Source organism: Podarcis muralis, chromosome 8 (genome assembly GCF_964188315.1).
Source record: "Podarcis muralis chromosome 8, rPodMur119.hap1.1, whole genome shotgun sequence".
Lineage (NCBI taxonomy): Eukaryota > Metazoa > Chordata > Lepidosauria > Squamata > Lacertidae > Podarcis > Podarcis muralis.
This window is the reverse complement of record NC_135662.1, coordinates 11,341,382-11,629,739: the sequence shown is the minus strand read 5'-3', so window position 1 is coordinate 11,629,739 and position 288,358 is coordinate 11,341,382. Positions and strand designations below refer to the sequence as shown.

The 288,358-nt window shown below is 46.2% G+C and overlaps 1 protein-coding gene across 2 annotated transcripts; it reads right to left on the bottom strand.

Moving 5' to 3' along the window:
• Nucleotides 1–60,316: 60,316 nt before the first annotated feature.
• Nucleotides 60,317–211,125, bottom strand: ADCY8 (adenylate cyclase 8). Of its 2 annotated transcripts, XM_028736142.2 has the most exons (18): nucleotides 208,077–211,125; nucleotides 157,808–157,957; nucleotides 153,620–153,750; nucleotides 152,126–152,237; nucleotides 144,129–144,256; nucleotides 140,834–140,992; nucleotides 127,201–127,471; nucleotides 117,433–117,630; nucleotides 101,793–101,893; nucleotides 99,410–99,611; nucleotides 96,373–96,462; nucleotides 94,561–94,733; nucleotides 89,877–89,958; nucleotides 82,906–83,064; nucleotides 78,646–78,792; nucleotides 69,373–69,465; nucleotides 63,431–63,545; nucleotides 60,317–60,903 (listed from the first exon to the last, which is right to left on the bottom strand). In XM_028736142.2, the coding sequence occupies exons 1-18, from the start codon at nucleotides 208,947–208,949 to the stop codon at nucleotides 60,416–60,418; spliced, it is 3,672 nt and encodes a 1,223-aa protein (XP_028591975.2). In that variant the 5' UTR covers nucleotides 208,950–211,125; the 3' UTR covers nucleotides 60,317–60,415. The 2 variants fall into 2 exon arrangements, with proteins under 2 accessions (XP_028591975.2, XP_028591976.2); XM_028736143.2 differs by lacking the exon at nucleotides 117,433–117,630 and having other exon boundaries at nucleotides 208,077–211,124.
• Nucleotides 211,126–288,358: the final 77,233 nt, after the last annotated feature.

Genomic DNA, 288,358 nt, shown 5'->3' with positions numbered 1-288,358 from the left:
GTATATTTTTTATTTAAAAAATGCTTCTGGCCGACATGAAGAAAAAAGATAAAACTGTAAGCTAGGAAAGAACGCTGTTCTTCCCTTCCTGCTAGATATTTCTAGATCTCCAGAAATACTTTTCTGAGGTTCAGACTTCAGCCACAGAGCTTGGCCACAGCGCACCAGGGGTTTGGAATGCACAAGCTGAAACAGCTCTTTAATTTTCAAAACAGAAATGTAGGCAATCGTTACATAAAGCAGCCTAGATTATTCCCCCCCCCCCCTTTCCTCCCCTTCAGGAGATTTGTCTTTCAGTGGAAAAAGGCTGAGTCATTTTTGCCTGAAAAATCACTTTGCTGGGCGAGATTATTCCTTTGCTGTTGCTGGCTTTGCTTATTTATTTTTAGTGCTAACGCTTGTTTAATTTATTTTTTTTAAAAGAGGGGGGAAAAACTGTGCATGCCACCAACTGAGGAAATGCAATTTTTCTTCAGAGGGTTGTGAGTTGCTCTGATGATTTTAGCAAGCAGCTGAAACGGTGACAACAGAAAGTCAGAATTCACAAAAGAAACCATTCATTGTTGTGGAGGAGAAGGGCTAGGCATCAGTTGTGGCCCACAAGCCCTCTCTGTCTGGCCCCCAGAACCCTTCCCAGTCAAACCCCTTCTCCCCTGGCAGCACACCTTGCTCTGTGCCTGAGATGGTCCATTGGCCTAATCCAGAAGGCTAATGTTCTTATAACTCCCAAGGGAAACTTTTACATCAGCATCTATGGTGGCATCAGTTTTGCAGTCCCAGTTACAGTTCCCATCATTTCCAGATAGAGCAAGGGAATTCAAGACAGAAGATGCCAAAATCTTCCACAAGACTGGACTGGTTACTCCAGAGGCTCAGTTTCTTGCTGCTATCAAATGAACCTCACCAACTTGGGGAGCAAATCCTGGAGGAGAAGAAGAGTTTGGATTTTATATCCCGCTTTATCACTACCTTAAGGAGTCTCAAAGCGGCTAACAATCTCCTTTCCCTTCCTCCCCCACAACAAACACTCTGTGAGGAGAGTGGGCCTGAGAGACTTCAGAGAAGTGTGACTGGCCCAAGGTCACCCAGCAGCTGCATGTGGAGGAGCGGGGAAGCGAACCCGGTTCACCAGATTACGAATCTACCACTCCTAACCACTACACCACACTGGCCGTTGCCACTACTGAGTGGCAGCTTTCCTCAACCTTGTGCCCTCCAGATGTTCTGAGCTACATCTCCCATCACCCCAGACAGAATGCCCAGTGGCCAGGGATTTGGGAAATTTAGTCTAACAGAATTTTGAGGGCACTACGTTGGGTGAGATAGATAAAGTGAGCTAGATGGATTGGCTAAGTATACCAGGGGAGCAGAATAAAAATCTCTTTTCTTTTTACTGCCAGCAAAAAACAAAAAGCAGAATATTAAAAACACGATAAAACATCAAACATAAAAAACTTCCCTAAACAGGGTTGCCTTCAGATGTCTTCTAAAAGTTAGGTAGTTGTTTATTTCCTTGACATATGATGGGACAGCATTCCACAGGGTGGGTGCACTACTGAGAATGCCCTCTGCCTGGTTCCCTGTAACCTCACTTCTCGCAGTGAGGGAACCACCAGAAGGCCCTCGGAGCTGGACCTCAGTGTCCGGGCTGAACGATGGGGGAGGAGACGCTCCTTCAGGCCTGCCATGGCAGGTAGGACTGCTATTTTTCTAGAAAAAGAGGTGTGGAACTCACCATGAATGAGGCCTCCCTTGTTCTCTTGTAATAGCAATGGTGCCAACCAGAGAGGTGCCATAACTGAGTTCTGGCAAATTCTGGCTAAAAAAAGACTTGTCTCCTTTTGCAACCCACAGCCTCCCTGAAACTGCTCCAGAGAGCTGGAGGAACCCCTAGAAAACATTTAAGGTTCAACTGCCACTCCAGTCTGTTTCTGTGCTTGGAATTAAGGGGGGGGCACCATCTCGTCCTTGGGTTGAAGCAGCAAAGTGCCCTACCTAAGAAAGCTGCTACCACTAGCCTGTGTTCTGGAAAGCAAAGCATTTTTCAAACCGTTTTCATCTCTCTTAAAGAAACCCTGATGGTCTGTTTCCAGCTTGGTTTAATCTATGCCTCAGGTTTTATTATAGTGGACTCGTTTCCTCCTTCATTAACTCCCCTCCCTGCCAGTCCTCTAGGTGTGCATATTCTGGCACTGAAGTGAGACTGAAAATAATCAGAATTTTTGCTGACTCGTTCATTCGAGTAGGTGCGTGATGTGATTTTGCACATCCGACGCTTTTATTCCGGCAGGTGTGCTTGGCTGTTGGATGACTGCTCTCCTCCTTGAACACGGTGATGGGGTCTTAGATCTCTCTGGCTTCAAAATCAGTCACTACAGCAAACCCCCCACCACCAACGATAACTGCAAGATTAGCAATTGCAGGAATTGCTCAACATTACATTATGGGCACGTGACATCATTATCCCGTTGGCTGCCAGCCATTCCCTCCTTGTGGAGCAATGCAGAGTTCTTACTTCTTTATTCGTATTGGCTGGCAAGGTCAGTAAAATCAATGGGAAAATATGCGACTTTCAGAGACAGCCGAACCTGAAAGCCAACTTCGGGTGCGCTTGCTATCGATGAGCTAATGTAACTTTGAGAGGCAGCCCCTTCATCCTTTTCACACTGCAGCTAATATCATCATCATCATCAAACCTTTTATTGGCATCACATACAAACATCCAAAACAAATCAATACAGAATTACCATTTCCCCAGTGGCACAAAACATTTGCTAAAAGGAGGCAGAGCAGTCTATCGTCACATCTCTAGGTCTCTAGGGAGATCAGACGTCTGCAGTGTATTTCGATGACAAAAAACAAAATAGAGATATTTAGCCACTAACGTGGTGAGCTCCTGATCATTCCCCAGTAATAGAAAATGTATGACCTCTGACTCTGGTTTCCATTTAGGGAAATTTAGAAATTGCTGGCGGAGATCGGCATATAGTTTACAATTCAGAATCATATGTGTAAGGGTTTCCACCAGGTGGTCTTCACATGGGCAAGTTCTTTCTCCTTCCACCCTGCCTGAGAACCTTCCCCAAAGGAGGTTTGATGAATTTGAATTAAAGCTGGCCAGCGAAAATGCCTTTCTTTCTTGAGGGTTAAGCAGAAATTCAAGGTAATTGTGGTTAGATTCATGTGCCCAAGAAAGTTGAAAATAAAGAGGGGAACATGTTTTCTCTGAGCATGTTATGTAGAGCAGCTAATATTGGTTGATATGCAAGCAACAGAGCCTTGAATCTACCTTTTCCCCAGGTTTGCATTTAGCAATGTTTGGAAAAAATAAAAATCAGTTTATGTTATTTATGTTGGAGAGGGAAACTACGTTCAAAGCTGTAAGCAACTACAAAGCAGGAAGGAGCAGGAGGAAGAGGAAATCGTGAGCTACAGATGATACACAGTAAACATAAAAGGTAAAGGTAAAGGTACCCCTGCCCGTACGGGCCAGTCTTGACAGACTCTAGGGTTGTGCGCCCATCTCACTCAAGAGGCCGGGGGCCAGCGCTGTCCGGAGACACTTCCGGGTCACGTGGCCAGCGTGACATCGCTGCTCTGGCGAGCCAGCGCAGCACACGGAAACGCCGTTTACCTTCCCGCTAGTAAGCGGTCCCTATTTATCTACTTGCACCCGGGAGTGCTTTCGAACTGCTAGGTTGGCAGGCGCTGGGACCGAACGACGGGAGCGCACCCCGCCGCGGGGATTCGAACCGCCGACCTTTCGATCGGCAAGCCCTAGGCGCTGAGGCTTTTACCCACAGCGCCACCCGCGTCCCATCACACAGTAAACATAAGAACATACAAAAAGCACTGCAGGATCAGACCCATGGTCCATCTTGCCAAATTCCCACGGTGGCTAACTTGATATGTCTGTAATGAGGTTGAGGGTACGTTTTATCATATGTGGTGGACTTGTAGAAGGGTATTGGGAAATAATTTATAATGAATTGAAAAAAGTGTTTAAAAGCTCCTTTCCAAAAAAACCAGAGTCCTTTTTGTTGGGGATAATTCAGGTGGAAATTCCCAGGTGTCAAAAAAGGTTATTTATGTATGCCAATTGTCAGGGAACCGCCATCGGCTCAGGGGCGAGAGGGGAAAAGCTGGATGGATTACAGAGAGCCCCCAAAGATCGTGGGAAGCAGACCTCCTCAGCGGAGGAAGGAAGCCACACCTCTAGTGGGGAGGAGCTTCAGGGCTCGGAGGAGGCGAGGCGGTGCCAGGACACCTTGCCTGGGCAAAGCAGGGAGGAGAGAGGTCCCCTGTTACCCACGCCCTCCTTGCGCAGTAAGCTTCCGCGCCGAGAGGGGAGGCGCAGACTGGGCATCAAGAAACTACTCTGCTGGGGAAGGTTTAAGGACCGCCCACTCACAGATTCTGCCAGTGAATGAGCAAGACACGGAATAGAGGCGCTCTGCATTCCAAAGGTTTTTATCACCAATAAGAAAGCTTTAAAACAGACTATTTGAAGCATATTGCCTTATTGCTCTCGAGCAACCAACCTATACCTCTAACACCAATACGGCAGTCTGTGTTTTGTTAGCCCAAAAATGGAAAACGAGCAAGGTTCCAACCAAAGAAGAATGGCAACTTAAACTGATGGAATATGTACAGCATGCAGATTTAAAATATAGAATAAGAGAACAAGAAGAACACACGTTTAAAGACGATTGGACAATGCTTATTGAATATATGGGTGAGAAGTGTGTGCATGTGAAAACACTGGTAGCATTAAGATAAATTCAACAGTGTAAATAAATTTGATGGATGTAAGACTGGACTACTGAATGGTCTGGATTATGTAAAATGTAAACTGGCATGCAAACTGAACCACGGAAGGAGAAGAAGGAAAGGCATCGATTTCAGATTGTTTAAATGAATATTTTAAAATGTAAATTAATAAATTAATAAAAATTATTATAAATAAATAAAGGCAGAATAAGTCACGGGGTGGGGGAAGGATGTGCCTGTTCCACATCAACGGTTGGAAGCAGTATGCCCCTGAAAACCAGTGGCTGAGATTCATCATCATCATTTTTAATTTGTATACCGCCTTTCTATCTTACCATACTCAAGGGGGGTTACAAGCTGAAACAAAAAATGTACATCTTATAACAGTCTAATGCAATACAAAAATGTGATAATAAAACATAACTTTAAAACAGGCAACCTCCATCGAAAAAGTAACATTCAGCAATCATTAGAATAGTATAAAATAATAATATCAATGTATAAAAGTTAAACAGAAATCCACTCAACAGTTACAATAATATCTAAACTATAATCAATAAAGCAATGGCAAGCCACAGTACATAAAACAATACAAAAAGGTAACAATACAATACAAAAGGGTAACTCTTCTGAAAAAAGAAAAGAACTGGGGTTAAGGTTTCTGTTGTTATCACAGAACACATCCAGATCCATCGTAGCAGCGAATGTAATCAATAGAGATGAGAGATGAATTAATAAATCAGCTGGTGTTCTCCTCCATACTTAAAGGAGTATTTTTTAAAAAACAAACAAACAAACCCACCACAGTATAAAGTATTCATTTGATCTGGATCCAACACAGAATATGTTATTATGGGCACTGTTGAAATGCTTGCAGGAAACTCTCCAGCTCTTAATGTCTGGAGTAGCTGAGTCTTGATTTTATATTGCCTTTATGGCAATGTTTGGCAGGCTTTCGATGTCTTAACTAGCTCCATTGTATACAGCATTCTTCCTCTGTGCTGTCATTCTCATGACAGATAAATGGGGATCTACTTAGAGAAACTCCCACAGTGGGACCAGGGATGTACAGAGGAATTAATCCCAGCCCGTCCCATTTCCATGTGCATTCTTTAAAGAAGAAATCTTTGAAAATCTGTAGGGAAATAGGAATCCAGATGAAAACCAGCATTTCGAAAAGCAAAAAAACAACCAAGAACAACAATGTGCAAAGCAGTCTGTGCTCCAAGAGGTTTGCAAAATGGCTCCTTTCCATTCTCGGCAGTGGCTGAGAAGCTGTTTTGCCTTCTTCTACACCCAAGTAGAAGGAGAAGGGGACGGCAGAGGACGAGATGGTTGGACAGTGTTCTCGGAGCTACAAACATGAGTCTGACCAAACTGCAGGAGGCAGTGGAAGACAGGAGTGCCTGGCGTGCTCTGGTCCATGGAGTCACGAAGAGTCGGACACGACTAAACGACTAAACAACAACAACAACAAAACACCCAAGTAGGGCTGGGAATGTCTCCAGCCTGATTCTCTGGTCCATCGGTGTGGACATTTATGAGCTAGATGGAGCTTCCCTGCCATCTAAGGTGTCCAGCGTGGGGAGTCCTCTCCTCCCCCTGGGAACTTCACAGACAAGAATTAATGAGAAGTTTACATTTTATTGTCCTTTTTATTCAGTCATCTGGTTGCAAGCAAAAATCCACATCTCTCCACAAGGAGAGCAGTTGGCTACTCTAAATCTTATGCCTTCCATCCCCCGCAACATCCTGGGCACCAATGGGAATTTCATCCTCCTCTCTGCATTCTTTGTTCTCTAATACGGACGGACCTCCTAGTTTGTGGGGAGGGAGGGTCCCCCACATTCTCTAATGAAATCTCTGCTATCTGTTCCCTCCCTTCTGTTTCTCTTGCCATTATCTCACAGCTAGGTAACTCCTGTCTAAGCTGCTGGAAGTTGAGCAGTTGAGGGAGTGGTGCAGGAAAAACAACTTACTCCTTAACTTAAAGAAAACAAAAGAGATTATTGTGGACTTTAGGAAATGTAAATCGAATATTCAGCCACTTATTATTGAGGGGAAGTGTGTGGAACAGGTTTCGGTGTTTCGATTTCTGGGAATGGAGTTGAGAGATGACCTAATTTGGGGAGGAAACAGTAAAGACCTGATGAAGAGAGCACAGCAGAGGTTATATTTTCTGAGAATCCTCTGTGTATGTGATTTGGAGCTGCATGGTCATGGAAAAAACAATGCTGTCCAAGGTTGTAAAGACTGCAGAGAGAATAATTGGGTGCATTCTTCCCACCTTGGATCAAATCTGGTGTTATGTACTGAGTTGAATAGGATCCAGAATGCAGCAGTCTGATTGGTCCGCAGGAGCTACTCAATCCAACTCCAGGTGGAAGTGAATCCGCAACCTGATTGGCCTACAGGAGAATCCCGGAATTTAGCCAATCACATGGGGCCCATTGTGTAAATAATGTATATAAAGCAGACATTTCGGGGGAACTTCCATTCCTCCTCACTACTATGAGCTGAATAAAGAGCATGAAATCCACACTTGACTCCGAGTATATTTCATCTATGCTTCCAAGTGCCATAAGAAAGCTGCAGGTAGTGCAGGATAGTGCGCACCCCGGAAATGATCTCTTTCAGTTTTGGAATCCACATCCAGCTGAATCCATCCCCATCGCTAACTAAAATGGGAGAGGATATTGTCCTTGTGATGTAGGAACAGGTCAAGGTTATTGAACATGTCTTCCTCCACTGCCCATTTTACGCAGCAACCCATGACAAATGGAGAGGTTAAATTGTTCTGACTCCTACAGGGTTTCCTTTTTATTGAATAGCTGTGGGCATGACAGAATGGAGAAAGTAGCAGAATACCTGAGGAACACCATGAAACTGTTGAAGATTACTGCTCCGTGATTGCAGTCATGGGATTGTTGTTTATCACATGACGGTGTATGTTTCGACTCCACAGAGTGGGAAGTGACGGAGACAGGATATTTGTGTTACTGTGTTCCGTGAAGTGGGACTATTGTCCTTTGTTCTTTTTCTCTTTGCTGCCTGATGCTAGAGAGAGAGGGAGCCATGTTGGAGGGCTCCATGTGGGTTTATAAGTAAATAAAGTAGATTAGCCAAAATGCTGAGTTGCTGAGGTCTGTCACGCAAGCTGCGAAGACTCTGTGTATCCCTAAGTGTGCCAGTGTCTGTTGGCATTGGTCGTTGTGATGTTCAGGCAGAAGAAAGCTTTTGAAGCTCCCGAACGATCGACCTGGAGGAAGGGTACATGCCAGTCGGGCATGTGTCTCTGCCAGGTTCCTAATCGAGTGTAGGACGAGCTCCTGACAGAAACTACATTGTCATAAGACTCGAGTACAACCTTTTAACCTTATTAGGTCTGTATAGTTTTATCTCAAAGCATCTCCTCCTGTGAACAGATGCCAATTCAATGCTTAGATTCATCTATTCCTGCCTTCTCTGTATGCCAGTAAAGGTTGACTGGTTGATTGATTGATTGATTGATTGAACTGAAAATTGCTTAAAAAGGGAATGGATATTTCAATGGAGGAAAATGCACTTTGTGCCAAAAACTTGCTCATGAGGTAGGTCGTTCTGTGGGTAGCCCTAATGAGCCCTAATCTGTGGCCAAGCGCAAGTTCTAAACTGACAGCTGGAGACTGTTCTTGCTGTCTTGCCCTTGATAAAGAGAACTCCCTCCTCGAAGCATCCTCACCCCCAAATCAGACCAGGAGCCGAGCATGGGACAACATCCAGGCCAGGTGTTCTGGTTTTTCAAGATGTGGCCTGGATGCTGCTGAAGAGCAAAGGCAATGAATTATCATTCTAAGGTGCACACAAATTTAAATACCCAAACTTATTCCCCCCCCATCTGAAATAACACCTTCTATTTTTAATTCAGTATGAACTGCCCAGATACTACTGACATGTCTGGGTGAGATATTCATCTTCCTTCCCGGAGCTTGCCTCGAGACAAATTCCCCTGCGCTGAGCAAACGTGACATAAATCTTCTTTATATCCAGTTTTGTGGGAACTCTTTGCCGTTTTACAGCTTTGCAGCTTGGGCAGTCCGCCCTTCAGTCATTTCACCTGCAAGGTGTGTGTGTATGTGTGTGTGTGAATGGATACATTATACCCCATGCATAGGTCTGGCAGAACACAGGGAGTTGCTCTAGACTGAATCAGACCATTGGTCCACCGAGCTCAATATTACTGTACTTGGTTTGCTGTAGCTCACAGGGGCTTCAGACAGAGATTTCTCCCAGCTGGAGATACCAGGAACTGAACCTGGGACCTTCTGTGTGCAATGTAGATGTTGTACTGAGTTATGGGTCTTCCCCATGGTGTAAGGGAAGAAGAGAAGAGAAGAGTTTGGATTTGATATCCCGCTTTATCACTACCCGAAGGAGTCTCAAAGCGGCTAACAATCTCCTTTCCCTTCCTCCCCCACAACAAACACTCTGTGAGGTGAGTGAGACTGAGAGACTTCAGAGAAGTGTGACTGGCCCAAGGTCACCCAGCAGCTGCATGTGGAGGAGCGGGGAAGCGAACCCGGTTCACCAGATTACGAGTCTACCGCTCTTAACCACTGCACCACACTGTATTTGAGGTTTTATGAGGGTCCCATGCTCATGGCACTACTGTTCGGCATCATTTGCTGAAGAGCATTCAGTTGACCTTCGTTTGTCTGAACACGCACCTGCATATGTATTTATTCAAAGAGGTGATTAACAGCTGAGCCGCCGTGTTTTTACCAGTTTCTGCTGTTAATGACTGTTTTCGTCCGTGGTTTCATATTGTTTCTTCTTGTTTCCATGCACTGTTGTTTCCTTTTTCTCCCAGCCTTTGTAAGCAGCTCTGCAGGCCCACTGAGCAGAAGAGCTTGGCAAATATTAACAACAACAACCGTGGCGTCAAACAATAGAGGCTGAGATTACCAATGTGTGCAGCTCTCCCTGTCCGCTCATCACATCATTAACCCTACTTTTTATGTTGGTTTCCTGGATAACTTATGCAACAAAGAAAAGGAAAAAAGGGTAATGGAGAATAATAGACTTTGTAGAGTTGGAAGGGGCCAGGAGGGTCATCTAGTCCAACCCCTGCAATGCAGTAATATTTTGCCCAAAGTGGAGTTTGAACCCATGACCTTGAAATTAAGAGTCTCATGCTCTTCCAACTGAGCTATCCCAGCTGTCAAGGAAAGCTATGTCTGGAGGGGAGAGCTGGAAATAATAATAATAATAATAATAATAATAATAATAATAATAATATTTCTACCCTGCCCATCTGGCTGGGTTTCTCCAGCCACTCTGGGAGGCTTCCAACAAAAGATAAAAATTATTATTACTATTACTATTATTAGAATTTATATACCGCCCTATACCCGGGGGTCTCAGGGCGGTTCACGGAATAAAATCAAGATATAAAACCATAAAATACCTAATAAAAATAAAAAAAAACAACCACCCAATTGCCCCCCCCAAAAAAAAAACATTTTAAAAGGGCATAGGATGTAAATCAGATTGACCAAACGCCTGGTTGAAAAGGAACGTTTTTGCCTGGTGCCTAAAGGTGTATAAGGAAGGCGCTAGGCAAACTTCCCTGGGGAGAGCATGCCACAGATGGGGGAGCCACTGCAGAGAAGGCCCTGTTCTTGTGTTGCCACTCTCTGGACTTCCCGAGGAGGAGGCACACGAAGGAGGGCCTCAGAAGATGATCTCGGGATCCAAGTAGGTTCATATGGAAAGAGGCGGTCCTTGAGGTATTGTGGTCCTGAGGTGTTTAAGGCTTTATAGGTCAAAATCAGCACAAAACCAGAGAAGGGCAACACCTGAGAGACTTCAGTTTTGTCTCCCCCCCCCCACCCTTTAGGTATTTAGCTAGGAGCTAAAGGGCTCTTGACCATCAGACGAGTCAGAAGAACATAAGACAAGGTCTGATGGATCAGTCCAAAGACCAGCATTGAGTCCAACACCCTGTTCTCACAGATGCTTGTGTGAAACCTGCAAACAGGTCCCAAGCACAATATCCTGTTCAAGTTAGCATCTATGATTACCACACATCCCTTGCTCAAAACATGGGAACGTTTTTCATGCTGTTATTAATGGAAGTCCCTGATGCTGGTATTGTCCATTTAACAGAGCCTTACGACCTTCAACCAGTGATGGTAATGATTGCTTATTGCGTGATGGAGGCTCCTCCATTCATAACCACAGACCTTCAGCAACAAAGAAATAGCCATTTCTCTGTGCTTATGTTGCATTCTGCAGTTTATCTCATAAGCATGACAGGTGCTTTGCGATAAAACTCAGCTACATACAGAATTGTCGCCATTTTCTATCCATTTATCATATGGGACAATATCTCGGAAAACATGTGCAAGGACTTTCCGCCTCGGGTTGACGGGCCGGAGGTAGGAAGAAGATATATGTCTGGAAGCCAACAGAAAGAAAGCTGATGCAATCAACATAAATTCTGGGGTTCTGGTTGCCTCAGCTCAAAAAGGATATTGTAGAGTAGGAAAAGGTTCAGAAAAGGGGCAACTTCCCTATGAAGAATGCTTACCACATGGTATGTGACCACTTTGGCAAGAATTCTCTATGCACAGAAATGGAAGGAGAACACCTTCAAAGGAAGATGGTTGATGAAAACCTTGGAATACAGTGGTACCTCTGGTTACATACTTAATTCGTTCCGGAGGTCCATTCTTAACTTGAAACTGTTCTTAACCTGAAGCACCACTTTAAGCTGCTGCTGTGCCACCGGAGCACAATTTCTGTTCTCATCCTGAGGTAAAGTTCTTAACCCGAGGTACTATTTCTGGGTTAGCGGAGTCTGTAACCTGAAGCGTCTGTAACCCGAGGTACCACTGTATGCAGAAATGTTGACATTGACAGCAGTGATCAGAGACACAAATTTAGAATCTTTTAAAGAAGACTGGAAACCCTTTTCCTGAAATCCACTCAACCTGGAGGGTAGGACTTGAAACCTCCAAGTTACAAGAAAGGCAATTCCAGCTAAGCAGACAGTAAGAGAAGTTTGACAGTGAAACAGACTCCCTCGGGAGGTGGTGGGTTCTCCTTCCTTGGAGGTTTATAAGGAGAGGTTGGATGGCCATCTTATCAGGGATGCTTTAGTTGAGATTCCTGCATAGCAGGGGGATGGAATAGATCAGGGGTTGGCAAGTTGCGGCCCATGGGCTGGATGCGGCCCACGAAGACCGTTTTACCGGCCCACAAGCCACCCCCAAACCGAGCAGCCCGCTCAGCAAGTCCCCCCGCGTGCTGCGCTAAACCAGCGCAGTGCAGCACGGGGACTCGCCGAGCAGCTCCCGAAATTGCGTCTGCGCACGTGCAGATACCGAAAATCGCATCTGCGCATGGCCAGGTGCGATTTCCAGCATCTGGGCATGCACAGAAGCGATTTTCGGCGCCACAGATATGCACAGATGCAATTTCCGGCGTGGCCCAAGGACGATCTCCACGGGAGTGGTCCAGCCCATGGCCGGTAAGCCTTGCTGACCCCTGGACTAGATGACCCTCGGGTCCCTTCCAAGATTTTATGATTCTATGAGCCACCTTGGATGGACATGAATACTTTTAAAATTCTGCATCTCATACGTACCAATCCTTTCCCCCTGGGTGAGTCCCACTCACTTTTCTGCCTAGACAAAGGAAGTTCCTCCACTGCATTTAATATTTCATTTCGTGTATTCATCGGAGCCTTTCTCTGACTGATGGCTTTAATATTCATCGTTCTCGCCTTTGCATATCTTTTGTCTTGGCTGGTTCACGTGGGACTTGTGTCAGGTGGCAGCAATTTCTCTCTTTGATACAGCTGTTGTTAAGTGACAGGACTTAATAAGATTTGATGAGTGGGTTTCATTTGTTTCAAAGAGCAACGGCGTGGTGATCGACTGCGCTCCCATTTCAACACCTCTGTTGGGTGGAGCGCATGTAAGATCTAATATTTAGGTTACTGGCAGGATGGAGGGCTCCGTCCCTCAGAAGGTATGAATTACTCCTTCTTCTCTTCTTAAAGCATTCTCCTTTTCATCCTATCCAAATACGGCTGATTTCTAAGAGATTAATCACTGGTTTTATTTGTACTTAATGGGAAGCAGAGTGAACGGCTATAGCAGGCTGTCAGGATCAAGTATCTCAGATGCCTTCTAGGGTCTCTGACGAAACATGGCCAGCTCCATGGGGACATTGCTTTCTGGGCGGGAGTTGATCACAGTGTGGATTTGCCAAGCGTGCCTTCCTCTTAGCACATTTCTCCCTTGTATTCTGAGTTCGAGTATCTTCGACGCCCATGACACCTTTGGCAAAGGCTGTTCTCCAACCGGAGCGCTTGCAGGCCAGTGTTTCCCAGTTGTCAGTGTTTATACTACATTTTTTAAAGATTTGCCTTGAGACACCTTTTGGATGTTGAGTGATAGCCCAAGCTTTTTGTAAGCTTCTGCAAAGATATTTAGGATGCTTTGGAAGAAGAAGAAGAAGAAGAAGAAGAAGAAGAAGAAGAAGAAGAAGAAGAAGAAGAAGAAGAAGAGGAGTTTGGATTTGATATCCCGCCTTTCACTCCCTTTAAGGAGTCTCAAAGCGGCTAACATTCTCCTTTCCCTTCCTCGCCCACATCAAACACTCTGTGAGGTGAGTGGGGCTGAGAGACTTCAAAGAAGTGTGACTGGCCCAAGGTCACCCAGCAGCTGCATGTGGAGGAGCGGGGAATCAAACCCGGTTCTCCAGATTACAAGACTACCACTCTTAACCACTACACCACACTGGCTCTACGTTGCCATCAGCATACTGAAGCTCTACAAGAAGCTCTACAAGAAAGAAGATTCCACCTAAACATTAGGAAGAACTTCCTGACAGTAAGAGCTGTTCGACAGTGGAATTTGCTGCCAAGGAGTGTGGTGGAGTCTCCTTCTTTGGAGGTCTTTAAGCAGAGGCTTGACAACCATATGTCAGGAGTGCTCTGATGGTGTTTCCTGCTTGGCAGGGGGTTGGACTCGATGGCCCCTGTGGTCTCTTCCAACTCTATGATTCTATGATTCTATGATTCTATGATTCTCTATGACGGAAGTTACGGTAACCTTACTCTTTGCTTTCAGCCTGCTCAGTCTCCTTCATTATACCTTTCCCAGCAATTCAAGGTCCTTTTTTGAGATCTCAGGCAGGCAGGGTCTCACAGGAAGGGATGTAGCTCAGTGGCAGAGCACCTCCGTTTCCATGCAGATCGAAGGTCCCAAATTCAATCCAGGTAAGGCTGAGAGAAAGGGACGTGGGTGGCGCTATGGGTTAAACCACAGAGCCTAGGACTTGCTGACCAGAAGGTTGGCGGTTTGAATCCCCATGACGGGGTGAGCTCCCGTTGCTCGGTCCCTGGTCCTGTCCACCTAGCAGTTCGAAAGCACATCAAAGTGCAAGTAGATAAATAGGTACTGCTCAGGCGGGAAGTTAAATGGCGTTTCCGTGCGCTGCTGTGGTTCGCCAGAAGCGGCTCAGTCATGCTGGCCACATGACCTGGAAGCTGTACACTGGCTCCCTCAGCCAATAAAGCAAGATGAGCGCCGCAACCCCAGAGTCGGTCACGACTGGACCTAATGGTCAGGGGTCCCTTTACCTTTTAAGGCTGACAGAGTCTCCTGCCCGAAATCCTGGAGAGCTGTTGCCAGCCAGTGTAGACAATAATGAGCTAGATGAACCATTGGTCCGATTTAGTATAAGGCAGCTTCCGATGTTGTTCAGTGTTCCAGGCAGCCCTCTCCTGATCCCTCTAACCCAGCACCTTCTGCATTCTACCTGGGATAGCTCAGCTGGTACAGCATGAGGCTGTTAATCTTAGGGTTATGGGTTCGAGTCCCCCATTGGGTGAAAGATTCCTGCATTGCAGGGGGTTGGACTAGATGATCCTCATGGTCCCTTCCAACTCTACAATTCTATGATTCTGTGTGATGACCTTCCCCTGGATCTCTCCACAACATCTATCTAGTTGGGTGGGTCTAGACTTGAAACAAAGAAATATAGCTTGCAGCGAAGTTTACGGTAGAACCTCTTGCCACCATCCACTGTGGGCATCTTGGCAGCTCCACAGAACATGGAATTCTTTGCCCCATACAGAATTTCACACCAACAAAGAACCACGAGATGAACCTTCCCCCTTCTTGAAGCTTTGGAGGTTTGTTTTAGATGTGAGACAAACACATAAACAGAAATACAATGGAATTGACTTTGGTCCGGCCAATAAAAGGATGTCCGTGGCCTAAAAATTGCACACTGACTGTTTTTGGCTGCTCTCCCAGGACTGCTCTTCACAGCACACCCACAGCATTAGCGATTCCTGTAGAGACTCCATTTTTATTTCCTTGCACATAGTTGCATAGACTTCAGCTCCACAAGCTCTGCCAGGGCACCTTCTGTATCCACAAGGGTGACCCACTCCTGTTCTGCACTCAGGTTCCATGAGGCATTTGCCTCGGGCAGCTGAAACTAAGTGTCCTGGAGCAGCAACAAATTGTCATGTACATTATTATTGCTGTGTATTTCCCTACTTTGCCAACAAAGGTCCGTATAGTTAAAGCCATGGTTTTCCCAGTAGTGATGTATGGAAGTGAGAGCTGGACCATAAAGAAGGCTGATCGCCAAAGAATTGATTCTTTTGAATTATGGTGCTGGAGAAGACTCTTGAGAGTCCCATGGACTGCAAGAAGATCAAACCTCTCCATTCTAAAGGAAATCAGCCCTGAGTGCTCACTGGAAGGACAGATCGTGAAGCTGAGGCTCCAGTACTTTGGCCACCTCATGAGAAGAGAAGACTCCCTGGAAAAGACCCTGATGTTGGGAAAGATGGAGGGCACAAGGAGAAGGGGACGACAGAGGACGAGATGGTTGGATAGTGTTTTCGAGGTTAGCAGCATGAGTTTGACCAAACTGCGGGAAGTAGTGGAGGACAGAGGTGCCTGGCGTGCTCTGGTCCAGGGGGGTCACGAAGAGTCGGACACGACTAAATGACTAAACAACAATTTCCCTACAAGACACGATGCTGAGACAAAGGAGGACAAAGTGGACAGCCGGGGCCACACCTTGCACTGATGTCAGGTGTTCATGGCTACTAATGAAAACACTTAGTGTGCTCCTGATTATGCATTGGCAAAGGAAAGCAAGCTTTGGCTCTCCTGCCCATCAGCTGATGCCCAGTCACTCCAAAGTCTCAGGTGCTTTAAAGCACCACACAGGGCAATTTGCAAACTGTGTGCTGCTTTGACGTCCCAACCTCAGGATGCCAAAGCATCCAATCACCTGGCATCGTTGAGATGTCAGGTGACTGACAGCTGGGTGGGTGGCAAATGATGGGCAGAGCTAACTAATTCCAGTGTTGTCACCATCCTCCTCTCTGCTGAGTCCTTCAAGTAGCAGAGCTAAGGAGGAGGAAGCTGACAAGCAGGACCCCTCCCTCGTGTGGTTGGGTAAGCAAGATGGCAGACAAGTGGGGGCTGGCTGGGACCAGACTTGGGTTGGTCAGGCAGTACCCCATTTTCACCAATGGGCCAGCTTCCACTGACGGTAACCTTGCTCAAATCACGGACCACTTATAAACGCCATCTCCAACTCCTCGAAAGATTCCATCAACGGTGTCTCCGAAAATTTTTACACATCACTTGGGAAGACAGGCAAACTAATATCAGTGTACTGGAAGAAGCAAAGATCACCAGTGTCGGAGCAATGATTCTTCAACATCAACTTTGTTGGACTGGTCATGTTGTGCGGATGCCTGATGATAGTCTTCCAAAGCAACTACTCTACTCCGAACTTAAAAACGGAAAGCGTAATGCTGGTGGTCATCAAAAGAGGTTTAAAGACTGCCTCAAGGCAAATCTTTAAAAATATAGTATAAACACTGACAGCTGGGAAACACTGGCCTGCGAGCGCTCCAGTTGGAGAACAGCCTTTACCAAAAGTGTCATGGGCTTTGAAGACACTCAAACTCAGGACGCAAGGGAGAAATGTGCTAAGAGGAAGGCACGCTTGGCAAATCTACACCGTGATCAACTCTCGCCTGGAAACCTATGTCCCCACTTTGGAAGGACGTGTGGATCCAGAATTGGCCTCCACAATCACTTACGGACTCATTGTTAAAACTGTGTTTATGGAAGACAATCTTACTTGGCTACGAGTGATCACCAAAGAAGAAGAATGAAGGAGAACCAAAATGATTGGGGAGTTGGGGTGGAGCAACTACAAGGAAAGGATAGGACATTTGGGGCTTTTTTAGTTTAGATGAAAGGTGAGTGGGGAGGGGACATAGGAGAGGTGTATGAAATATGCATGGTGTAGAAAAAAATGGGTCTCCCTCTCCCATAATATTAGAACCTGGAGTCATCTAATGAAGGCCGTTGCCCCCACACCTGGCTTGTGGCCTTCACAGAGGGATCTGGTGGGCCACTGTGAGAATTCTGGATGTATTAATATTGCACAGCATGAAGCAATTGGATGCATAAAAGTTGACTCCTTTTGGAATAAAAATTGCCCAGACCTGTAAGTATTCTTCAAAGCTTTACTAACCAAACCTTCAAAACAGGTACAAAAGCATCCATGATACATCCGGAAGTTTTATAAATCATATTCCTATTCAAACATATGTTCTTCTTCTTACATTGTGATCAGAGCAAAAATCCAAGCTCCATGTCTCCCATAGTCTGCATTAGCTTGCGTCTGGCCTAAGGCTGTGCAGCTCCTGTAGAGGCATCTTATTATATCCTTTTCTCACTGTGGCTCGGAACAAAAGACAAAGGCTACTCTCTTCACAATGGCAGATTTGCAATTTAACACCCTACTTACATGATCTAAGGTTAAACACTCACTTGAGGGCTAGCAGAGAATCACAACAGTTAATTATCAACGTAGCTAAATGCTCAGAGAGATTCCTTCTAGCTTAGTATACTCCAAAGGAGTTTCCCGATGTTAAATCCTTAGCAACATATATACAGGCATTCTCCGTTTCGGTGTGCAATTAAACAATTATATTTAACAAAATGGGCTATTAGTCTGATCCAGCAGAACTCTCCTCATGGAGTGATTTATTTATTTGTTGCATTTATATCGCACCTTCTCCAAGGAGCTTAATGTGGCATACATGGTTCTCCTGCTTCTCATTGAATCTCCACAACAACCCTGTGAGGTCGGTTAGACCGAGAGGCAGTGACTGGCTCAGGGTCACCCAGTGAGCTTCATGGTCCAGTGGGGATTTGAACCCTGGTCTCCCAGGTCCAAGTCCGACACTCTGACCACTACACCACACTGGTTCTCTTCTTTCCAGTACCAACTAAATCAGCCCATAGTTTCTACTGTGTTCGTCAAATGGAGAAATTTCAAAATATTGCTTAGCAAAACCAAAACTCATTCAGCCTGACTTCTGAGATTCCTCTTGCCAGCACTGTCAAGCAGCAATTGTCACAATGCATTGGGTTATTTTGGGGTGGTTGGGTTAAATCTTCAAGCCACAGCAGAGAATTTTCTTTGCAGCACAAAGAGTGCGCTGGGATTTGCATGTGTTTTTTGTGGCAAGTACACTAAATCCACCAAGCTACTTTTGGAAATGTTTTCTGTTGTTCTTGGGGAAGAAAGGAGAAGGAAAAGACTGGCTTTTCTATCAAAGTTGGAGAATAATGGAGCTAATCAGTCCAGGGAGCCAATTTTGAATTTGGTGTTACCTTTTTGCATCAGGGGGAAGGTGTTGAAAGATACACCGGAAAGTGGTCTTGTCAGCAGAACCAATGCATTAGCAATTTTCCACTGTTCTGTTATTTTATTTCTGGAACTAGTTGTGCATGGGTCCATTGATTCAACACAGCAGAAAAACAGGAACAGGATATGCTCATGCCCATGATTATATCAATAATAATAATAATAATAATAATTTGACATTATTAGTTAGAACTCAAAGCAACTTACAAAAAATAGCACATGCATGAAAACTAACTTAAAACTGAAACAGAGTGAAAGATGAAAACACGGCCGTATTCATAAACATGGCAGGACTAAGACATCCCACCCTTGGAGCAAGTAATTAAAGCCTAAACGCCTGGCAGAAAAGATACATAGTACTTAAATATAATGATGACACCCAGTTTGCCTCTCTGGGGAGAGCATTCTGCAAGTGTGGGGCCACCACTGAGAAGGCTTTTTCTTATGTTGACACCACCTGCGCAGCCCTCAGATGCTGAATGCAGGTTCCAGTTTCGTTTATCTAAGATATTATGAATGTGTACATTCAAAGTTGCACATTCATAGAAGCAGCACCATGCCTCCAACTCTCATGTTTGTAAGGGCAGTGAGCAAAATTACTAGATAACAATGAGCAAACCCTACTTGTCCCATAGGGAGGCAACCCCAAGACCCAATCCCCTCACAAACACACACACACACATACAGTGGTACGCTGCGTTACAAACGCTTCAGGTTACAGACTCCGCTAACCCAGAAATAGTATCTTGAGTTAAGAACTTTGCTTCAGGATGAGAACAGAAATCGTGCTCTGGTGGCGCAGCAGCAGCAGGAGGCCCCATTAGCTAAAGTGGTGCTTCAGGTTAAGAACAGTTTCAGGTTAATAATGGACCTCCGGAATGAATTAAGTACTTAACCCGAGGTACCACTGTATACACACACACACACACACACACACACACACAGCGAATGGGATGTACTATGACCTTCTACCCTTCACAACCTCCAAACAGATTGATATCCAGATAGCCTGAGAGATAAACTTGATCAATCTGTATAGAGTTCATCTATAGCAGGGGTCAGCAAACTTTTTCAGCAGGGGGCTGGTCCACTGTCCCTCAGACATAGTGGGGGCCGGAGTATATTTTGCAAAGAAAGAACGAATTCCTATGCCCCACAAATAACCCAGAGATGCATTTTAAATAAAAGGACACATTCTACTCATGTAAAAACACGCTGATTCCCAGACTGTCCGTGGGTCGGATTTAGAAGGCGATTGGACCAGATCCGGCCCCCGGGCCTTAGTTTGCCTGCCCATGATCTACAGCTTCTCCATCCATACTAGACAGTGGATACACCTTTAAGCTTATCTTTGAATAAACTCTGAGCAAAAGGTTTGTTCTCTTGGCTCTGTTTGACAATCAGATTTGGAACAGGCTTGGTGTAGTGCAGCTAGCTTCTAAATTCTGTGGTCTTCCCAAATTCACTTCCCAGCACAGCGAGTGCTACAGGAGGGGCGACCGCAGTCTATCTTTCCCCAGCCTAATATGGTAGGAACACTTGAAGAGGACTCATGCCAAGCTGGTGTTTTCCCTCGGTGATGGAGAGGATGAGCTCGCAATCTGTTGACCGAGGAGTCTTTTGCGGGGTACAAAATGGACCTGATAGGTATTCTAGGGGGTGAGATGCAAGCACAGAACATAATGGTGCAACTTGCGCATGTAGGTCCCCAAACCACCCCTCAAAATAATTCACACATCACACGTAATTTAAGTTTAAGGTTTTTGGGCACTATTTTGGCCACAACTTTATTCAAATACGAAATCTGTGAGTGGTTGCTAGACATTGGTTATGACTATCTGTCCCCCCACCTGGGACAGAACTGACATTCCAAACTCCATCGGAAGCCAGTGAAGGGAAAGACAATGTTGGGGACCAGTTGAGCTGAGTCACAGTCCCTCACCACTCACCCAACCAGCTCCCCAAGGCTTGCCGGCCCTGGTCCCATTTCAGGGATTGGACGTAATCATGGCAAGCCCCAGGATTCCTTTAACGGAATTCCCTTCCAGCGCCATTGGAGGGGCAGGCACAGCCTATCCTGACCCCTCCACCAACAGCTTTTTATAACCAATGCCTAACCGCAACCTCACAAGTTGTGATGAATTGCTAAGTAGTAGGCAATAATCAAGTGGCACCAGCCAATCAGCCAAATGGCAAAATTCCTACTAGGCCCCTGCCCCAACGGCAGATGACCCCATGACAGGCAGAGCAAGGTCAACCGGAACACAGGGCGGGCGGGCGGGTGATCCGATGCACTCTGCTAAAGAGAAACCAAAAGTCAGAGTGCCCCAATATTTAAAGACTATGGTCCCACCCACCCAAATTGCTACATGCAATTTGCCCCAGCAACCCGGTCAGCCAATAGTTGCATCAGGCAGTAGCCATTAACCTGCCTGGCAACAGAGGGCTGGCCTGTCAGCCCACACCGCAACCCATACTCTCATTTTAGGGAGAACACGCTTTGCTTTGGAACCAGAGTGTTGCCTGCAAACCAGAAAAAAGTCCTTTCAGATAATTAGCTTCTGGAGATGTTGTCACTGATGCAGATAAGCACGGTTTCTCCTTTGCCATGTAATTGAAGTTGAAAAGGTGGCAGCGTACTTCTTTCCTTACCTTCATTAGTCCTAGAGAATTACCTGCTCAAACAGCACCAGCCATATGTTTGCGGAGAATTCGGCAGCGGGTCATTGCAAAATACCCAAAGCCACTGCAGCAATGATGAGCTCATTCCAAACCACCCTGTGGAACCTGGCTCTGGCTGTAATTAATCGGATCTTTGCCATCAGCTCTAATAGCAGCAAACCTGACGGCTGAGTTTTCCCTGGACTCTGCGATGCACGAGACCTCAGAAAATTCATGCTGAGGGAATGAAGAGAAAGTCCTGCTCTCCTGGATATGGAAACTGCCTGTAGACATAATATAATTACCAAACTTTTAGAAGACATCTGAAGGCAGCCCTGTGTAGGAAAGCTTTTAATGTTTAATAGGTTATTGTATTTTAGTGCTTTGTTGGAAGCCGCCCAGAGTGGCTGGGGAAACCCAGCCAGATGGGCGGGGTATTAATAATAATAATAATAATAATAATAATAATAATAATAATAATAATAATTTACTCATCAGGTGTCTGGAACTTCCCAGACACAGGCGGGATTAGGTAGTCAGAAACTGTGTCTGGGCAGAAATCACAGAAATGCCCGGGAAAATCCAGACATACAGCAATAATAATAATAATAATAATAATAATAATAATAATAATTTATTTATACCCTGCCCACCCTGGGCGGCCTCCAACAGAATATTAAAATACAATAGTCTATTAACATTAAAAGCTTCCCTAAACAGGGCTGTCTTCTAACGGCAATGTTTTTGGGGTAGGCTTCTGGGCAAAGAGTATCTAGGTGGACCAAGGTGTGAAGCAACACACACTTCGCTTTTCTGTCAAATGCCCCAGAGACGGTCCACTACCCTTTCAAGGATTTTGTGCAAAGATCAGCCCTGACAGTAGCAGCTTTGCTTCATGCTGGTTAAAATTGTGCAGCGTTTTGGATGCTCCTGCTGCAGTGAAATCCAGAATGAGTGACCTCTTGTGGCAGAACACACACACAACAGGTGAGCCCAAAGTTCATCCAGAATCCATGACTATTTGTGCTCACAATGGTATTGGGGTGGTTATACGATTGCACATTCAATATTTGCGCCTGCAAAGGTTTTGAGCTGAACCTACTGCTTCGCTTCTGATCGGTGCATGTCTCATAAAGGTAAAGGGACCCCTGACCATTAGGTCCAGTCGTGGATGACTCTTGGGTTGTGGCGCTCATCTCGCTTTATTGGCCGAGGAAGCCGGCGTACAGCTTCCGGGTCATGTGGCCAGCATGACTAAGCCGCTTCTGGCAAACCAGAGCAGCACACAGAAACGCCGTTTACCTTCCCGCCGGAGCGGTACTTATTTATCTACTTGTACTTTGACGTGCTTTCAAACTGCTAGGTTGGCAGGAGCAGGGACCGAGCAACAGGAGCTCACCCCGGTGCGGGGATTCAAACCACCGACCTTCTGATCGGCAAGCCCTAGGCTCAGCACACCACAAATGTTCCCGTGGTGTGTGTGGCCCCACTTCTGTTGCTGTAGTGCAAAGAGTTCCCTTCCGAACAGCGGTAATGGAATAACAATGGGGAAGCATCTCAGAGAAACTGCTAAAAAAGAATGATATGTGGATGGTTCAGCATAAACTATGTGCTATTTTGTTGCATCAATGGTATGCATGCTGCAGAAGACACAATTCTGGAGGAACCCTAGCAGTGCTCTCCCTTCTTAAGGTTCTTTAAATTGGACCTGGACAAGGCATACCTTCAAATAGAGGACCGCCCACTGTAAAGGAGGCCACAAGGCCACTCTCTTTGTTCTTCCACCTTCCCTGCCTATTTGCCCATGCAGTTCTGGGCGTCTCCCCTGTCTGGCAGCAGTTCTCTTGTAACTTGGGCAGAGGGCCCTTCTCACTAGGTGCTCCCTGATCATCTCAGGTGGAGATGTCAGGAATAATAATAATAATAATAATAATAATAATAATAATAATTTATTTGTATCCCGCCCATTTGGCTGGGTTTCCCCAGCCACTCTGGGCAGCTTCCACAGAGACCAAAAATAGACTAAAATGTCACACATTAAAAACTTCCTGGACAGGGCTGCCTTAAGATTTCTTCTGAATGTCAGGTAGTTGTTTATCGCTTTGACATCTGGTGGGATGGCATTCCCCAGGGCGGGCGCCACCACTAAGAAGGCCCTCTGCCTAGTTCCCTGTAGCTTTGCTTCTCGCAGGGAGGGAACTGCCAGAAGGCCCTTGGTGCTGGACCTCTGTGCCTGGGCTGAAGGAGATGCTCTTTCAGGCATACTGGACCGAGGCCCTTTAGGGCTTTAAAGGTCAGCACCAACACTTTGAATTGTGCTCTGAAACGTACTGGGAGCCAATGCAGGTCTTTCAAGACCGGTGTTATATGGTCTCGGCAGCTGCTCCCAGTCACCAGTCTAGCTGCCGCATTCTGGATTAGTTGTAGTTTCTGGGTCACCTTCAAAGGTAGCCCCACATAGAGCGCATTGCAGTAGTCCAAGCGGGAGATAACTAGAGCATGCACCACTCTGGCAAGACAGTCCGCGGGCTGAACACGGGACCGTCTGCCTGCAAAGCAGAGACGGGGCTCTGCCTTTGAGCCATGCGGTCCATTTCCCGTGACGACGAGCTACCTAGACGCAACCAAGCAAAGGGTGCGATATCATTGGGATGCGTTGTTTTCCTTCTGTCAGATGATGCGCTTGGATGGGACACAGTTTTAATTTCGGCTGCAGGCGATTAGTCTGGACTGTGTGCATTAAGGGAGCCTAGTTAAGGGATCCTTATATAACCTTAGCAGCTTTGATGTGGCTATGGTTTATTTATATCAGCTTGCTCTTTGCGAATAATAATTGCTTCTCCAGAGAGCATTTTTGCAGCTTGCGGAACTTTCTCCTTCCTGTTCTTGTTTGCCCTTCGGAAACCGAGACAGTGGGGCAGTGGAGAGATGTATTGTTTGCTTGAGCTAGGCTTTGTTAAAAGGTTCCGGGAACAACTTCAGAGTGACAACAGCAGGTATCTCCCTCCTAGCTCGCTGGCTCACTGTCCATTGGCCAAGGCTCTGAACAATACAGCCAATCACTGGAGAAGCTCACAGCAGGCTGTTCCCTTCTGAGGATGCGTCACTGATGTCCAGAATGACCTTTTCTGTTCTCTTCTGTATATTTTTAGTGGCTCTTCCCAACGGCGCTTGGGATGCGTTTATAGATGAATTTCATAGAATAGTAGAACTGTCCAGGGAGAAGAGTCGGTGGAAGAAGATTGGAAGAAATTTAAAGACTATTTACAGAAACACTGCAAAATTAATGAATGTTAGAATGATGTTGGATTGAAGTTAAGCGGTTTTTAGTAGCAATGTTATAAAGGAATATGTAAAATGGTTTGTTAACAGGTGATAATATAAAGCTATAATATATTAAGATAAAAGATTAAGATAAAATCAAAGAGGGAAAGGATTTGCTGAATTGAATAATTGAATAAGTGAACTGGAATACAAAAAAGGGAGGTGTGAGGAGGTCAGGGAAACAAGCAAATGAAAGATAAGATTTGGAAAAAATGATTTGTTTTTAACTGTTTTTATTTTGTATTTTCTTTTTTTGTCCCCCCCTTGTTTTTGTAAAATGTTGAAACCTTAATAAATATCTTTTAAAAAAAATAGTAGAACTGTCAAGTTGGAAGGGACCCGCAAACGTCATCTAGTTCCTGCAACTCAGGAATCTCAGCCCTGACAGATGGCCACCCAACTTCTGCTGAAAAGCCTCCAATTTGATGACTCCCTGCTAGGTAAAACGATTGAAGGTAAAAGCAAGACCCAAGTTAGTTTTACCAAAAAAGGAGGTGTAAGGGGCAGAACATTTCTGAATGTCAGTAGGGGGAGAATGTCGGTGCAGGCGTCAGATGCTGAGGGTCTTGATGGTCTTCCCATCTTGGTTGGAGGGGCTTTGAGGGTGGAAACTTTATACATGTTGCTCTGCACTTTAAGCTCACATCCGCTCACCCAAATGCATGCACAGGGACCGGAGAATGTGAGTGTTCAGGGTAGATCAGAGGCACAACCCAGCAAACACAATACCATAGTCACAACCTCATTCCCTCCAACATTTCTCTGATGAAAATAGGGACGTCCTATTCCATAATAATCATAATAATACCCCGCCCATCTGAATGGGTTGCCCCAGCCACTCTGGGCAGCTTCCAACATATATAAAAACACAATAAAACATTAAATGTTTTTTAAAAACTTCCCTACACAGGGCTGCCTTCAGATGAATTCTAAAGGTTGTATATTTACTTATCTCCTTGGTTCAGGGGCCGTATAACTCCATACCCTCCAACATGAGTCCAGTGAAAATAGGGACGTCCTAAGGAAAAATGGGACATTCCGGGATCAAATCAGAAACTGCGACAGTTTCTGTAAATCGGGGACTGTCCGTGGAGGCTCTGCAACCTTTGACTTAGCTCTGTGGTTGCATTCCACTATCAAAAGTATTCACCGTACTATCCCTTCTTCAGCTTTGCTACAAAACATTTGTATCAGAATCTGATGTTATTGTCTTTGCTATAGGTCATGAGTAGGCAAACTAAGGCCCGGGGGCCGGATGCAGCCCAATCGCCTTCTAAATCCGGCCTGTGGACGGTCTGGGAATCAGCGTGTTTTTACATGAGTAGAATGTGCCCTTTTATTTAAAATGCATCTCTGGGTTATTTGTGGGGCATAGGAATTCGTTCACCCCCCCCCCAATATAGTCCGGCCCCCCACAAGGTCTGAGGGACAGTGGACCGGCCCCCTGCTGAAAAAGTTTGCTGACCCCTGCAGTATAGGTCTTGCTTTCTCCTACATAGGCAGGTAGAAATTTGATTCCGTTTCCATTGAAAGGTGAGCTCACACTTTGCAGAACAGTATATGAACAAAGATGCCGCCATTCTTCGAAATTCACCCTACTCTGAATTTTGCAGTGAAGCTCCCTGGGAAAGTAATTTGTACGGAAATGCATATACTTCAGCAAAGCATACATGCAAACCCATGCATTGTTGAAGAGGAGATTTAGCCTTAATGACAGGTAAACATGGAGGAACTTATCCAGGTCTGGTTGGCCTTGCTAAGTCACATAATGCACGGAAATGGCATGTCCCTAAGGGCAGAGATTGGCTTGGAAGCCTTGCTGGCGATGCTATTATTAGAACACCCGGAGTTACATAAACGTATGCTTGCAGTTCATTGTGTTCGGTGTTAGGTAATGTATAAGAATAGTGACAAAGGGACCTCACAGGACCAAGGTCTCTGCGTGAAATGCTATGAATTACCTGCACACTGAATCAGCACTCGCGTAACAAGAACCACACTTTCCTTGCCCTCTAATCCAACGCAGGATGAGTGGAATGAGCCCAAAGTTCTGTTATGAAACATGGTGAAGCAATGAACAAATCTATGGAAAAAAATCCCAGTGGATTGCAGTATCTGCCGTGAATTCTGCAATCCACTGTGGCTGTGGTACAAAGAGACCTAGTCTGGCCATTCTTAGAGGCCTCCATTGTTAGTCCAGGCTGATAATGATATTGTTAGACCCTTGGGACAGTGGACAACTTGCTCCTTCAGGATATGCCGTAGCTGGGCTTTTACCGTAGAAGGGCTCTGTTCCCTCACTTTTATGTGGAATTTGCATGTTGTCATAACCATTACCTCTGCCAATTAGTTTCTGGGCCCTGTTCAAAGTGCTGGTGCTGACCTATAAAGCCTTACACGGCTCAGGACCTCCATAACTTAAGGACCCCCTCTCCCCCTACAAACTGACCTGGACCCTGCGCTTGTCATCCGAGGTCCTTCTCCAAGCCCTCCCCCTACCCGAGAGGTTTGGAGGGTGGCAGCACAGAATGGGCCTTTTCTGTGGTGGCTCCCCATCTGTGGAACGCTCTCCCTAGAGAAACGTGCATGGTGCTATCATTACAGGTCTTTAGGTGCCAGGAAAAAACAACAGCATTCTTCTTTATCCAGGCCTTTAAATAATATGTGGCTTGCTAAAGGTCTGTGTGCGTATGGGGGTGTTATTACGATTATTTTTCTTATTATGCTGTTTATTACTTTGCTTTGTTTTATGTTTTCATTGTGATGCTCTGTAAAATACATTTCTAATATTGTATACTGCCCTGAGAGCTTTTGATAAAGGGTGGTTTATAAATTGAAATCTTCATCAGTATCAAATAATATACTCCCCAACCTCATTTAGCTTCTGCCCCCCCCCCCCCGTCCTTGAGCTCAGAAAATCCAACTCTTTATATATATAAAAAAACCATAATGAAACAACTGAGTTTATTCATTCATTTTTTAGATTTATATTCCGCTCTTCTTCATAAGATCTGAGAGCAGTTCATAGAATAAAATACAGGATAAAAACAAGTAATAACTAAAATGAAACAGCAACTGCTTCCCACAGAGACATTTAAAAGGCTGTAGAGTATTAGTGAGCCAAAGGCCTGGTTGAAGAGGAATGCTTTTGCCTGGTGCCTAAAGATATATAATGAAGGCGCCAGGCACGCCTCCTTGAAGAGAACATTCTGCAAATGGGGAACCACTGCAGAAAAGGCCCAATCTCATGTTGCCACCCTCCGGAACCTCTCCTGGAGGGGACACACAAAGAAGGGCCTCAGAGGTGTGGGATGTGATACATAAGAACCAGTCAAGTTCAACATTCTTTGTTTTCCTAGAGTGGACATGCCAGGGAATGTTTGGTCCAGCCAGTCGAAAGCTTCCTGTTTCCTCCTGGCTGGAGCATCCTTCCTTTGCATGTGACTGAATGTGGGCGTGACCTTACCTGTCCAGGTAACAAGAGGACAAGACACGCAGCACATTCGCTCTCTTTTTTATTTCCTCCATCGTTGGAGCAGCTTTTTAGCTAGAAATGCCCTGTTGGCTTCCAGCCAACAGAGGACACTGGGATTATCCCCCTATGGGAAAGATCCACATGTATATATCCTTCAGGGATCCCACTGTGAACTGATGTGAGTAAACCTTTTTATATACTTTAAACAAGATTGTGGCGTGTTTATTCTTTTAAGAGGGATATAAGGGAACTTACCGGAAACCTAATAGTGACAGGCTTACATAAGCCTGCAACCAGCTATCTGCTGTGCGTTTGAAAGGGGAATGTAAAACTCTGCTAAGTAAAAAAATAACTTGCTAGTGCAAGTTAGGAAGGATTATAATAAACAATATATCCTCTCCTGCCTCCCTGAACATTCCCACAAGAGGATGAACACAGAGCCTGGGGTGGTTTATATGGGGAGAGGCAGTCCTTGAGTTATTGAAGGATTTGCCCAGATGTAGATTACAGGTTGCGTGGTGTTGTTTAGTAGTTTTCTTGGCCAGGTATGGTGTGCATAGGTTGCTCTGGTCATTTCTGTGAGATCATCAAAGAGCCTTCAGGTGGAAGGCCTCTAATCCAACACTTTGCTTTCATAGTGGCCCACTAGATACCTATGGGACACCCACAAGCAACACCAGAGTGCAACCGCACATCTCCCCCTTGTGATTCCCTGTCAGTGGAACGTTTAGATTGGTTAGGAACTGGGGATCGTTTGGCGCCAACAGAGACGGGCTTCACCTGAAGGAATAAGATCGCGCTGGCTTTTAACACAGAAAAAGGTTGTCAAGTGGCTTTTAAGATGGGTTCTGAGGAAAGCCTTACAGGGGAGCAGCTAGTTCAGGATGACTCATCCCTTAGAGATGCTGGAATAAATGCTTCAGGTCAGCTAGGGTAGAACTTGAGGATGAGCAGGTAGAAACAAACGGTAGCAGATAAAGGAAGGAAATCACACAGAGGGAAGACATTAGGAGAGGGATGAAAGGGATGCAGCCTGCAGTTTATCCACCACGAGCTACAATTCCCAGCACCCTTAACAAACTACAGTTCCCAAGATTCTTTTGGGGGAAGTCACAGTGCTTTAAATGTGCACACAGCCCAGACGTGGATCAAACAGTCCTTCAAACAGAGGGTACCATCCAAAAGAAGACTGTTTTCTGATAGCCCTTCAAACAGAGGACTGTTCTCTGTAAAGTAGGATTCACGGCCACCCTGTAGTTTGGGATGAGGGGCACTGGAGTCCAACACATCTGGAGGGCCACAGGTTCCTCATCTCTGGTCTCCATCCTTCCATGATTTGGACACACACACACACACACACACACACACACACACACACAATGTCACGAGGGCAGTCAAAATCCAAGGTGTCTTTTGTTTGTAGAGAAAACCAAACAAGAACCCCCTATGTCCTATTTGGAGAGAGAATGAAGGCAGGGTCTTAGGGAAATGCCTGAGCTCTTTGGGTGCTGTCAGGGAACTGCCATCGGAAGGACAGGAGGTGCAAAGGCTCCCTCAGGTTGAAAGAGACGGAGCAGCTGAAGAGGGAACCAGTAGGGGGCGAGCAGGAACTTCCAGGGAAAGTGAGTCGGAGGGGTGGCTCAGAGACGTTTCCAGCGAAAACAGTGGAGAGGTCTCAGGACCTCCTATAGGGACACCCACGCCTCGCCGGAAACTGTCACGCAGAGAGTCCAGAAGACGTGTTTCCGTGAAAGAGCTTTTATGTTGGAAACGTTTCCGAAAGCAACCACTTTCGGATTCTACTAGCGATTGACGCAGCCATGCCGGAGGGGCTCCGTCACAGGCAGAGGTTTGAAAACCTGATCAAACTCTGAGGGACTTGCATTTTACGCACAAGCAGCTCATCATCCCACCACAGCAATCCGAAAGTGCCTGAAAGCCAGCTTGTGCAAGCAGCGGCATCATGAGCGACCCAGCCGGAACCGGAGGAGCAGGAGCAGCTGGAGGAGGTCCAAGCCTGGAAGAAAGGTACAGGGCGTTGGAGATCCAGCTGGCCATGCAAACGGCGAGGCTTGAGGAGAGGAGGGCTCAGGATGCAGAAAAGGGAAAGGAGAAAACCACCTCGATAGCCAGAAAGGTGCCAGGATTGGTGCAGAAATTCGGGGGAGATCCCAGAAACTATCATGCCTTTAGAACTGAGATGCAATACGCTCTCAACCTGCAGTATGATGACTTCCCCGACGAGGAATCGCGAGTGGCTTTTGTAATTGGCCATCTCGAAGGGGGGGCGAAGGATTGGGTTCGACCCCTGATGGCAGTGAATAATGAGATACTAAAGGACACGAGGAAGTTTTTTCGTGCCATGGACCTGATGTTTTCCAGTGACATTGAGCAGGGGGTGGTACGAAGGCAGTTAATGGCTTGCAAACAGGGGAGCCGATCTGTCCGTGAGTACTGGACTGAGTTTACTATGCTGATTCATAAATTGGGGTGGGACCTATCGGCGGAACCCATCCAAATGCTTTTTGAAGAGGGGCTTTCTTCGGCCGTTAAAGATGAACTTTCCCGGGGGCCAAGGGCGGAGTCTATGGATCAGCTGACCAAATCCGCGCTGGCCATAGGAGCGCGCCAGGAAGCGAGAGCTTTGGAAAGGCGGGAAGGGAAAGGAGAACGTTGGAGGGAACTGCGCATTCCGGACATTCCAGAGCCACCTTTCCCGCCGGCAGAGCCGATGGAAGTTGGAACAGCGCGGGCGCGCGCAGTTTCAAATCCCAGTGAAGGGCGGAAGAAGGAGGGAAAGAGCGCCAAGAAATGTTATCTCTGCCAACAGCCAGGGCACTTTGCCAGAGTCTGCCCACAAAGAAAGGAATGGCAAGGGATGGCAGGAGCTGTGGGGGAAAGGGAGGAGGAAAACAAGGAGCAAGTAAAAGCCAACGCCTGGCTGCCACCGTCGGGGCACAGCAGCCAGGCCAAAGAGCAGTGAAAGTGCCCACGCCAGAACCACCCAGACCTGCTTTAGTGATAGAAGTGTCACTAGAGCTGCCAAATGGACACCCCCTACAGGTCAAGGCGCTTTTGGATTCAGGCAGCTCCTGTAATTTTATGAGTAAGGAGTTTGCAGCTGAGCACCAGATACAGACCATCCCTTTAAGTAATCCCTTGCAGGTGACCACGATTGATGGCAGAGAGCTGTTGGGAGGAGAAGTTAGCCAACAGACTGTCCCGATGATAATGAGGGTGGCAAGGCACACCGAACGGATAGCGTTTAATGTGGCCACCTTGGGAGGAGCTCCCATCATTTTGGGGATGAGCTGGCTGGCGCTACACGATCCGCTAGTGGGCTGGCATCAGAGGGTGGTCTCCTTTGGGTCAGCGCATTGCCTAGAACACTGCAAGCAGGGGAAGGTTCAGGGCGGAGACAGAGTCACCCTAGCCGGGATGGAAGTAATGGGCAGAGGGAAGGTGCCCCCGCAATACGCAGATCTGAGCAACGTATTCAGCGAAAGGGAAGCAGACAAACTGCCGCCGCATAGACCCTTTGACTGTCAAATCAACCTACTCCCTGGGGCCCAACTCCCAGTGGGCAAGCTGTACGCCATGTCCGACAGGGAGATGCAGGAGCTGAGGGAGTTCATTGACAAAAACCTGAAGCGAGGTTTCATCAGAGAGTCCCGAGCGGTGGGGGGCAGCCCAGTGTTTTTTGTGGACAAAAAAAACACAGATAAGCCGAGACTTGTGTGTGACTTCAGGGCCTTGAATGCAGTGTCGGAACCCCTGGCTTTCCCTATGCCCCGTATTGATGACATTTTGACCAGGGTAAGGAAGGGAAAGATTTTTACAAAGCTGGACCTGCGGGGGGCGTACAATCTGATACGCATAAGGAAGGGAGATGAATGGAAGACCACCATGTTCACCCCTTTGGGAGCCTTTGAATACCTCGTTATGCCCTTCGGTCTACAAGGAGGCTCCGCGTGCTTTCAAGCGTTTATTAACCACGTTCTGGGGCCTTTGCTCTACAAGAACTGTGTGGCCTTTTTAGACGACGTGTTGGTGTATTCGGAGGATGAGGAGCAGCATGTGAGGGACGTTCGAGAAGTGTTGGGCAGGCTGCAAGCCAACCAGCTGTGGGTGAAACTGGAGAAGTGCCAGTTTCATACCAAGGAGGTGGAATTCCTGGGGTACCGCTTGTCAGACAAGGGATTGGCCATGGATCCAGGCAAGGTCCAAGCGGTACTGGAATGGAAGACACCGAAGACCAAGAAGGATGTGCAAAGATTCTTGGGGTTTGGGAACTTTTATCGGAAGTTCATCAAGAACTTTGCCCACTTGACGGCGCCCATCACCGACTGCCTCAGCAGCAAGAAGAAATTTGTTTGGACGGCGGAGGCGGAGCGAGCATTTGAAGAACTGAAAAGGGCTTTCGCCTCGGAAGAACAACTTCTGCATGTGGATTTACGAAAACCCATGAGAGTGGAAACCGATGCGTCCGACCGGGCGGTAGGGGCGGTACTTCTTCAACCGGGGAGGAGTATGTCAGAGTGGAGACCGTGTGCCTTCTTCTCGCGGAAGCTGAATAAATCCGAGAGGAACTACACGGTGTATGACAGGGAACTACTTGCCATTCACGAAGCGTTCCGGAGGTGGAGACATTTATTAATTGGGGCACAACACAAGGTGCAAGTGTGCACCGACCACAAGAATTTAGAGTATTGGAGAACAGCTCGAGTGCTCAACCAACGACAAGTGAGATGGGCACAGGAATTCTCTAAATTCAACTTTGAAATTTGTTATGTGCCAGGTCCAGAAAACGTCAGGGCGGACGCTCTCTCACGCAAACCAGAGTATTGGGAGGGGGAGGGGGCGATTGAAGAGAGACATGTCATCCCGGAGGACCGCTGGGTGTGTGGGGCGGCGCTGGTGGGGCAACGAGAACTGGTAGAGGAAACGGAAAATGATGAATATGCCCAGGATAAGCTCAGAGGACTCAGGGGGGAGGGCGAGAGCCCCGAAGGTTTTGAGGAAAGAAATGGGGCATTGTATTACAAAGGGGCACTGTATATACCCGAAGGTGAATTGAGGGGGAGAGTACTCAAGCAGTTGCACGATAGTCCCACGGCGGGACATTTTGGGCAACACAAGACCATGGGGTTGGTTACCAGGGAATTCTGGTGGCCCAAGGTGAGGGAAGATGTAAGGGAGTATGTAAGAGGGTGTGACCAATGTCAGCGAGCCAAAGGGGAAAGACGGGCGCCGGCAGGGTTATTAGAACCATTACCCACACCAGAACGGCCTTGGGAAGCGGTATCAATAGATTTTATGACGGATCTGCCGAAGTCCAAGGGGAAAACAGCCATCATGGTAGTAGTAGACCTGTTAACAAAGATGTGCCACTTTGTAGCATGCTCACATGCAGTCACAGCGGAAGAAACAGCGAAGTTGTTTGTAGAACACATCTTTAGGTTGCACGGGGCTCCCTTGAGGGTGATCTCGGACCGCGGCAAACAATTTACTTCCAGGTTCTGGAGGAAGCTCATGAGCTTGCTGCACGTGGAAGTCAATTTTTCAACGGCCCGGCACCCTGAAACCAACGGGCAGGCGGAAAGAGCAAATGGCATTCTTCAACAATATCTGAGGTGTTATGTCAATGACAGAGAGAACGATTGGGTCGAAAAGTTGGCGCTGGCAGAATTTGCCTACAATAATGCGGAGAATGTGTCCACAGGGATGAGCCCCTTTTTGGCTAATTACGGGTGTCACCCCAGGGCATTTCCAGGGGAGGGAGGGGAGAGATGGAGCGTTCCAGCGGCTGAACATTTTGTAGAAGAGATGGAAGCGATCCATCATCAGCTCCAGCTCAACTTAGAAAGGGCCAAGGCACAATATAAGAAGCAGGCAGACAAGAACAGAAGGGAAGGTGAAACCATAAGGGTGGGGGATCAAGTGTGGCTGTCAACCCAAGGGTTGCCGTTCAAAGGGGGTTGTAAGAAATTGAGGCCCAGAAGATTGGGACCCTTTGAGGTCATTCAGCAGGTCAACCCGGTGGCTTTCAAACTCCGGTTACCCAACCACATGAAATTGCACCCAGTGTTCCACAGGTCGTTACTGTCACCATACAGGGGGGGACGTGAAGGGGAGCACGTCAGGGGACCAGCCTTGGAAGAGAGGGAACGCAGCAACCATGTAGCGGAAATCCTCGATTCCAGGTGGAAGGGAAATCAGGTAGAGTATTTGGTGGCGTGGGAAGGGGAACCGGAGTCAGAAAACACCTGGGTGACTGCAGGGGAGGTCAATGACGAGGTTTTAACAGAAACGTTCCACCAAAGATTCCCTAGGAAACCACAGCCGGTAGAAAGGTTTAGGAGGGAGTACTTCGGCACCACCGACGAGGAACAGGAAATGGAAGGATTCACGGAGTCGGAGTTGGAAGAGGGAATAGACTCCGAAGACGAGGAGTATCGAGAGACGAGGGACAGTAGCAGGTGGAGGGAAGTGTTCGAAACTTCGGACGATGAGGAAGGTTCTTTCAGGGGTTTTACTTCCTCCCAGCCCGGAGGGGAGGAGACGGGAGGGGGGGAAGGGGGCCCTGGAGGGGAGGTGGATGTCAGGGAACTGCCATCGGAAGGACAGGAGGTGCAAAGGCTCCCTCAGGTTGAAAGAGACGGAGCAGCTGAAGAGGGAACCAGTAGGGGGCGAGCAGGAACTTCCAGGGAAAGTGAGTCGGAGGGGTGGCTCAGAGACGTTTCCAGCGAAAACAGTGGAGAGGTCTCAGGACCTCCTATAGGGACACCCACGCCTCGCCGGAAACTGTCACGCAGAGAGTCCAGAAGACGTGTTTCCGTGAAAGAGCTTTTATGTTGGAAACGTTTCCGAAAGCAACCACTTTCGGATTCTACTAGCGATTGACGCAGCCATGCCGGAGGGGCTCCGTCACAGGCAGAGGTTTGAAAACCTGATCAAACTCTGAGGGACTTGCATTTTACGCACAAGCAGCTCATCATCCCACCACAGGTGCATTCACTGCTGCGATACTTTCCCGAATTGGGAATTGCAAGCTAATTATGTGTCTTTGAAAGCCCGTGGGAAGGGGGAAATAGGCCAGGATGTAAGAAGACATGCCCCCTGCAGTTCTCTTTCTCCTTGGCTCCAAAGGGTGGCGAGTGAGAGTCTTCCGAAGCAGTGATTCAGGTGGCCTTAACCAACCAAGGCTTTGCTAAACGATGACATAACAGTGGCATGTTCATCTCTCTTGCAGTCCTCAGGATAATGGCCAGGACTGTCACAACGCATGTTCTAAAAATACTGGATCTGATCTCCCAGCTCCTTTGAGGAGACAGAAAAATTCCACTGCGGGAAGCAAGAGAAGAGAGTTGCATATCATCAGAAGAGGTTGGCTGAACGTTGCCCCTGTTCTCTGGCTCCCCACGTCGCTGGCAGATCATTTGCTGATTTTTGACGTGGATGCAAATCAAAAGGCAGGACGAACTAATTTGTCCTTCCTGAAGGTGGGTGTAGATGAAAGAAAGAAAACAAAACAAAAGGCTCCCAGATTCTGCTGCCTCCTCATTTATGCAAACTTTGATCTCCTATCTGCCTTCTGATGCCCAAAGGCACAATCAACCAAGTGCTATTCCTCTACCACTTAACTTCCATTTGCTCCAACGCTGCTGGAAAGTCTGCAGCCTGAAAATTGCATCCAAAGAGTTTCCTTCCCTGGTTGGAACACCTACACCTACACACACACACACACACACACACACACACACACACACACACACTTGTGTGCTTTTATAATCATCACCTGCTTTTCCTCCACGGAGCTCAGGGTGACATAGTAGTAGTAGTAGTAGTAGTAGTAGTAGTAGTAGTAGTAATAATAATTTATTATGTATACCCTGCCCATCTGGCTAGGTTTCTCCAGCCACTCTGGCATCTCCCAACAGAATATTAAAAAGATGATAAAAGATCAAACCTCCCTAAACAGGGCTGCCTTCAGATGTCTTCTATAAGTCAGATAGTCATTTATTTCCTTGACATTTGATGGGAGGGCGTTGCCACTACCTAGAAGGCCCTCTGCCTGGTTCCCTGTAACCTCACTTCTCTCAGTGAAGGAACCACCAGAAGGCCCTTGGAGCTGGACCTCCATGTCCGGGCTGGATGATGGGGGTGGAGATGCTCCTTCAGGTTTACTCGGCCGAGGCCATTTAGGGCTTTAAAGGTCAGCACCAACACTTGGAATTGTTCTCGGAAACGTACTGGGAGCCAATGCATGGTTGGGTGAGGACTTGAACCCTGGCCTCCCAGGTCCCAGTCCCAAACCCTCACCACTTCACATCTGCATACAGCTGGAAACAATTCCTTGTTTCCCAGCACGTATGGCTTAGTGGTTAAGAGACTTGGAACCAGGAAGTCCCTGGATCAAATTTCCCTCCACTACTGACTCAATGGAAGTCCTTTGCCAGGTAAGGAACTTCTTAGTCTTCTCCTCACCCCATCCATTAACACAGCTAGGGATGGGGGGAGAGATTTGGCTTGGTTTGCATTTTAACCTGAATTTACCTAATCTGCACTCCTTGAGACAATATGCAAACCAAAACACAGCTGTCATTCAACATATAGTATTCTGTGCATTTGGGGAAAGTTTTCTCCGCCCCCCCCACCACATCCCTGTATTTATTAGGGAAAAGTGTGTACAATAAAGCACATATTAGTGAAAACATAATACAAATTTGCATTGTGTTAGGACAGGTATATGCCTGTTGTCTTTGTCCATGGAGTTTTCTTGGCAGGGATACTGGAGTGGCTTGTCCGTTCCTGCTCCAGGTGGATCACGTTTGGTCAAAATATGGTCTGAAGCTCAACATCAAAAAACTAAGATCATGGCCACTGGTTCCCATCACCTCCTGGCAGACAGAAGGGGAAGAAATGGAGGCAGTGAGAGATTTTACTTTCTTGGGCTCCATGATCACTGCAGATGGTGACAGCAGCCACGAAATTAAAAGACACCTGCTTCTTGGGAGAAAAGCAATGACAAATCTAGACAGCATCTTAAAAAGCAGAGACATCACCTTGCCAACAAAGGTCCATATAGTTAAAGCTATGGTTTTCCCAGTAGTGATGTATGGAAGTGAGAGCTGGACCATAAAGAAGGCTGATCACCGAAGAATTGATGCTTTTGAATTATGGTGCTGGAGGAGACTCTTGAGAGTCCCATGGACTGCAAGAAGATCAAACGCATCCATTCTTAAGGAAATCAGCCCTGAGTGCTCACTGGAAGGACAGATCCTGAAGCTGAGGCTCCAATACTTTGGCCACCTCAGGAGAAGAGAAGACTCCCTGGAAAAGACCCTGATGTTGGGAAAGATGGAGGGCACAAGGAGAAGGGGACCACAGAGGATGAGATGGTTGGACAGTGTTCTCGAAGCTACCAGCATGAGTTTGACCAAACTGCAGGAGGCAGTGGAAGACAGGAGTGCCTGGCGTGCTCTGGTCCATGGGGTCACGAAGAGTAGGACACGACTAAATGACTAAACAACAACAACAGGGCAAGTATCACCTACCTTTTCAGACTCAGGACCCACGTTTAACCCAAAACATGCATTTGGGGACCCATTTCTTAATGTGGGTACTGTTTGTGCTGTGAATGAATTCAGGCTAGGGGGGAATGAGAAAAACCAAAAGTGACAGATCCATCCAACCCCACCAGCAGTATTATCCATATTCCTCCATCCAAACTTTCAGGTGAGGAGAACTTGGCAATAGTATCAACAAGCTTGCCTTCCTACAATGAATGATAGCTTTCCAAAAAGTATCCACGCTGAGGTTTTGGGATGCAAACGTATTTACATTGAGCCCGTTCATTATCAATTGACAAAAAGTTAATGATTGTGTGAGGACGAAGATGTAAACACTGGATGTAAATGATTAAATTTCCCTCTCCCTCACAGCAAGAGGCCAAGTTACAGGGAACCAGGCAGAGGACCTTCTCGGTAGTGGCGCCCGCCCTGTGGAACACCCTCCCATCAGATGTCAAAGAGAAGAACAACTACCAGATTTTTAGAAGACATCTGATGGCAGCCCTCTTTAGAGACATTCACAGCCTAGGACCCTCGTACCTACGGGACTGCCTCTCCCGGTATGCCCCACGGAGAGCCTCAAGGTCCATAAATAGCATCACCCTAGAGGTCCCGGGCCCTAAGGAAGTTAGATTAGCTTCAACCAGAGCCAGGGCCTTTTCAACACTGGCTCTGGCCTGGTGGAACGCTCTGTCTCATGAGACCAGGGCCCTGCAGGATCTGATTTCTTCCCGCAGGGCCTGTAAGACAGAGTTGTACCGCCTGGCCTTTGGCTTGGAGCCAATTTGATTCCCTCTCCCTCTTTCTTTTTTCCTTTCTCCTCCTGTGAAGAGGCTGCATTTTAATGTTGTATTTTTATCTTGTTTTTTAAGTTGTATTTTAATCAACTTGTTTTTATTATTGGTTGTTAGCTGCCCTGAGCCCGGTCTTGGCTGGGGAGGGCGGGGTATAAATAAATTTTATTATTATTATTATTATTATTATTATTATTATTATTATTATTATTATTGGAAGCTTTTAATGTTTAACAGACTACTGTATTTTAATGCTTTGTTGGAAGTCGCCCAGAGTGGCTGGGGAAACCCAGCCAGATGGGCGGGGTATAAATAATAAATTCTATTCTATTCTATTCTCCCCCCGAACCATGGTTGTAGAATAATAGAATTGCAGAGTTGGAAGGAATCTCAAGGGTCATCTAGTCCAATCCCCTGCAATGGTTCTGATTAGATTTGCCACCCATGGCTGCTATTTACTTATTTACTTTAACAGTGAGAGAACAGATTGCAATTCCAGTTTTGCCCTGTGTGCAGCTTTCCCCGGATCGAGATTCAGCAGTAAGGAAAGCTTTACCTGACCAACGTCTGCCTGTCAGATAGTCAGCAATAGCACAGGAGTCCGTCCATGGAAGAGAGAGAGAGAGGAAAAGGAGATGTCAACCCTAATCTGAAAGGGGAGGGCAAACGGAATGGAAAGTTCCACAACAGAACTCGTTTGCCATCTCTGAAAAATCACAGCGGCATTTAACATTCTGCAGCGACGGCAGATGTCAAGGTATTCTCTGAGAACAGGCGTGTTTTTGAAACATGCTTTTGAAAGCAGACTTTTGCGTCGGAACAATTTCTCCGCGTCCTTTAAACCCTGCAGAAACCATCGCAGACGGAAATAGCTGCAGATGTGCTTTTGCAAATGGCAGCTGGCTGACTCTCCCCCCCTAACCTTCTCTCGCTGTCCTAGGTACAATATCAATTATTGTCGTTGTTGCTATTTTATTGGAAGGATTTCATTTATATATTTTTTTAAAGAATGATAAAAGGGGGGACGGGGACCGTGATTTAAAAGAAAAACACTCAATTACATTTCCATACATCTATACAAATGTTGGGACGCGGGTGGTGCTGCGGGTTAAACCACAGAGCCTAGGACTTGCCAATCAGAAGGTTGGCAGTTCGAATCCCCACGACGGGGTGAGCTCCTGTTGCTCGGTCCCTGCTCCTGCCAGCCTAGCAGTTCGAAAGCACATCAAAGTGCAAGTAGATAAATAGATACCACTCTGGCAGGAAGGTAAACGGTGTTTCCGTGTACTGCTCTGGTTTGCCAGAAGCGGCTTAGTCATGCTGGCCACATGACCTGGAAGCTGTACCCCGGCTCCCTCGGCCAATAAAGCGAGATGAGCGCCGCAACCCCAGAGTCGGTCACAACTGGACCTAATGGTCAGGGGTCCCTTTACCTTCATACAAATGTTACAAATCAATACCTTTATCAATAACCTAATATATTCTCTTTAAAGTCACTCCAAATATAATTGTACTTATCCAAAGAAAATCTGCATCTATTAGCAGTAAGTTCATATGTTGCGAATATTATCATGTTGCCAAGCCATGGATTAAGGGAAATCATATCTATGTTCTTCCAATTCATCAGTTTCAGCTTCTTAGCCACCATTACGGCACGTAGAATCTATTTTTGCTATCCCGTTAAATCAGACCTGCCAACGCACAGCTAAAAAAACGTGTTGACACTTCTTTCAGGGGTGCCAACACCTTCAGTAGCTAAGGGTGGATAAGAGGCTCGCTTTCAGAATACATTTCCCCATGTTTTTCTAAAAATTCCCAGGCAGCTAAACTACCTAGCAATCTTAAGTCTCTTATTACAAACAAATGAAGCTCTTGGAGGGGACTTTTGCTTTTCGGTTTAAGAGGCACAACAGGTTTCGGGCATCCAAGTCTTTCCCTGGGCAGGTATGTGTAAATATGCAATAAAATGCCAGGGACGGGGGAAAGAACCCTCCTCTTCATAATTCCAGAGAAGATCTTAATTTGTCCCATATGAAGCAGAGGCAATGTAACTGAAGATTTCTTGACTGGATAGGAAGAAGGTTAATTGCTGTGGAGTCTTTTTGTGTGAATCGCTGACTTTGCAGATGGCTGGAGTGAGTGTCTGAACAATATAGTGGTACCTTGGTTCTCTTCCTTCTGTTGCGGAAGTCTGTTCCAAAACCAAAGCGTTCCAAAACCAAGGCATGCTTTCCCATAGAAAGTAATGCAAAATGGATAAATCCGTTCCAGACAACAACAACAACAATTTCTTATTTATACCCCGCCCAGCTGGCTGGGTTTCCCCAGCCACTCTGGGCAGCTTCCAACAGAATATTAAAATACAATAGTCTATTAAACATTAAAAGCTTCCCTAGACAGGGCTGCCTTAAGATGTCTTCCAAAAGTCTGGTAGTTGTTTTTCTCTTTGACATCTGGTGGGAGGGTGTTCCACAGGGCAGGCGCCACTACTGAGAAGGCCCTCTGCCTGGTTCCCTGTAACTTGGCTTCTCGCAGTGAGGGAACCACCGGAAGACCCTCAGCGCTGGACCTCAGTGTCTGGGCAGAACGATGGAGGTGGAGACGCTCCTTCAGGTATACTGGACCAAGGCAGTTTAGGGCTTTAAAGGTCAGCACCAACACTTTGAATTGTGCTCAGAAACGTACTGGGAGCCAGTGTAGGTCTTTCAAGATCAGTGTTATGTGGTCTTGGCGGCTGCTTCCAGTCACCAGTCTAGCCAATCTACAATTCTGGATTAGTTGTAGTTTCTGGGTCACCTTCAAACCCCCTAAACAGCAATTTAACAGGAATTTTACTACCTAACAAGACCATTGATGCATAAAATGAAATCAGTAATCAATGTACTGAACTATAATATAAATAAGACAGTACTGTAGATGATAAAAATTAAAATTATTATTATTTTCTTACATGCACTGATGATAGTCCTTCTTTGGATGGGGGGCTTTTATCCATTTCTGCAGTCACATAATCAATCAATCAGTAGCTGAACTGGGTTCCACACAGTCACAAAAACAAGTCACAAAAACGAAGTCACAAGCCACAGTCACAAGTCAGTTCCATAAAATGAAGAACAAGTCACAGTAAAAAAACAGCCACACGAAACACACACACACACACACACACACAGCAAAAACGAAAGCTCCAAATATCACCTCTGTGTTGCGTGGGTGCTCAGGACACAACAGCCGACAGACTCAACATGAAGCCTCTGTTTAGCAGCGGGGGACTCAATTTATGAACCGACAGAAAGCGGAACATGTTCAGCTTCCAAGGCAAAGTTCACAAACCGGAACACCTACTTCCAGGTTTGCAGCATTCTATTTCCAAGTTGTTCAAAAACTAAGCTGTTCTAAAACCAGGGTACCACTGTACTCTCTAGACAACTTACCTTTTTTGCAGCTTTCGAACCTTCGGAGAAGGAGAGAGGACTTTGTATCTTCTTAATTTTTGTAATGTAGTATGTTGAGGAGCACCAGCCCAGAGGTACAGTGGTACCTCAGGTTAAGTACTTAATTCATTCCGGAGGTCCGTTCTTAACCTGAAACTGTTCTTAACCTGAAGCACCACTTTAGCTAATGGGAGCCTCCTGCTGCCACTGCACCGCCGGAGCACGATTTCTGTTCTCACCCTGAATCAAAGTTCTTAACCCAAGGTACTATTTCTGGGTTAGTGGAGTCTGTAACCTGAAGCATCTGTAACCTGAAGCGTCTGTAACCCGAGGTACCACTGTATCTGATTTAGAGTTCGTACTGTAGGCATTTTGCCGGGGATGCCACAAGATGGCAGTCAAGGAAAACCTAAAGCGCACACAAATAGGGCATTCGAGGATATAGAGCTTCCCAACTGTGATTAAGAAGCTGAAAATAGTGATGTGTGAGAATCTGGCACACTTCCAAAAAGCCACCTGGCGAGAAAGGAATCCATATATATATAAAAGGGCATTCTCAAGCTGTCATGAGTTTATGGGCAGCTTAATATAATTGAACGTATGATGTTGCTTCATCCGAAGTTAGTCCTTGGCTCTGGATTAGCTCTACAAGGCAGAGACCTTCAGAATGAAGATGCTGGATCATAGAATCATAGAACTGTAGAGTTGGAAGAAACCCCGAGGGTCATCTAGTCCAACCCCGCCCAATGCAGGAATCTCAGCTAAAGCACCCATGAAAAGATGGCCACCCAACCTCTGGTGAACAACCTCCAAGGAAGGAAAGCCCACAACAGTGGCATGCGGTCCATGGACTAGTGGGACTAGCTTAGTCCCCTTAATGTTCCCAGCAGGACTTTTCTGTGTACCTGCTTAGTCAGTGTCTCCAGGCTCCTTGTATGTGTCTGTCTGTCTGTCTGTCTGTCTGTCTGTCTGTCTGTCTGTCTCTGTGTGATTACCTCCGTAAAGGCTGCAAAACTCCACAAGTCACATGAGTAGAAAGCAGCTGCTTGAGGCAAAACTGTGGTCCCTTCTCCATTTTTATTTTTAAGGAAGAGCTGTCGGAAAGCCTGAAGAGCCTATGGGTTGGGGGACAAGATCTCTGCAACCTTAATATCCTCCCTCCGTCCTCTCCTTCAGCCACTGTGTGTGTGTGTGTGTGTTTTGAAAGTGTTACAGAAATTACGGGGGGGGGGGGGGCGGCACATATTTAAAGTTGTGAAATGTTACAAATATTATGCATAAATGTATCCTTTCGACTTGACAGCTCAGGGAAGTTACCTAGCTTTAAAAATCGTATAAAATCAACTCCTTTGCCAGTTTCCTTCATTCCATCGCCAATTTGCTTCATTGGCCAAGGACTAGGAAAACCACTCGGTCCCTGCCATAATCCCTCAAGCGGGAGGTCAATCGCTGGGCAAAGGCACTCCTCTGGACTTGCCCAGGTGCCAGTCTATGCAAACCAAAGTTCTATTGTCCCTTTGTAGTAGGTGCTTAGAATCTACTTCCCAATACGTATCCTGTTGCCCCAACACATTCCTCCTATGTTAATCATGTATAACCCTCCCCTTTTCTGATGTAGCAATGATGTAGTGATGATGCTTAATGAACTGTATGCTGGGATAAGATAGAAACTTTTAAAAGTCCTTGTCACCCCATCCTTGGGGTTCAAAATTCCTCTTTGAACCTGTTGCGCAATAAACTTTGGTCTACAGCTGTTTGCTCCGGTTGGGGGCTGGACTCCTTCCTTTATTCTGCAGGGACCTGCCCAATGCTCTGGGCTCTGCCCAATGAGCTGGGTGACTGAGCAGCCTCGCACCTAGATTTTTCCGTAACAAAAGCATGGTGCTTTAATAAGATAAACCCCCAGCCAGAACCTGAAGGATCAGCAGCAATATGCAACAGCCCACAATAACACGACAAGGCCCGGATTTAGATTTGATGAGGCCCTAAGCTACTGAAGGTAATGGGGCCCTTTATATGTCCAGCTGTCCTTTGTCAACAACAAATTGTTGCTGTTTTTTGTGTTGAATAGATGCTATATGGTAATTTATGGACCTAATAGGTATCTAAAACACTGTTGCTGTATGTAGGTTTTATTTTTTCCAATCGTATATTTTGGAAATGTACATCCAGGTTTTTTTTGCCTTTAATTTTTTTTTGGGGGGGGGGGCCCAAAAACGTGGGGCCTAAGCTGTAGCTTGTTTAGCTTATACGTAAATCCGGCACTGAACACAATCATAGAAAGGGAGATGTTGAAGAAAGGTGTGTGTGTTAAAAATTGTTTTTTAATTGTGGGGGGTGGGTCCACCCTTCTACCTGGGCTTGTCTTTTTTTTTTTTAAAGCAAAGCCAAACTTTTCTTCTTTTTGCATGCTGCTAGGAACTGGTGGTGCTGTGGGTTAAACCACAGAGCCTAGGGCTTGCCGGTCAGAAGGATTGCGGTTCAAATCCCTGCGACGAGGTGAGCTCCCGTTGCACGGTCCCTGCTCCTGCCAACCTAGCTGTTCGAAAGCATGGCAATGTGCAAATAGATAAATAGGTACCACTCTGGTGGGAAGGTAAACGGCGTTTCCGTGCGCTGCTCTGGTTCGCCAGAAGCGGCTTTGTCATGCTGGCCACATGACCCAGAAGCTGTACGCCAGCTCCCTCGGCCAATAAAGCAAGATGAGCGCCGCAACCCCAGAGTCAGCCATGACTGGACCTAATGGTCAGGGGTCCCTTTACCTTTACCTTTATGAACTGGAAAATTGACCAGCTGGGGAATAGACTTCCTTGGGAGGTTGTGAAAACTCCTTCATTGAAGGTTTTTTTTTTAAAAAAATATATATATATATATATATAATTAATTTTCTTTTCTCATAACAAATATTATTTAACATCTATTTTCTAGTTTTCCTCCTCCCTGTTGACTCCCCCCAACTTCCATTTCTGGTTTGTTACACCAAATCTAACATTCTGCTGTTTATACATTTGTTGTTGTTGTTGTTGTTTAGTCGTTTAGTCGTGTCCGACTCTTCGTGACCCCATGGACCAGAGCACGCCAGGGACCTCTGTCCTCCACTACTTTCCGCAGTTTGGTCAAACTCATGCTGGTAACCTCGAAAACACTATCCAACCATCTCGTCCTCTGTCACCCCCTTCTCCTTGTGCCCTCCATCTTTCCCAGCATCAGTGTCTTCTCCAGGGAGTCTTCTCTTCTCATGAGGTGGCCAAAGTACTGGAGCCTCAGCTTCACGATCTGTCCTTCCAGTGAGCACTCAGGGCTGATTTCCTTAAGAATGGATGCGTTTGATCTTCTTGCAGTCCATGGGACTCTCAAGAGTCTTCTCCAGCACCATAATTCAAAGGCATCAATTCTTCGGCGATCAGCCTTCTTTATGGTCCAGCTCTCACTTCCATACATCACTACTGGGAAAACTATGGCTTTAACTATATGGACCTTTGTTGGCAACGTGACGTCTCTACTTCTCAAGATTCTGTCTAGGCCTGTCATTGCCCTTCTCCCAAGAAGCAGGCGTCTTTTAATTTCGTGGCTGCTGTCACCATCTGCAGTGATCATGGAGCCCAAGAAAGTAAAATCTCTCACTGCCTCCATTTCTTCCCCTTCTATTTGCCAGGAGGTGATGGGACCAGTGGCCATGATCTTCGTTTTTTTGATGTTGAGCTTCAGACCATATTTTGCGCTCTCCTCTTTCACCTTCATTAAAAGGTTCTTTAATTCCTCCTCACTTTCTGCCATCAAGGTTGTATCATCTGCATATCTGAGGTTGTTGATATTTCTTCCGGCAATCTTAATTCCAGCTTGGGATTCAACCAGACCAGCCTTTCGCATGATGTATTCTGCATATAAATTAAAAAAGCAGGGAGACAAAATACAGCCTTGTCATACTCCTTTCCCAATTTTGAACCAATCAGTTGTTCCATATCCAGTTCTAACTGTAGCTTCTTATCCCACATAGAGATTTCTCAGGAGACAGATGAGGTGATCAGGCACTCCCATTTCTTTAAGAACTTGCCATAGTTTGCTGTGGTCGACACAGTCAAAGGCTTTTGCATAGTCAATGAAGCAGAAGTAGATGTCTTTCTGGAACTCTCTAGCTTTCTCCGTAATCCAGCGCATGTTTGCAATTTGGTCTCTAGTTCCTCTGCCTCTTCTAAATCCAGCTTGCACTTCTGGGAGTTCTCGATCCACATACTGCTTGAGCCTTCCTTGTAGAATTTTAAGCATAACCTTGCTAGCATGTGAAATGAGTGCAATTGTTATTACTGCTATATTTCTTGTTCTCTGTAAATAAAGTTGTAATTGTTTATTTAAATCCTGCCAGCGAGCCCATGTTTTTTTGTTTTGTTTCTGCAAATAAGTCGTAAAAGGTTCCGATTCTTTTTCAAAACACTATTGTCCTTTTCACACAGTTTGTCCATTAACTTTGCCAACTCTGCATAGTTCATCAATTTTTCTTGCCATTGTTCTACTCCATTGAAGGTTTTTAGTTTCTTGCCTTGCAGGTGTTTAGACTAGATGACTCTTGGGGTCCCCAAAACTACATACAGTGGTACCTCGGGTTAAGTACTTAATTTGTTCTGGAGGTCCGTTCTTAACCTGAAATTGTTCTTAACCTGAAGCACCACTTTAGCTAATGAGGCCTCCTGCTGCTGCCGTGCCGCCGGAGCACGATTTCTGTTCTCATCCTGAAGCAAAGTTCTTAACCTGAGGTACTATTTCTGGGTTAGCGGAGTCTGTAACCTGAAGTGTATGTGTCAGGGGCTCAGGAGCAGAGGCACAGGGGAGAGAGGAAATGGAGAGCGAAGGGGAAGAATCTGAGGGCAGCGGAGGGGAGAATGACAGTGACCCAAGAGATTCCATGAGCCTCTCCAGTGAATCAGAAGATTCTCAGAAGGGGGTGCCGATGGTCAGGGCAAGGGGGGGTCCCAGGGGGGACGCACCAGAAGCAAGGGGCCAGCGGGGACTCCCAAAGCAGCAGCTGGAGATCAGGACCAGCTTCCCCACCAGAGCGTAGTGGGGGGGAAGAGTCCCATGTGTCAGGGCCAGCGTCTCCTCCAGCAGGGAGGGAAGAGGAGTCAGGGCTGACCACGCCTCTATCGGAGAGTGGGGGAACGGAGGGGAGGTCAGACCCAGATAGCCTCCCCGAAGGGGGAAGCAGTGACAGGAGCAGTGTAACGGTCAGGAGGAAGGTGGCCGGCTGGGCGCGCGCGCCAAGTTCAAATGTACAGGCGCGCGGGACAGCAGAAAGCCCGGATTGGGAACCAGGTCCTAAAGCACGCTGGAGGCAGGGGGAAGACTCAGGGGACTCAGTGTCAGAAGAGTCTAGGAAGGGCAAGACCCCAGCGGACAGGCGGACCCAGAGGAGGAAAGAGCAGAGGAAGAGGTGGAGCAAGGCTAGAGTCTTAAACTGGTGTCTGGGGGGAGGAGACTCAGACGGAGCTTCGGCGGTCTAGAGTTTGAGACGTAGAGCTGCGCGCCGCGGCTGTGAAAGAGAAACTGAACTTCAATAAAGACTTTTGTATATAACAATGAAGTGGCGTTGGTCCTTTGTGAGCTGGGACCTAGGGCAGCTCTGACAGTATGTAACCTGAAGCGTCTGTAACCCGAGGTACCACTGTGCAGCCCTAACTTTTCCCCTATGAAAAATTTCACCGCATGCCACTGGTCCACAGCCTCCTGAGGGAGCCCATTCCACTATTGAATAGCTCAGAAAGTTCTTCCTGACGTTTAGTCAGAATTTACTTTCTTCTAACTTGAATCCATTGGTTTGAGTCCTACCTTCTGAGGCAGGAGAAAACAAGCTTGCTCCATCTTCCTTGTGACAGTCCTTGAGATATTAGAAGATGAACTCCTTTTGCCGGTCCACAATAGAAAGTGTCCTTTCATATTGAATCACAGTGTGGTATGCTGGCTTGACAGCCACGGACAGAAAGTCTCTACAGAGGGTGGTGAATATAACACGTGATATCATGGGCTGTCCCTTGAGTCCGCTAGATGACATCGCAAGGGATCGTTGCCTTACGAGAGCGAGAAAAATTCTCAGGGATGACTCACATCCTAGCCATCACCTCTTTAATCTTCTACCCTTGGGCAGGAAATATAGAAGTATAATCAGCCGTACCAACAGGCTAAAAAATAGCTTCTATCCGTGGGCTGTTAGGCTGTTGAATGGAAAATAACATAGCGAAATTGACTTGCAAGGTGGTGTGTTTTTTGATAAGAGATTGAGTGTTTGGGTGCAGGGGGGAGGGAGGCTCGTTTAATTTCATTGTACACAGGTTGTATAATGACAATAAAGGTGTTATTATTATTAATATTATGAGATGACTATGACCATCTTGGTTGCTTTCCTCTGCACATGTTCCAGCTTGTCAACATCCCAGTGGCGTAGCGTGGGGGGTGCAGGGGGGGCCGGCCGCACCGGGCGCAACATCTGGGGTTAGGGCAAATCCATAGGTTAGGGGGCGCAAATCCATGGGTTAGGGGGCGCAAATCCACAGGTTAGGGGGCGCAAATTACTTGCCTTGCCCCGGGTGCTGACAACCCACGCTACGCCACTGCAACATCCTTCTTAAATTGTGGTGCCCAGAATTGGACACAGGACTCCAGGTGTGGTCTGACCAAGGCAGAATAAAGTAGGACTATTACCTTTCTTGGTCTGTTGATGCAGCCGAGAATAGCTTTAGGTTTTCTTGTTGCTGCCTCACACTGTTGGCTCATGTTATGCTTGTGGCCCACCAAGACCACTAGATCCCTTTTCACATGTACTGCTAGTAAGCCTTTGACTAATCAGGGCTTGTAGCCTTAGTGAGAACACAAAGCTCTGAACAATTGATAATTTCCCATCAGCTGCACACCAAAGTGGGATGGGGAGAAGGAGCCCCACATAATTGAAGTGTTCCTTGAGCAAGTCAAGTAGGCAGAAAAGGGAAAAGAAGGAAACAAATGCATAAACTGTTGCAACACACTTATAGTGAAGTGTTGCTGCAGTTCTCCTTCTACAAAGGTTTTGACAAGTAGGCCTTTAATGGTGAAGTGGGAGTTCTGTTGTCTAGGCAAACAGGCACTAAGTGCCGCTCTCAGTTATTCAAGGCTTGTGAGATAATGAAGGAATCAATCAGATCTATATAAGGGTGACACAACATAGATAAATAGCCTTGAAACTGTGGGGGCTCTTTTCATCTTCTGGGAATCTGGGAGGAAAATAGACTCTTGAAGACAGGAAACTCTCTTTACAAAGAGTTACAGTATCGCAAAACTGACAGGTGGAAATAATTAAGTGCATTTTACCCAAACAAAGCAGCATGCATGCATGAAAATAGGTAAACCCAGTGCTTCCCCCCCCCCAAATGTTTAGGGGTACACTCATTTTCCTACTCATATTGAAATACTCCCTCTCATTGAGGTCAAACTTAGATTCACAAAATGTTTAGGGGAATGCTTACCCCTGTGTCCCCCCCCAAAAAGCACTGGGTAAACCTGCAGCCTGAAAGAGTCCATGTCCAGCAAGGTATGGAATCAATGCAGCTGCAGATCGTATACTATCATGTTGTTGTTGTTTAGTCGTTTAGTCGTGTCCGACTTTTTGTGACCCTATGGACCAGAGCATGTCAGACACTCCTGTCTTCCACTGCCTCCCGCAGCTTTGTCAAACTATCATACCCTCCAACATTTATCCGATGAAAATAGGGATGTCCCATTCCATAATGAAAATTTTACTATTTATGCCCCACACAACTTATTGTGTTGCCTCAGCAACTCTGGGCAGCTTCCAATGTATATAAAAACAATGAAACATTAAACAAACCTCCCTATACAAGATTACCTTCAGACGGCTTGCGGGTCGGATAACTCCATACCCTCCAACATTTCTCCATACAGGGAATGTGTTCTGGAAGAGGAACAAACAAACTGTTTTGCATTCTAAAAATACATGGTCTTCAGGGGACAGGTGATGTCAAAGGATTGGGGGATGTGAAGTCCCCTCTCTCCTAAACGCAACCTGTCAGCTGACAGTGAAGGTGAGAGAAGGGGGAGAGAGATGCGTTAGTTTGGCAGCAGGAAAAGAGGACTCTACATTTTCACTGTTTGATGGTGAAAGATGAGAGGCCAGAAGCAGCCTCTGGGGCTCACTTGTTGATGCAAAAGTTATTATGGCTGTCACTCTGAAGCTCTGGCTTCCGAATGTGAAAAGTGCTTGGTGTTTGAATTTCTGGTTCCCTGTGCAAACATTTCACAGCTCTGTTGCTAAGGGGGAAAGTTAACTTTCGGGAACTTGAAATTACTGAATTCTGTGAGAGCTGCGCTATGAATGTTTTTTGGAAGCCCTGTCTTGTAGAGTCAGCGATGCTGACGATAAATATTATATGGTTATGTCATTATGTATTTTTCTATTTTACTTTTCTGGTAAATCTCTTAGGAGTGAGGTTTTGGTTCTGCAAAGCAATAAACACTTCTCATTTGAGAGGAGACTGAGAGGAGATATGATAGCCACCTTCAAAGATCTCAGTGGCTGCCACATGGAAGATGGAGCAAACTTGTTTTCTCCTGCTCTGGAAAGGAGGACTTAAACCTAAGAAAGGAGATTCTGGCTAAACACCAGGTAAAACTTTCTGACAGTAAGAGCTGCTAGACAGTCAAACACTCTCCTTCCTTGGAGGTTTTTAAGCAAAGGTTGGATAGTCATCTGTCATGGATGTTTTAGCTGAGAGTCCTGCAATGCAGAGGGTTGGAATAGATGACCCTTTGGGATCTATGATGCTGGGAAACTGTGTACGTGCAGCTACTCACACAGAGTCAATTAAGGTTTGGCAGACAGCCAGAAGGCAATCTGAAGGAATAAGTCTGCCTGGAGATAACAGAGACATGGAAACCGCTCCCTGATTGGTCAAGCTCTCTCAAGGGAGTGATAATTAATGGCCTACTAACTCGGAGTTTGTGAGTTCAGAGTTCTGTGTGTCAGTGTGGGAGTTGAGAGTCGTGTCAGAGAGAGCTAGCAAAAGATCCGTGTTCTGTTCCTGTAAATCCACTGTATATAATAATCCTGTTCCTCCACTGTATATAATAATCCTGTTCCTCCACTGTATATAATAAACACCTAACTACAAGTTCCTGGTTCCCGCTTCATCTATCCTGTCTGCAGCCCAGTTGCCAATTGCTTCCGTGGATTCTGCGTGTACTCTGCTAGGTCTGGCTAAGGTCCTGCAACTAGTCAGAAAGTTGCAAAACACCAATAGGTTTTGCCAATAGTAAGAGCTGCTAGACAGTCAAACACTCTCCTTCCTTGGAGGTTTTTAAGCAAAGGTTGGATAGTCATCTGTCATGGATGCTTTAGCTGAGAGTCCTGCAATGCAGAGGGTTGGAATAAATGACCCTTTGGGAACTATGATTCTATTATTCTAATTTACCTGCTTAATAATAATAGTGCTACAAGCCACCCCAATTTCTGCCGTGTGATAGCAAGATCCTAGGGATCTTGGCCCTTGACCAGGGTTTGTGTTCCTTTGAAGTGAGGCACTGCAGAGACTGCAGTGTCTTTAATAAATATGGTTTATTCACACATATTTACACTGCGGTTTTATGGAGTCAGAGTTCACAGCATTTACATCTGAAGAGGGGCTCTTCCTTTCCAGCAGCACAGTACTGGATTCAGAGGCATCCTAAGTGCCATCTCTATGTTTCTCTGTAACAGCATGCTTCTGCCAGCCAGCATTGCAGCTGCCCATCAAATCCTGCATGAAGTTCTGCCCCCTTCCTCCTCCTCCTTCCCAGAAGCCTTTGCAGAAAACAACTCTTCCCCTTCCACTTGCAACCTCCCCCCCCCCCGTCACCCTGGTAACCTCTGTTTCTCAGACCCATTGCAAAAGCATCTCCCCCCTGTCGCCCTGTTGCATACATCAGGCCAACTGTAGTCCTATACCAAAAGCTACTGGGCAGAGGGTCTTATACTTGGCCAAAGGCTTACCCTTATCAAACAACCAGGCCATTGTCAGGGAGCCTTTGCCAGGCTGGCCTCTTGAGGAAGCTAGCTGGCCTCCATTTTCCAGCCCTCACTAAATCCACGAGTTTATGTGTTTGCTCAAATTCTATCCCTTTGCTGAATGTAGAGATTATGGGGGGGGGGTCTGCCCCCCAACAATCTCATAACATCAATAATAATAAATTGCAATTATATAGTGCATTTTAAGCATCCAAAATACCTCACCTGCGTACCTAAATCAGCACTGTCAGACAGCCCTGCGTTATTCTTACCAGAGACTGCAATTACCTAGTCAACGGGGAAGAGAGTCAATTGAAATTTGGACCAAGGAACTCTTTCTTTAAGATTCATTCACTGATTGCTGGTTCGCACATGCACTTATATATCATTTGGTTTGATCGTTGCTCATGTAATGATTCGGATGAACGGCACTGAAAACCCCTGCCTCAGGGGTTAGATGTTCCATCTGGGGTGTGTTATCTAGCACAGGACCGTCTTAAGCATATCTGGCGCCATGGCGCAAAGCTCCCTCCAGCGCTGCCCCCCGTTTCCCAGAGGTTTTTTAGGGAGGATGGCACTGCCAGCGGGGCTGGAGGAGGCGGGCAGTGGCTGGAGGGCAGCTCCTCTGGTGGGGAAGAGGCGGAGGCTGGACGCAGCGCTTCCCAGCTCAGCTGGATGCTTTGTGCCACGGTGGCCACGGCAGACGGAGGCTCTGGGTGTGGCACTGCTTCAGCGTGGCATGACTGAGGCAGATGAGGGCGGTGAGCTGATGCCGGGAGGCCTCCAGACTCCACCTCTTCCCTGGCGCCCTCCAGAACTTGGCGCCCCGGCGCCCCGCACCACTAGCCTCTATGGGTAAGACGCCCCTGATCTAGGATGGACAGTTCACACACCCATGAGTCCTCACTTGATTTTGACTCCCTTCCTTTATTTACCACATCCCGCTTTTCCCCCAAGGAGCTCCAGGTGGCATTGGTGCCAACTCCCTGGGGCCCTGGGGCACCCACAAATTTCCCCATGAAGGGGCCAGGCACCCAAAAATATCAGTGCCAGACACTGCATGGCACCCATGGCCCTGGGCACTCATGGTTGTGGGGCCAAGTTGGCACTCCTGCCAGGTGGCATACATAGTTCTCCCCCTCCCCATTTTATCCCCACAACACAGTACTCTGTCAGGAGCTCAGCCTACACTCGAGTAGGACCCTGGCAGAGACACATGCCCGACTGGCATGTTCTCTCCCTCCTGGTCGATCGTTTAGGAGCTTCAAAAGCTTTCTTCAGCCCAAACATCACAGCGACCAATACCAACAGACATCGGCACACTTGGGGATCCGCAGAGTCTGTGCAGTTTGCATGACAGACCTTGGCTAATCTACTTTTATTTACATATAAATACACACAGAGCGCTGCAACATGGCTCCCTCTCTCCCTAGCACCAGACAGTAAAGAGAAAAAGAACAAAGGACAATAGTCCCACTTCACGGAACACAGTGACACAAACATCCTGTCTCCATCACATCCCACTCTGTGGAGTCAAAACATTACACCATCATGTGATAGACAAAAATCTCATGACTGCAATCATAGATCAGGAATTCTAACATACTCATGGGAACCCAGTGTGATTGAGCACTGGTCTCCCACATGCTAGCCTGATATTGGTCTGTCTTCCAGGCTTGAAGGCATCTCCAGACCCTCCAAATGTCCCTATTTTCCAGGGACAGTCCCGGATTTACAGAATTCAACTCGGTTTCTGATTTGATCCCAGGATGTCTCACTTTTCCTCAGGACGTCCCGATTTTCATCGGAGAAATGTTGAAAGGTATGGAGTTATGTGACCCCCGCCCCCCCCCCCAGCCAAGGAGATGAGCAAGTAGAGTACACAACCTTTAGAAGACATCTGAAGGCAGCCTTGTATAGGGAAGTGTTTTTTTTTTTTTAAACATTCAATGTTTTATTAGGTTTTTGTATATGTTGGAAGTCACCCAGAGTGGCTTGGGCAACCCAGTCAGATAGGCGGGGTATGAATAATAAAATGCTGCTGCTGCTGGAATAGGACGTCCCTATTTTCTGTTGTTGTTGTTGCTGCTGCTGTTGTTTTACAAATTTATTTATTTGGTTTTTCAAATTAAAATTTTATAGAGATATATCAAACATAAATAATAAATATAAGATTCCAAGGAATCTCCTGGACTTCCATCCTCCCCTTTGTGGGTCCTATTATTAAATATTTTCTCCGGCATCTTTTATGATACTCCAAATCCTTTACCTCTTCCATTATTTCCAGAATTCAACCTTAAACAACAAGTGATATTCCAATCCTACTAACGATTTTAATTGTTTACAATGGTCTTAAGATAAGTTATAAGCTTCCCCCATTCCTTATTAAAATTTTGGTCTTCTTGATTTTTTACTCTTCTGGCCATTTTAGCCATTTCAGCATAGTCCATTAACTTCATCTGCCATTCTTTGCTGGTAGGAACGTCATCTTCTTTCCATCTCTGGGCTAGTAACATCCATGCAGCTGTGGTCACATACATCAATAGTCTTTTCTGCTCCTTTGGGATTTCGGCAACTAGAATTCCTAAAAGGAAGGCTTCAGGCTTTTTAACAAAGGTTGTTTAAAACATTTTTTTCAATTCATCATATATCATATCCCAAAATCCTTTTACTACCTTACAATTCCACCACATATGATAATAGGTGCCTTCTTTTCCCTTACATTTCCAGCATGCATTAGAGCATGCTTTATACATTTTCCCTAATTTACTAGGAGTAAATTACTAGGATTCCCTATTTCCACCGGAGAAATGTTGGAGGGTGCGCATCTCCGGACCCAGCAAATGCAGCCTTATGTTCTCAGCGCATCTTAGGTTTAGCTGTTACAGGATTACTGTAATTAAGGCAATTAAGTGGGCATGGAGACTGACAGCACCACCTCTGCTGGAATTTCACTTCCTTCCTTCCTTCTTGAGGAAGGCAAGGCAAAACAAATGTGATTTATGTTGTGTGTTGAGATGATAACCTATTAATAATTCAAAGTAGTGGAGGCTTTTCGGCTGCTTCGCCCTGTTTCATCCATCAATAAAATATCCCGCCTCCATTGTTTGGCGGCTGCTGCTAAGCCAAGGGAAATATTAGGAGTTAGAAAAGGCAGCATCTGTGTTGAGACGGAAGCAGGCAGCCAATGCGGATCAGAAATTCGGAGGGGGAGATGAGGCCCCGAAGGGAAATAAATTCCCCTTTCCTCCTAATTAGTCTTCATCTAAAGCACAGGAAAGGCATTTTGACTTCTGCGCTGCTGTTGCATGATGCAGTTATTTCAGAACAGCCCGCCCGACATCTAAAAACAAATCTCTCTCAAATTCCAGAGTGTGGCTCTCAATTTGTGTCAAACCAAAAGCACTGGAACTATGTGCATGTGTGTAAAGGTAAAGGGACCCCTGTCCATTAGGTCCAGTCGTGGACGACTCTGGGGTTGCAGTACTTATCTTGCTCTATAGGTCAAGGGAGCCGGCGTTTGTCTGCAGACAGTTCTGGGTCATGTGGCCAGCATGACTAAGCCACTTCTGGCGAACCAGAGCAGCTCACGGAAATGCTGGTTACCTTCCCGCTGGAGTGGTACCTATTTATCTACTTGCACTTTGACGTGCTTTCAAACTGCTAGGTGGGCAGGAGCAGGGACCGAGCAACGGGAGCTCACCCAATCATGGGGATTCGAACCGCCGATCTTCTGATTGGCAAGCCCTAGGCTCTGTGGTTTAGACTACAGCACCACCCGTGTCCCCTGTGTGTGTGTGTGTAGCCCTGTGCAAACTTCCATTCTATGTAGAACTGAATATGCATATATTGTACAGTGGTAAAGGTAAAGGTAAAGGTACCCCTGCCCGTACGGGCCAGTCTTGACAGACTCTAGGGTTGTGCGCCCATCTCACTCAACAGGCCGAGGGCCAGCGCTGTCCGCAGACACTTCCGGGTCACGTGGCCAGCGTGACGAAGCTGCATCTGGTGAGCCAGCGCAGCACACAGAAACGCTGTTTACCTTCCCGCCAGTAAGCGGTCCCTATTTATCTACTTGCACCCGGGGGTGCTTTCGAACTGCTAGGTTGGCAGGTGCTGGGACCAAGCAACAGGAGCGCACCCTGCCGCGGGGATTCGAACCGCCGACCTTTCGATCGGCAAGCCCTAGGCGCTGAGGCTTTTACCCACAGCGCCACTCGCGTCCCATTGTACAGTGGTACCTCGGGTTAAATACTTAATTCGTTTTGGAGGTCTGTTCTTAACCTGAAACTATTCTTAACCTGAAGCACCACTTTAGCTAATGGGGCCTCCTGCTGCCACCACGCCGCCAGAGCACGATTTCTGTTCTCATCCTGAAACAAAGTTCTTAACCTGAGGTACTATTTCTAGGTTAGCGGAGTCTGTAACCTGAAGCGTCTGTAACCCGAGGTGCCACTGTACTACCAGCCTTATTGTATGCCAGTGAAATGTGGACCGCTTATAAACGCCATCTCCAACTCCTCAAAAGAGGCTTGCTTAGCATCCTCATTTTGCATCCTTAGGCACCAGGCGAAAACCAGACCTTTGGCCTTTTCAATGCGTTTGTGGGAGAGGGGTTATTGCTTTGTTTCTGTTTCATTGTGTATTTTGTGTTCTCATTTTTTGTTGCTATGTTGTGAACCACCCTACGATCTTCAGATGAAGGGTAGTATAAAATTTTAATAAGTAAGAATAAGAATAAATGACCTGAGACTCAACCAGATCTGAGCTAGCTAGCTGGACCGATTTAAGACAGCTCTGTAGAATCGCAGATAAATTTTCTCCCCGTGAAATCATCCCATGAAACAATTTTCAATTGCCTCTCTCCTTTCCCCAAGGAGAACTTCTCCTTTTTAAAAAAAGATTTCAGCAATATTCCCCCTCCAGCGCTTTCTCTCTCAAGGTGAAGTGGGGCTGAATCTCCTCTCCTTTAAGCTGAAGGAAGATCTGCTTAGAAGTTCTTCAAAGGCGCGATACGCTGTAAATCGGCACGTCTGCCAACCCGTCAACATTAGCATATTTATTAGGCAGCCCCGGCTACCTCCTGCAGGATGAGAGCTGCTTGCTCAGGAGGAGCAAGCGTGAGAAGCATTCTCAAGGCAAGCTCCCGCCATGCGGATTCAGAGTGGGCTGTTCCACACCATGGATTTGGATAAATGTAAGGTAAAAAATAGGGACGCGGGCGGCGCTGTGGTGTAAACCACTGAGCCCTGGGCTTGCCGATCAGAAGGTTGGTGGTTTGAATCTTCCCGATGGCGTGAGCTCCTGTTGTTCGGTCCCAACGGATCTAGGAGTCTTGGTTGACCACAAACTTGACATGAGCCAACAGTGTGACGCGGCAGCTAAAAAAGCCAATGCAATTCTGGGCTGCATCAATAGGAGTATAGCATCTAGATCAAGGGAAGTAATAGTGCCACTGTATTCTGCTCTGGTCAGACCTCACCTGGAGTACTGTGTCCAGTTCTGGGCACCACAGTTCAAGAAGGACACTGACAAACTGGAACGTGTCCAGAGGAGGGCAACCAAAATGGTCAAAGGCCTGGAAACGATGCCTTATGAGGAACGGCTAAGGGAGCTGGGCATGTTTAGCCTGGAGAAGAGGAGGTTAAGGGGTGATATGATAGCCATGTTCAAATATATAAAAGGATGTCATATAGAGGAGGGAGAAAGGCTTTTTTCTGCTGCTCCAGAGAAGCGGACACGGAGCAATGGATCCAAACTACAAGAAAGAAGATTCCGCCTAAACATTAGGAAAAACTTCCTGACAGTAAGAGCTGTTCGGCAGTGGAATTTGCTGCCAAGGAGTGTGGTGGAGTCTCCTTCTTTGGAGGTCTTTAAGCAGAGGCTTGACAACCATATGTCAGGAGTGCTCTGGTGGTGTTTCCTGCTTGGCAGGGGGTTGGACTCGATGGTCCTTGTGGTCTATTCCAACTCTATGATTCTGTGATTCAGTCCTGCCAACCTAGCAGTCCGAAAGCACGTCAAAGTGCAAGTAGATAAAGGGGACCACTCCAGCGGGAGGGTAAATGGTGTTTCCGTGCGCTGCTCTGGTTTCGCCTAAGCGGCTTAGTCATGCTGGCCACATGACCCAGAAAAACTGTCTGCGGCTCCCTCGGCTTGTAAAGCAATATGAGTGCTGCGACCCCAGAGTTGTTCGTGACTGGACTTAACTGTCAGGGGTCCTTTACCCTTTTTTTTAAGGTGAAAAATGGGTAAAGGACCCCTGGACGGTTAAGTCCAGTCAAAGGTGACTCTAGGGTTGCAGTGCTCATCTTGCTTTCAGGCCGAGGTAGCCGGCGTTTGTTCGCAGACAGCTTTCTGGGTCATGTGGCCAGCATGACTAAGCTGCTTCTGGTGCAACCAGACACTGTAACGGAAACCAGAGTGCATGGAAACATGGTTTACCTTCCCACCACAGCGGTACTTGTAGCTGTGGCTACTGCCCAGCAAGGACTGGTGTATTTGGGGGAAGGTTTTGTCGGGAGTTTTTGCTGTTGTTACTGATATTAACTGATATTAACTTTTTGTATCTTTTTTATTTTTATGTGGAAATTGTTTAGTTTGGTTATGTAGTTTTTAATGTGTTTTATTTATTTTTGGCTACTTTGCTATGTATGTAATCATGTAAATCTTTTCATATTGTAAGCCGCCTTGGGCATTGCTTTAACTGTGGAAAGTTGGCATGCAAATAAAAAATGATGATGATGGTACCTATTTATCTACTTGTACTGGTGTGCTTTTGAACTGCTAGGTTGGCAGAAGCTGGGACAAAGCAACGGGAGCTCACCCTGTTGCCGGGATTCAAACCACCAACCTTCTGATCGGCAAGCCCAAGAGGCTCAGTGGTTTAGACCACAGCACCACCCATATCCCTACACCCCATTAAGGATCACTGGAATACAAGAAGCTGCAGTAGTGGCTGGCAGGGCAGGCTGACAGCACTTCCTTGACCTCCTTGCAGTGGAGTCACAGATGCTTAGGTGGAGAATTAAGGACAAAGTGGTGGGGAGGTCAGCACAGGGCAAAGGAACTCTGCTGGTGCACTTGCATAGTGCTGATGCCATGGACTGGCTGGATGCAGAAGAATGGTGGGAGATGCCAGCTGGGGAGTCCCCAAGGGAAGAAGGCTCAGAGCCCAGGGATTGGTGGTGGGATGATGATGAGTGGTCAGAGGGAGAAAGAAGCCTGGGAGGAAGCTGAAGCAGTGACAGGGTTTAGTGAACAGGGAGAATCTGTGGCAGAGAGATGTCAAGAAGCAGAAGCAGGAGAGAAAGGAGGCCAAGAGGCGGAGATGAGTCAAGCTCAATCCAAGGTGCCTTCCCCTCCTGACATAACAAGCTCTCCTTCCCTCTGGTCTCCCAGAACCAAGAGAGGCATGAAGAAGGAAGAGCAAAGGCTGGTGTAGTCTCAGATTGCTTGGAAAGGACCTGGGGGAGAAGGAGATTTAGGCAGTTGTGAGAAGGTGGGGACCTTCAGCCTCCACAACATAGGGGCAAGACCCACCGAGGAGAGTTGCTGTGCTCATTGGTCTTGGCACACCTGAGCCGACTATGTTCTCTAATAAAGAGCTAACTTCCCTCAGTGTGATTTATTGCTGACCTGTTCCTCTCGGCTTACCTCCTACCAACTCGCCTTTCTTGGTAAGCAGCCCAAGAACATAAAAAGAGTCCCACTGGATCAGACCAGTCACTTATCTCGTTTAGCATCCTGGTCTCACAGCGGCCGACCAGATGTCTATGGGGAAACCTCAAAGAAGGACTTGACCACAAGAGCGCTCTCCTCACCTGTGTTTCCCGGCGACTGGCCTTCAGAGGCACTCTGCCTCCAACAGTGCAAGGTAGAACATTGCCACCTTGTAGCCGGTTTCACCTGCCTCATCTTTGCATGCAAACAGCATGCTGAAAGTGGAAGTGTTATGTACTGAGTTGAATAGGATCCACAATGCAGCAGTCTGATTGGTCCTAGAACAATAGGATCCAGAATGCAGCAGTCTGATTGGTCCTAGAACAATAGGATTCAGAATGCAGCAGCCTGATTGGTCCTAGAACAATAGGATCCAGAATGCAGCAGTCTGATTGGTTCTAGAACAATAGGATCCAGAATGCAGAAGCCTGATTGGTCCTAGATCAATAGGATTCAGAATGCAGCAGACTGATTGGTCCTAGAACAATAGGATCCAGAATGCAGCAGTCTGATTGGTCCGCAGGAGCCACCCAATCCAGCTCCAGGTGGAAGTGAATCCGCGACCTGATTGGCCTACAGGAGAATCCCGGAATTAGCCATCACGTGGGGCCCATTGTGTAAATAATGTATATAAAGCAGACATTCTGGGGGAACTTCCATTCCTCCTCACCACTATGAGCTGAATAAAGAGCATGAAATCCACTCTTGACTCCGAGTATATTTCAGGAAGGTTTGTGTGCGTCTCTGTGCACGCCTGTGTCTAAAAATAAGCAAACAAAGCAGCCCCAATCTTAAAAAAAATTAAACCATATTTTTATTTATATATTTATTTTTTTCATATAGAAAAAGAAATTAAAAAATGAAGAGGACGACGAAGAAAAGATGCAGGCTTATGGCAGTTCAGTCTTGTCGGCCCCCTCCGCTTGGGCCGCGGATTCCGATCCTCCGGAAGTGAGCAAAGTCCTCCGGTTGTAGTGTCCTTTGATGATCCCGGAATTGTTGTTCTCGTTCAAGATCTGCTTCTGCTTCTGCCTGTTGAGGGACTGCACCAGCCCCAACACGACAGCCGCCAAGGAATACTGCCCCGTCAGTTTTCTCGGTTGCAAGATCAAAGGGTTTGGCTGTACTCTTCCCAGAAGAAAATAGGTCTTGATCTTCCCTTCTTGCTCGCTGATGCCCTTGACGTAGATCTCCCCCCGGTAGTCGAAGGCAAACCCCCGGTCCTTGAGGATGAGATACGTTTCCTCGGGCACCTGCATTCGCCCGCTAATGCCGGTGCTGTCCATTCGGCTTGCTAAATTGACTGTTTTGCCCCAGATGTCGTACTGGGGTTTCTTAGCACCAATGACGCCCGCGACGACAGAGCCATGGCTGATCCCTAGGAAGGGGGGAAGAGAAAAGATCAGGCTAGAAGAATAGGCCTGTCTAACTCTGTGTTCCTTTTATCTATTGATGATTAATGTCTTATATGCAATCCTTGCAATGTATTTGTGTTAACCAATCAGCAACAAGCACATACGTGGCAATGCTGTAATATTCAATAAAAGGGACTCCCCGAGACATGCTCGAGAGATGCCTCCCACATGACACTTGCTACTTGTCTGTCGTTTATTTCAACCCAACAAGGAGGAATGGTGGAGACCACCTCCCCCTGAAGCTTCCAGAGAAGAGGAAGGCAGTATAGATTTACAACTGTGGTCTGCAGACAGTCACTGTCAGGTGTGCTTGCAGGAGCCAGGCCCTGTGACCAATAGGACTTTGCAGAACTGGGGCCTTCCTGAGTTTGTTCTGAGGAGGCAAGGCGCGGCCTCACAGGTGAGGCTGATTGGTAACTCACAGCACCTGGTTGCAAGAGCTGGGAAGGGATATAAGGTCAGCATTTCCCTTCGGCTCTTTGCCACAGCAACACGCTTCCTGCCTTGCTGCGTTTGACTTCTTGCTTCCTGATCCTTGAACTTTGGCTTCTTGACTCCTGGCTCTCTGACCCTAGGACTCTTGGCTCCTGACTCCTGGCTTCTGGACCCCTGCTTCCACCCCGCCATCTTGCCCCCGGTCCTGACGTCCCCTGCCGGGACTTTGATCGCCCATGAACTGGACCGTGACAGTCACGGCTCAGAGACAGAAGAGGGACAAAGCTGGGAAATAATGGGTGAAGAGGAGGGGGGAGAAGCAGAGGAGCTGGCCGACACATTATCACTAGAAAGCATTCCAAAACCCAGCAAAAGTAGGAGAGCAAAGAGCTAAGAGGCAAATGGCCTTAAGCAACCACTGTAAGGGTGGTGGTGCGGGGGACGACTGAGAAGGGAAGGAGGGGTGGAGATTACTTGGAGCAACGCCATTACTCCTAAGTCTCTCTCTGTGAATATTGAATAAAAGACTTGGTAAGAACTTTTCCTGTCTACTTATCCCTGGCAGCTTGCCGTGGGGAGGGGGATCAGATTCCCTGAAGCCTGACACAAGCAAGTGAAGAGGTAGTTGAGTTGAAACGATGTTTACAGGCACCAACGAGCCGGGCCTCCATCTACACAGTTATTTCAAATGGTGTGGACCAAAATGGGTCACCCGATGGCACTGGGAAAAAAAATCTAGGTCCATTGGGATGGTGTAGAAACAAAGTGTGGGCTTGCTGGCCAGATCCAATTTCTCCACCACAGATCTACAATTTTTAATGGCTCAGAAAGAATGCCTGCAGTAATGTAACCATGTTATAGGTGACCTTAATCACATGCGGCAGACCTGTAATCAAGCTGTTTATATACCAAGGAGAGACATCATTATACTGAATATCATTACAGTGATACCTCGGGTAACATACGCTTCAGGTTACATACGCTTCAGGTTACAGACTCCGCTAACCCAGAAATAGTACCTCGTGTTAAGAACTTTGCTTCAGGATGAGAACAGAAATCGTGCTCCAGCGGAGCAGCAGCAGCGGGAGGCCCCATTAGCTAAAGTGGTGCTTCAGGTTAAGAACAGTTTCAGGTTAAGAACGGACCTCTGGAACGAATTAAGTACTTAACCCGAGGTACCACTGTATATTGAATGGAAGATGGCAGGGTCTCCAACGTGCTCTATGGGCATTCCCATGTGCTCTGGCACTCGTCTGGTTGTGGCAGTAGCGATTTAGCCATGCTGGCCACACAACCTAGAAACCTTAAGAACTTAATTCATTCTGGAGGTCCATTCTTAACCTGAAACTGTTCTTAACCTGAGGTGCCACTTTAGCTAATGGGGCCTCCCGCTGCCGCCACATGATTTCTGTTCTCATCCCGAGGTAAAGTTCTTAACCTCAGGTACTATTTCTGGGTTAGTGGAGTCTGTAACCTGAAGCGTTTGTAACCCGAGGTAGCACTGTATATGGACAAATGGCATCTCCCTTGGCCTAAAAATCAAGATGAGCACCACACCCCATAGTCACCTTTGACTGGAGTCCAGGGGTCATTTACCTTTACCTCTACCTGGCTTTAGGCACCAGGCCCGTTGACAGACTAACTCTGTGCTACAAAGATGTCAGCAAACATGACCCTCCACTGGGAGGGATGCAGAGAGAAGTAATGCCATGGTGCATTTACACCAGCAGAACCGGACGCCTTCGTCTGCCCCCAGGCGCTGCAGCCTTCCAACAGTTTGACTTCACACCCAAAGGTGCACTCCTCCAATGTACCTGAGACAAATGGATGGAAGCTCCCAGCTCCCAGGATTATATTGCACATGGCTTCAGCGTAGAGATGCTTGCTAAGGCTTTCTCATTCACTCCAGGGAAGAATCGGCCTCATGCCTTCAAAGAGAAGCCCATGCAGTGCTACCTTTTCTACTGATGTGAAGCCTACTCACCTGAGAGCTTTAAATGCATCTGAAACTCTACATTCGGGTGACTAATGTTAAAGGGCTCAGCCCATACGTACCAATGCGGAGTTCAAAGTTGTTGAACGAATGCTTGTTGATCTCTTGGATGCTTTCGTTCAGCGCTATGGAGAAATCCGCTAGGGCACATAAGTGCCCCCATTTATCTTCGCATTGCTGGGGAGAGAATGAAAAGCAGAAAATCCATTGCACAAGTCAAGCATATAACACCGGTCCTGAGATAATCTGCATTGGCTCCCAGTACATTTCCAAGCACAATTCAAAGTATTGGTGCTGAGCTTTAAAGCCCTAAACAGCCTCGGTCCAGTATACCTGAAGGAGTGTCTCCACCCCCATCGCTCAGCCCGGACACTGAGGTCCAGCGCTGAGGGCCTTCTGGCGGTTCCCTCCCTGTGAGAAGCCAGGTTACAGGGAACCAGACAGAGGGCCTTCTCGGTAGTGGCACCTGCCCTGTAGAACGCCCTCCCATCAGATGTCGAGGAAATAATAAACAACTATCTGACTTTTAGAAGACATCTGAGGGCAGCCCTGTTTAGGGAAGTTTAAAACATTTGAAGTTTTATTGTGTTTTTAATATTCTCTTGGGAGCCGCCCAGAGTGGTTGGGAGGCCTGGCCAGATGGGTGAGGTATACATAATAAATTATTATTATTATTATTATTATTATTATTATTATTATTATTAGGCATAGGTCAGCTGCCCTCCACTCACATTTCATACAGTCGGGATCTTGCTCCCTGTCCCAATAGAGATTAATTTTATTTTTAATTTGTTTTATTTAACAAAATTTGTTTGCCACTTAATTGCAAATAAACACACAGAGAAAATGTTTCTATATCACCAGACCTTGGGGGTGATTAACATTCTAAAGCCTTTTACATGTAATTTGTGGGAGGGGTTTTTATTTTTAATGCATTTTGTGTGTGTGTGTGTGTGTGTGTGTGTGTGTGTGTGTTTGCACACATACACACACCAATATGGTTCAACCAGTATGTAGCCATGACAGGTGAGAACAAATGCCTGTTTTGTTCCAGGAAATGCCAAACTGCATATATTTAAAAGTGACTCCAATGTCCTGTCCTTTGTTGTTGTTTAGTCGTTTGGTCGTGTCTGACTCTTCGTGACCCCATGGACCAGAGCACGCCAGGCACTCCTGTCTTCCACTGCCTCTCGCAGTTTGGTCAGACTCATGTTTGTAGCTTCGAAGACACTATCCAACCATCTCGTCCTCTGTCGTCCCCTTCTCCTTGTGCCCTCCATCTTTCCCAACATCAGGGTCTTTTCCAGGGAGTCTTCTCTTCTCATGAGTTGGCCAAAGTACTGGAGCCTCAGCTTCACGATCTGTCCTTCCAGTCCTGTCCTTTGTTGTTGTTGTTGTTTAGTCGTTTAGTCGTGTCCGACTCTTCGTGACCCCATGGACCAGAGCACGCCAGGCACCTCTGTCCTCCACTACCTCCCGCCGTTTGGTCAAACTCATGCTGGTAACCTCGAAAACACTATCCAACCATCTCGTCCTCTGTCGCCCCCTTCTCCTTGTGCCCTCCATCTTTCCCAGCATCAGGGTCTTCTCCAGGGAGTCTTCTCTTCTCATGAGGTGGCCAAAGTACTGGAGCCTCAGCTTCACGATCTGTCCTTCCAGTGAGCACTCAGGGCTGATTTCCTTAAGAATGGATGCGTTTGATCTTCTTGCAGTCCATGGGACTCTCAAGAGTCTTCTCCAGCACCATAATTCAAAAGCATCAATTCTTCGGCGATCAGCCTTCTTTATGGTCCAGCTCTCACTTCCATACATCACTACTGGGAAAACCATGGCTTTAACTATACGGACCTTTGTTGGCAAGGTGATGTCTCTACTTCTCAAGATGCTGTCTAGGCCTGTCATTGCCCTTCTCCCAAGAAGCAGGCGTCTTTTAATTTCGTGGCTGCTGTCACCATCTGCAGTGATCCCAAGAAAGTAAAATCTCTCACTGCCTCCATTTCTTCCCCTTCTATTTGCCAGGAGGTGATGGGACCAGTGGCCATGATCTTCGTTTTTTTGATGTTGAGCTTCAGACCATATTTTGCGCTCTCCTCTTTCACCCTCATTAAAAGGTTCTTTAATTCCTCCTCACTTTCTGCCATCAAGGTTGTGTCATCTGCATATCTGAGGTTGTTGATATTTCTTCCGGCAATCTTAATTCCAGCTTGGGATTCATCCAGCCCAGCCTTTCGCATGATGTATTCTGCATACAAATTAAATAAGCAGGGAGACAAAATGCAGCCTTGTCGTACTCCTTTCCCAATTTTGAACCAATCAGTTGTTCCATATCCAGTTCTAACTGTAGCTTCTTGTCCCACATAGAGATTTCTCAGGAGACAGATGAGGTGATCAGGCACTCCCATTTCTTTAAGAACTTGCCATAGTTTGCTGTGGTCGACACAGTCAAAGGCTTTTGCATAGTCAATGAAGCAGAAGTAGATGTCTTTCTGGAACTCTCTAGCTTTCTCCATAATCCAGCGCATGTTTGCAATTTGGTCTCTGGTTCCTCTGCCTCTTCTAAATCCAGCTTGCACTTCTGGGAGTTCTCGATCCACATACTGCTTGAGCCTTCCTTGTAGAATTTTAAGCATAACCTTGCTAGCGTGTGAAATGAGTGCAATTGTGAGGTAGTTGGAGCATTCTTTGGCACTGCCTTTCTTTGGGATTGGGATGTAGACTGATCTTCTCCAATCTTCTGGCCACTGCTGAGTTTTCCAAATTTGCTGGCATATTGAGTGTAGCACCTTAACAGCATCATCTTTTAAAATTTTAAATAGTTCAGCTGGAATACCATCACTTCCACTGGCCTTGTTATTTGCAGTGCTTTCTAAGGCCCATTTGACTTCACTTTCCAGGATGTCTGGCTCAAGGTCAGCAACCACACTACCTGGGGTGTACGAGACATCCATATCCTTCTGGTATAATTCCTCTGTGTATTCTTGCCACCTCTTCTTGATGTCTTCTGCTTCTGTTAGGTCCTTACCACTTTTGTCCTTTATTATGGTAATCTTTGTACGAAATGTTCCTTTCATATCTCCAATTTTCTTGAACAGATCTCTGGTTCTTCCCATTCTGTTGTTTTCCTCTATTTGTTTGCATTGCTCGTTTAAAAAGGCCTTCTTGTCTCTCCTTGCTATTCTTTGGAAATCTGCATTCAATTTCCTGTATCTTTCACTATCTCCCTCACATTTTGCTTGCCTTCTCTCCTCCGCTATTTGTAAGGCCTCGTTGGACAGCCACTTTGCTTTCTTGCATTTCCTTTTCATTGGGATGGTTTTCGTTGCTGCCTCCTGTACAATGTTACGAGCCTCCATCCATAGTTCTTCAGGCACTCTGTCCACCAAATCTAAATCCTTAAACCTGTTCCTCACTTCCACTGTGTATTCATAAGGGATTTGACTTAGATTGTATAATAATAATAATAATAATAATAATAATAATAATAATAATAATAAATTTTATTTATATCCCGCCCTCCCCAGCCGAAGCCGGGCTCAGGGCGGCTAACAACACTAAAACAGTACAACATTATAAATACATTCTAAAAATTAATTAAAATACAAATTGATGGCAACCATAGACTAAAGCTTTGTAGAGATTGCCAAAGGAGGGAGTCAGGCTGCGCCCTGACCAAAGGCCTGGTGGAACAGCTCTGTCTTACAGGCCCTGCGAAAAGATGTCAAGTCCTGCAGGGCCCTTGTCTCTTGCGACAGGGCATTCCACCAGGTTGGAGCCGCAGTCGAAAAAGCTCTGGCTCTAGTTGAGGCCAGCCTAACCTCTCTGTGGCCTGGGACCTTCAAGATGTTTTTATTTGAAGACCGTAAGTTCCTCTGTGGGGCATACCAGGAGAGGCGGTCCCGTAGGTACGAGGGTCCTAGGCCGTATAGGGCTTTAAAGGTTAAAACCAGCACCTTAAACCTGATCCTGTACTCCACCGGGAGCCAGTGCAGCTGGTATAGCACCGGATGAATGTGATCTCGCAGCGAAGACCCCGTAAGGAGTCTCGCTGCGGCATTCTGCACCCGCTGGAATTTCTGGGTCAGTCTCAAGGGCAGCCCCACGTAGAGCGAGTTACAATAATCCAGTCTGGAGGTGACCGTCGCGTGGATCACAGTGGCTAGGTCAGGGCGAGAGAGGTAAGGAGCCAACTGCTTAGCTTGGCGGAGATGAAAAAATGCCGCCTTTGTTATAGCTGCAATCTGCGCCTCCATGGAGAGGGAGGTATCGAAGATTACACCCAAACTCTTAACGGACGGTGCTGGCACTAATTGCACCCCCGCAAGAGAAGGGAGTTGCCCCCTCAATCTCATATCGTCCCGTCCCAGCCAGAGGACCTCTGTCTTCGAAGGATTTAACTTCAACCGGCTCCCACGTAACCATCCAGCCACAGCTTCCAAGCATCTGATCAGTGTGTCTGGGGCCGAGTCAGGATGGCCATCCATCAACAGATAGAGTTGGGTGTCATCAGCATACTGATGGCAGCCCAGCCCAAAACTCCGGACAAGCTGGGCAAGGGGGCGCATAAAGATGTTAAAAAGCATCGGGGAGAGAATCGCACCCTGAGGCACTCCACACACCAAGGAGTGGCGGGATGACAATTCCCCCCCAAGCGCCACCCTCTGTCCCCGACCAGAGAGAAACGAGCGCAGCCATTGAAGGGCTGTGCCCTGGATCCCCACATCGGCAAGGCGGTGGTCCAGGAGTTCGTGATCGACCATGTCGAAGGCTGCTGACAGGTCTAGAAGAATCAGCAGCCCCGACCCGCCTCGATCCAGCTGCCTACGGAGATCATCTGTTAAGGCGACCAGAGCCGTCTCGGTCCCATGACCAGCGCGGAAGCCGGACTGGAATGGATCCAGAGCCGATGTTTCATCCAGAAACCTACCAAGCTGTTCCGCAACCGCTCTCTCAATCACCTTACCCAGGAATGGAAGATTCGAAACCGGGCGGTAATTGGATAGATCTAAGGGATCTAATGATGTTTTCTTTAAAAGCGGGCGCACCACTGCCTCCTTCAGTTCCCCTGGGAATGTCCCGGTGCCAAGGGACAAATTGATGATATCCCCCAGGGGGGCCCGCACCTCGTCTGGACACGCTCTAATCAGCCAGGACGGGCACGGGTCGAGAGGACAAGTGGTGGGCTTTCCAGCTCGGAGGAGTCTGTCCACATCGGCTGGAGATATCCGGTCAAAGTGGTCCAATACTGGACCCGAGGACAGTCGAGGGGCCTCCAGTTCCTTTATTGTATCGAAATTGTATCTTACTGGCCCAGTGGTTTTTCCTACTTTCTTCAGTTTAAGCTTGAATTTTGCTATAAGAAGCTGATGATCTGAGCCACAGTCAGCTCCAGGTCTTGTTTTTGCTGACTGTATAGAGCTTCTCCATCTTTGGCTGCAGAGAATATAATCAATCTGATTTCGATGCTGCCCATCTGGTGATGTCCATGTGTAGAGTCGTCTCTTGTGTTGTTGGAAAAGAGTGTTTGTGATGACCAGCTTGTTCTCTTGGCAGAACTCTATTAGCCTTTGCCCTGCTTCGTTTTGAACTCCAAGGCCAAACTTGCCAGTTCCTTTTATCTCTTGACTCCCTACTTTAGCATTCCAATCCCCTATAATGAGAAGAACATCCTTCTTTGGTGTCACTTCTATAAGGTCTTGTAAGTCTTCATAGAATTGGTCAATTTCAGTTTCTTCAGCGCCAGTAGTTGGTGCATAAACGTGGATTACTGTGATGTTAAAAGGTCTGCCTTGGATTTGTATCGAGATCATTCTATCATTTTTGAGATTGCATCCCAGTACAGCTTTCACCACTCTTTTGTTGACTATGAGGGCCACTCCATTTCTTTTACGGGTTTCTTGCCCACAGTAGTAGATGTGATGGTCATCCGATGGTCCTGTCCTTTAGACTATGACAAATGCATTGGAAAATACAAGCTCTCTTTGTTAGGCAACAGAAAACTCCTTACCTGTTTTTCAGGTGATAACCCGGACACGGCCATGTAGGTGCTGCCAATGGTTTTGATTTTTTCAATATCTTGAAACCTTTCTTCACCTAGCAACTAACAAAGAAGAGAGTTCATTGAATCACGTTTTATTGGATGTACAGCTCCCAAACGGTTTTTATTTTTTATTTTTCATCACTTGCGATTTGGAAGATGTCAATTCAGTAGCGCTTTGCAGAAGGGCTAATGACCTGTGGTTCTGTATTTTTAAAAAAGCATAACTGTTAGGAAACATTTAAGAATGTTTCATTCCATGGATGGAATAATATGCTGCAACTCAACACATTTGCACCAGTATGTGATTATCTAGATATGCATTTATGTGATTGTGGATGGGACAGAATGAAGATGTTGGCATTTTGTGTTAATGTTTGTACATTCGCACACAGCTGCACTACAGATGAAGCTGAACTGGCCTTCCTTCCCTAGTAGATTGCGGAGGTTGGAACTCTCTGCTATTTACACAGAACATTCGTATCCTGACCCTATAACCAGAGTTCTCTGGGCATCCAGCTATGAAATTGGCAGCATGCAATCCAAGCATAATAACACAAATACAGCATAAAACAAAATGACCAAAAAAAACCTGTTTAGGCCATAACATCATGTTGGAAGATTGGGAAAGGTTATGGAAAATTGATGTAAAATTCACAGATTGTTCTTTGTTGAAAGAAAACTATATGGAAATGATGTATAGATGGTATATAACACCAGTGCAGTTAGGAAGAATGTATAAAACAGGTTAAAATCTGTGCTGGAAATGTAAGGAAAAAGAAGGGACTTTTTATCATATGTGGTGTGATTGTAGTAAAATTAAAAATTGGGAAATGATATATAAAGAGTTGAAGAAAATGTTCCAATGCTTTCTTCTTAGGGATTGTGGGAAAAGACCTGCCAAGGAAATTAAAAAACATTTTCATGTATGCGACAACGGCGGCAAGAGTCTTAATAGTGCAAGGATGGAAGAATGAGGAAATCCTGACTAAAGAACTGTGGCAAGAGAAACTGATGGATTACGGGGAATTGGCAAAACTGACACATAAATTGTGACTTTAAAGAAGAATGGGAACATTTCACGAAGTACTTAAAGAAACAGCTAAATGAACTGGACTCCTTGGCAGGCTCTGAATAAACATTCACAAACTCTTTATTGGTAATATACCGATAGACAAATTGAGGATCTTTACAACTTTATAACATGCAGAGAATAATATGTGCTGAGAAACCAGAGAGAGGAGCTGAAGGAAGTCTGGGGGGGTGGGGTGGGAGGGGTGGGTTTGTCTTTTTAGGGGAGGGGGAGGGGGAAATGGGGGGGGGGGAGAAATGAGGAAGATGTATTTTTGATAAATTGTTATGTCAAAATTCCTAATAAAAAATACTGCCAGCCCCCAAATATTCCTTTCCCCACTGTAATGGAAAACCTCTCCCAGCGACCAGTTGTGCTAGCAGACGAGTTTCTATACATTTTATTGGTTGTTTTTTTTTACATATAATTTCCAACAGTCATATAACATAACTTTTCATCTTATACAATGTTTTAGACTTCCATCAACACCTCTGATGATTTTTCGTTATCACTTATTCTGCATTTCTTAATTTCACGATTACTCTTAATTGTCATTACCGGTGACTAATAATTCTCCTCATAGTCTTCCTTGCAATATTTCAAATAATCCTCCTTACAAAACTTCTTGCAGTCCTACTAGTGCAATCTGTTCAGTACAATTACTTTCCAAATAGTTTGTATATTTACTCCAATCTTCTAAGAATCTCTGATTCCGCAGGTTTCAAATCCTTCCAGTTAATTTATCAAGTTCTGCATAGTCCATCAATTTCATCCTCCAGTCTTCTTTCGTCAGTAATTCTTCTTGCTTCCATTTTTGTGCCAATAATATTCTTGCTGCCGTCATTGCATATAAAAACAACTTACAATCCTGTCTATTAATCTCATCACCTACATTGCCAAGTAAAAATGCTTCCGGTTTCTTGACAAATGTATATTTCAACATCTTTTTCATCTCATTATATATCATTTCCCTGGTCCTGTTTCATATTTTTAACTATCATTTTCGTTTTCTTTTTGTTCAATTTAAAACCTGCTACATGTCCGAATTGTTCTATCTCTTCTAATACTTCCTTGGCACTAATTAATGGTTCTTCTATTGTTAATACCAAGTCATCAGCAAAGGCTTTCACTTTGTGTTCCTATGGTAGCAGAGGGGTTTCTGGCTTGAGTTCTGTAGGGATTCAAGCTTCCCTGATGCCACCTCCCATGTTTGGGGAAAACGCAACACAACACTCTGATTTCGCATGAAGTGAAAGATTGCGTTCTTATGACTCTCTTGATCAGTTCGTCATCTCTGCACCCAACAGCAATTGATGACTAGAGGGTACACTGTTTGCCACACACTCTGTAAATCCAAACTGTGCTTCGAAATCTTCTGTTGGCAGGACACTGCAGTCCTGTCTATGCTCAAGGTCACTGCAGCCGTGTCCAGAATGCAGGATCCGGGCTTCTTAAAGCGTGCTTTGCAGAACGGCACAAATCTACAGACCGCTTGGAAACTTGACATGCCCTGCAAATGAGGCTTAATCCCCCCGTCATTATTATTATTATTATTATTAATAAATGTTGCAATGACCGTAATCTGCATTTTGCACCAGGATAATAGATGCCCTGTAAAGCAGTTTGATTTCACACTCCCTGCACACAAATCTTTGCAGGATCGAAAGGAGAGAGAAATGATCCCTGTAATGGGCGAAAAAACTTAAAGCATTTCATGACAATATCAATATTGGTATTACCTGCACTGCGGGAGAGAGGAGGAAATGGAGCAATTAAGATTAGATGGGATAAGCTCAACAGATAAATGAGAGCAGAACTAGTGATGACTGCGGTGTGAGTTTGAGAGAGAGGGTGTGAAGAAAGGGAGGGAGAGGAATCACACTGCTTGATTCTTAAGAAAGCCACTTCTGCCCTGTTACGGAGGGGGGGGGGCATGTCTTCTTCACCTTCTTCGCTACAATATACTGTCAAATCACTCTGCCAAACCTTTCCTCCGGGCAATGCCAGGTGACAGACTATGCATACATGGACCATTGTCTTCCCATCACCGGCACTCAGGAAGCGCTTATCTGCGCATATCTCCAGCTCTGCATATTCCCCCCCTCCCTCCTCCATATGTTAATCCGGTGTAACCCAACCTCTCCTTAATGTATTCATGATGTAATCTGTGTAACCCAACCTTTCCTTAATGTATTCATGATGTAACTGGGATGTATTTTGCACTGTATTCTGGGACATGGAGGGAGTTTTAAAAGTCCATGCCACCCCTTTCTCGCTGTTCAATCTCGTCTTGAACCTGTTGCGCAATAAACTTGGATCTTCTGCAGTTTGCTCCTGTCCGGCTGAGCTCATTTTCTTCCGCAGGGACCCGCGGACTTACTTAGTCCGACGAGCTGGGTGGCAGAGTAGCCCCGCACCCAGATTTAGCCGTAACAGCCCTAAAGAGGAGGTGGGGTTGCGGGCTTCACAGCCCCTCTATGTGCATGGTGGGTGGAGGCAAGCCCCCCACGTGATTGGGGGGATTCCTGGCCGTGTCACCCCTGGCCAGCCAATCGGCCGGCTCGGGGACGTGACCTGCCCTATAAAGGCAGGACACGGCTAAGGATCTCCCTCTTTTCCTGCCTACCAGCTGTTCGTGTTTCCCACCCTCCCGCCCTTTAAGGTTTTCATTCCTTGACCTTGCTATGGACCTTGTTTGGTCATCGTTAAGGGGCCTGGTCGGAATTTTTCCCCTTGGCAAATTGGCACCAGCCACTTGGTTTTCGCCTACCTCGTAGCAAATCATCACAACTTTTCGGTATTGGTGGTTAGGCATTGGTATAGTTCTGTAGATGGAAGAGGGGAGGAAGCGCCATCACCTGCTCCACAAATTGAAGGGTAGTCCGGTAAAGGATTCTGGGGGGGCGTGGCCCTGTACGAAGCCTAAGGAGGTGAGGGCCTAAGGCACGTCCCCTAGCGGTGACCCCGGGGGAGTTCCTAGTTGATGTGCATCAGCAGGACTCCCCCTATTGGTGGATAACCCTTCCCAGACTTCTAGCAGATGGGCTGAAGCCGGATATACAGTGGTACCTCAGGTTAAGAACTTAATTCGTTCTGGAGGTCTGTTCTTAAGCTGAAACTGTTCTTAACCTGAAGCACCACTTTAGCTAATGGGGCCTCCTGCTGCTGCCGTGCCATGCGATTTCTGTTCTCATCCTGAAGCAAAGTTCTTAACCCGAGGTAATATTTCTGGGTTAGCGGAGTCTGTAACCTGAAGCGTATGTAACCCGAGGTACCACTGTAGTCGGTTGGGACCAGTGCCTAAGCCAATACCGCTCATCACCTGTAACCAATAAAGTTGTAGCCTTTATTATTAACCTTAATAATTGTGTCATGTGCCATTATTTCGACCTGGGGGGGTTGGGGGTGGGAACTAGCTATGCAAACGTAAGCCCAGCTGGATCAGGCCAAAGTCCCATTTAGCTGAGCGTCCTTATCTCACAGTGGCCAGCCGGATATCTATGGGAAGTTCACAAGCAGGACCTGGGTGCAATAACCATCTCCCATTTTGGGGGGGAAGCAGCAAATGGTTCTGGATATAAGTTGCTGGAAACTGCAGGAGTGGAGGGTGGGCTTGTGCTTGGGTCCTATTTGCTGGTTCCCTGTTGGCATCAGGGGACACGGGTGGTGCTCTGGGTTAAACCACAGAGCCTAGGACTTGCTGATCAGAAGGTCGGCGGTTCGAATCCCCGTGACGGAGTGAGCTCCCATTGCTCGGTCCCTTCTCTTGCCAACCTAGCGGTTTGGAAGCACGTCAAAGTGCAAGTAGATAAATAGGTACCGCTCCGGCGGGAAGGTAAACGGTGATTCCGTGCACTGCTCTGGTTCGCCAGAAGCGGCCTAGTCATGCTAGCCACATGACCCGGAAGCTGTACGCCAGCTCCCTTGGCCAATAAAGTGAGATGAGCGCGCAACCCCAGAGTCGGCCACGACTGGACCTAATGGTCAGGGGTCCCTTTACCTTTACCTTGTTGGCATCAGGGCGGCCGCTGTGAGTAGAGGATACTGGCTTAGATGGACCACTGGCTTGAACCCCCATACTATCTTTATGTTCTTATTGGCTCAGGAACATAAGGCCAGACACTTCATTCGCTGTGCGAGGTCACAGCTGCGGCACTTAATGAACTGTCTCAGCTCCTTTCCTTCATTTAAGCCTGCTGAAAGAGGCTTCTGGTGGAAGTCAATCAACTGTGTCTCCAAATCAAAAACAGATTAACAACTGGCAAGGGACTACATCACCTCCTCTTGCTTCCCAAACTGATCGTTATATATACCTAACGATGTTGGGAGTCGCCCCTAATTGGATCCTTTGTAAATTAAGCGGTCAGTGCAAGAATAGAAGGTTAAGTTTCTCAATGAGGCTGATGCTTTCTGACTTTCTTGGCACCATGGGAAAATCCCAGCCAGTGTTGAGCTTATGTGGTGTTGCAGGAATTTATGTATAGGTTGGGGGGGTGGTGGTTTGCCCCTCCAGCAGGTATCATGCACATGCAGCCCACTACCAAAACCAGCACAATCGCTGTTGTGATTTTCCCCACAAAACACTTCATCACAGTTTATTCCTATCTATTCAAAGGGCCTTTGCTGCACGATACCAAATGTAACAATTCACTGATAAATGTATCTATGTACCGGCTCACAGGGAAAACTTCAGAAATTCATATAGACATGTGAGCTTAGCTACTCAGCAGCCCCTCTGCCTGAGAGATAATTCCTGGCATCCTGATACCTGAGTGCCAGACAGGTAGCCATTCCAGAAATACCGTATTTTTTGCTCTATAAGACTCACTTTTCCCCTCCTAAAAAGTAAGGGGAAATGTGTGTGCGTCTTATGGAGCAAATGCAGGCTGCGCAGCTATCCCAGAAGCCAGAACAGCAAGAGGGATTGCTGCTTTCACTGCGCAGCGATCCCTCTTGCTGTTCTGGCTTCTGAGATTCAGAATATTTGTTTTCTTGTTTTCCTCCTCCAAAAACTAGGTGCGTCTTGTGGTCTGGTGCGTCTTATAGAGCGAAAAATACGGTAACAAACCCAGATGAAGACAAAAGCATGCGATTAACTTGGCTGGGAAACAGGGAAATGTAAATGTCTTTTTTGTTACACTTGATGGGTGTTTGGTGGAGAGCAAGGAGAACCATGGGGCAGGGTCCAGGATGCTCAGATTACTGCCACCACACCTCCCCTCTTATGATGTAACCATGATGTATTAGTGATGTGGTTTGGGGGAGTGTAACATGGGGATTAGCAGCTAATAAAAGTTTGGGGGCTCTTTTGTTCGGGGCTTCCATCTTGTTCCATCTTGTGGCAGCTGGGAGTCCTGTCGCGACACTCTTCAATAAAGACCAAGCCTACTGGCTGCTGTTTTGCTCTGGTATTCCTGGCTGGTGTCCTTGTTTTTTTTGTCCAAGGGAGCCCTCAGATTTCTCCGTTAACAGTGCTCAAATGGAATAAGGGCCAGATCAGGACCAGGTAACTTGAGAAGTCACCCTACCCCTTAAATAGCCAGTAGGCAGCTGCATTCTGCAAGAGAGTTTCTCCTTGAAGTCCCCCCCAAATATCACAGTAACTCAGAGTAGGTTCCTTCAACGTGACTGACCCTATTCTGTGGAACAGCCTCCCCACTGAGATATGAGGGGAGGCCATCGCCTGTACCTCCTCCTGAAGCAATTGCAGTTGTTTTTGTCTTAGATTTAAAAACAATGCAAAATGAACATTATTTCCAGTTGTTCTTTGCACTATTTAAAAAAACTATTTTAGCTGTTTTTGTTATATGTTCACATTTCACCTTAAAGCCCATGAAAAAGGCATTTCATGATTATTTAATATAATTACTAATATTGTTGGATATGACGGGCCCTGTTTCATTTCTAAAGCATGCTGTTTTGCTCCAGCTGCAGCGCGAAAAACAAAGCCATTAATAAATACACCGATAGCTGGGTAGAAACTTGGGCATAAAATTGAGTTTTTATATCGATAGACACAGTGGGAGAGGATTGCCGGCAGTGTTTGAAAAGCTGAACACCTCTTTGAAATGTCTCTGAGCTGCATTACAACACAAGCTATTGAACGTTCCCGTCTTAAAGGCTACCTCTGTCATGCCCTCGGCTTGTCGATCTATACAGATTTGTACAATTGCTCAAAATGTCACCTTGAAATGAGGGGGAGAGAGAGAGTTTCAGGGAACATTATTTCCTTCAGCTTGAAATGGCAAGCTGGCAAGAATGCCCAGGTAGAGGCTCCAGAGTGTGAAGAGACAAGCTGGAACAACCATCCCATCTCTACTGTCTGAAGTGGCTCGCTGGCTTTCCAGAGGAATTGCACTTTCAAGTAGCTGACATGCTCGTCTCTTGATACATCATTTGATCTGCATTTCCTGACGTTTGTGCACATGTAACCAAGACACACAGCAGCCCAGGATCCATGAGGGGGAGCCCAATGAGAGAGAAACTCAAAAAATGCAACAAAAGTCGGTGAAATGCAACAACGGAGACCTAGCAGAGGTGTTATCTCAGGACTCCGAGGCACAAACTGTATTTTGAGAAGCACTGCCATATGACAGCGCTGGACACCCGTGTCGTTTCAAGCACAGGGAAGACATATTTGCAGAAATGAGGAGCCTGAGAAGCAAATGCGGCCCCTTAGGTCTCTCTAAGTCACATAAGCTCTCCCTGGGCCACATCGCTTCCTGCCCTGCTTCTGCCCTGGCTAGAATGCACCCTTGAGCTCTTCTGATTCTCAGAGCTGTCTTTCCCATATGGCTTAGTGGTTCGTTGCGCCAGGGCGCCAGCCTCCCAGGGGCGCCCCAGTGAGTGGGGGAGCTGTGCGGCTTTGCCGGTGGCCTCCCCTTTCCCTGCACACCCGCCAGCTGCTCCCCGTCAATCATATGGCTGGCGGGCATGCAGCTTCCCTCCCAAGCCTCTCCCGCAGCATCATGGGGGAGAGTTGCACACCCCCTCTCATGGCTGGCAGTGACCCCATTATCTTTAGCAGATGCGGCGCTGGGGTGCAAATAACCCCAGAAACCCAGAAGACAAAAGTCAGGGTTTTCCTGTTGTTATTCTGTCTCTCACAGCTACAATAAACCTACCATTAAAATTATGGACTGGTCATTTCTTCATCAGAGGGCAAACGGGCAAATTTAGCAGGGGATCAAATACTTCCCCCCTGACTATATATATATATATATATATATATATATATATATACACACACACATATATATATATATACAGTAGCACCTCAGCTTACGTTGCCCTCGGGTAACGTAAACTTCAGGTTGCGAAAGTGGCAAACCTGGAAGTGTTTTGCCGTGCGCGGATACACAGAAGCGCTCTACCACACCGCACGCATGCGCAGAAGCGGTCCCCCTGGTTGCGGAAACCTCGGGATTTGACCAGAGCTCTGGAACGGATCCTGTCCACAACTGGAGGTACCACTGTATATATTTACATCACTGGAGTCTGGCAGCCAAAGGTTAGGCTATGTGCCAGAGATTCTTTAGTTGTGATTTCTGTACTGCAGAAAGGTCTAGAGGACCTTTGGGGGATCCCATCTCTACAATTTGATTTCAAATTAATATTCAGAGTTCCTCCACTTTAGGTCTCCTGCTTGCACATTTTTTCTTCCAGTTCTGCCTCTCACATATCCTTCTCTTACGGCTTCTTTTCCAACCTTTGCTTCCCAAACATCCCAGCTTCCCATGCTGTTCTGCTTTCTTGGGCTGCTGCCTTCTTTCCAAAGCCCTCGACTTTTTCTTTCCTCTGCCCTTCTGTCTGTTCCGTAGGATGCATGCGACTGAGCCAATGGCAACGAGAGTCCTTTCGGAGGAGAGCAGCTGAGCCAATCGGAGTAAGGAAATCTTTGACCTGCCTTCTGTGCCACCAGGGCAGCTCAGCCAATCGTTGCCCGATAACTCATTATCAACCCCCGCCTCCCAAAACCCCCTCAGCACATTACCATATAGATTGAAATAAAAGCAGCCGAAATCACTGCATGGAGGTTAAACTAATGTAATGACTGAGCTGGTGCAAATGCCAGGCCTCCCGACCCTGACCGCCTGTTTTCTTAAATTTCATTCCACTGCACACACACACACACACATGCCCAAAAACACCACCAAGGGCTGCGAAATTACCTCATCGAAGTCTGCAATGATTTCGTTCAGCAGACGCAGACATTCCACTCCCTGGTTGTTCATTTCAGTCTGGGAATAGAAGTCGGCAAAGCCCGGGATGGAAGCAAACATGACGCCGACAGCGTCGTAGGACTGAGAATACAGTTCCTAGGGATAGACGAAGAGCAAAAGGACAGAGAGACGAAAAATGCACATCAGTGACATATTGTAGATAGCAGACTGAAGGGGGGCGGGCAGCGAGTTTCATTGCCCACAGTTAACACACCATAGAGTTTTGTGCATTTTGTGAGCAAGAAGAAGGACAGTGTTTGGTACTTGCTCATCAATTAACCCTAGAGGTATTATTATTATTATTATTATTATTATTATTATTATTATTATTAATACCCCGCTCATCTGGCTGGGTTTCCCCAGCCACTCTGGGTTGCTCCCAACAGAATATTAAAAACACAATAAAACAAACATTAAAAACTTCCCTAAACAGGGCTGCCTTCAGATGTCTTGTAAAAGTCAGATAGTTGTTTATTTCCTTGACATCTGGATGCTGTTTAGTTGGAATTCCTGCATTGCAGGGGGTTGGGCTCGATATCCCTTAGGGTCCCTTCCAACTCTACGGTTTTATGATTCTATGATATACAACGGTAGATGAAGGACTCAGCCACATTAGTCAAAATACAACATTATAAATGCGTCGTAACACTGTGACACCAGATGGCGCTGAAATCACAACAATATTTTCAATTGTGAGCTTTACAACTTTTTTTTTTTTTTTGCAGAGCGTATTCAGAACATTTCTTATAGCTGTTTAGATCTAGCCCTAGGATGCAGGGCTGGCCTCTGGCAACTGGCTTTGGCTGCCATGAAAGGGCTGCAAGGTTTAATGTATGTAAAAGGTAAAGGGACCCCTGACCATTAGGTCCAGTCGTGACCGACTCTGGGGTTGCGGCGCTCATCTCGCTTTATTGGCCAAGGGAGCCAGCATACAGCTTCCGGGTCATGTGGCCAGCATGACTAAGCCGCTTCTGGCGAACCAGAGAAGCACATGGAAACGCTGTTTACCTTCCCGCTGGTACCTATTTATCTACTTGCACTTTGACGTGCTTTCGAACTGCTAGGTTGGCAGGAGCAGGGACTGAGCAACAGGAGCTCACCCCGTTGAAGGGATTCGAACCACCGACCTTCTGATCGCCAAGTCCTAGGCTCTGTGGTTTAACCCACAGCGCCACCCGCGTCCCTTAATGTATGTAAGATGTGCTAAATTTATTTAGAAGTCACAAATACAGCAAGGGCACTTGATACAAGCAAGAGCCTGCATGTGTGAGCCACTTGCTCGCAGTGGCAGGGAAGCTATTTGATGTGCAAAATTGTTTGTGCCCATCACCTCCTTACGTGGCTGCAGGGGTCTCAACCACGCCGTCAGCACAGCGATGCTTATGGAACAATTCATACAACGGCCACAGATGGGCGGGGTATAAATAAAATAACAATTAATTAATAATAATAATAGCTTAGGGATTATGCATGGAAAAGTGTTCACTCTTCCATTCCCCTTTCCTGGAGAGCAGTGAAGCTCTCATTTTAGGTAGATGAGCATTTTCTGCATTAAAGCACAAACAAGCCAGTGAGCTGATTCACAAATCTTCAGCAGGCATGATAATGAAAGAGGCTGAGAGAGAGAGGAAAGGGATTATTATGCTGAGAGATCAGAGTCTGAAAATAACAGGCATAAGTGGCAAACTATGCGGAGAGTGCTCTCTGCACAGCGAGAACAGATGTAGCTTAGCATAACAATGGCCTGGTTCCCAAGTCGCATTAAACCATAGTTCAAAACAAACTATGGGTTGAATGTTCTTGGGTCACCTGGCTAACATTTTTGCCCTACGCATGCCCCTCAATTTGCAGGCGATGAAAATAAGGCAGGGGTCATTTTATTTTATTCCTTATTTAATATTCCATAGATACCCCATGTTTCCTCAAGGAAACGATGGCTATCCATCTCACCAGATGGTTCTCACAGCAGGCTGAGATACAGTGACTGGACCAAATTAGCTTCATGGCTGAGTGAGGATTTGAACCCCAGTCTCCCAGGTCATGGTCCGATACCCTAACCCAGGGGTAGGCAACCTAAGGCCCGTGGGCCGGATGTGACCCAATTACCTTCTCAATCCGGTCTGTGGACGGTCCAGGAATCAGCGTGTTTCTACATGAGTAGAATGTGTCCTTTTATTTAAAATGCATCTCTGGGTTATTTGTGGGGCATAGGAATTTGTTCATTCCCCCCCCCCCTTAAAAATATAGTCCGGCCCACCACATGGTCTGAGGGACGGTGGACCGGACCACGGCTGAAAAAGGTTGCTGACCCCTGCCCTAACCACTATACCACCCTGGTTCATTTCACTTATTTTAAGGGGAGAATCGTCCAAAATTCCAGCATTTGGGACCTCCTTTCATCTTGGTGTCAGGAGCAATCAGTGGCTGTTATTACAATAAAAATAAAAATAGTAATACTGCACCCCCCCCCAATCCATTGTTTGCAGTGGAGGTGTTTATTATGGTAGTTCATAACAAGGTCTAACAATTAAAAAAAATATATATGGGAGGCAATCCAGAGGGCAACAAAATATCACCTCAAGGACCGCCTCTTCCCATATGAACTGACCCAGACCCTGAGATCATCTTCTGAGGCCCTTCTTCATGAACATCCTCCTTGAGAGGTCCAGAGGGTGGCAACACGAGAACAGGGCCTTCTCTGCAGTGGCTCCCCGCCTGTGGAATGCTCTCCCCAGGGAAGTTCGCCTGGCGCCTTCATTATACACCTTTTGGTGCCAGGCAAAAATGTTCCTTTTTAACCAGGCCTTTGGTTGATCTTAAATACATCCAACAGCCTTTTAGAATGTGGCTTTTGGGGAGGGTGTTATTGGGTTATTGCTTTTGGTTTGATTTTATATATTGTGGTCTTGTTGTGAACCACCCTGAGACCTCCGGGTATAGGGCAGTGTATAAGTTTAATAAAATCATCATCATCATCATCATCTCCAAAACTAAATTTTGACACTCGGAAAACACCCACTGTCATGGTCAAAGCTGAATGTTCCTTTGAAAGAACTGTAAGTGGAATAGCTCAGCTGGTAGAGCATAAGATTCTTAATTTCAGGGTCATGGGTTTGAGCCCCACTTTGGGTGAAAGATTTCTGCATTGCAGGGGGTTGGACTAGATGATCCTTGTGGCCCCTTCCAACTCTACAATTCTGTGATTCTGTATGCACAGTGTCAGCAGAATTGTTTGCTGCAATACTCAGGGAGAGCATTCCACAGACGGGGAGCCACTGCAGAAAAGGCCCTGCACCCTCCGGACCTCTCAAGGAGGAGATACATGAAGAAGGGCCTCAGAAGATGATCTCAGGGTCCGGGTGGGTTCATACGGGAAGAGGCGGTCCTTGAGGTAATATTTTGTTGCCCTCTGGATTGCCTCCCATACATTTTTTAAAATTGTTAGACCTTATTATAAACTCCTTAGTGGTGTTTCCCCGCAGCAGGCGGCAGACCAGCAGCTCTCTGTTCAGGTGAGTGGCAGAGTGTAAGGGAATGGCGACAAATTGTGCCTTACCTCTAACACAGTTCATTTCAGACTTGGAATTTGGGTTTTCTTGCTCCATGGTTGAAATATACTCGGAGTGGAGATTGGATTTCATGCTCTTTATTCAGCTCATAGTGGTGAGGAGGAATGAAAGTTCCCCCAAAGTATCTGCTTTATATATATTATTTACACAATGGGCCCCACGTGATTGGCTAATTCCGGGATTCTCCTGTAGGCCAATCAGGTTGTGGATTCACTTCCATCTGGAGCTGGATTGGGTGGCTCCTGCAGACCAGTCATACTGCTGCATTGTTCTAGGACCAATCAGACTGCTGCATTCTGAATCCTATTGTTCTAGGACCAATCAGACTGCTCCATTTTGGATCCTGTTCAACTTGGTACATAACAATGGTTATTATAAATAAGGTTTTAGAACTCTCGGCTGGGAACCAGACATGCATCCATGCACTGAAGAGAACTGTGTGTTAAGCCAGAGCTTTGCTTGCTGTTTTCTTTCCACTGCTTCCCCATTTTGCTGAAGAGGCAAGCCTTTTCAGCAGCTTGTCTCTTCAGCAGCATGAATTTCACCAGCTGTGAAGGCAATCACAAGAGAAGACCCAGCTGCACAAGATTTTTAAATGCTGCCCATTCTTAGGTGAAACCAGAGCCAAAATATTACATACTTCATTATCTCGGTCCTTTTCCAAGAAGTGACGGGCAACGTGGCTCGGAAGGATATTGCGCAACATGTTTTCGTTGTGCTCTCTTAACTCCTTCATCTCGTTGATTTCTTCTTTGGCTTGGCCACGCCACAGGAAGTCCAACCTGGCTGTGTATTCAAGCTGTAGAGGTGAGGAGAGGAAGGGGAAATGAATTAAATGTTAAGCCACTTAGGGTTTTGATTACGTGAGCCAATGCAATGAAACAGATGCCAGTCTCACTTGGGGATGGGCCCTCCCTTCCCCATTTCATTCTCACAACAGTCCTGTGAGGTAGGTTAGGTAGGGTTGCCATATTTTGAAGAGCAAAAAAGAGGACACATTTGCCAACTTCTACTTTTAACTACGGGATGTGGGTGGCGCTCTGGGTTAAACCACAGAGCCTAGGATTTGCCAATCAGAAGGTCGGCAGTTGGAATCCCCGTGATGGAGTGAGCTCTCCCATTGCTCGCTCCCTGCTCCTGCCAACCTAGCAGTTCAAAAGCATGTCAAAGTGCAAGTAGATAAATAGGTACCGCTCTGGCGGGAAGGTAAATGGCGTTTCCATGTGCTGCTCTGGTTCAATAGAAGCGGCTTAGTCACGCTGGCCACATGACCTGGAAGCTGTACGCTGGCTCCCTCGGCCAGTAAAGCGAGATGAGCGCCGCAACCCCAGAGTCGGTCACGACTGGACCTAATGGTCAGGGGTCCCTTTACTTTTACCTTACTTTTAACTACAGATCACTGACGACTCTCATTTTAAATACCCCTACTATATGTTGGCTATAGAAGCTGGGATATATTGCTGGTAGCAATGTTCTAAACTTTCAACATAATAATAATAATAATAATAATAATAATAATAATAATACATATTTCTCCCTCACTTGCCACATGAAAGAATTTGGGCCCATGTTCCCATCTTTGTGAACACAAGTGTGCACAGAACAATTGATTAAACTGTTTAACATGTACAGTGGACAGTCAGGTTGCGAATGTGATCTGTGTGGGAGGCACTTTTGCAACCCACAGTGTTCGCAACCCGCAGTGCCGCGTCTGCGCACGCATGGGTTGCAATTCGGCACTTCTGCGCATGCGTGACTGCCAAAACCTGGAAGTAACCCGTTCCGGTACTTCCGGGTTTCGGCAGGTCCATAACCTGAATACACGCAACCCGAGGTATGACTGTAACCCGAGGTATGACTGTACATTCCATTCATTAAAAACAGCGAGGAGTCGGAGTGTGACGCGTGGGGCTTTAAAAATTGTTTTTATTAAATATACAGTGGTACCTTGGTTTACAAACTTAATCTGTTCCAGAAGTCCATTCTTAAACCAAAGCGTTCTTAAACCAAGGCGTGCTTTCCCATAGCAGTGGGGGACTCAATTTACAAATGGAACACACTCAACAGGAAGCGAAACATGTTCTTATTCCAAGGCAAAGTTCACAAACCAAAACACCTACTTCTGCAGCGTTCTTAATCCAAGTTGTTCACAAACTAAGCTGTTCTTAAACCAAGGTACCACTGTGTGTGTGTGTGTGTGTGTGTGTGTGTGTGTGTGTGTGGACAAAGCTATCAATGGCTCCTAGTCATGATGGCTGTGTTTTGCCTCCACAGTCTAAATACCAGTTGCTGGAAACTACAGGAGAGTAGAGTGCTTTTATGCTCAAGTCCTGGCTATGGGTGTCTTATAAACATTTGGTTGACCAATGTGAGAACAGGATGTTGAACTAAATGGGCCATTGACCTGATCCAGCAGATCTTCTTCTTAGGTGATGCCTCACTTATGCAGAGAGGCCTTGTTTATGTGGGTACCTGCCATGGCAGGATTGGGGGTCCTGTACAACATCCATGTATAATAAGGTAAAGGTAAAGGTACCCCTGCCCGTACAGGCCAGTCTTGCCAGACTCTAGGGTTGTGCGCCCATCTCACTCACGAGGCCGGGGGCCAGTGCTGTCCGGAGACACTTCCGGGTCACATGGCCAGCGTGACAAAGCTGCATCTGGCGAGCCAGCGCAGCACACGGAAACGCTGTTTACCTTCCCGTCAGTAAGCGGTCCCTATTTATCTACTTGCACCCGGGGGTGCTTTCGAACTGCTAGGTTGGCAGGCGCTGGGACCGAGCAGCGGGAGTGCACCCCCCGCCACGGGGATTCGAACCGCCGACCTTTCGATCGGCAAGCCCTAGGCGCTGAGGCTTTTACCCACAGCGCCACCCGCGTCCCATGCATGTATAATAACCAGTGTTATATCTGAACATTCCACACCAGCTTTGAAAATACACGTGCTCCGACCACTCAGGGGATAAGGTAAAAAAAAGGAATAGGATTGCTTTAAAAACTGCCTCACAAAATATGGTTCCAAAAACAGTACAGTGGTACCTCGGGATGCGAACGGGATCCGTTCCGGAGCCCCGTTCGCATCCTGAATAGAACGTAAGATGTGAGGCGCGTCTGCATGTTCGCGGGTCGCATTTTGCCGCTTCCGCGCATGCACGTGATGTCATTTTGAGCATCTGCGCATGTGTGAGTGGCGAAACCCGGAAGTAACACGCTCTGTTACTTCCGGGTTGCTGCGGAGCGCAATCTGAAAGCGCTCAACCTGAAGCACATTCAACCCGAGGTATGACTGTACTTGGTTGTGCTTAAATTAATCTCACAGATATAATGGGGAAGAAACCTGATGTTAATAAATGAAAACAGAATATTTGTCACTTAAGTACAGTGGTACCTCTGGTTGCGAACGGGACCCATTCTGGAGCCCTGTTTGCAACATGAGCAGAACGTAACCTGAGTCTGCACGTCTGCGTGTGCGCGGGTCGCGATTCACCGCTTCTGCGCATGCATGTGACATCATTTTGAGCAGCTGAGCATGCGCGAGTGGGGAAACCCGGAAGTAACCGTTTCCGGTACTTTTGGATCACTGGAGGACGCAACCTGAAACCGCACAACCTGAAGCAAATGTAACATGAGGTATGACTGTACTGAAGCCGCAAAGAGATCGAGGGAAGTCAATTAATATAGCAGGGATTCAAACTAGATTTCTGGGACAGAAAGAAAGTGACTGTAAAGAAAGGAAGGAAAGAAGGATTACAAATGTATTTCTTTCTGAGAACCTGGCTTATAGAATATTCAAACTATTGTTTGTACCCTTTGGGTACTGGACCAATTCTTTTTTGTTTTATTTATTTATTTGTCATCCCCCCCTTTCTTTTTCTTTTTTATATTTTTACTTTTTCTGTAATTTTTATTTTTGTTTTTGGATACTTGGATGTACAGTGGTGCCTCGCAAGACGAAAAGAATCCGTTCCACGAGTCTCTTCGTCTTGCGGTTTTTCCGTCTTGCGAAGCAAGCCCATTAGCGGCTTAGCGGCTTAGCGCTATTAGCGGCTTAGCGGGCTTAGTGGATCAGCTGATAAGCGGCTTAGCGGCTTAGTGGATCAGCTGATAAGCAGCTTAGCGGATCAGCTGATAAGCGGCTTAGCGGCTTAGCGGATCAGCTGATAAGCGGCTTAGCGGCTTAGCGGATCAGCTGATAAGCGGCTTAGCGGCTTAGCGGATCAGCTGATAAGCGGCTTAGCGGCTTAGCGGATCAGCTGTTAAGCGGCTTAGCGGATCAGCTGATAAGCGGCTCAGCGGCTTGGGAAAAAGGGGGGGGGGAGGAAAAAAACCCTGCAGGAACTCGCAAGACATTTTCGTCTTGCGAAGCAAGCCCATAGGAAATTCGTTTTGCGAAGCACCTCCAAAACGGAAAACCCTTTCGTCTAGCGGGTTTTCCATCTTGCGAGGCATTCATCTTGCGGGGCACCACTGTAATGTTTCATGCGTTCTATGTAATTTTTAAAATACGCAAGAAAGATAACTTTAAAAAAGAAAAAAGAAAATACACCTGCTCTGCCCTTGTTTAAACTGAAGTTTACTTGCTTTCCTTTTATTTTTATTTTTTTGCACGGAACAAATACTCATAGCAGATTGATGGGCTGCTCTTTCTTTTAATGCTGTTTTAACGTAACTCTGAAAGCCAGAGCGCAATGAAATTATTTTAAGGGCATATTGTATTCAGCTCCAGAAATCGTTGCTTTTATGTTGCGTCAAGTCTCTGCTCCAAAAGCATCTGATTTATACTAATGCCAAAGACGGCTAATGGAGCTCTTTTTTTATTATTGTTATTTCAAATTTGGGGCTTAGCAGAACTCATCCTCCAGACATATTGACTATGTGAGATATGTATCTAGGAGAAACCTTATTAGGAGCAAACAGCCTTGGTCATTTCAGGTTTCCCCAAGACAAATTAAGTTAAAGGCATGCCTGCTTAGCGTTCGGATTGGGCCTTGAACAAAAAGGAGCAGAGAAGCGGACTCTTCATAAAGAATTGCTGGTGGACTATAGCTCAAGAATGGGAAGTAATTGATGCTTGTTTGCTGTTAATCCCCATTGGTGAGGGTTGCCACCTTTATTCTAGCAAAATACAGGACAGGGTGGGTTGGCTGGGAGATATTCCCCACCCCACCCCAAATCTGGTGCTGAAGTGACTTCAAAGCAATCCATTACAATCTACTGCAGCCTAACTGAATGGTCCTTCTGGAATTTGTCACGCACACACATACTCATGAGTTTGTAAATCTCTCTGTGCTTGGCCACCCAGAGCTTAAATATATGACCTTTCACACACCTTTCAAAGACATGCATTTGGAGAGGATCCCTAACTTGGCAGAGAGAGAGAGAGAGAGCGCTGAAATACAGTGGTACCTCAGGTTAAGAACTTAATTCGTTCTGGAGGTCCATTCTTAACCTGAAACTGTTCTTAACCTGAGGTACCACTTTAGCTAATAGGGCCTCCTGCTGCCACCACACAATTTCTCTTCTCATCCTGAACCCAAGTTCTTAACCCGAGGTACTATTTCTTGGTTAGCGGAGTCTGTAACCTGAAGCGTCTGTAACCTGAAGCATCTGCAACCTGAGGTACCACTGTACAGGACAAAACTGTATCAATACAGGACGTAGCATTTTACGTTGAAATACAGGACAATCCTGTTATACAGGACAGGTGGAAACCCTATGGTATTGTGGATTACTGTCCCACGCATTTGCTAACCTTCACTCTCCCAGAGAACACTTTCTGGATCACAGACTGGCTTGCAGGCACATGGCATAGCTCAGCATCTGAAGCTCAGAGCAGTCTTGAGACTGAAAAATGCCTGGATGGGTGATTGTGTAGCACAGCCCTCTTCAACTTGATGCCTTCCAGATGTTGTTGGACTACAACTCTCATCATCCTTGACCAGGGCTGGGGCTGATGGGTCTTGCAGTCCAACAATATCTGGACTTGGCATGATGATCTAGGAGTCCTGCCCCCCAGCTGCTTTAGGGCTGCCATACGTCAGCTCAACAACAACAACATGTGTGTGATTTAGAACAGAAAAAACAGCCAGAGGGGAAAGTATCAAGAAGACTATCTTCCTAATTGTCTTGAAGCACAGTGCTTCATCCTTTCCCACAAGAGGGAATGGTCACCACCCATTAGCGCAGGGGCTGCTAATTCTTTTAGGCTCCTGGGCACATCTGGATTTTTGACGTTTGGATGCCACTCTCTGGAAGGACAGATCATGAAGCTGAGGCTCCAAGACTTTGGCCACCTCATGAGAAGAGAAGACTCCCTGGAAAAGACCCTGATGTTGGGAAAGATGGAGGGCACAAGGAGAAGGGGACGACAGAGGACGAGATGGTTGGACAATGTTCTCGAAGCTACAAACATGAGTCTGATCAAACTGCAGGAGGCAGTGGAAGACAGGAGTGCCTGGCTTGCTCTGGTCCATGGGGTCACGAAGAATCGGACATGACTAAACAGCAACAACTCTCTGGTCACTTCTCTCCTTTCTCTCCAAGATCAGCCCTTCCAAGGGAAAAGATGGAGAGAGAAAGCGTGCGCACACATGCACACACATCCAAGGGATCTGGAAAGATGCTAGATTTAAGTAGAATTCATCTGAGTCTTGGCAAGCACATAGATGTGAAACATGAAGTGGAAAAGTGTGTCAGTCTTCAAACTTCCTCCTTCATCTCTACGCACTTTTCAAGGGAGAGGAAAGCAACCGGCATCACAACTTCATGACCAAGGAGGCGGTGTATGTGGGTTGTGGGCACCACACCCCTGCCTTAACAAAGTGATGCAATCACAGACACCATTAGGATAAATTACCCTGTCTCTGCTGAACTCAACATCTGGGGCACAGATAATCTCCCAAATTGTCTCACAATACAGACCATTTGCATCCACCTCTGCTTTGGGATTTGATTTATTTGGAATGTGTTGCAATGCTGGGAAAGACAGATGAAGAACTGAGAACCTAGATCAGGACTTGTTTATCCGGCCCATGGCGACCCCCGCCGCCCGCTCTTACCGGTGCTGCGCTGCGCGGCTGCCCACTTCCAGGTCGGAGGAGCACCGGATATAGCTTGTGCGCATGTGCAAGCATTATTTTCGGTGCACATCCAGGTCGGAGAAGGCCTGTGCACATGCACACAAGCTATTTCTGATGCTCCTCCGACCCAGAAGTGCGCTGGAAATAGTGTGTGCGCACGCATATGGGCACGCATTCCCCCGCCCTCTGGCCCGTCGCGTGATCGACACTGGAGACACTGGCCCGAGACACAGTAAATTTGCTGACCCCTGACCTAGATTATAGAGAGAGAAATATATATATATAGAGAGAGAGAGAGAGAGAGAGAGAGAGAACAAAACTGCATAGAGAAGGGTACTTTTTCTCCCTAATCAGTCTTTCTGTAAGGTTAATTAGACATCCAATTATTGAAGGTCATAAAATTCTCCCGGTTGATATTTCATTATTCGCTCCAAATGGCAGCCATTAGTTGGAAGGTAATTGCTAAGGAGCCACTGTGGCTATTTTCAACTTTTGGGGAGAATGTGAAATAAATAATAACCCTTTGCCTTACCTGTTGGCCGTGGTAAAATACAGCAAGCAGAAACATGGCCATGAGGAGCAAGGAGGCTTCCTTTGTCCCCAAAAAGTCTGTGCTAGAAAAAAGGTGGGGAAGAAAAGAAAGAGTAGGAATCGCAAAGGTTCAAATACAAAGAAATAAAATAAAAGACCCACTGTGTAGGGTCCATGCACAGGAAAAAGGTTAACCTTTATCACAGTGAAAGCATCTATCTTGAACTAAGGCTTCCAGGGCCAAACCAATTGTCTGCTTAACTGCATAGTGTGAAGCTACTTATCTTGCATTATTGCTATTATTAGTTATTAAATTCGTATCCCACCCTTCATCCGAAGATCACAGAGCAGTCCGCAATATAAAAATACAAAATGAGAACGCAAAATGCTTAATAAAACAAAACAACAACAACACCAAACCAATAATGGCAAACGCAGGGGAGCCCAATTCTTACTGGGAAAGCAGCATGCTGGGAGAGGAGGCTGATCTCTTCATTCTCCCACTGTGGCTAGAACAGAGATTCCTGCACAGTGCTGGATTTACATATAAGTGAAACAAGCTATAGCTTATGGCCCCATTCTCTTGGGGGTCCCCAAAAAATTAAAAGAAAAAAACTGGATGTACATTTCCAAAATATAAGATAAAAAACAAATAAAATAAAACCTACATACAGCAACAGTGGTTTTTGTTGTGTAGGATCCTATGATGTAAGTAATGGGTCCTGCCTGCTAGCCTGTTCCCTAAAATATCACTGGTTTGCTCATTTCTATATACAGGATGCAGACATTCTGCATAGACTGGTTGCATGGCAACATGGGCAAATGGCTTGAGATACCTATGAGGTCCATAAATTACCATACAGCACATATTCAGCACAAAAAACAACAATTTGTTGTTGACAAAGGACAGCCGGACATATAAAGGGCCCCATTACCTTCAGTAGCTTAGGGCCTCATCAAACCTATATCCGGGCCTGTTCCTGCACTAGGTAGGCGTAGGAGCTTTAGGGGAGAAACTCTCACTGGTGCCATTATGTCATTTAATCCTCAAAACCTCTAAGTGGTTGGCATTAAATGTCCTATCAATATTAAAGTGGGGTTACCAGATGTTATGTACTGATGTTCTCACCCTGGGCCAGCAGGGGGATACTGTAAATAGTTTTCATTTAGGTCCACATATGCAAATAAGGGATTGAAAGTGACATTCAGTGATTGGATAGTTACAGAAAATTGTTACAGTTGCGTGGTAGTGGAGCTCTATATAAGCAGGCTGGCTGAACCCTTCAGTTCAGTTCTGTTCTGGCCTGTGAATAAACAAGAGCTGTTTGAAGAATCACTGTGTCGTCTGATATGTTCACCCACTATTTAACACCAGACGTCCCCGTTTCCTGGGGACAGTCCCCAGATTTGCGAATAGGTCCCCAGACAAATTCCATCCCCAGAATGTCCCCGGATTTCATCTAATGTCCCCAGGAAACGCAGCAGCAGCAGTCTCAGCAGCCCGGAGCAGTTGGCTCTGGCTGGCTTCAGGAGCTGCTCGGAAGTCCCCATATGATGGTGGTGCAGGGGCTCTAAGAGGCAGCTTCTGGGCTGCCTCCACCTTCCCTCCGAAAGGCAGTGTGAAGCCTCACTTCCCAGCTGAGGGATCCCTGCCCCCTCCTGCTTGCACACAAGTAGGAATTGAATTGGGGCTTGTTATGTACTGAGTTGAATAGGATCCAAAATGCAGCAGTCTGATTGGTCCTAGAACAATAGGATTCAGAATGCAGCAGTCTGATTGGTCCTAGAACAATAGGATTCAGAATGCAGCAGTCTGGTGGTCCACTGGAGCCACCCAATCCAACTCCAGGTGGAAGTGAATCCGCAACCTGATTGGCCTACAGGAGAATCCCAGAATTAGTCAATCACGTGGGGCCCATTGTGTAAATAATGTACAGTGGTGCCCCGCAAGACGAATGCCTCGCAAGACGAAAAACTCGCTAGACGAAAGGGTTTTCCGTTTTTTGAGTCGTTCCGCAAGACGAATTTCCCTATGGGCTTGCTTCGCAAGACGAAACGTCTTGCGAGTTCTTGCGAGTTTGTTTCCTTTTTCTTAAAGCCGCTAAGCTGTTAATAGCCGCTAAGCCGCTAATAGCCGCTAAGCCGCTAATAGCCGTGCTTCGCAAGACAAAAAAACCGCAAGATGAAGAGACTCGTGGAACGGATTAATTTCGTCTTGCGAGGCACCACTGTATATAAAGCAGACATTTCGGGGGAACTTCAATTCCTCCTGAACTCTATGAGCTGAATAAAGAGCATGAAATCCACTCTCGACTCAGAGTATATTTCAGGGCTGCTCCGATGGAAAGGGAGGCATCGCGCTGCCCAAGCCTCATCACTGCCGCTGCTCTCGGCCTTCCTTCTCCACCTTCCCCATGCCTGACCCACCGCGCATTGCTTCCCCACCACCACCAAAGAACCAACAACTCAGGGGCTGCCCAGGCTCATGGAGAAAGGAGATAGAAGCCTTGGAGGAAGGGGAAATGTGGCGGTTGAGGTCAAGGCGGCGGCGGCCCTTCTGCCACCGCCATCGCTGCAGCATCAACATCCCGAATGTGTAGTGATTAATTAATTAATTAATTAACTAAAGTGTCCCTGGATTCACTGAAAAAAAATCTGGTAAAGGTAAAGGGACCCCTGACCATTAGGTCCAGTCAAGGTGGGGAGCTCTCATTTTGACTGCTTCCCTTGCCCCAAACTTCCTGCTATTGGAAATCTAGCATGTCAGGGGAAAGGGCTCAACTTGGGTTTCTCCCTGGGAAACTAGCTTTCTACACTCAGGGATTTTCTCTGCTAGGGGTCTTTTCAAGTCTGGAATACCCTCTTCTTCCTCTGACCCTCTCCAGCCCTCGTGAGCATATCGTGCTGACTGAAGTGCTGCAGTTCAGGGGAAGGGGGAAAAAAGCTTTGCCATTTCTGCTGGCTATATAAACAGTTCCTTACACAACATCCTTTCATTTCTTCAAATAACGAAAGTAAAAATAGCCTTGAGAAATAGAGACCCTTACCCGAGTCATCTCATATCTAGACAAGATAATTCCTTAGTGGTGCTGGGAATATCTCATCAGTTGGAAAATGGATTCATCAGAAATGAAAGAGGGTGTCCTTATTATGGATCCACAAATAGGAAAGCAATACCACGGATGGTTTGAGGTGTCAATCTTTTACTCCTATTACTGTCAAAAAATGCAGCTCTTTTGTCAGTTGCCGGCTAGGCTGTCGCATGGAAATGAGGATGGGGTTCAGGCATCAGGTGTGAATGTCTGAGAGAAGCTAAAGCTGTGTTTTCCTCCCTCTCTCACTTTTCTGAACGCAGAAAAGTGAGGGCAGAATGAGAAATTGCCTTAATTATGTAGCAGGCAGCTTCATGCCTTGCTTTTCCTGAAATAATCACAAGCAGAAGGGAACCCAATTCTTACTGGGAAGGCAACGTATAGGAAGGGGAGGCTTATCTGTTCACATCCCCCTGCAATCCTCACTCCCCTGCCCCTCTCACAGCTGAGAGCCTCACAAACACAGCCTCGTGAGGAATTGAAGACTATAAAACCCATGATGGAGTGTGGCTGTCAATGAAACACTCATGCACAAGAATTGTAGAGTCCTTCATGGAACTGCCTGGGGCCTTTAATATAAGGTTACCAGATTTTTTTTCAATGAATCCGTGGGACGCAAAAAATACGGTATCTTAAACCAAGTCATCCCATAGGTCCATCTAGCTCAGTACTGTCTACACGGACAGGCAGCAGCTCTGCAGCTTTTCCAGCCCTAACTGGACATGCCAGGGACTGAACCCAGTACATTCTGTATTCAAAGTCTGTGCTCCGGTGCGTTATGGAGGTGAAATAAAAAAATTAAGGTCTTATAGATATAATAAATGTTCATAAATGTACCAAGCAAACAAGTACATAAATAAATAAGCCACATATCTGAAGCAGCACAGGAAAACAGCCCTGAAACCATTTTGACTCCCAAACTGACCAAATGATTTCTCTGCAAGGTCAAGGGAAATGGAAAAGCCTCCCCATTGTCTTTTCATTCACAAATCCTGTCTTAAGGGTATGTATGTGTATGAATAGGGTGAGCCTGAGACCTGGCTCAGGAACTAAGTATTTATCATGACAAAAGACTGGCCAGGCTCCCCAGGGTATCCAATCAAGTAAGCATTAACAGGGAACCTGCCAGAAAGTAGGTAAACAATGCACTCAGATTTCTGTTGTAGACCGCCCTTTCTGTGATGTAGGTATGATGTATGGAGGGGTGGTCTTGAGCTACACCCCTTCTGTGATGTATGTATGATGTTTCTGGGGGTGGTCTTGGACTCTAGGGCTGGCAATTCAAAATGTCTATATAAGGGCGGGCACACCTTGGTTCTGGGTCCTCCTCCTTCTCCTGCGTGTGAAGGGGGCACCCTGTTGCAACAGTTCAATAAAGATCAGGCTTACTAGCTGCTTTGCTTCTCAATATTCTCTGGTTGGCCTGTTATTTTCTCCGACCGATGGAGAACCTACAAAGGACTCTATAAGGGCTCTTGTGTCCCCCATAAGAGAATAAGGGCAGATTTTCATTTATTATAGAGGGAAGAGGGGTAATTCAATGCCATCAAAGATCCTGGGCTGCAGGCGTTTAAAGCTGCATTAAACACTTACTCTCCATTGTGATTGATGTCGTCGTATCGCAGGAACAGCGAAGCGTAAATGGTCTCTGTCAGGAAGCAGTAGATGGCAATCATAATGAGCAGCACTGCGAGCTTGAGGACGGAATTGAGACGGAGGAAAACGGCACACGTCACCATCGCCAGGATGCCGGTGAAGACGAAATACTTTGGAAAGGAGATTGGGATAGGAATTCGTTTCAGCTTCCAGCGCTCGTGAATCTTCAGTTCGTTCCCCCCAACTCTGGCTGTCTATCTCCAGGCTGCTACTGTTGGCCATACTTGCAGCCCGGGTTGGAAAACCCTCTGGGAAGGATTCTTCATTAAATTATCTTTCCATTGATATATAATTTTATGGCATTACTCTGAAAAAACCCTGGTGTTATGAGCCATCAAACCTCAGAAATATACTTTCCCCAAAAAGTTTCCACAATTTTGGCCTCTGGTGTAGAATTGCAGCCTCTGATCATTATCACATGTCTGCATATCACCTGTCTGCATACATGGTCACTCAGCTCCACTTTGGACTCTGTGAGGCAGGTTATGCTGGGCTACCCAGTGAGCTGGACGACTGATATTTCCCTACTCACAGGCCAACACTCTATTAAACCACACTGGTTTCAACAGGCAGTCCTGTGGCAAGATCTGCAGCTTAGGACATGGCAGAACTTTGCTTGAGCTTGTGCTGGGGCCAGTGTGAGTCCCCCAAAAGTGGTGTTCTGGGACTTAAGCTGGATCCTAACTCTGTTCAGCTCAGCCACGCGATCTGGGGGGAAAAGGTGGTGCAAGCCAAACTCTATTTTAAAAGCTTGCTTTGTGTCTGACAGGTTTGGAGCTCCTGAACAGGGTTTTGATCTGGTGTAACTTTATGCTGGCTTAATTTACTCCAGTTTTCTCCCTGAATTGTTTGTCCCATGAGACCAGGGCCCTGCAGGATTTAACTTCCTTCCACAGGGCCTGTAAGACAGAGCTATTCTGCCTAGCTTTCAATTTGAACTTAGCCTGATCTCTTATTCCCCTTCCTTCCCTCCCTCTCCCCTTTTTATGAAGATTGCCCGCTCTGGGATCCCACAGCTAATTCTCCCCTGGTGTCCTCGCTGGCCCAAATAGGACTAATTTAGCCAGCTAGCCCTGGTGATCATCTAATGTTTATTGGATGGATTTCCCCCCTAAATTGAATTTTGAATTCTGAATTTATTGTTATTCACGTTTTATACTGTATTTTATGCTGTTTTAAACTGCATCAATTAAGTGTTTTAAATTTGTTGTTAGCCGCCCTGAGCCCAGTTTTCTGAACTGGGAAGGGCAGGGTATAAATAAAAATTTATTATTATTATTATTTATAACAAGAACACCAATGTGATCGAGTTAGATGAAACTCAATGACTAGCAACAGCTCTCCAGGATTTCAGCCAGGGAGGGCGGCATTTCCTAGTCCTATCTGAGATATCTTGCATGCAGTGGTGGAGCTTCATACTCCGACACCGGGGGGGGGGGGGAGAGAGCAGGCGGGGGCGAGGCTGGCACGTGTCCTGGGGGCGGGGCATGCCACCTGCAGGGGCAGGGCGCCCAGCGTGGGGGGGGGCAGCAGTGATGCCACCCTGTCGGGATCGCACTGACGGGGATGGGGCACCCCCCCACTCTTCTTCCTCCGCCAGTGCCTGCATGCTGACATCAGTGATGGGGGGGGGGGAGCCCGGGCAGTGACAGTCTCTATTGCATAAGCACTCTCTTGCGGAGCCTTGGATTGGGAAGGTTAGTTGTGAATAAATGCTCTGCCTTTCTAAAACAGTCTGCTCAGAATTACCTCTGGGTAGGAGCAAAGGTCCGTTAAATACACAGAAGAGTTGAAAGTCTGGTTCTTAAAGGGCATCGGTTTGTCAAAATCACACCATAGCTGTAGACACAGAAGGAGAAGAAGGAGAATTTTTATTGCAAAAAATCAAGTCATTTATGGGTCAGCCATATGAGAGTGATTAAATACTGGCTTTGGGTAACTTCTGATGTTAGAGTAGACTCACTGAAATCAATGGTTCAACATTGACAAGGGATATTACCTTGTATGTGTATGTGTATTTCAGTCAATAGGTCCCTTTTTTGCCTATCAAAAATCCCTCAAAGTAGCTTAAAAGGTAAAGATAAAGGGACCACTGACCATTAGGTCCAGTCGTGGCCGACTCTGGGGTTGTGGCGCTCATCTCATTCTATAGGCCGAGGGACCCGGCGTTTGTCTGCAGACAGCTTCCAGTTCATGTGGCCAGCATGACTAAGCCGCTTCTGGCGAACCAGAGCAGTGCATGTAAACGCCGTTTACCTTCCCACCGGAGCAGTATCTATTGATCTACTTGCACTTTGACGTGCTTTTGAACTGCTACGTTGGCAGGAGCAGGGACAGAGCAACTGGAGCTCACCCTGTCACAGGGATTCGAACTGCCAACCTTCTGATCGGCAAGTCCTAGGCTCTGTGGTTTAACCCACAGCTCCACCCGTGTCCCTTTTCGATGTTAGAGCAGACTCACTGAAATCAATGGTTCAACATTGACAAGGGATATTACCTTGTGTTTGTATGTGTATTTCAGTTGATAGGTCCCTTTTCTGCCTATCCAAAATCCCTCAAAGTAGCTTACAACAGAATAATAACAAATTAAGAAAATAATGGAGCATCACTAGCAAATCTCACTGACAAGATTAAAAATATTAAAATGGCAGGTAAAATAAAAATTCTCATAAGGTTTTGGGCAGAAGGAAGGTGCAGCACAGGCCAAGAACAATGGGTGAGTGTCGCCAACCTCCCTGCTTGGAAGAACAATGAATCAGAATTGGCGTGGGAAGAGAATTAAAGGATTATTATAATATTACTATTACAATTAATTTATTAATTGCCTTCTACACCAACATTTCAAGGTAATGACCACGAGTGTTCATTTCTTAGGGTTTTAGTTTTGTCTTAACTGTATCCGCTGGTTTTGTTGTCTTCAACCGTTTTTAATTATTTTATGTGTAATAAACCCATTTATCCAGGCAGACCCTGTTTGGGTTGGTGGAGCTAAGCCTATACAGTGGTACCTTGGTTTACAACCATAATCTGTTCTGGAGGTCCGGCTGTAAACCAAAACAGGTTGTAACCCAAGGCATGCTTCCGCCAATGGGGCCTCCCTCCCAAAATTGGTTGTAATAATAAAAAAGAGGATTGCAATCCAAAAAAAGGGACACACACTTCCGGGTTTGATGTGGTTGTAATCCAAAGCTGTTGCAAACCAAGATACCACTGTATGGCTTACCTAAACGTTGGAGAACCTCCGGAACCAAACAGTGAGAACCAATTTCCTGGTCATGAACAGTTTAGATGTCTGAGAAACAGGAACATGTCAAAGAATTAAGGCTCTTTGCTAATTCAGTCAAATCTGATTTGGGTTATATTTATATCTCTTAGCCTATGGGAAGCTGAATTCACAGCTGACTATATGTAGTTGGAAGATAGATTGATAGATTGAAACTTTATTTGCATTAGCCACTAGACGTAGTAATAAGATAAAGTATACCAGGGATAGAACTAAGCAGTTAGCTGTAAAAAATACTTTTTTATTATAAAAAAGGTAAAGGACCCCCGGATGGTTCAGTCCAGTCAAAGGCGACTATGGGGTGCGGAGCTCATCTTGCTTTCAGGCCGAGGGAGCTGGCATTTGTCCACAGACAGCTTTCCAAGTCATGTGGCCAGCATGACTAAACCGCTTCTGGCACAACGGGACATCGTGATGGAAGCCAGAATGCACAGAAACACCATTTACCCTCCCACCACAGTGGTACTTATTTATCTACTTGCACTGGCGTGCTTTTGAACTGCTGCGTTGGCAGGAGCTGGGACACAGCAACGGGAGCTCACCCCGTTGCGGGGATTCGAACCGCCGACCTTCTGATCAGCAAGCCCAAGAGGCTCAGTGGTTTAGACCAGTGTTCCCCAACCTTGGGCCTCCAGCTGTTTTTGGACTACAATTCCCATCATCCTTGACCACTGGTCTTGCTAGCGAGGGATGATGGGAGTTGTAGTCCAAAAACAGCTGGAGGCCCAAGGTTGGGGAACACTGGTTTAGACCACCCGCATCCCTACAAAATGCTTTTACATCAATACAAATGACAGAACTGATACACGTTCCTTCAGCTGCAGATCATACACGTGAGCCAATAGGTTTTCTTTTGATTTCTTTTTTTTAAAAAAGCTGAGCAATGTTAGAAAGTTAATCAAATAATAGATATTATTCTAATTGCCCCTGCAAAAAAATTTGCAGTTTTTGCTGTTGTTTGGTTATCTTGATCTGGCAGAAGAAAGGACAAGCGACCTGGTATGAATAGTAGCAGAGGGGTAAGTAATAAAATCACTCCTCAAATCTTTATAAAGAGTACAGTCTAGCAGTACATGAGCTACTGATTTGATACTGCCATCTTCGCATGGACATGAACTGTTTTCAGTGGAATTTTTTTTTTTTTAATTCAATCCTCCACTATGGGTCTATATGTAGCCAGAAATAGCAACATATACTGAGCAGAATAAAGCAAGAGGATTTTCTTTTTCTTTTAAAAATGATTATCTTCGCAAGGGACAAATCAGGCTCCATGTAATCCCACACTACAGCAGACTGATTTCCCCTGATGTTCGACAGCTCTGGCTTGTCTGTGTGACAACATTAAAATCCTCCCTTGTATACACGCATTAGAAGCTCCTGCGGCTGAAAAAGCAAAAGAAAAAGCTATCCGTTGAAATAATTCATAAATCTTCTTCCTCTCCCCCAGCCCTGCCCTGCCCTCTGCCCATCTTCAGACCCTTCCCGACCCCCTTGGGGGCTTACAATGTTGAGGATGGCTCCCAGGAAATTAATCATAATCGAGGCGAAGATGATGACGTTCCTGGCCAAGTAAGTCTCGTTGATCCAGCAGCACGTTTTCCGGAGCACGAGAGGCAAGCATTTATAATCCTCCGCGGTTGTGATTAAGACGAGAGCCGAGTGCAGCATAATCAGGATGGAAAACTGGACGATCATGGGTACCATCCTGAGGAAGGGGAGGAAAAAGAGGATATCGTGAGAATCCATGCGGAGGTGTCTTGAAAGAAGAATAATAAAATAATAATAAAATGTTATTTATATCCCACCCTCCCCAGCCAAAGCCGGGCTCAGAGCGGCTAACAACAATAAAAGTAACACAACGTTCTAAAATCAATTCATTTCAAAATCAATTCAAAATCAAATTCATGGCAACCATTGGGCTAGAGTTCTGTGAGGATTACCAAAGGAGAGGGTCAGACTGTGCCTTGGCCAAAGGCCTGATGGAACAGCTCTGTCTTGCAGGCCCTGTGGAAAGATGACAAGTCCTGCAGGGCCCTAGTCTCTTGTGACAGAGCGTTCCACCAGATCTGGGCCACGGCCGAAAAAGCCCTGGCTCTGGTCGAGGCCAGCCTAACCTCCCTGTGGCCCGAGACCTCCAAGATGTTTTTGTTTGAAGACCGTAAGGACCTCCGTGGGACATACCAGGAGAGTCAGTCCCGTAGGTACGAGGGTCCTAGTCCGTATAGGGCTTTAAAGATTAAAACCAGCACCTTAAACCTGATCCTGTACTCCACTGGGAGCCAGTGCAGCTGGTATAGCACTGGGTGAATGTGATCCCACGGTGAGGACCCCGTAAGGAGTCTCGCCGTGGCATTCTGCATCCGCTGAAGTTTCTGGGTCAGTCTCAAGGGCAGCCCCACATAGAGTGAGTTACAATAATCCAGTCTGGAGGTGACCGTCACATGGATCACAGGTCAGGGCGAGAGAGATAAGGAGCCAACTGCTTAGCTTGGTGGAGATGAAAAAATGCTGCCTTTGTTATAGCTGCAATCTGCCCCTCCATGGAAAGGGAGGTGTCAAAGATCACACCCAAACTCTTAACGGACGGTGCTGGCACTAATTGTGCCCGTGCATGAGATTTGAGTTGCCCCCCCCCAATCCCACATCGTCTTGACCCAGCCAAAGGACCTCTGTCTTCGAAGGATTTAACTTCAACCGGCTCCCACGTTACCATCCAGCCACAGCTTCCAAACACCTGATCAGTGTGTCTGGGGCTGAGTCAGGATGGCCATCCATCAACAGATAGAGTTGGGTGTCATCGGCATACTGATGGCAGCCCAAACCAAAACTGGGCGAGGGGGGGCATAAAGATGTTGAGAAGGAGAAGAAGAGTGCTTGGAGGACACAATTTTGGGATATGTGGGAGCAGGGAGTTCAAGGGAGCACATGAGGCAAAAGCTGGAAGAGGGATAGGGAAGAAGGTGGAGGGCAGAGGAAAATAGCTGGGTGGGAATAAGAATTTAAGGAGAGTTTGCTGGATCAGACCAATGACCCATCTGGCCGAGCATCCTCACAGAGGCTGACCAGATGACTGGGGGAAACCTGGAAGCTGGACATGAGCACAACAGTACTCTGGCCAACTCTGATTCCCAGCAACTGGTATTTGGAGGAACTGGTTTAGGATAGTGGTTCTCAATTGGTGCGGGACTTGATATCTTTCCACAGGGCCTGCAAGACAGAGCTGTTCTGCCTGGCCTTTGGTTTGGACTCATTCTGACCCTTATGTTCCCCCTCCCCTTATGGTTTTGATTCATGGGCTACTATTAAAAAGAGGCTGCATTTTAAATTGTATTTTAACCCGTATTTTAATAAACTGGTTTTGTTTGTTTGGTAGGCAAAAACCAAGTGGCCCATGCCAATTTGCCAAATGGAAAAAAATCCTACCCGGTCCCCAACTCAAGACGGGCAACCAACTGAAGTCCAAAGCAAGGCCAAAGGACACTTAAATTAAAGGGCAGGTGATTGGCACACGTCGCGCTGCCGCTTTTATACTTTCCCTCACAATCACCCTTCAAAATGATTGGGCAATAGCCCTGGGTGATTGTGGTGCCACCAAGTGTAAGGGTGATAGCTCCACCCACACCAGGGTGGGGAGGGGAACCAGGTTGAGAGCCTGCCCGCAACCAGGACCATCTATTAAGATGATCCCATTTGTAGCTCTGTGAATGGAAGGATGGGAATCTCCTAACAACTCCCAGCACCCTTAACAAATTACATTTCCCAGGATGCTTTGGGGAAGCCATGACTGTTTAAAATGGAATGATGCTCCTTCAAATGTACTGTGCAATATGAGGCCTGAAACTAGTCAGACGGCTGCCTGCAATACCATTCAAGAGAATGCCTTTACCTCGAAGAAGGAAGCAAGCTTTGGATCGCCGTGATAAAGACGAGGACCATGAACGCACACACCAAGTTCGACTTGAACACTTCGTCCCTCATTTGGGAATACTGAAATAGAAAAGGGAACACAGAGGGGAAAGAAATAACTTTAGTCTGCTTTGACAGCTCTGCGAAGAGAGCAAGACAGCTTTGCGAGGCTTCTGGGAAATTAGCAAGGCGATCCGGTAAATTAATTAGCTTCCTAGGGTGAGATTTTTTAAAAAATAGGAATTATATATATAGAAAAATCCCCTCAGAAGAAATATGCAGTGGAGGAGATTTTAAATCACCCTCACCAGGGAAGCAAAAGCCGACCGCTCCATCTTGCAACCAACATTTCCTCGTCTGCTTTTTTCTTTTCATATAACAAGTCACATTAAAAATGTTTTTTGAAAAGGCAACTTCTGCCACTTAAGCTAGAGGAAGATACTGCAGCCAAAAGGTTGGGACTGATGGATTGAACGCAAAATGAGCAGCAAGGAAAGGATCCATTTGGTGAGATATCTAGAGAGCAAAGGGGTGTAGGTGTTTGAGCCTACGTGATGCAGCCACCGCTCACTGGAATCCAGGGAGCTCAGGATTGCACCTTCTGCATGTGAGGCATGTGTTTGACCCCTTCCTTCGGAAGATAGGTAGCTGCTAGAGCAAATGGAGGTGATTCACTCCAACAGGTAAAGGGGGCTTACCAGGTCTGGATTTAGGTTTGATGAGGCCCTAAGCTACTGCAGGTCATGGGGCCCTTTATATGTCCAGCTGTCCTTTGTCTACAACAAATTGTCCCTGTTTTTTGTGTTGAATATATGCTATTTGATACCGTATTTTTCGCACCATAGGACGCACTTTTTCCCTCCTAAAAAGCAAGGGAAAATGTGTGTGCGTCCTATGGAGCGAATGCAGGGGGGGAGGCAGGCGGGAAAAGCCCCCAAGAGCCGCACACAAGCTCCGTGCGCTCTTGCGGGCTTTTCCACAGGAGGGAGAAGGGACTGACTGGCCGCATCAGTCCCTTCTCCCACCTCCCAGGAAAGCCAGGAGAAGCCGTGCAGCCCTTTTAAAGTGCACGCAGCTTCTGCCGGTTTTGCGGGAGGTGGGGGAATTCCCCCACCTCCCAGAAAAGCCAGGAGAAGCCGCACAGCCCCTTTAAAGAGCTCACGGCTTCTGTGGGCTTTTGCGAGAGGTGAGGGAATCCCCCCACCTCCCAGGAAAGCCAGAAGAAGCCGTGCAGCCCTTTTAAAGTGCGCGCGGCTTTTGCCGGTTTTGCGGGAGGTGGGGGAATTCCCCCACCTCCCAGAAAAGCCAGGAAAGCCCTGCGCAGCATCTCCCGGCAAGGAGAGGCTGCGCGGAGCTAAAGGGGAAGGCAAAACAGCGAGCGGGATCCATCCCGCTCGCTGCCTTGCCTTCTTCCATAGCCGCGCGCAACCCCTCCGCAAGGAGAGGCTGCCCGGGGCTAAAGGGGAAGGCAAAACAGCGAGTGGGATCCATCCCGCTCGCTGCCTTGCCTTCTTCCATAGCCGCGCGCAACCCCTCCGCAAGGAGAGGCTGCGCGGGGCTAAAGGAGAAGGCAAAACAGCGAGCGGGATCCATCCCGCTTGCTGCCTTGCCTTCTTCCATAGCTGCGCGCAACCCCTCCGCAAGGAGAGGCTGCATGAGGCTATGGCTTCTTTAGCCCTGTGCAGCGTCTCCCGGCAAGGAGAGGCTGCATGGGGCTAAAGGGGAAGCCAAAACGTGGCTTGCTCCATAGCTGCTCGCAACCCCTCCGGCAGGGAGAGGTTGTGCGCACCCTGTACGCTGCTCTTTGGGGCTGGGGGGGGGGGGGGAAAGATTTTTTTCTTGATTTCCCCCCCTAAAAACTGGGTGCGCCCTATGGTCCGGTGCACCCTATGGTGCGAAAAATACGGTAATTTATGGACCTTATGGGCATCTAAAGCCATTTGCACATGCAGAATGTAGGCACCCTATATATAAAAATGAGCAAACCAGTGATATTTTAGGGAGCAGGCTAGAAGGCGGGGCCCATGACTTACATCATAGTAGCTTACACAACACAAAACACTGTTGCTGTATGTAGGTTTTATTTTATTAGTTTTTTTTATCTTATATTTTGGAAATGTACACCCAGTGTTTTTTTCCTTTAAATTTTTTGGGGGCTCCCAAGAGAGTGGGGCCCTAGGCTATAGCTTGTTTAGCTTATACGTAAATCCAGCACTGGTACTCTTTTCTATGATTGAGCTGCCTGACTTGAACACTAGGCAAGCTCAAGACCTGATTGCAGCCGCAACTTATCTGGAAGTCCTCTGTCTTGGACTTCTGTAACTTACATATCATGTTGGGTCACATTATCCCAGCTGGACCCAGTCTTGGAAAAATAGTTTTTTAACCTTCCAGGCTGTGAGCTGAATTAGGCCTGCCAGGCATCCTACCAGGCTGTTCTGATTGAGTGAGGCCCACCTGCCCTACACCTGAGGCCAAAGGGGGTTGGCAAACAGCTGATAGCTGTGACAAAGTGCCACAGGTGGAGCTATGCAAGCCCTGACCACCTCAGGAGGTTGCAGACTCTCCTTCCTTGGAGGTTTTGAAGCAGAGGTTGGATGGCCATCTGTCATGGTTGGCTTAGCTGAGATTCCTGCATTGCAGGGTGTCGGACAAGATGATCCTTGGGATCCCTTCCAACTTGACCATTCTATGATCAGTTGATTGCCAGGGCTTGAGTTGTCTAGTGCATGACACTTTGCAAGCCCCAAAGATCAGCTGATCATGTGCATGGACAAAAGTGGATCACTTGATGTCATTGTGATATTCAGCGACTGACAGGTGGATAGCTCTACCCATCTGTCAAACTCAGGCCATGGGGGAGGTAAGAATGTAGGACTCCAAGGACTTTTCAGAAAGATGGCCCAGGCTTGGAAGCAGAAACAGCTGGGTTGGTGTTGTGTACTAGGTGTGTCATTTGCTCCTCAACCTCAGAGCTGAGGCTTCGACAGGTTCTGGTCCTACTAGATTAGACTGGAGTCCACCTATGTCAAAATTTCTGTTTCCAACATTGATTTGGATCCAGACTTGGCTCCTCTTCAGATGCTCATTTGTGCAAATTAAATTAATGTGCTTGAGCATGGTATCTCCACCCCTCATCCCTGCCACCTTCTCTGTGTTCATCAGGGATGGTCTACATAGGTTCCAAAACATCTAGGAGCCTCCACAAGTGCAGAATCTTACCCTGAGGTACTTTTGAGTATATGAAGGGCCTGGGGATGAGAGGTCAGAATGTGCACACTCATGCACACTCTTCCTTTCTTCCACCTCAATATAATCCCTCTAAATGATTGTGTTTATAGGTACAAATAATGCATGTCTTGAGACCAGCTTGTTACACGGATTTCTACAGGACCTACTCACTGCTGGATCCAGAGTTACATTATTTACTTATCAAAACTATCTAGGTGATATACAATATCTAGAAAACATAGATCCATATCAGAAACACCCTTCAAAACCAGAACAGAACTGTCATTAAACCTCAAGTCAGGGGATGAACAGAAGAAGGACTGTTAGCTCAGTGGTAAAACATTGGCTTTGTATGCAGAAGCTCTGCAGGTTCAATTCCTGGCATATACAAGTTGGGCTAGGAATATCTGCAGTCTAAAACCCTGGAGAGCCACTGCTAGTCAGTGCAGTAGGCAATACACGGACCAGTGGTTTGACCTTTCTATGCTTCTAAAAATCTATTGCGCTTGTCAGCTGGCTTTCAGCATGATGCCACTTCAGAGTGTGAAGCTTTTGTCTAACTATCGTGGCAACCAAACCATCATGAACCTGTCCAAAGGTCCTCCTCCTGCCCAAGGCATCTCAAATACTGGTAATTTCCATACCTTGTGGCAATGAATTCAATACATTAACCATGTGTTATGTGCAATGCTTCTTTTCATCTGTCCTAAACCTACTGGCAATAATTTGCACCAGATGACCCTACATTTGTGATACACCACTTTCATCAACATCAAAAAAGGGGACAAAGGAGGTGGCAGATTTGCATAACATTTTGAAATAATTAGCATAAGTTTAATAGAAGTACAATGAGTGGTATCCAACTCAGACGCCGCATCAGTGCAATGGGACTTCCCTTCCTCTTCTGCACTCTGTTCCTTCCCCCAATCTGCTCTGGAGGACTGGGGGAACCCCCAGAACAGATTTAGGGGTGTGGTGAGGAGAGGGTGAGAATTCTGTTGGGCAAGCAGAAATCCTTGATAGCGACGGATACAACCCATTCACCAAGTGGGGAAGGCTACAACCAAGTGACGAGTGTCTCTATTCACTCCATCTTCCACATGCTATTGATGGGCAACTCTCCCTCTTTGGTTTCTTTATCTATAAAATAGTTATGTACCTTCAAATAGAGGATGCTTTCAAGAAACAACTGTTTCCAGTAGGATACATGGGTACCCGACGCAACACTCTAAACGTTCTGAGAGATGGATGGGTCATATCTGCACCTACTATCTGTACATCATTCATAATTCTACAATGGCACATCATAATCCTAGGCAGTGTTTAAATTGCAAACTGCCTTGGGTACTTTCACAGGAAGGTATTACTTAAAGACAATAAATATAGAATGTATAAATATTCAGAAGATGGCTGTTCATGAATGATTATTAGGACAACAACAAAACAACAACAAAAACCTATCACTGTTGGGAAATTAATCATGTCAACATACCCCAAACACACTGAATGATGACCTCTGTTTTATTGGCAGCTGCTATGCTGGAACGGGAAAATCTCTAGGATCCCAAGGTGTAAGGAAACAAGAAGTCTGTCAAATAGTAAAGTTCAGCCAACTAACTAGAGCCAGTACATGAAGGGACAGCCATAAGATTAGACAGAAATCTAATCTTATGGCTGAGAGGCAACCTTATGGTGACCTTTGGAGGGCCAGACATAATTTTAATAGCAATTGTTTTGCTGCACTGTAATACACTGCAATGTAATGCACTGTGATACACTGGGATGCGAGTGGTGCTATGGGTTAAACCACAGAGCCTAGGGCTTGCCGATCAGAAGGTCAGCGGTTCGAATCCCTGCGATGGGGTGAGCTCCTGTTGCTCGGTTCCTGCTCCTGCCAACCTAGCAGTTCAAAAGCACATCTAAGTGCAAGTAGATAAATAGGTACCACTCTGGTGGGAAGGTAAACGGTGTTTCCGTGTGCTGCTCTGGTTTGCCAGAAGCAGCTTAGTCATGCTAGCCACATGACTCGGAAGCTGTACGCCGGCTCCCTCGGCCAATAAAGCGAGATGAGCGCCGCAACCCCAGAGTCGGCCACGACTGGACCTAATGGTCAGGGGTCCCTTTACACTGAACCTTAACACACTTAATATGTTAATTGTCTTGGCATGATGGTGTTTTTATGTTGTTGAATTTATATAGGATGTAAAAAGAAAAAAAGAAGAAAAAGAAGATTGCATTTCTGGGTACATGGGATGGGTAGAGAGCTCTGTTGCATCACATCAAAGTCCAGAATCTTGTTCCCACGGTGACCAACCAGCAAGCAGGACTGGAACTCAAATGCAGTCATCACTTGTATGTAATTCCCAGCCTATTGACATCAGGCAGGCAGGTACCCTCAACTTTTTGGTGCCTGCTGAGACAAGCCTACCCAGATATGTAGAACATTGTCATGTGTTTAAATGACGGAATTGTCAGAAAATTGGCAAAATGTCTGGATTTTTGAAATTTTCCAAAAAAAAGCAAAAAAAAAAAAAAAAAAAGCAAGCTCAACAACGTTTTTGTCTGTATTTTTACTTCTTGAAATATGGTTTTTAAATTGTTTGCACTGATGATTTTGTTGTTTGGTCCTTTATGCAAACCAATTTATGGTTGTTGTTGTTTTCCTAGTCACATAGTCTGAGAGTGGTGGGACGCGGGTGGTACTGTGGTCTAAACCACATAGACTCTTGGACTTGCTGATCAGAAGGTCGGCAGTTCGAATCCCTGTGACGGGGTGAGCTCCAGTTGTTCAGTCCCAGCTCCTGCCCACCTAGCAGTTGGAAAGCACATCAAATGCAAGTAGGTAAACAGGTACTGCTCAAGCGGGAAGGTAAACGGCGTATCCGTGTGCTGCTCTGGTTTGTCAGAATCCGCTTAGATATGCTGGTCACATGACCCGAAAGCTGTCTACAGACAAACACCGGCTGCCTTGGCCTATAGAGCAAGATGAGCGTCGGAACCCCAGAGTTGTCCATGACTGGACCTAATGGTCAGGGGTACCTTTACCTAGTCTGAGAGTGAAGGGAGAACCCAGCTCCCATCCTCTCTGAACAATGGTTGTGCATGCTAGGGGGAATAACCAGGAATAATGGGAACTGTTGTCCAGCAACCTCTAGAGCAGCGGTTCTCAACCTGTGGGTCCCCGGATGTTGTTGGACTGCAACTCCCATCATCCCTGAGCTCTGACCTTGCAAGCTAGGGGTGATGGGAGTGTTGGTTTCTGCTTTCCTTCACTGTGCAGCGAAAGGGCTTGTCACGAGACAGGTGTTTACATTCCACAGTCTGTACTGTTGGAGTTTCTCACGGGAAAGGGAGACTGGATGTGACGTACACTGGTTTCCTGTTTTTCACTGTGTGATTCTCTCCAAGCTGTCGAGGAGAGAGGATGCATTATCTGCTCCGGCAGAGGCAAGATGTCTTTCTGTAATATATCTGCTTTGAACTGTAAATAAAGCAATATAGAGTATGTAGTACGTACTCCTCATCCTTCCGCTGGGCACGGAACTCTGCTTTACACCAACACGTGGTTATGGGCTCCAGAAGTCGAATCGGAGTGCCGGCAAAGGATCGGAATGCAGAGGGACAGATCGGATCGGAATCTGCTCTGCGCGTAAACATGATTGATGAGGTATGTGCTACTGCTCCGGGCAGCCTGCCAGCTTCTAGTTAATGGCTTTATGGCTGGACTTTGAACTTTTAAAGCCGTTTTGCCGGGAATACGCAAAAGGCTCCCAGGCTCAAGTTACTATGATGGGGAAATCGAAAGTAACTTTTTAAGTGCGCTTTTGGAATAAAGCAGCTGCAGCAGTGACGCAGCAAGATTTAAAGCAGCATATATAACGCTGAAGGCTAATGCCAGAGTCATGATGGCCCTTCAGGATGCTTGTGGGATTCCTAAGCTCAACAAGAAAAACTATGCGGACTGGGTTTTGTATGCAGAGGCAATTCTGCGGAAAGAGGGTTTGTTTGAGGTGATTACAGAAACCCCCCCAGCTCCAGTTACAGATGCATGGAAAGCTAAGGATTCCAAAGCACGGGGAACACTTACACTGATAGTATCCCCAGAAGAGCTCTGTCTATTGCGTGATAAGACCTCAGCCAGAGAAATTTGGGATTCTTTGAGAGAGGCTCACTTAAGGACAGAGGCTGGATCTACTATGTTTTACTTCAACAAGCTGCATAATATGGCTCTTGCTGAAGGTGGAGATGTGCGTTTACATCTGATGGAGATGCAAAATCTGAGACATGAGCTGCAACAGAGAGGGCTCAACTTTCCAGAGGCTGTGTATTCTTTCATGATACTACAATCTTTGGGTTCAGGTTGGGAGTCTGTTGCAACCCAGATTGCTGTGCAGCCAACCGCTCAGCTGACAGTGGACTTTGTTACTGCCGTGGTTTTAAATGAAGCAGATCGCCGGGGTGCTAGCTGCATGGGCAAGGGGGAGTCTTCGCAGACGTCATCCCATAGTGCAGTGGAACCACCAGATGGCGCCAAAGCTTTGAAGGCAGTGAAATGCTACTCATGTGGACGTCTAGGCCATATGAAGAGGGAATGCAGATATCCCAAGGCCAAGACAGAGCAGCGCAGCGAAAGCTCATCGCGTGGAAAAGGCCGAGGCAAAGGCAAAGGTCCGGTGTCTAGGACAACGCAGCACAAGGCTATGGTTTCACGCTTCACTCCAAAGGTTGCAGAGGTCCGGAAGACGTCTAGATCTTTCTTCGTTGTTGATTCGGCGGCGACCCACCACATGTGCAACGACAAAAGACTGTTTGTGTCTTTTACACCGCAGGAAGGTGCGATTCACCAGGCGGATGACCACACGATTCCCAGTAAAGGCTACGGAACTGTTGTTCTTCACAGTTTGGACTTATCGATACAGAATGTCCTTTACGTGCCAGACGCCAAACATAATCTTCTCAGCGTTGGACAGCTGAATGAGCGGAACATTGACGTGTCCTTCAAGAACAAGAAGTGCATCATCACAAAGAAAAATGACTATGTATTGCATGCTGAATATGTTGATCGTTTGTTTGTTTTGTATTATGATGATGTTGTGCAGGATGACACTTGTTGCATTGCAGATTCTAACAAAAGTTTGCATGCAGGATGTATTCATGATTTTCATCGAAAATTTGGACATTTGCATTTTGAGGCAGTATCTAAAATGCCTGCCTTGGTTGAAGGTATGACTATTAAACCCTGCAAGTACCACATGAAGTGCAAAGCATGCGCAGCAAACAAGGTGAAAATGGCTGCGAAAGGTAAGGTGTCTAGTAGGCAAGCTACGGAACCATACCAGGTTGTTCATGCTGATTTGGTTGGACCACTATCGCCCTCTTTGGGTGGAAATAGGTACTTCATGGTTCTCATTGACGCATTTTCTAGGTATATTTTTGTGTACAATCTCAAGCAGAAATCAGAGGCTTTTCCTAGGTTCAAGGAATTCTGTGCTTGGTTGGAAAATGTGCATGGTAAGAAGATAAAGACTCTTTTCAGTGATCGTGGGGGAGAATTCACTTCTCAGCAGTTTGAAGCTTTTCTGACTGAGAAAGGAATTCAACACGATTTGTCTAGTCCTCGCTCGCCATGGCAGAATGGACTTGCGGAACGGGCAAATCAGACATTGCTTCAAGGGTTAAAAACCTTGCTGCATGATGCCAATCTTCCAGAGAGTTATTGGGCCGAATCTCTCTCGTGTTTTGTTTACAGTTACAATCGCAGGTTATCTTCAGCGATTGGTTGTACCCCCTATGAGAAGATGTTTGGCAAGAAGCCATACATCAAACACATGAAAATTTTTGGTTCTGACATGTGGGTTCATTCACCACAAAATTCCAAGTTAGACAAGCGTGGATTGCATGGTATCTTTCTAGGTTATCAGAAAGGGTCTTACAGAATAATGATGACTGACTCTAAGACAATTAAGCTCACGAGAAGTGTTGAGTACAATGCAAAGTGGGGGGAGAATGTGGGAATTTTCCAATGTTATCCTGATGACGGTGATGAGACTGAGGATAGTCAAAAGCAACCACAACAACCCACACCCACTGATGAAGGTTCTGAGTCTGAATCTGAAACTGAATCAGGTGATTCAGAGGATTTCAAGAGTGCGAAAGCCTCTATGCGACCCTCTGAAAGCTCTGATCAAGAATTGGAGGAACCATTGTTCACAATAGGTCGTTTTTCTCCTAAGAAGGAAGAGGAGAGTGTTGAAGACTTAAGGCTAATTCGTAGGTCACAGAGAGCCACGAAAGGCAAACCTCCAAAGAAATTTGCTGATGAATTTGCTACGATAGCAGTAACAGCTGTTAAAAGCTCCAAGAAGGTATTTGAACCTTCAAGTTTCCAAGAAATCCAGGGTTTGGATTCAAAGGAAGCTGAGCCATGGTTAAATGCAATGAAGGCTGAGCTTGATTCCTTGGAAAGGAACAAAACATGGGAGCTAGTTCCAGTAGTTCCAGGAATGAAACTGCTTGGAAGCAAATGGGTCTTCAAAGCGAAGACTGATCAAAATGGCAAGATAGTCAGACACAAAGCCAGATTGGTTGCCAGAGGTTTTGCACAGGTACCAGGTGAAGACTATCACGAGACCTACTCACCCACAGTGAGGTATGAAAGCATTAGGCTTATGCTCAAGCTAGCTGCAGAGGAAAATCTACACATTAGTCACCATGATATTAATACAGCTTTTCTGTACGGATCTCTGGATGAATCACTTTATATGCTTCCACCTGATGGCGTACAGGTAAAACGGGGATTTGTTTGTGCTCTGAAGAAATCCCTTTATGGTCTCAAACAAAGTGCACGGTGTTGGCACACAAAACTCACTGAAGTATTGTTTTCTCTAGGTTTTCAACAAGGGAAAGCTGATCCATGTGTATTTGTCAAAGAGGAAGGGCAAAAGAAACTGTACTGTTTGTTTTATGTTGATGATTTGTTGTTCTTTTGGAAAGATGTCGCAATGTACAATAACGCCCTAGCTCAACTGAAAGAGCACTTTGACATGAAAGATCTTGGTGAGGTAAACAACTACCTATCTCTGGAAATAGAGAGAGATCAAGATGGTAACATTCTAGTACACCAGTCACGGAAAATTGCTGATGTGTTAAGCAAACTAAACCTGATGGATGCTAACCCTGTAGACACACCGATGACAACAGGTTATCAGGTAGATGACACCGAAGAAGCATTTTCTGACACTACACTGTACAGAAGTGTGCTAGGCAAGCTAAACTTCATTGCCAGATGTTCAAGACCAGACATTGCTGTTAGCTGTAATTTGCTAAGCAGACAAGTCAGCAATCCTAGTGTCAAGGATTGGAAAGCTCTGAAACGCATAGCGCGGTATTTGAAAGGCACTATGCATTACAGACTGAGATTTAACAATCAGAAGTCTGGTGGTCTTGAGATATTTGCAGATGCAAGTTTTGGAAGTGACACTACAGACAGGAAAAGTACGTCTGGAGTTTGCTACATGTACAATCAGGGTCTGTTTGATTGGTCATGCAAGAAGCAAACAACAGTTAGCTTAAGTACTTGTGAAGCTGAACTGAATGCACTGTCTTATTCACTTAAGGATTGTGAATGGTTAGTACAATTGTGCAAAGATATGAAAATTCCTGTCAAATGTCCAATCCAGGTTTACCAGGACAACAAAGCATGTTTGGCTTTGCTGAAGTCTGAAGGTTGTAAGCAAAGCACGAAGCACTTGCAATTAAAGTTGCAGCATGCTAGAGAATGTATTCAGAAGGGACTCGTAACGGTGTCCTATATGCCAGGTAATGAAATCCCTGCTGATGTATTGTCCAAGATTGTATCAAGGGATCAACACTGTACCTATGTGCAGAAGTTGGGTTTGTACTGATATTGTACGAACACGCTGCCCAGTGATGTTCACAGAAAGGGGGAGGATGTTGGTTTCTGCTTTCCTTCACTGTGCAGCGAAAGGGCTTGTCACGAGACAGGTGTTTACATTCCACAGTCTGTACTGTTGGAGTTTCTCACGGGAAAGGGAGACTGGATGTGACGTACACTGGTTTCCTGTTTTTCACTGTGTGATTCTCTCCAAGCTGTCGAGGAGAGAGGATGCATTATCTGCTCCGGCAGAGGCAAGATGTCTTTCTGTAATATATCTGCTTTGAACTGTAAATAAAGCAATATAGAGTATGTAGTACGTACTCCTCATCCTTCCGCTGGGCACGGAACTCTGCTTTACACCAACAGGGAGTTGTAGTTCAACAACATCTGGGGACCCACAGGTTGAGAAAGGCTGCTCTAGAGGGACACAATATCTCCACCCCCAGAGCTAGGGCAACAATTCTTTCCTGGCTGTGGTGCATATAAATTGACTAGGAGATGCTTCCCCCACCATTTAGCTCTTTGGGCAGATCCTAACCCTATATTTAAAGCACATCCAATGCACATATAAAAAATGTGACTTTCCCCTGCCCTGAAGAATCGTGGGAACTGCAGTTTTCTTCCTTACGGGGGTTCAATTCCCAGCTTCCTTAATAAACTACAGTTCCCAGGTTTCTTTGGGGGAAAAGTCATTTGCATTGGATGTGCTTTAAACATATGGTATGCCAGAGAAAGGGGACGTGGGTGGCGCTGTGGGTAAAAGCCTCAGCGCCTAGGGCTTGCCGATCGAAAGGTCGGCGGTTCGAATCCCCGTGGCGGGGTGTGCTCCCGTTGCTCAGTCCCAGCGCCTGCCAACCTAGCAGTTCGAAAGTACCCCCGGGTGCAAGTAGATAAATAGGGACCGCTTTCTAGCGGAAGGTAAACGGCGTTTCCGTGTGCGGCTCTGGCTCGCCAGAGCAGCGATGTCACGCTGGCCACGTGACCCAGAAGTGTCTTCGGACAGCGCTGGCCCCCGGCCTCTTGAGTGAGATGGGCGCACAACCCTAGAGTCTGGCAAGACTGGCCCGTACGGGCAGGAGTACCTTTACCTTTATGCCAGAGAAAACTGCATTTTTATGTGCCAGCAGGCTCCTGTTTAGATACAGAAGCTAGAGGGGGAAAGCTGGTGACCTTAGGACAGGCACTCCCCACCCCCAGGAAAAAATAGCATTGCCAGGCAATGAAAGCTTAATGCAGCCAGTTTACAATGTGGTTCAGCATTAAGTGGTTTGAAGCCTTGTCTTTTCTGATGGGCAAGTACTGGACTGATGCCAAAATAACTTGGCTCCCAAGAAAGCTCTTCTATTATAGACATTTAACCCAGCTAAGCTTTCAATTGCTATTTACGGTTTGTCCTTCTTCTTAAAAAAGAAAAGAAAAGAGTATCATCATTATGATCTGGCCATTGCAAATTGAATTGCAGTCATACAAGGAAGCGGAGAAATTAGATGAGCTGACATGTTTGCAGGTCTGCGGTTATTACCCGTTTCCCGAAAAGAAGAAGAAAAGAAAGCGCCGTTATTTGATTTTCTTCAAGGTTGCTTTCCCTATTCAGCTTGTTTCCAGTATTTCGGGAAATAATGGGATTAAGTGGGCAGGGGGCACTTCAGACTGTGGAGAGTGAGACACCTTCCGACAAGGAACAGCTCTTGGAAACCCCCACCGATGCCAATGGGAGCTTTGTTCAGCTGGAAGATGCTTGGACAAGCGATGGGGGAGATGCAACTCTATGAGTCTGCCTACATCACTCTCATAAGCCCTAAATTAAAGGTGTATTGCTTCTCATGCTGGGAGGCATTCATGTTTGGAGCAAGGCCTGGAGAAAGATGCTCTGGTGTGAAAGGATTGTGAGCTTCATCCAGTTCCGCTACTAAAAAGCAAACTCCTAGGCTCAGCATGCGCTCACGGAAGCACCACATTCCAACCAAGTCCTACCCAGAATAAAACCCACTGAAATAAACAGGCCTGAGTCCACGTATGACCATTGTTGTATATCACCTTATCCCCATTACTCCTAGCTTGGGATTCTAATAATATGCCAGCAAAATAGACCCAAAATCATACACAAGGGCACCGTTCTATATACCAATCATGGGAAGGAGTGATGGGAGGCAGAGGATTGGAGCAACAATACATTAATGAGAAGAAGTTTACAATAAAATAGAGAAATATATATATATTATAATCCTGTTTCAAATATCTTTCTCAAGTCTAGCCTGCCTATAAATTTGGACTCCTTGCAGTGGTATTAAGCTCTTGGAATTGAGTCACTTCCTTGGAGAGAATTGATTTCCCCTCATTCTCCTGAGCTCGATGACATAGTTCCTCCTATCCCTGGAGCTAGGGTTTTGACCCATCCAGACTGGCCTGTCATTTCAATCTCAAACCTTTATTGGCATATAGACAAAATTCTGAAAGGTGCTGTACAAAAAATAAAATAAAATAAATCACTCTGCAAAATCTTCATCTAAAAATTAAAATTCTGTAATTTGCGTCATAGGCTGTCACACTCAATCTGCATTGCCCTTTTATTATTATCACCATTACAGTTGATTTATTCATCACCTCCTAAACCACTGCCTCAAGGAGATTTTCACATACCAGTACAGTGGTAGCTCGGTTTACGAACTTAATCCATTCCGGAAGTTCGTTCTTAAACTGAAACCATTCCGAAACCGAGGCACGGTTTCCCTAATGAGGCCTCCCGTCGCTAGTGCCCTTCCACCGTTTGGATTCTGTTCTTAGACTGAGGTAAAGTTCGCAGACCGGGACACTACTTCCGGTTTTGCGGAGTTCGTAAACTGAATAGTTCATAAACAGGGCTGTTCTTAAACCGAGGTACCGCTGTATTACAAATTGTTAAAAATACAAACTCAACAGATACATTTAAAACAACATTAAAACCCTACCCAAAACCCAATAAATGGACACTTGTGGTAAAGACTCATTTACTCAGCTGGGAATGCCCACGGGGGGGGGCAGTGATTTACTCAGCACTTAGGACCTTAACACGAAGACTTTGGGCCAATGGCTCAGAGGGGGCATTAAGAACATAGAGAGCTGCCTTATACCCAGTCATACGATTGGTCCATCTAGTTCAGTATTGCCCACACTGACTGGACGTGGCTCTCCAAGGATTTAGGCCTTACCTAGAGAAGCCAGAGATCTTTTTTGCATGTAAAGTATGTGCTCTAACCACTGAATCACAGCCCTTTCCCAAATTATCAGGGCATTTCCCCAAATCAGGAGCTGCTTAGCACCAAGTAAGGAGGGCCTGTCATTTCCCAGCTTTAAATCATATACTTGCTGGGTATAATTGTTTAATTGACGCTGAAATGGGGAATGCCTAAATGTGAATTACTGAATGTTTAACATGGGAAAACTCCACTGGATTATACTAAGTGGTCTCTGAACTCCTTGATGGGTTGACAATTAACTGTTGTTGTTCTCTACTAGCTAACATGTGAGTGTTTAACCTTAGATCATATGGGAGGCTATTGAATTGCAAATTTGCGATCTTGGAAGGGTGGTGGTTGAGTCTTTGTTCCTAGGCTCTGTGGAAGTCAGGATGTGTAAATGACCATCTCCAGTGAGTGACTGCAACTCCAGTCAAAATGGAAGCAGTAGGGAGAGACAGACCTCTAATTTTACATCTGCTGGGGGTATTTCATATTTTATAAGAAGCTGAGCCTGTGCTGGACTTGTACATGATCTTATGCATATTTTGGATGTATCATTTACTTTGTCCTGTTTTGAAGTAAGCTCTGCAAGTAAAGCTTTAATCAAAATTATGGGCCGTGGCAATGTTTTATTCCCCAAAGGAGTCTGTTTTTATGCATCCCGTTGCTTTAAGCTGCACAATATTAATATCTGAAATAATTCTCAAGCGGCTTATTTGCAATGGTTTTTTTGCTTTTATGCTCCTGCTCACCCCTTCCAAAACAGGGTTCTGAATCCTCTCTCCACCCTTTAAAAATGGCCACCAGCATACAGTTTCATACATTTGTGGTAAATATACGGTTATGGCCCATTGACTGTTGGTGAACATTCCTAGGCAGCCAGCTGTCACAAAACCCCTTAGCACATTGTTACAATAAAGGTGTCTCCCGACTTTCAGAGCAGAAAAGCAGAGATCTGTTTGTTTGTTGGTTGATTTGTTTAAGCCAATCTTTGTCCCTCCTCCCCACTTTTTTATATCACAGTGCTTTGGTTGTCTTGAAAAGCTTAGTCACTTCTTCCAGAAGGGGTTTCCTGGCTCTTAAACTGAGTCATCACACTTATGCAACTACAATAACTGCAGTGCTTTTGAATGGCTCTCAGATCAGTCTGGGGGAAGAGAGAAAAATCAGAAAAGAAAACCTAAAGCATTGTCATCTTATTCACTAATTCCAAGACAGTTTTGAGTTGGCAAAAAGAAAAGAAAAGAAAAAAGCATCTATCAAGACTCAGCTACCTTATGCTCCAGGCTAGAGTCTTTAAACATCAGGGAGAAAGGCTTGATATGCTCTCTTCGCAATTTATCGCCACTCCGCAAGTCGATGGTGTGCTCTATTCGCTTGTTAATTTCCTCGGGCCCAGACTGGACATGCAAAGCTTGTGCAAGATGGTTTGGAAGCAGATTTATTGAATTTCTTGTTAGGGCAGCCAGAGTCTAGGGGAAAGCACATGCAAAAAGAATAAACTTGCTAGTCCCCTTTGGATTAAAAATGCAATCTTTATTTTATTTTTTAATTTTTTGCTGCTTCTTTGTTTTTAATGACAGCATCCCATGCAATTCATTCACCCCCAAAGTTTTAAAAGCAAAGGTCTGAATCACAAAATCCACACAAGTAAAATAGGCAGAACTGCTTTGATGGCATGTTTTCAATGGGTTTTGAAGCTGGCAATTCCATTCATCCATCCGTCATCTGTCCATTTATTATTATTATTATTATTATTATTATTATTATTATTAGTATTATTTGCTGTTAGTAATTTTGAAGGAATACAACTGCACATCATCCAATACCAAGTTAAACCCATCAAAACAATTTCCAAAGCAGGGGAGTGGAGGAAAGATCATGTGCTGCATGGAATATATGGTCTGACACCATATAAGGAAGCCACCTATGTTCTTATTCCTTTTGGAATAAGACAACATCTAGCTTGTGTTGTCTGCACTAACAGCAGCTCTCTAGCATTTCAGAAAGCAGCCTTTTCCCAGCCTTACCTGGAGAGACTGGGGATTGAACCTGGGTCAAGGGAGAACAAGGTAAGGTGACAACCCTCAGACCATCTCATGATCATGGAGGAAGTGGGAAAGGGCTCAGGTGCTTCATGGCCAACAGTGGAGAACCTCATGGGCACCACTGCACCCAGGTGCACCAGGTTGGTGACCCTTGTGCTGAAGTCTCCCCATGGATTGCTATTGTGGCTACAGCCATATGGAATGGGAAATGTATAAACCAGCAAGATTGCATGGCTGCCCAGTGGGGATTTGCTTGTACACAGGGACTCGGGTTTCTCCTCCCCCATGTACAATAATATTTTCTGGGAAGCTGTGTGGTCCCAGCCACTCAAATATTACTTCCTCCACAGGGCTGCATTCACAGCAAGGCACTCTGGGTTGGGGATTTGACTGTGCACAATGAACCAGGTCTACAGAATTCATGTATACGTAATAATTTCATACTTGTCACCACAGCCATATCTATCTCTACTGCTCAGATGTAAGTCTAGCACTGAGGTAAAAGGTAAAGGTACCCCTGCCCGTACGGGCCAGTCTTGACAGACTCTAGGGTTGCGCGCCCATCTCACTCAAGAGGCCGGGGGCCAGTGCTGTCCAGAGACACTTCCGGGTCACATGGCCAGCATGACATTGCTGCTCTGGCGAGCCAGAGCCGCACACAGAAACGCCGTTTACCTTCCCGCTAGTAAGCGGTCCCTATTTATCTACTTGCACCCGGGGGTGCTTTCGAACTGCTAGGTTGGCAGGCGCTGGGACCGAGCAGCGGGAACGCACCCCGCTGCGGGGATTCGAACCGCCGACCTTTCGATCGGCAAGCCCTAGGCGCTGAGGCTTTTACCCACAGCGCCACCCGCGACCCTAGCACTGAGGACCTACTACTAAATCAGTGTGTGTAGGGTTTCAGCGTATGAATGCCGCTATTACAGAACACACACACACACACACCATACACTGAAAAATTAATAGTAGCATTAAAAAGATAAATTGCTATAATATATGTGCTTGAAGCTGAATCTCAGATATCAACACATAGTGTTCTGATGGTTCAAAAAAAGATGCCATTGAGTTCAGCATCCTGTACCAGGTGGTCACTTTACAGAGAGCTTTCTAGTCCACGTCTTGTTTAAAGAGATATAGAATTCTGTGAAGGGGCATCAACAGGGTCCTCAAAGTCACCTGCCCACCAGGATAGAAGGCTGAGCAGGCAGAAAGGCCACCTGGTCACTATCTTCCCACCACGGTGAGGAAATATTTCTATTTCAATAATAGCCATTGTTTCTAAATCTGCATCTCTGTGTATAAAATTAGCAGGTGCCAATTTCATGCAAACCAATATCTTTTCTGAAGGACGCATTGCTGTGAGTAAGGAGCTACCCTAATTCTGTTCTCAGAGGCAGTCCCTGGTGGACCAAGAATCTATGGAACTTTTCCTCCAGTCTTTGTCCCTTCCTTCCAGCCATTGGTATTTAAAGCTACACTCCCTCTGAACGCGGAGACTTATTTTGGTTATCATGGCCAAAGCTGCTCATAGACCCAACTCCCCAGTCTGTCAGTCCCCACACATTAAGTGGTCGTGAACTGCATTACTTAGTGTATGATTGGAAGGCAACTGAACTGACAATTATTATTTTTCATGGTTTCTGCTCTCATTGAGGGTCCACCTTCTATGTTAAGGTTACCAGATTTTTTTCAGTGGGTACTGATTTGCAAATCCTGGGACTGTCCCTGGGAAACGGGGACGTCTGGTAACCTTACTCTACGTACCATTGTATGTGTGTTGGCTGCATCTTCACCTTTGAGCAAATTCTTGTGTGGGTTTGTGGGTGGGGGGAATATACGGAATTGTAGTTCCCATCGTACACATTGGCAGAACATCTGAAAAAGGTTCAGCTTGAATCTTTTCAAGGGCTGTAGATCAGCAGTAGAGCATCTGCTTTGCATGCAGAAGGTCTCAGGTTCAGTCCCCAGCATCTCCAGGTTAGTCTGGGAAAGATGCTTGTCTGTAATCCTGGGAAGCTGCTGTCAGTGCAGACAGTACTGAGTGAGATGGATGAATGGTCAGTATAAGGCAGCATTCTTATTTTTTGCTCCTATGAACCCACCTCACAGGGCTGTTGTGAGGACAAATGAGGGGAGTCCATATTTTTCACCCTCGGACAACAGGGGGGAATACAAATGTAATAAGTAAATAAGGCAGGCTGTAGCTGGGTTGTCACACAGTGGGAAGAATAGTGGATGTGTGTTACTTTTAAATGTGATTTTTCACAACTGGGAAGCACGTGGAGCCAAAGAGCACAGCTGTTAACAGGTATGTTCTCTACTACAGCTGCTACCATGGCACTAGCATGGAGCATGCTAAAATGGAGGGAGAGTGCGAAAAATAAAATAAAAATAACTACATATGCTCAGAATGAGCACACACACAAACTGTAAAACTGTAAGACAGAAGTTTTGAACAAAGAGAACCCTGGTGTCATGCTCAAAAGACCAGAGGTATTTCCCTGCAAAAGCAGAGACATCACCTTGCCAACAAAGGTCCGTTTAGTTAAAGCTACGGTTTTCCCAGTAGTGATGTATGGAAGTGAGAGCTGGACCATAAAGAAGGCTGATCACCGAAGAATTGATGCTTTTGAATTATAGTGTTGGAGGAGAGTCCCATGGACTGCAAGAAGATCAAATCTCTCCATTCTGAAGGAAATCAACCCTGAGTGCTCACTGGAAGGACAGATCCTGAAGCTGAGGCTCCAATACTTTGGCCACCTCATGAGAAGAGAAGACTGCCTGGAAAAGACCCTGATGTTGGGAAAGATGGAGGGCACAAGGAGAATGGGACGGCAGAGGACGAGATGGTTGGACAGTGTTCTCGAAACTACCAGCATGAGTTTGACCAAACTACGGGAGACAGTGGAAGACAGGAGTGCCTGGCGTGCTCTGGTCCATGGGGTCATGAAGAGTCGGACATGACTAAACAACAACAACATTTCCCTCCATCAATGACTCATGGGGTTTTCTTATTCCCAGTCATAAGCCTGAGATGCAAGGAGCACAGCTGGCAAAGCAACATCTCTAGGTAACAAAGCAATTGTGTTAGACATTGTGGACCTTTGGGACGAGGAGGACTAAGCATGAGCAGAAACGGGAATGAGGTATAGTGTCATTACGGATCTACCCAGCAAAGAGGGAAAGGCAACTTGAGCTGACCTTCTTCCACAGTGACTCATCAATCTTTTAAATGTGGTAGAAAGACTGGTATCTTAAGGCACTTTAACCTTTTCCTCTTTAATTTCTTTAAGCAGACAGCCTTCACAAGGGATCTTTTCACAGCTAAAAATTCAGATTCCACAAACCTTGAGGCAATGGCTGCTGAAGAAGGAATGGAAGCAGTGGTCCAACAAAGTCCTTTCTTTCTGGCTGTCAGAAATCGGTGTTTTCCATGGTTTGGCAATCTATGTGTACAAGTGAGACCTGCAACAAATTGTTGCAGCTGTGGGCTAAACCACAGAGCCTGGAGGACTTGCCGATCAGAAGGTCAGCAGTTCGAATCCCCGTGATGGGGTGAGCTCCCGTTGCTCGGTCCCTGCTCCTGCCAACCTAGCAGTTCGAAAGCACGTCAAAGTGCAAGTAGATAAATAGGTACCGCTCCAGCAGGAAGGTAAATGGCGTTTCCGTGTGCTGCTCTGGTTCGCCAGAAGCGGCTTAGTCATGCTGGCCACATGACCCAGAAGCTGTACGCCGACTCCCTCGGCCAATAAAGCGAGATGAGCGCCGCAACCCCAGAGTCGGCCACGACTGGACCTAATGGTCAGGGGTCCCTTTACCTTTACCTTTAGACTGATCCTATTCAGGGTTCCAGTCACCCACACATGCCATCTTCCAAAACATTCCATCCATTCTACTCCCTGACCCTGTTTTCCATTTCCCCCAGCTCCCAACATGTAGACTATAAGAACCGCCTGTAGGATCAGTCCAGTGGCCCATCTAGTCCAGCATCCAGTTCTCACAGAGGCCAACAAGATGACTACTGGAAGCTCCTACTGGAAGCATTCTCCTCACCTCTGGATTCCACCAATTCAGAAACATGCTGCCCGCAACAGTGGAGGCAAAGCATAGCCAATCAGCATTAATAGCCCTTGATCTAGACTTACGCTCCATGAATTTGTCCAATCCCTTTTTAAAAGCCATCCAAGCTAGTGGCCATCACTGCCTACTTGGGGAGCAAGTTCCATAGTTTAACAAGGTGCTGCAAGAAAAAGCGTGCCCTCTTTTGTCCACCCTGAGTCTTCCAACAGTTGGAGGCAGGTCCCCAGGTTCTAACACTAAAGGAGGGGAGAAGAACCTTTCTCTGTCTCCTTCTTCCATTTTGGAAACACTTCTGTTACGTAGTCCAAAGGATGGGGAAATTCTATCCAGCCCAAGGTCAGATTCCCTTCTGGGCAACTTTACAGGGTCCAATGTGTCATTGGTAGCAGGACCATAGGCAAAAGCACAAATTATACTTTTGTACGATAGGCTAGCTTCCACACACACTCCCAAATCTCTCAGGCAAGGAAATGGCATTTTCATAGTGCAATGACTCATTCCAGCCATGCAAAGATACTCAATGGCAGTGCAAAGCAGGGCAGGCAAGGGGTATGGCCTAGCATGAGAGGCATGGCTTTGGAGGGGGGTTGCTAGATGGGGGCTAGATGTAGTATTTGGCCCTAAGCCTGAAGTTTTCCCTGCCCAGCCCTAATGAGACCAAGAATGGGATGGGACATATGCAGATACAAGCAGCCTCGATTTACAATGTCCAAGGAAGCTGTTGGTCAACAGGGAGAGGAAGCACATTTAGCCTAAACTCAATGGGTATCACCATATTTCAAGCCTTATGAGGAGCGGTTGAAGGAGCTGGGTATGTTTAGCCTGGAAAAGAGACTGAGAGGAGATATGATAGCCATCTTCAAATATCTCAAGGACTGTCACATGGAAGAGGGAACAAAATTGTTTTCTCCCGCTCCGGAGGGTAGGGCTCAAACCAAGGCTTGAGGTTGCAAGTAGATTCCAACTAAACATACAAAAAAACCTTTCTGACAGTAAGAGTTGTTTGACAATGGAACAGTCTCCCTCAGGAGGTTGTGGACTGTCCTTCACTGGAGGTGTTCAAGCAGAGGTTGGATGGCCATCTGTCATGGATATTTTAGCTGAGATTCCTGCATTGCAGGGGGTTAGACTACAGCAGGCACCCCCCAAACTTGGCCCTCCAGCTGTTTTGGGACTACAACGCCCATCATCACTAGCTAACAGGACCAGTGGTCAGGGATGATGGGAATTGTATTCCAAAACAGCTGGAGGTCCACATTTGGCCATGCCTGGACTAGAGGATCTTTGGGGTTCCCTTCTAACTCTAGGATTCTCTGATTCCAGCTATATAGATCCCCCCCCGAAGCACTTTGAAGGAATGCTTGCAATATGCACAAAGTCCCTCTAAAACACCCCACCTGTTATCATGACAGCCATTTGGAAGTTAATCTGGGTTCCATCTAAGCTTCTTTCTTTGGCTGGGGCGGGGGGCACCCTGTGAACAAGGGCGAAGTGTCCCACTTATTGTAATAATAATAATAATAATAATAATAATAATAATAATAATAATAATAATAAAATTTATTTATATCCCGCCCTCCCCAGCCGAAGCCGGGCTCAGGGCGGCTAACAACAATCAAATAATCAAACAGTCAAATAATCACACATTCTAAAAATATTTCATTATAAAAATTAATTAATTGTACTGCTTGCTCTGATTGCCTTCAACTGATAATCGCAATAATCATTATGATGTTGCTTTCATCACAAAAGGGACCCAAAGCACCTTACAAAAGCAATACAAGCACTAAAACCAATTATAACAAACAAACCAATAACCACCCCCAAAACATCTGTACAGGCCTTGCAGATCCCACCCCATTAAAAGGTGCCACAAGACCTCCAAACCCTTCCAATCAAGGGCCACAAGCCCCAGGAAAAAGGAAAGTTTTTGCCTGGAGCCTAAACATAGATTATGATGTGTCCTTGAGGAGACCATTTCACAAGCAAGGAGCCACCAGTGACCATTCTGCTCACTCTGACTTGACTTCATGACAACACACAGCCATTGCGATTTGGCTACACGTTGTGGATGAAGCCAATTCAAAGTGACGGCCAACAGCAAGGGGGGGGGGGTGCAACAGCCATCGCCGTTAAGACCAGGGCAGAAGGTGGTGAGTCAGGGAAGCAATGTGGGAGAGCCTTGACCCTACTTGAGGCAGCACGTTCCAGCCCATGTGTATCAGGTGTGTTTATTCCACCTGCTCGCCACAATCTTTCACAGCTCGCCATTCCTGCAGCACAGCGGCATCTCGAGGCAGGCTGTGGGCCTTGTTTTAGCTAGTGAAGTTATAAAAAATAAGGAAAATACTGTGCCTCAAATAAACCATAAGTTCATAGACGGGGAGAGGATGCTCCTTGATGAGATGTGCATTAGAATAAGGTTACCAGATTTTTTTCAAAGAATCCGGGGACACTTTTTTTTATTTAAAAAAGGGGGAAAATTATTTTTTAAAGTTATTTTAAAAAATAAATAAGAAGAAATATCTTCTCTTCTGTGGTCTCCTCTGTCGCATGGCCTTCCTCTGGGTCCCGGCCTGCTCTCTTGGAGCGCTAGCTGCCGTGGAGTAGGCTCGGGCCGGGCCTGGGCTCAGCCACATGTTCTTGCCCTCCCGGTGCTCTCCTACTTCTCCTCCTCAGCGGTGGCAGTGGCAGCAGCAGTGTGGCAAGGTTAGGGCTCCCCTCTTTTTTCTCCTTCCTCTTTCTCTCTCTTTCTTCTCCTCTCCCCCTTCTCCCTGTGTCGGCTCCGGGGTTTTCCTGGCCCCAGAGCGCCACTGGTCAGTCTGCCGAGTGGCCGGGCGCTCTCGCTCCCAACTCAATTTGGGTCACGGGGGGTCAGCGGTTCCCCCAGTTGATGCACCAGGCATCCCTGGTTCCCCCTCGGCAGTGGTGGTGGCAGTCTCAGCAGCCCAGAGCCAGCCTGGTAGCGCAGTTGGCTCTGGCTGGCTTCAGGAGCTGCTTGTTGCCATGGCGCCCGCCATTTTGCCTTGCCAGAAGACCCCACATGATCTGTCTTGTGCTGTTGAACTAATCATGCAACATTAATTCCCTAATAAATCCACAACACTTAAAATATAAATCCGGGGACGTTAAATGAAATCCGGGGACTGTCCCCGGGAAACGGGGATGTCTGGTAGCCATACATTAGAGATAGCAACTGCATTTGCCTTACGCTGACTCAGGCTATTTCACACACAGGCACGCTGCTTACTCTGAGTAACAGCAGCTCCCCAAAGTCTCCCACCATCTGCTATCTCAGAACCTTTCACAAGAGACACCAAAGATTTGAACCTGGGATCACAAGAGACACCAAAGATTTGAACCTTTGCATGTGAACTGGTGCTGCACTATTGATCTATGACTTCTCCTTAAACGTTGTCTACATTATCACTCCACGAGAAGAGCTCTGCTGGATCAAACTAATAGCCCATCTTGTTAAGTATAATTGTTTAACTGCACACTGAAATGGAGAATAATATAATTTATTATTTATACTCCACCCATCTGGCTGGGTTTCCACTCTACCTGTATGTATGTATGTATGTATGTATGTATGTATGTATGTATATATGTTTTTAGGGATTTAGCATTGGAAAATTCAATTGCACTATACTAGGCTAGAAAGGGCTCTCTAAGCCTCTAGCTGAGTTGATAATTAACTATTGTTCTCTGCTGGCCCTCACACTGAGTGTTTAACCTTAGATCATGTGATTAAGGCATTCAATTGCAAATTCACCTTTTTGAGTGGTGGCTTTGCCTTTTGTACCCCAGCACAGTCAGAGAAGAATGTGATAATGATGCCTCTTCAGGAGCTGCAAAACCTTAGTCTGGATGCAGGCTAATGTAGGCAATGGGAGAGTCAGAGCTTGGATTTCAGCTCTGGTCATAATTGAGTAATATATTTAAGAAGAAGAACCTGTGCATATGCTTTATACACCTTTCTGGATGCATCATTGATTACTTTGTACCTGTTTTGAAGAAGTTCTCATTAGTAAAGCTCTGAAGAATACTTACGAGTCTGAGCAATTTTTATTCCAAAAGGAGTAAACTTTTATGCATCCAATTGCTTCATGCTGCACAATACTAATATGTGCAATATTTTAAAGTTACCCTGTGGTTTGTAGCAAGTTTTGCATCCTTTATTTGCAAGACTGAGCCACCAACACAGCATGTTCCATCTCACATATTGGAGACTAAGTGGTAAACCTGTCTCCTGACTGCACCACTTCAGAATAGGGGGCTACATTGTTGAGTTCTCTTGCATACAAAAATAAGTAAAATACATCCTTGCACATAGCAAATCAGAAGTCCAGAAATCAAGACCCCAACCTAGCCTTCACCCATCATGCTGTTTTCTATGTGTAGACGGGTTTTTAAAAAATAAAATAAAATAAAAACATTTTACAGAGGATGATTCCCCTCGCACAACACCTGCAACAAGAAGTGGTGCATTCCAGACACAACCCTGCCGTGTCACCTGCTGTTTGTGAGAACTAAGTCCTGGGCTGAACACACCGCGCTGATAACTAGCAAAATCTTAGCTGCCTGATGGTTGCTTGCAGCAATTTAAGCAGCTTTCAGGTCTTCTTCTCATACCCATAATGAACTTGTCTGAGGCTCTGATTCAATTAACACTCAGCTGTGTGCAACATTTCATTTTGGCAGAGAGATGGGAGGGGAGACCTTAGCACTTCCCGAGATTCTGATGCATAGGTTAATTCTGACCTGTGGGGGTTTGTTTAATCATCTGCGGTTCGTGTTAGAGGGAAAAGGTTAGAGAGAAATTTGTTTTCCTCCAAGGCTTTTGTTATGGAGATGCATTAAAGGAGCATGAGCACGAAGAGGAGGACAGGAAGGAAGGAAGCTGGGACTTACATGCTGCTTCCCCACAATGTTATCAAAAGGAAGCTCCGGGCTCCACGATCCTTCGGTGAGCATCACCCCACTGTTCCTCCTGTCTGCAGCGGCCACCGACTCCTTGACAATGTCCTCGGGCAGAGTCAACAGGCTCTCCTCGGGCTGCTTGATCAAGTACGTCTCGATGTTGTGCTTCCTCAAGAATTCGTTGCGTTCCTTGCCATGCCCTTCTTCCACTTTGTAATCCCCGTTGAGGCAATCGAGCGTAGCTTTGGATATGTGGATTCTCCTGCGGAAGTACAAAGGAGTGGAAAGAATCAACACACGTGGTGCCTGGGTAAAACCAACCAAACAACAAACAAACAAACCAACCAACAAAAAAACGTACCCAAAAGATGCAAGGGGAAAACCCACAACAAAACGCTGCAGTATAGGAGTGATTCATTTTTTTAAAAAGAAATATTTATTAAAGTTTCAAACAAAATTACAGTAATAGAAGAAAAGTAAAAAAGAAGAAAACAGAAAATACAAAAAACAGAAAAATAGAATAACAATTAAAAACAAATCAGTCTTTCCATATCTTGTCTTTCATTCACTTGTTTCCCTGACCTCCTCACACCTCCCTTTTTTGCATTCCAGTTCAGTTAGTTAATTCAGCAAATCCTTTCCCTCTTTGTTCTTATCTTAATCCTTTATCTTAGTATATTATTACTTCAAGTTCACATCTATTAACAATCCATTTTTACATAGACCTTAATAACATTGCTGCTAAAACCACTTAACTTCATTCCAACATCATTCTAACATTCATTAATTTTGCAGTATTTCTGTAGATATTCTTTAAATTTCTTCCAATCTTCTTCCACCAACTCTTCTCCCTGGTCCCGGATTCTGCCAGTCATCTCCGCCAGTTCCATATAGTCCATCACCAGTATAGGAGTGATTCAGTTCAGAGTCCCAGTAAAAGGTAAAGGGACCCCTGACCATTAGGTCTAGTTGTGACCGACTCTGGGGTTGTGGCACTCATCTCGCTTTATTGGCCAAGGGAGCCGGCGTACAGCTTCCGTGTCATGTGGCCAGCATGACTAAGCCGCTTCTGGCAAACCAGAGCAGCGCACGGAAAGGCCGTTTACCTTCCTACCTATTTATCTACTTGCACTTTGACATGCTTTCGAACTGCTAGGTTGGCAGGAGCAGGGACCGAGCAACGGGAGCTCACCCTGTCGCGGGGATTCGAACCGCCGACCTTCTGATTGGCAAGTCCTAGGCTCTGTGGTTTAACACACAGCGCCACCCGCGTCCCAGTAGGCTGGCCATAATACCCTGCCCCAGGTTACTCCATTCCATCCCTGCTGTTCCTTTTCACCGCAGGTTATACTCAGCAGTCTGTGGCTAGCAGGGGGGCCAACTTGAATTAAATATTGGAGAGGGGGGCCAGGTAAGCCCCACCCCACATAGCTGATCACAAGACATGGCACACACAGACCCATTTGAATGGCAATGCTCATCAACTTGGGGGGGGGGGAACAGCCCTCTCAAATATTTTATCGGGGAGCCCGAAGGGACCTTGGCCCCTAGGAGTTGGCTCCTATGGTGACTAATGAGCATGCTCAGTCCTCATTGAGTATTTTTTTTGGGGGGGGAGGGTTTCAGTCTCTTTGTTGTTGTTGTTGTTTAGTCGTTTAGTCGTGTCCGACTCTTCGTGACCCCATGGACCAGAGCACGCCAGGCACCTCTGTCCTCCACTACCTCCCGCAGTTTGGTCAAACTCATGCTGGTAACCTCGAAAACACTATCCAACCATCTCGTCCTCTGTCGCCCCCTTCTCCTTGTGCCCTCAATCTTTCCCAGCATCAGTGTCTTCTCCAGGGAGTCTTCTCTTCTCACGAGGTGGCCAAAGTACTGGAGCCTCAGCTTCACGATCTGTCCTTCCAGTGAGCACTCAGGGCTGATTTCCTTAAGAATGGATGCGTTTTTTGTATTTTACTTATTTGACCACCTTTAGTTACATCAATAGCAATCTAAGATTATCTGTAACATCCGCAGTATAAGATTACAGTATCTGTAACATCCACAGCCCAGTAGAATTACAACCGAAATTCTCAGGTTTACCCTGAACATCCCAGTATCTCCCTTTAATTTCTCACTGGCTACATAACTGTTGGCCCTCACCATCTGAGTTCGCTTCTACAGACATTCCCCCAAGAGAGATGCGAAAACTTAATTCTCAGCCCTGCTATATTTCAGCCCAGTAACTCAACTCCTGTGAAGAGAAACCAACTTTTGTACTGATAGTTAACCCTCATGAAATGGTTCATAAGGACATCAGGGCTAACATTAACTCAGGGCATTTGAGGGAAGGGGTTAAGATTTTCAGAGGCACACCTAAAGCTATCATGCTCGACTGAGCAAACCTGTGCCTGAAAATGCATGCGTCGGGCCACTGAGAGCCCCGTTTAGCTGCAGATCTGTCAAGCATATAATTGCCGCTGTCATGCTATGTCTAGAATAGCTTTTATTGTCTGGTCTGGAGACGATTGCTTTGCTTAGGGTTTCTCTTTGCTTAAGCCACAGGGACAATTTATCTTCTGTGTTTTCCAACCCATATCTGTAATGATTAAACGTTAATGCTAAACGTCTTAAACAAATGCCTACAAAAGGAATCCACAATGGAGGATCATCTTGTTGATAAAACATGCCATCTGCCTACATGCTAATCACTTTTGAGTGCAGCAGCTGCAGTTGTGGGTTCCTTTGCCAGATTCACTGAACAACTCATGACGTTGTTGATGATGAAGATGATTTGTAAGATTCTTTGACCTGTCCTTCACCACGAGGTCCCAGGACCTCATGCAATTTAGAAACACAGTATTAAAATCCCTTTAAAACAAATCACAGTCCAGAGAATGGTGTGGGACCCCCCCCAAATACATATCCCGGGTGTCAAAAGCCAAGGTTAAGAGGCTCGTCTTTGGCAGAACACACCTCTGTGAGGAAGTGTGGTCTAGATTCTTCTGCTGATGAGTTAATGAAAGAAACAAAAGGAGACCAGTCACTGTACTCTTCGATGTTGTGCTAGCTGGTCTACAAGAGAAACCGTATCACACCAGTTTTGCGGAGGTTGCATTCGGAGTTATTGAATACTTGCGTGAAATTGTGTGCAATTGAAACACCCCATTCTGCTGCTGCTCTGCCCCATTCCGCCCCACACTCTGCCCTGCCCTCTTAGTGACATTTTTGTTACATTTCCAGGTTTGGAGCTGCGTGTGTGTGTGCAATCGTGCACATATTGGTCATGCCTAGAACGAGGGTTGCCTGTAGTACATTCACTTCTCTATAATAACACGATCTCCATCTGGGCTTCTAAGAGACAATGGATTATTAATGGCTTAAAATATAATCATTTGCTCCTCGAAATAACGAAAGCAAGACCAAGCCTGGGTCTTCAACCAATGTAATATTGCCCCATTATGAGCAGACAATTTGCTAAATCCTTTATTTATTTGTGCCATTAATTTGTGTTCATCCTTCGCAATTTCCAGTGACTGGTTTTCAGCCTTGTAGGCCTACTATATAGTGGGGCATTTGAAGTAATGAAGAACAGGTGGATTTCAAATGGGTGATTCAAAGCAGAATATTGCATGAGATTCTGTGGTGCAACAGATGACATGTGTGACAAAATGTGATGGGAACTTGGAGCACACAAACAGCAGCCAGATGCCAGAAACCTTCTTTCCTTCTGCCTGCCTCTATTTAATGATGGAGTTGAAACTTGTAATTAGTTGGTATGTACCACGAGTCTAACTTGTTAATAATTCCTGCAGGTATAACGACTCCCGACTCCGATGCACCAGAATGTTAATATTTTTGTAACTGGAACCTAGATTAATCACAGGCACCCTTGTTATTACTGCCTCTGTGGCTTGTTCTCTCACAGCCACTATACCTCCGCCTTTCGACTCCTCCATTTGTAATCAAAGTATACGTGACGCTGACCAATGACAGATCGACAACCCAAGAGGTCATTGTGCCACCCAGAGTCACAAAAGGACCACTGCACTAAACGTGCCACAAACCCAACAGACATTTCAAATTTGGCCATTATTCAAGAGCTTGGGATATGGAAGACCTTTCATCCAAATTTTTAGTCAGATGCTCCATAGCCGCATGCTCTTTTCCAAATCACAATGGAAGAAGAAGAGGAGTTTGGATTTGATATCCCGCTTTATCACTACCCGAAGGAGTCTCAAAGCGGCTAACAATCTCCTTTCCCTTCCTCTCCCACAACAAACACACTGTGAGGTGAGTGGGGCTGAGAGACTTCAAAGAAGTGTGACTAGCCCAAGGTCACCCAGAAGCTGCATGTGGAGGAGCGGAGACACGAACCCGGTTCACCAGATTACGAGTCTACCGCTCTTAACCACTACACCACACTGGCTCTCAATGGAGTCACCCTCACTGGCCCTATTTACTCCCACAGGAAAAAGAGATAACTGGTCTTCCATTTTCTGGGGACCCAGCAGAAGCTAGAGATGAACTCTGATCCTTCTGGAAATCTGACAAGGTAAGAGTCCACCTTCCAGGATACAGAGGTGAGAATGAGGCAGCTGTATTCGGTATGCCTCTGAATACCATTTGCTGGAAATAAGAAAGTAGGGAGAGTTCTGTTGCACTCAAATCCTGCTTGAAGGTTTCCCATAGGCATTCCCATTGGCCATTGTGAAAACAGGATTTCAGATTAGATGGGTCTTGGCCTGATTCAGCAGAACTCAATTTAACTTCTTATAATGATCCTTCTTACCACATCTGATTTTCAGTGATGGAGGAGAAAGGCCCAGGGAGTTGCTGAGATGTTTGTCTTTTGCTTTCATCCAGAATCCTTTGCACCTACTTTAATTTTCTAGAGGGATTCAAATGAAGTTGAAACCAGAGTCCATTTCAATAAAATCAAAGTTTTGTTTTAACTCTGTAGACCTCACTTAGGTTTGCATGTTAATGGAAAAAAAATCAAACAGCAACGTTAATTGGTTCCATCCATTTGATTAGATAGAGGTAGTGAAAGAGAGACATTGACTTCCATTAAAATGCAAATGTACAGTCAATCCATGACCCAGTTGAGCTGCCATGTTTGGATATACCTAAGTTTCAGCAGGCAATGGCAGGGGAGGAAACAATCTGCTGAAACCTAGGTATGCTACCTTTGCTGGCTTGCAGATGGGTTATAAGGGCCAAACTATATCTGATATAGAAGTCCCGTGACCTTGTTTCTGTTTGCTTTAAAGATGCGTATGTGTGTGCTCTCAGCATCTTAAAAAGCAGAGACATCACCTTGCCAACAAAGGTCCGTATAGTTAAAGCTATGGTTTTCCCAGTAGTGATGTATGGAAGTGAGAGCTGGACCATAAAGAAGGCTGATCGCCAAAGAATGGATGCTTTTATGGTGCTGGAGGAGACTCTTGAGAGTCCCATGGACTGCAAGAAGATCAAACCTATCCATTCTGAAGGAAATCAGCCCTGAGTGCTCACTGGAAGGACAGATCTGAAGCTGAGGCTCCAAGACTTTGGCCACCTCATGAGAAGAGAAGAATCCCTGGAAAAGACTCTGATGTTGGGAAAGATGGAGGGCACAAGGAGAAGGGGACGACAGAGGACGAGATGGTTGGACAGTGTTCTCCAAGCTACCAGCATGAGTTTGACCAAAGTGTGGGAGGCAGTGGAAGAAAGGAGTGCCTGGTGTGCTCTGGCCACCTCAGGAGAAGAGAAGACTCCCTGGAAAAGACCCTGATGTTGGGAAAGATGCATGGCACTAGGAGAAGGGGACGACAGAGGACGAGATGGTTGGACAGTGTTCTCGAATCTACCAGCATGAGTTTGACCAAACTGTGGGAGGCAGTGGAAGACAGGAGTGCCTGGCGTGTTCTGGTCCATGGGGTCACGAAGAGTCGGACATGACTAAATGACTAAACAATAACAACATTTCCCTCCATCAATGACACAACTAAACGACGACGACAACAACAACAACAACAACATGTGTGTGCTCTGGATTTGATCAGAGTAATCACAGGTTGGAAAGGGTAAGGCAGTGACCTTGTTCCCACCATGGAGAGGAGATGTTGGAAGCTTCTCCTTGGAAGGAAAGCAATACTGAAGAGATGGAGAGCATCCCTCTTCCTATGAGGAGGTGACGCTTGGTTTTGGAGTCCTGGCAACTCCTCCCAGCGGAGGGAAAGTGGTAGGTGTTGAGACACAGCAGCTACCGCCCCTGCAATGGCCTTGACAGTGGTGCCCGTTTGAACAGGTAGGGACCCCAAATGTAGGCTGAATCAGAGCCAATGACAGGCAGAGTCAACTAATACTAGGTTTGTCTCCATCCTCTTGTCAGGAGTTCAGCCTACACTCTAGTAGGACCCTGGCAGAGACACATGCCCGACTGGCATGTTCTCTCCCTCTTGGTCGATTGTTCAGGAGCTTCATAAGCTTTCTTCAGCCCGAACATCACAGCGACCAATGCCAACAGACACTGGCACACTTAGGGATCCGCAGAGTTTGCACAACTTGTGTGACAGACCTCAGCAACTCAGCATTTTGGCTAATCTACTTTATTTACATACACAGAGCACTGCAACATGGCTCCCTCCCTCTCTCTAGCATCAGACAGCAAAGGAAAAAAGAACAAAGGACAATAGTCCCACTTCACGGAACACAGTAATACAAACATCCTTTCTCTGTCACTTCCCACTTTGTGGAGTCAAAACATGCACTGTCATGTGATAGACAAAAATCCCATGACTGCAATCATGGAGCAGGAATTCTAACATGCCAACTTCAGCAATAATGAGATTATGGAGAAGGAAGCTGATAGTCACAGCTGCCTCCTGGACTGATTGTATGTCAGAAGATAGGCAAGTCAGGGTTGTTGAGTGCAGATGAGGTTAGTAGAGAAGTGCCCCATTTTCTCTAGGGCACCAACCTTCGCTAGTCTTTTGTGTGAGTGTGGGGAACAGGAGAAGGGGAGGGCAATAATGGTTGTGGGCAACCAATGTGCAGGTTGAGTGGGCTCTGCTTCTGATTTTGTTCCTAAATACAGGTGGGAGCAGAAGCCATGACTTTCCAGGAGCAAAGAATGCGCTCCCAGTGTTCCTAGAGCATCTCTGTCTCATGCAAGTAGAGGAAACATACCAATCAAAATTGGCCGATAAGTAGCTGATATATGGGCTGGGAGGACGAGGACTTGACTGGTAGGTTTCCCTCCCTCTCGCAAGCTGTCAACGTCACTGTTGAGAAACGGCAATTGCCTTATCCTGTCAAAGGAACAAGCTGTGCTTCTTGGAATGTGTTGAAAAATAGGCCGTGTCAGGTAGAAACAACATTTGTACCCAGCAGTTAGTGCAGCCACTTTGGATGAAGAAACAACTGGGCAGATGGGTGGAAAGAAACTGTGCACATCTCACCTTAGATGCAGCGATGCAAAGGTTATCAGAAATACATGTTAGCAACCCACAACCTCATATTAGTGTGAAGATCGCCTGCAGGGCATGTTTTGCAAAGCGCCATGTCATTATGTTGGCAGATGATAAAAGAAGCAAGCAAGTTTATCTAAGGAAATATAGCAGGCGTAGCCAGTGTGGAGCCCTCCAAAAGTTGTTGGGCTCCTGTGATGGGATGATAAGCTGCTTGTGTGTAAAATCCAGATCCCTCAGAGTTTGACCAGGTTTTCAAACCTCTGCCTGTGACGGAGCCCCTCCTGCATGGTTGCGTCAATCGCTGGCAGAATCCGAAAGTGGTTGTTTTCGGAAACGCTTCCAACATAAAAGCTCCTTAACGGAAACACGTCTCCTGGCCTCCCTGCGTGACAGTTTCCGGCGAGGAGTGGGTGTCCCTATAGGAGGTCCTGAGACCTCTCCACTGTTTTCGCTGGAACCGTCTCTGAGCCATCCCTCCGACTCACTTTCCCTTGGAGTTACTGCTCGCCCCCTACTGGTTCCCTCTTCAGCTGCAACACCTCTTTCAACCTCATTGAGCCTCTGCACCTCCTGTCCTTCCGATGGCAGTTCCCTGACATCCACCTCCCCTCCAGGGCCCCCTTCACCCCCTCCCGTCCCCTCCCCTTCTGGCTGGGAGGAGGTAAAACCCCTGAAAGAACCTTCCTCATCGTCCGTAGTTTCCAACACTTCCCTCCACTTGCTGCTGTTCCTCGTCTCTTGGTATTCCTCGTCATCAGAGTCCATTCCCTCTTCCAAATCCGACTCCGCGAATCCCTCCATTTCCTCTTCCTCGTCGGTGGTGCCGAAGTATTCCCTCCTAAACCTTTCTACCGGCTGTGGTTTTCTCGGGAATCTTTGGTGGAACGTTTCTGTTAAAACCTCGTCATTGACCTCCCCTGCAGTCACCCAGGTGTTTTCTGACTCCGGTTCCCCTTCCCACGCCACCAAATACTCTACCTGATTTCCCTTCCACCTGGAATCGAGGATTTCCGCTACATGGTTGCTGCGTTCCCTCTCTTCCAAGGCTGGTCCCCTGGTGTGCTCCCCTTCACGTCCCCCCCTGTATGGTGACAGTAACGACCTGTGGAACACTGGGTGCAATTTCATGTGGTTGGGTAACCGGAGTTTGAAAGCCACTGGGTTGACCTGCTGAATGACCTCAAAGGGTCCCAATCTTCTGGGTCTCAACTTCTTACACCCCCCTTTGAACGGCAACCCTTGGGTGGACAGCCACACCTGATCCCCCACCCTTATGGCCTCACCTTCCCTTCTGTTCTTGTCTGCCTGCTCCTTATATTGTGCCTTGGCCCTTTCTAAGTTGAGCTGGAGCTGATGATGGATCGCTTCCATCTCTTCTACAAAATGTTCGGCCGCTGGGACGCTCCATCTCTCCCCTCCATCCCCTGGGAATGCCCTGGGATGACACCCGTAATTAGCCAAAAAGGGGCTCATCCCTGTGGACACATTCTCTGCATTATTGTAGGCAAACTCTGCCAGCGCCAACTTTTCGGCCCAGTCATTCTCTCTGTCATTGACATAACACCTCAGATATTGTTGGAGTATGCCATTTGCTCTCTCCGCCTGCCCGTTGGTTTCAGGGTGCCGGGCAGTGGAAAAATTGACTTCCACGTGCAGCAAGCTCATGAGCTTTCTCCAGAACCTGGAAGTAAATTGTTTGCCGCGGTCTGAGACCACCCTCAATGGAGCCCCGTGCAACCTAAAGATGTGTTCTACAAACAACTTCGCTGTTTCTTCCGCTGTGACAGCATGTGAGCAGGCTATAAAGTGGGCCATTTTGGTTAACAGGTCTACCACAACCATGATGGCTGTTTTCCCTCTGGACTTTGGCAGATCAGTCATAAAATCTATTGCCACTGCTTCCCATGGTCTTTCAGGTGTGGGTAGCGGTTCTAATAACCCTGCCGGCGCCCGCCTCTCCCCTTTGGCTCGCTGGCATTGGTCACACCCTCTCACATACTCCCGCACATCTTCCCTGACCTTGGGCCACCAAAATTCCCTGGTAACCAGCCACATGGTTTTGTGTTGCCCAAAATGCCCTGCTGTGGGGCTATCGTGCAGCTGCTTGAGTACCTTCTCTCTCAAATCTCCTTCAGGTATATATAACGCTCCCTTGTAATACAACGCCCCGTTTTTCTCCTCAAAACCTCCGGGTTTGTCTCCCTCCCTCCTGAGACCCCTGAGTTTGTCCTGGGCGTATTCATCATTCTCCGTTCCCTCTACCAGTTCTCTTTGCCCCACCAATGCCGCCCCACACACCCAGCGGTCCTCTGGAATGACATGTCTTTCTTCGGGTGCTCCCTCCCCCTCCAAATATTCAGGTTTCCGTGAGAGAGCGTCCGCCCTAACGTTCTCTGGGCCTGGCACGTAACAAATCTCAAAGTTAAATTTGGAGAACTCCTGAGCCCATCTCAACTGCCGTTGGTTGAGCACTCGTGCCGTTCTCCAATACTCTAGATTCTTGTGGTCAGTGCACACTTGCACCTTATGTTGTGCGCCAATTAGCAGGTGCCTCCATTTCCGGAAGGCCTCATGAATAGCCATAAGTTCTCGGTCATACACCGTGTAATTCCTCTCGGATTTGTTCAGTTTCCGCGAAAAAAAGGCACACGGTCTCCACTCTGACTCCTCCTTCCCTGGCTGCAGAAGAAGCACCGCCCCTATGGCTCGGTCTGATGCGTCTGTTTCGACCCTCATCTTTTTTTGTAAGTCCACATGCAGAAGTTGCTCCTCCGAGGCGAAGGCCCTTTTCAGTTCCTCAAAGGCTCGCTCCGCCTCCTCAGTCCAAACGAATTTCTTTTTACTGCTGAGACAGTCCGTAATGGGCGCCGTCAGGTGGGCAAAGTTTCGAATGAACTTACGATAAAAGTTCCCAAACCCTAGGAACCTCTGCACATCCTTCTTTGTTTTGGGTGTTTTCCATTCCAGTACTGCCTGGACCTTGCCGGGGTCCATGGCCAATCCCTTGTCGGACAGGCGGTACCCCAGAAACTCCACCTCCTTGGTATGAAACTGACACTTCTCCAGCTTCACCCACAGCCGGTTGGCCTGCAGCCTGCTCAACACTTCTCTGACGTCTCTTACATGCTGCTCCTCATTCTCAGAGTACACCAACACGTCATCTAGGAAGGCCACACAATTCTTGTACAGCAAAGGCCCCAGTACGTGGTTCATAAAAGCTTGGAAGCACGCCGACCCTGCTTGTAATCCAAATGGCATAACTAAATATTCAAATGCCCCTAAAGGGGTGAACATGGTGGTTTTCCATTCATCCCCTTTCCTTATACGTATCAGATTGTACGCCCCCCTTAGGTCCAGCTTTGTAAAAATCTTTCCCTTCCGTACCCTGGTCAAAATGTCATCAATCCTGGGCATTGGAAAGGCCAAAGGTTCTGACACTGCGTTTAACCCCCTGAAGTCACACACCAGTCTCGGCTTATCCGTGTTTTTTTTATCCACAAAAAAACACTGGGCTACCTCCCACCGCTCTGGACTCTCTGATGAAACCTCTCTTCAGGTTCTTGTCAATGAACTCCCTTAGCTCCTGCATTTCTCTGTCTGACATGGCGTACAACTTGCCTACAGGAAGCTGTGCCCCAGGGAGTAAATTGATTTGACAGTCAAAGGGTCTATGCGGGGGTAGTTGGTCAGCTTCCTTCTCGCTGAACACGTCGCTGAGATCTGCGTATTGCGGGGGCACCTTCCCTTTATCCATTACTTCCATTCCGGCTAGGGCGACTCTGGCTCCTCCCGGAACCTTCCCCTGCTTGCAGTGTTCTAGGCAATGCGCTGACCCAAAGGAGACCACCCTCTGATGCCAACCCACTAGTGGATTGTGTAGTGCCAGCCAGCTCATCCCCAAAATGATGGGAGCTCCTCCCAAGGTGGCCACATTAAACGCTATCTGTTCAGTGTGCCTTGCCACCCTCATTATCATCGGGACAGTCTGTTGGCTAACTTCTCCTCCCAGCAGTTCTCTGCCATCAATCGTGGTCACCTGCAAGGGGTTACTTAAAGGGATAGTCTGTATCTGATGCTCAGCTGCAAACTCCTTACTCATAAAATTACAGGAGCTGCCTGAATCCAAAAGCGCCTTGATCTGTAGCGGGTGCCCGTTTGGCAACTCTAGAGACACCTCTATCACTAAAGCGGGTCTGGGTGGTTCTGGCGTGGGCACTTTCACTGCTCTTTGGCCTGGCTGCTGTGCCCCGACGGTGGCAGCCAGGCGTTGGCTTTTACTTGCTCCTTGCTCTCCTCCTCTTTTCCCCCAACAGCCCCTGCCATCCCTTGCCACTCCTTTCTCTGTGGGCAGACTCTGGCAAAGTGCCCTGGCTGTTGGCAGAGATAACATTTCTTGGCGCTCTTTCCCTCCTTCTTCCGCCCATCACTGGGATTTGAAACTGCGCGCACCCGCGCTGTTCCAACTTCCATCGGCTCTGCCGGCGGGAAAGGTGGCTCTGGAATGTCCGGAATGCGAAGCTCCCTCCAACGTTCTCCTTTCCCTTCCTGCCTTTCCAAAGCCCTCGCTTCCTGGCGCGCTCCTATGGCCAGCGCGGATTTGGTCAGCTGATCCATAGACTCCGCCCTGGGCCCCCGGGACAGTTCATCTTTCACGGCCGAAGAAAGCCCCTCTTCGAAAAGCATTTGAATGGGTTCCGCCGATAGGTCCCACCCCAATTTATGAATTAACATAGTAAATTCAGTCCAGTACTCTCGAACAGATCGGCCCCCCTGTTTGCAAGCCATTAACTGTCTTCGTACCACTCCCTGCTCAATGTCGCTGGAAAACATCAGATCCATGGCACGAAAAAACTTCCTTGTGTCCTTTAGGATCTCATTATTCACTGCCATCAAGGGTCTAACCCAGTCCTTCGCCCCCGATTCGAGATGGCCAATAACAAAAGCCACTCGCGACTCCTCGTCAGGGAAGTCATCATACTGCAGGTTGAGAGCGTACTGCATTTCAGTTCTAAAGGCATGATAACTTCTGGGGTCCCCCCCAAATTTCTGCACCAACCCCGGTACCTTTCTGGCGAGCGAGGTGGTTTTCTCCTTTCCCTTTTCTGCATCCTCAGCCCTCCTCTCCTCAAGCCTCGCCGTTTGCATGGCAAGCTGGAGCTCCAACGCCCTGTACCTTTCTTCCAGGCTTGGACCTCCTCCAGCTGCTCCTGCTCCTCCGGTTCCGGCTGGTTCACTCATGATGCCTTTGCCTGCACAAGCTGGCTTTCGAAGATTTTCGGATTGCTGTGATGGGATGATAAGCTGCTTGTGTGTAAAATCCAGATCCCTCAGAGTTTGACCAGGTTTTCAAACCTCTGCCTGTGACGGAGCCCCTCCTGCATGGTTGCGTCAATCGCTGGCAGAATCCGAAAGTGGTTGTTTTCGGAAACGCTTCCAACATAAAAGCTCCTTAATGGAAACACGTCTCCTGGCCTCCCTGCGTGACAGTTTCCGGCGAGGAGTGGGTGTCCCTATAGGAGGTCCTGAGACCTCTCCACTGTTTTCGCTGGAACCGTCTCTGAGCCATCCCTCCGACTCACTTTCCCTTGGAGTTACTGCTCGCCCCCTACTGGTTCCCTCTTCAGCTGCAACACCTCTTTCAACCTCATTGAGCCTCTGCACCTCCTGTCCTTCCGATGGCAGTTCCCTGACAGCTCCATTCGGTCCCAGCCGGCATGGCAAATGGTCAGGGACAAAGTTAAACTATGGAACATGCGCCCATGGTAGACAGTGATGGCCAACAATTTGGATGGCTTTAAAAGAGGGTTAGATAAATTCTAGGTGGACAAGGCTTTTAATGGCTACTAACAACCATGACTGTGTTCTATGTCCTTTCCACTTTTAAAGCTATACATGTTGGGCTGTCAGGCTATCTTAGGCACTGCCTTTGGAGACATCAGCCTGCTCACCACTCAGTGACAGTGGTGGCATAAAGCACCAGTTCAGGCAGTAAGCAGACAAACAAGCCCAATACCATTTTGCCTCTCTCCAATAGATGTAAACAGAGGCAGCCATCTTGATTCCACGTGGATCTGACTGAGCAGAATTCAAAATGGCGGCATTTATGTCATGATGCTTCAAGGACACACGACTCAAAACAAATTGCTCCAGCCCTAGATTGTAGACTAATGCAAGCAGACACTTACCCAGGGATTCCACCTGACTCGAGTTTGTTTGCAATATCAACATCCCAGGACCAGACATCAAACTGCCACTTCCGTAGACCCAACACACCACACAGCACGGATCCAGAGTGTATTCCAATCCGCATGTCGACATCGTGCTTCGTTCTTGACCTAACATACCTGAAAAAGAAACTTAACTTAAAATTTATCTGAAAGATCGAAGAGTCATGTTCCATCATGACATGGGATGCTCTCTGAAGGCCATTTATGTGCTAAGCCAGGATTCCAAGGGTGATGATTGCTCCTCAGTCCTGGAATTAATTCCCTTGAGGAATTACCAAGTGTGGTATGGGTGACTTCAACTGCACTTGCACCTGTGTTTCAGTCATAACAATGAGGAAAAGAATCCTTGATATCCTAAATGACTGTGCCTGTGCTGGTCATGGAACTGACCGCAGTGTGTTGTAGTATGGGGCAGAATTAAAACTGAAGTGTATATCTGATGGCAGTAAAGGGGACTTTAAATTACACACCTTTTTTTGCTAGGTTCATACAATTAACACCTAACACTATTAGCGGAAAATATAAGCAGCAGAAAAATAACTCTGCAACGTGGATTATCACAGGAACACTTAATTGCATTGCACGGTCTGGTGGTACACACATTACTGCTATCTAACAGGAACATAAAAGAAAAGAAAAAAGACTGATGGAGGATATTTGGATGGAAGAAGCTACAAGCTCCATTAACCTTGCTGAACTTTTCTCCATAGAAACCAGAGCAGGGATATTTATTATAGCACCCACAATTGGTTTAATTAAGAAGTTCCCTCAACTTACCTCCTGTTTCAAGCAATTAATAGCTTTGTACAAAGGTTTCTACTTTTTTTTTTAAAAAAATTCATAATATTACTTGCTGGAATTTTTTAATTTTTTTTTTTTGGAAACTTCTAATCATAAATAATAGAGGCAGGAGGATAAAAATGTGGTTGTGAGAATATGAGGTGAGCTCCAGAAAGCTGTTTTGTAGATCAAGGCCTAGCCCTGAAATGTGTCAAGCAGCAATGAAGAACAGCATGTGGAAAGAGCCTTTCTCCAACTATGAAGTTGTGGCAACCTCAAAGCATCCTCTGGCTTTCTGTTATTTGGGTAAGTTCATCAAGTGTCAAAGCAAGGCCTTGTTAGCGTTGAACCACTGCTATGGAAATCACATTGCTTTCCATGGGGGAAATCCCTGCTTACCAGGGAGAAGAGCAGACACAGAATAAACAGCTGTCCTTGTCTCCCTTGAGCCTCAAATTTCTTAGGGATAATAATAATAATAATAATAATAATAATAATAATAATAATAATTTATTATTTATACCCCACCCATCTGGCTGAGTCTCCCCACTCTTGGCGGCTCCCAATGAAATGTTAAAACAGTACAGCATTAAATATTAAAAACTTCCCTAAACAGGGCTGCTTTCAGATGTCTTTTAAAGATAGGATAACTGCTTATTTCCTTCACATGTGAAGGGAGGGTGTTCCACAGGGTGGGCGCCACTACCGAGAAGGCCCTCTGTCTGGTTCCCTGTAACCTCACTTCTTGCATTGAGGGAACTGCCAGAAGGCCCTCGGCGCTGGATCTCAGTGTCCAGGCTGAACGATGGGGGTGGAGACACAGGTATAAATACCTGAAGGATCAATTTGCATCTGAACCTGCCATGCTTAAATGATACCTGCTGAGTCCCTCACCTATAACCTCCAACATTTCTCCAATGAAAACAGGGACGTCCCATTCCCTAATGATGATTTTACTATTTATACCCCACCCATCTTACTATGTTGCCCCAGCCACTCTGGGCAGCTTCAAACATATAGAAAAAACATAATAAATATGGAACATTTTTTTTAAAACTTCTCTATACAGGACTGCCTTCAGAAGGCTCTGGGGTCGGATAACTCCATAGCCTGCAACATTTCTCTGATGGAAATAGGGACAGCGCGGGCGGTGCTGCGGTCTAGACCACAGAGCCTAGGGCTTGCCGATCAGAAGGTTGGTGGTTTGAATCTCCACGATGGGGTGAGCTCCCGTTGCTCTGTCCCTGCTCCTGCCAACCTAGCAGTTTGAAAGCATGTCAAAGTGCAAGTAGATAATGCTGGGATTTTGCCTATGTACTATCTGATGCAGCTTCCCACAGAAACAATTAAGGAGTTGGCCAAAGGCCAAGAAGACTAAGCAGAGGGAGTTATTCTGCCTAGAGATATGGAACCTTGGATACAACTCTGCTATTGGTCAAGGTCTCCACATAAGCATGATGACTCATGACCTTCCTGCTTGGTTGGTTAGTTGGTTAGTTGGTTGGTCAGCATGTGGTTTGAGAGGTCGTTGGAGTTTGTTCTGTGAGAGAGTTAAGATCCGTGTCTGTATCCTGTATATAGTAACTTGTGATTCTGCTGTAAATAATTAACCTATAAGTAACCAAGTTACTAGTAGCAGCGTCTTGTTCCTGCTTCTGGACAGTCTGCATATGCTCTGCTATATTCAACAGGTTCTGGCTAAGATCCATCAACAGATAAATAGGTACCCCTCCAGTGGGAAGGTATATGGCGTTTCTGTGTGCTGCTCTGGTTCGCCAGAAGCGGCTTAGTCATGCTGGCCACATGACCCGGAAGCTGTATGGCGGCTTCCTCGGCCAGTAAAGCGAGATGAGCGCCGCAACCCCAGAGGCATCCGCGACTGGACCTAACAGTCAGGGGGTCCCTTTACCTTTAAGGAAAAGTGGGACATTCTGGGATCAAATCAGAAACTGGGACAGCTTCTCCAAATCAGGGACATCCCTGGGAAATAGCGTCACTTGGAGGGTTTGCCTCATCTAGGAAACATCACTGGCCTGGTTCACACTTCAAAGTGAATGACCCGTGTCTTGATGCACACTGTTGATATCATGGGTGCTTTGCTTCTCTCTCATACCAGGAGGAAACAAACCAGAGACTGCCTTCTGCATATTGTTTGCTTGGAGAAAAACAAACCACGAGCGCTGCACTGTCTCTTCCCCGGTGCAGCAGGAGCAGGAATGGGGAAGAAGCAATTTCAGGAACTTCTCCCCCCCCCCCCCCCGATCAAGCCAAATTTGTCCTCTGTGTGTGTGTGATGAATAGTCCATTGAAAATGGGGAGGGAATCTCAGCTCACTGGTACCCAAAAGAACACAACAAAGCAGCATGAGAGACTTTGAGGCTATTCTGCTGTCTTGCAACAAGGAGCCAGCACATCACAGACTGAGGCACAGTGTGATGGCGGCAGAAGAAATGAGAGGAGGAAAACAAATTACCTGATTGTTTTGATCATGCTGAGTCCCATTTCAACGCAACAATGAGCATGGTCTTGGCGAGGTTCCGGGAGCCCGGATACGCAGTAGTAGCAGTCCCCTAGGATCTTAATTCTAAGGCAGTGATGTTCCTGTAACCAAAAGGAGACTGATTAGAGCAATGAGATTGGGTGTGATGGAGCAGGATGGATATAAAAATGAGCAGGGTGGAAAATATGGAAAGCAAAATCTGAAAGCTCTTTGGGAAAGAGATGTTTGTGTGTGTAAAGGACAAGCAATATCTTGATTTTGTTCTGATCTGTGACAAATATTCGTTATATATATATATATTGCATCCTGAAAGGGTCAGTGATTTCCTGGAAAGAAAGAAAAAACATCAAAGAAATACTGCAAAGATCTGAGCACCGCAGGCAAGCTTGGCTGTACTTGCCAAATTACCTAAATCAGAAGACAAGGCAAGATGTTGCCATTTACTAGAGACTACAGTCAGAGGAGAGACGCGGTTGGCGCTGTGGGTTAAACCACAGAGCCTAGGACTTGCTGATCAGAAGGTCGGCGGTTCGAATCCCCGCGACAGAGTGAGCTCCTGTTGCTCGGTCCCTGCTCCTGCCAAGCTAGCAGTTCGAAAGCATGTCAAAGTGCAAGTAGATAAATAGGTACTGCTCCGGCGGGAAGGTAAATGGTGTTTCCGTGCGCTGCTCTGGTTCACCAGAAGCGGCTTAGTCATGCTGGCCACATGACCGGGAAGGTGTACTCTGGCTCCCTTGGCCAATAAAGCGAGGTGAGCACCGCAACCCCAGAGCCAGCCATGACTGGACCTAATGGTCAGGGGTCCCTTTACCTTTTTACAGTCAGAGGAGGGATATATGTTAATGAGGTCATGCCTTGGCATTCAGGACGAAGGCTGGGACTTCATTCAGAGAGATATTGGAAGCCTGAGCAGTGGGTAGCAGCTATGGCGATATTACTCTCCTCTGGTGCCCTCTGGTGGGTCTGCCCCCCATATGTTGTGGCTTAAAATCCCCAACATCTCTGAGCATTGGCCATGCTGGATGGGGCTGACTTGCATCAGAGTCCAAAAACACTTGGAGCGCCACATGCCAGTTATTCCTTCTCTATATATTCAGAGGTAGACCACGTCCCCTAGATCGGGGGGAGAGGGTGCAGAAAGACCTCCATATGTTACTGGACCAACATGGCCAGTGATCATGGGGGAGTTGAAACCCAACATCTGGAAGGACACAGGCTCTGCATCTCTGCCCTATATGCTCATGTCCTAAGATTTGGGGGGAAAGGAGGAGATAGCGTCCCTTTCCTGTCTCCTGCATCATGCATTGGCTGTTGAGGTAGCAGAAACTGAGAACTTGAACTTGTCTTTGCTAATTTCCTCCTCCCTCCCAAACCTAGCCTTTTTGTTAATCTGCAGCCCCAAGTTCTGACTTGCTTTCTGTTGCTGCTAGAGACTTCTTCTTTGGTTCTGACCTGAATTCTGCTGTTCACCTAGGCCTCATCTGTGCTCTATATACATTTAATGCACTATTTATCAGCCTTGATGGCGCAGTTGGCTAGAGCGTGGTGCTGATAATGCCAAGGTTGCAGGTTTGATCCCCATATGGGACAGCTGCATATTCCCGCACTGCAGGGGGTTGTAGTAGTAGTAGTAGTAGTAGTAGTAATAATAATAATAATAATAATAATAATAATAATAATATACCCCACCCATCTGGCTGAGTTTCCTCAGCCACTCTGGGCGGCTCCCAGTCGAGTGTTAAAAACAATACAGCATTAAATATGAAAAATTTCCCTAAACAGGGCTGCCTTCAGATGTCATTTAAAGATAAGATAGCTGCTGATTTCCTTCACATCTGAAGGGAGGGCATTCCACAGGGTGGGCACCACTACCGAGAAGGCCCTCTGTCTGGTTCCCTAGAACCTCACTTCTCACAATGAGGGAACCGCCAGAAGGCCCTCGGCGCTGGACCTCAGTGTCCGGGCTGAATGATGGGGGTGGAAACGCTCCTTCAGGTATACAGGACCGAGGCCGTTTAGGGCTTTAAAAGTCACCACCAACACTTTGAATTGTGCTCGGAAACGTTGGACTACAAGACCCCCAGGGTCCCTTCCAACGCTACAATTCTATGATTCTATACTGCTTTAAACAGTCATGGCTTTGCCCAACGAATCCTGGGTGCAATGGCAGAAGGGAACTGCAGTACTGTGAATTGTTAGGAGACCACAATTCCCCTCATAGAGCTGCAATTCCCAGAGTGGTTTAACAGTCAATCCCTCTTCCCATGGAACTCTGGGAATTGCAGTTTTGTGAGGGGAATATGGGACTTCTAACAACTCTCAAGGGTGCTGAGAATTGTTAGGAGTCCTCTATTCTCCTCACAGAATGACAACTCCCATAGTTCATATTGCAGTTCCTAAGACTTCAAAGCACCCTGCACCTGACATCATTCTGACGTCAAGTGATTGACAGGTGTATAACCCAGCCCACCTGCCATATTTGGCATGCTGGTCCTCATAGGTATTTGGCCAGTGGAGCCAAAAAGATTCTCTACCTCTGTGGCAGACAGAACCATCGGGGGTGGATTTCAGCCTGTTTGTCTGGATGGGTGCTTGAAATGGGGCAGGGAGATGAGGAAAATGCACTGGATTTATGAAAGAAAGAAAGAAAGAAAGAAAGAAAGAAAGAAAGAAAGAAAGAAAGAGGCAGGCCCTTCATTTTCAGGTCTTGGTTCCACAAGGCACTCTTGGGAATATTCTGAAAAACTAGAGGAAGCCACAACGGCTTGGATCTTGATGCCTCATTAAATGCTGCATGCCAAACCATCTGCTTAAGAAAATTGCCAGAAAGAATAAGAGCAATGCAGAAGGTTGCCAGGAGATAAACATTTCTAACTAGGACGTCACAAAAAAAAAAAGTACTGCAAGCAAAGGATTGGTTGTATGCAACTGTTGAGACATTTTTGCCAGGATTAACATTCCAAAGAAATACCTATCCTTCGATATAGCCTTGCTCGGCAGTGAAAAGCCCATAGTAGCCAGATTGCCTAAACCCAAAGAAGTCAGATTGAGAGCCTGGTACTCTCACAACACCGCAAGCTCTATGCCAGGGGTCAGCAACCTAAGGCCCATGGGCTGGAAGCAGCCTGCGGAGGTCGTTTGACCAGTCCCCGAGCTGCCCCCGAACCAAGTTGCCCGCTCACGCGCTGCGCTAAACCAGTGCAGCGCAGTGCAGGGACTCACTTCCGTGGCACCAGAAATCGTGTGTGATCCAGCCCATGGAGGGATCTCCATGGAATCGATCCGGCCCAGACAAGATAAACCTTGCTGACCCCTGCTCTATGCCGTCTGTTTTCCTGAGGATCAAGAGAGCTTGTATTAAGATTCACCTGACTTTCCGAAGAACATTTCTGCAATGGGTTTGATTGTAGCCAACACGTTAGAGGGAGATCAAGCCACTGTCATGGGCTATCAGGGCTCTGATGAGTGTGTGGCAGGGGGGTTGGAGGCTGACCCAGGAGATGGGGGGCAGTTATTTATGGGGTTGTATGTCGCCCAAGAGGCAGGAGCCTGGGCTGGTGGATGGGGAAGAGCCTGAGCAGTCAGAGGTGAGGAAAGGGGTACAGGACATGTTGGAAGTGGAGGAAGAAGCTGCTCAGGTGACAAGAGTGAGCCGGCAATAAATCACACAATTCAAGGTGGAATAAACTCTTTTGTTAGCAAGAACACGATGTGCACAGACTTGGCAGAGTGTTAGGCCTAATGAGTGCAGTGGCTCATACTTGGTAGGTCTTGCCCCAAGTCCCTGCTTCCCCACAGCCTTTTAAGTTCCCTCCTCCCCAGGGCTTTCCCCAAAGAATCGGGGACTGCACCTGCATGAGACCAACCTCTCCTCTGCCCTTTTCACGCCTCTTCTGGTTCTGCGAGACAAGCAGGAAGGAGAGCTTTAGACCACAAACAATGATCAGATGAGACTCCCGATAGTATGTGTGGTATGAAATCCTTTAGTTTGTTTGGCCAAGCTTAGAGAGGCTTCTTGGCTCAACTCAGCTAAAGGTTAGGCAGAATTTCTTGATATATCCTCTGGATATATCCCCATTCAGCAGGTGTTTGGTTAAAAGAGATCATAGTATTGTATGGACTTGCTTTACACTGCCAGTCCTCAAACAGCCCTCTCAAGCAGACAGTAGTACCAGCCTTGCCTGAAGTTTTTTAAACTGGAGAACCTGAAAATTAAAGATTTAGATGCCATAACTCTGTCCTTTGCTTGCAGAAAAATCCTTGGCATCTCCAACTGAAGGAGAGGAGATTGACTTCCACCTGAGGTACCGGAGAACTACTCTTATAGTAGACCAGTCTTTCCCAAACCAGGGGACCCCAGATGATGTTGGAATACAAATCCCACCATCCAAAGCCACCCATAGCCAAGGCTGATGGGAGTTGTAGTCCAATAATATCGGGGACCAATGGCTGGGGGAATGCTAGGGTAGACATAGGTAGGGTAGATGGTCTGAAGCAGATTCATATACACTCAAGGCCTTCTGAGTGCAAAGCAGAACTCTGTCACTGAGCTATGACTGCTCTGCACAGAACGACATTTGACTGAAGCTTTTGAGAGAGATTTATGCATAAGTTACTTTACAAAAACAACACACCATGGTGACTCAAAGCACGAAAAAATGGCACGAGAAAGAGCTAAAGAAATGAGCTGCTCAAATATCCATCCACCAAAAGGACCAAATAGAAACTTCATTAAGGTTTCTCCCCCCTCCCTCCCCCCCCCCCACTTCCCAGGGCAGGGAAATGATGGATTGTGTTTTCTAAGACCCATGCTGTGCTATCAATTCCACCCACTCTTCAAATAAGACTGATATGCTGTGTGCCTAGCATAAGTTTGGAGCTCGCTATTCATCTCAGTTTGGAAAACAGGTTTTGGAAACAGATGGAGAATGAAAAATCCCAGCAGGAGCTAGGGAGAGGGACCTTAGCTTATGCTCTTCTTGAGACTGCTAAGACCCGAGCTGGTGATGGTATATTCCACGTTTCTGTGCAACCAAGACACACAAGCATAAGTGGACAGTAACGTGGGACTCCAGCATTTCTAGAATCTCAGTTTTACTCGCCATTTCTATTTCTATTTCATTTTAATTAATGGTCCTGAAGCAGTAAACTTGAACATGTGTGGACAATGCCTGCTGATATCTCCTAAGCCCAGGACAGAACTTGGGAGGCTGAATAAGATTCCCAGTGGGCAGGAAGAGGGGGCTAGTGGTAAGATGGACGGAGTGGTAAGATGGACGGAGACAACTGTAAAGGGAGTTGGGGTTGCTTGTGCGTAAAGGGTGCTACTGTTCTAGGCAAAGGAGCCTGGCTAAACCTTTCCCTGGCTGGACAGCCCTTTCTCCATGGCTGTGTCAGTCGCTGGCAGAATCCGTCAGTGGGCGTTTCCTGAACTTCTTCCAACATAGAAACTCTTTGACGCCAAGTCTCCTCCTAGCCTCCCTGCGTGGAAGTCTCCTGCGCAGAGTGGGCGTGCCCAACGGAGGTCCTGGGCTCTCCCCGCTGGTCTCTGTGGAAGAGTCTTGGAGCCCTCTCTCCGCAGTTCCCCCTTGCTTCCTGGTGTCACTCCTATTTCCTTCCTCAAAGGAAGTGTTCTCTCTCCCCCTGCTGGTCCCTTCTCCTGCATCGTTGGGGAGCCTTACCTCCACTCTAGGCTCTGACGGCAGTTCCCTGACAACAACCTTACAGGTACTTCATGGATCCCAATTCTCCCTACAGAAAAGGAACTTATCAAAGTAAGCACCGATGTTCCCTTCTCTCCCTCACCTCCCCAGATTTACGATCAGGCAGAACAAAAAAACATTTGCAAAGCTTCTGACATTTGAGGAGCTCCCTCCTTTGGCTCCGCATCCTACCAATTTGTTTTCCTCCCTCTCCAGCCATGCCTGTTGCTAAGGACCATGGAAGTATATCAGGCATAAGTGGTTGGGGGAGGAGAGTTTTGCAATCACACATTACAGATAGATATACATCTGAATACAGATGGCACCCAAGGGAGAAGTTGAAGGGGTGTGTGTGTGTTTCCTGTGAATATCCATGCTTTCCCACTTCCACAGGAAAGAGCGTGTTTTAGCAAATGCAGATAACTGCCCTGAATGGTCGTGTATGTGTGTGTGTGTGAATGTTATCACTAGATTTATGCCAGGGCCGGATTTAGGTTTGGTGAGGCCCTAAGCTACTGAAGATAATGGGGCCCTTTATATGTCCAGCTGTCCTTTGTCAACAACAAATTGTCGCTGTTTTTTTGTTTTGAATATATGCTATATGGTAATTTATAGACCTAATAGGTATCTAAAGCCATTTGCACATAACAAAATATGTCTTTTATCAAAGTACATCCAGTTTTCCCCCTTTAGATTATTTCAGGGCCCTCAAGAGAGTGGGACCCTAAGCTATAGCTTGTTTAGCTTATATGTAAACCCCACACTGATCTATGCAGGAAGAAAGAGACAGAATTAACTGTGCTAGTCGTGGGAACAATCCCATGCTCTAGCAACACTAATAACATACATTTAAAGTGCAGATGTACCACTTTGACAATCACAGCTTCCGCCAAAGAATCCTGGGAACTTTATTTTGTTATGGGCTCTGGTATTGTGGCTCTGAAGGGACGCGGGTGGCGCTGTGGGTAAAACCACAGTGCCTAGGACTTGCCAATCGTATGGTCGGTGGTTCGAATCCCCGCGGCGGGGTGAGCTCCCGTCTTTCGGTCCCAGCTCCTGCCCACCTAGCAGTTTGAAAGCACCCTTAAGTGCAAGTAGATAAATAGGTACCGCTTTATAGCGGGAAGGTAAACAGCGTCCCGTGTGCTGCGCTGGTGCAGGCTCGCCAGAGCAGCGATGTCACACTGGCCACGTGACCCGGATGTGTCTGCGGACGGCGCCGGCTCCCGGCCTCTAGAGTGAGATGAGCGCACAACCCTAGAGTCTGACAAGACTGGCCCGTACGGGCAGGGGTACCTTTACCTTTTATTGTGGCTCTGAATGATGGGGGTGGAGACACTCCTTCAGGTATACTGGGCCAAGGCTGTTTAAGGCTTTAAAGTTTAGCACCAACACTTTTAATTGTGCTCAGAAATGTACTGGGAGCCAATGTAGGTTTTTCAGGACCAGTGTTATATGGTCTCGGCGGCCACTCCCAGTCACCTGTCTATCTGCCGCATTCTGGATTAGCTGCAGTTTCCGGGTCACCTTCAAAGGTAGCCCCACGTAGAGTGCATTGCAGTAGTCTAAGTGGGAGATAACTAGAGCATCCACCACTCTGGCAAGACAGTTTGCGTGCAGGTAGGGTCTCAGCCTGCATACCAGGTGGAGCTGGTAGACAGCTGCCCTGGACACAGAATTGACCTGCACCACCATGGACAGCTGTGAGTCCAAAATGACCTCCAGGCTGTGCACCTGGTCATTCAGGAGCACAGTTACCTCATTCAGGACCAGGGAGTCCCTTACGCCTGCCCGCCCCCTGTCCCCCAAAAACAGTACTTCTGTCTTGTCAGGATTCAACCTCAATCTGTTAGCAGCCATCAATCTGTCTGTGAAATGGTAGGGGAACCAAACACCTGTCTTTGTAAGAAAATGTTGCCATGTCAAGAACAACAGGACAAGTATAAGTAAGGTTAAGTTATGTAGAATCTCTTATAGACTTGAAAAACTGGTGAACTAACAAACCCAACACAATCTACCAGCCATGGCCCTCCAGGGACATAATAAGTTTTGCTTACCTGGGACTACAATGACAGGGATGTTGTGAAGCTCCTACCAAGCCACAATTCAGGGCAGGTAGACTGCATACAGCATGGTGGGTCACAAATCAGATCTAACGCAACAAATTTCCACCCTTCACAGCACCACACAGGGTTTTTGAAGCGCCGAAAATGAACAGGCAGCTTGACTCTTGCGTGCTAAATGAAACAAATAAGCCTCTTGACTCACATGTGCTAGGCGATCAAATCTGGCAAAGAGTTCATTCAGCATTCGGACTAGTTCCTGGGCTGATAGTGTTGTGGAGAGGTTGGTGAACCCTTTCACATCTGCAAAAAGAATGCTGGACACCAAATGGAGAAGAGAAAGAAAATCAGGACTCCTGAGTTATAGGTAACAACGGTGACAGTAATACTTTGCAGAAAAAAACATGCCACAGTCCACCTTCCATTTTAGGTGGAACCTCCATTAGATAAATAGAAATTCAACAATGTCTTCAAAACCATCAGAAGTGTCCATGACAGGGTTGGGGAACCAATGGCTCTCCAGATGTTGTTGGGCTCTTATTCTCATAAGTGTTTCTCCTTCAAAGCATATTCCAATGAAGCTGAAGGTCTGGCTCATACATGTATATTCATCACTCCATTTGCTGGAAGTGCAAGTTGTGATTTTAGTGTGTGAACGACCCAACAGAGACTATGTATTGATGTCAGGGCATCACCGCCAATGGGGGCACTTCATGCTTTGAGTTGAGGGTCATTCTATGTATGATCCAGCCCATATGCTTTTAATGAATGAAAACAAGAAGATGCTGTGCTATGATGGACAATGTATCTATATCAATATCAATATCAGCAGTTGAGACAAGGCAAGCTCTACTTGAGAGACATCACCCAGAACACTTGGACCATTGTTGGGTTTTCAGTACCCTGACTCTTGCATTTTGATTTGCATATTGTTTTGGGAAATGCAAATTAAGTCATTTGCCTTTAAATGCAAACTGGATCATATTCATCCCCCATCTTTCAAGGTACACAACACCCCGCTGCTTCTTCCTGGCCTCCTTCCTCTGCAGCCGAACTCAGGTGGCTCCCTCTGCCTAATGATATTTTTGGGTCCTCATTCAAGAAGATTGTTCTTTTCCCTTTGGATGTTGGCTGCCTTTCTTACATGGACACTGGCCAGGAAGGAATAGATTGGTTTCCCCCCCACATCATGAATAATGCTACCCTAGGTGGTTGTTTGAACTGCCTATGCAGCACGACAGATGCTGCCTGTATCAGAAAGATTACACTCTAATCCTAATCATGTTTACATGGAAGAAAGTCCCATTAATTCCAATGGGATGTTCTTCAAAAGTCAGTACGCTTGAGATGGTGGTCTCGGTGGATTGCGGTGAGAAGCTGGAGCATTGTGTGTGTGTGTGTGTGTGTGTTGGGTGGAAAATCCTACCCCCTGTTTGCATGCACTCGAGCAAGCCGACTCAGAAATACTGCGGTGAAAGAGCAGTTGCCAAGGAGCTTTGATGAATTAAGGGAGAAAAAACGCTACTGTGAAATGTTTGTCTGCTAAAAGGGCGTGGGGAGAGAAAAAGCAACATCTCCAACATTTGCACCCGTGATGAATGAAGTGATCAAAAGACTCCACGCAAAAGCCCCCAGCTGACATTCAGCAGAGGAAAAGATCGTTAAGAGAAAGAGAGAAAATTGGAATGCATGCTCTCACCTGACATTTTCATAGCGGTGAATATAGATCTTGTGGAACTGGTGTTGAAGATGCTCGTCTTCCACGTTGGTCATGTCATTAATCATTTCTAGGACTACAAATCGAGGTAACACAGACAGAACCAGACGTTCCTGAAACAACAACAACAACAGGAGATTGGAGAGGCAGGCACAGAAGAAGAAGAAGAGTCTGGATTTGATACCCCGCTTTATCACTACCTGAAGGAGTCTCAAAGCGGCTAACATTCTCCTTTCCCTTCTTCCCCCACAACAAACACTCTGTGAGGTGAGTGGGGCTGAGAGACTTCAGAGAAGTGTGACTAGCCCAAGGTCACCCAGCAGCTGCATGTGGAGGAGCGGAGATGCGAACCCAGTTCCCCAGATTACGAGTCTACCGCTCTTAACCACTACACCACACTGGCTCTCAAGAGGTCCTTGGCATGCTTCCTTCATGGTGAAACAATGACAGCAAACCACAACAGCTAACCCTCTTGGGGCCACCTCCAAAACACTCAGTCTTAGGTCCTTAAACACTAATGTGAACACTTTAAATTGTGTCTGAAGGTGTAACAGCAATTCCAAGTGGAACCCCAGCCAACAATGGCGACCACCTGAGAGGTGGCCAAACCCACCAGAGAAGTGATGGAACTGAGTTCCGGCTGGAAAAAAAGCCCCGATTATAATGTATCATATATGATTTCATGTTCAGTAATTATCCATCACATATCTATACAGTGGTACAGACGCTTCAGGTTACAGACTCTGCTAACCCATTAGTGAAAGTGGTGCTTCAGGTTAAGAACAGTTTCAGGTTAAGAACGGACCTCCAGAACATTAATTTCTTAACCCGAGGTACCACTGTACAGTCATACCTTGGAAGTCGAACGGAATCCGTTCCGGAAGTCCATTCTACTTCCAAAACATTTGGAAACCAGGGTGCAGATTCCAATTGGTTGCAGGAAGCTCCTGCAGCCAATTAGAACCCACGGAAGCCCCATCGGACGTTCGGCTTCCAAAGAACGTTCGCAAACTGGAACACTCACTTCCGGGTTTGCGGCATTTGGGAGCCAAAATGTTTGAGTCGCAAGGTGTTAGACTTCCAAGGTATGACTGTATATGCCTGTGTATTATCATATCTGATAATTACATCATATCCAATTGTTATATGTTAATTTGGGTTTCATTTCATTTCATTTTTCTCTCTGACAAAATACTTCATATTTTATTCTTTTTCTTTTTCTCAAAACAATACTTCATCTCCAATCAGAAGGTTGGAGATACAAGTGTATAATCAAACCAAATTAGTCCACAAACACACATACGCAAAGCACAAAGTCTATAATAAAGTATCACCAAAGTATGAACTTCCTCTGAAGTTGAGCTCCTTAAGGGAAGATCATAATAAGCAAATATGTGTGACCAGTCCTTTTTGCCAGCTTTCCTCTCTTACACCTCTGAAGTGCAAAATCCATTTCGTGCTCTCTGCTATAGGCACTTGCCTTCTGGTTTATGAACCTATGCACACATCACTTTTGACTCCAGAGAGAGAGAAACCACTTCACACATGAAGGACTTTATCTGTCAAGATCCATTTTGTTCATCTCAGCAAACTTTGCCTAGAAAAGTATAGACTCAATTATCTCTGAGGAGAGGGTGAAGTTAAACTTCCTGCTCTGTGCCTGACTGGCAGAATATAAATAGCTTTATATGGCCCTGCATTTTAGCTCCAAGTGACATGTCTCATATTCCAGCACCTCGAAGTCTTCAGTTCAATGACTAGTTGTGGCAGCTGTCAAACATATAAAATAATGCTCAGAAGAGATTACCTATCTTCTCAAGAATCCATTTTCCTTCAGGATTCTTCATTAAAAGATTAGAATAATTAACTCAGGGGGTATCAAACTCCCTACATTAATTACAAAGGATTCTGGCAGCAAAAACGATATCACTTCTTATTTAATTTAGTGCAGCCAACTCCTTTATTTTCCCCATTTTGAAACCATTTCACCTAGAGCAGTGGCTGTAGGAGATCATCTCAGATTCCTCCACAGATTGGGGTCTTTTGGGAAAGGGGGGGGGGCTTTATCTATTTATGGATGGATCTGTCTATTTTGCATGTGGCACTCATAAGTTCATTTCATCCTGTTTCAAGTATCAACCTGTGATCCCCCCCATGCACGAAAATTCAAATGATTTTCACTGTTTCTTCACAAAAAAATTCACTGTCATACATTAAAAATGTGCTTTTTTGGTATGCACTTTCTTCCAAAATGCACGTTCCTACTGAGTTTGAATGGATTGGAAAGATCTGGCCCATTATGACCATGATCAAACGAACCTACTATAAGAGAACACATGTAAATAAACTCAAAAGTTTTATGGAGAGATGGGAGTTTTTTTGTGATCTGGAATAATAGCTTCAGCAACAATGTACAACCATGTGCTGTCTTTAATTTATTGCAAGGTTATTAGTTTATTGCAATTAGTTTGTGTTTTTGTTGTTGGTGTACTTAGAAAAAATTGTACGTTTTAACAAAAATATGCATTTTAATAATAATAATAATAATAATAATAATAATAATAATAATAATAATAATAATAATTTATTATTTATACCCCACCCACCTGGCTGAGTTTCCCCAGCCACTCTGGGCGGCTCCCAATTGAGTGTTAAAAACAATACAGCATTAAAATATTAAAAACTTCCCTAAACAGAGCTGCCTTCAGATGTAATAATCTGCTCCATTCTGCTCCACTTCTTGAGCTACGAACTGTATCACAAAATCTGGAAAAGTTCAGAAATGTAAGGGTACCTATGCTCAGATGTAGGGTATTAGTCTAAGGAATGCAAATCAGGTTGGCACACTTTAAGATGTGGACTAAGTCAAATCCTTGAGTGCCCCATGCAAAATAACACTTTGACAAACATGTGGGCTATAAACACTGTTATGATCTGTAGCTTACAAATTGTTTTGCCTCTGATCGGCTCCTTATCCTCCCACACAGGCAACATAACTTTTCATATTCTTGGTGACTTTGTTTAGATGAGTTGAAACAAACTTTTGATTTAAAGCTTGCTCCCTTTGCTGGCTCCTGATTAAAAAGGAGAGATGCGAGGTCTTGATAAATATGGATAAGCAATTTTTTATTTGCCTGCACTTCCAATCTTTTCCACTTAGGGACGGCTTGATTATATAGCCTAAAGAAAATGTGAGATTGCTGGAGAGGGAATGAGAACATTCCTGAGAAATCAGGAGTGATAGGCTAGACCTGGAAATCACCTAAAGGAGAAGAGGGATTGATTGTGAAACCATTCTGAGAACTGTAACTCTGTGAGATGAATGGTTGGGATCATCTCCGAACAACTTTCAGCATCCTTAACAAACTACAGTCTCCGGGATTCTTTCCAGAGTGGTGCTTGCTCTAGTTATCTTCCGCTTGGACTACTGCAACACGCTCTATGTAGGACTACCTTTGAAGGTGACCCGGAAACTGCAATTAATCCAGAATGCGGCAGCTAGACTTGTGAATGGGAGTGGCTGCTGGGATCACATAACACCGGTTCTGAGAGATCTGCATTGGCTCCCAGTACGCTTCCGAGCACAATTCAAAGTGTTGGTGCTGACCTTTAAAGCCCTAAACGGCCTCGGTCCTGTATACCTGAAGGAGTGTCTCCACCCCCATTGTTCAGCCCGGACACTGAGATCCAGCGCCGAGGGCCTTCTGCCGGTTCCCTCATTGTGAGAAGTGAGGCTACAGGGAACCAGGCAGAGGGCCTTCTCGGTAGTGGTGTCCACCCTGTGGAACACCCTCCCTTCAGATGTGAAGGAAATAAGCAGCTATCCTATCTTTAAAAGACATCTGAAGGCAGCCCTGTTCAGGGAAGTTTTTAATATTTAACGCTGTACTGTTTTTAACACTTGATTGGGAGCCACCCAGAGTGGCTGGGGAAACTCAGCCAGATGGGCAGGGTATAAATAAATTATTATTATTATTATTATTATTATTATTATTATTATTATTATTATTACCGTTTAAAGTGGAATAAGACCATTTTCAATTTGTAGTGCAGATGGGACTTCAGCTGGATATCAACCTCATTCTTTAATGTACAATTCATGCATTTGGTTTTGTTGCATTTGGATTGACATGGCTGCATCTCACAACTTCATTTCTTCCATTACCCTACCTGCCTCTGGTTTTCGGTTTCCAGCCTCAACCGAGCTTCAACACATCTCCGGGTCTCTAAGAAGGCTTGGCGTTGAGCACGGTCTGATAAGTAGCTAATGAAGATCCCAGCGGTATTCATGCACATAAATAAAACCGCCTGAGCTGCTGTCTGAAAGAAAGAAGAAGGAGGAACATTAACGGCATGGCCGTATCGTAGAAATAGAGGCATGCACATACCAATAGAAAACAGAGCTGTGAAGTGATAAAAATATGGATATACACTGCAGTCCCTGATGTGTTAAATGGAACTTACTTCCAGGAAAGTGTGCATCCGATTGCAACCTCAGCGGATGAATTATCTTCCCACTAACCAATCCATTTAAATAAATCTATGCAACCAAAAACGTACTACATGGAATGTACTGAGATGCTGAAGAAACTGTATGATAATAGTTTAATAAACGATACCTACCAATCTTTTTTTTTACATAGTTACCATTTAATAACACCCTCGTACAGTAGCTTACACAATAACAAAGACAGCCCAAATCAGGTCTGCTTTTAAATGATAGATGCACTGCGTAAAGCTGACATTCTGCTGATAAAAACTGAATTTTTAGTTGCTTAATCTACCCAGTGGAGAAGGATAGAATTCTAAAGATAAAGGCAAACTGCTTCTTGAATTCAAATATATAAGTATAAATATAGCATAAATATGGACAATAGTTTTTTCTATGTAGTAAAATATTGTGTATAGTATAATTACAATGTTTTTTTTAACATGCATTTTGCTGTGTGTGTTTGTGTGTGTATAAAAAGTAAAGGGATTTAATCAAGGTTGTTTTGAACTTTTAAAACAAAGGAAGAAATATGATGATCAGGATCTCAAAGGCACTGAAACATACAATACTTTCTGTTCCAGGAGGAAGAAATAGACAGTGTTTGGGGGCATTCATAGGCGCCGACCCCATGGGGCCTGAGGGGGCCCGAGCCCCCTCAAAAATTTTATTGGGGGGGCTCGGCCCCCCCAATAATTTAAAAAATTATCGCGCGCCTTGGCTCCCGCGGCCGGCGAGGGGAGCCCGGGCCGCGCGCGGCTGCTGCTGCCGCCTCTCCTGGGGGGGCCGCCTCCCCGGGCGGGAACGCTGCGGTTGCGCGAGGGAGGAGGGCGGCCCCCGGGGGCTGGGAGAGCCGGGCTGCCGTGGCCGAGAGGGCTGCTCTGCCGGGCGCCGCTGACATAATTTAAGCAAATTATCGCGCGCCTTGGCTCCCGCGGCCGGCGAGGGGAGCCCGGGCCGCGCGCGGCTGCTGCTGCTGCCGCCGCCGTTTGTGGTCATGGCGGAGCTGCCGCCTAGGGAGGAGGGGAGAGGGGGCTGGCGGGGGGGGCAGGCGGTGAAGGGGGCTTGGCTGCGCTCTCTCTCTCTCTCGCTCTCTCTCGGGCTCTCTCTCTCTCGCTCTCTCTCTGGCTCTCTCATAGGCGCCGACTCCATGGGGCTAGGCGCAGCACGCTCTCCCCTATTCGCTCACGAGGAGGCGGCGCCACTTTATTTGCATATTCATGAGCTTATTTATTATTCATGAGCTTTCCCGGGCCCCCCCAATATTTTTTATAAGTCCGCGTCCCTGGGGGCATTAAACTTTCAATGAACCACAGATGTTGCTTGCTAGAGCTGAGTCACAGCAGTGGAGTCAGGAATGATTACAAACATAATTAGCCATTTTTTATTTTTACTTTTTGGGGGCAGAATGTCTTCTGAAGCAAATGATGTTGTTGTGACTCACTGAACAGTTTAGTGTGTAAGGAGAAGGAGATCTGGGGAAAGTATGGATTGCAATCGGCATTTGTCATTATTATTGTTGTTGTTTGCCACCATCGGATTGTTTTGGGTGATAATGAACGTCTTGAACGAAATCACAGAGCAAGTTTGCATGGATTTGTTCCTTCTCAAAGTGCTTATGTCTCACTCTGTTTCATTACTCAGTGATCCTCCTTCCTTCTAATGCTGAAGCTATCAGGGCTGTGTGTCTTGTATTTACGCAAGTAGGGCAGAAAAGTCAAAGCAACTGGTGTTGTTGTTGTTTAGTCGTTCAGTTGTGTCCGACTCTTCGTGACCCCATGGACCAGAGCACGCCAGGCACTCCTGTCCCCCACCGCCTCCCGCAGTTTGGTCAGGCTCATGTTTGTAGCTTCGAGAACACTATCCAACCATCTCATCCTCTGTCGTCCCTTCTCTTTGTGCCCTCCATCTTTCCCAACATCAGGGTCTTTTCCAGGGAGTCATCTCTTCTCATGAGGTGGCCAAAGTATTGGAGCCTCAACTTCATGATCTGTCCTTCCAGTGAGCACTCAGGTCTGATTTCCTTAAGAATGGATGCGTTTGATCTTCTTGCAGTCCATGGGACTCTCAAGAGTCTCCTCCAGCACCATAATTCAAAAGCATCAATTCTTCGGCGATCAGCCTTCTTTATGGTCCAGCTCAACTGGTATCACCCTTAATTTCATGAGTATTTTTGCTCTCTATATTTAAAGCAATTTTTAGACCTTCCTGCAAAGGTTGATTTACACTGTGAAATATCTGAAGCTGGAGGATTTCCGGTGCTCAGGGATTTCATACACTCAATCTGTCTTCATTTCCTAATATTTTAAATTTCCATTGCATATCCCTGGTAAATCGCTCTCACTTTGCTGTTCGTTTTTGCCTTGGAGGGGAGGAGTGCGCCCTGCTAAAATGCAGATAAGTGTGATTCCTACCGTTGTAATCCTTACTTATTTTAATTCCATTTCTGAATCGCTTCCCATAAAATAACTCGTGCGATTTCACAGTCAAAAGCCCAACTAATAAAACCAATCCCATATGCCCAAAACACCAGCAACAATTAAAAACAATTTCATATGTAAACACCGTTACAAATCCAATGCAGATATAGGATGGGAGAAAGTATTTCACTTAAGAAACTTGGTGTGAAAAGAAAGATCATCAACAGGCGACAAAAATACTGTATAGACAGTGTCTGGTTGACACACAACAAGAGAGAGATTCAAAAAGTCCAGATTCCATATTGTATGGAAGGGATCATTTGATGACCATAGTAATGAATAGGGAGCTATTGCACAACTCTTCACTGCCCTGGTCTCTAGACGTTTTTTACTGACAACTCAGACCCATTGGTTGATCTAGCCTGCTTCCTAAGTGCAGTCCTGTCTGTTAAAAAGCAATGGGCCAGATCACATATGATTGGCTGCCAATACGATCTACAGCAAAGAAAGTTGGGAGCTGGTTGCCAATTCTGAGTGGAAAGTACCGGGACAAATCACAAATATATGTAGAAATATACTTTCTTTTTTGTAATTGTCAGGGAACTGCCATCAGTGCCGGAGGGAGAGAGCAAAATCCAGAGGGATTCCAGAGAGCGTTCCGGGAGTGGGAGAGGCAGCCCATCTTCTGGGGAAGAGAATCAGCGTAGCACCAGTGGAGAAAGGGGGCAGATGGGGGAAGCGGTGAGGCGGTCCCATGACTCCTTGCCGGGGACCAGCGGGGAGAGTAGAGGTCCTCCGCTGCCTACGCCCTCCTTGCGCAGAAGGCTTCCGCGCAGGGAGAGTAGGAGGAGACTGGGCGTCAAAGAGCTTCTTTGCTGGAAGAAGTTAAAGAAACACCCACTGACGGATTCTGCCAGCGACTGAGACAGCCACAGGAGAGTGGCTGTCCGGACAGAAAAGGTACACTCAGGCAACCCAGCCAGGTGTTTGCACCGGCTTACGCACGGGCAACCCCTAGAACCATTACAGTAATGCACTGTTGTCTGTGAGGGGTGTTAGGGGAGCAGTTGGAGGATGGATGGAGGCTAACAGACTGAGGTTGAATCCTGACAAGACAAACGTACTGTTTTGGGGGGACAGGGGGTGGGCAGGTGTGGAGGACTCCCTGGTCCTGAATGGGGTAACTGTGCCCCTGAAGGACCGGGTGCACAGCCTGGGAGTCATTTTGGACTCACAGTTGTCCATGAAGGCACAGGTTAATTCTGTGTCCAGGGCAGCTGTCTACTTGTTCCATCTGGTACACAGGCTGAGACCTTACCTGCCCGCCAGAGTGGTGCTTGCTCTAGTTATCTCCCACTTGGACTACTACAATGTGCTCTATGTGGGGCTACCTTTGAAGTTGACCTGGAAACTACAACTAATCCAAAATGCAGCAGCTAGACTGGTGACTGGGAGCGGCCGCCGAGACCACATAACACCTGTCTTGAAAGACCTACATTGGCTCCCAGTATGTTTCTGAGCACAATTCAAAGTGTTGGTGCTGACCTTTAAAGCCCTAAATGGCCTTGGCCCAGTATACCTGAGGGAGTGTCTCCACCCCCATCGTTCTGCCTGGACAGTGAGGTCCAGCGCCGAGGGCCTTCTGGTGATTCCCTCGCTGTGAGAAGTGAGGTTACAGGGAAGCAGGAAGAGGGCCTTCTCGGCAGTGGTGCCCACCCTGTGGAACGCCCTCCCATCTGATTTTAAACCTCCCATCCCTATTTAAAGGTAAAGGTAAAGGGACCCCTGACCATTAGGTCCAGTCGTGGCTGACTCTGGGGTTGCGGCGTTCATCTCACTTTATTGGCTGAGGGAGCCGGCGTACAGGTCATGTGGCCAGCATGACTAAGCTGCTTCTGGCGAACCAAAGCAGCGCATGGAAACGCCGTTTACCTTCCCGCCGGAGCGGTACCTATTTATCTACTTGCACTTTGATGTGCTTTTGAACTGCTAGGTTGGCAGGAGCAGGGACAGAGCAATGGGAGCTCACCCCGTTGCGGGATTTGAACCACCGACCTTCTGATCGGCAAGTCCTAGGCTCTGTGGTTCAACCCACAGTGCCACCTGCATCCCTATTTAGGGAGGTTTAAAATGTTTGATGTTTTATTGTGTTTGTAATATTCTATTGAGAGCTGCCCAGAGCGGCTGGGAGGCCTGGCCAGATGGGCGGGGTTTAAGTAATAAATAATAATAATAATAATAATAAGAAGAAGAAGCACATTGTGCTTCTTCTGGAGTAGTTTGGCCACCTTTGGTCCCCACGCTGCAGTCAACTCTCACCTTTGGCTCCTAGAAGCTGTAAACATGTGACAGCGGCCACACCCCAGGAAATGGCTTCGACAGGCCAGCTAAACCAGGTGACTGTTGGGTCTCAAAACCCTTGGAGAGTTAGGGACTTCCCTTGCATGCAAAAGACAGGCTCTGGCGCAATTGAGTAATCGAGACCAAGAGTGGGTCCAACAGTCAAGAAGGTGGTTTCTGCACATGAGGTAGTGTCAAGTGAGGGGCAGATGGGGTTCATCAACCTGGGAAGGTGGCCCATCTAGGAGAAGGAAAGCTCTGATCCTAAACTCCTGCTGCCTTTCCAGACATCTTTGGGAGAAGAAAAGGCTAAGGAGTAAACTGTACACAAATCCAGAGGGGAGTCCCTAAGACAGCTGGGTGGCACCCTGCCCTCCTACCCCAGCCCCATCTCTATATCTCACAGGAACTTTCCTACTGCCTCTTTTCTCCCAAATTCCAATAATGCTGAAGCTCAGAAGCCTGCAACACTTTCCTTGTGAGGCTTACCCAGCTCCCCTGAGTGCAAGCTATTAGAACATAAAGAAATATTGCACGATGAGATCATTATATAATTGAGTGGACCACTTTAGGGGCCCTAGGGAGTATACAGAAAATTAAATACAGTTGTCAGGGTGGTGTCAGTGGCTTCCGGCTGGTTGCCCAAGAAGGTATAAAGACAAGGAGAAGTTTCTTACAATCCTTTTTTTATTTCAGACTTTACAGAGAGAGGCTATAAAACCCAGCCTCTTGGATAATGGCATTGTCCCGAGTGAATCGCCACCCACGTCTCTTTCACTTCCTCATTCATCATCATCATCTCCTCTATGGGTGCTGCCCTCTGTCTTTGAGCTCTTTGCTCTCCTACTTTTAAGGCTCGCCAGGTTCTGGGAGATGCTTTCTGGTCTGGAATGCTTTCTAGTGACAATGTGTCAGCCAGCTGCTGCTCTGGCTCTGCCTGCTCCTTCTCTCCCATTATTTCCCAACTTTCCCCTCCATCTGCCTCTGAGCTGAGACCTTCCACAAACCACTGTTGTAAATCTATACTGTCTTCCTCTTCCTCCTCCCTGGAAGGGTCAGGATGTGGAGGCAGTCTCCACCACTCCTCCTCCTCTGCCCAGTCCCTGACAACAGTATTAAATTTTTAAATAAATTGGGCAGAACACAGAGGAACTGTGGCATCAGCCGTTCCGCTGCTGAGGGTTATTCTGTTTTATCATGTTCCAGGTTTATGCTCTCCTCATTAAACCTAAAATTGGTTCATCACCCCCTCTCTCAAGCATCTTTGCTGTACGCCTCCTTCGCCTCTCCCACCTCCAAATTGGTAAAATAAATATTAACTTGTTCCTTTCCCCCTAATTTAGTGCTCTGACACATACATGGAGATGCATATCATATAAATAGCTCTTTATTACGGCATGTCTGAGATTTTGCTCTGCGCTTGTGACTGGAACATTTGCTGTGCATTCATCAGGCCAGGAGGAAGACAATGAATGGAATAATGGATTTTACTCAGGACAGAAGAGCCTGCACAACTAACTGGTGACCTACTAGTGAAGGGGTCATAGCTCGATGGTAGAACATCTGCTTCGCATGCTGAAGGTCCCAGGTTCAATATTTGGCACCTCCAGGTAGGGATAAAAGAGGCACTTGTCTGGAACCTGATTCAGTTTAAGGCAGTTAGCACATTTGCAAAGCTAAGCAGGGGCTGCTATGGTTTCAAAGTGGATGGGAGACCACATGTTGAGATTCCTGCATTGCAGGGAGTTGGACTAGATGACTCTCAAGGTTCCTTCCAACTCTATGATTCTATGTCCCAAGGAATATTAGATTTTAGATCCTCAGTGTTTCTGGAGCATCTCAACCACCAAAGAAGCTCACAAATGTTGAGGAAAGAGCATGGCGCACTTTTACATACTGCATGCTGCACTTTTACAGTCTTCTATTTGGTAGGTAAATGCGACACGGGTTGCGCTGTGGGTTAAACCACAGAGCCTAGGGCTTGCCAATCAGAAGGTCAGCGGTTCAAATCCCTGCAACGGGGTGAGCTCCCGTTGCTCTGTCCCAGCTCCTGCCAACCTAGCAGTTTGAAAGCACGTCAAGGTGCAAGTAGATAAATAGGTACCACTCCGGCGGGAAGGTAAACGGCATTTCCGTGCGCTGCTCTGGTTCGCCAGAAGCGGCTTACTCATGCTGGCCACATGACCCGGAAGCTGCACGCCGGCGCCCTTGGCCAGTAAAGCGAGATGAGCACAGCAACCCCAGAGTCGTCCGTGACTGGACCTAACGGTCAGGGGTCCCTTTACCTTTATTTGGGAGGTTGTCCTCTGTTTGAAGGACTAAGGCTACTATAAGACTTCAGATTAGGAGCTCAAAGGGCAAACACTTCCTGTTCAAGAAGCCAGATCCTGTTTTCAAGGTGGCTCAGGCAGGGGCAGAGGAAAGGGGGTGTGGTGGGTGCGTCTGCCCCGGGTGTCACCACTGAGGGGGGTGACAAAATGCTCAGGTTCCGCGCTGGCCAAACAGTCCGCCCGCTGCCTCCACCCCAGCTGTAGGGCAACTGAGTGGGAGAAGGCAGGCAGACTCCAGAGGCCCTGCCCCTATGGGCGGCTCGCCCCGCCCCTGGGCACACCGCCCCATGTGCCCAAGTGGCTTCCTCCTCCACTGGGCTCACATTGTTTTGAGCTAGTCTGGACACCCTTTCTCAGCCTTCTACGTCTTCAGGTAAGAACATAAGAACTTAAGAAGAGCTCTGCTGGAGCATACCAGTGACCCATCTAGATCAAAATCTGATACTTACAGTGGCCAATCAGTTGCCCAAGGCAAGCTCACCAGCAGGACCTGGGTATAGCAACCCTTAATCTGGGTACCAGCTTACTTTTGAGAATGGCTGCAGCATAGCTGTGTTTCCTATTTTACAGTTCAGTGTTTCCCAACCTTGTGCCTCCAGCTGTTTTTGAACTACAACTCCCATCATCCCTGACTAGCAAGACCAGTGGCAAGGGATGGTGGGAATTGTAGTCCAAAAACAGCTGGAGGCACAAGGTTGGGAAACACTGCAGTTGATGGGCTATCCAGTTTAAAAACAAAGAAGCGTCAGAATGAAGAGCAGGGGTGCTGAAGGTGCCCATCAACAGTTGGTGCCTACCTAGACAGCAGACTAAGAGGCACACAGGTCCACTGCTGACAGTCCTCACCACTTGGGTGAGATGTCCTGTTTTTGATTTAAATTATAGTATTTATTTCCAAATTTGAATGTATACATGTGAATTTTTGTTGTTGTTGTTGTTGTTGTTGTTGTTGTTGTTGTTGTTGTTGTTGTTGTTGTGTCATTTAGTCGTCTCCGACTCTTCATGACCCCATGGACCAGAGCACGCCAGGCACTCCTGTCTTCCACTGCCTCCCGCAGTTTGGTCAGGCTCATGTTTGTAGCTTCGAGAACACTCTCCAACCATCTCGTCCTCTGTCCTCCCCTTCTTCTTGTGCCCTCTATATTTCCCAACATCAGGGTCTTTTCCAGGGAGTTTTCTCTTCTCATGAGGTGGCCAAAGTATTGGAGCCTCAGCTTCAGGATCTGACCTTCCAGTGAGCACTCAGGGCTGATTTCCTTAAGAATGGATTGGTTTGATCTTCTTGCAGTCCATGGGACTCTCAAGAGTCTCCTCCAGGACCATAATTCAAAAGCATCAATTCTTCGGTGATCAGCTTTCTTTATGGTCTAGCTCTCACTTCCATACATCACTACTGGGAAAACCATAGCTTTATCTCTACTGGCCTTTATTGGCAAGGTGATGTCTCTGCTTTTTAAGATGCTGTCTAGGTTTGTCATTGCTTTCCTCCCAAGAAGCAGGCGTCTTTTAATTTCGCGACTGCTGTCACTATCTGCAGTGATCATGGAGCCCAAGAAAGTAAAATCTCTCACTGCCTCCATTTCTTCCCCTTCTGTTTGCCAGGAGGTGATGCATATGTAATTTCGATGCAAACCTGAACCCTATTTCGTCCTCTTTTTTGGTGATGTGTAATCAGACACTAATACTTAGCAAAATTGGTTTACATAAGCCAAGAGATAGAATGTTTTGCCTCTACTTCAAAGTTACCTCCGGCTATATATCTACTGTATCCTGATACAGTCAAACTGAAATAATTATTACAAATTATTTTGCTTACCAAAAAAAAAAAAAAAAAAAAAAAAAAAAGCCTTCAAGTTCTTTTAGGGCTGGTGTGTAGCACAGTGGACAGTGTCAAATTATGAAGTCCCCCCCATTCAAAAGTTGTCTCTGCAGCCTAAACTCACTACATGCTGCACCAGTAATGAAGACTGGCCACCCTTAGATCTTTAGCCCCCATTAAAAATAAATAAAATAAATTTATACAAGCCTGAAAAATGAATTTTAAAATCAGAATTTGAAATCTGACATTCAAAATTTGATATTAAAATATTTTTTTAAATGCCCAAACTTTAAAAATATGATTTTCTTGTTGCAATTAGGCGAGCGGGGGGGTTCAATTCAATTTAATGAAAAATGCCTAATTTTCAGTTCTCAAACCAATATGCAGAGTGGAGCACAAATATCTTTCAAAATTCACACGCCTCTGAATTGTGCAATGCTGTTCTTGAACCACATAAGGATAACAAAAATGCAGATATTAGGGAAAGTGTGATTAAAAATACAGATATCAGGGGAAAGAACACACACAAATTATTCAGGCAAATTGTTTGCAAAATGTGTATATGAAGAGAAAATCACATAAAAATGTTGATGGGTATTTTCATGAATTTTCAAGATTTTTTATGTAATTGCAAACTTCTAAAAGGTGGAAAACTGAATTTAAGATTGGAGATTGTGAGAAACTGGAATTGACAGATTTGTCCAAACCTAGCTGTAATTTTCTATTATGAAAACTATTCCCTCCCCAATCATCATCATCATCATCATGTATAAATCTTGGACTGCCTTTTCAAAGACCATAGAATGCAAGAGAGCCATCTTCTTGCCAGACTCATTTGACCTTCATGCGTCTATTTCAGACAAAATCAGACACTTTCAATACTTTTCATTCTTTTGCCATATACTTGCATAGCTGTCAAGTGTCCCTTATTTGAAGGGACAGTCCCTTATTCCAGCGCCATGTCCCACTGCTGTCCCTTATTGATGGATGTCCCTTAAATGTCCCTTAAATGATGTCCCTTAAATTTCAAAGGAAGCAGCTCCTCTCCTTCCCTCCCTGCTGGCCAGGGAGGAGGGAAGCTCCAGCTGTGTTGCTCGGCTGTGTTGCTCACCCAATAAGAAGTCTAAGAACGACTGGGGGGTGGAGCTTGCATGCCTTGTGTGTGGCTAGTTAATGCAAGCTGAGGAGGTTTTTGAATGCTGGACGCCATTTTGTTGCACATGCTGCTGCAAACTTTGCAGTGCAAAGCCAGGCCGGGGAGCCATCTTAAGTTGAGGCTGCATAGGCCTTGTGGTGCATGTGATTCAGATTCTATTCAGTTGAACCTCTGGTTACAAAGTTGGTTGGACAGTGTTCTCGAAGCTACCAGCATGAGTTTGACCAGACTGCAGGAGGACAGGAAGACTGGAGTGCCTGGAACAGGTGAGGCTGCAGGTCCCTTATTTTGGCTGCTGGTCTCTTATTTTCAAGGCTGCTGGTCCCTTATTTTCAAATCTGTAAGTTGACAGCTATGTACTTGTGGAGGCATTAACTATTTGAGAAACGCTTGCCCTCTCTAGAGGATTAATGGAAACTAACCAGATCGATCGTATCAAGTCCTGTTATCAATTTCTTGGAAGCTAAGAGCTCTTATCTCCTTTGAATCCACATAGAAACCAAATGTCAGATCAAATCAAATTTACATTTACAAGATATCCTACACGCTGGGACCTTGAGGCACTTGCCAGAGTCAATATTAAAAACAAACCACAATAAAATAAAATAAAAATCCACACCGAAGTCAATGAAGCATGGGTGAGCCACAGTCAAGCAGGTAAGATAATTTCATATTTGAAAATGGACCTTAATGCAATGCAATTCATTTTTATCTGCCTCCTGTCATGCAGCATAAATAGTAAGAGGTTTTGCTAGCTGAGATCACAGGAAGAAAAAGATGGAGGTGGTGGCAGTGCTTTGAATAGATCAGAAAGCAGCAACTCTCTGGCATTATGTGAGCTAACACAAGCATTCGTCTGGCTTGGTTCAAACTGAGACATTTGCTCCAGATTCAGAAACTAGTTTTCCTTGTCCTCCTCCACCACCACCACACGAAAGTTGAGCTCAAAAAAAGGGAGAAGATCTGCTGTGCTCCTGGTGGCATCTTCACACACAAAAAAGGGACCTGAATGTGTTTTCCACCTCTAGAATCTTCCTACTAGGGATGGAGGAGAGATCTGTTTCAGAAAGATTTCTACATGGGTTTTGGTGGTTCCAACCCAATCCCATCAAACCATCTCTTCTTCTTATCACTGATCTGCTGGTACATTATTGGGTTTTCTTTTATAGACTTCTCCTCACACTCAATCATCATATTTAGGTAGCTCTAATAATAATAATAATAATAATAATAATAATAATAATATAAAGCTTGTTATGGAAGGAGTCTATATGTTTTAGATGCTGAGATGTTTTAGATGCTCCTAGAAAAGAAATCAGTCCAATATATAACTGTATATTTCTTCCAGATGGGTGTCTGTCTTAGTCACTTGAAGCAAAACAACAACACCATGGAGTCTTTCATCATCATCATCATCATCATCATCATCATCATCACCACCACCACATATTTCTATTCTTCTTATTATTATTAATATTATGACATAAGCTTTTGCATATACAGTGGTACCTCGGGCTACAAACGCTTCAGGTTACAAACACTTCGGGTTACAGACTCTGCTAACCCGGAAGTAGTACCTCGGGTTAAGAAGTTTACCCCAGGATGAGAACAGAAATTGCGTGCCAGCGGCGCAGCAGCAGCAGAAGGCCCATTAGCTAAAGTGGTATCTCAGGTTAAGAACAGTTTCAGGTTAAGAATGGACCTCTGAAACAAATTAAGTACGTAACCAGAGGTACCACTGTAGAGCTCTGTTCCACTTTGTTGGAAGCAACGTACCTGGAATCGTCTCACCTGGCAGAGACCTAGAGATAAATCTTAGAGAGATGGTGTAGGGGTTTGGACCAGGGAAGGTACGAATTCCAGTCAGCTCACTGGGCGGTCTTGAGCCAGTCACCTAGCCTACTTCACAGTGTGGTTGAGTAGGAGCAGGGGCATAGCCTTAGGAGTGCCGGGGGGCCATAACCCTGGGAGCACAATTTTTGAGAGGGTGCGAACCAGGCGCCCCAGTGCTCCTCCCCACCTGCCAATTTTATTTCTGAATCCAGTTGGCAGAAGCTTATACCCCGAGAAATCCGTTTGTCTTTAAGGTACTCCTTGCTGTGAAAAATATCTGTGACAAGCCTTGGCCACTTGACATTCAGCCCATGTCCCCTGGCAATACTGTGAAATTTACATCACCACCAGCCAGGTTGCTTCGATGCAATTTTGTCCTATAAGGAAATGCCTCTTGTATTTCATAATCAAATAATGTGATTAGGCACCTGTGATTACACAGTGGTTGCAACAAGGCTCCTTCTCTCCTACCTGATTGCCCTCATGGACCTTAGCCCTCTTCAGAAATGATACCAAAGTGTTCAATCAGAACATGAGGACATCTGGGCTGGTTAGCGCCACTTTGTGGCATCTGCTGCAAGTATCTATGGAAAGGAAGCCTTCTTGTGCACCTCTGTTACACAAAGCCTTCCCTGCTCAGGCCACCTGTATTGTATGTGTGGATGCCATAGGTGGGGCTAGCTATTAAAACTGATCCACCTCTACCCCCTGCTCAGGTGACAATTGGACGCCTAGGCATAATTTGTAAAGTGAGCTCTTGCTGAATTCCCTTTAATTTACCAGAGTGATGTGAGATCCTTATTTATACCCCACCCACCTGGCTGGGTTTTCCCAGCCACTCTGGGCGGCTTATGGCATATATAAAACATAGTAGAATAGCAAACATTAAAAACTTTCCGATACAGGGCTGCCTTCAGATGTCTTCTAAAAGTTATGTAGTTCTTTATCTCCTTGACATCTGAAGGGAGGGCGTTCCACAGGGCGGGTGCCACTACCGAGAAGGCCCTCTGTCTGGTTCCCTGTAGCTTCACTTCTCGCAGTGAGGGAACCACCAGAAGGCCCTTGGAGCTGGACCTCAGTGTCTGGGCTGAACAATGGGGGAAGGGGGAGAGACTCCTTCAGGTATCCTGGGCCAAGGCTGTTTAGGGTTTTAAAGGTCAGCACCAACACTTTGAATTGTGCTTGAAAACGTTCTGTTAGACCATGCCTGAGACTGGAAATATGAGGGATGGAGTCAGAAACACAGGAGGGAGAAATTTCAAAATGCTATGTTGTTGTTGTTGTTGTTGTTGTTGTTGACCTGCCCTTCACCAAAAAGTCCCTGGGCAGATAACAACAATTAACACAAAATATTTTAAAAAGTTGAATGAAACTTAAAACCACTAAAATAAGGTGAACCCTAAAAATGCACATCTCAAGTGTCAAAAGCTACAGCGAAGAGGTACGATGTCAGCATTTGCCAAAAGCTATATAAAGAAGGTGCTTGTTGTACCTCTTTGTAAGGAGAGTTCCACAATTTAGGGGCTGCCACAGAAAATGCCCTCTTCCAGGCCACCACCCTGAGCATCTGAGGCAGTTTTTGTTTGGTTGGAGAACAAGATGGCGGCGCAAGCACTTGCAGCGGCTCGGCACTCCGAAGACCGGTATTCAGTGATTTGTGTTTTATTTTTATTTGTGAACTTATTGCTGCTATGGACTGTGAATACTCAGGCACAAGTAATTTATAGTCGTCAAGAGCTCTTAAGTATCGGCAGAGGAGAAGGTTGCAGCCAGGAGGTCTCAACCTATAACATTCCAGCTGAGCTTATCAGAGAGCCTCCATATCTTGCACATTCTTGGGATACTCCCCTTGCTCTCCTTGCCAGAAAGAAAAGAAAAAGGAGAGGGCGCAAGCAGAAGAGGGGTTGCAGGGCTGGACTACGAGCGAGGCTAGGTAAAAATCCCCACAAGCCTGCATTGCCAAGTCTCCTTGTATCAAATGTGAGATCCTTACCCAACAAGGTAGAGGAGTTGGAACTTATTACCTCTCGGCAGAAAAGTATCCGGGACTGCTGTGTTATGGTCCTTCTAGAGACGTGGCTGGATCCCTCCTTTCCACAGGGACTCCTGCAGCTAGAAGGACGCTCAGTAATTAGAGCGGATAGAACCGCCGAATCCGGGAAGAGCAGAGGAGGAGGAATTTGCGTTTATATAAATAACAACTGGAGCTCGGACATTAAACAAATGGACACGCATTGCTCTCCTGACTTGGAGTACCTAGTGGTGAAGTGCCGCCCTTTTTATTTGCCACGTGAGTTTAATGTTGTTATAATAACAGCGGTGTATATACCTCCCGATGCAAACACTACTACAGCTATGGGTCACCTGCTATTAGCAGACAGCAGCGGGCCCACCCGGATGGAGCATTTGTGGTTGCTGGTGATTTTAATCGAGCCGATTTAAGGACTGTGCTCCCTAAGTTCCACCAGTATGTTGATTGTCCCACTAGGGGGGGAAATACCCTGGACCGAGTATATAGTAACATCATGCATAGATACAAGACCAAGCCCTTGCCCAATTTGGGGCAGTCAGACCACATATCTTTACTTATGATACCATCATATAGACCTCTCGTACGCAGAATTAGACCATCAACTAGAGAGATACGAGTGTGGCCAGTAGGTGCATCTGAGCAACTTCAAGATTGCTTTCGGAGCACCGAGTGGTCGCTTTTTGTGGAGAATAATGTGGACACATACGCTTCAACAGTACTGTTCTACGTTAAAAGCTGCATTGATGTTGTCACTACCACCAAACAAATACGGGTGTTCCCTAACAACAAGCCCTGGCTAAACAGGGATGTGTATCTTCTGTTAAAGGCAAGAAATGCTGCTTTTCACTCTGGTGATGCGCAACAGTATAGAGAAGCCAGAGCCAAATTTAAAAAGGGCATTAGGAACGCCAAAGCTATGTACTGCCAGAGGATCGAAAAACATTTTGAGAGCTCCGACCCTCGTCGAGTATGGCAAGGCCTGCGACAAATTACAGGGCAAAATATTAAAAACGAACTGGCTAGCAGCAGTGCGCACCTGGCTGATCAACTGAATCAATTTTTTAGTCGCTTTGAGGAAGGAACTGGAACTACCGTCACTACAGCATTGGCTACCAGCACATCATCAGAAACTACTACTGATAGACAACCATTTTTATTACAGACCTGTGACGTACAACGTGCCTTTCGGAGCATTAACATTAGGAAGGCAGCTGGACCGGATGGAATCATGGGACGGGTTATTAGGGACTGCGCTGCAGAATTAGCTGGTGTATTTACGGACATTTTTAACCTATCCCTGTTGAAGGGTTCTGTCCCTACCTGCCTGAAGACATCGATTATAGTGCCAGTCCCCAAGCAGTCAGTGGTGGTATCTCTCAATGACTATAGACCAATAGCCCTAACATCTGTCGTTATGAAATGTTTTGAGAGATTGGTGCTAGATCATATTAAGGCTGGTCTTCCATCCACTCTAGACCCGTTCCAGTTTGCATACAGAAGAAACAGATCTACTGATGATGCTATTTCCATCGCTGTCCATACTGTACTGAGTCATCTAGAACGACAGGGAACCTACGCAAGGCTGTTGTTTGTGGACTACAGTTCTGCCTTCAATACAATTCTGCCAGACAGGTTATTTCTTAAAATGACCAATTTGGGTATACATCAGAAGATCTGTCTGTGGGTAAGGAATTTCCTGACTGATAGGCCGCAGACAGTGAGAATGGGACCTTACTATTCTTCTACTCTAGTATTAAGCACAGGAGCCCCTCAGGGATGTGTGCTAAGTCCCTTTCTCTATTCCCTGTACACATTTGATTGCACCCCACTGTATAAGTCCAACACAATCATCAAATTTGCGGATGATACAACAGTGGTGGGGCTCATTAGTGAGAACGATGAGACTGCTTATAGGAAAGAAGTACAGGGGTTAATTCAATGGTGTAAAGAAAACAATCTTATGCTTAACACCAAAAAAACCAAAGAACTCATAATTGACTTTAGGAGAAAGAAAAGTGTATTTTTACCATTGCACATAAATGGCGAGGAGGTGGAGAGGGTTGGTAGTTTTAAATACATGGGCATTTATATCTCTGAGGACCTCTCATGGACTGCAAATATTAATATGGTTGTGAGGAAGGTGCAGGGGAGGTTGTATTTCCTGAGAATGCTCAGGGGACTGAATCTATCTCAGCACCTACTTCTGTCCTATTATCACAGTACCATCGAGAGTGTCTTAACCTATAGTATATTATCGTGGTATGGGAGCAGCTCTGAAACGGATAAAAAAGCTTTACAGAGAATAATTAAAATTGCCCAGAATGTTATTGGGCTCCAACTACCAACCCTGGATGAGATCTTCACGTCTCGCACTTTGAAGAAGTCACACAATATCCTGAGAGATCCCACCCATCCTGCTCACAACTTCTTTGAACTGTTGCCTTCGGGCAGAAGATATAGGACAATGAAAACACGAACCACACGCCTTCTGAATAGTTTCTATCCAAGAGCTCTGATTGCACTAAATAATGATCTCAGGGCCAGTTACAAGAAATAGCAAGCAGGGAGCAGGAAGGAATGAGATAGGTTTTAGGTTATGTTATGCCTTTAATAGGTTATGTTATATTCTGGATTATTTTATGTTTTTATAGATTATGTCTGAATAGGATGAGAGTGTTGGAGATATGTGCAAATGTGTATGTGAACCCGGTCTTTGGGTGGGTGTTTGATTTTCGTTGTTGTGTATACTGTGTATATACGGACAATGACAATAAATTTATCTATTTACAGTGAAAAAACCAGCAGGGCTGATCTTAAGATGCAAGAGCTGTTTCTGTTTAAAGGTAAAGGGACCCCTGACCATTAGGTCCAGTCGTGGCTGACTCTGGGGTTGAGGCGCTCATCCAGCTTTATTGGCTGAGGGAACCAGCGTACAGCTTCCGGGTCATGTGACCAGCATGACTAAGCCGCTTCTGGCGAACCAGAGCAGCGCACGGAAACACCGTTTACCTTCCCGCCGGAGCAGTACCTATTTATCTACTTGCACTTTGACGTGCTTTCGACCTGCTAGGTTGGCAGGAGCAGGGACTGAGCAACGGGAGCTCACCCGTCTCAGGGATTCAAACCGCCGACCTTCTGATCGGCAAGTCCTAGGCTCTGTGGTTTAACCCACAGCGCTTTTATCTCATGTTTTTATCTTGTGAACCACTGCAAGACTGGAGAGTGAACGTCTCGAGGTTGGTCACCAGTGGTATACAAGGTAGATCCATTGCATTTAACAAATCTGTTTCTCTTTCCTGATGAGAGTTGCATTTAGAAATGTCGGAAAAGCAGGATAAAGAATACAACAGGTAAATAAGTCCCAAACCCCATGGGTTTCAATGTGTCTGCTCTAAGTCTGGATCCAACAAAATATATTGAAATAAATGCCACCGGTTTCAATGTGCATTAATGAAATTTGCTGAAGGCTGTAATATTAAAATTGGCATGCGAATGAGAAATATATCTGCCATACATAATTCAAATCAAAATATGCAATTACTTGGATCAGACACAACAGGAGAGGGGGAGATGTAAGGTGATATACCTGTCCTGAAGCAGCTCCATTAAAGAGAAGAAAAGAACCAGGAACTGATTACATTCGGTAATAATCTGAAGATTTATCTTACATAGGGTTGACATATTTCAAAAAGTGAAAATCCAGACACAAAGGTTGTTGAGCTTTCTTTGCAAAATCTAAGAAGAGAGAGAAGTTTGGGGGCTATTTTTTAATGAAATTTGCCAAGACCAACACTTCCGACTTGGGTGATATACGTCCGGATTTTCCTGGACATTTCAGTGATTTTCACCCAGACACTGTTTCTGACAGCCTAATCCTGGCTGGATTAGAGTTGGAAAAAACTAACTCTAATCACTTGCACTGATCCTCTTTGGCCAATGACAATACAGCATTTTTTTAGCAGCAGCATTTAGTCCAAACCATAGAGAATATGAAGTTGTGATATTCCTCCATACAGCATATTCAATATGTGTTGCCCAAAGCATTGGTTGCCATGGAAATTATTAGTTAATTAGGCTTGAATAACAATTTTGAATCATCATTAGCTATTAAGCTAAAAATATCAGCTTGTTTGCTTTAATAAGTCGAACATGCACATTTTCTTTTGCGCAGATTTGCAGGGAGCGGGGAGAGCAAAAATAATTCATTTGTGCTAATTCTTTAACAGCTCAGATAATGGTTAGTTCATTATTCACTCACTAGCAAATTGATTCCATAGGGCTGTGATGGAAACATGCCTGCTTAGTTGCAGAACCTGAAAGTTCTCATTTGTAGGAAATAAGAACTTTTTGAAATACTCAAAGAGAAAGAGTATTTCAAAGATGGATGGGAGTTTCTTAAAGGTGAAATATCGAAGGTACAAAATGCAGACAATTCCAACAGGAAAGAAAAGTGGAAAGCATCTAAAGAATTGATGCAATAAGGCGGGCACGTCCAACTCCCAAGAGACTGTGATCTACTCCCAGTATAAAAATACTGGCAGTGATCTACCCATTGTCATTGAGGAGTTGTTGAGCTTCTTGGGGGGAAAGCCTCTCCTCCTCCCGGAGGGGAGGGGTTGCGATCTGGAGCCATTCCCGCACTTCGCAGAGGGCGTTCCGGCCCCTGCTTGCTGTCATTGCTGCCGCGCCATGCTCCCCAGTCAGTCTTCCAATTGTAGGGAAGCTCAGGGGCGGGGTTTAGCTGCTCAAATGCGGCCGCGGCAGCTCTTTCCCCTCATTGTGCTGCCGGGTTTCAACGGGTCACCCACCCACCCTTCCTTCGTGCTTGACCTTGCTATGGACCTGTGGTTGGTCACTTTGGTTGCCCAAGGGGCCTGGTAGGAGTTTTTACCCAATTGGCAAATTGGCACCGGCCACTTGGTTTATCAGTGGGGCGCGGGTGGCGCTGTGGGTAAAACCTCAGTGCCTAGGGCTTGCCGATCGCATGGTCGGCGGTTCGAATCCCCGCGGCGGGGTGAGCTCCCGTCTTTCGGTCCCAGCTCCTGCCCACCTAGCAGTTCGAAAGCACCCTTAGGTGCAAGTAGATAAATAGGTACCGCTTTATAGCGGGAAGGTAAACGGCGTTTCCGTGTGCTGCGCTGGTGCTGGCTCGCCAGAGCAGCTTCGTCACGCTGGCCACGTGACCCGGAAGTGTCTCCGGACAGCGCTGGCCCCCGGCCTCTTAAGTGAGATGGGCGCACAACCCTAGAGTCGGACACGACTGGCCCGTACGGGCAGGGGTACCTTTACCTTTACTTGGTTTATTGCCTACCTCGTAGCAAATCATCACAACTTTCAGGTATTGGGGGTTAGGCATTGGAATATGTTGCTGGTGTATGGAAGGGCAGGGTGCGGCCATCACCTACCCCTTCACTTTATGGGTATTCCGTTAAAGGAATCTGGCGGTCATTGATCCTGTCCAATGTCCTTGCTGGTGGCTAGGGCCATGGCACGACCCCCGGTGACATCAGGGGAGAGCTTACAGTTGTATTTGCATCAACAGGCTCCCCCTACTGGTGGTTAACCCTTGTTACACTCACCCCTCCCTGAGGGGGGGAGTCACGCTGTGTTGTTTTATCCAATGCCTAAGTCAATACCTCTCACATGCTGTAATCAATAAAGTTGTGGCCTTCTCTAGCCTATTAACCTTATATACTGTGTCCTTGTGTCTTTCTTTTCCCAAGCGGGGGGCGGGGGGCGGTCCTTGAATCACAAACCAGAGTTGTTAAGCTTTTTTTAGGGGGGAAAGGCCAACCATTAACTAACAACGCTAATGTAGCAAAAATGTACAGAATGAGTAGCAAAGTATGTTAGAAATGTAAGGTGAAGGATGGAGAGTTCTTTCACATGTGGTGAACATGTGAGAAAATGAAAATTTTTGGGGATATGATTTACAATGAATTGGAAAAGCTGTTTAAATATACTTTCCCCAAATAACTGGAAGCTTTCCTGCTAGGCTTGATAGGTGAAGAAATAGGAAAAGCAGACCCGAGATTATTCATGTATGCTACGACTGCCTCCAGAATATTGGTAGCCCAAAAATGGAAAACACAGGAATTACCAACATTGGAGGAGTGGCAGGCAAAAATGGTAGAGTATGAGGAATTAGAAAAACTGACCTACAGGATCTGTAACCAGGAGGAAACAAAGTTCAGAAGATATTGGAGTAAATTTGTGGAGTAGCAGGATTAAAATAAATCTTATGATGTGAATAGGATGCTATCTAGAATCTGTGAAAAGGAAAGTGTAATACGAAAACCTGCTGAAGGGAGGGAGGGAAGTCTGTGCTCAGCAGAGCATTGAGAAAATAAGTGATATATGATTGTGGAATTTTATTGTATTTGTTTTGTTTTGTCTATGTTAAAGAAAATTCAATAAAAAAGCATTTTTTAAAAAAAACGAAAACAAAGACCACCCTTTTGACACTGCTGCGTTGGGACAGCGTGGAGGGGGGGGCAGAAACATTCATTTTACATTGCTTTTAACTCCATGATCGATAAGGGTCCTGCGATCTACAGCAATCAACAGCAATCATCCAGGGAATCTACCTGTCAAACGCGATCAACCGGTTGGACATCGCTGCAATAAGGAAATTGCAGCCCAAGATAGAAAAATAGGTGGTAAGGGAGCACCTAGCTACTTTAAATGAATTCAAATCCCCAGGCCCTGATTTGCTGCTCCCAAGGGTACTATAGGAGACTTCAGATGTAATCTCACAGCCGCTGTCTATAATCTTTGAGAATTCTTGGGGAACACGTGAGGTCCCTGCAGACCAGATGCAGGAAAATGTTCTTCCCACCTCAAGGTGATTCGCCTATAAAATAATTAAAAGCAGCTGAACTCACAAAGGCACTTAAAATAAGACTGAAACCCGAACAAGTGGACACTCATGATAAAGACTCTGTTTAAAGGTAAAGGGACCCCTGACCATTAGGTCCAGTCGTGACCGACTCTGGGGTTGCGGCGCTCATCTGGCTTTATTGGCCGAGGGAGCCAGTGTACAGCTTCCAGGTCATGTGGCCAGCATGACTAAGCCACTTCTGGCGAACCGGAGCAGCACATGGAAACGCCGTTTACCTTCCCGCCAGAGCGGTACCTATTTATCTACTTGCACTTTGACGTGCTTTTGAACTGCTAGGTGGGCAGGAGCAGGGACTGAGCAACAGGAGCTCACCCCATCGCGGGGATTTGAACCGCCGACCTTCTGATCGGCAAGTCCTAGGCTCAGTGGTTTAACCCACAGCGCCACCTGAGTCCCTGTTTAGGCTCTTTTTAGCCAGCTGGGAAATAAAAATTAATTAATCAGTTAACCAATTAACACCCTTTACATTTGGGGGGATCTAGTGAGTGGTCCAAGATCCTTCAGTGAGTTTCATAGTTGAGTGGGGATTTGAACTTAGTTCTCCCCAGTTCAAGCCCAGCATGTCAATCACTCCTTCATACTGGTCCATATGACATTCAAGGACAAAAGCCTGACCTTGGCTCAAAACATCGGATGTAATTTTCAGCAGAGAAGATGCTCATCAAATAAGAGGCAGTATCAGGCAATTACAATAGAACAAAGGCAAACTTTGACATCCCTTTCCCTCCGAAATAGCCTTTATGCTATTTCTGGAAACATAAAAAGCAGCTTAAAGGGTGTGATGTTTCATTGAGAGCGTAGAAAAACAAAATCACTCTCTCCCCCTTCACCAGAATAATGTCATCTGCATATATATAAAAGTGTCTCATCTCAACGCAGAAATGTGTTAGGCTGTTTATTTTTCACAATCACACGGGCGGAGGAGAATCCATATTGCATTAAGAAGACGACAGCTATTCCCCTCCCCTCCACACACAATTAAATGTCAGAACAAAAATGTTCATAGGTGATTGCAAACATATAATTTAGCACACCAGCCCTCCATTTTGGCTTGGGTATCTGTGACTCACTGCGGCACACCAGAACTTGCAGCAGATTATGGTACATCAGAGACAAAGTGACAACTAGAAAAGGCCATTGAGAAATGCAGGCAAGCAAGCTGAAAATGTTACCTATTAGTGCCACTGGTCAACTCTCTGGTCAAGCAGTTTCCCGCAATGGATCATCGCCAAAACACAAAGTGCAAAATCAGGATGGGGAGAAATTTGATTTTGTTTGCATCGAAGGGCAAATCTACTTAATTCACACATTCCAAAACTATATAAGAACTGAAAAGCAGCTATCCTTCAAAATTCCCACTTATCCAAATTGTGCAATGCAGTTTTCCAACTGAACAAGATTTACAAAAATGCCTTGGGGAATTGTGCATAAAAATGAATATGTTAGTGAGAATAACATGCAGAAATGCATTATGATGGGGGAAATTGCTGTCAAAAGCATGTGCCTTAGTCAAAGGTGCGTGCAAAAATGTGTTTATTTGGAAAGTCACACTAAAGTGCTAACACATTTTCATAAGGATTTCTTTTTTAAAAAATGCAAATTGCTGCACAAATGTGGGGAACTGAAGAGAGAAATCAGCATTGACAAATCATTCGATCCCATATTTAAATTTAGGACTCAGCAACATTTCACTGTGGGATGCGGGTGGCGCTGTGAGTTAAACCACAGAGCCTAGGACTTGCTGATCAGAAGGTTGGCGGTTCGAATCCCCGCAATGGGGTGAGCTCCCGTTGCTCGGGCCCTGCTCCTGCCCACCTAGCAGTTCGAAAGCATGTCAAAGTGCAAGTAGATAAATAGGTACCGCTCCGGTGGGAAGGTAAACAGCGTTTCCGTGCACTGCTCTGGTTAGCCAGAAGTGGCTTAGTCATGCTGGCCACATGACCCAGAAGCTGTACGGCGGCTCCCTCGGCTAATAACGCGAGATGAGCGCCGCAACCCCAGAGTCGGCCACGACTGGACCTAATGGTCAGGGGACCCTTTACCTTTACCTAACATTTCACTGTGGATCAGAGTATATGAATGCAACATATATTATAACATGCCCTCCAATATTTCTCTGATGAAAATAGGGACGTCCCATTACATAATGATCATTTTACTATTTCTACCCCACCTATGTGCCTGAGTTGCCCCAGTCATGCTAGGTGGCTTCCAACACATATAAAAACACAATAAAACACTAAACATTAAAAAAAACCTTCCATATACAGGGCTGCCTTCAGATGACTCAGAGGTTGGGTGACTCCATACCCTCCAACATTTCTCCTATGAAAACAGAGACATCCTAAGAAAAAGTGTGACAATCCAGAATCAAATCAGAAATCAGGATGGCATCTCTAAATCAGGGATGTCCCTGGAAAATAGGGACACTTGGAGGGTCTAGTATAGCATACAATATGAGCTTAAGAGACCCTACTTATAAAGTTGATTTGATTAGCAGGTATGAGAGACAGGGTTTTCCCTGTGATAGCATCATAGTTCTTCCAATTCTGCAACCTAACCTCAGCATCGTTTCTAGACGTAGAGGGCAATCTTAGAGCAATCTCTTCTGGGATGAGCAGTTTAGGATTCAGCAACTCTCTTGCTCAGCCAGCTGGTTCCTGGTTCAGCTGGAATTAAGTGCCCAAACCCAACCCAAACAAAGATATGGCCACAGAACATGTTCAACTCAGCTCAGCTGGAGCACAGACATGCTGTAAGTCCCCCAAAGTCCAGTTTAAGTCACCCCAAAGGAGAGTGGTGGAGCAGGACCACGCTGGGGTGACTTAAGATGGATCTGAACTTGGTTCAGCTCGGTCATGCGACTTGGCAAAAAAAGGTAGTGTTAAAAGGTAAAGGGACCCTTGACCATTAGGTCTAGTCATGGCCGACTGGGGTTGCGGCACTCATCTCGCTTTATTGGCCGAGGGAGCTGGCGTACAGCTTCCGTGTCATGTGGCCAGCATGACTAAGCAGCTTCTGGCAAACCAGAGCAGAGCACGGAAATGCTGTTTACCTTCCCGCCGGAGTGGTACCTATTTATGTACTTGCACTTTGACGTGCTTTCGAACTGCTAGGTTGGCAGGAGCAGGGACCGAGCAACAGGAGCTCACCCCGTCGTGGGGATTTGAACTGCTGACCTTCTAATTGGAAAGTCCTAGGCTCTGTGGTTGAACCCACAGCGCCACCCGCGTCCCTTAAAAGGTAGTGTCAGTCACGCCCTATTTTAATGGCTTCTTTTGCTTCTGACGGGCTTGTTCAGCCAGCATTAGCCTTGCTCCTCAACAGGGTTTGGATGTGGAGTAACTTTCTGCCATCTTAACGCCAGATTGGTTTACATCTGTTTCTTGTGTATAGGATTCTTCCCTTAGCAGTTAAGGCTCCTGAATGAAAACCCATTGTCCACTATCCACAACATCCTGGAGCCAGGCCTGGGTAATGGAACTTTTTCTTTCGCAATCTAAGAACCTCGTCTCCAAGTTTCAGAGTTTGCAAGGACAAGCTTGACCTCTAGGGAGTTTATTCCATTTACCTTTGTTTGGGAGGTAACCTCATTTGGAAACTGCTTAGTATTCCAGGCAAATACAAGTGTAATTACATGAAGCAGAAGGCACCTGCCATTAAAAGCCACTGGGGGGAAAAGGAAGACATTGCTTATAATAGAGGTGATCTTCTGAAAATAAGGACATGTATGACAAGTGTGTCCAGACTTTGAGATCGGGAGGCAGAGCAGAAAGTGATTGTCAAAAGGACATTGGAAAAAAATAAGGTCCTTGATCATTTGTTGAAGATTTAGGGGCATGGATTTCAGGGAGGTACATTCAAAGCCTTTCCCAACCATGAAGCTCACTAGATGATTTTAGCCAAACCACAATCTTTCCATCCAACCTATTCCATAGGGCAGTTGTGAGGATAGAACAGGATCATTTCAATGGACCTTCCCTCAGATCATTGGAAGCAGTGATGGATTTTGGCTGGTGTGGGTGGTTCCCCTCCTCCCGGACATTGAGCCAAGGGGGCACAAAATTGAGAGGATCCATAATTGAGAAGATCCACTTGGGGGCACCACATTTTGGCCTCACACAGGGCACCATATTTTGAAAGATTACCTAAGTCTGCCCCTGCTTGGAAGAACTAATGCCACCAGTAGTGATTATGAGTCCAACTGAGACATAATAATAAATAATAATAATAATTTATTATTTGTACCCCGCCCATCTGGCTGGGTTTCCCCAGCCACTCTGGGCGGCTTCCAACAAAGATGAAAGATACACAAAAATGTCACATATTAAAAACTTCCCTGAACAGGGCTGCCTTCAGATGTCTTCTGAATGTCAGGTAGATGTTTATCGCTTTGACATCTGATGGGAGGGTGTTCCACAGGGCGGGCGCCACTACCGAGAAGGCCCTCTGCCTTGTTCCCTGTAACTTGGCCTCTCGCAGTGAGGGAACCGCCAGAAGGCCCTCGGAGCTGGACCTCAGTGTCCGGGCAGAACGATGGGGGAGGAGACGCTCCTTCAGATATACTGGACCGAGGCCGTTTAGGGCTTTAAAGGTCAGCACCAGCACTTTGAATTGTGCTCGGAAACGTACTGGGAGCCAATGTAGGTCTTTCAAGACCGGTGTTATATGGTCTTGGCGGCCGCTCTCAGTCACCAGTCTAGCTGCCGCATTCTGGATTAGTTGTAGTTTCCGGGTCACCTTCAAAGGTAGCCCCACGTAGAGCGCATTGCAGTAGTCCAAGCGGGAGATAACCAGACAATCGAATGGCCATTGATTCTTTAGAGTGGATCCAGATTGTGATCAATGTATCCTGGCAAGAGGACGGGGTCACAGCCATCTTGAAAGAGGCAGAGATCTGACCACTCCTGAAAAAGCCCACTCTGGACCCATTGGTTTATGACAACTAGCAGCCTGTCTCAAGCAGGGAAGATCATCAATAGGGTCCTGCTCTAACAATTTCAAGTTTTCTTCATCAGATTATCTCGATCCATTTCAATCTGGGTTCAGGCCTGGTTATGAGACTGAATTGGCCACGGTTGCTCTGGTGGATGACCAGGGCAGGTTTCAACAATTTTAAAATAAGTTAAAATATGACAGTAAGGAGAAAATATACCATAGGCCTGTCCTATCTCCAGAATTTCCCAGACATAGATGGGATTCGACCATCGGAAATAGTGTCCGAACAGAAATCACTGAAATGTCTGGCTCAACAACCTTGGGTAAAACTTAAAAAAAGCTCAACAAATACTTTGTGTCCAGATTTTCTCATTTTGAAATATAGCAACCCTACCATAGGTGTCAAAGGCCAGGGTAATATGTCTTCAGCATATGATGAAAGCTATATAATGAAGTAAAAAAGCCTCAGCGCCTAGGGCTTGTCGATCGAAAGGTCGGCAGTTCGAATCCCTGCGGTGGGCTGCACTCCTGTTGTTCGGTCCCAGCGCCTGCCAACCTAGCAGTTCGAAAGCACCCCCGGGTGCAAGTAGATAAATAGGGACCGCTTACTAGCGGGAAGGTAAATGGCGTTTCCGTGTGCGGCTCTGGCTTGCCAGATGCAGCTTGTCACGCTGGCCACGTGACCCGGAAGTGTCTCCGGACAGCGCTGGCCCCCGGCCTCTTGAGTGAGATGGGCGCACAACCCTAGAGTCTGTCAAGACTGGCCCGTATGGGCAGGGGTACCTTTACCTTTACCTTTTATATAATGAAGGGGCCAGAACTACTCAGTGGGGAGGGAATTCTGCAGCTTAGTGGCTGCCACCATTCAAATTTGTCATGGTGGTAGAACTACCAAGATGCTCCCTCTCTGCCAATCTGAATGCCCAAGAGGATCTATTGGGAAGGAGGTCGTCTTTCAGCTATTTTGGATCAGAATTTGTTTATCCATGACCTGGACTACTGCTACCCTTCGTGGCTGCACACCACAGGCTCTCAAAAACCATTTTGATTTAGAAACCATAAATAAATGGCTACCCTTTGTGCCATTAGGAACTATTCATGTCCATTAGAAGCCATTTATAAGTTTGAAAACATTAGCATGCTGTAAGCCAACAATTTCCAGGAACGCATCATCTTCCCATCTGGGCCCTGGGCCAAAAAACAACAGACCATGTCCTGCCAACGTAATATGTGGCCATTTTCAATCTCGTTTTGGGTCTTGCTTTCAACCATGAAAATGGGATTTCCAGTAAAAAATAATTGCCACAGTAGGTCTGCCAATTGCACGCAGTTTGTCTTACAGTGTGTATTTCCAAGGGGGTATTTGTTGTTTTCCGACACCTATGTCTGGTCAATCCAGGACTGGCTCCAGCTATAAACGGCCCCTTGGCATCTATGGTGGTAACAGCAGCAGCAATGTATCCAATGTAGTGGTTTATTCTAGGGCAGGGGCATTCCCTCCAACATTTCTCAGGTGTAAATAGGGACATCCTATTGCATCCCCTCCAACGTTTCTCTGATGAAAAGAGGGACACCCTTCAAAAAGGACAAGCAGGAAAGTCTGGGATCAAATCATAAACTGGGACGGCTTCTGCAGTGCGATAAGCCAAGTTACAGGGAACCAGGCAGAGGGCCTTCTCGGTAGTGGCACCCACCCTGTGGAACGCCCTCCCACCAGATGTCAAAGAGAAGAACAACTGCCAGACTTTTAGAAGACATCTGAAGGCAGCCCTGTTTAGGGAAGCTTTCAATGTTTAACAGACCACTGTATTTTAATACTTTGTTGGAAGCCGCCCAGAGTGGCTGGGGAAACCCAGCCAGATGGGCAGGGTATAAATAATAAATTATTATTATTATTATTATTATTATTATTATTATTATTATTAGTTCTGTAACAGTTCCTGGGAAATCAGGACACTTGGAGGGCCTGCAGGAGTTCCCAAACGTTTTCAGACCAACACCCCTTTAGTTCTATAAATTCATCCGTAGTGCCTCCTCCCCACTTTAAAAAACATTATTCAGAATAGCAGTTTGCATGGCCCACTACGGAAGACAACCACACAATAAAAGTCAAAACAGTAAGAATTATTTGCACATTTATTCAAAATTCAATTAAAACTATTTAGTTTATTTCAACAAAATGGGTGAACTTGATCTAGTGTTGCCAGCTTTTCAAAGTCTGATAGTCATTTGCCATGGCACCCCCATGCCTCTTAGCAACCCCCCCCCAGGTAATCCAGCCACCCCCGGGTTGTAGTTCCACCCACTTTTGGAACCACTGTTCTAGGGCATTATGAGAAATTAAAATGATGGCTTTTAGGTACCACCAAAAGTGGGGCAAGAGAGCCATGTATTCCACCATGAGCTCCTTTGGGGAAGGGTGCCACAAACATGCATTTTTTTAATATATAAAAAAGACTGTTCTCAAAACAATACAGACAGTAAGATCACAGCAAAAAAAGGCAACATGTCCAGCAGCCAAAATATAGCTATCAGGTCAGCCTTATGAACCCTGTAAGTGGGTCCTAGGGGTGGAGCTAGTCCTCACCTTCATAGAAAGGCCATCCCAGAGCTCAGTTTCAATAAAGGCTCTGCTCCTACATCATACCCTCAAACATTTCTCCGATGAAAACAGGGAGAATAATAACAACAATAATTTCATTATTTATACCCCGCACCATCTGACTGGGTTTCCCCAGCTGCTCTGGGCAGCTTCCCACATATATAAAAGTAGAATAAAGCATCAAACATTTTAAAACTTCCCTATACAGGGCTGTCTTCAGATGTCTTCTAAAGGTTGCATAATTACTTATATTCCACCCAGTAGGAAGATCTGTAGCACAGACCTCTGTAGCATGAACATCTTCCAGGATATTGGCAAATCATGGGCTAGGAAGTTTTGGTTAGATTGCTGGCTTCTACCAAATTAAAGCCATGGTTTTCCCAGTAGTGATGTATGGAAGTGAGAGATGGACCATAAAGAAGGCTGATCGCTGAAGAATTGATGCTTTTGAATTATGGTGCTGGAGGAGACCCTTGAGAGTCCCATGGACTGCAAGAAGATCAAACCTCTCCATTCTGAAGGAAATCAGCCCTGAGTGCTCACTGGAAGGACAGATCCTGAAGCTGAGGCTCCAATACTTTGGCCACCTCATGAGAAGAGAAGACTCCCTGGGAAAGACCCTGATGTTGGGAAAGACTGAGGGCACAAGGAGAAGGGGACGATAGAGGATGAGATGGTGGGACAGTGTTCTCGAAGCTACCAGCATGAGTTTGACCCAACTGCAGGAGGCAGTGGAAGACAGGAGTGCCTGGCGTGCTCTGGTCCATGGGGTCATGAAGAGTCGGACACGACTAAACAACAACAACAACCAATAAGCATCATTGAATGGGGGTGTCACAAATGAGTGGAAAATGCACTAGGATTGGTGCCCCAACCTTATGCATTGCAGGAGATTGTACTATATAACCCTCAAGGTCACTTCCATCTCTACAGTTTACGTTTCTATGATGCTATACATTTTTGGCTCAACCTTTCAAGCCAGCAGCCTGCACACATTTCAGTGTCCGACATCTTAAAAAAAGTGTGTGTGTGTGTATTCCTGTATACGCTCCCCAGTGCTGTATAAAAGCAAATGCACGCACAGCAAACAGTTATATCTTCCTCATTGCCTCAGCAATTAACTGCATCAGTTGAATTACACCAGCAATTAATTTGTCACTTACATCTATTAGCTGAAAGCAGTTCTGTTGCAAAACAAGAGGCTTGGCATATCACAACATATCTCGGCATTAAAAAAACAAACAAAAAAACACACGTTTCATCCAACACAGAAAGGATCTAAAGATGTCAAGCTGTAATAAGAAACGAAAGAATCAGTTCAATAAGCTGTCAGCTCTGAATAGATGGTCATCTTGGCAAAGTTCAGCAATTGAATGCACACATTCGTTTTCAGCTGCAACAGAAAAGCTCAATATTTTATGGACTATATAATCATCCAAGTTGGCCAGTAAGAAATAAATCTTAACCAGGATCTGAAAAGTCTGCAGAAGCAGGAATATTTGTGGTAATGGTGTTTACCACCTTCCACCACTGTTTGGGGGGAAAGGAGGATGCAAAATTAAGGGTGGGGGGAAATCAAAATCAAATGACAAGCACCTCTCTCTGATTGCTGTATATAAAAGACAACATAGAATGCAATGCCTTGCATCTTTAGTTATAGCAATAGAAGTATATCTCCAGATCAAGGGAAGTAATAGTATTACTCTATTCTGCCTTGGTCAGACCATACCTGGAAGACTGTGTCCTATTCTTGGCACCACAATTTAGTAAGGATATTGACAACTGGAAGGTGTGCAGAGGAAGGCAACAAAGATGATCAAGTGCCTGGAAACCAAGCCTTATGAGGAACGGTTGAAGGAACTGGGTATGTTTAGCCTGGAATGACCACCCAGAACTGCTCTTTCATGTACATGTAATTTTATATTATTTTGTTTTGCCTTGAGCTTTGAAATTTATAGGACGGTATATAAATTCAATAAATAATAATTGGTGTTTTTCATTTTGATACTGGTCATTGACTGTAAAGAAAAAGAACTTGACGTGACTTTTTGGATTGTAGCTCCACTCATCTCTGGCCATTGACCATGTTGGCTGGGGCTGATGAGAGTTGGAGTCCGACAACATCTAGAAGACCACCGTTTCATCATCCCTGGTGGAGAGACAGTGTTGAGTTAGATTGACTAACAGGCCGTCTCTGCATCGAGATTGGTTTATCCAGCAGTCAATTGCTTAATGCAGCAATTAAATTATCAGCATCAATTATTCGGCTCTTGGCTGAACTGGACTTTGAACCCAAATGTTTTCTCGGCACTGGAATCAATTTTCACTTTGACACGTTGACACTTTGACACTTCTTACGGAAGCCTCCTCCTTCTCAGCAAACTTAAATAGCATTTTCAACAAGAGGGGAAATCGCCTTCAGATCTCGAGTGATATTAATGGAGGTGAAGGATGGCTGGCATTCTAGAGAAATGCCAAGCCCCTTCCATGATGACAGTGAGGGAAAGTCTTCTGAGTCATAGCCATGCCCAATTTATTTATGTGCTGCTTTATCCACAGATCCCTTGGACCTCAAAGAGGGTCACAGGAAACCAACAGTCTACATACAAAAATCACTTTAAATAATAAAAATGAGATTACTGCAGCATAACACGAATATTTCAGCAATTATCAGTTCATTTAAAATTCATAAAACATTGGAGTATAAAACTTACTTATAGATCAGTTAGCGATATCCACACTCCAAAGCATAGGTGCCAACTTTATAGGACTGAGGTGTCTTCAGCCCCTCCTAAATCTGTTGGGATGGGGCTAAGTCCTATTCCCCCCCCCCCCCCACAATCTTGAGGGGCCAGGCCTCATGGCAGCGGCCTCCTCCTGCCATTTGCCTCCTCCCAATGCATGTCAAGTGATGCGTGTCACATCGTGCATGTGTGATGGGCCCCCTCAATGTTGGGTGCAAACTTGATGCCTCTTGTGATGGCCTGGGATTCGGACTCGGATACTGAATCTGAGGAATCCCAGCCTGCACAGGATTCCCCGCCTCCGGGACCAGCTGAGCTGGGGCTGAGGCATGAGCCTGAAGGGTCCTCACCTGTGCTGGATCCTCAGGTGCAGGCATCAGCTGAGTCTGCTCTGGCCCCTGAGGTGATGGAGGACCCATTGGCTGCAGGTGCTCCACTCTCAGCCCTGTCAGGGGAAGCTGAGGTTGCCTCTGGGTCCGGGAACCCTCCAGCCTCTCCTGAGCTGCAGAGGCTCAGGGCAGAGAGGCGGAGGGAACGAAGTTCCCGCAGGAGGAGTGCTCGCTTCCAGGCCAGGAGAGGCGAGTCACCAGAGAATCGGGGCCACCCTATGCCTTGGGGCAGATAAAAGCCAGCCAGCCCCAGTCCCAAGTTGCGGGAACAACATTGTTGGTTGTTAGTTCCTGCCTGAGCTCCTGGCCCGCCCTGGCTTCCTGCTTGCAATCCTGTTCCTGACTTCACCTGACTCCCTGCCCTGCACCCAGTTTCAGCTACTACGGACTGTCTCCACATTGCACCTTTGACCACGGACCGGACTTGGACCTCACCTCTGGTGTAACCCACTGGACCAGCACACCTCTGCTCCAAAGTAGCTCCGAAAAGAGCAGATCTCTCTCTACCTCTAACTTCTTCCTAATTCAGAGGTAGGAGACGCCAGGCAATTGTAATCAAGGATACAATCTGTTTCCACTTATCATTTCCCTGGTGGTCCATGGGAACGCATGGCAGGCCAGTGTCAGGTAGCAGAGGAAGCAACCTCCACGGCAGGTTGCCAGGAACGGATAAGACAAGGAAAAGTTCTTACCATCTGTTTTTTATTCAATATTCACAGAGAGAGGCTTGGGAATGCAGCCTCTTGGAATAATGGTGTTGCTCCCAGTGACTCTCCAACCCCTTTTCTCCCACTTCCTCATTTGTCACCTTCTCCCCTACGGGTGGCGCTGAAGGCCCTTTGCGTCTGAGCCTTTTGCTCTCCTACTTTCAAGGCTCGCCGAGTTCTGGGAGAGGAGGGTGGGTCTGGAATGCTTTCTAAAGACACTGTGTTTGTCAGCTGTTGCCCCCCTGGCGCTACCTCTTCCTCCTCCTCCCATTATTTCTCAACTTTCCCCCTCATCTGCCTTGGAGCTGTGATCTCCCTCAAACCCCTGTTGTGATTCTGAACTCTCTTCTCTGGAAGGGTCAGGCTGGGGAGGTGGTCTCCACCATTCCTTCTCAGCCTAGTCCCTGACAGCCAGACTAGATGTGCACCCAACCTATCTTCTCTCTTTGACTGCAGCTCTCTAAGATCTTAAGCAAAGGCTCTTTTGCATCACTGGTACCTGGTTCTTGAGCTGGAAGTGCCTGAGATTGCACCCGGGATCTTCTGCATTCAAAGCATGTCAACTACTACTTCTACTACAGTTTTTCGTTTCTTTTTTCACAGACTGACCCAAAAAACATCAAAAACAACGAAGAACAACCAAAAAACCCCCAAAGCTCAGCCATACAAAGCCTAGGTAAAGAGAAAGGTTGTTGGCTGGTGCCTAATGAAGATTGGTTCAAATTGCCACCCAGCCATGAAACTCACATGGGGTGAGAACCTTGGGCCAGTCGCTGTCTCTTAGCCCAACCTACCTCACAGGGCTGTTGTTAGGATGAAACGTAGAGGTAGGGGAACCACATATGCTGTCATGAGCTCCTTGGAGGAACGATGGAATGCAACTGTGATAAAAATAGCAATACTAGATTCTGTAGACTTCACACAACCTAGCAAGACCAACTGTCATAGGCAGGGAGCACTGAGCCCTGCTCCCTCCCCACCGCAGGAAGAAAACGTTCAGTTAAAGCTGAGACACACTGAATGCTCAAAATTTTCAGTTAATCATGATGCAGACAGACAGCTCCTAGTAATGAACACTGTTCTCCAAGATAGAAGGTCTTATTCATCACATTTGCTGAATAGGGAGAGGCACCCGTGATGCTAAACTCTTCTTTCTGACAAAGACGCTAGTACCTCCAAATTGAACCGATGTAAAATCGTGTGTGAGTAATGAACTTCTCCCAAAATATAAACACATTTCGTTTAGAGCCCTTTTTTTTGCATTTCTCAATCTCTCCACTGAGCATGTCACCTTAACACCTAATCCCTCTGAAGCAATTGTTTATTTTACATCCATGTATTTTTGCTTCCAAAAAGCTTTAACCTTGAGAGGCTTGGCTCAGCCGCCTCTATACCAGGGGTTCCCAAATGTGGGTCTCCAGCTGTTTTTGGACTACAAGTCCCATCATCCCTAGCTAGCAGGATCGGTGGATGATGGGAATTGTAGTCCAGAAGCAGCTGGAGATCCAAGTTTGGGAAATCTAAACAGACTATACCAGGGACTAAGAGTTCTATGCTGTGTTTTGAAGTCCTGTCCAACAGCTGATAATTGGTGGGTCAGAAGCCTAGCAATTGGCTGGTCTTTGTGTTTCAAATGCTTGCAGAAGCACAGCACATGAGCCTTACGAAGTGCTGATGATCAGCTGATTGACAGCAGTTCAGAAGCTCCTTTTAGCTCAGCTCAGCTGCCTTTTTACCTGTCCATACCTGGTGTCATATATGACACAAGGTGATTGGCGGGGGGGGGGGGTAGGTATGGCTTGGGCAAAATGGCTTGGCAAATCCAATTCAGCTCATGGGCCAGAGGTTGTATTTCACATTATATTTATCACATGTGAAGAAGCGAATATATATGGAGAGAAGAGTGGCTGTTCTTTCCTAAGGCAAACTTCACCTGTAAGCCAAAGTTTTCAGTGGGTAGAATTTGACATTTTCAATTACAGTGGTACCTCGGGTTAAGTACTTACCATATTTTTTGCTCTATAAGATGCACCAGACCATAAGACACACCTAGTTTTTGGAGGAGGAAAAAAATATTCTGAATCTCAGAAGCCAGAACAACAAGAGGGATCGCTGCACAGCGAAAGCAGTGATCCCTCTTGCTGTTCTGGCTTCTGGAATAGCTGCGCAGCCTGCATTCGCTCCGTAAGACGCACACACACTTCCCCTTACTTTTCAGGAGAGGAAAAGTGAGTCTTATAGAGCACAAAATACGGTAATTCGTTCCGGAGGTCCGTACTTAACCTGAAACTGTTCTTAACCTGAAGCACCACTTTAGCTAATGGGGCCTCCTGTTGCCGCTGTGCCGCTGCTGCACAATTTCTGTTCTCATTCTGAAGCAAAGTTCTTAACCTGAAGCACTATTTCTGGGTTAGCAGAGTCTGTAACCTGAAGTGTCTGTAACCTGAAGCGTATGTAACCCGAGGTACCACTGTAGTTCTGCCCAAGCAGAACCCCAAATATGGCACAATATGCAGTTTTCTGTGGGATTTTACAGCATTTGTCTTCAGGGCTATGCTACCATTGACTTAAACAGGGAACCCGCATATTAAAATGTTACACACACACACAAATGGAAGGGCATGCCATTTATGTAAACAATCTCATGAATGCATGCAAACAAATGGACGGCATATTATGGTCACTATGGGAGTGGCAGTAACAGAAGCCAAGAATTGCATGGCCAGCTGCTTTCCCATTGCTAGGACTTTGTAACACATGCAATAAATACACACAGAGGGATTCCTGATTCATTGCAAGCCAGAATTCAATACAGCATACTGGTTAGGAAATGTGGACTGACTGTAATTGACCTCTCCTGCTCAGGCTGCACAGAAAAAGCATTTTGGTTCCTGAAATTCATTTTGATTATGCAGATAAAATATAAGTGATAGAATTCCATTGGATGGGTATTAGTGTGTGAAAATGGTCTAGATCCAAGGATCCCCAGACATGCACTTCCAGATGGTGGAGGTGTCAGGCAGGCGCTATCCTGGTGCCAAGGCATCTTCACTTGGTCGCAAGTGGTTGAAAGCCAGGTCCAAAATGCGCCTGGCACCTGGCTAATTTCTAACACTGCCGCCTACGCTCCACCTTGCAATTCCATTATTTTCAGGGGCCTTCACTGGAGGGCATGTGTTCCCAGTGTAGATTTGGATACTGATGCCCATGATCTCAACCTTGTTTTGACAAAGTGGAGAGTTGATGCTCTTTAGACTTTCTACGTAGCAAAATATTTTCAGGTAAGGACAGCATCTTTACTGGGTCAGCCCAATTGCTCATATAGAGCAATTCCAACCCTCCTGCCCAAGATGCTCTTGACTGGACAGAACAGGTACTGATCTCCCACCCCCCTCTTTTGCCTGCAAAGCCCTTCAGAAACTTTGCTTCTTCTCAATTTTCCTTGACGCAGAAACATGTGGGTACAAATACTGTGGTCTAGAACCAGGAAATGAAACTTTCAGTCCCCAGGTCCCGATATCTATACACCTTTAAGTAATGCTCTAAATACCTATTTCTGAATGAAGGAAACACTCAGACATTTCACACATTGGTTCCCTCAAAACCAACAAACAATCGAAAAAGATTCCACGAAGAGCTTCCTTTTGCTTCAAATAGAACAGATCCTATCTAATATTTCCCTTCTGTGAGACATCTGCTCTTAGATTAATTGAAAAAAAAAAGATCTAGAATCAAAGCTAAACAGACAATTCAAAGACTGTGCTTGTGAGAAGTGTAGAAGTTTCCACTAGAGGGAGCCAAATGAAAATGCTGCAAGTCTAACAACTTGCACATTAACTTTAGAATAGAAAACATTTCAGAACCATGACATGTGGACAGCTCCCCCAGTATTTACCGGTAAGTAGCTTGCTTTTCCACCTCCCTTTCATTTCTCTAAGTGTATATAGTTTTGATTTTTCTACTGTTTAGTAAATACCGGCTCCCTCAGAATGGAAAGTGAGATGAGCGCCAAAACCCCATAGTCGCCTTTGTCTGGACTTAACCATCCAGGGGTCCTTTACCTTTACCTGACTCTAGCAGTAAAGGTAAAGGGACCCCTGACCATTAGGTCCAGTCGTGGCCAACTCTGGGGTTGCGATGCTCATCTCGCTTTATTGGCTGAGGGAGCCGGTGTACGACTAAGCCGCTTCTGGCGAACCAGAGCAGCGCATGGAAACACAATTTACCTTCCCACCAGAGTGGTTCCTATTTATCTACTTGCACTTTGATGTGCTTTTGAACCACTAGGTTGGCAGGAGCAGGGACCGAGCAATGGGAGCTCACCCAGTCACTGGGATTCGACCCGCTGACCTTCTGATCGGCAAGTCCTAGGCTCTGTGGTTTAACCCACAGCACTACCCGCGTCCCAAATCTAGCAGTACCTTTCCCAATTTGCAGTATGCATCCTAGCTTACATATTGCACCTTGCTCTGGACACAGTTTATGATTAAGTTCAGTGTTGCCTCCCCTCTGGTTAGATTGATGAGAAACTGTTGTAGAACACAATCATTCAGGGCATCTAGAGGAAAAAAAACTTGCAGTTACCCATTTTATGCGTAACCAAAGTCACCCATAACATTTCCTCCTGTGGATGCCTCTGTGATTTCATTCTCTTTCTCAAGATCATCCTGGACATTTTGGTCAGGTGGCCAAAAAATAGCATGTTGCCAGTGCTAAAATTACTCTGCGGTATTTCCACCCACAGTAATTCTGTGGAGGAGCCTGTCCCTTTCTAGCTCGTTGGTCTCTATGTCCTCTTTGATGCCTTTGAGATTATCCTCATTCTGCATCTGTATTGGAACTGTTTTTATATCTTTCTATCATTGATGGGATTGCTAAATAAATAGATAAATAAATAAACAAACATTTTCCTGTTCTTCCTGTACAGTTTGTATCCAGAAATAATAATAATAATAATAAGAGTTTGGATTTGATATCCCGCTTTATCACTACCCGAAGGAGTCTCAAAGCGGCTAACATTCTCCTTTCCCTTCCTCCCCCACAACAAACACTCTGTGAGGTGAGTGGGGCTGAGAGACTTCCCAGAAGTGTGACTGGCCCAAGGTCACCCAGCAGCTGCATGTGGAAGAGCGGAGACGCGAACCCAGTTCACCAGCTAACCACTACACCACACTGGCTCTCTATAACCTGTTTCTCTATCCCACCAGGTTTCCACCATCTAGGATCTAATTCAGTGCTGTTTTTAAACTTTAAGGTCCTAAATCAAGCGCAGCCAAGGCACAACCCTCCATAGGTTGAATCTGGTTGGCCTCTGTGAGAACACAGTGCTGGACTAGATGGGCCATTACCCTGAACCAGCTGGCTTCTCTTACTATCTTATCTTCTTACCCCTAACTGACCTGGGAACCGGAATGTCTCAAGGACAGCTTTCTTCCAGTCAAGTCAACTAAAATGTTTAGACAATTTCCAGCAGCCCCCTGCATGGATCTGAAGTGAGTAGCAGGTAGCAATGCAGAATAGGGCTTTCCCACATAGGTACTAACTTTTTGGAACATTCTCCTCCAGTGCTCTTCAACATTGGCTCCCCAGATGTTGTTGGATTACAACTCCCATCATCCTTGAGCTAAATTGGCTGAGGATGATAGGATTTGTAGTCCAGCAACACCTGGGAGCTCCAAGCCAAAGAACACTGCTCTTTTCTAAACTTACCTTGCTGGCTTTCCAGTGTAAAATTAAGATGGTACTTTTCTGGAGGGCTGTGAAATACTGGTGCTGCTTATCTGCATTGTCTGGTGGGAACACGTTCCTTTTATCTGCCAGCAGTACTTTCATGTCTTGGTTTTTATATGGCTTTATTATGTCTGGTATTTTTAACTTTGTTGTAAGCTATCCTGTAGGTCCATGTTGAATGGAAGGCAAGGATGAGAATATTTTAAATAACGAATTAACCAATCAATCACAATTGCAGAGGGATTAGAGTTGGCTGTGGCTGAGAAATATTCTCTGTATATTCTTTATAGACACTCCTTTCATCAATTTATCTGCAGACCAGGGATGGGGAACACAAAACACATTTCTTATGCATTTTGTACTAGTTTTGTGGATGCCATTTTACTGTTGATTTTATGGCATTCACAGCCAAAATAGTTTGTTTTCTTAAGGCTGGCAATATAGACATTTTTGCAAATAAAAAAAATAAACCTGCCCTCCACCCAGGTGATGCTGGATTCCCAACTCCCATTAGTCCCAGCCAACATGATCAATGGTCAAAAGTGATGGGAATTGTAATGCAACAGCACCTGGTTCTTCCTCAAGGTGCCTTGTGCCATTCACAGTTTTTATAAGTTCCTGTACAGTGGTACCTCGGGTTAAGAACTTAATTCATTCTGGAGGTCCGTTCTTAACCTGAAACTGTTCTTAACCTGAAACACCACTTTAACTAATGGGGCCTCCCGCTGCCGCTGCATGATTTCTGTTCTCATCCTGAAGCAAAGTTCTTAACTGGAGGTACTATTTCTGGGTTAGCGGAGTCTGTAACCTGAAGTGTGTGTAACCTGAAGCGTCTGTAACCCAAGGTACCACTGTATTAAAGTACAGTGGTACCTCGGGTTACATACGCTTCAGGTTACAAACTCTGCTAACCCAGAAATAGTACCTCGGGTTAAGAACTTTGCTTCAGGATGAGAACAGAAATCGTGCTCAGGCGGTGCGGCAGCAGGAGGCCCCATTTAGCTAAAGTGGTGCTTCAGGTTAAGAACAGTTTCAGGTTAAGAATGGACCTCCAGAACGAATTAAGTTCTTAACCCGAGGTACCACTGTATTACTAGAAGAATGCCATTTAATCCAACCTTGCAGCCAGTGATTTCTAAATGAATTAAGTTCTTAACCAGAGGTACCACTGTAATTGTATGTATGTATTTATTTAAAAACAGCTGCTTGTTTAAATGGGGACCCCTGTCTAGTTAATCAAAAGTTTGATTTATTAAATCAGCCCACTGATTGACTAAGCCAGGGATGGGGATTCTGTTGCCCTCCAGATGTTGTTGGATTCCAACTTCCATAATCCCCAGCCAGCATGGCCAATGGTCAGGGGTGATCAAGAGCTGAAGTTTAGTAACATCTGGAGGGTCAAGACTTTACCATCCATGCTGTAGTCCAACAAGACCTGGAGGGCTACAGGATCCCCACCCTTGGGCTAACCGTTGCAGACACACATCTCCTTTAGCATGAACCCCCAGTGTTGCACTGCAATTATGCTAGTTGTTCAGAATTGCAGGTGAAGGGAATGCTGGGACACTCATGTCCAGTTTACTGATTTCCCATCTGGTCAGTCCCTGTGAGAGGAGGAGGATGGACTTGGTGCGCCATGGACCTGATCCATCAGGCTTGTCTTGTGTTCTTATTTTAGGCATGTCTATCCCACTCAGTTCACTAGGCTTTACTCCCAGGTAATTGTGCACAAGATTAAAAATTACCGTATTTTTTGCTCTATAAGACACACCAGACCACAAGATGCACCTAGTTTTTGGAGGAGAAAAACAAGAAAAAAAATATTCTGAATCTCAGAAGCTGAAACAGCAAGAGGGAGTGCTGCGCTGTGAAAGCAGCAATCCCTCTTGCTGTTCTGGCTTCTTTGATAGCTGCGCAGCCTGCATTCACCCCATAAGACGCACACACATTTCCCCTTACTTTTTAGGAGGGAAAAAGTGAGTCTTATGGAGCAAAAAAGATGGTAATTCCACACCATGCCTGCCTGCCTGCCTTCTTCCCTTCTATATGTTTATTTTCATCTTATTTATCTCTCTTCCATTTTGTCCCATTTCTCTTCTTTCCTTCTCTTAAACAAACAAGCAAGGGACAGGGATGGCGGCCATGCCAAAGGTAAGGCTCACCTGATGTGGTTCTTGCAAAAAGCATTTCTTTTCTTTTTATTAATGATCTGCAAGTTTATTTGCATCAAATTAGAGGCAAGCACTTTGACAAATATACAGAAAAAAAGGTAAGATCAACATAGAACAGAAATCTTGCTTAAACGGAGGGAAAGCTTATGACAACATACTCCCAAGAGGAACTTTCTTCTGCAGTTAAGTTACTTATGTCAACAAACTAGAGGGCGATAGGTGTAAGAAGGAACTCAGTTTGTGCATTTTTCTTAAACTTCAAAATGTTAATACATGCCAGTTAAACACTACAAGTAATCCAGAATAAAACAATTACTATAGTTACGACTGGCTGTTGGACTGGTTGATAAAGGATTGAGTAGTGTGTTTAAAAAGGGACGCAGGTGGGACGTGGGTCATAGTATACAATTTGAAGACTGGGAAAAACTATGGAAGGAGGGTTTAAACTTTACGGCGTGTATGACAATAAAGGAAAATGTCATGAAGATGTTTTATAGGTGGTATATAACACCTATAAAATTATCGAAAATGTATAAGGTTTCTAACAAGTGCTGGAAATGTAAAGACAAAGAGGGCTCCTTTCACCACATGTGGTGGGAGTGCAGAAAAGTGAAAGAATTCTGGGAAAAAATATATATTGAACTAAAGAAGATCTTAAAATATACGTTTACAAAGAAACCAGAAATTTTCTTGTTAGGGATATTGGGGAACAAGATAAAAAAGAAGGATTGCAAATTTGTGTACTATGCAGTTACAGCAGCAAGGGTAATACTAGCCCAAAAATGGAAACAGCAGGAAATACCAACGGTAGACGAGTGGAGAACAAAGTTATTAGACTACGCGGAGTTGGATAAATTGACAGGAAAGATTAGATATCTAAGAGACCAAAAGTTCATCAAGGAATGGGGAAAATATGTGGATTATCTGGAACATGTAAGTGAGGGACAAACAACGTTAATGGGATTTAGAGAAGCATTGTGAAGGACTAAGAGTTATTGTCTAAAGGGAATAGAAGAGAGAGAGAGATATAATGTCAATACAAGCCAGGAAATGCGTAATTTTAATTACTACTACGAATGATTTACGGACAAGCGGAAGGAAGTCTCAAAAGAGACGGTAATGTGAAATTTTTGATGTGAAATTTTCAATTTGTGTTTTTTCTTTTTTTCCCCTCTGTCTATTTTGTTTTTTGAAGTAAACTAATAAAAATTTACTTGAAAAGTAAAAAGGGACGCAGGTGGTGCTGTGGTCTAAACCACAGAGCCTAGGGCTTGCCGATTGGAAGGTCGGCGGTTCCCCCATGACGGGGTGAGCTCCCGTTGCTCGGTCCCTGCTCCTGCCAACCTTGCAGTTCGAAAGCACATCAAAGTGCAAGTAGATAAATAGGTACCACTCCGGCGGGAAGGTAAATGGTGTTTCCGTGTGCTGCTCTGGTTTTGCCAGAAGCGGCTTAGTCAAGATGGCCACATGACCTGGAAAAACTGTCTGCGGACAAATGTCGGCTCCCTCGGCCAGTAAAGCGTGAATGAGTGCCACAACCCCAGAGTCATTCGCGACTGGACTTAACTGTCAGGGGTCCTTTACCTTTATCTTTAGTGTGTTGAAGTCCATCTGAAGTTGTGACCACTGGCATTTGGAGTGTTGCCAGCTTTCAAGAAGCAATGATCATACACGAAGCTGGAGTGTCAAAGCCATTCTAAGTGTCGAACCTAATATTCAACACAACCCTCTTTAAGATTGTTCATTTCAGATATTTCCGAAGTGCCTTTCCAGACTACAGCCTGCCCAAGGTGGCTCACATGAATAGCAAATACTCAATTTCATTAAGAAGAGAAGCATCGAAACATGAAGCTCAAACAGCTACAAAAACATTCCACTGCAATACAAGTCAGTAAATGCTAACAACCCACCAGCAGTAGCAGCCCATGCAAAAAAACACCCCTCTAAATTAAAAGGCAAGGTAAACAGATGAGTTTGTAAAGCAGGCTTCCTCACCCTCAGCCCTCCAGATGTTTTGGGACTACAATTCCCATGATCCCTAGCTAGCAGGACCAGTGGTCAGGGATGATGGGAATTGTAGTTTTAAAACATCTGGAGGGCCGAGGTTGAGAAAGCCTGTTGTAAAGCTTTGATAAATACTTGAAGAAGACTGAGGTACCCTAACAGAAATCTTGCCAAGGAAATGTACCAAGGAAATTGGACACAAACTGTTTTGTCCAATGGGGGCAGGTGGGAGGAGGGACCATGCTCTAAAATTAGGAGTCTTTGGTATGCAACAACAGCAGCAAGAATACTCATCGCAAAATACTGGAAGACACAAGATTTGCCCACTCTGGAAAAATGGCAGATGCAAGTGATAGACTACATGGAATTGGCAGAATCCGAGACCTGGGAGAAGAGTTAGTGGAAGAGGACTGGAAGAAATTTAAAGACTACCTGCAAAAACATTGCAAAATGTTTGAATGCTAAAATGATGCAGGATACAAAGACAATATGGCATTAGTGACATGGTTGAAAGGAATATGTAAAAAATGTTTTATAAGAATAAGGGTGAAAAAGCTAGAATAACATTATGTCAAATTTAAACAAAATGATATAAAGGGAAAAATTGGAGACATAATAGTTGAAATGTATAATATAGAATAAGATTTGAAAGAGGGTAAGGCACTGCTGAATACGATTGTGTAAAAGGGAACACAGAAAAGGGAGATGTGAGGAAGTCAGGAAGGAGGGTTATGAAAACAATAAGCAAGAAACTGGATTTTTATGTCTTTTTTATGTTTTTTTTCTTCTACCTTTTCTATGTTTTCTATTGTATTTTTCTGTTTTTATTTGATTGTGATAATGTTTTTTCTTTTTTTTGTTTTGATTGTGAAGTTTGTTTTACTGTTCAAAATTTCAATAAATATCTTTTTTGATATTTGACTCTAAATACAAGGACTCTTTGACTCTAAATACAAGGATGGATGGACACTAAAGCACTGCAGCTTATTGAAAGGGTCCGGGGTATAGGAACTTCCATGCAGGGTGAGATCAACCATGTGATGAGCTGTTTTGTTTCCATCCACTGCCAACCAAATGTCTTCAAAGCATCACTTTGGGGTGATGGACTTTCCCGGTTGTTTCTTCCCAGCAGCTAATATCCAGAGGCATACCACCTCTGTACCTCTTGGTGTGGGTGGACAACCTAAGCTACTGACTGCCTCTGCATCTTAGGAACATTAGAAGAGTCCTTCTGGATCTGAACAAGGGTCTGCCTAGTCCAGCCTCCCATTTCCAACAGTGGCCAAGGAGATGCCTCTGGGAAGGCTACGAGTCGGACATGTGTGCAAAAACAATCACGATCTCCAGCACCTTGCAATTCAGATGCGTGTGGCCTCTGACACCAGAGGTAAAACCCTTCCATCTCTGCTGGTAGCCACTGATTGCCTTAACCGCCATGAATTTAAAGCCATCCAAGTTGGTGGTCATTCCTACATCATGTGGTATGGCATTCACTATGCACTGTGTGAAGAAGAACTTCCTACTGTCTCTCCTGAACCTTCAGTTTCACTGGATGACCCTGGGTTTCCAGTATTACAAGAGAGGGATATATATTTTTTGGAGGGGAAACCCTATGAGAGTAAATTCCGTAAGTTACTTACATAGTCTGTGTGCAGGAATGCACACCCACCCAGATCTACTGCCTGGAGAAGATGGGTTGAAATCTAGAAGCTAAGAGTTATCAGGAAACCAATATGTACAAATTACTCTGGGACTGAATCATCACTTACTTTTCCTTGGGAAATGTCTGAGCTGTGGGTGTGGGAAGACGTTGAATTCAGACACACCGAGACAGCTATCTACACCAGTCTAGTCATAATAAGATAATCTTATTAAGGTTTATGGGAGTCACAGCAGCTGCAGGGTGGAGCAGAGACTCCCAGCGCCGCCTCCTGAAATCAGATCTAGCCTGATCAAATCTGCTGAGTGGTCTGGGAAAATAAGCTGGGATGAAACACAGCATGCATCCGCCTTGCCTGTGCAGTTCCTGGTGCAAGCAACTACGAGGATAGCCCAAGCTGTATCGCTATGAAAACCAGGTTTGGCATCAGGTTGATAAGAAACCAGTTGTAGCAAATTGGCTAGAAGTTACTAAAATTTGTGGCATGGTGCAGGTGTTTCCTAAGAAATGGTCTTGCCCCATCAAGGACATGGGGACCTCCACCCCCTAGAGACATTTTAAACCAAGAGTAGCATATGTGGTGGTCTCTTCATATGGCTGGACTGCATGACTTAGCCCTAGATGACTTAGGCCCCAAATACCTGAGAGACCTCTTCCTACCCTACAGACCCTCCTGCGTTTTAGATCAGCAGACAGCAGACTTGGTTCAGCTGGTGGCAGCCCAGGAGAGGACATTTGGTCTGGCAGCCCCTTAGTTGTGGAATTCCCTCCCAGCATAGGTGCATCCGGCATCTTCATTATACAGAACTTCTTTACCAGGGCCTTTGACACAAATACTAATAACATCTCACATCACCTTGGCTACCCATGTTTTGTTATCTTCATCACTCAGCAGCCAATCCCACTCTGGCAACTGCCAGCAGCCAGAAAGGGCAATGTTTGCACCTGCAAATCCTCTCCAAAGAGCCTGCCCACATCCTGCACAACCCTAAAGCATTTAACAGAACAAGAAAGATTAGGCACTTCCAGTAAAGGTAAAGGTAATGGGACCCCTGACCATGAGGTCCAGTCGTGGCTGACTCTGGGGTTGCAGCACTCATCTTGCTTTATTGGCCGAGGAAGCCAGTGTACAGCATCCGGGTCATGTGGCCAGCATGACTAAGCTGCTTCTGGCGAGCCAGAGCAGCGCATGGAAACGCCGTTTACCTTCCCGCCGGAGTGGTACCTATTTATCTACTTGCACTTTGACATGTTTTCGAATTGCTAGGTTGGCAGGAGCAGGGACAGAGCAACGAGAGTTCACCCGTCACGGGGATTTGAACTGCTGGCCTTCTGATCGGCAAGTCCTAGTTTAACCCACAGCTCCACCTCAGTCCCACACTTTCAGTACTTCACCTGTATTTAACGTATCATCCAAGCTCGACTGGAGCCATGTGCTTTCGCTCAGGCAATTCAGAGTTACAGAAGGTGAGGGACACAAGGTGTTGAAATCCCCCAGAACAACCAGGATACATTCAAGACCACATTTGATACCACCTCTGCCAGCTCAAAGGGTGGAAGGTACACTATAAGAACTTAAGCAGAGCCCCGTAGACCAGGTCAACGGCCCATCAAGGCTGAGGTCCTGAACTCAGAGTGGCCATCCAGATACCCATGGGAAGTCTGAAAACAGGACCTGAGCACAACAGCACTCTCTGCTTTTGTGTTTCTCAGCAACTGGCATCCAGCGGCGTACTGCCTCCAACAGAGGAGGCAGGTCGCCTGTTCAGGATTCCAGCCAGCCATTCCTTCTAGTGGGGTTTTTCTGATTGCCCCTCTCAAATCAAAATGAATGCCCTTTTAGATACACAAGAGGAGCATGCTGCTCTCAACATGGCCAACCAGATTCCTGCAAGAGGGACCCAAATGCAACAGGACTTTCCCACTTGTGATCTGAGCAACTGATATGGAGAAGTATAATTCCTCTGACAGCGGAGATACTGTAAGCACTCACTTCTCTCTGGCTGGACAGAGAGACGTTCCACTCCTCCCTGCCGCACCACCCAAAAAGAGAGGGTGAGCAAGCAACGGTTGCTGTGGTGGTAGGAAACTGGGCAAGCAGCAGCCACCACTGCTTCTCTGAGCCCTCTCACTGCATCCCAGCAGTGGCAGGGTATCTGTCTTACATTTAGAAGGTCCCTGGTTCATTCCCCAGCCTGTCCTCTGATAGCTAGCTAGAGCAGGAGTCAGGTGTGATGTACGGCAGATCCCTACATCCCTGTGCTTGCCCTCTCTCTGTGCAGCAAGCAGAAACCTAGGATCATAAGACGAGCCTGCTGCTTCAGGCCAAAGGCATATCTAGTCCAGAACTCTATTCTTGCAGTGGCCAACCAGGCGTCTGCGGAAAACCTGCAAGCAGGACTTGTGTGCAGCAGTACTCTCCTCCCTTTTCATGTCACCCATGTTGGTGTTCATCACTGCCTCTGGTGGGGGTGAGTTCCATATTTTATCCATGCACTGCAAAAGCAGGAAGTGCTTCCTTTTGTCTTTCAGATTCATTGGGTGTTTGTGAGTTCCTGTCTTCAGACGCCAGGTAAAAAGGTAAAAGGACCCCTGACCATTAGGTCCAGTCATGGCCGACTCTGGGGTTGCGGCGCTCATCTCGCTTTATTGGCCGAGGGAGCCAGCATACAGCTTCCGTGTCATGTGGCCAGCATGACTAAGCGGCTTCTGGGGAACCAGAGCAGCGCACAGAAACGCTGTTTACCTTCCCGCCGGAGCAGTACCTATTTATCTACTTGCACTTTGACGTGCTTTCGAACTGCTAGGTCAGCAGGAGCAGGGACCGGGCAACGGGAGCTCACCCCGTCACGGGGATTCGAACCGTCGACCTTCTGATTGGCAAGTCCTAGGCTCTGTGGTTTAACCCATAGCGCCACCCGCATCCTCAGACACCAGGTACAGACACTCACAATTTGTACTGCTAAAATGAGGTTATCGGACCACAACAACGCCTTCCCCGACCCATCAGTCAAGTCTGGACTATTGTGGACTGAAAGCCCAGGTGGTCAGTCTAATGCCATCCAGCTCACCCGCTTTGCATCCCGCCCTTGGCATTTGCCTGACTTGGTCAGCTTCTGTTGCCAACCCTGGCTATAACTATCACAGAGTGTACCAACGCTGTGGGAAAACGACTGTGAAGGAGTAGAACCAAGGAAATTAGAAATGAGAATAGGGGAGTAAAGTCTCAAAATGATATTCTTATTCTTATATTCTGAAGAAGGGGGATATACCAAACCAATTCCTAAAAGGCTGCCGAGTTATTGCAAGCTACTGCGTTCGGTGGAAATGAGAGTTAAATAAGACATAGGAGAGATTGATCTGCAGGTACCAGCTTCAATTTGAGAGGTTGCTGGAGCATAAGAAAGTTAGTGCCATTTCTGATCCAGTTTGTAAAAATGACAGAAATGGGATCACAATCCTAATGAAAAAGCCTTTCCCCTCTGGGCTGTACTGGACTCCGTTCTCTCGGATGTTTGTAGGCTTCCAGGGCTCAGTGGTAAAATACACTCTGAACTTGCTCAGAGGTGCTTTCTTCAAAACTGCTGCCAACACATATCCCATTGCTGAGCCCTTGGCACTGAAAACAGGATCTAGGACCGGAGCTCTAGCAATCTTAGGTGTCAATAAACTATTATTCCATAAATCATTTCCGTCTCCCCCTCCTCCAATGCTTCCTAAACCAAATGATCTGTTCTGGGTTCTCTCTTCTGACCAAGAGGCATGTGTCCAAGGGGTTGCCAACTATGTCTTACAAAAGGTGATGAGGTTTTCTCATGATTGTAAAAAAACACACCTTTGTTTGTCAATTCCTGCTACAGGTCAAGCTGCTACTGGAGTCTTTTGAAAAAATGGGGACTGTGAACATAAAAGAATCCGAAATTGTGTATCAAAGGGCAATTGCTAAGTATTTAAGGGCTCGCCCCACCCGCAAACTGTTAAGTGCAAAAAATATTTCTCTTGGATTTTAAATAAATAAATAAATAAATAAATAAATAAATAAAGTCAATTCCTATCAGCAAGACAATTTCTAGAGCAGATGAGACTTTCCATTTTTTAGATCTCATGCCCCTGTAAAATGTTGGGTTGCATTGTGTCATACAGCAAAATAATTCTTAGACCTGCAAGCTTTCCAGTTTGTTTATTTTATAAATACAGCTGACATTATTTATTTACTTGAGGGAATCCTTTTTTTAAAAAAAGTACCACATATATCTTGAAACTTGTAATAAAAGAAAATGGATTTTTGTTTCAATTTTTAATATATTTCTGCCTTCAGAAAACAAATTTAGGAATAGGTAAAACTGATTCACTTATGTATTATATTGTTACATTAATATCCCACATTTTTTCTAAGTAGCTCAAGGTGGTGAATGTGGCTCTCCTCTTTAATTTTTTACTCACAACAACCCTGTGAGGTAGGTTAGTCAGAGAGGCTGTGACCATCCCTAAATCAGCCAGTAACTTTCATGGCTGAGTGGGGATTTGACAGTCCTTTACTGTGACGAAGCTGTCTCTCTCGTGTATGCCAAATAAATGACAAAAGTGACTGATCTCTCCCTGTTCACCATCATTAATCCCTGATAAATTAGAAACTGGCAGGAGCCAAGACCGACATAACAATTACTTCTTTCGAGACCTCATCACTCAAAACCTTTGTCCAGGTGGCAGAAACAGAGAACCGGACCCCCAGCAAAAGCCATTTGGCATGATCTGCATTTTTTGTTTTTGTTTTTTTGAGACTGAATACTGTTTTGCAGTGGGTTGGGGGAACAAAACACCTCAGCGACAGCAGCCCTGGAACTAAGAAACCAGCACTACTCAATGAACACCCTCATTTAATGGAGAGATGATCTGATTTACTTCTTGGAAACTAAGGTTTGATGCTAATTCGACCACAGACCCATCAGGTGGCTCCAAGAATATATTGTTACATTCCCTGCTTCATCCATCATGGTATGCAATCAGGACAGATTTGAAGGTGTCAAATGCAGATTGTCAAGCCCACTGAAAAGTGTGATATGCACAAGTGCTAGGGATTTGCAAACTGACACCTCACCTACTGCAAGGTGAGGTGGTATTCCAATATGCTCCATATTAGCACAATACAGACAGAAACCAAGAATCCAAAAATAAGGAAAGGTACAGTATATCCAACTGAAACTGTTCTCCTTCTTGATTAACCTTGTCCACTGAATGGTTTCCAAAATAGCTCCAGGGACTGAAAGCAGCATTTTAGGGTTGCAATGAGCTTGTGTGTGTGTGTTTTGCAAAACATTCAGGTGCATCAATATATCTATCGCCTTCTAAATTCTGCTTCCAGGTAGGTTCTTTTAACTCCAAATCCACTCCAGATCATCACTTGGGACAAGTATCAACTAAACATGAGAATATTGAGTGGAGGGGAATATGGAGGACCCACTAGGTAATGTTGCAGTGGACACAGCTGGTCTTGGACCAGGAGTGCAGTGGTGGACTTGGGACAGGAGACCTGCATTCAGACTCCTCAAACCTGGAGAATTTTGGACCAGCTGCTGCCTCTCTGCCTAACCTACTACACAGAGATGTGGTGAGGATGACATGAGATAAGCTCATGAGCAATGAACATCCTTAGGTCCTTGGAGGAAGAGTGGGAAACATATGTGAGAGGTCGGGATGCAGATGAGAGTTGCAATTCAACATCTGGGTGCCAGATGTTGGATTGCAGATGGACATAAAGATTAAGGATGGGTGCTATTCAATATAGCCTTCCATTTGCATCTCCATCTAAGTGACTAAAATATGGATACAAGGAGGACATTATATTTCCATGACATAGGTTGTTTGATCATGACAAAAACCCAACTTTTATGTGTCATTCCTCATAAGGTCTCACTGCCTCCTCCCTCTCCCCACCCTAAACAGAGCTAGATGTCTGAACCTGTAATTCCTCTTGCATTAATCAGGATTATGAATGCACCAGCACATCCTTGCTAGGATATAATAACCCCATTATGAGAAAGGATAGCTTTATTCAATGATGATGTCTAGCTGCCTTAGTAACCCAGCTCATGGAGGAGATGAACATGTGTCCTTACAAGTTGCCCCACTAAAGGTGACTTCGGAGAGAAAGAAGGATGAACCCACAGGAAATACCTGGTTGATGGAGGTCATGGTTTGCCTCGGGATCACCATCTGCATGCCGAGTTGCAGAACGGAGGTGACTAAGCCGGCCAGGATAGCCCAGGTGAGGGGCAGAGGCAGCATGCTGTAGGTGGCAAAGAGCGTGAAGAGCACATAGCCAATTCCATCTCCAAGAAGACCACAGCCAAGGCCGGCAGCCAGGATCTGTGTGGCCATGGCCACCCAAGTGACCACCCCACTGTACTGCAGGTAGGTGTAGGAGGTCGTATCCTTCCTGACCACCACTAAGGCACAGATGACCACCTCGATGCCCGTGAAGAAGCCCAGCAGGATGCCCTTGATGGGGTCCATAGGGGCCGAGGCCAAGGTGAGGTGGAGCAGCAGGAGGGTCAGCTTGGTGAGCACATCCAGGATGTTCACCACCACCTCGGATTTGCGCCTCTGGCCCAGGAAGTAGCGTTGGTAGAGGCGCTCCAAGTCCCGGGACTTGAAGGAGTTGCGCAAGGTAGGGAAGATCACGCCGCGGTACGTGTAGCCCCAGTTGAGGAAGAAGTCCGAGTTGCTGGGAGCGCAGTCGAGGTGCAGGAAGCCCAGGTCCCCGCTGCTGCTCGTGCGCTCCGGGAAGACTTTGGTTCCCCCATTGTTGTGGCCGCCAAGGCTCTTGCCTGCCGACCGCGGATGGTGGGAATGGTTGGAGCAGAAGGACTCCTCCGAGCCCAGCACTTTCCCTCCGCTGTGCTCCTGGATGAAGCGCTGCTCAGTGATGTGGCGGACCGCCGTCTGCCACAGCAGGCGCTGGGAGCGAGCGCCGCTGCTAGGGGGCGTCTGGTTGATGGTGTACAACTCGTCGCTGTCGCTCAGGCAGCGCACCTCGGATAGCTCCATCGTGTGGCTCGGGGTGGTGGCGGCAGCAGCGGCAGGAGAGGGAGGGTGTATCACATTGAAAGGCGGTGGCTGCCCCCTACCCCCTTGGCCGGCGGGGTGGGGGGGATCAAGGGTCAGTCAATTATTGCAGAAGAAAGGGGACTCCCCATGCCTTTTTGGCACTGGATAGACCTTTGAATGGAGGGGTTGGCTTTGTAAAGTGCATCTGACCCTGCTCCCCAAGTTATTATTACAGCTGGCGGTGGGGGGGGGAGAGCAGATTGAGAAACAGAAGGCCCTTTTTGCTAACGGCGTGGTCAAAAGTCCAGTCCAGTGCAATCAAAGCCACATCCCTGGTTGGCGCTGCAAAATCCAAAGGCAAAGAGGGGAAAGATACCCACAGAGAGGCAAAAAGTGCCCTTCAGACTGAGCCAACGAAAGGAGGGCAGGTTGGTGGCTCCCATCCTACATTCAGAAAACATGGCGTACAGCTGGATATTGGAAGTTGCCTTAGGATGAGCCAGACCATTGGTCCAAAAAGCTGAGGACTCCCTCCTCTGATTGGCTCTCTGAGGTTCCAGGTTCAAACCCTTCCCAGTCCTACTGCGGAGATCCTTGCAACTGGAAATGGCAGGGACTGAATCCAGAGCATGTGGTCTATCAATTGGATATGACTTCTTGCAGAAGAAAAATGAGAGCCCTGTGCAATAGTGATATAGGTGGGTGATTGTTTCCCTTAAATATATATATATTTGTATATATCGTAGAATATTACAGGTGCATTAATAACAGCAACAACAACACCATGCAACTTCTTAGGAGAGGGAAGTGACCACCTGGAGGGTTCTAGGAGCTTGATGGAAGATCTGTTCCTTTCACACGGGTACTTATATTTATATATATTTCTGTACAGCTGCAGCTGAGAGGGCGAGAGAGAGGTGATCGCTGGTTTGCTATAATCCGCGGCGCAGTCGCCTATCAGGATCAGCCATCCGTGCCACAAAGAGGAAGAACCGAGAGGATTGAAACGGGAAGGAGGTTAGAAACCGAAAGGGAGAGAAATGCCCAAGGAGACCCCCCAACCGGGGCGCTGGTCTCACTCCTGAAATTGACAAGGCTGCCGGTGGTCCAAGCGGGAGGCGAGGTGCGAAGCTGACAAGGTCAAGGGAGCTGGAGCTGGCGGCTGGCCCGGAGTCGCCTCTTCCCAAGCGCGCGCCGAGAGCGATCCAGCGAAACTCCAGCCGCGCAGGAAGATGCAAAGAGTTTTCCTTTTCTTTCGGGAGATCGGAGACTTGCAGCAGCGAGACATGGCCGGCTTGGCGACGGGAAGGGAAGCAGTCGGGGGTGGGGGATGCAGTGGTTGGCGGCTCACGGCTCGGCGACTTCAAGTTTCCCCGCAGGAGGAGAGAGGAGCCGTCGGCGGGACGCCTGGCTGGACATCTCTTTGGCGCGCGGCGCGTAATGGTTAGGCGACGGTCCTCATTGCGCTTCCCACGCCGCTTTAAAACGATCTCCCTCCCTCTTCAGCCTTCCTCCTTCTCCCTCTCCCCCTTCCCCAAAGCCTAACCGGAGCCTTCAGTCTAACATGCCGCTTCCTCGAGGGGAGGGGTTGCTTTATGAGATCCAAGGAGCGCCCCCCCCAAAAAAAGAAAGAAAGAAAGAGAGGCGAAGGGGCTGCCCTTCAGAGCAGCTGCCCCGGGATGGCAGGAGTTTGGGGCACCCGGAAAGTCAGAGGGCTCCTCCTACCCCACCCGAGGGGGCTGTTTACTCCTCGCTGCTCCGCGCGCCCCCCATCCGTCCATCCTCCCCTTTGGCAGCTGCTGGGCTAACAGCAGCTCCGCCGATTGGGCATTTCCGGCGCCCTCGGGTCCTGCTCTAGCCCACCGCAGCCGCGATTTCCTGTTAGCCCTCCGAGAGTGGAATCAGAGCAAGCGAGCGAGGGAAAAGATAATCCGGAGCTGGTGCCGCGGCGGGCGCTCCTCTTGCCGCCACCGCCGCCGCCTCTACTGGGAAAGGCAGAGCCCGGCTCGGTCAGCTGATGGCCCAGTGACGTCAGGCTCTACTGCTCCCGCTCCCCTGTGCGCCCACTTAAAGAAGTACCATCTCTCCCCCCCTCCCCAACAACAGCAGCCCCAAGACACGCGCATTGTCCCCAAAGGGATGTATCCGAAGGAGCCAGTGGCTAGGGAGTTCCTCTTGGATTCCACTCACCCTGCTTAGGACCACAGGCAACCAGTGCGAGCTCACTTGGAAGCAAAGTCCGCTTTCCATATAGAGGGTGCAATCTGAAGCGCAAAATCGCAAGACACACTGACGTGGAGTCTCTGCTCTCAAAGTGATTCCAAAAATCACTACTAATACTACTATTTATTACAGTGGTGCCTCGGGTTACATACGCTTCAGGTTACATACGCTTCAGGTTACACACTCCGCTAACCCAGAAATAGTGCTTCAGGTTAAGAACTTTGCTTCAGGATAAGAACAGAAATCGTGCTCCGGCAGCGCAGCAGCAGCAGGAGGCCCCATTAGCTAAAGTGGTGCTTCAGGTTAAGAACAGTTTCAGGTTAAGAACGGACCTCCGGAACGAATTAAGTTCTTAACCCGAGGTACCACTGTATCAATATTAGTACTACAAACATCAGCACACCTGGCTTATAGCTTGCAGAAAACAAGAAGTCTTCTTTGTTTTTGGATTCCATTTGTTCTCCCTGCCCCCAAACTTCAGGGTGAGTTATAGGGCCTGATCCTGTCCACCATGCCACACATACAGAGGAGGTCAGCTGTTCACTCTTTCTAGCTAGGTAGCTCTGTTGGCTGTATGAACTTACGAAGAACCAACTAGATCAGGCAATGCCTCACCTAGTCCAGCAGCCTGTTCTTACAGTGGCCAACCACTGGGAAACCTACAAGGCAGACCTGAGCCCAGGTCCCCTTCTGTGGTTTCTAGCAACTGGTATCTGGAAGCATTACTGCCTCCTATTGCCTCCAATGTTGGAAATAATATGTGTTGAGTTTTAATTTAAAGGGTGAAAATATGCTCAGCTTTTGGGGGTCACTGCTGCTGTGCAAGACATCTCACAGTCATTCCTCTTGGAGCTTTGAAAAAGGCAAGCATCCATAAAAAAACACACATTTCCTAGGCTAACAGCATCTGTGGAATTGACTTCTTCTGACTTTGAATGGTCATTCATGATCCACTAATATAGGGAACAGTAAACACAGAACTGTGCTAAAAAAAGACAGAATGTGCTTGGGTACAAAGAGTAATAGAGCTACAGCCTGTGATGACAGAGATCACATTATAAGGTACATAGTCTCCACGCTTTATGAGATACATGGCTTTTATTCATGTATACAAGGAACGGAGGGACCAGAGAGCAATGGTACGGCATGTGCTTTTCATGCAGAAAGCCCGAGGTTCAGTACTTGGCCATTCAACTGGAACAGGGATGTGGGAACCTGTGGAACTTCATAAATTGTCGGACTTTAACTTCCACCAGCCTCAGTCAACATGGACAGTGGTCAGGGATAGTGGGAGCTGTGGTCCAACAGCATCTTGAAGGCCACAGATTCCCTGTCTTTGAACTAAAGGAACTCCAGTTGCAGGACATGTCTCCAGCCTTTGATCTTGGGGAACAACTACAAGACCACCACAAATACCTCATTTTCAAACAAGTTACTAGGGAGAATACAGTCATACCTCGGGTTACAGATGCTTCAGGTTGCATTTTTTCGGGTTACAGACCCGTGAAACCCGGAAGTACCAGAATGGGTTACTTCTGGGTTTCGGTAGTTGCGCATGTGCAGAAGTGTTGAATCGCAACCTGCGCATGCGCAGATGCAGTGCTGCGGGTTGCGAACACTGCGGGTTGTGAATGTGCCTCCCGCACGGATCACGTTCACAACCTGAGCGTCCACTGTACAGTAATTGGTGATGAGCTGCAAGCATTTCTGGAGGAAACTGAGCATCTAGATCAGTGTTTCCCAACCGGTGTTCCGCGGCACACTAGTGTGCCGCGAGACGTTGCCTGGTGTGCCGCGAGATGTTGCCTGGAGGGAGGCGGGCGAGTCGGGCGGCGAGAGGCGGGGCGGCGGCGGCGAGGAGAGGCCGCCCAGCGCGGGGCTCTCGCCGTCTGCCTGCCTGGCTGCCTGCGTGGCGCTGACGTCACGGGGCTGTAACGTGCCCCACATAGGCACACGCGGGGCGGCGAGCGAGCTCCCTCCCACATCCCATCGCCGCTCGCTTCGGCCGGCCTACTGGGCTGTCGCAGGCGGAAGGCCTGCGCATGCGCGAGGTTTTCGTGCCTTCGGGATTCCCTTCACGCCTTCCTCCTCCCGGGTCCTTGAGAGCGCGGGAAGCGGCAGCGCGAGACCGGCGTTGAGCCTGGTAGGTATTGCGCTTGCCAAGGCAGTCATTTGGGAAATGAAAACTTGCAAAGCAAGCAACCAGTTCAATCTGAAGTACGTGTATGCTTAATATCCTGTATCTGAAACCTGTTCTGCCCCCTCCCCCACACTTGGTGCCATTTTCATCTACACATGCAGCAGAGTAAGTTGACCCAGAATAGTACCAATTCAGATGGCAGATGGGAGAATGACAGTGCTGAATGCTTTCCCATGTAGAACAGTCCCTGCAAATAAAAACCTAGCATATTTGGAAGAGGGATGCTAGCCTAACCATTACCTTCTATGCTGTTACTTTTTTTTTTTTTTTTTTTTTTAACATAAGTAAAAAGTGACCTTTCCCCATCTGGCATGGTGGTGTGCCTCGAGATTTTTTTCATGAAACAAGTGTGCCTTTGCCCAAAAAAGGTTGGGAAACACTGATCTAGATCCATTCCAATCTGGTTAAGGACTGAATCTTCCTTGGTCTCCTCTCAGGAGAGGAAATTGTGACCCTTTTGCTCTTACTAGACCTGTTATCTATCCTCCAGGACAGTTTATGAAAGATGTGTACTGAGGACACAGTTCCCTTTGGGAACATGGCACAGCAGAGACTGTGGTGTCTTTATGATATATGGTTTCATTTACACATGCTGTATATAGAACCTGCAGCTAAATCACAGAGCTTTCACATCCTATGAGGGTCTGGATTCTCCCACAAGGACAGCATTGGACAGGCAGATTTCATCCCTTGAGTGCCCCCTTCGTTGGACAATATCTTACATGTTTTTGTGTGGGACTCAAAGGTCAGATAAGCAGCCCAAGATAGGAAAATAAGTAGTAAGGGAACACCTAGCTACTTTAAATGAATTCAAATCTCCAGGGCCTGATGAGCTGCATCCAAGGGTACTAAAGGAGCTTGTGGATGTAATTTCAGAGCCTTTGCCTATTATCTTTGAGAATTCTTGAGAAATTGGTGAGGTTCCTACAGACTGGAGGTGGGCAAATGTTGTCCCCATATTCAAAAAGGGGAAGAAGGAAGACCCAGGTAACTACCAACCAGTGAGCTTGACATCAATACCAGGGAAGGTCCTAGAACAGCTAAATCAACCGTTGGTCTGTGAGCATTTAGAAAAGGATATTGTTATTACTAAGACCCAGCATGGGTCATAAGTCATGCCAGACCAATCTGATTTCCATTTTTGATGGAATTACAAACTTAGTGGATCAGGAGAATGGTGTGGACATAGTGTATCTTGATTTCAGTAAGGCTTTTGACAAACTCCCCCAGCGAGGAAGCTGGTAATACGCGGGTTGAATGAAGTAACTGTTAGGTGGATTTGTAGTTGATTGACTGACTGAACCCAAAGAACGTTCATTAATGGTTCCTTGCCATCCTGGAAATAAGTGACAAGTGGGGTGCCACAGGGTTCTGTCCTGGGCCCGTTGTTGTTCAACATCTTTATAAAAGACCTGGATGAAGGAATTGAGGGGATGCTCATCAAATTTGCAGATGACACCAAACAGAGAGGGGTAGCTAATGCCGCAGAAGACAGAATCAGAATTCAAAATGACCTTAACAGATTGGTGAACTGGGTGCAAACTAACAAAGTGAATTTCAATAGGGACAAATGTAAGGTTCTGCACTTAGGCAGGAAGAACCAGATGCACAGATATACAATGGGGACACCTGGCAGTACATGTGAAAAGGATCGAGGGGTCTTGGTGGACCACAAGCTTAACATGAGTCAACAGTGTGAGGCAGCAGCAAAAAAAAACCTACTGCTATTCTAGGTTGCATCAACAGAAGTATAGTGTGCAGATCAAGGAAAGTAATAGTAGCACTCTATTCATCCTTAGTGGGATGCGGGTGGCACTGTGGGTAGAAGCCTCAGTGCCTAGGACTTGCCGATCGAAAGGTCGGCAGGTTTGAATCCCCGCGGCGGGGTACGCTCCCGTCGTTCGGTCCCAGTGCCTGCCAACCTAGCACAGTGTTTCCCAACCTTTTTTGGGCAAAGGCACACTTCTTTCATGAAAAAAATCTCGAGGCACACCACCATTAGAAAATGTTAAAAAAATTAACTCTGTGCCTATATTGACTATATAAAAAGTACAGTGGTGCCTCGCAAGACGAAATTAATTCGTTCCGCAAGTCTCTTCGTCTTGCGAGTTTTTCGTCTTGCGATGCACGGTTTCCCATAGGAATGCATTGAAAATCAATTAATGCGTTCCTAGGGAAACCGCCTTCAGACCAGGTCCGGGGACAGTCTGTCCCCCGACCTCTTCTGAAGGCTGGGGGGGGGGGACAAGGGCTTTTCTTCCCACTGCCAGCCTTCAGAAGGCTGTTCTGAAGGCTGGCGGTGGGAAGAAAAGCCCTTCTTCCCACCTCCCGCCCCGCAAGCTCCGGGGACAGGAGGGCTTTGCTGCCGACCGCCAGCATTTTAAAAGCCCCTGCTGTCCCGGGGCGATTTTAAAATGCTGGCAGGCGGGAGCGAAGTCTCCGCTGCCCCGAGGAGATTTTAAAATGCTGGGGGTCGGCAGCGAACGCTTCGCTCCCGCCCGCCAGCATTTTAAGATCGCCCGGGGCAGCGGAGAAGTCTCCGCTGTCCCGGGAAGGCAGGCGGGGGGAGCAAAGACTTTTGCCCCCGCCTGCCTTCAGAAGAGGTCCAGGACCTCGTTCAGATGCCCGGCGGCGGGGTGCGAGGTTCCCGCCCCCCCGCCCCGCTTTGGAGCAGCGTTCCGAAGCGGGGCGGCTGGGGCAGGTGTTCCCGCCCCCCCGCCCCGCTTAGGAGCAGCGTTCCGAAGCGGGGCGGCTGGGGCAGGTGTTCCCGCCCCCCCGCCCCGCTTCGGAGCAGCGTTCCGAAGCGGGGCGGCTGGGGCAGGTGTTCCCGCCCCCCCGCCCCGCTTCGGAGCAGCGGGAGAAGCGATCTCCCCGCAGCCCCTTGCTTCAAAAGAGGTCCGGGGGCAGCGGGGAAGAAGCGCTGCGCTTCACGCTGCCCCCGGACCTCTTTTGAAGCAAGGGGCGGTGGGGAGAAGTGATCTCGGGCGCCGCCTCTCCCACCTCCCTCCCACGGCACACCAGGCAAGGTCTCACGGCACACCAGTGTGCCGCGGAACACCGGTTGGGAAACACTGACCTAGCAGTTCGAAAGCACCCCCAGGTGCAAGTAGATAAATAGGGACCGCTTACCAGCGGGAAGGTAAACGGTGTTCCGTGTGCTGCGCTGGCTCGCCAGATGCAGCTTGTCATGCTGGCCACGTGACCCGGAAGTGTCTGCGGACAGCGCTGGCTCCCGGCCTATAGAGTGAGATGAGCGCACACCCCTAGAGTCTGGCAAGAATGGCCCGTACGGGCAGGGGTACCTTTACCTTTACCTTTATTCATCCTTAGTCAGACCACACTTGGAATACTGTGTTCAATACTGGGCACCACAATTTAAGAAGGTTGTTGACAAGCTGGAATGTGTGTACAGGAAGGCAACCAAGATGATCAAGTGTCTGGAAACTAAGCCTTACGAGGAATGGTTGAAGGAGCTGGGTATGTTTAGCTTGGAAAAGAGGAGACTGAGAGGAGATATGATAGCCATCTTCAAATATCTGAAGGGCTGTCACGTGGAGGAGGGAGCATGCTTGTTTTCTCCTGCTCTGGAGGGTAGGACTCAAACCAAGTTGGAAGAAAGGAGATTTGGAAAACCTTTCTGACAGTAAGAGCTGTTCAGCAATGGAACAGACTCCCATGAGAGGTGGAGGACTCTCCTTTCTTGGAGGCTTTTAAACAGAGGTTGGGTGACCATCTGTCATGGATGCTTTAGCTGAGACTTCTGGATTGCAGAGGGTTGCATTAGATGACCCTTGGCATCCCTTCCAATTCTATTTTACCAAGCTTCATTCATTCATTCAAATATTTTAAAATATTATCCTTTTGCGTTTACAGGGGCTGCTGCGGCTTTTTATCAGTATATCCAACACATGGCTCATTCTTTGTTGAATTACAGCTCCTTTTATGCCAAGCCCTTTCCATGTACATAGTGCAGAGACCACCCAGGAAGACTAAGGCTGAAATGCGTTTGTGCTTTGCAAAAGTCCGTTGGTTATATCTATTTAGTCTGGTGACTTTTTTGTGTTTTGCAATATTTCATGAACTACATTTGTTCAATCTGAAGATTGTTTGTTTGCTTTGGATATAAATAGCTATAGACCATTCATTCATAACTGCCATTAGATTGATTTAAATTATTTTTAATATATTGCATGCATCTATACCAGGGGAAATCCCGTGACAAGATCCACTGGGATGAGCAGATAAGGATCCAGCTGGTCTCTGGCTCAGCCAGCTGATTCCAAGCTCTGTTGTGCTCAGCCAGCATTGACACTTCCAACCCTGGCTCAGCCAAAGATACCTTGACATAACTTGCTCATTCCGGGTCAGCTGGGGCTCAGATAGCACAAGTCACCCAAAAGGGTCATGGCAAAGGTGTAGCACAGGGGTAAGCAATCTAAGGCCCATGGGTGGGAAGCAGCCTGCGGAGGTCGTTTGACCAACCCACGAGCCGCCCCTGAACTGAGCCGCCCGCTCATGCTCTGCACTAAACCAGCGCAGCGCGGCGCTGGGACTCGCTTCCGCGGTGCTGGAGATTGCGTCTGCACAGATGCCAAAAATCAAATCTGCGCATGAGCAGATGCTGAAAATCACATCTGCACACGTGCAGATGCCGAAAATCACGGGCACGCCCATGATCCAGCCCACGGAGGGATCTCTGCGAGACTTATCTGGCCCTGGCAAGATAAACCTTGCTGACCCCTGGTGTCACAGAATCAGAGATTGGGGAATTAGCTTGGATTGCAAGCCTGTTCAGCTTGGTTCCATGACCTGGCAAACTGGCATAGAACACTATTTTAAGACTTGTTTTCCCTCTGCCAGGCTTAGGCAGAGCAGCAACAGCAACAGAAACCCAGCTGCTGAACAGGGTTTGGATCTGGTGCAATCAAGTTACACCTGCTTGCTTTATTCCAGCTTCTAGTGCATAGGATTTCTCCCTTAATTTGCCATTGGCTTCTGATCCCAATCCTGATGCCTTAATTTTGTTGAGGTTTATTTCCATTTTTTGTACTGCATGGTAGTGTTGCAATATATGCTTCCTAGATTCCACCCTCCAGGCTAAATGAGTTGGCAATAGAAGTTATGGAGAACATGTACTCAGAATGGTTAATTCAGAAGTTTAATATATTCTAACTTTCCTAAGAATGCCTTATTCTAGTCTTCCATCTTCTGAGACAGGAAGAGAGAATTGGACAATGTATCCCAATGTTGTCTTCTTATCTGAGTAATGAAGAAAATTAGCAAGTCAGTAAAGGAAAGACCGTAACGACTCTTTCTATATTAATGTTTTGTAATTGGATAGAGTATTCCTATCCATGTGATCCGTGGTGAATCATAATGATTTCTGCTTGGTAGCTATCCTGCCAAAAAAATAATAATGACAGATTGTTCTGATGAAGGTGGCTTCATTCGACACTTACACAGAATGGCAGCATTTAAAGCAAGCTTTTTTTGCCACACACCAGCTATGCACTTAAGCTTTGGAGTTACACCAACGCCAGCATTTAAGCATTAGGAAGGATAAGAATATACTTGCTTGTTGAGATGGAGGGTGATCTAGTTCAGAATCTAATAATAATAATAATAATAATAATAATAATAATAATAATAATTTATACCCCGCCCATCCGGAAGGGTTTCTCCAGCCACTCGGGCAGCTCCCAAGAGATTAAAAATGGAATAAAACATCAAACATTAAAAACTTCCCTAAACAGGGCTGCCTTCAGATGCCTTCTAAAAGTCAGATAGTTGTTTATTTCCTTGACGTCTGATGGGACGGCGTTCCACAGGGCGGGCGCCACTACCGAGAAGGCCCTCTGCCTGGTTCCCTGCAGCTTTGCTTCTCGCAGTGAGGGAACCGCCAGAAGGCCCTCGGCACTGGACCTCACCATCCGGGCAGAACGATGGGGGTGGAGGCGCTCCTTCAGGTATGCTGGACCGAGGCCATTTAGGGCTTTAAAGGTCAACACCAACACTTTGAATTGTGCTCAGAAACGTACTGGGAGCCAATGTAGAAGAACCAGGTATGCCACCCTGAGTTCAAATGGTGTCCTTCTTCTCAGTCTCGTTCTGGGAAATGGTTGCACATGCATCCCAGATTTTACATTGATTCTTCTTAAAACTGGGATATAAATAAAGCATGGCCTTGACCACAATTGACCTGCTGCTTTGCCTTGGCTCCTCCTGTCACACTTTGGTGAAATAGCAAAGAAGACCGGAACCAAAGAAAGCCTGTACTCAGTAATCGGAATGGATTTGTGCTTTAATTTTTTTCTGCAGCCTTCTCCGCTGTCCAGGGACTCCGCTTGAAGGTTTTCTAGAGTCTGCAGCCAAGGGAAGACGTGGGAATTGAAAGAGAAGGGCAGCAAAATGATTAAAGAGCTGTTGAGCTTGACTTGGGAGCAAAGCGGGTGGCAGGAGGGGGGGGGGTGGGAGAGAATTAAATAGATATCACTTGGCCCAATCAAAACTGACAGGTGGGGAGGCTTGCAAAACAGCTGCATGTATTCCGAGGGTGTAGGTAGGAGAAGAGAAAGAAAGGCTATGGAAGTGGGAAATTTAGGTAATCGGAAGGAAACGAAATGCAAGCTGGCACCCAGGAAAATCTGAAGGCAGCCCGTCTCTAGCATGAATAATGAGTGGGTTTTGCATGTGCAACGAAGTTCAGTTGACTCATCGTGTCAATGCTTGGGCTGACTTTAATGGTGTAACAATATACAGATGGGGTGATTCACACATGCATGTTCTCTGTCCTATATGTGAATTTACTCTGCCGTTTTGAGGTGGCTTCTCTGGAAGTGATGGGCTGAGCTGTTATGTCACAGAGAGATGGGGTTGGGCAGACAGTGGCAGATCTATTCAAACCCCACCACCACCACCTTATGCCAGGCTAAGTGTGGTAGTATTGGAATGAGTGGCTAAGATGACCTCCCACTGGTTGCCAAATGAGCAGGCACACGGGATCGCCATTAGCTGGAGCCAACCAAACGGCCCCAAATGATGCACTCTATGGGGGGAGCAGCTGGCATGGTCCTAGATCCACTAGATCCTGAGCTGGTCTCTCTCCCACTGAAAATAAGTAGGGAAGTTCAGGGAAGTTTTTAATGTGTGATATTTAATGTATTTCTAATCTTTGTTGGAAACCGCCCAGAGTGGCTAGGGAGACCCAGCCAGATGGGCGGGGTACAAATAATAAATTATTATTATTATAATTGCTGCTCCTCCCACTTTATCCTCACCACAATCCTGTGAGGCAGGTTTGGACCAGGCATGGCCAAACTTGACCCTCCAAATGTTTTGGGACTACAACTCCCATCATCCCTAGCTAACAGGACCAGTGTTCAGGGATGGTGGGCATTGTAGTCCCAAAACATGTGGAGGGCCAAGTTTGGTCATGCCTGGTTTATACAGTGGTATTTCAGGGAAAGGGTGAAGGAATTGGTGGCACTCCAGATGTTGTTGGCTTCCAACCCCCATCAACCTTGACCATTAGGTCATGCTGGCTAGGGCTGGCAGGAATTGGGAGTCCAACCACATGTCTTAGCCATTCCTAGGCTAAAAGGCAGTGAATGGCCCGAAGTTGCCTAGTGAACATTTAATGACTAGGGATTTGGGTCCGGACTTCCTCAGTCCTTGACCAACACTCCAAGGAATGGGAACCTGCCTCATTCCAGATGTTGCTGAACCGCAACTCCTCTGTGACCATTGACCATGTTGTGTCAGGGAGCAGACAAGGAGAGCAGGTCGCTCACAGCTCAGAGAAAGAGAGTAAAACACTTGGCTAAGTTACAGCTAGTTTTTTATTGAGGAAAGCAGAACAGAGAATACTGGAGACTTCGAAAAGTTGCTCTTGTCTCAATGAACCATGGAAAGAAAAGAAGGGAAGTCATTGATATCTTAAGGATTTAAAAATGAGTACTTTAAATTGTAAAACAGAAAATACACACACACACACACACACACACACACACACACACACACACACGGAAGGAACCCTAAGAGTCATGGAAGACAGATACAAATGTTAAAAACAAAAAACCCTGTAACCACTCTTATTTACTCATGTAAAAGGCTCATATAAAAAGCCTTTTACATGAGGAAGGAGATGGATTATTGCCCATTCTTCCTTGAAAAGGTATGGGATAGAGCAGACCTACCAAATAAGCAACAGTAGCAATCTTCCAAGATGATGATGATGATGTTGATGTTGATGATTAATTTTCTTATTTATACCCCATCCATCTGGCTGGGTAGCCCCAGCCACCCAGCTTCTAACACAGAGAGAAACATAATAAAAGATCATTAACTCAAGAACAAAAACTTATGCGCACGCGCGCGCGCACACACACACACACACACACACACACACGCACACTATGAAAACAGTATTCTGTTTAAATTTAATTGATTGACATTGATTCAAGCCACGGTGGGGGTATTTCTCAACCTTTATAGTGCATTCCTATGCATGTCTTCATTGAGCAAGCCCATCTGAGTTCAGCAAAACTTCTGCCCAGCTAAGTGATAGGATTGCAGCAGTGATAATCACTCTTCAACCTAATGGTGTAAAGTGCAGATGAATGAGTGCTTTGAGGACGTGGTGGATTAATTAATCTGATCGTCCCCATCTCTAACACCACAGAGGGATTTCTGGCAATCAAATTTCCGACCTGCCTTTTCAGAGGCTTCCTCCTCATATATTTCAATTCGGTAAGTCCTTAATATGAACCCTTGGGGACAATTATGTCAGATAAACACAAACTATTATGGCCATTTTATTACAGATTAATTGGCTGTGCCTTGGAAACAGAGATCTTTCATTCCCAGAGGCTTGTTTTCTCCTCCTTCGGGTTCCAGCTGCAGACCTTAGTGTCATTGTCTGCACATTTAGTACATGACAAAGAATGCTGTTACATCTTTTCTATCAAAAACATAACGATAGCTGCGTTGGCCCATTAAGAAATTTCCAAACCCAATAATTGGGCAATACTCTTATTAGTCGTTTAGGTTTCTTACTTTCCATTCACCATGAGGTCCCAGTTGATAGGGTGGGTCCTAAATAAGAAAGTTCAGCAACTTTTATATCCGGATTTACAGTTTTTGAAATATGTCAACCCTATACAAATGTCCTTAAAAAGCAGAGAAATCACCTTGTCAACAAAGGTCCATATAGTTAAAGCTATGGTTTTCCCAGTAGTGATGTATGGAAGTGAGAGCTGGACCATAAAGAAGGCTGATCGCTGAAGAATTGATGCTTTTGAATTATGGTGCAGGAGGAGACTCTTGAGAGTCCCATGGACTGCAAGAAGATCAAACCTATCCATTCTGAAGGAAATCAGCTCTGAGTGCTCGCTGGAAGGACAGATCCTGAAACTGAGGCTCCAATACTTTGGCCACCTCAGGAGAAGAGAAGACTCCCTGGAAAAGACCCTGATGTTGGGAAAGATGGAGGGCACAAGGAGAAGGGGACGACAGAGGACGAGATGGTTGGACAGTGTTCTCAAAGCTACCAGCATGAGTTTGACCAAACTGCAGGAGGCAGTGGAAGACAGGAGTGCCTGGTGTGCTCTGGTCCATGGGGTCATGACTAAACGACTGAACAGCAACATGCAAATGTCCCAGAAAAACTGGGTCCCATTTTTTTCCTTGTGAGAAAACTGCAGCCATTTTGGATGCTATGATATTGCACGATTTTGCACCCAGATTTACAGAAGCAGTCCCGGTTTCTGATTTGATTCCAGAATGCTCTGTTTTCCTTAGGAAGTCTCTGTTTTCAAAAGAGAAATGTTGGAGGCTATGGAGCTATCTGATCCCTGAGTCATCTGAAGGCAGCCCTGTATAGGGAAGGTTTTTTTTAAAAAAATTGTAATGTTTTATTATGTTTTCAGATATGTTGAAAGCCACCCAGAGTGGCTGGGGCAACCCAGTCAGATGGTTGGGGTATAATAGTAACATCATCATCATCATCATCATCATCATCATCATCATCATTATTATTATTATTATTATTCAATAGGACCCAGAGAAATGTTGGAGGGTGTGAGCTAGAAGCCACCAATAGCCCTTTCCTCAATGAATTTGTCTAATCCTCTTTTAAAGCTATCTAGGCTGTGGCCATCAGTGCTTGCTGTGGGAGGGAGTTCCACAGTTTAACTACTTTCTTTTCTAAGTCCTGAATCTTTCAACAGCTAGTTGTGCATAAAATTGCTCCCTAAGGGTTGATCTGGACTTCCTTTCCTGCTACACTGTCCAGGCATAAGTCTGGGCTTTCTAGGTCTAGGTCTGAGTGTTCCCCTCTGACCACTTTCCCTGGGAAAACCCGCCATATGCAGGCTGTATCGGAACAAACGTCAATCCATGGAAAATCCGATTGCTGCTTGTTCTGATTCAGCAGTAGTACGACTCATGCAACATGTTGGCGATTAATATACAAACAATAACTTCCAAAATAATTATACATTCTTTATCAATCTTCTGAGTAAAATACAAAACCTTGTGTAAAGCCACAGAGACTTATGAACTACCCAACTTAAGATGAACTTATAATGTCTGGATTCAATGGATTTTTCAAATGCTTAACTCAGTCTTTTGTTTTCTTTATCTTTTTAGGTAAGTTCAGGAAGATACCAACAAAGGGTAAGTTTGGTGTTGTTCACAATACTGAGAGATGCTAGTGTAGTTCTAAAGTAAAGGTAAAGGTACCCCGACTGTTAGGTCCAGTCACGGACGACTCTGGGGTTGCGTGCTCATCTCGTTCTATAGGCTGAGGGAGCCAGTGTTTGTCCGCAGACAGCTTCCAGGTCATGTGGCCAGCATGACTAAGCCGCTTCTGGTGAACCAGAGCAGCGCATGGAAACGCCGTTTACCTTCCCACCGGAGCAGTACCTATTTATCTACTTGCACTTGACGTGCTTTCGAACTGCTAGGTTGGCAGGAGCAGGGACCGAGCGACTGGAGCTCACCCCGTTGCGGGGATTCGAACCACCGACCTTCTGATCGGCAAGCCCTAGGCTTTGTGGTTTAGACCACAGCACCATCCGCGTCCCTCAGTGAAGTTGTAGATGGATGTTAATGAAATTGTAGACAGGGTGCCGGCGTTTTGCACCTGTTTTGCCTTGGCAGTCCAAGTAAGGCTGCTTTTACTGGGGCTTGCAGGTAACAAACTGCCAAGGTAGTTTCCAGGCTTCTTCAATGGTCTAATCTTAAAGTCATAAAGAATACTATTTCTTGACTTAAGCTTAAGAGACTGGTTTGTTCTGATTCAGCGGCAAACAGCGGGTTTTCCCAAGAAAAGTGGCATGGAATAAAACAAAAAAAATATGCTCAGACACAGCAGACCTGGAAAGTGCAGAGCTGTTCCTGGAAAGCAGGGCACGAAAGGAAGCATAGATGATCCCTAAATTGTTAAGGGCTTTAAAAACTAAGCAAGCACCTTAGTTTCTAACATTTACTTAACTCTTTTCCCTTCCCCAGGCTGGATCTGCAGACCCAACTTCTGTTTGTCTCCCATTAGAAGCTCCTGGCATGATGCTTTCCCTTCAGGCTACTTCCCTATTATTGCAGCTGCTGTGTTTTCCACAAAACTTTCCCCAGTCACTCTTTGTGTTTTCTTTGCTACCTTCTTTCGCTTTTGGTAGGGCACACTTAGATGGTTCCCTCCCTGCCACCCAGCCCCTTCCTAACAACAGATCTAAACAGTTCTCCCAAACCATCTATGCTCGGAATCTGGTTCTGGATGGGCCGTGCCCCATAGAATATAGGGCAAGGAGAGGAGGTTTGAAAGTGGAGAGTCAGAGTTCAAGCCAGTGCTGAGCCGCAGGGCTCACTAGATAGCCCTGGGCAAACCATTGTTTCTTGGCTGAACTTACACAAGATCTGATGCACCCAAGCCCAAGGCAGTCCATCAAGGACTCCATAAATCTCTGCTGTGTGTCTTCCTGGCTGGAGCTGTCAAGTTTATGGGAAACCACAGCACAGAAATAAATAAGGGGTTCATTTTAACACACTCTGAGCTCGTTGACGCAAGCAATGGAAAGTAAGGCAAATAAATCAATAACGCGAAGCATCAGAAACATCCTTGTATGTCTCTTTTCATCTTATTCCTTCCCAAGGTTCAATTTCTTCCATTTTCCTACAATCATCCTAGAGCTTCGTGTCACCCATACCAGAGGTGGCTTCAGGGTGACCTGACTGGCGTGGTCACAATGGACGCCATGCTGCAGGGGGCGCCAAAACCACGCTGTAGAACGTATATTTTTTACTTGTCCACCACATATGAAAAAATGACCCTTCTGTTTGTTTACATTTCCAACTTGACACATTTTTTTATACATTTTGGCTAATTTATTTGGTCACTGAGCCTTGGGTTTGCCGATTAGAAGGTCAGCGGTTCAAATCCCCGCAACAGGGTGAGCTCCCGTTGTTCGGTCCTAGCTCCTTCCAACCTAGCAGTTTGAAAGCACGTCAAAGTGCAAGTAGATAAATAGGTACCGCTCCAGCGGGAAGGTAAACAACGTTTCCGTGCACTGCTCTGGTTCACCAGAAGCGGCTTAGTCATGCTGGCCACATAACCCAGAAGCTGTACGCCGGCTCCCTTGGCCAGTAAAGTGAGATGAGCGCTGCAACCCCAGAGTCGCCTGCGACTGGACCTAATGGTCAGGGGTCCCTTTACCTTTACTACCACCTGTACATCATATCTATCTATCTCTCTCTCTCTCTCTCTCTCTCTCTCTCTCTCTCTCTATCTATCTATCTATCTATCATCTATCATCTATCATCTCTCTCTCTATCTCTCTATCTCTCTATCTCGCTCTCGCTCTCTCTCTCTCTCTCTCTCTCTCTCTATCTCTATCTCTATCTCTATCTCTATCTCTATCTCTCTATCTATCTATCTATCTATCTATCTATCTATCATCTATCAATCATCTATCATCTATCATCTATCTTTTAAAGTATAACAGGCAGTGAATTTCATATCAACTGATAGGCTTTTGATATGGATTTTGATTCTTTGGTTCTTTTTAAGCACCCAGAATATATAGGACTACCAAGAAATCATTGGAACATGTACCTTTAAGCAAGAAGAATCTTTAAGGTCCAGTAAGCCATACAGTATATTGTTTCACAAAAGATGCTTATAAGGATATACAAGGAAGGAAGTGAATAAGAGCATATTTTTTAGCACTTGGTTGTGTTACGTCTGTACAGTGGTACCTTGGGTTACAGACGCTTCAGGTTACAGACGCTTCAGGTTACAGACTCCGCTAACCCAGAAATAGTACCTCGGGTTATGAACTTTACCTCAGGATGAGAACAGAAATCGTGCACTGGCAGCACGGTGGCAGCTGGAGGCCCCATTAGCTAAAGTGGTATCTCAGGTTAAGAACAGTTTCAGGTTAAGAATGGACCTCCAGAACGAATTAAGTTCTTAACCCGAGGTACCACTGTATTACTAGAAGAATGCCATTTAATCCAACCTTGCAGCCAGTGATTTCTAAAACACCTAGTGTTTTGCAAAGCAATAGATATCTTGAGCAGGAAGAATATATATTTAAATGTGGCAGTACATCTCGCCTGCTTTGTCTTTTTTTTAATAGGAAGAAATGAATTGATGGTGGTTTACTTCTGCTGTTAATTTGCCTCTACAGAATCAAATCAGCTCATGCTAATGTGGTGAAAAAAACACCAGCAAAATTGAAACATAGAAATCCCCACGGTCTGCATTTATTCAAATGCATTGCAGTGTCAAGACTTCCATGTAAAGCAGACATGGGGGGCAACAGGTTTGGGGAGGGGGTGTTGTGGGGTGAGGTGGGGATCTTGAGGTGCAGCAGGAGCACCAGATTGGCAGTCCCACGGGTTCAACTGCACAACCCCAACCTGGATGCAGCCTCATACATGTAAGTAACAGTGACGTCAGATTTTCTGCTCTAACCCACCATACCTGCTGCTACTGAACTGGACTGTACCACCTCAGAATGCAGGTGAAGAGAATCACATTTTTGCATACATGAAGAAGAAAGTCCCAGGAAAGGACAAAACTAACAAGGAAACAACACACTATGCTAGAACTGCTCCCCTACCTCACGGGTTAGTTATTGTTTAACAGCTGGGAGCATTGAAGACTTGTCCCCGACCTGCAGTATGGAGTGGTACAGTCCATAGAAACTCCCTCAGGATTCAGGCCACATTCACACCCTACATTTAAAGTGCCATGTTGTTGTTTATTCGTTTAGTCATGTCCGACTCTTCGTGACCCCATGAACCAGAGCACGCCAGGCACTCCTGTCTTCCACTGCCTCCTGCATTTTGGTCAAACTCATACTAGTAGCTTCGAGAACACTATCCAACCATCTCGTCCTCTGTCGTCCCCTTCTCCTTGTGCCCTCCATCTTTCCCAACATCAGGGTCTTTTCCAGGGAGTCTTCTTTTCTCATGATGTGGCCAAAGTACTGGAGCCTCAGCTTCAGGATCTGTCCTTCCAGTGAGCACTCAGGGCTGATTTCCTTAAGAATGGATAGGTTTGATCTTCTTGCAGTCCATGGGACTCTCAAGAGTCTCCTCCAGCACCATAATTCAAAAGCATCAATTCTTCGGCGATCAGCCTTCTTTATGGTCTAGCTCTCGCTTCCATACATCACTACTGGGGAAACCACAGCTTTAACTATACAGACCTTTGTTGGCAAGGTGATGTCTCTGCTTTTTAAGATGCTGTCTAGGTTTGTCATTGCTTTTCTCCCAAGAAGCAAGCGTCTTTTAATTTCGTAGCTGCTGTCACCATCTGCAGTGATCATGGAGCCCAAGAAAGTAAAATCTCTCACTGCCTCCATTTCTTCCCTTTCCATTTGCCAGGAGGTGATGGGACCAGTGGCCATGATCTTTGTTTTTTTGATGTTGAGCTTCAGACCATATTTTGCGCTCTCCTCTTTCACCCTCATTAAAAGGTTCTTTAATTCCTCCTCACTTTCTGCCATCAAGGTTGTGCCATCTACATATCTGAGGTTGTTGATATTTCTTCCGGCAATCTTAATTCCGGCTAGGGCTTCATCCAGCCCAGCCTTTCACATGATGAATTCTGCATATGTTAAATAAGCAGGGAGACAATATACAGCCTTGTCGTACTCCTTTCCCAATTTTGAACCAATCAGTTGTTCCATATCCAGTTCTAACTGTAGCTTAGTGCCATGGTACCACTTTAAACAGCCATGGTTTCCTACAAAGAATTCTGGGAGTTGTAGTTTGTTAGGGTTCTGAGAGTTATTAGGAGACCCCTGTTTCCCTCACAGGGGGGTTTAGCAACCAATCCCTCATCACAGTGTGTGTCCCATTGAAATCAGTGGGGTTTTAGTGAGCAACTGGCTCCTTTTAAAGGATGCCTTGAGGAAGCATCTATTAGGATGAAGGCTAATGCCGTTCCTTGAGCCTGGCAGCCCTAGATTTTGCGAGAACCATGCCTGTTTCTATGTATCTGGCCCCATCTTTCAGACTCGCTAACGGCAGGAGTTTAGGGACTGGCTTGTATCCTATACTGCCATCTTTTCCGGGAGTTATGTGACCACCACACTGTGCAGTGTGATCAGGGCTGTGTGCCTTCCTGGACCCCCTGGGCTTTGCCAATCAAGTAAATGAAATTTGCACACCAGGCTTGAACTTACTCTCCTTATTGAAGAGGGGAAGAGATTTTTCTGCCAGCAACCGCAGCTGTAATCTGCCGCCTCTCTCAAAGATTACAGCTCAAACATCAAATGAAATCTTTATCAGCAATAAGGGAGGAATAAGCCGGTGTGTTTGTGTGTGCGGTCTGGGCAGCTGCTCAAAGGCTGATATCTTTGCCCAGGAATGCTTGGTAAAGGAGCTTGGAAGCAGCTCACAATGTTTGGGGCTGTGCCCTGGGCATCTTGAATGCCTGACCACACTTTATGGTGGAACACAACGTCCCTAACGCCAACACTGCAAAGTTTGTTCCCCAAACGGTCTTATCATTTCCATGGGTGGCTAATCATTGTTATTATATACTTGTCTAGCTGCAGCTGCCTTGGCTAAAAATGGAAGAGTCTCTGTGTGTGTTGGTGTGCGTGTTGGGGTGGGAATGTGTGTGAGTGCTGCAGTTTGACTGCTTGTGCTGAGAAACAAGATCCACGTAGCTGAGACTGGAGCATTAGAATAATAGCATGAAATCAGCAAATGATGAAGCTAGCAGAACCTGATTATTTACCTTTATTGGTTTGGAGCTATGGTCATACCCCTGCAGTCCAGAAATATTTGCTCTGTGCCCTGGTATCATTTGACAGATGCATGTACTGAACATCACCTGTACTTCAAGGCTGGGGAATCTGCAGCCCTCTTGATGTTGATGGAATCTAGCTCCCATCCGGCATGGCCAATAGTCAGGGGTGATGGGATTTGTAGTCTAGCAACATCTGCCCCCTTAGGGATGCGGGTGGTGCTGTGGGTAAAACCTCAGCGCCTAGGGCTTGCCGATTGCATGGTCGGCGGTTCAAATCCCCGCGGTGGGGTGAGCTCCCGTCTTTCGGTCCCAGCTCCTGCCCACCTAGCAGTTCGAAAGCACTCTTAAGTGCAAGTAGATAAATAGGTACCGCTTTATAGCGGGAAGGTAAACGGCGTTTCCATGTGCTGCGCTGGTGCTGGCTCACCAGAGCAGCTTCGTCACGCTGGCCACGTGATCCGGAAGTGTCTCCGGACAGCGCTGGCCTCCGGCCTCTTAAGTGAGATGGGCGCACAACCCTAGAGTCGGACATGACTGGCCCGTACAGGCAGGGGTACCTTTACCTTTACTAACATCTGCCCCAGCCAACATGGTCAATAGTCAGGGATGATGGGGTTTGCAGTCCAGCAAGTTCTGGAAAGACACAGGGTCTCTGTAGCTGATTGCTGGCAGCCATAATTATTTCAGAATTAGTTCACAATTATATTTGCAGTTGATGCTCTTCTGCAGAATGCATTCTGGCTCTGAAAGGCACAGAGAAGGGAAAAATTCACGTACAGGACTCAAAAAGACAACATAGGAGAAATCTCTGGCTTCTGAGATTTCACCAGGCCTGGACACTTTCGGTCTGTTTTTTGTAATCGCGAAAGCTCTAACGCTGGTTGACTATTCCAGGAGACAATGGTGGAGTGCATGTTTTTGGGTGAAGTCAGACTGTTGGAAGGCTACAGTTCCTGCTGTGGCTGTAGAGAGTGACATGGGAGAAACATGTTTTGTTGCAGCTGGAGCAGATGAAGGAGTCTGGTTGTGATGCTTCAGATGCACCAGGGCGTTTCTTCTCTCTCTGCTCTTCTCCAAGCAGTCATTCCTCCTCTGGTCATTGCTATGGATGCATGACCTGACAGTCTATTCCAGGCACTATGGTCATCTGCAAGGAATTCCCATTTGGTGGGGTTGATGTTGCCAACCTTCATGTCACATTTACAGACATCTTTGTAATGCAGAGTTGGTCTGCCAATGGACCTGGTGCCTGAAGCCAGCTCCCTGAAGACCATGGGGATCCTGCCATCTTCCATCTTGTGGTCATGATTAGGAATGTGGGCTTGGGAGAGCACATCTTTGTTTGAGACTCTGTCCAAAATCTTCCTGACATGGCACATATACAAGGCATTGAAGCATTGCTCCCTTCCTTTCTATAAAGGATTTGAACTTCAGAAGTGGAACTGCGCTGGGAGTATGTTACATCCGGTGCAGTCTGTTGTGGAAATGTAGAGAACGGAACTTAAATTTGGATAAATGAGAAACAGAGAAAAATCAAAATTGACAGATTTGCTCATCTCTGATCATGACTAGTAGGCAGCTATTGATAGACATAACCTACATGAATTTGTCTAATCCTCTCTCAACAGCTCTAACCTTCTGATAAACTTTGCAGTATCCTTATCCACTCCAACGGGGAAAATGTATTTGATGCTTTCTCATGCCGTTCGTTCTGTGAGATTTTTCATTCTTCGTTTTGTACACAAAGTTTTGGCTTGGGAACTATTTGTGTGTTCTTCACCTTCCTTTTCAGAAAGCCAAGAATAACATGACCCGTTTACGGAAAGCAAAGGCCAGCTGTAAGAACTGGGGTGAACCTTTACACAACTCTGATTGCAGAATTCACACAGACATCGCCAAAGAACATTACAGTTTTGACAAACAGGGAAGTGATCTTGCGTAGCTATGAACTACCTTAGGAGTCATCAAACGACCCCTGACTGTTAGACCTTGCAGAGCTTTGGCTGACTTTGGGGGCAATGTCTCTGATGGTTGACACAATCACTCCTAGATATTTTCTCCCATTGATAAGAGCTCAGTCAACTCCTCATTCTATTACGATGTTTTAGGACAGGCATGGGAAATTATTATTATTATTTATACTACAACTCCCATCACCCTTGATCATTTGCCATACTGGCTGGGGCTGATGGGAATTGGAGTCCGACAACTTAAAGAGGAACACAGGTCCCCTAACCATGCTTTAGGAAAGATGGCAACAGGTCTAGAGGACCAGTGGCAAAATACAGAACTCTACAAAATTAACAATGTGTGCTGGTCCCAGGGGGGTTACCGTGAGGCGTGGTCAAAGTCTGGCCCTGGGCCGAGGGTCTGGAGACTGTCCACCAAGGGGGAAGCGGGGGAAGGGGGAAGTGGGGTCCAAATCAAGAAGCCGGGCGTGGTCGGGAACTCTGGGAAAACAGGTCTGGGTGCTGGCAGAATCAGATTTCCAAGGTCGTTGCTCCCGCAACCTGGGACTGGGCTGACTGGCCTTTATCTCCTCTGAGGCCAGGGGTGGTCCTGGCCCACAGGTGACCGACCTCTCCTGGCCTTAAGGCGAGCACTCCTCCTGAGAGAACCCAGTTCCCTCCACCTCTCTGCCCTGAGCTCAGGAGAGGCTGGAGGGTTACTGGACCCAGGGGCAGCTTCACCTTCCCCTGACAGGGCTGGGAGAGGCGCACCTGCAGGCAATGGATCCTCAATCACCTCTGGAGCCAGAGTGGATGCATCTGGTGTCTGCTCCTGAGGATCCGGCACAGGTGCAGGCCCTTCAGACTCAAGCCCCTGCCCCAGCTCAGCCGGCCCTGGAGGCGAGGACTCCTGTGCAGGCTGGGACTCCTCAGGTTCAGCTTCTGAATCAGATTCCCAGGCCATCACACAATGGAACAATGGAGGATCCCTAACACATGGTTTCCCTTCAGAAAGCAAGAGCAGGTCAATTTTTTCAGAACTCTAAAATCTGAGGGTGGAAGAATCCAGATCAAGAGAATTCCAGGAGGGCTGCACCATTTGTGAACTTCGGAGCTTGATACAGCTCACTGTTTCTGTACGGTGGAACACTGGAGCATCCTTAAATATACTGGGTTTGCTGCTTTGTCTAGAACAGAATATGGGTCTATCAAGAAAAGGCCCATTCATATGAGCTGCAGAAGGCTGATTTCCTTATGATTAAAGGTAAAGGTACCCCTGCCCGTACGGGCCAGTCTTGACAGACTCTGGGGTTGTGCGCCCATCTCACTCAAGAGGTCAGGGGCCAGCGCTGTCCGGAGACACTTCCGGGTCACGTGGCCAGCGCGACATCGCTGCTCTGGCGAGCCAGAGCCGCACACGGAAACGCCGTTTACCTTCCCGCTAGTAAGCGGTCCCTATTTATCTACTTGCACCCGGGGGTGCTTTCGAACTGCTAGGTTGGCAGGCGCTGGGACCGAGCAACGGGAGCGCACCCCGCCGCGGGGATTCGAACCGCCGACCTTTCGATCGGCAAGCCCTAGGCGCTGTGGCTTTTACCCACAGCGCCACCCGCGTCGCTTCCTTATGATTAGTCCCATGTTAATTCTGACCTTCTTTCAAAGGACTCAAGACAAGGTAATACAACCAGTAGCGCAGTGGAGGGGGGAAATAGGGAGCACAGATCAAACACATTTTTTAGAACAGGAATGCAAACTTTGTACTTAGGACTCTCCAGGTTCTCCACCCTGCTGCAAAAAAATATGGTTGACATCCAACTAAACTGTTCCCCAAGTGCAGCCTTTCTCAACCTGTGGGTCCCAGATGTTGTTGAACTACAACTCCCATCACCCCTAGCTAGCAAGGCCAGAGCTCAGGGATGATGGGAGTTGTGGTCCAACAACATCTGGGGACCCACAGGTTGAGAACTGCTGCCCTAGAGCAAAGAGTTTTACCTGCACAATTGAACTTCCCCATCCTCCATCCTCCCTCTGGGCTTCCCTAGATCTGCTCTGGAGGGTTGAGAGAACTCCATAACAGATTTAGGTATTGTTGGGGGTGGGTTTGCACAGGGAGAGGAGAGGGCAGGGGACTTCTGTTGCATAGCCTAAATACCTCTCACTAGTGCAGCTATGTAGCTGGATGCCACCCAGACCATCAGTGGCTACTAGTGGTGATGATGATGTTCTGTCTCCATGAATGGATGCTGCATGCTTTAGAATACCAGCTGCTGGAAACTGCCGGATGTTAGAGCGCTGTTTTGCTTGGATCCTGCCTGTGAGCATCCCATAGGCATCTGGTTGGCAGTGGCGTCACAACGGGGGGGGGGGGCGGTGCACCCTGGGTGCCACATCTGGGGGGGTGAAAAGAAGGCACCCCGCAGGGGCTCACAGCATCATGAGCAGCCATTGCGCCACCACAGCCGCATGTGGAGGATCCTCCGTTCGTGGCTGCAGCTGCGAGCAGAGGATTCCAGCGCCGTGAGCAAACCGCTATGTACAGTGCATGTGCGCCACCGCACACATGCACTATACACAGCAATGCTGCACATGCGCTGTACATAGTGGTTTGCCACTGGCGCCGCTTGAACACCATATGGACGGTGGTGGGATCCCTCCGTCGCCGCTACAGCCTCAAGCAGAGGATCCCGGTACCGTCTGTACGTTGCTGGAGCGGCGCCAGCGGCAAACCGCTATGTACAGCGCATGTGCAGTGTCGCTACATACAGCGCATGCACTGTACATAGCAACGATGCACATGCACTGTACATAGTGGTTTGCTGCCCCGGGTGTCATGACGCCTTCGTTCGCCCCTGCTGGTTGGCTACTGTGAGAAGTGGACACTGGATCAGATGGCCATTGGTCTGATCCAGCAGGTTCTGATGTTCTTACATTTTGTTGGTCCTAGTAGTGGTTGTATAACTTGTCTGAGGTTGGGATGCTCTCCCTCTGAATGTTCAAGTGTGCATTTTGGATCTTCCACTGGTCTCAGCATTGCCCCCTGGATGTCTAAAAGATGTTGTAGGAATCGAGAGCTTCTATCAGCTTGGGCTGGTTTGCCAAGTGTCATCTCACTGGGAGAAAGAGAATCTGGTGCTCAGCTGCTCATAAGTCACATAATTTTCAGTGCTCGCTATGTCAGACTGTTTAAAAAAAACCACAGCTTGTATAACATGCAGCAGCCAGAATGTTGGTGGGTGGGTGGCAATCAGAGCCCATCGCAGTGATCATATACCAGCTGCAGTGGTTACCTGTTCTTTTCCAGGCTCAGTTGAAAGTGCTGGGGCTTGCAACCTTTAAAACCCTCGCGATGCACTGTGTTCTAGAACGTGACTGGATTCGAGGAGGCAAAAACTTGGAGGATGTCCCATTAAGGTAATATGGAGGGCAAATCTCCTCGAAGGTAGAATGCTGGAGAAGGAAAAGTTGGGATTTGTCAGTTAAAGCAGTTAGTCACTCTAGGATCAAGAAAGAGAGTGGATAGAGGGTACTTAGGAGCAGATCTAGAATTTGAGATATCCTGCCTTGGGATTTTCTGTGCAAAAACTGTGTGAGTGTGTGTGAGTGTGTACACACACACAAACACACTTCATACGAGAAATAATATGGCTCACATTGTTTCTTGTTTGCTTCCATTCCCTATGAAGAAAACCTGTTAAAATCATTCATCATCTGTCATGTGACAAAGACACATGAGAGCAGAAGCAGCAAAGCAGGCTGGGAAGGACTGGGACTGCACAATCATTTGGGCCTACAAAAGTTATTCAGGCCTAACTGCTAACTGTTGAGTCACTCTGACATGTGACTTAGCAGCCACTTTCACTTTGTGCTCTCTGTAAGTTTTTCAGCAGAGTCAGTCTGTTTCAGCTGTGAACAGAGTCAGTACGTAATCTCAGTCAAACTGTTTGGAACCATGTTGTTTATGAAGAAGTTTATTTTAACTCAGTAAAGCTTTTATTCTTTAAAACTCTGCATTATTAATTTATGCTGCACGTCGTCATCATCTATCTTGAGTGGGATTCATATTTTAAGGGTTCACACCATCACTCTGTCGTCAGTTAGTTCCCCAACCGAGTAATGTGCACAAAATGCATATATTAGGGTTCAGTGTGCATAAGAATGCAGATATTACTGCTGCAGGCAAAAAGGCATTATATCGGGGGAAATTGCTTTGCAGAACGTCATACAAAAATGTGTATATTGGGAGAAATCCATGCTACAGTGCTGATGCATTTTCATGAGGACTTTAAAGATGATGGTGATGATGATGACCATCATCATGACTATGCAGCAGCTAGACTGGTGACTGGGAGCGGCCGCCGAGACCACATAACACCGGTCTTGAAAGACCTACATTGGCTCCCAGTACGTTTCTGAGCACAATTCAAAGTGTTGGTGCTGACCTTTAAAGCCCTAAACGGCCTCGGTCCAGTATATCTGAAGGAGCGTCTCCTCCCCCATCGTTCTGCCCGGACGCTGAGGTCCAGCTCCGAGGGCTTTCTGGTGGTTCCCTCACTGCGAGAGGCCAAGTTACAGGGAACAAGGCAGAGGGCCTTCTCGGTAGTGGCACCCGCCCTGTGGAACGCCCTCCCATCAGATGTCAAAGCGATAAACATCTACCTGACATTCAGAAGACATCTGAAGGCAGCCCTGTTCAGGGAAGTTTTTAATATGTGACATTTTAGTGTAAAATGAGAAACTAGGAGGAACTGAAATGGAGAGATTCACTCATCCTTAGATGCCACTCAACGATATTTATACTGATTGGGGATTTGAGTCCAGTTTTCCTGCCCATGACCCACTTGACACTACAGTGGTACCTCGGGTTAAGAACTTAATTCGTTCCGGAGGTCCATTCTTAACCTGAAACTGTTCTTAACCTGAAGCACTACTTTAGCTAATGCCCCCCCCCCCGCTGCTGCCGAGCCGCCGGAGCACAATTTCTGTTCTCATCCTGAAGCAAAGTTCTTAACCTGAAGCACTATTTCTGGGTTAGCGGAGTCTGTAACCTGAAGCGTATGTAACCTGAAGCATATGTAACCTGAGGTGCCACTGTACACTGCCTTTCTGAGTTGTAGCAAGTTGTGCAAACCTGCTGTGGATCTTAGTCTTTGGCTCCAGCTCCAGTGCAGGGTTATCACGAGACTTCCTTTAGTCTGGAATCTGGATACTACTGGTGATTGTTTTGCCCTAGTGGCCTCTCATCCGTTGAGCACTAATCCTCCAAAGATCTAATTGTTGCCCTTGAATAGTGAACAGAGTCTGACCTCAATCTGTCACCCTCAGATTATTAACATGACCGGTGCATGTTGATTGGCAAATGTCAACAAGGCGGAGCGGGGGGGAATTGTCATTTCCTGCACTTTGCATTTGAAGTGACATGAATAATTCCAATGCACACTGAATGAACTAGTTCAGTTTTTGATTCCTCTGAGCACCTACTAGGGAATAATAGATTTATTTGTGATGCTTGTGTTTGCTGATTTAAACCTGCCTTCCGGCTGCTGGATCAGAAAAAAAGGCCTTATGCAATACCAAGACAAATAAACACAGGATTAATCTGTACTTAGCGACTTGGCTACTTTAGAGACTATTCATTCATAGTCAAACTTGAATGTCAGAGATATCCTGTTGTGTGTCTACACACACAAAGCCTCTTGAAATCAGGATTCTTGGATTCCTGTAGGTGAGATGAGCAGGGGTGTTGCTTAGCAAACAGGCTGAGCGGTGTGATCTTCAGTGACCTAGCTGCATGTCCTCTGATTGCAGTTCCAAGAGAGTTTTTCTCTGTATTTTTGGTTGTATATCTCCCTGCTATGTACAAGCCCCATAGCTGTCAACCGTCCCGTATTTGGCGGGAAAGTCCCTTATCCCAGCGCTGTGTCCCGCTGCTGTCCCTTATTGATGATGTCCCTTAAATTTCCCGGGTTTCAAAGGAAGCAGCTCCTCTCCCTCCCTCTCTGCCGGCCAGGGAGGAGGGAGGCTCCAACTGTGTTGCTTGGCTGCATTGCTCACCCAATAAGGAGTCTAAGAACGACTGGGGGGTGGAGCTTGCATGCCTTGTGCCAATCAAATCGGCCGCATTGCCTAGGGACTCGCCTTTGCTCAGCGCTTCCCAGCGGAGAGGTGACGGTGGTTTTCCTTGCTGCATCCCCTTTACCGGGTTGCTGCGCTGTGGGGACCACCGCTTGAGGCTTTGTTTGTCTGCTGGCTGGGCTTTCTGCCTTTGGCTCGGAGGGGCTCAGAATTTGAACATACCTGTGCTCTGAAAATCCCTTATTTTGGCTGCTGATCCCTTATTTTCAAGGCTGCTGGTCTCTTATTTTCAAATCTGTTAGTTGACAGCTATGACAAGCCCTGAATTGAGAGACAGAACCTCTCTGCTTCTTTCTCCTCAGATTATACACTGCTTTGGTTCAGTTTGTTCAGTAAAGACTTATCAGGACTTTTCTCTGTAGACTCCACCTGTGTTATTTAAGTGACATTTCTTAACATACCGTGGTGCTAAGTTTGACATCCAGGCAGGGCTGCTAACCTTTCAATCACCTCACATCACAATGTCACCAACCGATTGGTGGCACCTGCAAATCCACTCTCAGCCCAGTCATGACACTACATGGTATACAGTGAGACTCAAACAGAAATCCATTTTACCTGCTTGCTGCTAAACAAATAGAGTTCTTTGCCGCAGAAGGTATGAGGGAAGCATGACAAAAGGGTTTTGAAATATGCTCCCAGGGAGTATCAAGGCTCTTTAGTTGCAAACCAACATGTTTTAATTGTTACACTAACCAATTAATATGCGTGTTTGATCAGGAAATATGTGATCTCCGTAAGTGGGGGACTTGATTTACATCAATGACATTCTCCTTTAGTTTTGATTTGTTGCGGTTTGAACTAGTCGTTCACCTTGATTTAAATCAGAGGTTTCCAAATGTATTTGGCCTATCAGAAAAAAATATTACTCAGCACCCCCCTGGAAATCAACCTTCTTTAAGCAAACAAACAGAAAGATTCAGTGACAAATTTGTGTTCTTTTATATATCTACAACATAGTAAAGATGTAAATAAAACACATTGAAGCTTGAAATTATAAAATTAGTTATTAAAATCTACCATACTAACATTTAACTCTGTTTTACATTTTACACAACAGATGAAACATGTATGAATCCCCCCCCCATTTTCTTTTCTTTTCTTTTTCTCCTTCTTTCTTTATGCTTCCACTGCCCCCTTATTTCTATTCAGGCACTCCCCTAGTTGCACCCGGGCTACTACCATACTGCCTTGTTGGATTGTTCCAGCACCCCTCCCCAGGGGGCAGTATCACCCACTTTGAGAAAAACTGATTTAAATCTGAATCTCTCCTCAAAGCCAGTTCATTCTTCATTCAGCTAATTTACATGCTGGACTAAAAAAATAAGCTGTGAAACACTTCTGAACTCAATAGGCACACTGACCTGCTAGGCATTCTGCCACCTATAGGTGAGGGTCAAAACAAGTGCTCAAATTCTGATATTCCTGTGTATTATAATTTGAATTTTTGGAGGCAGTGGGTTCCAATTCTGACTCAATCACAACATTAGTAGTTGGTTTTGAATAAGCTACCTTTAGTCCCTCCGGTCCCAACTTCTGGACCACAATTTCAACTCTTGTAGACCTGTATTAAAATCAAAAGCCTGCTCTCAAAATGGCAGTTATCCCATTTTGGCCTCTGCATGGATGCAGAATTTGGTGACCCTGTGAGTTTTTTTGTACTGTTAGATATTTCATGTTGCTTCTTCTTCTTGTTGTTGTTGTTTAGTCATTTAGTCATGTCCGACTCTTCGTGACCCCATGGACCAGAGCACACCAGGCACTCCTGTCTTCCACTGCCTCCCGCAGTTTGGTCAAACTCATGCTGGTAGCTTCAAGAACACTGTCCAACCATCTCGTCCTCTGCCGTCCCCTTCTCCTTGTGCCCTCCATCTTTCCCAACATCAGGTTCTTTTCCAGGGAGTCTTCTCTTCTCATGAGGTGGCCAAAGTATTGGAGCCTCAGCTTCAGGATCTGTCCTTCCAGTGAGCACTCAGGGCTGATTTCCTTCAGAATGGAGAGGTTTGATCTTCTTGCAGTCCATGGGACTCTCAAGAGTCTCCTGCAACACCATAATTCAAAAGCATCAATTCTTTGGCGATCAGCCTTCTTTATGGTCCAGCTCTCACTTCCATACATCACTACTGGGAAAACCATAGCTTTAACTATATGGACCTTTGTTGGCAAGGTGATGTCTCTGCTTTATGTTGCTTCTTACTGTGCAACATAAAGCCCTTCAGGAACCAGTGAGTGTGATGTGCTATGAATTTTCCAAAGAAAGCATCCACTCACACACAGGGCTGTCTTAAGCATATGCAGGGTGCAAAAATCCACCCAGCGACCCCCCAAGCCTTCTGGACAGAGCTCGGTTGGATGCCGGGTGTTGGCGACAGGGAGGGAGTTACAAATCAAATCAAATGGCCAGGGACTCCACTGAGCCAATTTCTCTGTTGCCTGTGTTGCCCTCCCTGCTCACATTTTGCCCTCTGTCTCCAGCAAAGCACCTAAAATTTGGGAGGCAGAGAAAGGGAAGGAGGAAAGTTAAGGCTGGCAGCCACTGGGCACCCAAATGGCAAGCCTCTGTGGGTGGCTCGCAAAAGCCTGTCTGGGGACCTGCTCGCTTTGATCAGACGCTGGGCAGGAGTGTGGGGGGTTGGGGTGGAGAGCCACCCACAGCAGAAGAGCCCACCGTGACACTCTGACCAACGGGCAGGCTCTTCCCCGGGCTCAACCCTCGGGCTCCGGACTCTCAGCTTGGTGCCCTTGAGAGCCCGGCGCCCGGGTGGCCTGCACCCCTAGCGCCTATGGGTAAGACGGCCCTGCTCACACAGTGTGCACCATTTACTCCCATAAGATGTAGGCCACCAGCTTGAATGACTTTAAAAGAAGATTAGGCAAATGCACAGAGGACAAGGTCATCAGTGGCCACCAGCCACGATGCCTAAGTTCTACCTCCATTCTCAAAGGTGAGAGCCAGTGTGGTGTAGTGGTTAAGAGCGGTAGACTCGTAATCTGGTGAACCGGGTTCGCGTCTCCGCTCCTCCACATGCAGCTGCTGGGTGACCTTGGGCCAGTCACACTTCTCTGAAGTCCCTCAGCCCCCCTCACCTCACAGAGTGTTTGTTGTGGGCGAGGAAGGGAAAGGAGAATGTTAGCCGCTTTGAGACTCCTTCGGGTAGTGATAAAGCGGGATATCAAATCCAAACTCCAAAGGTGGTAGGCCTCTGAATACCAGCTGCTGGGATTCACAGGTGGGCAGAGTGCTGTGGCATTCATGCCCCACTTCTGGGCTTCCCAGAGGCATTTGGTTAGCCTGATCTGGCAGAGTTCTTCTTATGTCCGTATGTCATGAGTCATGTGCTATCACAAACGGGCCGGTTGCATTTGTCCAGTTCCAGCAGGTGCAAATAATAAAGAAAGATGAAAGAATCTGCTCCCATTGTGTGGTAAGAGCCACAAGCTGTTCCCATTGTGTGGTAGACGATGGCTAGGATGTTCAGAACAGTTGGTTACACTGGAGAAATAGGGTAAATTCCCCCCTTAGGGGGGGAAGAAATCTTTAATATTTTCCCCCCACACTGTGTGAGAGAAGTATGCACCAGGAGGAGATGAGCAGTACAAAGAAACTTGCTTTTAGCAAGATTTAGAAGTGTGACAGTTTAAGCCTCCCTGAGCAATTGAAGCAAGAGACATCATTTTATATATATATATATTGTGGACAAGCATGGATTCTTAAACATAGTTTTTATTACAGCCACATACAGTGCAGCCATGTCCTTTGTTCAGTTCTCCAGCACTTTCCCTCAAATAGAGCTTTTTTTCTGCCCAGCAAACACTTGTATGTGAGGGAAGTTTCTAAATGAAGTGTGTGTTGAATAGTCACTCATTTCAATATTTGCTTCCATTCAATGCAGCGTTTTAGGCACAGCCACGCAAATGAGTGGAAGGAGGGGGCACAAAACCACTCATCTCACCAAGCCTTTGTGCCATCTCAAGTGCTGTTTTGTCCCCCTGGCTATTCCTGATCAGCAGCGTTTTCCATCTTTGCCCTTGCTGTCCTTGCCTTCATTTACCAACACTGGCATTTAATTCAATTGACACTTCCCAGGGCCAACTCTAGGGTTGAAGCAGAGGCATCACCTTGCCAACAAAGGTCCGTATAGTTAAAGCTATGGTTTTCCCAATAGTGATGTATGGAAGTGAGAGCTGGACCATAAAGAAGGCTGATCGCTGAAGAATTGATGCTTTTGAATTATGGTGCTGGAGGAGACTCTTGAGAGTCCCATGGACTGCAAGAAGATCAAATGCATCCATTCTTAAGGAAATTAGCCCTGAGTGCTCACTGGAAGGACAGATCGTGAAGCTGAGGCTCCAAGACTTTGGCCACCTCATGAGAAGAGAAGACTCCCTGGAAAAGACCCTGATGTTGGGAAAGATTGAGGACACAAGGAGAAGGGGATGACAGAGGACGAGATGGTTGGACAGTGTTCTCGAAGCTACCAGCATGAGTTTGACCAAACTGCGGGAGGCAGTGGAAGACAGGAGTGCCTGGCGTGCTCTGGTCCATGGGGTCACGAAGAGTCAGACACGACTAAACAACTAAACAATAATGTTTGTGGGGAGTCCTTGGGGCTTCGCTTTGTTCACACCGGCTCATGGCAACTGCCCTGTGCTCTCCTCCAGTCCATTAGAACTTGGCTCATCTTCGGATACAAAATATATATCTGCTTTTCACTTGATTTTAGCTGCTCAACAGTTCTACTCAGAAGTAAGTTTCTTTGCGTTTAACGTGGGTCACTCCCAGGTAAGTGGGCACACAATTGTGACCTAGGCTTTGGTTTAGGGTTGACCTTTGGGGGGGGGGGGGAAGCAGGGTTATCAGGCCTTTAAAAGCTGTGTGGCAGGCAGAAATTCAATGGGTCCAACCCCTTCTAGTTCTGGGGAAAGCTTAACCAGCTCCCATTCTGTCCGTCAGACATTTACTCTGTGCGTGTGGTCACTGATTTATTTTTGGGCTCTCCACCCCACCAGCAAAAGAGGACATGCATTTGCATGTGCAAATTTGCATATGCAATTTTTATGCAGATCTGTACCTTTTTTCGCAAGTGGGTGGAAGGACGTAATTCATATACAGTGCACTGGGCCCAGATGTAGCCCTTCATAAGAACGAAGCAAACAATCAAATCTATTGTGCCTCCTGCAACAATTCCCTCCCATCCGAGAACTTTTTCTTCTCTTACATTGTCAACAGAATTTAGGAAGGATGTGCCCCATCTCCAGTTTTACGACTGATTCAAAACTCCCTTCCAATTTATTAGGGCTGTGTTTCCCTTAATAGTGCAGTTGCTCAAGCTTTCTGGCACCAAATCTTCCTATGCAAGCAGTGCTCCTACTACGGTAGGATCCCATCCAAAAGATAATTTTGTTTAGGAATATTCCATGTCTTTCGTTCCCAGCGTTCTTGATTACTAAGACGATTTGCATAAACACAAGTCTCTTTGTGTCTCGAGTGTTTACTTACGCACCTGATGGAATAATTGTCTGTTTGTCGTATAGTAATTGCTTGCATTGGAGTCATCATTATGAACTTTGCATTAAAAAAGAAAGATAGATCCCGGCTGGATTAGAAAAATAATCCACTCTAGGCAAGTATCCTGTTTCCCACAGTGGCATGATAGATGCCTTGGCGAAGCTCAGAAATATGAAATGTGGGCACCTGCCCTCTTGCACTCTTGCCTCTCAGCAACGGATATTCAGTGGCAAAATATTGATATTTGTATGTTACATTTTATCCAGCACATCCAAACAAACACATTCAGACAAGCCAAATGTATGTAGTTATAGCCCTCATTCTATTATTACAACCACTCTGTGCTTAGGGGTGGATTACTATTACAGTTTTAGGTTCTCCCAGTTTCTCATTTATCCAATTTTAAGTTCAGTTCTCCACATTCCCATGTCTGTCTGCGTTAATCAAAAAACAGCCGTCGAGAAAATTCGCTAGCATTTTAATGCATATTTCTCCAGATACTTTATTGTATGCAATTTTGCATATTACACACATTTTTTTTGCAAACCAATTTCCACTAATAGAAAGCATTTTTGTATGCTATTTTCATTAATATGAAAATGCATTTCCATGCACACTTTACTGCAATATATGCATTTCTGAACACATTTCTTGGCTGGAGAACTTCATTGCAAAATTCGAGAGAAGTGCAAATTTGTAAGGGTGGTTGTGCTTTGGTTCCCAGATGGTTTCGGAAATTGCAAATTTGGCACGTTCACCTTTCAGTGAATCAAATTTCTTTCATTCCTACCTATGATACATTAGGTTAAGAGATCATGCCTGGCCCAAGGTCACCTAGTGAGATTCACAGCTGAATGTGGATTTGAATATAGGTCTCTCCGGGGCTGGGCTGCCTATGAGGTGAACTGAGTAAGCTGCCTTTGGTGGCAGAATCCCATGGGGTGGCCCTTCTTGTGGGTGCCCCACCAGGCCTGCCACCACCAGAGAGGCAAGGAGAACCTGCAGCGGTAAGCAAGGCTTCGTCAGAAGGGTGTTCGAAGTGATGGGTGTGGCAGAAGACACCTTCGTGTTTTGCTTCTGGCAGTGAAACAGGATGGGTAACCTCTGGGTCACCCAGGGTTATGAAATACCTGTGCCTGAGATCTTGCAGAGCTGCAGTCTATCAGAGGGGGCGGCACTGGCTTCATTCCATTAGGCTCCAGCAGAAGGAGAGAAGGACCACCATCAGTTCTGCTGATCCATCATTCCATCATACTGTGGCAGAGAGGGAGAGAGCAAACAGGGCGACTCCATTGACTCAACTGAGAGACTAGCTTTACCCTTCCATCATCAGCTGCAACCTGGCACCAGTCATTCCTTCAAACTACAGCAAAGGTAGAGAAAGTAAGCAGAGTCACTCCATGTGCTCCAATGAGAGTTCAACTTCATCAGGCTTCTCCCTTCATCAACTGTCACCTGGTGGATAGCTCAGCTGGTTAGAGCATGGTGCTGATAATACCAAGGTCCCACACTTTCTCCTTTTCACACTTCCTCTCATTGAATTCTTCCCATTCCAGCTGTTTGCAATCACATCTTTGCGACAAATAACTACTGTCTGGGTCTCCTTTTCTAAACCTTTTCCTTCTCAATCCCTTCTTATTTTGTGCAGTGTCTTGTAAACTACAGTGGTACCTCTGGTTAAGAACTTAATTCGTTCTAGAGGTCCATTCTTAACCTGAAACTGTTCTTAACCTGAGGTACCACTTTAGCTAATGGGTCCTCCTGCTGCTGCCGCACCACCGGAGCACGATTTCTGTTCTCATCCTGAAGCAAAGTTCTTAACCCAAGGTACTATTTCTGGGTTAGCGGAGTCTGTAACCTGAAGCGTCTGTAACCCGAAGTGTCTGTAACCCGAGGTACCACTGTATAAGCCTGAGAACAGTCAGTCTCATTACTGATCTTTATAAGCTCCTTCGTAGGACTTTCTCAACTAACTGGGGAAGGACCATGGCTTAGTGGTACAGCATCTGCGTGGGTGGTGCTGTGGTCTAAACCACTGAGCCCCTTGGGCTTGCCAATCGGAAGGTGGGCAGTTTGAATCCCCACAACAGAGTGAGCTCCTATTGCTCTGTCTCAGCTCCTGCCAACCTAGCAGTTCAAAAGCACACCAGTGCAAGTAGATAAATAGGTACCGCTGCAGCGGGAAGGTAAACAGCATTTCTGTGCACTCTGGTTTCTGTCACGGTGTCCTGTTGCAGCAGAAGTGGTTTAGTCATGCTGGCAACATGACCCAGAAAGCTGTCCGTGGACAAACGCTGGCTCCCTTGGCCTGAAAGTGAGATGAGCGCCGCAACCCCATAGTCGCCTTTGGCTGGACTTAACCGTCCAGGGGTCCTTTACCTTTACCTTTTTTACCTTTGCTTGCAGGAGGTCCCAAGTTGAACCCCCAGCATCTTCAGGTAGGGCTAGGAGAGAACCCTGCCTGAAACCCTGCAAAGCTGCTGCCGCTCAGTGTAGACTGTACTGAGCTACGTGGACCAATGGTCCAACTCAGTACAGGGATGGCTTCCTATAAAGCCACTTCCGAGCTGGAGAGGAGGTGGGGTTGTGGGCCCACCCCCTCCCTCCCCACGCACACGGGGGCTGGCTTTCAGCCCCCGCGAGAGTAGGGGAATCCTCGGGCGCGTCATCACCCCGGTCAGCCAATCGGGGGGCCAGGGAAGCGTGGCCTAGAACATTTAAGGCTGGCGTGCCCGGGGACTTTCCTCTCTTCCCTGTTCCAGCTGCTTCGGTTTCATTGGAAGGGGTATTGTTATGCAAATGAAGGGGGGAAGGAAGCACCATCACCTTTCCCCAAAGCAATGGGCAGTCCGGTAAAGGACTCCGGGGGGCGTTGCCCTGTCCGAAGCCTATGGAGGTGTGGGCCTAAGGCACACCCCCGAGCGGTGACACCCGGGGGATCCTAGTTGGCGTACTTCAGCAGGACTCCTTCCCTGTCTTCATGCAATTGGGCTGAAGCCGGGTAGACGATAGGAACCGATGTCTAAGGCTAATACCTCTCAATTCCTGTAATCAATAAAGTTGTGGCCTTTTACGCCCATTAACCTTAAATAAAGTGTCCTGTGTCTTCATTTCACAAGGGGGGAGGGGACTTGCCACGCAAAGAGCAAGAACCCACAATCGGGTGATCTTCAGAGATTGCAAATTCTGATGCGTGAGGCTTTGCAAATCCTGCTGATCAGCTGACACCAACAGAAAGAGGGCAGTATCTTGCCCAAGTCCCTTCCTAAAACCACTAAAAAGGTAAAGGTACCCCTGCCCGTACGGGCCAGTCTTGACAGACTCTAGGGTTGTGCGCCCATCTCACTCAAGAGGCCGGGGGCCAGCGCTGTCCGGAGACACTTCCGGGTCACGTGGCCAGCGTGACATCGCTGCTCTGGCGAGCCAGAGCCGCACACGGAAACGCTGTTTACCTTCCCGCTAGTAAGCGGTCCCTATTTATCTACTTGCACCCGGGGGTGCTTTCGAACTGCTAGGTTGGCAGGCGCTGGGACCGAACAATGGGAGCACACCCCGCCGCGGGGATTCGAACCGCTGGCCTTTCGATCGGCAAGCCCTAGGCGCTGAGGCTTTTACCCACAGCACCACCCGCGTCCTTCCTACAGGGATGCTACACATCAGAATGACTCAGGAGTCCATTCTACACATCAGAATGACTCAGGAGTCCATGGCCACCTTGACTGCACACCATGCCTGACTTGCATGTGTCACTGAAAATAGCATCCCTGTAGTGGTTTTAGGGATGCTATTTTCAGTGACACATGCAAGTCAGGTATGGTGTGCAGTCAAGGTGGCCATGGACTCCTGAGTCATTCTGATGGAGAGAAAAGCAGCTAAGGAAAAGAGCTTAACTAAGTGATCTACAATTATTTAATACATTTCCAAGCTTTCTTCTCCCTCATCTTGCTTCTGTGCTGACAAAATAGGTGATTTTCTATACAACTCTCCACAGTTTGGGAGCCGTTTACAATCACTGCAATTTACTGACAAAATACCTCTTGAATATCCACAGAGAAGCGCCGAATTAAGTATAGTCCCCATCAGAAGTTTGGTAAAATTTGATCTGTTTCATTTTGAGGAAGGATATTGATATGATGTTCCAAAAGAGGAATTATTTGCTGACAGCGAGTTCTCGTCCTGGGGATTTCTTTATGCTGAGTTTGTCTTGGCTTTGCCTCAATTTCCTCGCTCCATAATTCTCCTGCTGACGCATTCCGAGCTCCTCTGATGTCAAAGCACTCCACTAGCAACACTTAACAAGGAGCCATAAAAACGCCAGGGCAGTTTCCTGCGTCAGCAAAGGGAACTCAGTTTCTGCTACCAAGGAAAACCATGGAAGCTTGTCGCTGCCATCTGCCATTGAAGAAATGAAATGAGTTGATAGGCCAGGTCTTAAGAACTGCAAGTCATTGTTAGGTAGCCAGGTTAGCATACCCTCCAACATTTCTCCAATGAAAATAGCGATGTCTCATTCCCTAATGATAATTTTACTATTTATACCCCACACATCGTATTGGGTTGCCCCTCACTCTGGGCAGCTTCCAACATATATAAAAACATAATAAAGCATTAAACATTTTTTCAAAATCCCTATAGAGGATTGCCTTCAAAGGGCTCGGGGGTTGAATAACTCCATACACTCTAACATTTCTCCAATGAAAATAGGGACATCCTAAGGAAAAGTGGGGACGCGGGTGGCGCTGTGGGTTAAACTTGCTGATAAAGAAGGTCGGTGGTTCGAATCCCCACGACGGGGTGAGCTCCCGTTGCTCGGTCCCTGCTCCTGCCAACCTAGCAGTTCGAAAGCACGTCAAAGTGCAAGTAGATAAATAGGTATCGCTCCGGCGGGAAGGTAAACAGCATTTCCGTGTGCTGCTCTGGTTCGCCAGAAGCGGGTTAGTCATGCTGGCCACATGACCTAGAAGCTGTACGCTGGCTCCCTCAGCCAATAAAGCGAGATGAGCGCTGCAACCCTAGAGTCGGTCATGACTGGACCTAATGGTCAGAGGTCCCTTTACCTTTACCTAAGGAAAAGTGGGACATTCTGGGATCAAATCAGAAACTGGGATGGCTTCCTATCTTCGGAGTTGGAGTCCAAAAACATCAGATGGATTGCAAGTTCCTCACCCCTGATGTACAACTCAGGGATGGGAAGAGAAGGGGTGAACTAGTTAGTTCTGCCTCCATTGCTGATGATCACCCTCTAGTTCCTGGCAAGGAGAGACTGGGGACAACACCCTAACCCTTGGTTTACCTGCTTGCATGCTCTTTGTTTTTGTTATTGTTTAGTCTTTCAGTCATATCCGACTCTTTGTGACCCCATGGACCAGACCACACCAGGCACTCCTGTCTTCCACTGCCTCCCGCAGTTTGGTCAAACTCATGCTGGTAGCTTCAAGAACACTGCCCAACCATCTCATCCTCTGTCGTCCCCTTCTCCTTGTGCCCTCCATCTTTCCCAACATCAGGATCTTTTCCAGGGAGTCTTCTCTTCTTATGAGGTGGTCAAAGTATTGGAGCCTCAGCTTCAGGATCTGTCCTTCCAGTGAGCACTCAGGGCTGATTTCCTTAAGAATGGATAGGTTTGATCTTCTTGTAGTCCATGGGACTCTCAAGAGTCTCCTCCAGCACCATAATTCAAAAGCATCAATTCTTCGGCGATCAGCCTTCTTTATGGTCCAGCTCTCACTTCCATGCTTGCATGCTCTACATGTTCACAAATATAAAACTAGTTTGGCCTTACAATGTGCAGCACTCAATGCCTATGCTGCAGTCCTGACTCCCCTTATTTCCTGCGAAATCTGGACTAGAAAAGAGCTTGTCGGGGGTCTTCACAAAATGTAAGGGAGTTGCCCCATTTCCCAATGTAATTTGAGCACTGTTCAGGAGTTAGCCCAAGAAGGGAAGGTCTTCATCTCAGTAGTAAGGCATATTGCCTTCATGCAGAAGGGAGCTGGCATTTCCAGGTAGCTCTGGGACAGAACCTGGCCTGACACCATGGAAAGCCACTGCCTGCCAGTGTTGAAAATACTGAGCTTAGATGGACCCAATGGTCTGATTCAGTTCAAGGCAACTTTCTTCCGTTTTCTTCCATTTAAGAATGTGTTCTATCCTTGAGGCAGAGAGGGACTTTCCCTCTGGTATGAGGCTAGGACCCTTAAACAAGTTGCTTTGTTGTCATCTATACAGCAACAGATGATGACCCCATAACCATGCAGTCTTAGACCTGCAAACAACCTTGGAGCTGTGAATCAACTCCATTGCTCCAATATTCAAAACTTGTGAGAGCCGGCGGATTTGCAGTTAACACAGCTTCCTGCAAAGTCATTTCCAGTCCATCTTCTTCTTTTCCTTCCCACGCTGCTACGGAAAAATAAATTGTTGTAGTTGACTGTAACAGTCTCCTCGACACAGGTCCCAAATTGCCTTCAGCTATACTTTTCATGACCTAGTTAAGTCATTTATCCAGAGAAAAGTGGAGACAGAAAACATCAGAAATTACCATAATGCATTTCTTTCCCCTCTCTGGAGAGCTCAGCTTGAAAGAAAACAACAACAGCGGGTGGGGCCATTGGCTGCAGGTAGGCAAGATCCGAATCTCTTTGGCTTCTCGGGCTATGGTTCAGATCCAAGATGTCATCAAACATCAGGCGTCAAACTCGGGACAGTTTTTCGCACTTGACAGTTGTAGCTTCCTAGGCCCTTTGTCAATGGCCAGTGATCTAGTTAAGTCACTTCCTGTCGAGAACCATAATGCCACACAGTTGTGACACAACTCTTTTGTTACCATCAAAGGATTTATTTCACAGGTTGGATGGAGTGAATCTTCAGCCCTGCTGAGCTAGAAGCAATGTCCTTGGGAGTCATGGCAAATGTCCTGGCCTATGGTTTATTTTGGGACAACACCAGGGTTCATTCAGCCATAAAACTCACTGGGTGACCTTGGGCCAGTCTAGCCTACCTCACAGGGTTGTTGTGAGGATTACACGAGGAGAGGGGAAGCCGTGCATGCCAATTTGACCGCTTTGTGGGAGGAACCACACCCAAGTATTCTCTTTTTAAGACAATTGTCATCAGATTTAGTAGAGGGTGATTAGACCAGGTTTTCACTAGCTCACGGTACAAAGGCTGGCTGGGGCTCTGTTTCAACTATCAAATCAAGCTGCCTCTAATGGCATTGCGATTTCTAAGCCTCTTAATGAGTGACACCCAGTTGGCTTCTCTCAAGCCTTCAGGATTCTAATCTGATTAACCTGGAAGAAATGCCAACAAAACCTTCCTATGACCCAGGATGGGTGTAGGTGTGATGGGCAAAGCTTTTTGTAATCACTTGGGAAGACAGGCGAACTAATGCCAGTGTACTGGAAGAAGGAAAGATCACCAGTGTCAAAGCAATGATTCTTCAGCATCAACTTCGTTGGACTGGTTGTGTTGTGTGGATGCCTGATTATCGTCTTCCAAAGCAACTACTCTATACTGAACTTAAAAATGGAAAGCGTAATGCTGGTGGTCAGCAAAAGAGGTTTAAAGACTCTCTCAAGGCAAATCTTTAAAAAATGTGGTACAGTGGTACCTCGGGTTAAGAACTTAATTCATTCCGGAGGTCCCTTCTTAACCTGAAACTGTTCTTAATCTGAGGTACCACTTTAGCTAATGGGGCCTCCCGCTGCTGCTGCCACACGGTTTCTGTTCTCATCCTGAAGCAAAGTTCTTAACCCGAGGTACTATTTCTGGGTTGGCAGAGTCAGTAACCCAAAGCGTCTGTAACCTGAAGCGTCTGTAACCCAAGGTACCACTGTATAAACACTGACAACTGGGAAACACTGGCCTGCAAGTGCCCCAATTGGAAAATAGCTTTTACCAAAGGTGTCATGGACTTTGAAGAAGCATGAAGTCAGAACAAAAGGGAGAAACGTACTAAGAGGAAGGCATGTTTGGCAAACCCTCACTGTGATCAGCTCCTGCCAAGAAACCTATGTCCTCACTGTGGAAGGATGTGTGGATCCAGAATTCACCTCCATGGTCACTTACGGATTCACTGTGAAGACCGTGTTCATGGAAGACAATCTTACTCGGCTACAAGTGATTGCCAAAGATGAAGAAGACAAAGAAGAAGAGGAAGAAGGAGAAGGTGTGAAACTGCAGAGGATTATTTTGTTTCACACTTTGTGTCACGTGTTCTTTCTTCTTCTTCTGACTATACTTTGACTGATTTATTCCTGTAGAGCCAGAAGTGTCCACGTGCTGCCCTTCAGATGTTGTTAGATTCCAACCCCCATCATTCCCAGGGATGATGGGAGGTGTAGACACCATCTTGACTACCCCTGCCTAGAGCAAGCACTAGGACTATGTACATCTAAACACTGGAAGGTGACTTAATGCACTTGATTGGTCTTCTTCCTTGGCGATCACTCATAGCTGAGTATTTGTAGTATTGAAGGGAATATTGGAGGCCAGAGAAAAAGTACAGACTAAGCTTTCTTTCCAAGCCAGGGCCTCACCTGGGATAGAGGTATTCAGATGACAAAAGGGGTTGATGGTCCATCTGAGCGCCTGGGCAGACAAAGGTTGCCATGGTGATGGGTGTGGATTTGAAGTGACAGTGAGTCTTTAGGAAGAAGTACAGGGAAGAAGGGGACACGGGTGGTGCTGTGGGTAAAAGCCTCAGCGCCTAGGGCTTGCCGATCGAAAGGTCGGTGGTTCGAATCCCCGCGGCGGGGTGCGCTCCCGCTGCTCGGTCCCAGCGCCTGCCAACCTAGCAGTTCAAAAGCACCCCCGGGTGCAAGTAGATAAATAGGGACCGCTTACTGGCGGGAAGGTAAACGGCGTTTCCGTGTGCTGTGCTGGCTCGCCAGATGCAGCTTTGTCACGCTGGCCATGTGACCCGGAAGTGTCTCCGGACAGCGCTGGCCCCCGGCCTCTTGAGTGAGATGGGCGCACAACCCCAGAGTCTGTCAAGACTGGCCCGTACGGGCAGGGGTACCTTTACCTTTACAGGGAAGAAGAACAGGGGAGAAGAAAGATTGGGATCCATCTTGGGCAGGCTGGCTGAAAGCTGATTGGAGATGCTTTGGACTGCTGTGGGGAATGGATCTTCTTGAAACGACCATGCTATAAGATCTGGACTCCCTCCATGCAGGCTGAGGATGTAAACAGGTGAATAAACCATATTTCTTAAAGCTATAACAGTCTCCACAGTGTCTCAATTCTCCAAAGGAACACAGATCGTGGGACCCACTGTCTTGCTACCACTCATCAGAGAGAGTAGGGGTGGCACCCAACTTTCATAACAATATGGAGAGCAGGTCTATCAGTGGTTGCTAGCCATGGCAAGTGGCGCTCGCAGCAGAACATTGCAGTGTACCCTTTATTCCTAAAAGGAGTACATCTGGTGGTTCCTGCCAGCCAGCCAGCCCTCCATGCCCTTCTCCAGGATAGTTTAAGTGGTAACCTCAAGCAGGGCGCTCCTCTCTCCACCCACCCACTTGCCTAATTCCCCCACTTTCTTTTCCAGCTGACATCCAACATCTGATGGCTAATGAGAATCCTCAATCCCCATTGGGCAGGTTTTGTTTATTTGGGGAGAAGTTGCTGCCATCATTTCCTAAAATAGTTTTTTGTTTTAACCTCCTCACTGGTTTCTCCAGCTCTGTATTTCTGTTGGCACTCACCACCCAGGGTCACTGCTAGGGGGAATGATAGCTCAACGGAATCCTACCGTGCTCAAATTAAGATAGTGATGCTCTGAGCACCAGATGCTTGGAAGGGGGGTGGGTGGGTAGCATGAGTGACTTTCTGGAAGCATCTGCCTGGCTGCTTTTGGAAGCAGAATGCTAACTTCAAGGCATCATGGCTTGCTCCCACTCCAGCAATTGCTATGCTCTTATGATTTCTTGTTTATTATATTTGGGTACCGTTGACATTCGTTATGTTTTTTGTGTCCTTGACGTGTCCCATCTGCCTAGGTTTTGGTTCAGAGGTTTGGATAAATGATCATTCATGTCATTCTAATAAAGAACTGGGTTTGGGGGGGAAGGAATGGAAAGTTAGTTCTATAGCACAAACCCAAATATGAGCTGAAATCGCTTAAAAGTAGCCCAGGAACATCTAGTTCTCTCTGAGTGCCCCCCAGAGTGTTTTCAGGCTAGGAAGTCATTGTTGCCCTGTCCTGCAAGAGAAGGTAATGAGTTCCTGAGCAGACAATTTATGGCTAGGATGTCCATTCTTCACAGCCAGAGCATGTAATCTTTTGCAATGTTGTGACCCTGGAGAGGGGGGAAAAGAAACTGTCAAAGGATGAGGAGGAAGAATGGATGGCTCTCCAGCCTTCACTGCAGTTCAAGAGAAGAAGATAATACAGGTCTTTGCAGGTGTGTTTAAACTAAGCTGTCTTGGAGAGAGCTGTTGTAGCTCAGTGGCAGAGCGGGGCTACAATGCATGCTTGCATGTGAATATTTTCAAGAGGAAAAGGAGGCTCTATTGCAGCGGTTCTCAACCTGTGGGTCCCCAGGTGTTGTTGGACTACAACTCCCATCATCCCTGACCACTGGTCATGCTGGCTAGGAATGATGGGAGTTGTAGTCCAACAACATCTGGGGACCCACAGGTTGAGAAACACTGCTCTATTGGAAAAATACAGTGGTAACGTGGTTCTTGAACGGCTTAGTTGATGAACAAATTGACTCCCGAATGCTGAAAACCCAGAAGTAAGTGTTAATAATAATAATTTATTATTTATACCCTGCCCATCTGGCTGAGTTTCCCCAGCCACTCTGGGCAGCTCCCAATCAAATGTTAAAAACAGTACAGTAATAAATATTAAAAACTTCCCTGAACAGGGCTGCCTTCAGATGTCTTTTAAAGATAGGTTAGCTGCTTATTTCCTTCACATCTGAAGGGAAGGTGTTCCACAGGGCAGGTGCCACTACCGAGAAGGCCCTCTGTGGTTCCCTGTAATCTCACTTCTCGCAATGAGGGAACCACCAGAAGGCCCTCGGCGCTGGATCTCAGTGTTCCGGTTTTTGAACATTTTTTGGAAGCTGAATGTCCGACACAGCTTCTGCTTGAGTACAGGAAGCTCCTGCAGCCAATTGGAAGCCACACCTTGGCTTTCAAACCATTTCGGGAGTTGAACGGACTTTCAGAGTGGATTAAGTTCGAGAACCAAGGTGCCACTGTAGTATGTTTCCTGAAGAATCCCCCCTACTCTTCACCATGGCAATCTGTTTGTGGCTGTTTTCCATCCTCCCCACATTTTTGCCCCTGGTATTCTTCTTAGTAAACGACCCCTCCCCAACCAACCAATCAGGAAATGCACCATAAGCATAATATGAGGGGTGGGGGGAAGGCTGGAAAAAAATGTGCAATGTTAGGCAGTACTGAGTGCACATATGTGGATGTTAGAAGAAATACATCTCAAAATGTGAACACATTTGTGTGTGTGTTTAACTATTTGCAAAATGATGAAGAAATGGGGTGAACTGAACTTCAGACTGAAAAAAGAGAGAGACTGAAGAAAACTGAAAATGATGGATTTGTCCATCCCGACCAACTGATGGAAGCAGTGCCATATTATATTGACCTTGGCCTCTTTCTGCAAAGCATTTTTCATGTTTTTAACACTCAATGTGCCTGGGAGGAAATGTTGTGGACCTTTAGCTCATGAAGCAGACTCCATCTGCTGAATTCTCCAGAGAGAGAGAGAGAGGGAGGGAGGGAGAGAGAGAGAGAGAGAGAGAGAGAGAGAGAGAGAGAGTTTCCTATGGCTTCATCAAGAGCTGCTGGTCTCAGACTCAGAGACCTGGCTTGCTTGCACATTAATTTGGACCACAATGAGCTGTTGCACCTGCCAAATTTAACAGCAGAAACCTATAACCACTGCTGGGGACCAGCCACTGAATCTTTAACATTTGGTGGCTTACAGATTTGACACTTCTCTGAGCATGCTGTAAATGTGCTCTCAACTACTGCCTCCCTGTGTTTCTATGCATTATGCCCTGCTCAGTGTTACAACCTGCCCCAAACAATGCTGTAGAACAGAGCATGAGAGGTGGTGTGTGTGTGCGCGCACATAATTTTAGCATAGCCCAAAGTCTGCCACTGCTTCCAGCCTCGGGCTGGCTTAATCATTTCGGGAGAGCTTTAGGTACTGCAATTTGGTGCAATTATTGTTGGAAATATCCTCAACATCCCAAGATCTTGCAGCTACAGTGGCCAAAGTGGCTATGATACTACAAGTTGTTGCGGCTTCTGCATTGTTTGCAATCTAGGATCTGGAAACTAAGCCTTATGAGGAACGGTTGAGGCAATTGGGTATGTTTAGCCAGGAAAAGAGGAGACTGACAGGAGAGATGAATCATAGAATCATAGAATCATAGAGTTGGAAGAGACCACAAGGGCCATCGAGTCCAACCCCCTGCCAAGCAGGAAACACCATCAGAGCACTCCTGACATATGGTTGTCAAGCCTCTGCTTAAAGACCTCCAAAGAAGGAGACTCCACCACACTCCTTGGCAGCAAATTCCACTGTCGAACAGCTCTTACTGTCAGGAAGTTCTTCCTAATGTTTAGGTGGAGTCTTCTTTCTTGTAGTTTGGATCCATTGCTCCGTGTCCGCTTCTCTGGAGCAGCAGAAAACAGCCTTTCTCCCTCCTCTATGTGACATCCTTTTATATATTTGAACATGGCTATCATATCACCCCTTAACCTCCTCTTCTCCAGGCTAAACATGCCCAGCTCCCTTAGCCGTTCCTCATAAGGCATCATTTCCAGGCCTTTGACCATTTTGGTTGCCCTCCTCTGGACACGTTCCAGTTTGTCAGTGTCCTTCTTGAACTGTGGTGCCCAGAACTGGACACAGTACTCCAGGTGAGGTCTGACCAGAGCAGAATACAGTGGCACTATTACTTCCCTTGATCTAGATGCTATACTCCTATTGATGAGGCCCAGAATTGCATTGGCTTTTTTAGCTGCCGCGTCACACTGTTGGCTCATGTCAAGTTTGTGGTCAACCAAGACTCCTAGATCCTTTTCACATGTACTGCTCTCAAGCCAGGTGTCACCCATCTTGTATTTGTGCCTCTCATTTTTTTTGCCCAAGTGCAATACTTTACATTTCTCCCTGTTAAAATTCATCTTGTTTGTTTTGGCCCAGTTCTCTAATCTGTCAAGGTCGTTTTGAAGTGTGATCCTGTCCTCTGGGGTGTTAGCCACCCCTCCCAGTTTGGTGTCATCTGCAAATTTGATCAGGATGCCCTTGAGTCCATCATCCAAGTCGTTGATAAAGATGTTGAATAAGACCGGGCCCAGGACAGAACCCTGTGGCACCCCACTAGTCACTCTTCTCCAGGATGAAGAGGAACCATTGATGAGCACCCTTTGGGTTCGGTCAGTCAGCCAGTTACAAATCCACTGAGTGGTAGCATAGTCAAGACCGCATTTTACCAGCTTCTTTACAAGAATATCATGGGGCACCTTGTCAAATGCCTTGCTGAAATCAAGGTAGACTACATCCACTGCGTTCCCTTCATCTACCAGGCTTGTAATTCTGTCAAAAAACGAGATCAGGTTAGTCTGACATGACTTATTTTTCAGAAATCCATGCTGACTATTGGTGATCACAGCATTCCTTTCTAGGTGCTCACAGACTGTTTGCTTAATGATCTGCTCCAGAATCTTCCCTGCTATTGATGTCAGACTGACTGGGCGGTAATTATTTGGGTCCTCTCTTTTCCCCTTTTTGAAAATAGGGACAACATTTGCCCTCCTCCAGTCTGCCGGGACTTCGCCTGTTCTCCAGGAATTCTCAAAGATGACTGCCAGTGGTTCTGAAATCACATCTGCCAGTTCTTTTAATACTCTTGGATGCAGTTCATCTGGCCCTGGAGACTTGAATACATCTAGACTAGCCAAGTATTCTTGTACTATCTCCTTAGTTATTCTGGGCTGTGTTTCCTCTGCTGAATCATTTGCTCCAAATTCTTCAGGTCGGGCATTGTTTTCTTTATCGGAGAAGACTGAGGCAAAGAAGGCATTGAGGAGTTCAGCCCTTTCTGTGTCCCCTGTTTGCATTTCACCATCTTCTCCTCTGAGTGACCCCACGGTTTCTTTGTTCTTCCTTTTGCTACGAACATACCCATAAAAGCCTTTTTTGTTGCTTTTAACCTCTCTAGCAAGCCTGAGTTCATGATAGCCACCTTCAAAATCTGAAGGGCTGTCACATGATATTCAAACCATCTTAGCCACTCTGGGGAGGGAGTAAAACCCACATCAATATGGTTTTGTGGAAGCAACAAATGCCCGAAGAATGCTTTTGCAAAAGGTCATATTTTACCGTCATTACTTTTTTGCACTTTATAGCTTTGCAGAATAGAAGTTTGCTACAGCTCAGACAAATCTTTCCGAATGAATTTTCAAGGGGTGTGGGAAACCATCAACCACAATGACAGAATGTGCAATTATCATTATTTTAGTCTTCTGGAGAAAAGGCTGCTTGCTTTGAGAGGAAAAAATGCTGGTTTTTTGTGAGTTGTTTATGTAGCCCAGGATCAATTCCTGTTTTAATTTAAAAACTGCGCTTTTGAATAATGTTTAGAAGGCAAACAAAAAAGGCAAATCAAGACTCTGCCCCATGCCATACATCATGGGCGTCTTATTAAAACTGTAGTCATTTTGCCAAATGTATGTTAATGGAATCATTAGCAATCCCCTCTCCTCATGAGGATAATATTTTATTTACTATTGGACAGTTCAATTTTAACACTGCATGCAAAATATTGACCTGTTCCATTTTGCTTTCTCGCTGTGTTCTGAAACAAATAAAAAATGTGATAGGCTTGTTGAGGTTCTCTCCTAATCCCCATTTACCAGCTTTCTGAATAATGGACATGCACATTAATACAAAGAGTAAGACCATTGAAATAAACCAAGCTATTAATACTGAGGTGGCTTGCTGGCACAAACACTCTGCATTTCAACTGGTGTGAATGTTTCTGAGCCTATTTCCTTATGCTGAGGAGCTTGGCTTAGCCAAAAGTCATATCAGGTATATTGTTATGCAGGGGCGCTGACTCCCAAGTGCCCCATGACATAGCATGACATCATGATATCATGACATTGGTGTGCCATAGCAGCACTTTTGAGGCCTCACAGTGTGCTGGTCCTGTGGGCTACCCGAGAGGCTAGATCCAAGTCTGGTCTGTGGTCAAAGGTGCAACGTGGAGGCAGTCCATAGTAGCAGGGCAGGGAGTCAGGTGTAGTCAGGAACAGGTATGCAAGCAGGGAGCCAGGGCAGGCCAGGAGCTCAGGCAGGAAAGCAGGACTGGGTTCAGGCAGGAACTAGCAACCAAGAATGTTGCTCCCGCAACTTGGGACTGGGGCTGGCTGGCTTTTATCTACCCTGAGGCATAGGGAGGCCCCGATCCTGTGGTGACTTGCCTCTCCTGGCCTGGAGGCGAGCACTCCTCCTGCAGGAACTTAGTTCCCTCCGCCTCTCTGCCCTGAGCCTCTGCAGCTCAGGAGAGGCTGGAGGGTCACCGGACCCAGAGGCAACCTCAGCTTCCTCTGACGGGGCTGAGAGTGGAGCACCTGCAGGCAATGGGTCCTCCACCACCTCAGGAGCCAGAGCAGACTCAGCTGATGTCTGCACCTGAGGACCCAGCACAGGTGAGGACCCTTCAGGCTCATGCCCCAGCCCCGGCACAGCTGGTTCTGGAGGCGGGGAATCCTGTGCAGGCTGGGATCCCTCAGGTTCAGTATCCGAGTCCAAATCCCAGGCCATCACACACAGGGCCTTGGAGATCACGTCCAAGGTCTTGAGAGACCTCCGAAGCAACTTCTGGTTTCTATCAGAAGTCAAGTTGAAGGCCTAGCAGGGCCTCAGACATCACTTCCTAGGCCTCAGAAGTCATGTCCAAGGCCTCATGACGTGACTTTTTTCGCAGGGCCTCAGACGTCGCCTCAGACATCACATTGGAGTCTCGTGGTGTGGGTGCTGGGCACCCACAAAAAATTCTTGTGGGTACCTGGGCACCAGTTGTTGGTGCCAGTATTGTTATAGGTCTTGCAAAAGTATCATAGGAATATCAGCCATCAGCAGATGGTCAAGGGTCTGGAAACCAAGCCTTATGAGGAACAGTTGAAGGAGCTGGGTATGTTTAGCCTGGAAAAGGGGAGACTTCCTCTTAAAAGCAGAAGGCCTTTCTGCAGAGTGATCAGGAGTCAGGCCCTGTGACTGGTAGGGCCTTGCAGGACTGGGGCCTTCCTGAGTTTGGCCTGGAAGGGCAAGGCGCGGCCACACAGGTGAGGCTTGACAGAAGATTTGTAGCACCTGGTGGCAAGGGCTGGGAGGGGAATATAAGACCAGCACTTCCCTCTGGCTCTTTGCCACAGCAACACACTACCCACCTAGCTGTGCTTCAGTTTCCTGACTCTTGGACCCTTGGCTTCCTGACTCCTGGTTTCCTGATTCATGGACTCTTGGCTTCCTGACCCCTGGACTGCTGATTCCTGCTTCCCAACCTCTACCCCGGTCCTGCTGTACCAAGCTAGGACTCCGACTGCCCATAACCGTGACAGTGACTCCCTAGCCCCACCTGGCTCTTTCAGAGTGTGACTAGTTCTTATACGTATATACACTGCATAAACAACAATTGCATACAGCAATTGGGGGCAGCACCTTCCTTGGTGTGTGATGGCAGAGGTTGTGAGAGGCCAAGGACCCTTAGTGTAAGACCAGAGGTTGTCACTATTACAAGTACCTCCTTATTTCAATCTGTGAAATGCTGGAGTTATGTGATGCCCCACCCATGCCATTTGAGCCCAAGTTTCTTTCCATTTGATACAGATTTTCTGCTCATTATTAGTCTGAGTCCACATGGGCAGACTCCTCTTGCAAGGAGCACCTTTCATTTGCTTTTTTCCCCAGAACCTTTTGTGTGCAGTTTCAATCCTGGGCGATGTGCAAGAGCATCTCTCTAATGAGGTCCTGCCCATTAGCTGGTGCCCGCTCCTGCCGCTCAGAACGAACGATCCCTAACCTTGGTGTGAAGATTGGTGGAGAACAGAGGACTTTCAAACAGAGAAATAAGAACCAGCCCATGATCTCCACTCCTTCTTATGACGAGGGCAGCCTATAAATATGCCTTGGCAAAGAGAAGTGGATCAAATTAAAGATCGGGACAATGGGCCTTTGGAAGGATGTGCAGAGGGAAGCAGCAATTTTATATTATTATTTTTTAAAGAAAAAGTAAGAGGAAGCAGGATAAAATTAGTTTGGAGGGGAAACCAGACAACATGGAAGATTCACTCCGGGACAAACCACAAACTCAAGGAGGGATTTTCATCAGGTGGGCGGGAGACTCAAACCTTGCGTCTCCATGAATTGCATTCTCAGTACAGTCATACCTTGGGTTACAGACGCTTCAGGTTGTGTTTTTTTGGGTTACGGACCTGCAGAAACCCCAAAGTACCGGAATGGGTTACTTCTGGGTTTCGGGGGTCACGCATGTGCAGAAGCACTAAATTGGGCTTTGCTCATGCGCAGAAGCGCCGAATCACAACCCGTGCATGTGCAGATGTGGCACTGCAGGTTGCGAATGCTGTGGGTTGCGAACGTGCCTTCCGCACGGATCACATTTGCAACCCGAGCATCCACTATACTGGCCAACCTCACTGTGATGGCTATTTTAAAATAAATATCAAAACATGGATCTGCTTCTTCTTCTTCTTCTTCTTCTTATTATTATTATTATTATTATTATTATTATTATCATTATCAATTCACTTTATACACCACCCTTTATCAAAAGAACCCTAGGCATTGTACAACATAAAAAACACACACTGCAGAGCATCAATAATAAAAGCATAATAAAAGGCATACTGACAGACAGACAAATAATAATAATAAAGTATTTAATAACAGTTTCTCTCCCCCACACTTTCACAGGCCATAGATTATTTAATAGCCATAGGCCTGGCTCCTAAAGACATGTAACAATGGCGCCAGGCAAGTTTCTCTGGGCAGAGCATTCCACAGATGGGAAGCCACCACAGAAAAGGCCCATTCTCTTGTTGCCATCCTCTGAAACTCTCTAGGGCAGCCTTTCTCAGCCTGTGGGTCCCCAGATGTTGTTGAACTACAACTCCCATCACCCCTAGCTAGCAAGGCCAGAGCTCAGGGATGATGGGAGTTGTAGTCCAACAACATCTGGGGACCCACAGGTTGAGAACCGCTGCTCTAGGGTGTTAAGTGCATGCATTTGTTTAAGGTATCATCTCATTGGGCCCTTGAGCTTAGTTGCACTAGCGCAGTGTTTTGCGGCATGGTTGCCTTCCAATGGTTGTTGGATTTTAGCTCCCATCAGCACCAGGCAACACAATCACTGGTCAGGGATTTTGGGCACTGAAGTCCCAGAACATCTATAGAGGGCACTAGGTCAGGGGAGGTTGGATATGGGCATGAGAAACAGGGGCTTGTGCAGAAGGCTTTGTAGAAATGGTGAGTTGCAAAAGCTCAAAATCTGTTGCCCTTGCTAGCTAGCGATTTATTTATTGCCTAAGGTCACTCAGTGAGCTCCACAGTCGAGTGGGGACTTGAACCCAGGTCTCCCAGGTCCTTGTTGGACACTACAACCACACCAAACCTTTTACATGCATGCATGCATACATTCCTACCTGTGTTTAGAATTGCTGACCATTCAGAGGAGTTTCTCGGGGCTATTTCCATCTGAGTTGGCTCTTCAAAGTGGATGTAATTGAGTCTGGGTTAATATAAGCTTCATTGTGAATGTTATAGTTTGGCTCCGAAATGAGGTCAGCTGCCGTTTCTGACACGTCTCTCCACCTACTTGATGTGCTGCTGATCAGATATTTGGTGAACTGCCTGGGCTTAAAACTTTTCCAAAAGAGAATTAACGTCTTTCCTTTTAAGCATCAGGCTCCAGCCAGCGGCACTGCATTAGCAGGAGATGTGATAATTAGATCATAGCAGAAGAGAGGATGCATCCTGCATGTGAAATGGATTTTGCGCACGGGAGAAAGTGAGAGTTAAACCCAACGGAAACAATAGATAGCTGTGAAAGATTGGAGGAGGGGAAGATTTCTGGGCATTCGCTAGGATTAACTCTTGAAATAATAAAGCTTCAACCCGAAATTCATGTATTTATTTACTGTGTACCCCTATGTTGCACACTACTGTAATTTGTAATCTGCTTTCCGTGTGCTGCGCTGGCTCGCCAGATGCAGCTTTGTCACGCTGGCCACGTGACCCGGAAGTGTCTCCGGACAGCGCTGGCCCCCGGCCTCTTAAGTGAGATGGGCGCACAACCCTAGAGTCTGTCAAGACTGGCCCGTACGGGCAGGGGTACCTTTACCTTTACCTTTAACCACATTTTAGGGACGTGGGTGGTGCTGTGGGTTAAACCACAGAGCCTAGGGCTTGCCGATCAGAAGGTTGGTGGTTCGAATCCCCGCGACGGGGTGAGCTCCTGTTGTTCGGTCCCAGCTCCTGCCAACCTAGCAGTTCGAAAGCACGTCAAAGTGCAAGTAGATAAATAGGTACCGCTCTGGCGGGAAGGTAAACGGCGTTTCCGTGTGCTGCTCTGGTTCGCCAGAAGCAGCTTAGTCATGCTGGCCACATGACCTGGAAGCTGTATGCTGGCTCCCTTGGCCAATAAAGCGAGATGAGCGCCGCAACCCCAGAGTCGGCCATGACTGGACCTAATGGTCAGGGGTCCCTTTACCTTTAACCACATTTTTTTAAAATGTCTTTGCCAACCTGCTCCCGCACCCCCAAAATGGAACTACAGTTTTCATCAGATGCAGGACTCAGCTACATTAGTCAAAAAACAGCTTTTTGAATGCATTATAAACTTGCAACACCAGATGGCGCGAGAGAGCAAAAAAAATTTTATACGATTTTTAAAATTTTAATTTTAATTTCTATGCGATTTTAATTTCTGACATGTCTTTATCAGAAATAATTTAAGAGATTCTTTTTCCGGAGGATTCTCAGAAAATATAACCTCTGCTGTGCTCTCTTCATCAGGTCTTTACTGTTTCCTCCCCAAATTAGGTCATCTCTCAACTCCATTCCCAGAAATCGAAACACCGACACCTGTTCCACACACTTCCCCTCAATAATAAGTGTCTGAATATTCAATTTACATTTCCTAAAGTGCAGAATAATCTCTTTTGTTTTCTTTAAGTTAAGGAGTAAGTTGTTTTTCCTGCACCACTCCCCCAACTGCTCAACTTCCTTTCTATAGGCCGCCTCCCCCTCTCTAGCCGTGATTAAACCAACCACCGTTGTATCACCTGCAAACTTAATGATCTTATTATGATAGCCATGTTCAAATATATAAAAGGATGTCACATAGAGGAGGGAGAAAGGAGGGAGAAAGGTTGTTTTCTGCTGCTCCAGAGAAGCGGACACAGAGCAATGGATCCAAACTACAAGAAAGAAGATTCCACCTAAACATTAGGAAGAACTTCCTGACAGTAAGAGCTGTTCGACAGTGGAATTTGCTGCCAAGGAGTGTGGTGGAGTCTCCTTCTTTGGAGGTCTTTAAGCAGAGGCTTGACAACCATATGTCAGGAGTGCTCTGATGGTGTTTCCTGCTTGGCAGGGGGTTGGACTCGATGGCCCTTGTGGTCTATTCCAACTCTATGATTCTATGATTACTGGGGTATTTGGGGGCACAGACAGCTGTATAGAGTGTATAGAAAAGAATCATAGAATTGTGGAGTTGTAAGGGTCCCCAGGGATCATCATGCATATAGGAGGGATGTATGACTTTGTGTATGCCTCCTACCCTTCGATTTTAACACAAATACCTTTCAGGAACACAGATCATCACCTATATGTATATTGTCATAACCTTGCAAGCACGCCATGGAAAGGAAAAGAAATCTACAGTGTGGATGATGTGTTGGAAAGGAACAGAAACAAGTTTTTGCCCTAAGGCACTTACAATCTAATGCAGAGACTGAAGAAGACAGCAGGAGAGGAGAAGGGGGGGGCGGTTCAGTTGATTTCCTCCTCCCCTCTTCCAAGAGTAACCAGTCGACTTCAATTCAAATAATTTGTCTCTCTGGGCCTCAAGTCACCAGTCGCAGTGATCAATGAGATGCTCCGCCCACCACCTCCCATTCACAGAAAACAGCGAGGGAAGCTGAGAAGCCTGGATGTTCAGCAGGGAGAAAGAATTTGGCAAATCTGGAGCACCGTATGAGCAGAAGGAAGTCGTAATGATAAAAGCACAACAACATAGTAGTCTTTTAAAAATGTTATTGGTGATCTGTAATGGTGGGATCTTTGAAGCTCTGTTGAGAAGAAGAAGAAGAAGAAGAAGAAGAAGAAGAAGAAGAAGAAGAAGAAGAAGAAGAAGAAGAAGAAGAAAGCTAACTACATCCCAGGACTGAATGTTGTACATGAGCCAAAATTTGTTTCCAGGTCCCTTCTTCTGCATAAAATGACCCCCCCCCTTCTATTCAGAGCTCCCAAGCTGTCATAAATGCATTCTAATGATTTCCTCGGTTTACTGCACTGCAGTGGCTTTTCTCCTTCTGCCTGTAGCTCTAACGTCTGTTCATTCCAAAAAAACAAAAAACAAAAACAGACCAAGGGGGAAGAAAAAGAGGATTGGAGGAGAAAGGGGAGGGGGGAGGGACCCTTTGCCCAGCACCACCACTGACGTCGGCCTGCACTGCTGCAGAATTTCATTCAGAAGAAACGACCCCTCAGTGCATGTGACCAAATCCAATCTCCTCATGTTGCTGGGGGAATCAGATGCTCTGGTGCCTTGCCTCCTCCCGCTCTCTGTTTTTAAGGAAAGCCTATTGGGTGACTTTCTCAAACAAAATCGACTCAGATGCTTAAAATTGTGTTTGGGGGGAGTGTAAGATGGGGGGGGGGGGGTGTTTATGAAGCAAAACAGTGTCATTTTCTTCAGGTGCAGAAACTCCAGTGCATAAACAGCATCACACGTGACTCCAGTGGTACCTCAGGTTACAGACGTTTCAGGTTACAGATGCTTCAGGTTACAGACTCCACTAACCCAGAAATAGTGCTTCAGGTTAAGAACTTTGCTTCAGGATGAGAAAAGAAATTGGGCTCTGGCGGCGCAGCAGCAGTGGGAGGCCCCATTAGCTAAAGTGGTGCTTCAGGTTAAGAATAGTTTCAGGTTAAGTATGGACCTCCGGAAGAAATTAAGTACTTAACCTGAGGTACCACTGTACTTAACACAGGCTTGTTCTAGGGGAGCGTAATTTGCGTGAGCTAATGTCACAGCTTTCCTTATGCAGGTGGCACTGTGGTCTAAACCACTGAACCTCTTGGGCTTCCCGATCAGAAGGTCAGTGGTTCCAGTTCCCACGACGGAGTGATCTCCCGTTGCTCTGTCCCAGCTCCTGCCAACCTAGCAGTTTGAAAGCACGCCAGTGCAAGTAGATAAATAGGTACCACTGCAGCAGGAGGGTAAATGGCATTTCTGTGCGCTCTGGTTTCCACCACAGTATTGTAAGCCAGGGCAGGGACAGCCATCATAAGCTTAGCTACAGGAGTTGAAGATAAGTAAAAGTAAAGGTACCCCTGCCCGTACGGGCCAATCGTGACAGACTCTGGGGTTGCGCGCCCATCTCGCTTAAGAGGCCGGGGGCCAGCGCTCTCCGAGGACACTTCTGGGTCACATGGCCAGCATGACGAAGCTGCTCTGGCAAGTCTGCACCAGCGCAGCACACGGAAACGCCGTTTACCTTCCCGCTAGAAAGCGGTACCTATTTATCTACTTGCACTTTGACGTGCTTTCGAACTGCTAGGTGGGCAGGAGCTGGGACCGAACGACGGGAGCTCACCCCGCTGCGGGGATTCGAACTGCTGACCATGCGATCGGCAAGTCCTAGGTTCTGAGGTTTTACCCACAGCACTACCCGCGTCCCGGAGTTGAAGATAACCCCTCTTAATTGTGGAATTAGGTTGGAACAAACAGGTGGGTTTTCAACAGCTATTTAAAACATTCAACCAATGAAGCCTCCCCAGATCTCTTCTTGGGAGGGCAAGTTCCTTGGTGAAAATCAAAACCTATTCTAAAAAATCGGCTCGTCCCTACTTAAATTATGTCTCTGGGAGTGCAAGGGAGAACAGTGCTATTGTTCAGTTGCCTCTGGCTGATCCGGACTCAGTTTAGGTCACTGAGACCTTCTCCACATGCCGGACCGAAAGTCAACTGGTGAAATATTCCCCAGCATGCAGATGCAGTGAAGGTAAATGTTTAACCTTGGAATTCTGGTGGTTGCATGGCTGTTAAAGGCACAGTAGCTCTGCCAAGAGAAACTAGCAACTCTGAAAAGGGGTGTTTTCGTTCTTGGCTTAAATGAATGTTGATAACGCCAAAGCCATTGGTTCAGAGACCACCCTGGCTCTGCAGGACAAATGGAAGTCTTCATTCCAGAGGATGCAACATAGCTTAGTAGTATACCATGTGCTTGGCATGAAGAAGGTTTCAGGTTCAAACTTCGTTTAAAAAGATCAGGGAAAGAGAACTGCTACCATTGATAATATTGGATGAGATTAGATAACTGTCTGGCTGGTGTATAGTGATGCATGTCGGTTTACCAGGGCTACCACTGATATGATTCCTCAAGCAATTTTTTTCTGCCCTCCCACCATCCAAGACCTTGCTACTTTAGCTGTGGTAACCAAAGGAAAATCAAATAAAACAGGCACAGAGATGGGGTTTGAACCTTTCTGCCCAGGTCACCTGGTCGGGATGCAAATGGTCCTTCCCTTGGCCATGAGACCCGGTCATTTGATGTTCTGGGAGGAATAATCCCCTTCTTTTGCTAAGCAGCACAAAGAGGGATGTGGGTGGCGCTGAGCCTAGGGCTTGCCAGTTGGAAGGTCGGCAGTTCGAATCCTCGTGATGGGGTGAGCTCCTGTTGCTGGGTCCCAGCTCCTGCCAATCTAGCAGTTCAAAAGCATGTCCACGTGCGCGTAGATAAATAGGTACTGCTCCGGAGGGAAGGTCAACGGCATTTCTGTGTGCTGCTCTGGTTTCGCCAGAAGCTGTTTAGTCATGCTGGCCACATGACCCGGAAAAACTGTCTGTGAACAAACGTTGGCTCCCTCAGTCAGTAAAGCGAGATGAGTGCCGCAATCCCAGAGTCGTCTGTGACTGGACTTAACTTTCAGGGGTCCTTTACCTTTTTTAAGCTACACCAGATCCAAACTTTGTTCAGCTGGCTGAGCCCCAAATGAACTGGATAAGCAAGTTATGCAACCCTGGCTGAGCCAGGGTTGAGGACTTAATGCAAGCTGAGCTTGGCTGAGCTGGAGATCCACTGTATCCTAAGGTGATCCCATCAGCTCTTGTCATATGATTACCCCAAATCCCAGATGTCGTTGAGTGGGTGTTCTTCTCCTGCTTCCCATTTCAAGAGGGGGTCTAGAAATAACACACCTTGTGAACTTACAAACCCTTCTCCAGTTTCTCCCATTTCTCCAGTTTCTCCCCAGCTTTGGACTAAAGTTACAGTTGGTTTGTGGCCCCCAGAGCAATGGCCAAGGGAGAATGTGGCCCTCCAGTCAATAAAGGCTAGCCACCCATTTTTAAGGAATGTATCACTTTAAAAAAAAAAAAATCCCCTTTCAGGCACAAATTCCTGGTCTCTTTGATGCCAACAGCAGTGAGCTGCTTTGGGAGGAGGGGCCAAGAGGTCTTCCTCTGGCTGTTTTTGCCAGCTATCCCAGTTTCTCCACAACTGAGTATATTCCCATTTAATTTCACTTCTTCTCCCATTCCTTTATGCCATATCTTTATGTTTCAGTCTTCAACTTCACCATTCACTTAGATCAATATTATACAACAGTCATGTCTTCCCTCGAAAGTGTCCTGGGAACTGCAGTTTGTTGAGGGTGCTGAGAGTTGATAGACCCTTATCCTTTCACAGTGCCTCAGTGGCTGAACAATAAATTCCTCTTCCCAGGGAACTCTGGCAACTGTAGCTCAAGGGCAGGTAGGCAGGGGTCTTCTAACAACACTCAGCACCCTTAAAAAACTACAGCTCCCAGGATTCCTTAGGGGGAAGCCACAGTGGTGCTTTAAATGTCTGGTACAGATGGGATCGAAGGGACGTGAGTGGTGCTATGGGTTAAACCACAGAGCCTAGGGCTTGCCGATCAGAAGGTCGGCGGTTCGAATCCCCGCAATGGGGTGAGCTCCCGTTGCTCGCTCCCTGCTCCTGCCAACCTAGCAGTTCGCCAGCACGTCAAAGTGCAAGTAGATAAATAGGTACTGCTCCGGCAGAAAGGTAAAGGGCATTTCCGTGCGCTGCTCTGGTTCGCCAGAAGCAGCTTAGTCATGCTGGCCACATGACCCGGAAGCTGTACGCCGGCTCCCTCGGCCAATAAAGCGAGATGAGCGCCACAACCCCAGAGTCGGCCACGACTGGACCTAATGGTCAGGGGTCCCTTTACCTTTTCCTTACAGATGGGATCTAAGTTGTAAGTCATGGCATGGAACTTTGCTGTTTCCCACTTTCATACAGCAAATAGCTGGTTTTTATTATGATTTTGTTTCCCTTATAGCAGAATAATGAAACCAACGGGGCTCCTTAATTTTGAAAGGTTGGCCAGACACCAATCCTCGAGAGAGTTTTTTCTTGCCGTAGTCCAGACTGGCCTGCAAAGATTGCCGACTTTCTCATGAATATTCAAAACCCAATTTGTTCCTTGAAGCATTTCAGTGTCAAAAGAAACAAGCAAAAAAGCATCTGCTAACTTTTAATTCTGTCGGCTTTGTTCGTACTGGTTTGTACACAATCTGGGCTAACACCAACATAATATTGAACAAGTCTAGCTATATGTTACATTAAACATGTAGCATGCAGGTTCACATGTATGTGTGTGTGTGTTTAGACAATACAAAGTAGTACAGCATTGTAGTATTGTCTTCCTGAAACCTGTTTTCCAGTTTTATTTCCTTGCAAAAGAGGCTTCCATTTTTCTACCTTGTTCTCCTGGGACTTCAGAAGTTCTTCAGTATGTTGGTGGGTGATGGGATTTGAGCTTACCTTATCACTCCTTGGTGGCTGAGTGTGGAATCACAGAGGACTTCAGCAATATCTGTTGCTGTTGTTGTTTAGTCGTTAAGTCGTGTCTGACTCTTTGTGAGTCCATGGACCAGAGCACGCCAGGCACTCCTGTCTTCAACTGCCTCCCTCAGGTCAAACTCATGCTGGTAGCTTCGAGAACACTGTCCAACCATCTCATCCTCTGCCGTCCCCTTCTCTTTGTGCCCTCCATCTTTCCCAACATCAGGATCTTTTCCAGGGAGTCTTCTCTTCTCATGAGGTGGCCAAAGTCTTGGAGCCTCAGCTTCAGGATCTGTCCTTCCAGTGAGCACTCAGGGCTGATTTCCTTAAGAATGGATAGGTTTGATCTTCTTGCAGTCCATGGGACTCTCAAGAGTCTCCTCTAGCACCAGAATTCAAAAGCATCAATTCTTTTGCGATCAGCCTTCTTTATGGTCCAGCTCTCACTTCCATACATCACTACTGGGACCACAAGTTCCTGGTATGGTCTTGTGATAAGAATTTTAAGGTCTTAGATATATATTAAATGTTCATAAATGTACAAGCCAAGCAAGTACATAGATCAACACAGGAAGACCAACCTGAAACCATTTTTGATTCCCAAACTGACCAAATGTTTTCTCTGCAAGGAGGGAGGGGGTCAGGGAGCCTTCCCATTGTCTCAGGAATTGAGTAATCAGCATTTTAACAGGTGACAGACTATCAGGAAAGGCAATCAGGAAAGACAATCAGATAACCTGGCAGACAGGAAAAACAACATTCAAATTTCTGTTTTAGACCACCTTTTCTGTGATGTAGGTATGTGGGAGGTGGTCTTGGGTTACACCCCTTTTGTGATGTATGTATGATGTATGGAGGGGTGGTCTTGAGCTCCAGGGCAGGGAATTTAAAATGTCTATATAAGGGCAAGCACACCTTGGTTCTGCGTTCCTCCTCCCTCCTGCGTGTGGTGAGTGAGGACCCTGTTGCAACAGATCAATAAAGATCAGGCTTACTAGCTGCTTTGCTTCTCAATATTCTCTGGTTGGCCTCTGTTATTTTCTCCTACCAATAGGGAACCTATGTAAGGACTCTATATGGACTCTTGGATACCCCATAAGGGAAAAAAGGGCAGATTTTTGTTTACAACAGTCTCCTTCCAAATGCTCGGTAGTTGTTCTCCAAAGACAAAAAATCCCAGCTCGATTGCTGAGATCATCTGCAGAAATCATCGCTGGCCATTTCTTGAGTTGGCAAGGTTCATGTGACAAGAAGAAACCAAGTCTTTAAATGTCATTGGCCCAGTATTGTAGAATACCCTGTTTCAATTTTTAAATGCCTGCTAAAACCTTTCCTATTCCATCAGGCTTGGACGGGCAATTAAGAACACATCTTTCCACAACATTTAGCTGATTTCAACTTTTTATATGCTTTATATTGCACAATTGTTGTAAACCGCGCTCATTTCTTTTTATGGCTAGCAGTATATAAATTTACTCCCTTTTTTGGTCAATATATATAAAATAAGCGAGCCGCTTTTGAAAGCCGCCACCATCCTTCTTTAAAGCAAGAAGGAGAAACATTTTAGAAAACATTATTGTAGGCACTTACTGCTTGACAGGAGGTTAAAAGAAGTTAAGATTCGCAAAAGGAAGACAGGAAAGGACATGAAAGCTTTTGATCATTGAAGATGGAAAGAGTTATACCTTGCACTTTTCCTACCTGTGGTTCCTTTCTTTCTGGTTTCCTTTTTTAAGAAATAGAAAAAGGAAAGGCACCTCAAGAAAGAGTGCTTCTTCCTTCCTTCCTTCCTTCCTTCCTTCCTTCCTTCCTTCCTTCCTTCCTTCCTTCTTTCTTTTCTTTTCTTTTCTTTTCTTTCTAAAATTCTTTTCTATTAAAGATGATTCTGTGTTAAAAAACAAACAAATAAACAAGGAAAAGTACATATGGCGTCTCCACTTTCAATTCATTGAGTCTTTTTCACAGTTTGTTTACATTCAGTGTGAGATGCTATTGTCACAGACATTGGGGGGAAAGAGAGGGAAGAGGGAGGGAGGAAGATGGAGGGGGGATATAATGATCTTTCATTCTATTGCATAGTGTTTGTGCAGGGTTTTTGTGTCAGCCTCACACGGGTAGGTCCTTTACTTATATATTTATTTTTATCGGCATTGTGAGAGATTGGGGGGAGGCGGTCCACAGCTTGGTTGTTTGCATTTAGTTGTTTGCAGTATGGTTTGTTTGTTTGCTTACGTAAGGAAAACATGAGGTACTGGGGAACAGCCGCTGACGATTTGGATGACTAGCTTAAATCACTATGCTTAAGTCAGATCTTCAACCTCACACCTGCACAGTTTCCTCTCAAACTCAGCGAGAGTCAAAACAGATGGGATGCATGAAAGCATTTAAAGCATCCACTTTTACTATCAAAACAGCAGTTTTGCATGTGGGCAGAGAGCAGGAGTATCTTAAATCCAAGGTAACATCACAAAGCCTGAAAGGACCTCAAGGTCATTTGTCCCCATCCAACACTTCTCTGGTTAGTATTGGTCTGCCAATCGGTAGATGAATAGATGTTGGCCCTTTTTGAGAATTATTTCACTGGGATCATAGGGAAAGGGTTAACTAATTGTAAAACGACTAACCAATGGGAACCCAGGGTGCAGAGTTAACTGTGTATAAGGTTTAAGCACAGAGGGTTTTTTGAGGAGTTAGAGTTAAAGTTAGGGTGGTTGAGAAGACAGTCTGGAGTTAGAAGAGACAGATAAGATAAGTCTGTGGGTTGGGCTAGTCTGATGTGAGAGAGTGAGAGAATTTGTTAAGAGGAGTCAGTCAAACAGTTGAGATAATCAGTCAGAAGGTATTAGGAAGGTATAGGCCGGTAAAGAAACTAAAGTTAAGGTACTGACATGAATATTATCCGAGAAACCATAAACTTGTCAATGTTCGTAAAATAAACTTGGGTTTTTTTGTTCACTTTTAACAACTGTCTGGACTCAGTGTTTTACCAGAGAGTAACTGGTTGGTGGCAGCAGTGAAGCGAGTACAGTGGTGGCACAGGGATCAACAGACGTTAAACGTCCGGGGACCCTGTGTGATCGCCACACTGCTAGACGGAGCCGGATTGAGGTTTGATGAGGCCCTAAGCTACTGAAGGTAATGGGGCCCTTTATATGTCCAGCTGTCCTTTGTCAACAGCAAATTGTCGCTGTTTTTTGTGTTGAATATATGCTGTATGGTAATATATGGACCTAATAAGTATTTAAAGCCATCTGCACATCTTGCCATGCAACCAGTCCACGCAGAATGTAGGCACCCTATATATCAAGCATCCCCAAACTCAGCCCTCCAGATGTTTTGGGACTATAACTCCCATCATCCCTGACCACTGGTCCAGTTAGCTACGGATGATGGGAGTTGTAGTCCCCAAACATCTGGAGGGCTGAGTTTGCCTATGCCTGCTATATATAGAAATGAGCAAACCAGTGATATTTTAGGGAGCAGGCTAGCAGACAGGGCCCATTACTTACATCATAGGCGCCTACACAACACAAATCACTGTTGCTGTATGTAGGTTTTATTTTATTTATTTTTAATCTTATAATTTGGAAATGTACATCCAGTTTCCCCCCCCTTTAAATTTTTTTTGGGCCCCCAAGAGAGTGTGGCCCTAAGCTATAGCTTGTTTAGCTTAGACAGTGATACCTCAGGTTAAATGTGCTTCAGGTTGAGTGCTTTCGGGTTGTGCTCCACGGCAACCTGGAAGTAACGGAACATGTTATTTCCGGGTTTCGCCGCTCGCGCATGAGCAGATGGTCAAAATGACATCACGCGCATGCATGGAAGCGGCGAATCGCAACCTGCGCACGTGCAAACGTGCAGACACGTGTTGCGTTACCTTCTGGATGCGAACGGAGCTCCGTAACAGGGGCTCCCGTTCGTATCCAGAGGTTCCACTGTATGTAAATCTGGCACTTCTGCTAGACCTGCCATTAAACAAAGGCAAAGGACCCCTGTACGGTTAAGTCCAGTCAAAGACAATTGTGGGGTTCAGTGCTCATCTCGCTTTTCAGGCCCAGGGAGCCAGCCTTTGTCCACAGCTTTCCAGGTTATGTGGCCAGCAGGACTAAACCACTACTGGCGCATGGAGGACTGTAATTATCTGCCTGCCCACCCCAGCCAGACTGGCTATATACACTAAGGTCTGCAATGGGGAACCCTGCTAGATGTGCATTGGCTCTTCCTAAAGGATGCTGGTGGCACTGTGGTCTACACCACTGAGCCTATTTGGCTTGCTGATCAGAAGGTCAGTAGTTCTAATCCCTGCAATGGGGTGAGCTCCCATTGCTCTGCCCCAGCTCCTGTCAACCTAGCAGTTCGAAAGCACACCAGTGCAAGTAGATAAACAGGTACTGCTGCAGTGAGAAAGCAAATGGTGTTTCCGTGCACTCTGGTTTCTGTCAGGATGTTCTGTTATGCCAGAAGTGGTTTAGCCATACTGGCCACATGACCCGGAAAGCTGTCTGTGGACAAACGCCGGCTCCCTTTACCTTTCTTTACCTTTAACCTAGGCTCTTCCTGAGAGCAGGGATCTTAGCAGAAGCAGCTAGTAGCTATCTAACCAGATTCTAACATATTCTCTAGCATGCTCGTAAAACCCAAAGATTCTGTCTCTGTCTAACACCTAGTAATCAAATCATCTTTGAAATCGAACTAGGTTAAGAGACTCGTGTTCAGAGGAAAATCAAACAGAACACCCATTGAAGTGTAGGTTGCTCAGGTGATTCCGTGAGGAAGGGGAAAAGAGTGAGTGCAAAAATCTGGTTTGAAAGTTACAGCTACAATATTTTGATTGAATTGTTTTCATCTGTTTCTTAATAATGAGTCACGCACTCCCGAGAGAGATCGACCTGTGGAGCCTGGCATTCCCTTCGCAAAAGGAGTGCACTTGGAAAGACAGCCATGCGCTAGCGGAGCCAATGGGCCGTGGCGTTTTCTAAGCGACTGCATATTTACGGGGAGAGGCGGCACTTGCAGCCACAGCCAACTCAAGAATCGATTGATGCTGAAGAGTCTGAAATCAATCACAAGCAGATGGGGATATTTGGGAGTGGGAATCGAGATTGAAAAGAGGGAGGCAGAGAGAGAGAGAGAGCGTGCGCACATATTCAAGAAAAGAGAGTAAACGAGGTTTTCGTTATGGTGGGGAAAATATATACATCAAATGATCCTAGTTCTTAGTGAATATTTGATATGCTTTGGGTAGAAGGAGAGTACCTTTTCCAGAACACCTGGCCCAGTTCTCTCTTTTGCTAATGTTATGTACTGAGTTGAATAGGATCCAAACTGCAGCAGTCTGATTGGTCCTAGAACAATAGGATCCAAAATGCTGCATTCTGAATCCTATTGTTCTAGGACCAATCAGACTGCTGCATTTTGGATCCATCCTCGTCGCCAGTGAAATATATACAGAGTCGCAAAGTGATTTCATGCTCTTTATTCAGCTCATAGTGGTGAGGAGGAATGAAAGAAAGTCCCCTCAAAGTATCTGCTTTATATACATTATTTACACAACGGGCTGCCCATGATTGGCTAATTCCAGAATTCTACTGTAAGCCAATCAGGTTGTGGATTCACTTCTATCTGGAGCATGATTGGGAGGTTCCTGCCAACCAATCATACTGCTGCATTGTTCTAGGACCAATCAGACTGCTGCAGTTTGGATCCTATTCAACTCAGTACATAACAGCTAACATGGGTGGCTTGGCCCCAAGAGTGAGAAGGGCATTCATGGTGCTACTTGCAGTCTTACTTTGGCTAGCAAGGGTCCTGGCATAATAATAATCATAATCCCCATGATGGGGTGAGCTCCCGTTGCTCAGTCCCTGCTCCTGCCAACCTAGCAGTTAAAAATCACGTCAAAGTGCAAGTAAATAAAGAGGTACCGCTCCGGTGGGAAGGTAAATGGTGTTTCCATGCGCTGCTCTGGTTTCACCAGAAACGGCTTAGTCATGCTGGCCCACATGACCCGGAAGCTGTCTGTGGACAAACGTCACCTCCCTCGGCTAGTAAAGCATGATGAGTGCCACGACCCCAGAGTTGCTCACGACTGGACTTAACTGTCAGGGGTCCTTTACCTTTACCTTTTTAAAGCTACACCAGATCCAAACTTTGTTCAGCTGGCTGAGCCCCAACTGGATAAGCAAGTTATGCAACCCTGGCTGTGCCAGGGTTGAGGACTTAATGCAAGCTGAGCTTGGATGAGCTGGGAATCAGCCAGCTGAGCTGGAGATCCACTGCATCCTAAGGTGATCTCAGCAGCTCTTGTCATAGGATTACCCCAAATCCCGGATGTGGTTGAGTGGGTGTTCTTCTCCTGTTTCCCATTTCAAGAGGGGATCTAGAAATTACACACCTCGTGAACTTACAAACCCTTCTCCAGTTTCGCCCATTTGTATGGGATGTTGTGTTCATTGGAGAATTCCTGGAGATAAAAAGATGAAGCTATCCCTTCTCATCAGCTTCACTGTGGCTTTTCTTGCTTTCTCTCTGAGTGTAGGAACTATGGAAATGGAATACGCTAGAGACTGAGAACCAATTTACCATACTATAAATATTCTTCCTGGGGAATCACAAAATAATAATAATGATGGGACATGAGATTACAGTGGTGCCTCGCAAGACGAAAAGAATCCGTTCCACGATTCTCTTCGTCTAGCGGTTTTTTCGTCTTGCGAAGCAACCCCATTAGCGGCTAAGAGGATTAGCGCTATTAGCGATTTAGCGGCTTAGCGGCTATTAAAGGATTAGCGGCTAAGCTGCTAAAAGGCTATTAGTGGCTTAGCGCCTTTGAAAAAGGGGGGGGGGAGTGAAAAAAAAATGGCGAGACTTGCAAGACGTTTTCGTCTTGCGAAGCAAGCCCATAGGGAAATTCGTCTTGCGAAGCGCATTGCAAACGGAAAACCCTTTCGTCTAGCGGGTTTTCCGTCTTGCAAGGAATTCGTCTTGCGGGGCACCACTGTACTTTTTTTTTTTTAAAAAAAAAACAACTTTAAGGAAACCTTCACTATAAGTGTACCAAATATTATCTAGGGTTGCTTTCCTCCAGTCTTTCTTCAATCTGCCTGAATTTTGGCACCATTAGGTGGGGCTGTTAAGGATGAGATTTTGTCTTTGCTTTTTTGTTTCCAAGCCATCGTGGGAAACGTAAGCACTCTTCTTCTTCTTAATTTCCCCACAGTTGCCCATTGCAAGGAAAATGTGCAGCCATCAAGCTCTTGAAAAGATATTTTAAAAGTTTGTCGATTTCATTTTTTTCCGCCACGCAAATGGAAATAGCTTGAAAGAGATCCTGTAGCGCTTCTAATTAAGCGCTTCCTGTGAGGATGCGAGCCGTTACAGGATGCTTAACGTATGCTCAATCGGTGCCAAAAGCTAATTAAAAGATATGCTAATTTAAGTGGGCCGGGAAGCTCAGGGGGATTGGTAATTATTATTATTTACTGAGCCCCACGGTGTTTGTTATTGCGCCACGACAGCATGGCAATTTAGGTACCATGACTTAAACACAAAAGGGAGGCTGGGGGTGTGTGGATCCATACCAGAGGCTGGTTAAGTGCTTGGGAAGAAGGAAAGCTTGGGAGCTGGAAACATGGAGGCACGGTCCTGTTGGCCAATGTGGGAGAAAATCCCATTTAAGGGTTTGATATGGAAGCTCACGCCCAGTTTCCAACTGTTCAAATTTTATTCAGTGACTCATTACAAGACAGACTCCAGAGAGTCTGTAACAGCTTTCTGTTAGAATCTGAACTATTCATCACTAGCACTTTCCAGACAAAGGAATGAGCACCGCAGATAGTTAACTCTTTATTGCCAAAAATAATACTTACTGCTATAGCTCTGGATACTTGGGCTTGCCAATCAAGCATCTAGACAGCTGCTTCCAGGTCTACACCCTATGAATCAATTGCAGCAACAGGAGACCACCAGTACCTTCCTCCAACAGGCTGCACACACGCAGCTGGAGTCTGCACCTGCGTGGTGACTTCCTCTGTTCAAAATGATTTACAGATGGCATTTACAGCAGTCACAAAATTAAAAGATGCCTGCTTCTTGGGAGAAAAGCAATGACAAACCTAGACAGCATCTTAAAAAGCAGAGACATTACCTTGCTGACAAAGGTCCGTACAGTTAAAGCTATGGTTTTCCCAGTCGTGATGTATGGAAGTGAGAGCTGGACCATAAAGAAGGCTGATCGCCGAAGAATTGATGCTTTTGAATTATGGTGCTGGAGGAGACTCTTGAGAGTCCCATGGATTGCAATTTAAGCAGCACCAAACACAAACAACATTTGCAAGAGAACAATGGGAAGTTAGGGCAGCTTCTTAAGTTCAGATGTCTAGAAATTATTCTGTTTCCCCTTGTCATTTGACATAACACAATAGCATCCCTATTACTTCAAGTACTCCATGACGATTCCTCTTTGGGGATTTGGAGATATGTTTTAGTCTGGTAATTATTAAATTCCTAGAGCTATGAAAAACAGCATAAATTCCTGTCGTAGGCTGTACTTGCAAAGGGATGTCTTTGTTTCTATGGGTATATCTTTTTCTTTCCTCCTAATAGGGGAAAATATTGATACAGTTTGCTGAAACAAGGGGAACACAATAGCCTAGGCTGCAACAGCAATAACCTAGTCTTCAGCCTCCTCCAACCATGTGGCTAGGAACAGGGGTCAGCAAACTTTTTCAGCAGGGGGACGGTCCACTGTCCCTCAGACCTTGTGGCGGGGGCAGACTATATTTTTTTTTTGGGGGGGTGAACGAATTCCTATGCCCCACAAATAACCCAGAGATGCATTTTAAGTAAAAGGACACATTCTACTCATGTAAAAACATGCTGATTCCCGGACCGTCTGCGGGCCAGATTCAGAAGGCGATTGGGCCAGATCTGGCCCCCGGGCCTTAGTTTGCCTACCCATGGCTTGGAATCTTGTCTGTCCTTCCTATTTTCATCAAATCAGACTTGTTTCCCATTCTGACCTTTCAAAATCTTTTCCTCCCTGATGTTATGTGTATTGCTGGAGGACTTTAATCATGTCTGGAAATATACAATTTCCAACACAATAGAATGCTTAGCGGAGAAATGGGTCACTAGAGAGGAGTACTCTGGAGAGAGGAGGGGGGAAAAGAAAGAAATTAGCAAGTGAATTTGTGAACTCTTCTTAAGCATGTAAGAATTGATCAAGTATTTTGGTTCCTTCTAGAACTCCTGTCCCACTTTCTCTTGCAAATGGTGAGCCTCAGGTCTGGGTAGCACATGACTTTATATAGCCTAGCATTGCTATATTTTTTAGGGTTTAGCTGGGGCTGTGGGTGGCTGAACCCAAATCTAGATTTAGAGAATGTGCTTTCCAGCTTAGCATACCCCAAAGGCAGTGAAGTGATCTGGTGCTTGATATGCAGCTGGGAGGTGGAACTAATCTGTTGAAGGGTAGGAACAGGCAAATATTTCTACTCCCTTTCACATGTTTTTACCCATAATTCTGTTCTACTCCATTTCTGCATTAATCTGCCTTTCCTATATCTCATCAAAACACATAATTGCATCCATCTTTACTCACAAAGTGCACATTGAAAACGTAAATTTTCTTTTCAAAATGGGTGTTTAATTTTGTATTTTCTCTCACAGGGTTATTTTCTCTTGCAATATGTAAGTAAATGTGTGTGTTTTTGCACTTAAGATGAGTATTTAAATACATAGGTAAAGGTAAAGGGACCCCTGACCATTAGGTCCAACTCTGGGGTTGTGGTGCTCAACTCACTTTATTGGCCAAGGGAGCCAGCGTACAGCTTCCAGGTCATGTGGCCAGCATGATAAGCCACTTCTGGTGAACCAGAGCAGCCCACGGAAACGCCGTTTACCTTCCCGCTGGAGTGGTACCTATTTATCTACTTGCACTTTGATGTGCTTTCGAACTGCTAGGTGGGCAGGAGCAGGGACCGAGCAACGGGACCTCACCCCATCATGGCGATTCGAACCGCTGACCTTCTGATTGGCAAGTCCTAGGCTCTGTGGTTTAACCCACAGCGCCACCCGCGTCCCATTTAAATACATAGTCTGATGCAAATAAACTGCTGAAAATACATCTGTCTTGGGAGACAATGGAGGCGTTTGCCTTTGTGCGTTAGGTCAAACTGTTGACAGGTTGCAGCGCTTGCTGGTGCTATAAAGACTGGTGTGGGAGAGACATGTTTTGTTGCAGCTGGGACAGATGAAGGCGTCTGGTTCTGCTGCTGCAGATGGACCATGGGCTTTCTTCTCTCTGCACTCCTCCCAGCCGTCATTCCTCTTTCGGTCCCTGCAACTGATGCACAACCTGACTGTCTCCTGGCACGGCCATCACCTGCAAGGGATTCCCACACAGTGGGGTTGATGTTGCCAGTCTTCAAGTGACATTTGCTGACATCTTTGCAACACAGAGTTCTTCTGCCAATTGGCCTGGTGCCAGAAGCCAGCTGCCCATAGATCCTTGGTGATCTTGCCATCTTCCATTCTGAAAAGTAAGCCACAGCAATCACATGAATTCAAAATGTGGTGGATGGTTAAGCTGCGACTCGCGCATAAACCTCAGAGGTGTTGAGTGGGCCAATTTGTACAGGAATTAGCAAAAGATCTAAATTCTTAATGCATCCCTAGTAGAAAGCCAGGATGCTGCTGTTTACACCAATCCTGCCCAATCCAAAGACTTTGTCCTGTCTGCTAATCACAGAGGCTAATGTTGCGTGACCCTGATTCTATTGACAGCAGACAAGGGTTGTGATGCTTCGCTACACACATCTTCAGATAGCGGGCGGAGATCAGTTCTTTGCTTATGTTCCAGAGCCCCTGACCCCCTTAAACCCAGTGATTTGCATGATTGGCATTCACACTTAATAAATCCAAAGCAAGTATTTCTAAATGAAACTTTAGTACAGCATTAGCATCAGTGCTAATCAGATATATCTTCCATGCACATGAAAAAGGGGTGGGGAGGAAGAGATAATGACCTCCTTAATTTGTGCTCCTGAAAATGTCACCATTGCTCTATGTATTGCTTTCATGTGGTATTATTTGTGTCTTTATGGAAGATTTATGAGAGATTAGCAAATCATTTATGTTCTGTGACGGGCTCAGATCTCTTTGTTATTGTCAGTTGACTCAATTGGTAATTCAATTCTCGGCGTCAGAAGAATATTTCATTCAGAATCCCTGTGCGAGAAGTTGTTAATGAGAGCTATGGTTCGGGTTTCCATAACAACATGTTGCCATCAGCCAACAAAAGGAATATTAGAACCAGTCTTGGCACAAAATGGACTCAGGTAGCATTAAGTGGCAACAAGAAGAACAAGGGACTTGAAGACAAAGGTGTGAGGGACACACAAACTCTACTAAGGCGAAGTTGTAAGAAAACCCTCTCAGGTAGATTTGCCACCTAATTTCACCTCCAGGCAAATTGTGTGGTGAAATGACAGCTTTTCTCTCTCTAGGGTGAAACATATGAAGAATCTCAAGGGTAGAAAAATGTCTGACGATGTGTCATCACAGAGACACAGTGAATAAAGCTTTCACTTTACAAACATCTTTTTTGTAAAGTAAAGTAAAGAATTTAAAAATTATAGTATTTTATAGTAAAAATTATAGTATAGCACCTGAGAAGTTTTAGGTATAAGCTTTTGTGTGCATGCACACTTCTTCAGATGAAAGTGTATACAGTGGTACCTCAGGTTAAGTACTTAATTCGTTCCAGAGGTCCGTTCTTAACCTGAAACTGTTCTTAACCTGAAGCACCACTTTAGCTAATGGGGCCTCCTGCTGCTGCACAATTTCTGTCCTCATCCCGAAGCAAAGTCCTTAACCTGAAGCACTATTTCTGGGTTAGCGGAGTGTATAACTATGTAACCCGAGGTACCACTGTATACACGAAAGTCTGTACACGAAAGCTTATACCGAAAACTACTCAGTTGGTCTCTAAGGTGCTACATTATAATTTTTAAATTCTTTTGGAAGGATTCTTTTAAAGACTTTCTTAGATCATATAACTTTTTTTGGAGACTTCCGGGTTGGCGCCATCGCCGAATGGCGGACTCCCTCCGAGCTCCGGAGGGAGCCTGCTCGGCAGGGGCTGGGTCCTACCGCGCCGGCGACGCGGGGACCCTTAAAAACCACGGGCACGGAGCCCGTGGACATGGGTGACTCGGCTGGTACCGTTAGCGCCCTCCCGACTCGTGAAGGAGCCTTTTTAAAGGCTACGGATCGGGTGCCGGGGAGTGGCGTGGTGCTTTGAGTCCTCTGCTTTCCCTGCCGAGCGAAGCCGCATGCCATCCGGCGGAGAGCGCTGACTTCTTCAATTGAAAATTCGGACTCTTAACAACAACAACCCGTGAGTAATTTGGAAACCGGGTTTAAAAGGAGAAAAAAAGGAATCTTTTTTCGGATTTGGCACGAGCGGGGGGGGGGATCCAAAAAGGAAGTCAGTCCCCCTCCCTACTGTAAACATTTTAAAACAAGGACTGGGTAACCAAGGTCTAGAAAGAAGCGTATTTCTGACAAAAATTAAGAATTCTACGATGGAAAACTACAAGAACTGTGCTCGAGGAGAAGAGTGGAGGGAGAAGGAAAACCTAACCCCCCCTGGGAACCAGGGCAATTTGTGAGAGAGCCTGGTGAAAAGAGACGGAGACTTTGACAGCTGTCAAAGTAGCTGTCAAAGTCGGAAAATTTAAAGAGGACTCTGCTATGAGGACTTTGCTAGTTAATTTCGTTACAATTTGCTACAATTTGGATACAAAATGTCGAAAATATGGAACAACAATCGGATTTTTGGATCAGAGGAAACAAAGTTACTACAATCCCCCTAGAGGGGTTTCGGGACATTACAAAGATGGTCGTAAGTGGAAAAATACTCTTGGAATTGTACAGGACTTGTTATCTCCTGGGAAAGCTGCAAAACTGAAATAGTATTTTGTCTACAGGGGTGTTTACACTAAAGGAGACAATAGAATTTTCTATTGAAGAAAGGAAGGGACTGAACGTAAGTTTTTGTTCCTGAATAACAACAACCCCTGTAGAGCTACTAAATTTCTGAATTAGAACGTTTTAGCAGCGGAACAAGACAAGAAACTGGGCTACAACATGGAAAGAACAATGGGGGGAGCCTTAAAGACCAAGGAAACTAAAGGCCCTTGGGGCCGTTTTTGGATTGGAGATTTGAAGTTAAATACCATAAAAATAACTTTTTTAAAAAAACTGGCAAGGAACTGGGGGAAAACCTGATTATGGATCTAAGATTTCCAGGCAGACAACAGATAGACTGATGGTCATGGGGAATTTAAACCGGGGAAGGGGGGGGGGGGAGATTTAGAATCCAAAGGCTGTGTAACTATTTGCTGAATTTTTCTTTTTATATACTTGTTATCTTTTATATCTTTATATAGTTTTTATACTTTGTTGGGGCGTCTTTATTAAAAAAAAAGGGAACTCGTGGAAGGAAAATGGGGTGGACCTTGGGGAGAGAATCTTTGATTTTTATTTAAGGTAATGATGATGACTGTATAAATTTAAATTTGAATATTGGGTTAAACAAATTAAATTTTAAATTGGGAGTGAGAGCTTGTAGAACCAACGTTATGAAAGGGGAATATGGTAGGGATGGGGGAGGGGGGAGTCCTAGAAAGTGGGTAATGAAAGTAAGGTTTCAAATGTATTTTATTTTTGTTTTATTTTTACTTTCTGTATTTTGGAAATTTCAATAAATATTATTTTTTTAAAAAAAGATCATATAACTTTTTTGAAGACTTGATTCTTTTAAGGGAGTTTTTAGGTTTTTAAGAAGAGACTTTTTAACCATCTCCTTAAAGAATTGTTTTATTTTATTTTGACTGCAGCAGACCAACACGGCTCCCTACTTGAATCTGGGAAGGATGGGTGAGTGAGGCAGAATAGGAAGGGAGGCAGGAAGATGGGGAGAAACAGCCATGAAGATCCAGGACTGGTAGTTTAGAAAGACATTAACCTGTGCCCAAGAGAAAGTACTTCCCATAGCACAGAGTTAAACTTTGGAACTCACTCCCACCGGAGGCAGTGATGGTCACTGTGGTGATCACACAGGGTCCCCGGGCGTTTAATGGTCTATTGACCCCTGTGCGACCACTGTGCTCGCTTCCCCGCTGCCACCAACCCATTACTCTTGAGTAAAACACTGAGTCCAGACAGTTGTTAAAAGTGAACAAAAAAAAAAACAAGTTTATTTTACAAACGTTAACAAGTTTATGGTTTCTCAGATAATATTCCTGTCAGTATCTTAACTTTAGTTTCTTTACCAGCCTATACCTTCCTAATACCTTCTGACTGATTATCTCAACTGTTTGATTGATTCCTCTTAACAAATTCTCTCACTCTCTCCCACCAGACTAGCCCAACCCATAGACTTATCCTCTCTGTCTCTTCTAACTCCAGTCTGTCTTCTCAACAACTCTCACTCCTCAAAAAAACCTCTGTGCTTCAACCTTATACACAGTTAACTCCTCCCCCTGGGTTCCCATTGGTTAGTCATTTTACAATTAGTTAACCCTTTCCCTATGAACCCAGTATGATGTCACACACCTAGGAGGGCAAACGCCACAGCCACCAACATGGATGGCTTTGAAGAGGATTGGACAAACTCATGGAGGTGAGGGCTGTTGATGGCTGCTAGTCACAGTGGCTCTGCCATTGTCAGAGGCAGCAATGCTTCTGAATACCAGTTGCTGGAAACTGCAGGAGGGAAGAGGCCACTTGCACCCAGGTCCTGCTTGTGAGTTTTGCACCAGTATCTGGTTGACCACTGTGAGAACAGGATGCTGGACCATTGACCTGATCCGGAGACTGCAGACCCAGGAGGAGAGACAGTTTCCAGGGTGGGGAAATGTGACTATTACAGTTCAATCTGAGCCCAATAGGAAAATTCTTGGTATGAAGCATGAAACCGTTCTAAAAACCAATTAAATTTCAAAACATGTTTTTGAGCTCGATATAAGCCACAGCTCTAAAGATAGCAGAAAGCATGAATTGCAAAAGCACTGTATTTTCTCCCAAAATGAAAACTGGTGAGCATTCTTTGAAATATTAGAAGGTAATCTAAATTAGAGATGGAGGGACCCCTTTTATATTGGTCTCACCTTACTGGCATCAATGTGAATAACCAATGCTTTTTTTCTATTAAAAAAAATGTTTAGGGGCACTCTCATTTTCCTACTCATATTGAAATACTGCCCCTCAATGAGGCCAAGCTTAGATTCCCAAAATGTTTAGGGGTGTACATACCCCAAAAAAGCACTGTTTTTACAGTCTGCGGATTCCATTTTTTGTGGGATGGTAATAAATGCTTTGGGCTTGCTCGATTTCAAACCCCAGATGCACTCACAGTTTTGAATTTACAGAAAACCACCCCCTCATGCAACTAATTTAGGACTGCAACAAGAAATCTTATTTGGTTAATCACATGTCTCTTAAATGATTGATCTGTTGAGTAAATTTACATATGGAAAAATATTTCTGAAGCAAGAAGCGTGCTTCCTTTATTATTTCAACGAGGCATAAATGAGGCACAGAGCAGGAAAAGTAACGGAAAAGCCTGTGATATGCTTTCAAACTGCTAGGTTGGCCGGAGCAGGGACCGAGCAACGGGAGCTCACCCCGTCGCGGGGATTCAAATTGCCGACCTTCTGATCGGCAAGTCCTAGGCTCTGTGGTTTAACCCACAGCGCCACCCATGTCCCTTAGCAAGATTTTAGGGAGGTTCTATTAAAGATCCCCCGCTCTGACTGCAGAACTACAGTTCCCAGGGCTTACCATGAAAAACGAACAAGAGTTTAAATTTGTTGTCTAGACTTATGCATTTCAAGGGTGTTAGCCTCTTCGTTGTTAATCAACATTCAGAACGGTACTGGTCCAAATTCAAAGAATCAATACGAGGAGAAGAAATCCTATCAATAATTCCACCAAATGTAGATGAAGTGAGAGGAACTGCAGGGGAATCATCATTAATTTTAGCGAGGTTAATGGTATGAACACATCTCTGTACAAGATGCAATTTATCTGCTGCGTCAACGCAACAGCAGGAGTGTTAAAAAATAGTTATTAGCAACATTTCTTCAGGTGAAAGCAGCAAATCTTCTGCACTCCTTAAGACAGAAATAGGTGAGGTGATGTTGCAGATCTTACAGTTCTTGAGGAATAATCCTAGATTGTAGAGTTGGAAAAAAATATGAACAAATTCCTACGCCCCACAAATAACCCAGAGATGCATTTTAAATAAAAGCACACATTCTACTCATGTAAAAACACACTGATTCCTGGACCATCCGTGGGCTGGATTGAGAAGGCGATTTGGCCGCATCCGTGTAGCACCCTGCTTGTGGTTAACGCTTAGCTGGAATGAAATATTCAACGCAGCAATAGAGAAATTAAAATAATAATTTATTTGTCAGACAAATAAATGATAGGTACAGTGGTATATGGTTACCAAAAGCTCTGCCCCCTCCAGCCCTGATGGCCAGCACTTATATTTCCTCAGCCCAGCCCCCTTGCTCCTCCTTTGGCTGCCTCTGTCCAATCAGCCTGGTTGAAATTCCTATTGGCTGTTTGCTAGAACCAATCATAAAAGATACACCCACTTCCTATTACCTTTTATGGGAGACAAAGAGCTATATTTCCTTCTATCCATAAATGGCAGACAAGTAGCCATATATCTTACATTTGCCTCAACAAGGCACCTTAATTACCAGATCACCTTTTGCCCTTTTGCCCCTGCACTCCAAAACAAATGGCTAAAACAGATGGCTCATGGTTTTAAATTCTATCTAAACAGAGATCTTGGGTTCACATTCTCACACACCATCAATGAAATAAGAATCTAACATAAGAATCTAACATTTCTTACTTCCTAAATCCTTTGCATAATTACATTAAGCCAATAAATTTCATACATAACATAGATGGCTTTTTAGAAGAAAAGGAACTCAGTAAAAACAGCTTCAAAAGCAACCTCTTCAATTTACACCCTCCTTTCCCAGCCAGCTGCTTTTCCCATTTGCTCTTGCCCTTTAACCTTAGGAAAATATTGCTCTAGTCTGATGGGAGGCACATGGTATTATTTTCTGTTAAACAATAAATCTTACTATTTACCAACTCTTAATTAGTGTTTTTGCAGCGTGATTGTATTCTGTAATATGTAGGGTCAATATAACCTTTGCTTCCAGCCTGTAATTCCCTTTTACAACTTTGAGGTACTGCTATAAATCAGGGGGGCCCTTTTCAGGAGAGCAGGAAGATAAACAACTGCCAAAGTACTTAGCCAGCTGCTTTATGCCTGGCATGAAACATACAAACATTTGCAAATATATCTTTAAGCTCATTTTAAAATACAGGCCTTGATCAGATGCCTCATCCGGCCGCCGGGCCTTAGTTTGCCAGCTATGCATTGGTGTATCTTTGACTGAGCTGGGCTTGTGGACTTAATGTTGGCTGAGCCTGACTGAGCTAGGAATCAACTAGCTGAGCTGGAGATCCACTTCATCTTAAGGTGCTGATCCCAGAAGATCTGGCCATCGGATTGCCCCCCGTCAGGGGTGGAGGAAGGGGGTGCGCTGGGTGTGGGTACCCCGGGTGTCACCACTGAGGGGGGGTGTGACAAAATGCTGGGCGGTACTCACCGCAGGGCCTGCAGCATGCCCGAGCCATGCGCCTCTCCTGGTAGAGACATGGTGGCTCAGTCATGCGCAGGCTCCAACCTGCCCAAATGGTCCACCCGCTGTGTGTCCCCCCCAGCCGTGGGGTGGCTGAGTGGGAGGAGGCAGGCAGACTCCAGAGGCCCCACAGTGCGCCCCACCCTCACCCCGCCCCTATGGGTGGCTCGCCCTGGTCCTGGGCGAGTTGCCCCAGGCGCCTGAGCTGCTTTCTCTGCCATTGCCCCCTGTGTCCGTCAACATGGCCTTTTCCCTGTGAAGATGTTATTCTTCATCAAAGTGAGTGTAATTTCAGCCACTGGGACAGATAGCAAAGAAATGTGTCCTCGTTTGGGGTTATATTTAATTGCAGTTTTTAATGTAAGCTGAGGTCATTTGATCTTCCAATAACTTACAATATATATATATATATATATCACAAAGTATAGTGACGATTTGGCACTGTCCTACTTCTTTAATCCTTTTCCTCACACAGAAGCGTGGGAAGTCTAGCGAGATTAAAGATAAGAGAACTAATAAATGTTTATGATTAAGTGCTGAAATTATATATATATGAGAGAGAGAGAGAGAGAGAGAGAGAGAGAGAGAGAGAGAGAGAAACTACTATGTTTGCAGCAGACACATAATTAACGCAAGATTAAAAACTTCATTTTCTACAGAATATAATGAAGGCCTAAAGCAAGAGCTCACATTATTTGATAATTAAACCGCAGACTTCACAGTATCCAGAAATACTGCCTGAAATTCTATATACTCCATGTTGGTGTAAATTGGAAAAAAATGGTGAAATTGCACCAAGGCTGGATCTAGACACATCCAAACAGTTTTTCAGAAAAACGCATTGTAAACTTCATAAAGGGAAATCACGTTGGCCAAAGACAGGACTCCACAGCGCCACCTGGTGTCACGGTGTCACGGTGTTGTAACGCACATGGAGCGCTTTTTCTTTACCAATGTAGCTGCTTCCTAAGTGCTTGGTCCATGCCTGGATTCTGTTTAGAGTTACCATGCCAGCTTCCCTGGGTGGTTTAGAAACAATGCAAGGCTAAATGCCTGGAGCGTGACTCATACACCCTCCCTTTCTCTAAGGAATGTGTGTAGATGCAGAGGCAGGTATAAAGCCAAGGATGAATTCAACACCAATGGTGTGAGGTATTCATGAAAAGAGGTTTAGCAGAGTATCGGAGAAGCTGAAGGTTGCATGCTGTAAGGTTAGGTTTGTGTGTTCAGACCCAGAGACCTCCCCCCTAAATAAATT

Excerpts from the sequence above, each read along its gene's own strand:
- ADCY8 (XM_028736142.2), bottom strand. The coding sequence starts at position 208,949 with ATGGAGCTATCCGAGGTGCGCTGCCTGAGCGACAGCGACGAGTTGTAC. Across the intron at positions 101,894-117,432 it reads ACTCTAGCCTGGAGCATAAG|TATTCCCAAATGAGGGACGA; the intron begins GTAGCTGAGTCT and ends TTTCTATTTCAG. Across the intron at positions 96,463-99,409 it reads TGGGAGCCATCCTCAACATT|CTATGGTGTGATTTTGACAA; the intron begins GTAAGCCCCCAA and ends CTGTGTCTACAG.